General features: G+C 40.1%; 3 protein-coding genes across 10 annotated transcripts; 1 reads left to right on the forward strand and 2 right to left on the reverse strand.

The window, feature by feature from the left end:
- Positions 1 to 18,259: 18,259 nt before the first annotated feature.
- On the reverse strand, positions 18,260 to 31,070 carry CEP57L1 (centrosomal protein 57 like 1). Its single transcript, XM_050973134.1, has 11 exons — positions 30,980 to 31,070; positions 29,188 to 29,332; positions 27,217 to 27,396; positions 26,521 to 26,630; positions 25,975 to 26,091; positions 25,625 to 25,702; positions 23,796 to 23,894; positions 22,985 to 23,062; positions 22,653 to 22,882; positions 20,928 to 21,072; positions 18,260 to 18,754 (listed from the first exon to the last, which is right to left on the reverse strand). The coding sequence occupies exons 1-11, from the start codon at positions 31,037 to 31,039 to the stop codon at positions 18,539 to 18,541; spliced, it is 1,458 nt and encodes a 485-aa protein (XP_050829091.1). The 5' UTR covers positions 31,040 to 31,070; the 3' UTR covers positions 18,260 to 18,538.
- Positions 31,071 to 42,715: 11,645 nt separating this feature from the next.
- On the forward strand, positions 42,716 to 120,718 carry SESN1 (sestrin 1). 5 transcript variants are annotated; one of them, XM_009093096.4, is made up of 10 exons: positions 42,716 to 43,150; positions 111,248 to 111,313; positions 112,201 to 112,401; positions 113,312 to 113,494; positions 114,649 to 114,891; positions 116,131 to 116,278; positions 117,118 to 117,230; positions 117,468 to 117,658; positions 117,889 to 118,033; positions 119,600 to 120,718. In XM_009093096.4, the coding sequence occupies exons 1-10, from the start codon at positions 42,887 to 42,889 to the stop codon at positions 119,684 to 119,686; spliced, it is 1,641 nt and encodes a 546-aa protein (XP_009091344.3). In that variant the 5' UTR covers positions 42,716 to 42,886; the 3' UTR covers positions 119,687 to 120,718. The 5 variants fall into 5 exon arrangements, with proteins under 5 accessions (XP_009091344.3, XP_018773241.1, XP_018773226.2 ...); XM_018917696.3 differs by lacking the exon at positions 42,716 to 43,150 and adding an exon at positions 65,837 to 66,039; XM_018917681.3 differs by lacking the exon at positions 42,716 to 43,150 and adding an exon at positions 103,721 to 103,856.
- On the reverse strand, positions 104,163 to 185,273 carry ARMC2 (armadillo repeat containing 2). Of its 4 annotated transcripts, none has more exons than XM_018917652.3 (20): positions 185,160 to 185,273; positions 184,861 to 184,913; positions 182,127 to 182,374; positions 181,435 to 181,507; positions 179,103 to 179,274; positions 177,736 to 177,946; positions 165,250 to 165,320; positions 161,641 to 161,733; positions 158,636 to 158,811; positions 157,224 to 157,326; positions 154,530 to 154,750; positions 150,053 to 150,198; positions 147,767 to 147,866; positions 135,226 to 135,541; positions 133,697 to 133,819; positions 131,799 to 131,912; positions 130,308 to 130,440; positions 128,167 to 128,324; positions 123,921 to 124,095; positions 104,163 to 104,308 (listed from the first exon to the last, which is right to left on the reverse strand). In XM_018917652.3, the coding sequence occupies exons 3-19, from the start codon at positions 182,342 to 182,344 to the stop codon at positions 123,962 to 123,964; spliced, it is 2,562 nt and encodes an 853-aa protein (XP_018773197.3). In that variant the 5' UTR covers positions 182,345 to 182,374; positions 184,861 to 184,913; positions 185,160 to 185,273; the 3' UTR covers positions 104,163 to 104,308; positions 123,921 to 123,961. The 4 variants fall into 4 exon arrangements, with proteins under 4 accessions (XP_018773197.3, XP_018773194.3, XP_050829089.1 ...); XM_018917649.3 differs by having other exon boundaries at positions 158,636 to 158,814; XM_018917640.3 differs by lacking the exon at positions 104,163 to 104,308 and adding an exon at positions 116,230 to 116,343 and having other exon boundaries at positions 158,636 to 158,814.
- Between the last annotated feature and the right edge of the window lie 79,592 nt (positions 185,274 to 264,865).

Consider the following 264,865-nt stretch of genomic DNA (forward strand, 5'->3'; position numbering starts at 1 on the left):
GTTTTGTTTTGTTCTGGGGGTGGATGGAATGTTTGAAGTCTTACTCAAGCAAAAAATGGGGCCTGGAAGCCTACTTCCTTTTTGGTTATAGCCACAGTTCTTCTGCATTTGTGTTTACTTCTATATGTTTCTATGGAGAAAAACACACAAACAAGTTTCCAGTAAATAAGAAATAAATATGAGTCCAAAATGCTGAAAATACTCCTTTTAGAATACTATCATGCTTCTTCAGGCTTTTTACATGAGAATTTTGGGATGAATGTTAAGTAGCAGAAATTCTACAGCTCAAAAGACAAAATACTATATATCTCACATAAAACTACAAATATCTGTATGAGATACCAATTCTGTTTGGGGTATTCCACCAAAAAAAAAAAAAAGGAAACTTGTTTGATAAGCCTTAGGAATTATGTTTGTATTTATTTTTTCAAATCTGTGAAGTAAATGTACAAATTATCTCGCTTCGGCCATATGCCCTCATGCAAGATTGAAAACCAGGAAGTTCTAAGGTCTACCTAAATCTAATAGTACATTTTAGAAGTCATTAGGAGTTACTTAAACAAACATTTCCATAAATTGCAGAATGCCTTGCATTTTTTGGGAATATCTATGTTGTATGATAGTCCCACACTTAAAAAGGTTGTAGTTTAAGCACAACCAGCAGCACCTATCTAAATGAATGTTTATCTGGCAGTCATTATTGACATTGTACTTCTATATGCCTGAAGTTTCTCAGGTTTGTTACAGACCACTGGTAAATACAAGTTTTGTTGGTAAGGGCCAGACAAAAGTTCTGAGGAATGAGTTACCCTGAATCCCTCAGATCATTCAGCAATTGATCAGAACACAGCTGGCATGGAGAGATCCAGAGCACTGGACAGTGTACTCCTGGTGAAGAACATGCTTTGGAAGACTCGGGTGGTACATCACCTTGGTGTGTACTGAACATGTGGCTGGGAACTCAGGTCACCAAAAACTCCAGTGCCTCCTTTGGCAGCATCTTCTGTGCTAGGATTTAAGCAACCAGCCTTTAAGGAATGGCCAGCAGTGCGGATGGTCAGGCTTCTCTCCATGGACCTGAAATACTCAACAATCCTCAGGCGCGTTTGCTGGAACAAGTGAACAGGTGCATTTTCAGCTGGATGACCCTCTTAAAAAAATTAAGTCTGTTCTGCAGATTTTATGTCATTTTTTTAAAGCATTAGCTCACAGACTCCTCAGGGGACACAAGAAAAGATGGGACGAGTAGGCTCTTCCCCTCACCACGTGCTCCCTCCGGGCAGTAGCTGTGTCACCTTCTAGCCCAAGCAGCTGCAAGCTGCCTGTATAGCTATACCTTTTTCCTGACAGGGAAAATGTAATTACATTTTTTACTTTTCAAGGAGATTTCTGAACCTCTACAAAGCAAATAGTTTGGCTATGTCTGTTGTCTAAAAGAAGACTGGTGCTGCCTACAGGACTAAAAGTCATGGAAATCTGCAGTATGGAATAATGAAAAAGGATGGCACTACTGCTTCCCTTATTATGTTGATATAATTCTTTTCCTTCTTTTGGGCTTTATCAACTATATATACAAAAACAGTTTTATGCATAGATTTTATAATAATAAAACGAAAAGGCAAGGAAGTTCCACACTGGTTGAAATTCATAATCTAGCTGGCAGTGAAATTATCACAGCATATAACTTTACAATATTTGATTCCTTTTCAGTCCTTTGTGGTTTATCCTTGGGCCATATGAAAGCACTGTCCCTGTTTCAAAGACAAGACTGTGGCAAGGGACAGAACAAGGGAATTTTCCAAAGAAATTCAGAACATCTGTTTCGCTGAAACCTCAGTACAGCTATGCCTGGTGACATGTCTGACCTCCTAGTTCATCCTCTTTCATCCAGACATAAAAGCAAAACTAATTTCGGGGCTCCAGAAGGTCACAGGAGCAGCATGGAGTAAAATCATAGTGTGGAACAAAGAAATAACATCAAACAACACTGTAGGAAAGTTTTACTGTGATATATACACAACAACCCCAAAACAAGCTTATATAAAATGCTCTATCAAACATTCTGTAAAATAAAATTAAATACTTGATTTGAGATTTTTTCCTCACTTCTTTTGAGCACAGTCAACACTGTGAACAGCAAGCAAGAAAACAGCTACACCTGTCTTGGTATCAATTCCAAGGCTTTCTCACAAACATCAGGAGATACTCCACCAGTATCAGTGGAATTAAACTGGCATTAGTATCAGTGTATGTGAGATGATCACTGTGAGTCACGCAGTATTTATTAATTGTGGGTCATTATGGACAGTGATTTACTTGGCATTATCCGTTTCATTGTCTCAGACAATCAAGTACATAAGAAAAATTCTCATATCTTCTCTAGCCAAAATTATTTGAATGCAGTAAATTGGAATTCTTTTCAGTGTGCTAAAGGTTTAGCATTAATCTTGGTCTTGGATTTTTCTGATTCCAGAAAATCCTGTTAATGTATCTTTACAAATGGGTGCTTGTCAAATTTATCCTGCTAAACATGAGACATTCTAACGAAGCTTCTAATAGAAGTGGCACAGATAATCTTAGGACTACGTTGGCAGTTCTGTAAATTTGCAAGTAGATATCATGAGCGTGTTGTCTCCAAGAATTCCTTCAAGCCAACCAAATCTTGATGACAAATTGTCAAGCAACGAATTCTTTACATAATCCTTGCAATTACAGATCATTTGTGAACCAATTTCTCTGTCTTAGTATGATCATCCTCACTCATCCTTTTCTCATTGAGTCTAAAGGTCTAATTTCTTAAATCTGAGATACTCCAGGTCCTTCCATCTCTATTACATAAAATAGCATGAGGTCAAATAGTATTAAAATAGGTTTCCCTGAATCAATAGCCTTAATTGTGCATCTCTGTTAAATATCAGGGAAAGTATATGGACTAAGCATGGGATGAGGCACTTCCATTTAAAATTTCCAATCTAAAACAACAGACAATGCTGTCTGAAAAACGTGAGTGACATGAGGAAAAAAGTGATGGCACATTTTTGGCTAACAGCTAAAGTTTTATTTTAAAAGAGAGAAACCTGGACAGCACATTTTTTCTTTGTGGAGGATCTAATTCTAGTTCTTCAGTAACCTGGATGACTAGACTGTTTTAAAATTTGAATCATCACATTTCTTGCACTGCCCTCAATCAGCTACTCTTTCCCAACCCAACCATGGATTTAGTGCACTTGACAAAAGATGCACTGGAGAAACCTGTTTTCTTTTTTTTTTTCTTTTTTTTTCCCCATCATTAATTTTCATTCATTAATTTTCATAGTGTGTGAATGAGTCAACCCAATGTTTGGAGTTCTTTTTCTGAAGTTTTCATTTAGGAATTGAATATTTCCTGGTCTAGGTCATCCTGAGGTAGGAAGACCTTCGGGATTTTTTTTGCAGGTGGTAGATTTTCCTGACAAAAAATGTGGTTGTATTTTTAACACAGAGTTGGTATCAAGCTTGGAACAGATTAATCAGCAGGAAAGAGGGAATGTGTGAGACTAAATGCTCTCTCTCTTTCTCTGTTCCCTTTCCCCTACTCCAGTATTACTGCCGTGCTTGATGATGGCCAAGCGCATGGGCTCAAGACCTTCTCATTAACATTAGGGCTGCTTCAGCTCCAGGCAGAATGGAGATTTTCTCTTCAAAAAACAGTAGCAAATTGAGGAGATTTTTCTGTTTTTTCTTACCTTGCCACAAGGGCCCACTGGTGCAGGCATGGGTAGAGTGAGCCAAATTGAACATTGGGCTACAAATACAAAAAATTCTGGGATGTAACCCTTCTACGCAAAATGCAGCAGCTGTGAAGGGCTTTGAGTCCAAAGAACAATAAAGAAATAGGGAATCAAAGCATCAAAGGGATGGTTTCACATTCAGAGGATTAGTCATAGAGCTTGCCACACAGATACTGTAACTTCCCCAGATACCAGAGAAGTAGGTCCTGCTTTCCATTCACTACCCCCACAGTGAGCCCATTGGGGCTTTTTCTCCCCCTCTACAAAATCTGGAGATTTCTTGCAGCTTCTGAGCCTCTCTGAGGCAATGTCCACAGATGCCACTTCCTCCTTTAGAGGAGGAACTTGCTACCACACCTGCCCCTGCACAAAGCAGGGATTTGCTCTCAGGTCCCCTCAGCTGCTGGATGGCTTCTAGCAAGCAGGTCATGCCGCAGTCCTTCCTTCCCTCCCCCCATACACACATGCTAACCCATTCCCTAAGACCATTACCCTTCAGTAAATACCAGGGCACACTTCCCATGGCCAAATCTACTCCTGAGCCCTGCTGCAGGCACATCCCCATGTTGTTTTTACAGAGGTGCAGTTTCACGCTGCTTGTGCTGGACTGAAGCTGGCGAACACAAGGAGCAGAGGACACCTTGGCACACCACCATACACTGCAGCTGGGCAGCTCCTGCTTACCAGCAGTAGCAGGAGACTGAATTTTGAAAACGGGGAAAGCTGGTGTCCAAACAGAAATCTGTTACAGAAGCCCTCTATCAAAGCTGACAAATGCCTGCTAGGTGTGTTAATTATCCATTACCCATAATTTTTAGCCTTCTAAGTATCTGGTGGAACTTCCTCCAGACATGACTGTAGTTCTGCTGTCCAGTGGCATGAAAAGAAATGGTAGAATTTGACCACAGAGGATGTGTTTCAAACACATGTTTCAAACATGCCGCTGCATGTTGCTCGGAATCCTCCATCACTCTCACACCAAATACAGACAAAAGATTCACAAGGCCAATGAGTCAGCACACCAGACCCCATCCTGCAGTGAGTCAAGATCAGTTTAGAGCATCTGGCTCTGCAGCACTGCTCCTGACTGCTTCTCCTTTAGTTGAGAAAGTTCTCTGCTGCCCCCTCTCCAAGATGAAAATGTAGAATGGATTTGCCTATTATAGCATATGGGGGAAGTACACCAGATTGGAAAGAATGCAAAAGTGGTTTTTTTCTAAAATTTCTGGAGGGGAGGGATTACCTCTCTCATTTCCTGTTACCCCTCATCCTTAAGGAGTGATGATCAAAATCAAATATATTGTATTTGGTGAGCAAATCAATATAGAAAAAACAATGAGAAATATTTCTTTTCATTGTCTCAGTGAGCAGCAAAGCCAGTTTTACTTCTGTTAGTGATGATGGCTTGTACCCAAGCTTTCCAGAAAAACTACCTGCTGCAGCAAGATTTGAAAGAATGGTTTCTTTGTGAAGTATCTGGCATGGGGAAAAGGTCTGGAAAGAGAGATCATAAAAGAAAACTTATTTCTGTCCTAATTTTTTTAAAAGGCTGTAAACATATAATCTTTCTAAGAGTAACATCAAAATCATCCTATTACATTAGTTAAAATATTGTAAAGCCAAATTCAGCTGTAAAGCCTACATATCCAGTTTCTGAATTCTGCAATTTAAGACAAGTTCTCTCTCAAATGTATTGTGAGACCCACAAAAGGAATAACAAATGGTAAATAGGAACCAGTGAGAATATTAATATACAGAGTACTGCCAAACCTTAGGTTAAATAAAATTAATAATAGTACAAAAGTAATTTTAAAAACACATATCTCACCTTGCAGTTTTTTTAATTGCTACTTCTATCAGAAGTATAATATGAAGAACATAGTCATGTTTTAGCAGTTATTAGTATCCATTAAATTTTCTTGATACAACTTCTAGCAAAGCATTATAGGAATTCCAAGGATATTAAGAACAGGAGCTTCATAAGATTCTTTGTCATCTGTTTTGAACAAATGGAACCTTGCTTAACACAGGAGAAAAAATTAAAAAGGAGGGGGCAGGGGACCTAGAAGCCTTTAATAAAAATGCAAATTAAACATCAAACTCTATGGAAATTACATTTCCATTAAATTCCCAACTATTTACTTAATTCACTTTCTTACTGGTTGGGAGTCAACAATTTCTGATCCTTTATTGCTTCTCTACTAAAGAGTTACCAGCCAACAAGGATCTCAAAGGAAAGCTTGCCCACAACTTGAGCACATTCACAGCATCATCTGCTGCTCTTTGACAAGCCCACTACCTCCTTTCTAGACAGCAGGGATCTTCAAACCTGAGCACAGAAGTATTTGGATGGACTGCAGCAGTAGTTCTTTGGGAATAGAAAACTTAGGAGCTCAGCAACATTTCTGGGTTGAAACAGCCTCACATGAGTTGGAGACACCACATGAGTAATAAAAGAAGAAAGAGCACACCTAGGACTTTCCATTTGTCAGGAATGTGATTATTGATAGAAAAGGGCATATAGGGACACAACTTCTCCACAGCTTCAGAGAACATATCTATTTTATGTAGAACTGGGAGAAGAGCTACAAGGTATTTATGCTTTCACAGTGCTTCAGGCTCACCCAGGGGATGGGAGGCAGTAACCTCATGCTCTGACACCATATCAGTGTCACTGGATGAGATATTGATATAGATCCAGGTCTAAAGTAGCAGTTCACCATCTTAACTGCATTAGTTTTCCTCTTGTTTTGGAGGCAGAACACTCCTGTTTTGCCAGTTTTACAGCTGAGGATACCAGACCAGCTCCTATTTCATTGGGATAATGTGGCAAAACCCCAGCACACTTGGCCAACTGTTCTACCCCACATCTCCCTCAAGCACCCACAGCAGGGGTGAATGAGCAGCTCTTGCTGGGCAGGTGCAGGTCAGCCCTGAAGGGTACACACAGTGAATAAGATGCAATTAGGACAAATGAATGAGAGGTGTTAGAGGTGCCTCCTGCTCCCTGCAGATGCAAAAGACACCTGATCTCTGAAGACACGTTGCCATTTTTTCAAGGAGACTGGGTGGCAAGTAGCACATCTTCCAAATGTCCCAAAATGGCATTGTATCACCATAGTGAAGAGAACCTGGGAAGCCAGAACTAAAATAGCAGTTGACTCAGCAGCCACTCCCTGGGACACATTGTGCCCCACCAACTTGTACCTTATTATTAGAGCATCTGTCCTTGTCTTTTGAGCACATGTCTGAACCTTGGTCACATAACAAAAAGAGCTGTTCTGAGCAATCCCTTTGACACAAATTCCAGGGCTGATTTTGACTTGACTTGGGTGAACTTCAGTGTTTTTGAATATTTATGCAAGTACTTGAGCTGCATTTTGAAACTCCTGAACTGGGAAAGAGGGGGAAAAAATATCTCTATAGCACCTTAGTAATGGATCTTTATGAATTCAAGCATAAGCACATGATACATAAACCTGAGGCAACCTTTCTCTAGAGATTTCAATTTCCCTTGAAGTGTCCAATAAATAAATTAAAATAGCTTCAAATGAAATTACTTTAATCACTTATACTATCTCTAAAGATTTAGAAGGAAGGTCCATCTGTTTATCCCCTTTTTTCTATTGTTGCAGTTCCATCAAAAGCTTTTGCTGCCAGGGATCTACTTTAGGATTAATCTGGTTGACATAAAAGTAACCACAAAACTTATGAATATTGCTACACGTTTTTATATAGGAGGCAATATATAGCAAAGCAAGAGCAACACATTCAGTTTGTATTTTCAGCAGATATGAATAGGGCTCCTTCACTGTACAGAAGTATTGTAGTTTGATAAGGCCTCAATTTTTAAAAAAATCATCCTTCCATTTGTCAAAATAAACATTTTAGACTTCAATTGCTGAAATGTATCTTGGTACATCCTAGAAAACTAGCAGACTAGTTAGGACTAACACAACTGAAAAAGGAAAGTTCCTCATTATTACCTTTAAGTAAGGAATCCTGTAGTTTCTCTTTTTCAAAGTCTTGGCAGTATCTAGCGTGCTCCAGCTCTCTGACTGAGAAACCTCTGCATCATAAGCTAGAAATGTTCTCATCATCTGCTGTTTGCAGAAGATGCTTCTGAAGTTTTGCAGAACCTAAAGCACAAAAGGAGATGGCACTGAAATAAATTACCTAAACTGGATATGAAATCCTAGAGTAAAGCAATACTGCATATTATCAGCCAAAAAAAAGAGATGAAAATAATTGGAGTGGTAAAGGGACAAAGGAGACATTCTGGTTCTGTGTTTCTTTTATTTTCTAGCAGACACAGTGAAACTCCTGCTGTTAATTCTGGCACCTCCAAATAAAAAAACCAGGATTTTTAAAACCACTGTCTTTCACCCAAAGTTAATAGCAAATGTCTTATTAATGGCTTTGGTAAGAATAGCATTCCACAGAAGGTATACTTTAAAAGTCCTGTTTGAAAACTAAGACCACAAATTAAGCCAGCTTACAATGAAGGCAGTGTACATCATTGCCTAGTTGGGTAAACATGTCTGCCTGCGCTTATCTCTGATAGTTCAAATGCTAATTTGAGAAAAGTGTTACAGATCTGTTTATGCAATCAAACCTTTGTGCTTTTCAGCTGATTACCTGTGCTCATTCAAGGCGCAGTTTGTAAGGCAAGTCATGCATTTAAAAGCAGTCTGTTTTTTCTGTTTAACAGCTACACAACTCTTTTGGACTCTGGGCACACGGTGGAGATTTTTTTATGGTTTTGCCTTTTGGATGACAATAAAAATGAAACTCATTCCTGCTGGTATTCCAAGAACTGTGGAGGCTGGAGAGGTTTTGGGCGATGGTGTGCTGCAGCCGACCTCTAGTGGAAGGACCACAGTTCAGGAACACACCAAACAAAGGCAGGAAAACTCGAGAAAATGCTCAGCAAACACTAGTGAGACCTGAGAGAACAAAGGCACAGCCTCAGAACCAAGATACTGAAAATATGAATGTAAGCAGTTATTAGAGCTTAGTGGGTGTGAGTTGACCCCTTTTGCTGCTTCCTGTCAAGAGCAAAAATAACACAATCTTATTTTCCATTATGCAAAACACTGACTCATAATAAAATTGGACTTTCTTCCATGCTTTTAAAGACCTTTTTTAACTTTTTTTTCTTTACCATTGGGAGGTACATTTCAATTACCAAGGAAAGAGGGTCCAATCTCATCAGAGAGTTATTGAGATTCTTAAGGTTATAGTCAATATCAGAGTGAGAAAGCAGAAGCTGGAACTGAGGTTTCAGCTCCTTGGTGTCAGTGTCGTGCCAGTGCAGAGTGAAACCATTTTCCTTGTGGTAGGACTGCAATAAAACCATAATAAGACCAGCTGGAGAACATCAACACTTTAGGCAACATGGGTGCAAGATGTCTGAAAGCAATGCTGTCCCTGCTGTCCCTAAAGTGCCCTTTACTTTTCACCCACACCATGACTTAATTCCCTGGGATTTTTATCCTGAGGCAGACGTATGTCAGAGAATGGAATATTATGGCAAGGGAAACCTATGTTGTGTGGATTTCTATTATTTTCATATTTCTTTTAAGAAAGGGCCTTCTGCCAGATCCCAAAAGATAAACAGCTGTTAGAGGTCAAGGCACCTCCACAGTCCTTGGAGGAGTGCCTATCCTCTAGGAAAGGACATCAGCTAACAAATCCTTCTGCCTGAATGTTTCTCCTGCTCAGGCATGTATGACATTTTTCTCACACACACACCTCCCAGATCTTCACAGGCCATGAGAACTTCAAGTAGGTTACTATTTCAGGGTTATCACTCCTCTGGTATCTGATTCTGGCACAATGCTGCTATGGCCAGCTTCTGAAACAAGGGTGTTCAGGAGATGGCTGAGTCTGGCCTAGTATCAGTGTTGAAGAGTCTGTTGGCATCATAAAAACCATTTTTAGAAGAAAACTCTTTTCTCCTTCTTCTTTACATCACCTCAGGCTTGCTCAAGACTTTGAACGATACTAGTATTACTTCATCCTTGAAGTGCCAAAACTATTGTGTTACTGTAAGGTTTGTCATATTTTCTTCCCTTTTCTCGGCTCTTTGATGGATATCAAACTGGGGGTTTGGTTGGTTGGTTGCTTGCTTTTTTTAGGCCAAACCATAACAAACAGCAGCACAGCACTTCTCCTGCTACTATTTTTCCAGAGACCTTTGAAAATCTACATAAGTATCAGCTGATTCTTCTTTATCCAGTATAGGTGAGTATTGCTTATGTGTGCAATGATATCAACAGGTAAGATAGAATTTACTAAAATTCAGCACAACTCTTGGGGTTTACTGGAACTACATGTAATACAATTTTTATCTCATTGTTTAATCAATACAGGGCCATCTGTGTTTTTGTTCCATGCTTTAATTCAGCTTTGTTTTTAATGTCTTGTCTAATAATTCTGTTGTTTCATCTATGATGCTCAGATCTAAATAGCAGATGAATGACACTTATGATGGTAAGATGAAACTGTTCTTCAAATATTAGATAACCAGAAACTGAAGATCAAAATGATCCAGAGCACATCTGAGTTGCTTTTAATACTAATAAGGGTCTATTCCACAGAGTGGCTCAGATGAACTTTGTAATGTTGTAGGTCTTGCTCCCTTCTCTGTACATTATTAGCCCATTGTATCCAAGATCATGGATCATCTCTCCGTCTATCCTGCTCACGTAAGAGAAATATGGCAGGTTCGAGAGGCTGTATTTGGAACAAAGTGTTTAACCCTGCTCTTCCTGCCAGGGTAGTGCCATACTCCTGGGGCAGTGCAGGAGTATGGCATCCCGTGTCTCCCCATCATGGAACCCTTTTGGGTTAAGGAGTGAAAAATGGCTGCACCAGCACCACCAGTTAGACCAGTCAGAGCCACTAACTAAATGTTACAGACCCCTTATCTGCCCCAGGTAAAGTTGTACTTTCCTCAGCACTGTCCCAATCAATTGTCACTGGTTGGACAGTCCCACTTGGGCCAAGGGCTGTGCCTTCCTCCCCCGTGCCAATCCACAGGTACATCCACTAGGGATTTTTGGTGGAGAAAGGAGACAGGGAGAACAAGTTCCAGCACCTTTTCCTTTTTTATCCTCCACCCTGGGCAGCCCACTCCTCACCTGCAAGGATGAAGCATAGGCCTAGTTCCAAGAAGAGAGGGGTTGTACTTTTCCAGAGACAACCCTGTGAACTGCTACAGTTCCACAGTGCTCCCTCTCTGTAACAGCACGGGTTACATCCCAGGTTTTAAACACTCTGCAACAAGAATGCTGCTTTGCTTGCTAAGTACCACTCACATGAGTAATTCTATGTAAACAATTCCCTCCCTTCCTTCAAAAGGAAAGAGAACATGAGAATAGCCAGAAGCTGATACTCCTAGATACCCAGTTCCAATAGTGAATCTTGCTGAGCAGCTAATTCTGATCGTAAGCAGACAGTTTAGACTGAAAATCTAGAGACTCCTAGAGATACTTCAGCATAAGTCTTTAAACAAGAGCCTTCTTCTCTTAGTTTATCCAGAAACAGGCCACCCACATAAATATTTGAAATAATATTGCTGCAGAAAATTGGAAAGATGGGTTTCAGGGTTTGGCATAATTGAGACAACATCTCGGCTTCTCCATCAAGTTGGTCTCACAAATATCCTTCTGAAGTGCCTGTGTCTGCAGTTCAAGACGCAGTAAGTCCAGAGGAGCAACCACTGCAGATTCAGGGCTCCAGACTCTGGAATCTCAGCACCAGATTTCCAGGATTCCTGCTGACTTTAAAATCCACACTCCAGATTTCTCAAGCATACAAACCAAGGATGGCAATGTTTGCAGTATTGACCTTTCTCAGAAAATACATATAAACAAATGCATTATCTGCAGGACTGTGGCTTTTAAGGAAAGCTGATAATTCTTCACAATTTCTTCTTAAAATTCTTGAACAGGGAAGCACATCAGTATTAAAAAGATCTGAATTCCTGTCTAATGCACATCTTAATTTTTTCCAATTGTCTTGAACCACATCAGGGTATTTCTCATCAACCACATTCATTCTATGAGAAATAGGCAAATGCTGGAGAACTGGAGTTAAGAACATACCAATTATTTTTCTTAGTCATTTAGAAAGCATATGAACTGTTCAGTAGCAAATTTAGTAACAAAATGAAACACAAAAGAGAAAAACCAAAACTCTAGCTATCAATTATATATAATTCCAGAAGTTTATTTATTGTAAATTACATGTAGCACTGATATAATAAAATTATGGAAGAAATTGGATAAATAAGGAAGTATTCAAAACTATTTTCAAAAGGTGATGCTTAAACAAATACTCCCCAAATCTGCAGGCCTCATTGAGATGTCTCAGTACCCAATAATGTCCTGTTCTATCTAAACATCATCACAGTGATAACACAGAAAAAAGTCTCTCCAAGCTTTCTCCTTCTCATCCCAGATCTACTCAAATCCAAGCAGCTCAACACTACCTGCACTGCACACAAGGAGCTCATTAATAACCTAAATAATTTTTATCACTGCAACATTTCCTTTCCAGTAAAATCAATCTGCTAAAAGAAATTGAAAGTCACGTATACACAGCCTAGCTCATTATTTATAAACCTATAGATTTATCACATTGAATTTGATCTTCCTCTGTTTACTTTTTAAAATGCTTCATAATTACACTTCACTGTTCAAAGGATGCTTATCTTACCTGGAGAAAACTACTTTCAGAGAGTGTAGGTGACATGCTATAACTGCTAGGTGCAAATCATCCTGCATCACTACATTCACTGGATTTTTCTTTCCTGTCAGGAACTTTTCCTTGCCACTGAAATCCTTGCAGCCCTCTGAACTGCATTGTTGTGTTACTGCTTGATGCAACTGAATTGCTTCTGCTTATGTATATAATAGAGAGATTGTTACTTTTGCATTTCTGAATCTTCTTCGTGTCTTAGCTAGAAGCCATTGCATTCCTACTGCATGAAGAATCCTAGCCTGAGAATAATCTCAAAGGTTTATTTTCTTCCTAAGTGCTTACAAATGTTATTTCCAAGCCAATTAGGAAAAGGGGATTTCAGTCCCAATAGTGAATCTTGCTGATCAGCTAATTCTGGTTATAAGTAGAGAGCTGAGAGTGAAAGTCTAGAGGCAAATTACTTTCAATGTTAATAGCTTTTTATTTGGGTGGGGAAAAAGCCATTGCTGACACACTGTTTTTCATGAACAGCTGCTGTGCTAGATGTATGCATGACAGATCCTAGTTTTGGTTCCCTCCTGATAAAGGGGATAAAACTGTCCAATAACACTGCTGTGCATACAAAATCTCTTCCATCTTAAGATGTGCAAATATTTATTCTGGACTGGCTGAGTAATTCTGTCTGCAAAAAACTGGAATAAAATCAGAAATAACCAGCTAATCACACATTCAAAAACAATAGCATCTTGACATAACAGAAAGCTTAAAGAGCATATATATCATCATTAGCATTGGAGACTAACACCAAAACAACAGCAAATCAGCCATCAATGACATAATGAAATTCTGTTCTGCAAACAGAATTTTATTACTGTGCTATTAGACTTATTCATGAAGTGTACTTCCCTTAAGTTGACCCAGTGGAAGTATTACAGGTATTAAAAAACCAAACCAGTTCACACCAGGAAAATGGCAGAATTCAGACCACTGAACCTAGAAATTTGAAACCCACTTAAAAACTGAAAATAAAACTAACCTGCAACATAGATGTACGAGAACAGCACAAAAACTTCAGGGAATTAAGAGAACCTTGGCCCAGCCTGTTTGGTCTGGCATAGATTCCCATCTTTTTGAGAAACAGAAGAAGAGAAAATTTTCATTTTGTGCAATGGAACTGCAAATACTGGCATTGTGATGCCTCTTTTCAGGAAGGAGTTTCATCTTGGTTTTACTTTCAAATGTGCACAGTGCAACCTGCTGGGCCAGCGAAAGCTCCTGGATCCTTGCAGCCAGTGGAAGCCCGACCTGGAGCAGCAGCAGTACTATCGTGTGCTACCTTCTCCGGGCTATTTCCAGCTCTCTAACTCCCTCTGCATGACAGCAGCCTGAATAACAAGGGCATTTGGTTCTGGCACATGCAAAAGGAGTGTACATTGAATTAAAAAAATAATTTAAAAAAATTCTAAATTGGTAAATACAGAAAGAATTATTAGGCATTAAATTTTACTGGGATTTGTCACATAAATAAATGCTGCAAAACCACAGTTTTGCTGCAAGTCCACAGTACTACTCAGATGAAAGAAGGTTATGCTGTGTTACTACAGTGAAAACAGCATTATGACCCCTCCTATTCTGCCTTTACATGCCCAGATTTCAAAAATCATATTACTTTCTCTGGTTTTAATTTTCAATTACTTCTTGGCAGATCTAAGAGGTTTTTTTAAAAAAACACTGTGCATTTTATCTACCTGCCTGTAAGCCTTTCTTCAGTATTACCTCCCTTTATTTTCTGAAACAAGATGTATCCTTTGGAATTCCAACAGAACAATAGGGGAAAAAAATGTTCAACAGGATGCTACACAGAATTTGGTGTAATCCAAACATTTGTCAGGCTCAACACAGCTCAGATGGTGAATTTATGAGTAAGCAAGTTTAATGATATGAAAAGACTGCATTAAAACAGCAGAATTTATTTAATTAGAAGACTTTTTGGCAAATTCTTGTCTTCCACCTCTTTTTTTTTTTCTTTTTTTGTCCATCTGGATACTTGTCAATCCTATAAATACATATTACAGTGGGCAGCTATGCAGTGGAGTTCCTTGACAAGCATCCTTCACAATTCTGTCACCTTCCTAGTATGCTTGTATGACAGAAGGGGGAGCTGAGAAAACTTTTGGAGGAGAACTGGTTTTTTATTCTCATGTATCAACACTGGTCACTAGGAAAAGACTGTTCAGCCAGAGGGTGGTCTGTCATTGGACCGAGCTCCCAGGGAAATGATCATGGCACCAAATCTACCTGAGTTCAAGGAGCATCTGGATGACACTCTTGGGCATTTAGTTTAGCTTTAGGTAGTCCTGCAGGGAGCAGGAAATTAGAATTTTTGGTTTTTATGGTTCACTTCCATCCTGAGATATTCTAAGGTTCTATGATAAATACACTTACAAGAAGCATACAATACATAATTTTTATTTATTTGAGAAAAATGACTGCATGAAAATTAAAACCACAGGTGAAAAACTGGACCATTAAAAGAGGCCTCCTAGATCTCATCCAAAAGCAAAACATGGCAAACTGCTGGAACACTTCAGAGCCCTAAAGAGGTAGGACCAGAATGGGTTTTACAATCCATCTACTACTTTCACTGCTCTTGGGCAGGAAAAGGTAAATCTGTTCCCTAAAGGTATTTGTTTATCCTGTTTTTAAAAATGGATGGCCATTATAGATGGTCAACAACCTCCTAGCCTAGATGTCAGTGTTTAGCTTACACTACCTTTGGAAAGCTTGATTTTTAGCCCACTATTATATATCCTATGCATAAATGCAAACAGAATTTTATTCCCTTCACCTTTACAGCAATGTCCCATGTTTCTTAAGATTTATAACCTAGAGAAAATAGAGTGGAGCTGTAAATCCAGTTCCTTTTTTTTTTGTCTCAAGTGTCTTAGTCAAGTGTTCTTCACCTCTGTTTTTCCTCCACATATTCTCCAAGTAGTCTACAGCTTCCTTGAAGTGTAATGCCAAACTTGGACACATCATCTTAGCTTTCATCTCATCATTGCCAAGGAAAGTCTCCTATGTAACCACTCAGTTTATACATTGCAGCATTATGTTTGAAGCTGCTTCCTCTTCAGTCTAAGAAGGACACACTTGACCTGGGAGATCTAAAGTTTTGCTTACAATATGCAACATGAAATGAATTCAGTTTATGTTTTGACATTCCCTTCAATTTCAACCATAATTCTGTGGTAAACACACAATGAAAAAGCTGGTAATTCCTGGCTCCCATGCATGTATTCAAAATGGAACAGTTGACACAATCGTGACCCCAGAAGAAAAGAACTGGTGCAGCTTAAGTCAGGGCTGGGAAGCCCAAACTAAAGCAAGAAACATCAGCTAAATTAAAAATTGCTAAGGAAAATAAAGAGCAGGCAGTTCTTCAGCTGTATAAATAAGAAGGAATCAAGAGAAAAGAAATTATGCCACTATGTGAAGTTCAGATAAAAATAACACAGATAATGGCTGTAAAACTAATGACCAGGCATTTGGGATAAGATTAATCTGACCTGTTTCAGCTGTTCCCTCAGAGTAACACTTTCAGAAATGCTTTCTTCTCCCTTCCCCTCTCATCTGAGACAGACTGTGGCACTCACATGGGAGCCCATGGAGACTTTCAGGTAAGCACCAGAGCCACAACCCAAGCAACTTGCAGAAGCTTCAACAGGCCCCAGCACAGGACACAGTAGAGGCACTTCAGTACAGGCAAGGAGAGGGAAACAGAACGTGCTTCATCAAAAATAAGAGTGCTTGTTTTATTATCTTCATTTCTTTGGCTTTTTTTCCTGCTATAAAATCATAATGTGTTTGTACAATATTCTAATTCTGGGAATGTATTTCAGTCCACATAAACATCTGCACTTAGTTACGTTAGCCAGTATCCAAATTCCAGCAAGATCCTGCCCTGAGTATTTAGCTCTGAGTGTTTTTGCCAGCTTCTATTCCCAGAACACACTGGATTTATAGCTATGTCCAGTTTCCAGCTTTGCTAGTTAGAAGATTATAACACACATGCTCAGACTGAACATCTTTTGTACTAGGACAAAGTCTTTCCAGCAGGCTCAAGTAACTAGACATTAAATTGTGCTAGCATACATTAGCAATAGGAAAGTGAACTATTGTTGGATGCAATTTGTTGGTCTGTATTTTTAATCACACTTTTTGACCTAAATCTTTTGTTTGCTTTCCTTGATATCTAACCATGAAACACAACCCTCGATTCAAATGCCAATAAAACCTGTTGTCACAATTTTGCATAACTCAGTGCAAAAGAACCCAGACCTCAAGTAAATAACTCATAAGTCTTTTTTTTGGATCACAATGTGTTTTTGACTGCTGCCTTACAGAGCTAGATCCAAGCCACTAATAAAAAAGAGATATATACAGTTTCATCTGAGAAGACAAACAAAAACATACAGGATATAAATCAAAACAAGGATTTGCAAAAGAATAGAGTAAGCACTTACTAAGCCAAAAACATATTGTTCTAGTGAAGAAGCCTGCTCTGACCACTGTGCTTTCTCCAAATGTATGTTTATGGAGTTCTAGGCCAGAACATTTTTGGAGCATAAAGACATGAAGCATTCGATCCCAGGAAAATTCACTGTGATCTGCCTAATTCTCATGGAGCTGAACTTCACCACAGTTGTGCACAAGCTTACCTTCCCAATGCAGCTTCTAGACAATTATTCTCTGACAGATATTTCTTTGAAGACTTATTTTACATGCCTGACAACTGCCCCGAACTGTGAATATGCTAATAGATAAATATATAACCTGACCTCCTACCCTACCCCTCCCTCCCAAGATACAATCTGAAAACAAATTTTATGCCTTTCTTCAAGCAAGAAAACTGGTTTGGGATACACTTTCTTTGTATCTGGTTTGGAACTCTCAGCTGATGCTGAAATGCATCTACTTTTCTCTGGTGTGTGAAAACACACACATTACAGAAATAAAAGTTTCAGAAAGAAAAAGCAGAAAAGAATTATTAAAATGCATTTAAATCTTTTGAGTTGAAATACAAGTGATGTAACCAGTCAGCCAATATAAGCTCATGTATTATCCATTTCCTTTTTTCCCCTCTCAAATCCCAGCTCCTGGGTCTGAGCAACACAGCTTTTTCAGCTCCTGGTCCCTCTCTGAAGCAGGCAGAGATGAGAAATGCCCAGTTGCCAGCAGGACCAGGTTCAACTGTTTCCCTTTCCCTCCAGCCACTCACCTCACAGAAGGGCAAACACAAATTTTTTTCTGGGACTGGACAGACCCTGCCAGCACACACATTTTGAAGACGACTATTCAATGCTGCCATCATTGAAAGACTGCCCCATCCAGTACTTGGTTGACAGACCCAAAGTTGCAGACCTCCACCACAGCTTCTGCCCAAGAGGGGAACCAGAGCCCTGCTTCTCCAGCTCCAAAATAACACCTTTTCCCCAGGATTCTGTAGTCAACAAAAATACCAGATCAAGGTACAGAGAGAGACAGAGAGATTTATGTACCCTATCCCTACCAGTATCAGTGATTCCAGTATTCAGAAATGCATAAAACTATCTCAGAAAATCTATCTGCACCATGATAAAAATACCATGCTTTGAATTTTGTCTAAGCAGCTTAAGCATACAGAAGCACTAGCTCAAGTCATTCTGGAAAAGCAAGCTCTAAATATCTCCTTGGCAGCTGGGGAAATAGGACACCAAAGATCACATACTATTTTAAGTGTAAAAAAGTATAAAATTTTATTTGACAAGTTTACAAATAATAACATTTCTTTAGCCCATGAAAACACTTTATTACAAGGAAGTGTAGTTGAGTTACAGCTACACTACATGAAAGTTAATTCTAAGGTGAAGAAACTGACCTACTGCAGAGTAGGCAGTTTAGAATGTACAAGTCGACTGTATCCAGCTTATTTTTAAGAGGTATTTTGCACAACGAAAAATTTACTAGGTGTCAGACAACTTCAAAAGCTTCTAACATAACAAACTTCAGAACTATTCTTCTCAGATGACATAATCTTTTTTCAGAGATAGCTGAAGTTTCCTCACAGCTTTTAGCAGCTGAAGAGAACTTCTGCTCTTCTGCCCAGGACAAGGTTTAGATGCACTTTCCTTTACAGTGACTGCAATCTCCTTTGCTTCCTTTTGTTCACCACACTTTAGTTTGACATGAGCTGCCCCTTGCTTCAATTTCTGAGTCTTTCTCTTTAATTTCTGCACCTAGGGAAAAAAAAAAAATACTAATTAGAACTTGCATACTCCAAAGACCCACAGCTGTAGAGGTGACTGGACTTCTACTGAACTCCAAACTAGAGATGACCAAGACACATCAAAAAAAAAAAAAAAAAAAAAAAAGAGAAAAGTTTAAACTTAGTAACCCTGCACAATTGTCTCACTGTAACAGAAAGCTGACCTTGCCCATAAAGAAACCACCACAGAAAACTGACCTCATCCACACCCAATTGGTTGTTGAATCCTATCACTCTCTAACATAAAAATGCTTGCTTGAGACAGCAGTAATATCATCTCTTAATAATCTATATTTACAACAGTTGCTTTTCATTTCAGATTGTACTACCCTAATAAAAAACCAAACAACCAATAAATCTCTAAAATGTATACTGTTAATTATCAGTTACTGGATCTAAGCAGCTTATTTTGAAGCCTCCTTAACAAAAGTGGAAAACAGAATAAATAGGGTTCATTACTAAAGAATGTTTTTTAAAATGTCAAAAAACGAGTCTTGACTTGCACTTGGCATGAAAAGGTCACTTCCCAAAGACAAAATTAGGCTGGAAGCATTCCAAATGCCAATTTAGTCTTTAAGTCCATTTCTAAAAATAATTAACTTTAATTGCATTCTAGAACATATTATTAACTGTGAAACACTGAGATTAGCATGGCACTTTTAGTGTGGCAGGTTCTAGAAAAAGAAATATGCATTAGAAATATTAAGATTGGTCTGTACAAAATACAAATGGAAATGTCTGTGTGCAAAAGCACTAGGAAAAAAAAAATACAGGCCAAGGAATTAGAGGAATGGCCTGTATTGATAACCAGGGCATGATGGACAGTTTGACCATGCAGACATCTACTCATACAGACCCTACTATTTACAGCAGGACCCTAAGGGGTGTGCTCTGACCAAGCTGTACCAGAGCACAGAGGACTTGCCAGAAGATCTGCACACTGGTAAGAGGCAAAGATGACAACAAGGTTGCACCACATTGTATGTGCTACTCTTCATCATTCCAAAACAAAGACATAAAGATATGCAAAAGAAAGAAACCAAGGTGCAGTTGTTGCCCAGTGTCTTAGGTTCCTGAGGACAAAGACAGCAAGATTTTGGGGCAAGGAGTAACACCATAATTGTTGGATCTTCAAGAATATAAGAGTTTTATCAAAAAAAAGCAGCTGACATTGCCAAGAGAGGCAGTGAGTACTCAGCAGGACAGTGCCCATTGTCCATACTGCTAACATGCAAGTCTGACACATCTGCTATGACATAAAGCACCTCTATGCTTGCAATTATATGGACAATAAAAAGTTTAAGTGAGTAAAATCCATCAAAAATGAATATTAATAAAACTGGTCAGATTTAAATTAACTATATCCTGTATCCTCCTCTTTTCATAAGGTCTCATGTTGAGTTTTGTTTTGTTCCTGTATAAGCAAAGATCTCAAAGGCGAGTATTTATATTGAAACATAAGATGAAAAAATCAGAAACAATCAAATCAGACAGAACTATGGATTGAATGTTTAATCATATGCCCAAACCAAATTGCTACAAAAGAGTTAGGCTGTTCAATTACAGAAGAGGGATTTTATATGGGCATGTATGAAAAGTTGCTATCTTTGGCTCTAAACTAAATACTGACAGAATGAGGGCAGTTTAAAGGTTAAAAAAAACCTGGCTTGCCCAGCTTTCATTTTGGAGAAGCTCTGGTCAACAGACTACATAACAAAAAGCTTCAACGTTTCAGTAATATAAAAAACATTAAACCCAGTCTGTACAGGAATTACAGCTTCTATTTTCTCATTCCCCTGAGGGACAGGATATAAAGAAATGAAATTTCAACAGTTTGTCTTAACACAGTGAGCAGAAGTGACAGACAGTGCAACCCAGCTCTGTACTGCAGAACTGCCAGAGGGCAGGAAGACTTCCCACCAGCATACATTCCTAACTGCCAGTTGTAAGCACTTTTTCTTGATCCAGTGAAGAAATTGGAGGTACAAAAATGTGACCCAGCAGTTTAATTATAATCACCCACACTGGAACATCTTGGCTTAAAACATTCCAGTGACATTCTAGCTGATGACAACAGGAGGCAGAATTGTGGCAGCCTTTCAACAAAAATGTTAGTAGCTGGAGAGTTAACATTTCATTCTTACAGTTGCCTGATGCTTTTTCAGCTTGGATATTTGTTTTCCTTTCATCTCCATTTGTTTTACGAGGCAATCCAGCTCCTGCTCCAGGTCTTCACGAGCTTGGGAGTCTTGAGTCTCCTGTATCTGCTTCAGAAGTTCTTGATGCTCACTATTAAAGACAAAAATGGCAATGTAATGATACAGTCTCTAGGATTTCTTCCTTCAGGAGTTCCTAGCCATTTTGTGCAGAGTACAGAAATTTAGCATTATTTCCACTCTCACACAATACACATTAATCTGGAATATATTAACATGAGAAAGGGAAAAGGTTTCCTGTGAGTCTGATTTTCTCATTTCAAATTTTTAGCTGATGTCCATCGTCTTCTTCTTCCTTCCTTCCCACAGGCATAACAACTACATGTGTAATATGGTGCAAAATGAGATTTTCGAAAGTGAACAGTAGCTATGCAGTACAACATTTTCACTTCCTGCCAATTTGGATCAGACTTTTAAGGCTTAGCATAATATATGAAAGTATTTTTTAAACTAGTACACTGAAGTTACAAATTTTCTGACAAATTATTCAAATTAAAATATTATACTCAGAAAGATTTACAGCAAAGTGGGCTGCTTAATTAAAAAAAACAGATTAAGTAAAAGAAATCGTGTAAATCTTGGTACCCAGATACCTGAACAGGTTGAAGCTAGAGACCCCCTCTTAAATCAATAATCCCTTTACAAAGGTCAGAGCTTCTATTCTGACATCTGAGTAACTGCTTCTCCTTGACAGTTTAATTGAAGCAACTGGTTGTTGCTATTAAAGAAAAAAGCCTGTCCTTGAACTGCCATGAGTAAGCTAGACATTGCTTTTTGAACATTAGATTGCTTGCCAGTTTAAATTTTACCACATCAAGGATTTCAAATCAGCGTCAACATCCTAACTGGTTTAATCAGCACATCCTCCCCTGTTCAAACCACAGCTCATTGTGTTGACATGTCTGCTATGACCAGCTACAGAGCTTTGGCCCACAGTCCCAATCTTCCCTGCATTAATGGGAAGATGCCTAAGAACACAACAGCCTGTAATCCACATTTACTTGCATGGCTAGAAAGAGACAAACACTCCAGTCTGAAGTGTTAGCTTCTTCCACACCCTGCCCATTTTCTGGCAGGAGACCGACCCTCTTTCACAACCTTACAGGACCAGCAAGTTCTCCTGCTATCAACAAGCAAAGGGTACGAGCACCAGGCTGACTCAGCACAAGGACCCAGCAGGTACAAAGGGAAGGAAAGAACACAGAGTGAGTACAAAGCAACAGGAGAGATGTTGGGACAGGACTGTTCATGCCAGAGCTGTACTAATCCATTCCACCATCCAGACTGACTGCATCTTGCAGGCCTACTCAATATCAGCAACTCCTCTGCAGCCTTATCCAGGAGAAAAATTTTGGTTTACTCTGTATATGTCAGAATATGTTTAAAATGTCTAAAAAGCACAGGTCTAAAAGGCTTTCATTTGCTGCTGTTTTAAATACAGGATGTGGAAGCAAAAAAACAAGACCAGCGAAACACCAGGATAGAAAGAATTCTTTGAATGAGAAAAATCCTACTAGTCAAGCCTGCTCAGGTCATTCTGTCAACAAGCAGTCCTATAGCTAAAACAGGCTACGCTCAATTACAGTACCCCGTCGCTTCTCAGGGCTACTGCTGAAGTCACGTTTACTCACAACACCACCGATGGGTACTCACAAGCTCATTTGGCCCAGCTCATCTTGAAAGGCCAACAGAAGGTCTGAAAAGCTCCTGGTGGCAGTGGGTGATGTGGAACAAGAGGATATAGATTTTGAAAGTGCACTGTGTCCTGAAATCCCAGCTGTGGCTCCTCCTTGTCCTCGCAATGAGATGCACGGATTGCGATGCTTCATAATGTGCAGCACGCTTTGTACGTTTGCGCTGACAGAATGGCTGGAGCTGGCAGACTTAAAGAAGAATGATCAGCAGCTTACAGAAGTAATTAACAACTACACAGCCTTACTCAAACCAAAGATGTCACCTTAGTGACAGCAGTGGTTTTCACCTACCTTCCCAGCCACAAAGGGTAGTTCACCAGCCTTTACATGTAATTGTGAAAGTTGCATTTTTTTCATTGTAGGATTTCTCTGCCATAAGAAAATATAAGACAAAAAATTCCAATCTGCTGACTCAAGAGTACAATCTTAAACTTTTTTTAAGTAAGTAAAATTCAAGTAAATACACAGTGAAATGCATCACCTCAGTTTTCTTCTGGTTTAAAAAAAAATAAATTTCCCTCCTGTATGTGTAACAAATAAGATTTTACAACAGCTGACACAAATAAATTTTATTCCATATGCATGTAGGAGATTGTTTAGCAATTAGGCTAACATGAAAGTAATTGAACCTTGTTGACTTATGTTTTCTAAATCACAGTTGCAAAATTTTGACTGACCTGTAACATGTGTTGCAAAATAAATTCTCTTGATTTCAGTAATCCCCCAAAAACACACCACCTTAAGACGCTGAGCTAAAACTCCTTTGGAAACTAATTTTGCCAGATAAACTGAAAGGAAGCTAAGACAGGACATGGGGGATGGCAGCAAGACTTTAACAGAGGTAATTGTCAAGCTGATAAGGGAAGATTTTCAACATTTTCAAAGTGATGTCCTATCACCCCAGTACCGTTTTAATTAATGAAGGACCAAAAAAAAAATAGGGGGCAAAAGAGTCATTTAGCACTGTTTGTCACTTTGGAAGTGTAGTAAAGTGCAGCAGATGAATCAAGTGCCTCTTACATCACCATTTTTCACGAATTCCAGTCTTTGTGCAAGCCAGATGCAATCAGCAACAGTATGCTAATAAAAATTTCCATGTTACCTTCCTAGGTTTTTTGTTTTTTCCATTTTCCTTTTCAGGTTTATGTTGAGATGTTACTGAAGACATCAAAATTCTGTTTATATCAAATCCTGTTTGAAGCTGTGGCAATAAGCAAAAAAAAAAAAAAATGCAGCCATTTAATGTAATATTAGAAGTATGAAATAGCAAGGTTTAATTAATTCTCTCATTCATGCATGGATAAGAACCAATTAAGGGCACTATTAACGGTCCTGCTTGGAAGGCATAAGCTACACTAAAAACCTGAACAGATTACTAGGAAGGCAGGGTATCAGGCAGATCTTACAGCTCTGTCTTAGTATTCCTCATTTTCATATTCAGCTGCAGCAGCAGCTGTATTTTTCCACTGTGACAACCAGAAACTGAGATAAGCCAATCCTGCCACATGCTGAGGATGTGATCATAAAATCCAAATTATATGAACATTTGGCTCCTACAGTCTGGGGAGAAAGAGAACTAAGCTCGTCTGTGTTACATTGAGGTCAAACCTGCTGGACAATCCTCATATAGCTCGGTGGTTCAAAGTTGCTATCAAGGCTATAAACAGGATGATAATCATCTCCAATTAAACACAGGACAAGGACTTTGTTTTGGCATGTGTTACAGCTCCAGCTAAACAATGCTGGAGGTCCACCACAAAAGCGAGAATATTCTGGCTTTTCTGTCATCAAGAGGAAGTGAACCACACTGCACCCTGTGCTTCCCAGCCCAGATCCAAAAGACCTAAATCCATCCTGCAGTGTATTAAGATGGTACTAACACTACTTTAGGACTGAGTTTACTGCATATAAGTCATTTCTTGACCAAATGTTTAGACTATCTGCTCTGGGAGAGTCATTCTTACCATGTTTCTCAGAAGATAAAATCTCTGTACTAGGCCTTTTGCTCTGCAGTAGCATGCAGTCTAAGCAAGAAACCAAAAAAACTACAAGTTTTCAACTGTGTCATTCTGCTGGATTCTGGAGGTGATCAGACATCTGGGCTACAATTTGCATGTTATTTAAAGCATCCTGGGTTGATGAAAACCCATCATCCTTGGATGAGGTATAAGAGCTGACAGCAGTGATGAATTAAATTAAAGCATCAGCTTTGCTTACATTATTCCAATATTACTCTTCAGCACTGCAGCCCCCACCTCACCCCAAGGGAATTCCCCCACAATTGGTCCTCTTTTTCAAGCTGGCTGCTACTAATGCACAAAGTGAGGTTTGGAATATGACTACCTTGCCCCTTTAACAAAAGGTTTCATCTTTTTGCTCTCTTTGGCAAATACTCCTCTCTCAGATGGATGCTGGCCCAACAAACTGATTATGGCTTCACAGAATAATGAATTATACAAGATCTCATTTGATGAACAACATATCACTGATTAAGGTTTTTCCAAGTACAGCCCTATGTATTAGATTTCTACAGATCTTAACAAAGGGAGGAAAACAAACATAATAACCAACCTCACTTGGTATATATGGTTTCATATATGATCACTTTTGAGTTACTGAAAATTAAGTTACTGATTCAGTTACAGATTTCCTAGAAATTAATTTTCTACCTGGGTCACTTAGAGCAGTGTTGAGGCTAATGAACTGTATCACTAATACAAACCCAAGTAGAATCTTTCTTCATTGACATATACAACACACCAGGCAAGCTTTCTAATATGTAGCTTATTACTGATCTAGGTAGTATTTCAGGAGTTCTGCCTGGGTAATAAACACAAGAAGTTAAAATGGAATAAAAAGAGAAGGGCATTTTGAACAGAGGGAATAGCTTTCTTCAGTACTAAAAAAGAAGATAAAATCTTTTCAATCTACCTGAGCAGTTTTATCTTGTATTAGCTTATGCTGATGCTCTTCTTTACACAGCTTTTCTTCTAAGTGTTTGATCTTCTCCTGAATTTGAAGGCAAGAATAATTAGTCCCACTTCAATTTATCATGTTGAATCAGAAGTCTGGAGGAGCTCACAACTCTAATGTGGGGATAAAACTGGACTGTAGGAATTTTTAAAGCCCAGACTGAAAAAAGACTCATGCACACGAAGCAGAGGTGGCATTCAGTCAGGTATGCTTTAACAGAGGCAACTTTTGCAAAACTTAGTACTATTAATAGTGTGCCATAAAATGATACCAAATGACTTTCAGACTGTCATTCCATGCATGCTTACTTCAGCAATTCTCTGAGTAGCAGTAAGTTTAAGACACTCTTTTTCTAGCACTTCAAGCTTTTCAAGTTTTGCATGCAGTTCTAACCGGTTCTGATCTTCCTCTTTCTGAAGCTGAGCCTGGAAAAAATAAGCAAGAATGGAGTTGGCAATTGATTGAAATTGTTTCAGACAGCAAAAAAAAAAAACAAAAACCCAAACCACCCCACACTAGCATAAAGGTGTTTAATTACTTCAAATTCCATATTTTTTAAATTGCAAAGTGATGAAAAATACCAGGCAGACAAAGATGACTTAAGCTTCCAGCAGCTTTTTTGTCTACCAAGTGAGCAAGTATTAGCATGGCTTTGCTCATTAGGAGTTCCACCCAGGGAACTTTTCATACACTTCATTGAATGGTTGTCATCAGCCATTCACTAAATTGCTTCTGTTTGCTAGCAGCCTGAGCAGAGCTGAGGGAAAACAATGACCACAAAAACCTTCATGTCTTGCACATTTCTATGCTTTTGAACTATGTCACTACTTTGTTATTATGCTAAATGGCTTCACCTGTTGTTCTAAAATAATTTTCTTTTCCAGTTCTGCACTGGAAACCATCTTTCTCATGTAATCCAGCTGTTTCTCCAGCAGGGAGCAGCGGGATTGTACTGCATTTGAATCTACAGAGAGAAACAAGACATTCAGTACAGCAAAGGAGGCTACACATTTAGCCAGACTGTCATATCATTGAGGAATTCTCTGTCTTCAAAACAGGCAAGAACCATTTTGTTAGTCTGAACAAGTAATGAGGTTAAAATGTATTTTATATATAAGACATGAGAATCAAAGTGTTTTTTCAAAGCTAGTCTCTAATTTGAATTCCAAAGGCATGAGCACTGCAGTTACTTTGATTTGTATCAGCAGATACCTAACCAGAATCTGAGAGAGGAGAATCTTCTCTTCTCCTATCTTTTCTCAAGTTAGCAGTGTTATGTAAGCAGCTGCTTGCTTATTGTAGGAGTTAAACATACCACCTGAAACAGGTATAGTCTTTAAAATTGCTTCATGACTTATGCAATACTCAGTTGATATATGTAAAAAATATCTCAACTTTATCCACAATTATCAAGCTCGTGTCCCTCCTCAGTTCTGAAGCAAAAAATGAAAGGGGGCTACACTAATTAGCAGGTTTTCAAAACAAAACACTCCTTGGATTATACAGTCTTAGTGTTGCCGTGGCTACACCTTATCACTCCAAAGAAATACCTTTCCTCTGTTGCATCAGCTCTCGATATGCTGCATCCTTCTCATAGGATTTGTGCTCCAAGACCTTCCTGTACTGAGCAGCTGCTCTGGAGAGGCTGCACAGTTTATCTTCAGCCTGTGACTTCTCCAGCTCTAGGCGGTGGATCTTTTCTTGCAGAGCTCTCAGGGCTGCTACTACAGCTAGCAAACAACACAACCGCTACACCTTAAGTAACTGTTCCTATTTTGATGATGATTATCATTATTAGAAAACATTTCACATTGCAATATACTACCTAAATTTTCTTCGTAGTATCACTCCAAAAATTAATTATATTCCCCTGCTGTACACTAACATATGCAGAACACATATGGGAGAAAATGGATGTGTTTCCTGCATAACTGAGGTATGAAGCTCTGGCCCGATAACCAAAACTATTTTCACTCCAAATGGCAGCAAGCACAAAGAAATAATGGCAAATAGAATATAATAAACCCTGGGCTGCTTCTTTAAATAGAAGCAGAGAACACAGGTACCCAAGTGGGGTCATAAATTTTGGTGTAAGGCAACTGGTCTGGACAGATTAAAAAGAGAAAACATGCTCAGAAAAGGGGGAAAAATCAGATACAAAGGACAATTTAGCAAAGGATACATTGTTAAATACTTTATTGCTTCAAAAGGTAATGTTTCAACATCTACTATCTTGTATTTGATGATTCTTTAAACCATGGAAACAAGTCTGGAAGATTTTGCTTTCAGCCTCAAATCAGTATGTGTCAAATTATACCAAAAATAAAAGCGGCAATTTCAGCTACAAGAAAAAGTCTGCTAGCTCTCCATCAAGCATATATACCTATGGAAGTTTAAGACATATCCTGCAACAAGTCAAGCTTATTTTCTGACATTTTATAATTAACAGTTTCTCTATTCCAAACTCATCAAAAGAATACCATCAAATATTGCTACCTCTGTAACAACATTTACCATATTATCACAGATCTATTTAAAAAACAAACAAAACTCAAACCAAACCACAAAACAGCAAAAACCAAGCAAACATAAAAAAAACCTCAAACCAAAAAGAAAATACCAGAAAGCAGAAGGATGAAGTGGGACCACCTTTTCCATCTTTCTATTGTCATGCCAAACATTTCCTTAACCACTTACCTCCATAGCACTAAACTGATCACTGTAATCCAAAAAAAGCCCAAACTCTTTATGAAATATTACTGCAGAAATCACAGATTTTTCAGGTGAAGAACAATGACCACATGCACACTCATAGGTTATGTCTGTGCAAGGTAGCAAAGTTGTCCATGATAGTAAGTCCAGGTGTGGGTATCCTTAATATTCCCCAGGCTCTCCAGATATGTTAAGCCACTGAGCATTTGCCTTGTGAGCTCCAGAGAGCAGTCATCCATTAAGGCACATGACAACATATTTCATAGGGACTAACTTTCATGCTGCTATCTTTCCTAGGAGTCTGAATTATTCAAAAGTTCTCCCAAGGAAATATACCATGCAAAAAACCCCAAAAACAAAAACCAAAACCAAACAAAAAAATCCCAACCCAAAAAAAACCCTTAGAAGTGATTTTAAGCTGTAAGGAGTCAAATAGGAGTCATGCAAAGCTAATTTCAGGTCACTGTACCATACTAATGATCTTTTTTTTACTGTATTTGAAGTCATGAACTACTTCTACTGAGTTTGAAGCATTCTCCTTTGCTTTCAGAGGAAGTCTGACGATTTTAAGTTAAACAAATTTCAAAGCCAAAGTTTACAAGGATGTTAGAAGCTTTGCAGAGGTTTCCATTCTAGACGTATGACTTCAGGGAGACTACTCCCTCAGGACACATATACATCCTGTCTTAATGTCAGACTGATAACTGCAGCAAGTCATTGAACTCAGTCAAATAGGATGGGGAGTTTGCTCAAGAGATTTCACATGGAACAATTAAAAAGACTGTTTTAAGGACATATTTTGGCTATACCTTGGTTATTTGGGAGAGAAGGCCTGTCACCAGCAGCAGCTGCCAACTTCTTTGATTCCATATAAACAAAGGCTGCAGGAAGCCTCCAATCTGGTGGCTGAAGAAAGCTTCCTATGAAACTGTTCTTTGATTCAGAATCCATAGCCTGTAGAAAAAGAGACATTTAATGACATTATTTCTTTAAAAGACTCTTTTCCAGAAGTATGTCACTGGGCTGTTCCTGGCTCTGTTTATATCAAACCAGATCATAAACACCAAAATAATAATAATAGTAGTAATAATAACAACAACACATCAATAATAATTATACCCACACCCCACCAGAAGAATCCTGTCTTTCAATGCAACTCCAAAACAATGTCTTTCATAACACTAAAAAACATAGCTTTCTTTGATCGACCAAAATTTTCCATGATTTTTCTGGGTGCTTTCTAATAACTTATTAGAACTGATTTTTGTCCTTTAAAAACCCAAGTATCAGGAGCATTTTCTACTGTTTTACAGACTTCAGTGTTTTGACTCTAAGTGCTCCCTGCAGAGCAAACATTCCAGGTTTTACAGCCTATTTCCATTTGCAGTCTCCTTAGTGCTCCTCTTCCCATCTTTTTGAATGTAAAACCAAATTACATATGGTAAATAATGCACCATTATTCCATAATAAAGACACAGTTCTCCACATTTAGTGCTGAGATAACAGGAGGATATTTAATATGCAATATCCCCAGTATTATCTCCATTATCAGCTGCATGTATTAAGTTCTGTTTCTTCACTCCCTTTCTGTTCCACCCTTTCACATTCTTTGTTTTATGAGAAGCACATTTGAAGACAGTTCACACCCTGTCAAATAGAGATTTTTCTTGATACTCAAGACATGGGACAGTGAAATGTGCAGAAAGTGCTTTAGGCTAATACAACTTCTAGGAAGTTAAAGCAAGTGTTTGAAATCATCCTACAGTGACCTAGCAAAGTAGTATCAAGCATTTCACTCGATACAGTGTAAGAGAAGAGTCTATAGAGCTTCAGCTAATAGAAAAACAGCTTATTTGAAGCTTCAGTGATATAACAGTTATGATTGTTGTATCACTTGTGTTTAAAATACAAGGCACGCAACTGGAACAGTCTTCCTGCTTGGGTAAGGCTATTTTAATCCCCAAGAAAATCACCCAAAGGAGGTATCTAGTAACACAAGGAAGAAAGAGACTAAGACTAGGGCCTGCTGAAGAAGCACACCCCAGGAGAAGCCATTCATACTGGGTGGCAAACAAGGGAAAAGGTTTCCAATAACAAAGTTTCTAGGAGCACTTGCAGTTCTTACAGCCCATTCCAAACTCTGTATAAAAAACCAAACAAACAAAAAAAAAAAATCATCCAGCCACACTGCCTCTTCAAGGTATGCACTAAACTGAAGGGCAAGCAGAATTTTTTCTTTCTTCCTCCAAACTGTCATTACAGAGATGTCAACATGAGCACTTCTTCAACAAGGCTTGCTTGACCTGGGGCCTCCCACCCATCACCACTTTTGTGTGCTAACACCCCCGAGGTCACACCACTCAGAGTAGCCCCCCTGGTCCCAAAGAGGGAGGCTGTCTAGGCTACCCTCATGCCACAGGTCTTTTCCAAAGACTTCTCCATGGGGCCTTGCTGCCATCCTACTCAAGGCCAGGCCAAAAGCTCTTGGCACTGGTTAGGCAGCAGCAGACAGCCAGGTACCCCCCCATCACTTGGAAGAGGTCCCATCTGGCAACCTCCCCCAAATTTATAGCCATAAAAGCTGTTTACAGGCCTTCCTACCTCTGTCCTGAAGGACTGGGAAAGACCATCCTGGGATACCTGGCCAGCTCTATCAACCATGTCCAACAGCCCAAGGAGCAACGGCAGTGAATGGCACAAAGCTGGGAGCAGCAGAAACCTCAAAACGTGGATGAGAAAGTCCTGTGACCAGAGAGGTGGTCAGGGCCAAGACAAGAGAGGAGATGGTCCTGGCATGGCACAGTGAATCAGCATGGAGTTCCAGAAAATAAGAGATCAGCAAGACAAAATTTTTCCTGCTGCTATTCAATCCCTTCACATTGGTGATGAAAAAGACCAGCATAAAAAAGACCATAAAAATGAGCATATGCACAGGCAAGAAGTTTCCTACCACCACTGTGAATAAAAGGCAACTTTGAAAACAGCAGAGGAAGAAGGTGATTTTTGCTTATACCATCCAACCTTCTGGCAGTCAGCATAAGTGGAGACTTGCTTTTCCAATGTCCTCCAGTGGAACATGGCTCCCCTGCATGCCTGCACAGCTACACATCAATTACTTTCCTTATTACTTTCACATAAACAAGTTCTGCTGTTCCCAAGGAGATGGGTCTGTGGACAGTTGTAAGGAGGGCAGTGATCCGAACCAAATAATGAAAAAAGGAGGGAATAAAGAAGCAGAATATTTGAGAATTTTGGGACAAGCTCAGTATTATAAAAGAGGAGGGGGCAGGGGGCAAATCTATTTGGCAGAAAGGGAAATAAAACCCCTTTAGTTCTGCAAGTAAAACCAAAGGGAAGTGAAAGAGAAGAGGCCAGCTCACCTGCTTGATGGTGGTGATTCAGCTAATCCGGTGTGGGCTTCAGCACAAAAACCCCACAACTTTAATGTGAAAAACACCCTCCAGCTGGAGGGGGGAGCTCCCCAAGCTGCTCCTAAGAGCACAGGCTCAGCAAAGGGTGTGAAAGAAAACACCACAGGACCGAGACACCAGAAACTCTGCTGCAGACACAGTAAGGGACGCCTTGCTTGACCACAGCTTCCTCAGATACAGAGGCTGTGTGGAGCAGCTGAGGGCACGGTTGCTATAGTGCTTTGAGGCTGTGTCAGCATAATTACTCTGGTAGAGGCACTCTGGTGCAGACAAGTCCTAATATATCAGCAGGTAAATAGAGTTTATAGCAACCAAACTGCACAGGAGGAATGTGTACAACACTGCAGACCTCAGGTGAGGAGATGCATGCCAGGAAAAGGACCGGGTCACTCTACACCAGCAAGGCATCACTAAACATCCTGGCCACTTCCAGCCCACTGCAACAAGAAACATATCAGGAAATAATGAAGTAGTTTGATGTATGCTTGAATGTCAACTGTCCTACCACAACTTTCCCCCCCCCTAAGTATTTAAGCTTCTGTAAAACCATCACAACCAAGGTTTGCTTTTTAAAAAGCCTTATGCAGCAAGCATAAGCCAGTCTCTTATTCCATGGTGCCACTGCCATGGACACCTGGTACACAGCGCTAGAGAGGTGCTTTAAAGCAGATATTGCTTCCCAAACAGCAATGTTTGTACTAATGTAACTCCACAAGGCTTAGGGGGATTTAGCACTTGAACAACACTCGTTAAAGCAGCCAGAATATCATTGTTTAGACAAGCCCTTGGTTGAGGAAAGCAGTGCACTCCTTTGAGTTTGGGCAAGAGCCAAGAGAGAAGTATGCATATTAAACAGAGGCTGACAAAATACCCCAGTTACACGCAGAGGGGAGGGGAAGAAGGAAGAAATGTCTCACTCCCACCCCAGCAGCCTACACTGCTGTGGTGAGCAGGGCAAACCACTTGTGTTGTGCAGGTCATATCTGGAGTCAACTGGCCCTTTGGGTTTTTTAATGGGAAATGGCACAGCTTGTGTCAGTGCATGCAGTAGTGATGCTCAGACAACCCATGTTATTTTACCCAGAAATACAAAGTAACTGGTTCCAACACAGGCTGCATCAAGAATGGAGTAATTTAACTGCACCCATGGGCTTACTAAGGGTCCCTTCCAACTTGGAATATTCTGTGATTACATATCAGCCTGGGCAAGCCAGCTGTTTTTCTCCAGGTCTGAGCTAGGAGGCTCATGGAGCTTTGTGCCACACAGTTGCAACCTCTGTGCATGCTGCATGATGCCAGGCACAGCACATTAGCTCTGTGACAGCACTGCATTAATGCAAATACTCTGCCCACCTCTTGCCTGGCTGCAGCTGGAGTGCTCAGGTCTGGGATTGTGAGCATGAGAAGGGCTGGTCCCTCCAGAGGGACCACTTCAGCCTCTTGGCTCAGCACCACATGCAGGCTGAGAGTGAGCTTGCACAAAGTATGCTGGGGAGCAATCCCACCATCAGGATCATCCCTGTACATGTAACATTCATGCTTCAGAAAAGAGCAAGCAAACTGGAGTTTGGTACCTTAAGACAGAGAACTTCTCATTTCATCAGAGTCATCTAAGTACTAATACCATTCACCTTTATACCATTTCTATTTACTTTTGCTGAATATGGCCTGCAGTAAATGCCAGAGTACTGGATTGGGTTGCTGTAAAAATCAATTGACATTTTAGTTACTGCTGTCTGGCCCAAGCAAGCATACTGACAGTATAGAAGAATATAATAGGAGAATTACTGAACACAACTGAAATCCCAAGTGTTACAGAAAGACCACTTATGACTTCTTCATCATCCTCCTCCCCTCCTCTGCAAGCCAAGTCTCCCCTCCAATGCAAGCAACTTCATTACAAAGTTTCAAAAAAATGTCTCCTCAAGTGGAAAGTCCAGAAACATTTTGCCACACATACAATTATGCTGTAAAGCAGCATATGGAAAAGCTTTTTCCACATGTAAACAATAGCAGACTCAGGGAATAATGCTGGCTTAACAGTCTCCCAAAAGACACACTAAATGAATAATGTGATAACGTAAGGGATACTTCCACTAAATTCTCTGATGTTTGCTATCTCACAGGGACACTGGTTCATTCAAATTGCTGTGAGGGCAACCTTTTAGAACCAAAGAAAGAGATTCTGTCAGAACACCTTCAAAGAGGAAAAAGAAAAAGCAGATCAAAGCATTTTTCAGAAAGAAATGCAAAGATATCTATCTTCTACCATGACCTAAACGGCATGCACAATTTACAGTGGTTTTTTGATAACTGAAAACAAAGTCTTAGATGAACCAAAGACTGATTCAGTGTTTATCTGACATAACAGAAGTTCTAAAGAACTGCCCCAACACAGGCAATACCGAGAAGCTCCCAAAATTCTGGCTGCTGCCTTGTCTACTTGAGCCAAGTCTTGCTGGCTAATGGTTATGTGAGAAGCCATTTTTGTGACACAATCCAAACTGGTGTATTTTTTTCCCCTTTCACTTTCCTTTGAGAACTGGGAGAAAAGCTTGGTCAGCTGTACTAGCTATGCTGCAACACTCAGCCTTATTCCCAGCAGACAAAGAACAGCCCTTCTACAGAGGGAAAAAAAGAAATAAATAATGTTGTGGGCAAACTGCGTTGTTGTTTTCGGAACACCCAGTCTCTAGTATCCTGACACAACCACTTTAATCAGCCTGAAACACATGACAATGCTCAGGACATATCTAAGCAGCTGATACTCCCATATCTCTTCTAATATAAGTGAGTTAGACACGAAATGGTGGCAGCTGCAAAACCAGTAAGTGAAACCACACCAAATCAATAAAGCATTTTAACTTTTTTTTAAGTTTTTAAAGTTCCATTTTGAGCAAGTTCAGAGCAAATGGCAAAAATTTATTAGAGAAATTAAGGAACCTGGGAGTGTTTTGAAAAACTGACAGGGCCAAATCCATGGGAGGCAATTTGTTGTACAAACTGCAAGATACACACTGGCAGCGTGTATCAAAGAAGAGACTGGAAATTTAACCTTTATGGATACATAAAGGTTAAATTTCCAGCCTCTTCTTTGATACTACTGTAGCAAAGCCCATCCATTCCTGAATACCAAGTGTTATGCAGAACTTTCATACAGTCATTGTTTTCCATTCTTGGAAGAAAAGGAAAAGAAATGGCATTCTCTCTTTTCTCATGACATCCTATGTACTGTCAAGCAGGATAAAACCTGGCATTTTAACAAAAAAAAAAAAAAAAAAAAAAGCCACCAAACCACAAACAACCCAACAAATGCCCAAAACTCCTAAGACTTTCCACTGTGTCAGCATTTCACTTCTAAGCATTCACACTGATATTTCTCTAGTTCCTGTTTGCTACAGAGAAAAGAGAGAACAAAAAAATAAACCAAAAAAAAAAAAAAGAGGAAGAAAGAAAGTGGAATGAGTTACACGAGTACTTTGTGAGCATGGCAAAGAAACAACTTAGTGGAGAAAAAAACTGTGATTTTTTAACAATTTTTTGGGGAATAGATTCTAACTTGGCGGTGTATCAAGCATGCAAACTTGGGTCAAAATATTATTAGAGTTTTGCTGTTTTCTTCAATGAGTACAGCAGACCAAATTCCTCATCCAAATGGGCCTTCATCCAAAAGCACATGATACACTCACAATCAACCCTTGGTGGGGAAATCAAGTTGGGGTAAATTGTGTACAGATGATAAAGGAACTTTAGAGGAGCAAGACTGCAGATTCCTACCTAGAAATAATTGCCATCTTAGCATGAAAACATTTACCCTGTAATACAGTGCTAGCAAAATAATTACATTTATATATCTTTAATCAATCCAAAGTAATTAAACATAATCTTTTTGTAATAAGCATCAAACAAAACCCAAATACTATAAATGATCACTAATACACTTCCTCACTTCACCCACAGTTCTGTTCCTCTTCTTTCACTTACCTTCAGTTACATTTGGAATTTGACCCTCATCTCCTCTCTCTTTATTGTATTTACATGATCCTATAGCTTTGTTCCTTGCCCTTTGCCATTTGGTATTCCTTTTACCTTACTCCTTCTTCTAGCACAAAAAGCTAGGATTTTTTCAAAATAAAAATATCCACTCACCACCCCCCCACCCCAAGATTAACAATCAAGTTTATTTCTTTTATACTTAATATCCAGAGATGCTGCTTGCCCTTAGTATAATGACTGATGTGGAAATTGAAGGTGCTCTCCTCATACTCTACATGAAGAATGCAAAAGACTGCTTTTTCTGTCCTCTGTTATTTCCTGCTGATTCCATCACACAGTCCTCTATACGTGGTTTCTTTAGTTTGGTGTGTCCTGATAGATTGGAAGGAAGAAAGGTATTACTGGCTTTGGCTATATACCCTTGGAAAAAAAAAAAAAGGAAGGTTTGCTGTTGTGTAAAGGGAAGGTTTTCAAGGGTAACTGACTCCAGTACAAAAGACTGTATCTGTGCACAGGCAGAATAATTAGATATTCGAAAGGCAAATGCAAAAAGAAAAAGGCATATTAGGGTAGGGCAGGGCAAATATAAGGCGGGGGGGAGGTGAAATGACAATCATGGTGAAGAAATGTAAGGAGGTAGGGGATGATTATTGCAGGTGTTGACTCATTCATAGTAAACACTTCTACTGCATGGTAATTTTCACCTTTTATGTCTCAAATATTTAATGGTACCACTGAAAGATGGTTTTGAACGTTGCAACTTGCCCTCTAGGCAGATGAAACACAGATTGTGTCCCCACTGTTGCCTTGGAATTTATTTTTAAAGTAAACTTCTGTTTCCACCAATACTTTCTCAGGGAAAGTGTCAGTCTCTTCATCCACTATCCCTCAACCTAGCCTGAAGATGGAGTAGGAGGTAGATTTTAGACAGATAACCACAAAAGCTTGACATGGATGAGCAGACAAACACAAAGAGGGTAATTATTCATAGGATTTGTCTCTTTTTACCAACTACCACGCCTACATTTTTTTCATATATTCCTGTGCTACTGATAGCTAGGTACCTGGCAAGGAACAAAAACTCCATTCTGCATTTGTACATCAGGCAGCCTAAGAAATAGAATGAGGACAAAAAAAAAAGTTAGCAAGAAAAGCAAAAGATAAGTTTCACTCCAGGCAAGAAATTATTCCTAAAATCATATTTTGTCTGAAATAGTTGCCTTTTAATATGCAGAAAAAATGAAAGAAACTCCTCGAGTAACTCTTTGATCTCATTTTGGAGACCTATTTTGTTGAAGAATGGTTTTTAAAAATATCACCTGTTTACATGACCCAGAATAATCTTAGCAATTCTAACATTCACATTGCACAACCTGAACAGGCACAATATTCTAGGTATTAATGCCAAATAGTTTGTATATCATATGGTACAATGAGTATTCAAAAATTTAGGAATGGTTTTATCACTACTTCTGCTCTGAGTTGCCTGGGGAAACTTAAAACTGTCAAAGGCATTACTTGTTTTATATAATCTGTATATTTAAACTTGCATGGCTTTGGAGATACAGAAAAATGAAATCTGAGTAAGATGCTATGAAATCTTGTGCAATGTCGCAGGCAGAAAAGTAACTTCAATTGATTATAAAGTTTTTAATACCCTATTAACTATATGCAGTTTCTGAATGCAAGGAAATTTAGGATCTCTATGTTCTTGACTTCAATTCTGTCATTCTGTGGGACCTTAATAAATCAGAGGGTTGGGACTAATAAGGGACTGATATTTCAGGATACATGAGCCTTTCAGCCTCGGGGCTGAGTGTGGTAATGACAGGCTTACATTCCCTGTATGAAAAAGAAATGCAGGTATAAATCCAAAACAAGCAGCACACTCAGTGAGAAGCTAACAAGAGCTTTGTTTCAGGGTGAGGAAACTCTATGAACATAGACGTGGGTGAAGTCCCACCCTAGTGCTTGGCACCTTTATCTTCTTTGGACTCAGAATTTGGAGTCCTCTTCTGGCAGTGAGTGCCAAAATCTGTTCTTTAAAACAATGAATAAAGAGTCCCTGTAGCTTTTCTGGTCTGTGACTTCAGTTCATGTGGCTGCTGGTCACAGCATTTTTCTTTGTGTTACTGCTGGAAAACACCAAGGTCGGTGTTAACAGCCTGCCAAAGGCGCTTAAAGGGCTTTTTGGGCTGTCAGCAGATATAAAATTCCCAATAAGCAATGTTCCTTTTCTTTTAAAGTGCAGCTGGAGGAAACAGTGTCCACCTTCTCTGTGCTGCTACCCAGTGGTGAGAGCATTGGCCAGGAAGTGGGAGTTCCCGGGGAGCATTCATGCCTCATCCCTGACCACCATGCTAGACTGGGAGGAGGAAGAGCAGGAAGGAAACAGGGAGTCACCACCTTTTCGTTTGAAGTTATGACCCTGCTCCAAAAAGCATGTGAGGCTTGAACAAGCACAAGGCAGCTGAGGCCAAAGAGTAAAACAAGGAGGTGTCTCTCTCATCTAGTTCAATCATCAAAACAGGGTCCTGGGGTTAATTTATGCATTTCTGCAGTAAATAGTTCCTGGATAAAAAACCAGCACTAGCCTGGGAAAAGTTATCAGAAACCAGGAATAAGTGCCTACACATCCCTGTGTCTCCTCCTGTCTAGTTCACACTAGTGCCACTTATTTGCCATCCTTTCCAGTAGGGAACAAATTCACCAAGTGAGGTGATGAATACTTCTCTTCCATTTTGCAATCCTCCTGAGTACCTGGGACACTCTCCTGGTAGTTAGGAGGTGTTGATGTAAAACAAAAATAATTTTAGATCAATTGCCTTTGATCTAAAAGGCAATTCTTCAATCCCTGGGTTTCAGTATTGGAGGTGAGCACTCTACCAAATTCTGCCAGGCACTGAAGCCATTTGTGCCTTCAACAGAAGACTCTGACTTGTTGGGCTTGGAGAGGTTCCACTCAGCAGGACCTCTCTTAGAGCTGCTCCACCTACTTCCCAGACCACAAATGGGAACAAAGAGGAGACTGGTTGCAAGGTGCTCAGTTTGGGGCAATTCCAAACACTTCTATCCAGAAACAGATTAAAAAGAGTTCAGGTGGCTACTCAGAGGAGTTTTTCAGAACTGCACTCTAAGTTTACCCATACTGTTTTCCTGGTCCTCAGTGTTTCAGGTGACATTTATATAATTAAGTGGAATATAGCCAGAGAGTTGGCAACATCCAACAGTGGCCGTGGAATTTAAGTAGTTCTGGCCTAGTTCTAGTTCATAGCCCAGCTCTTCCCAAAGCAACCCATTCCTCAGCATAAACTATTCCACAGATGAGATTTTCTGCATGGAAGATTTGGTCTCCTAAGAAGAAGCTGGTGTCTAATTTACCCATCCCTGCTGTATTTGTGACCTCTAAGGAGGCAGGCTGGCAGAGTTTGGTGCAAATGTATGCCTGCAACACATAATAGGACAGAACAAATTAGATGTACAAACACATGCTCAGAAGCAAAAAAAGGTCACATCTCCCAAACAGAATGGTTTGGACTTGATACCAAACTTGAGCCTGGGTTCAAAGGCAGTAGAGGAGTAGCCTTTGGCTTTTTGGTGTCTCTTTGCAAAACAGGAGTCACAGAACTTTGATTTCTCAGAGGATAGCTGAGAAGAAAAATGCATTTTAATCTGGAGTGCCATTTATTGTGGCAACATGCCAAAACACAGATCTAAAAAGGGAGGGTGAACTTTTTGAAGAGCCATCCCACCCTAGGTATTTAGCAACTGGAATGAAGTAAGCCTTAAGAAAACCAGGTGTAAAGGAAAAGAGTTGAAGGAATTTAATTTAAAAAGCAGCTCCTTCTAGACTGCACAAGTTTTACTGTGTTATTATTCTTAGTTCTCCAGTATGTGACTAAACGCATTCTCAGTAAAGCGCTCTTTTGTGACATACAGAAACTGGAATGAACTTTTAAAAGTAAATATAATATATTTTAGATGGAACATGAATGCAATTACTAGATATTGTATTTTCAAATATAATTCTGCTGTTGGATGTCATCTGCATATGGCTATAGAAGTCCTTATCTAGTTAAAAAAAAAAGGAAGTTGATAAATCATGAAGGAAGGAAATACTGAGGTCTAAAACAGCCACAAATTTGTTTTTCTTCAGCTTATCATTTTGAAAATTCAGCTGCTGTAATTCTGGATGAGTTGCCAGATTGTTTCCTTCATAATTCTGCCTCCCTCTTATCCATTCTGTAGGGATCAAAAACAAGCATATTAACTTTAGTCCGTGAACACGCAAATCAAACAAACACATTCCCCTAACTTTGGGCTCTGATTAATTCCTCTGGTAGCCTTTGACCTTGATTTCCACAATGTCTTATAGTGCATAAAGAAGCCTGACCTGGTATCAGAAAACTGCAGAGATTTGGTTTGGAAAAAAAATAAAGCCATCCTCATTGCTATTCCCTAAGTACTACATTAAAATCTATAAAACAAAGGGCTGAAATCTGAAGTTTAGGCCTTGGAGCCAGTTTCACAATCTGTTTCCTGTAGCCAGAGTTCATTTGGAGCCAGTGGAAAAAACAGCTTCTAAAAGATAAAAGGCAGTGCTGTGACTTTCAATCAATCTTGGCATTCAGTGTGCGAATACAGCTGTACCAAAGTCTAAAACACCAAAGCTCCAGCTCTGATTCTGCTTCACTCTTCTGATCTTGGACGTATGTTGTCATTGTCAGAGACACCCAAAAACTCACGATGGGAAAAATAAGATCTAGCCAACTTCTGGAGATCAAATTCTAAATAGAAATAAAGCAAACAGATGTGACATGCCCATTCACAGGAAAGACCATAACGAGTGACAACAGAATGGGATGGGAAGCAATATAAAAAACAGAAGAAACAAACAAAAAACCCCTGCAACAACATAAAAGGCACTGACAGAACTATTTTCTTTGAAACCATCAGTTATGGTGGGTAGAGGCCTCTAGTGCTTAGAGAAGTCAAGACTCATATTTATTAAAGGTAGTGCTGATTTCAGCAGATACATTGTTCACCAGGGTGCCAAAGGCCTGGAGGAAGCAGCTGTGTGAAGCAACCCAGGCCTGTCCACCCTACTGAACAATGGCAATGCAGCCTCCTTGCAGAAGGGATTTTATGGGCAAAAACAGCCTGGTCTTCCTTCAAAGGTACAGGTAAATGCAAGTTTTAAAGAAACTGTTCCAGAAAACAAAGAGATGGCAGATAAAGAAATCAGATTCTTTACAGAGAAGAGACCCGATGATGGATGGTGTTGGTGAGCCAGCCCAGGCTCTCTTCCTGGACTCAGAAGTGGTTTCTCTATCTTTTTGTGGCATAAGAGTATCTCATTCTGCATTTACCTTCAGTTTTGACACCTGAATTTTAGAGTGGGAAACGTATATGTGAGAAGCTAAAAATAATTATGCAAGACCCTATGTAGGCTCAATGCTCTGTTTCTAATTTACTTGCAAGTATTCTTTTGCCTTTCTGTGTACTCAAAATTTTAGTTTCATGATTGCTTCAATGTGACAGCTGCAAACAGTTCTGCCCTTGTTTTCTTCTCCTCTTCTCTGCCAAGAGGTGAACTGGATCAAGGAACTGACTTGGCTGAAAATTAAAATTTAAAATTTATCATAAACAGCACTTTTTTTTTTTTTTCCTGCTGGAAAAGCAAGAGAAACAGCAATACCAGCCTCTTTAGTGGCAGACTACACTTAATCACAGAACGCCTGAGTTTGGCAGGGACCTCTGGAGACCATCTGGTCCAACCCCCCCTCTCAAGCAGGGCCACCTAGAGACAGCTACCCGGGCTGCCCCGTGTCCAGGCAGCTTTTGAACATCCCCAAGGACAGCAAGCCCACAACTTCCCTGGGCAACCTGTGCTAGCGCTTGGCCACCCTCCCAGTAAAAAAATGTGCTTCCTGATGTTCAGAGGGAAGCTCCTGTGTTTCAGTTTGAGTCCCTTGCCTCTGATACTGTCACTGGGCTCCATCCTCACCGCACCTTCCCTCTAGGCACATATAAATGTCCGGATATATGCGCGGGTAAGATTCCCCCCGAGCCTTCTCTTCTCCGGGTTCATCAGCCCCTGCACAACTGGGATTTAAAAAAAAAATCCCCTGGGATTAATCTGGATAAAAACATCGCGGAACTGTTGCTCAATGTGAGTATTCCGGGGATTTCCCCGCCCTCCCCCTATCCCTGCTTTATCCCAAGTGATGACGGGACTGTGTTTCCTTAGTACCGACAGATCTTCCGCTCCCGCTGACGCGCTTAATTAGGATACATCCCAGGACTGCTTCACCCCCGTGTGCCGCCCGGCGCTCCAAAACCCGCTGTGACAGATGGGAAAATGCCCCCAAACCCCTATCACACAGGCTGACGGGAATACCGTGCGCGCATCCCTGAGAGCGCTCCCCCTTCCCCGGCAGGATCCCGGCCGCGCGCCGCGCTGCCTGCCGGGACGCGTAGTCTTCCCGGACGAGGGCCGCACGACCGCCCTTTGCTTGGACTACATATCCCAGCAGCCCCTACCGGAACTGCCGCGCCCCGCCGCGATTGGGCCCCCGGCTGCGAATGCTGAAACACGATTGGCTGAGCGGCGGTCTGTCATGCGGGCTCCCCGTGCTGGGCGGGGCTATTTCCCCCCAACCCCGAGTGAGGGGACTGTCGGGGCTCGGTGGCGGCCCCGGCGGGGAGGGCTAAGGGGCCGCCCCGGGAGAGGCAGGGCTGGGGCCGCCCCTTCCCTCCATGCCCGGGGCAGGAAGGAGGAGCCGTCGGCGCCGCGGGGTGGTGGCCGCCCCTCTCGCCGCCGGGAAAGGCGAAGCCGCAGTGGCTCCGCTCGCTCGGCAGCCCCGGCGCGGGAGGGCGGCGGCGGCTGTCGGGGGCACCGGCCCGCGCTGCCCCCCATGCGGCGCGGGCAGTGGGCTCTGCGCTCGCCGCGGCCGCGCTCGTCGTCGTCTGTGTGGGCGGGCTGGCGGCTGCCGGGAGCCCGCCATGGGGCGGCCGCGCCGGGGCTGCTGAGGAGGAGGAGGCGGCTGCTGCGGCGGGGGAGCAGCGGCCGGGCGGCCCCATGGAGGAGCGGGAGGGCGAGGTGCGCTGGGACGGGCTGTGCAGCCGGGACGCCGCTGCCCGCGACGCCGCCCTGGACACCATCGGGCAAGCCGTGCTCCGCCGCGCAGAGAGCGTCGCCTCCGGGGCGGCCGCCAACGGGCTGCCGGTGCCCGCCGCCCGGGACGGGCTGGGCGAGGCGCTGGCCCGCCTGCTTATGCTGTCCAAGAGGTGCCCCTTCCCCGACGTGAGGGAGAAGAGCGCGGCGATCCTCAGCGGGGTGCAGGTGAGCGCGGCACACCAGCCCTTCGGCTTTGGGACCGGGCAGGGAGCTCTCCCTGCCCCGTTCCACCCAGGGTGCCTTCGGGTTTCACCTGTGCGACGAGGTGGGCGTCTGGTCCACCCTGTCAGATTTATTCCTGCAATTAATACGTGCTAAGTGCTCCCCACCCCTACGGCTCTTTCCCCGAATAAACACTTGGAAAAGCGGTATTGGAAGGTTGCGGAGGGGGGGGGGGGGGGAGATATCTCACTGAAGACACTCACAAAAAACACCTGCATGTGTTCCTGTGTCACCTGCTCTAGGTGACCCTGCCTTGGCAGTGAGGTTGGACTGGGTGATCTCCAGAGGTCCCTTTCAACCCTAACTATTCTGTGAAAAAGCACAAAGTCTTTCAGTGGAATCCACCAGAGAAGATTTGGCAATGAATGGCTGGAAAGTTGGGGCATGCCCAAGGAAGCACTAAAATGACAACTTTAGCACTCTAATTTCAGTTTGTATTAATAGTGCTGTGGTATTACCCAGTTAACTTTAACATAAAAGCAGGAAGGATTTGGGTATTGATATTGGTGTTGCCAATTGAAAATATAAATGGGCAGTCTTAGAGCTTTTAAAAGCAGGTGAGCTTGTTGTTAAGGCAGAGCCTGTCAGAATGCCTTCTTGTTTATTGGTAAATAGTTTTTCCACTGGCATCGATAGGATCCAAACTTTTTTTTTTTTTTATTGCTCATAGGCAGCCTAGCCAATAGAGGATTACATTTACTGACCTAATGCTAACAAAAATAAATGTTACTTTGTACTCTTCCACTCATGCAGTCTAATTATAGTTACTTGCATTGTGATTGTCTTGCTCACCTCAGGTTTTTGCACAGGTCTTGGAATTCTTGTATCAACGGGTCCAGATGCTAGAGATTCTACATTTAGAATAGGGAGAGGAAATTCAGGTATTTCTTTTAATCACAAGTGAATACAGAGAGCTGTGCTTGGAGATAGCTGTCTGATTCTCACTACTGTGCTTTTTCTCCCTGAACTTTAACAGGTTGAATATAGGGAAATCCAGGGAAACATAATAATAATATGTGAAAGTACTATAGATAGAATAATTTATACATTATATGCATAAATATGTAAAACATAAAAAAGATTATATGTTATCATATATATAGAAATACATTCTGGGTTTGAGTTATTGGAGCTGAAAGAGTCTCTGTTTATTTTGTCTAACTTCTCAGTAGTGTGCAGTGTGATAAATACAGTGTAACTTACGTTACCCAGTTTAGGCTATGTGTGGAGTTTTTCTCCAAAATGATGGTTCCACATGGCCTAAGTGAAAGGCTTGATGGCTTTTCTTTAAAAACTGAAGCCAGTGAAACAAACAACCACCCCAAACTTGAATACTGAGTTGAAAACTTCATCTGGCATCTTCCTTGTTAAAGGTTCATATGAGAAGTGAGTCTGTTACCGGTGAGAATGATGAGTTACTGTAACAGACTGCTAAGGGAAGACTTGTTTTTGTCAGATTCAAAATATTAGTCTATTCAAAGGCCAAACAGATGGTGATCTCTCACCTAAATATTGGGGTGAGGTCAGAATACAGGACCGGATGACTCCCTTTTATGTTTTTATGTATTTGAAGTTAGTGGCCTGTTCAAGTTTTAGTGTGGTTTAGAAACTTTGTTACTCGGTTTTTTTTTTTTTTTTAACTAGGCCAAAAAGTTCTGGCAGAAAATGTCCGTCTTCATACAGCAGATGCAAGATCAAATGCCATGGTCCTTGCTGGTTTGATTAATAAACATAGGTGTGAAAGGTTTAATAGCTGTGAAACCAACTGTACACACAAGGTGCAGTAAAAGTTTACCAACAAGTTAAGCAAAATAAAGTCAAATAAACCAATATTTTAAGAAAATTTTAAAAGCTGCTTTTGTAAATTTTCCTTTTCAGAAGCATAGATCTAAGAGAGAAGTATTCTGTATTTTATCAATTTAGAGTGGCAAATCTTAGGTCTTGTGTCTGTACTCATAAATGAAATTTTTCATTGTAATCTCTGGATTCACATTTGTTGGAAAAAAATCCAGTGCAAATGTTCTGGTTTAGGTGCTGAACACTATTGAGGACTACTGTCAGGCATGAAATGGTTTTCTGTTGATTAATCACCAAAAACAATATTGTTCAGATCTCTGCAGTGAAGACTGCAGATATTCAAACTATTAAATTAAATATTATCACCCCATAGAACTTGTAGCTTTCAGCAGTGCTTCCAAAGGTTAGTAACATAAAAATGTGAAATCCCATTTAGAACAGCATCAGCACTTTTATTACTTTATCTCCCTGTTTTGGGCTCTGAAACAATCCTGAAGTCCACAGCAATATGTACAATTATGCTGTCCAAAGTTATTAAATGACATGGAGCCCAGGCCAGGAGAGGCAACTTTGAACCCAGAAGTTCTACTGTGAACTTGGGCTCCTCTCATTCTCTCTCCTGGAATGGTGCATTCCCAGATTAGAACTCTGAGCCTGGACTTATGTATCTCCTTTTATTCCTGCCTATCCCAGCTGCCTTAATATGCAGAACTGTAAAATGTGCTTTATTCATCTTTCAGATTTGCTTCCAGCATAAATCGGTGAAGAAATCAAAGATTAGAATTTTCCATGTGGTCTGTTTGCTATTTCTTTCTTTGAGTTAGGGCCCTCTTGCCTGTTGGGGCAGTCAGCAAATATTTAGGCATGAGCAACTGGTGCTCCTGGTGATTTTGCAGCTTTGTGTCTGGAGCAGGTTGGTAGAATGCATTATATGGCTGGTGTAAGCTGCAGGCTTGGCAGCAGCCTGTGTCAGCATGGCATTCCTCTAAGCCTGCCTTTTTTATGTTTTGGGTTTTTTCCCCCAGATAAAAATTCCTCTGATGTATGGTGGACTGCTAAGTGTGCAGCTTTCTTCTTTACTGTTAATAAATAGCATTAATAATGATTTTATTAATAAATAATATTGCTTGTATCAGAATCTATAGAATTAATTATTACTTAACATAAATTCCCATTGATTTGACTTATGTTCAGGATAATGAGTTTTCTCATTGTAGGCTCTATGTATATATGTGTGTGTGTATATATATATATATATATATATATGTATATATATATAAAATAACATATACTTTTTTACCTGAGAGAATACATATGTTTTCCCATTTAGAATAAACTAGTTCTTTTTGTAAGGGTTATTATAAAGACAATGTCAGCAAATTAATCCCCTTTTTTCTAATTTTTGCTTTTATTTATAAAAGCAAGTTCCTAAAGCCACTTTGACCTCAATGGATAATTTAAAAAATGTTTTAAACGTATTTCAATTGCAATGCTTTAACCTAGTGAAAACATTTTCAATTTTTGCATTTAAAAATGTTTGATGAATGGTTTTTGAGGTAAAGATGTATCATAGGTTCTTGGTAAATTCTTGCTCATGGGATGTTTTGCATGTATTTATAGCATAGTGCCTATGACCTTGCAGAGTAGTGCGTCATTCCTCCCAGTGTGCTGGGTGTCCACACACCAACACAAATATATTGGGAAAGAACAGCAGTGGAATGTCTAAACGCATGCTCATTAAAAGTCTTCTGCCAGCCTCTGTTGGATCAATCAGTAATGTATGAGTGGAATATAAATGCAAGGTGTCTGTCCATAGCTGGAGGAGAATCACTGAAAGGATGAGATTTGATAATTATAATCTCTTGTAACCATTCAAGGGAGAAAACTCAGCAGGACATACTGCTATCCACAGGTGTGTAAATTCATTCTCTTGATAAACAAAGAGAATATATAGATGGAGGGCAGGTTCTGCAGGTGCAACAAGATGCTAGTCTACATAGGATAAAAGATGACAACAGCAGAATAAAACCCATGGGTGTCAAAACACAGAGAATATGGCACACAAAGCTTGACTGGAGGCAAATATAAGAAAGAAACAATCTCTTCCTCTTTGAGAAGTAGTCTAATGATACCAAACACTTGCATTGAAGGGGAAAATTAGTAATGAAACAATAACTCTGCTCTCTGTTGATCTTTTCATTGATGTAAACAAAGGAAACATATAGAAAATACACAAAGATCTATGAATAAAGTTAGGATGGTCAAAAACTTAAGGAGGCATGGCTAAAATGAATATTGGAAGAAAGCGAGAAATAAAAGATCCACAGATTAGTGGATTAACAGATAAAGCTGAGGTGATTGAAATGTTTTCTGAAATGGTTAATCCGCCCTGTGTAGTCAATAGCCATAAAAGCATAAATAGTACCTGCCTAGGCTGCAGGGTGGGGAGAAAACCTATAGGTTGCTTGGATAAGCAACAGATTTTAAATCTGGTAGGGCCTGGTGAAATTAGTTCTAGGGTGCTTAAAAAAGCAACTAGCTGAAGTGATCTTATGTAGTGGATTGTAATTTCAAGATAGTGGAGGGAAGTAGCAGACTCAGATTAATTGGTTCATGCCTCTTCAGTGTGGGCTAAATGGGATGGGATGAAGAGGAAGCTGATGGATTTTAACTATAGCTCAGAAAAAAATACTGGACCAGTGTTGAAACACATTTTTAGTGCCTAGGAAAAGAAGTTGAACAACAGCCAAAGCAGACTTAGCCAGGATAAATTCTTTTAAATCCAGCATTGCTACTGCTTCTGTGATGGAGTAACAGGCCTTGTGGTACAGAGAGATTCTATTATATTAATAGATTGATATACTGGAGTCCTCAATGTTCACATGATAGCCTTATTAAGAAGCTGGGGAATTGTGATCTATATACTGCACTTTAGTGAGTAAAATTAGATGGGAAACCAACCCCAGAAGGCAAGTGAGGTCAAGTAACAAGTACTTGGTACAGGCTCTACAAGGTCCAGTCCAGCAAAGGCTTGATTAACAAATTTTTATGCTTTGTCGAATAGATTACAAGCTGGGAGGGAGAGTAAGAATACTGGAAAGCAATAATATAATTAAAAAAAAATATTAATATTTAATGTGAGCTTGTATCATGTCTTCTAGTCCTTTGGAGTTTTTTTGTGAAGAAGATTTGAAGTACTTAGTGGTGGGGTGGTCAGCTTAAAGGAGGCTTGAGATAATATATTCCAAAAGAAATGGGATGAAAAGGGATGAAAATCCTGCTTCAAAAACAAAGAAAACATGAGCTAGAATGAATGAAAGAAAACATGAGCTAGAAAGACTTGGATTGGACATTTGGGGACAATTTCAATATTAGGATAGATTTATGAAGTCATGTTCATCTCTAGATCTAAACTGTTCTTAAACATCAGACAGAAGTGAGGTGCTTATTTGATCTCTCCCTGGGAAAGGCAGAGCATTGCTTAGCGGGATGATTTTTTCCTTCCAGCTTCTTTTTCTGTATTTTGTATTGGTAACTGCTTGGAGGGACTTCAAGAACCATTTAAGTCATTTCCCTTTGGTCTTCAAGACTGTATTTACCTGACAAATAGTGCTCAAACCTGTGGTCTGAAGCCTGTCTCTTACATAAAAGCATCAGGTGGGCTTGAAGAGGTGGTTTTGATTATCTCTTTGTTTTCTCAGGTCTGCTGCTTTAGTGGATAGATGTATCAGAATCCACAGTTTGCCAAGGGCTGTTATGGCACAGAAGAGAGGGATCATGTGAGCAGCCAAATAAATCTTCCTGTCTTAAAACCTTGAGGGACTGATTGGGATCTAGGCTTGCTTGGCAGAGGACATGGAAGGGAATATCCTTCCTTTCCAAATCCTGGCAAAATACTTGTATAATTTAAATTTAATTAAATGAGCATCAAGAAAGGATGGGAAGACTTCTGGTCATAGCCAAAGCAGCCAAGCATTGTGTCCTCTGCCACTGTGGTAGGACAAAGCCTCTGCCAGGAGAGGAGATAGTAATTCCCATGGGTGCATCCATAAAGAATAAAATAGGAGTTACTTTTCTGTTTCATTGCTGTATTTGTTCTAGCAATGTGAATTCTCAAGATATTTCACTTTTTGCTTTGTGTTTGAGCTCTGTGGTGCACACTTGTTAAGATTAATAAGGGTAAATCATGCTCACTGCTCCCAAATGGTTTATCCTGATGAGTGGTGTTATGGACTTTCCAAATCTTTAATCTTCTTGGGGGTAATATTTGAAAAATTACTTCATAACTTTGTCTAAAGTATTTTTTAGCCTTCCTGTACAACACTAGTAGTTTTCTTTAGTGAACTTTGAGATCTCTAGCTAGGCAGATCTGTTAGCTTTAGGATTTTTGTCCAAGTAAATGTGACTGTGTCCTGCTGTGTGATAGGGATGTTCCCCTGTGATTCTTACTGTTGGTCAGCCACCCTAGAAAGGTGTCTCAGTTGAAATCTATAGTCTATTCAAGCTTAAGAACTTAAATATGGTGTCCTCACTGGTGGTGGTGAATCTGATCTGTCTGGAAGCTGACTAGTCCCTCTGCACAATGCTAATACCCAAATCGATTCCTGTTTCCCATAGTGCTCTTAGATACAGTGAATTAAAACATCCTTTTTTATGAGTTCACTTCATAGCAAAACCATCTTCTGTCTCTGGATGGAATGGATTTAATTATTCATTGTAGGGTGCTCCCTTCAAAATCCACATGGTGCTTTACCAGATCACTAGTTTAGAAAACATCTGTCTGTTATGGGCTTTTTTGGTGGTGTTTAATACTTTTGGTTTTCTCAAATTGAGAGAGAATACTGAAGTAATGACACAATGCTTTAAAATGATCTGTCTTATTTATGGCGTCTGCTGCCTCTGCAGTATTATTGTAAACATGTTCTGATGATGGGTCTGTATCACATGTGTGGGGTGAGGCTAATGTTAATGGAGAAGAATTAATCTTGACATGTCAGGGAATATTCTGAGCAGGCATGTGAACATATTTCTTAAAGACTTAAATGACTACTTGCCTTCTTTCTTAAGGCTTCAGTCTGTTGAGAGAGATGAAAGAACATTTTCTCTTGCTGAGCTTGTCAACTCCAGAATTGTCTGACCTTGGGAATGTCTTTGGCTGGAATAAGGAGTTGCTTGAAAACAGTGGAGGTCCTCAAAGTGATGCGAAGTAGGGCGTCTGGGGCACTTCTAATGCTGTTGCATAGTCAGCTTTTCCTTATAATTGTTGGAAATTAGTTGATCTGTAAATTTATGAATTTATGTGATTCTGCTGAGTTGATTTTCAGGACATCATAACTAGAATTTTTATTTTCAAAACAAGTGAAGCATGAAGCACACTTCTGGTAATATCTTGGTTGATATTTATTTTTTGACTGCATTGAAATGCTTTAAAACTGAAGAAATCAAACACAAACATTTCCTTATCTCTTGCTGTTTAGTAATGAGGTAAGCAATTATAGGATGTACATTGGTGGCTTAGTTAAAAAAGATTTAAATGTTTCCTTTCTTTTTTGCTTTTTTTTTAAATAGGAGCTAATACCTAGAGGTCTGTAGGAACCAGAAATGCTTCAGCTTGAATGCATTTTGTAAATAGCAGCATCTGTTCTCCTGATCTAGCAGTCACTAAGTCACATGAATGCTTTTTTAGATTTTTTTTAAACTTTCTTTTGATTCTGCTTCTCTTTCTATAGGTAATTTTAGAAGTTGGCTGTTCATTTCAACTCATAACTGGATATATTCCTTTCCAGTCTACACTCAGGTTCTAGTGTCCACTTAGATCTCTATCTGAAATTGTTTTTCTTGCTCTGACTCTTAATAGTATATGGGTAGCAGTGATCCTTCCCATCTCTGCATTGCTTTTCCTAATTCTGCTCTAAGTTTCCAAAAAGCCAATTTTTTTATATTTTTGGGGGGTTTTATCATACAATTTGTTTGTCCTGTTTATTAGTAAATAACTGTCTTCATTTTGGGCTCTTGTCATTTGGGTGCTTTATGCTGACAAATGGGGAAATTCTATGTATCTCGAGGAGATGTTCAAGCAAAGGGAAAAGCTCTAAGATTTTGCAATGTTTTGTAAATTGGCATACAATATTAAGTAAAAAAAAAAGTATAGACTTCTAGGTTATGTAAAATAATGTATCTTCTGTTAGCCTGACCAAAGCATATTGCTTTAAAGAAAATTACATTGTCTTACTGTGACAAGTGCAAAGTGAGCACTGAAGAAATACTTGCTGTTTTGTCATCTTACTCTTGACTTTTTCTTCAGGTCAGGATTTCTCCTTTTAAAATAAACATAGTGGAAAAGTACTGAATATACCATTGTGGGCCTGAAAAAAATGTTTTAAAAGCTTGATTATATTTTCCTGTGGATACTGAGTGTTTAAATTTCCAAAAATATGGTTTGCTGTCAGTATGGTTTTCTATTCCAGTAAATTGTTTACACTTGAATGGGGATTGGAGGCTGGGAAGAGTTTAGGTTTCCCTCCAGAAATCAATGGAAACATGGAAATCTTCACTTGAAGCTACATAAATTAATTAAGTCAAAAAAGTTAAGTGTTGGCAGTTTTTCTTGTTTACTGCCTTTCTGATGTTTTCAGTGACTTTGACTTTTTTTCTTTCCCTTTGTCTTATTTTTTTTTTTTTTCTGGAAAGCTTAGGTTAAATTACTGCCAAAAGTTGGTTTGGGAAGGTGAACCGGTTTAGTTCTAGTTAAACCTAGTAAACAATTTACCATTTTTCTTACTTCAGCTTTATGTAGAAACAAAGTTGGTTCTTTCATGTAATTTTGGGTTAAAAGTATCACCCAGTGCTGTGTTCTAGTGCAAGAATATTACCCAAAAATATACTGGGCTGGTATTTTAAAAATAGAGGTGATGCTCCTTATGTAATCTGATAATGTATCCCTTCTGTGCAACTGCAAGTACTTACTTTCAATTCAGGCACTGTATTGTAGAAAAGCACTGAAAACTGCTTCTGAAAACATGTGGGGTTTATTTTTTCCCCTGTAAATTAGTTAAAAATTGTAACTTTAATACTGACTCCAGAGGGCATAGAATAGTGAAAAAAGTTTTCTTAGTTGCAGGTCTTTGCTGGCAAGTCCTTTGTCTGCCTAAATAGTTCAGGCTTGTGAGCCTGAGCTTTGAGACTCAAGGTGTAATCACCTCTTCACCAAATTTCTCTCCCTGGGATATTGTTGGTTAGTATTGAATTGTTTTTAAACAGTTTTCTTCTGAGACAAATATTTTTGTCAAGGATTTCTTAACTCCTAGAGAGTAAACATGGAATAATATGACATTTATTCAAAGGAGGGATAAACTTGAAAATGCAAACTTATTTAAAGTTCTAAAGCCTTTCCTGTGTGCATTTTTTTTCTTTTGTTTTCTTTTTTTGGTGGGAGAGGGGATGGTGTTTGTGTCTGGGAGGAGGAAAACCTCTTTTCTGAAAGATTTTTTTTCCATTGCAGCTTGTTGCTGAGCCTGTTGCTGGTGTTCTGGTGCTACAAAACTCTAAGCTTTAAATGCAGCCTGTTTGCCAACAGCACATTCCCCGCAGATTAAACTGTTTGTTTGGATTTTCCATTTATTTAAATTTTAGTTCTAAACTAGTTTCACACTGATACCCATGTAGAAGAAAGACTGAAGAAAGGAAAAAGTTTAAGAAAAACTTTGTGTTTCTGTGAATTTCAAGTCAGTGCTGAGTGCAAGCTTAGGTCCCTTTAACAGTACTAAATATTTGGCACTGCTGTGCACAAAACGTTTTCTGGAGCTCACCATGTTACGAGATAAGGCTTTTCCAGGATATGCTTTTGATATTTGCTGTAACTTCCTTTGTGTCCATTCTGTCCTTCCTACTTGTGTTACAGAAAAGGTTTTGGAAACCTTATAACTTCACCTAGGTTACATTTTGTTTTTAAGAGTTATGTTTGTAATGGTTGCTTATATTTACCTAGAAATTGATGTATAAATAGTGTTCTGTAAGAAATTAATTCTGACATTTTTATTGCTACTGTTCTGTTATACAAGGCAGGAAAATAAGTCAAATGGAAATGGTTTTGTCTGGCTTTTTGAAGGCATAGTGGTGTCTTGGCTTGTAGTGTTCTGCTTTTCTAGCTCTCCACAATATGGCAACTCTGCTTGGCTGATATTGTCTATAAACTGTCAGAAGAATATGTGTAAATTGGAAATGTCAAATGTTGCTTCTTTTTCTTTCATTATTCGGTGTCAGGCCTTTCTGTTAAAGGATTCAAGGTTTGAGTAAGGTTTCACTAGGAATAAAAGTTGGTTTTTAATGCAGAAGATACCATTTGTAATGCACAATGTAAAAATCTTAATTTTATATTCTAAAGGTAGTAATTAACTCTTTGTAGCTTATGCATTAAATGAATACCTAAGATTGAAGCATAGACTGTTCTGTGTTCTTTGTAGAGTTTTCTGTATGTTTGTGTCTAGTGATATAAGACTTGGGAAAAGTGCTGGTTTTATACACTCTGAATTCAGTGTGCAGATCATTACTCCAAAGGACAGTGGAAAATATGGTTGCTTCATGATTCAAAAATTAATTTTGGACTGGTAAGCTGTGGTATGCTTCCCATATATGTGGCTTCCACCTATGTTCCTCTTCTCAGAGCCCCAGGTCTGCAGTGCAGTGTGTCACACATCCAACATGTTTTGGGGGGAGGTACAGTTCTTGGCTATCAGATCTCTGGGGTAGGGTAGCCACGTGGCTCAAAAGTCATTTCCAGTGGCAATAAATCTTCATGCATGTGCATAAAAACATGCTGAGGCGATTGCAAAGTTCTGATGGAAATGTCACATGGAAGCTAAATGACTTGCTGTTTGTTCCCTCAAAAAAACAGTTGCTAAAAAATACTTGGGAAGATGTCCTGAGGTCAAAAAACTAATGCATTTTGCAGAGAATAAAATCAGATTTTAATACTATCTTCTAAACCTCTTCTTGGTTGGGAAACTGAAAATTTCTCTAGTTGTACACTCACTCAGACTCACAAATTCCCTGTTTAATGATGACTTCATGAATAAAAATGCCTTTTGAGGAATAAAATGTCTTCAAAGATATAATCTCAGAGTTTGTGTCAGGGATGCTGGTGTGGGAGGGCCAAAGCTTGAAGTTTTGTTTGAAGTCTGTGGCATTAGTGCAAACTTATCCCAGATTATCCTTTGCTAATATAACCTGTCTGGTTCTGTCCTATGTGATGGTCTGGTGTGAAATTTTTCTTTTTGTATGTAGCTGTTTTAGACAGCTGTAAGGAGACACCTTCTTGATTCTGTAAAAGAATCAAACATACAAGTCTATCATCAAGTCTATCATGTCATACAAGTCTATCATCAAAACTTCAGCAGAAAAATGAATACTAATCTTCTAAACATTTGCTCTATGTACTTGTTGAGGGTGGAGTGACAAGTCTGGCTGCTGAACCACGAGGTGCTGAAAGGAAGCCCTTACTTTCTAAACTACTTCTCAGAGAGAGGTCCAGGTGTGGCTGGATCCACTCTTAGCCCTAGATTTCTTTCCTATACAGTAAAAAAGCTAGAACTGCTAGCAGTGTATGTATAGGATCGAACAGAGCACTATTGCAAAGCAATTATATTAAAGCTCGCAGGAAGGAATAATTAGGTACACGTGGATGGAACTCACCCTACCAATGCTCGTGGGCAGGTCTCTCTCTTAGCTTTGAGGAGTGTCAAGAGGGAATATGCTAGGGAAACCTTGCCTTATAAAAGTGGACTGGACTTTCCTAGTATAAAGTGACTGACTGCCAGTCCCATGTCTGCCAGGTCAGCTTAGCAGCTTGTCTGCCAAATCTTTGCCTCACTGTCAGGATACTGAATTGGGGTTTAGTGTAGTTCAACACCAAAACCAGCACATGGCCTGAGCTCAGCCCACCACTGATAGTTGTGCAAAAAGGACATTGTCCAAGTTGCTTGACCACATTCCGGGGTAGAGTATCCTGCTACAGTACTACTTGAATTAATTTTTTAAAAATAAGAGTGGCCAATCCAACTAAACAGGACTTGTAAAAAGCATTGAGCTCCTTTGTTGTCTAAAACTGCTAAGAAATATAAGTGGAAATCAAACTGGAAAAAGGATGTGCTGTAAATTTTTATTATGGATATACAATATAAGAGGCAATCTAACAAAGAACTAACTCTAAATTCTTAAGCCAATCATAAATAATTTTGAAATAGAATGAAGTGGTTTTCCTAGGGATAGTATCATGTGAAATATCTTCTCCTTCTGTATGTAATAGAAGCCAGGGATAATATAATTTCATAGCCCAATTTGAGACTAAATTCCTTTATCTGGTACAATGGTAGATTCTGATGCTCATTGAAATCAAGCTCTTCATCTCCAACAGACTAAGACAGTCTTCATGTGGATAATAAAGTCTGTAAACTACTTTCTTTTCAAAACAGTGTAATACCTCTTTCATAGTTTGTGTTTCTGAATATTGAGCTCTCTGAGAAGTCTTGAACCCTAAGACTTTGAAATGGCAAAGGGAAGCTTCTTCTGAGAAGTTATTTGATTTCTTAACAATTCTGAATATTATAGAATGATAAAGAATTGAAGCAGCATGCCATATAATACTCTGTTGCAACAATATTCTGCTACTATAAAAAATACAGAAGAAAAGCTGCTATTATGTCCTTGTGGCAGTTGCTTTCCTTCATGTAACTAGATCATGACTCTTCACAGAGTCTGATTTGGAAACCTGGCATCATCTGCAGGAGAGCATTCTAAAGGGAATGCTCTTATTATTGATGCAAATTCTAAATTTCTAGAAGGATCTTACAGTGATCTTTTTTATTTCTCTCTTGTAGTGGAGATGAACTCCAGGAAATGTGTGGGGCAGATTATTTAACAAAAAAATGGATTTTTTTTTTTTTACCCCCCTTAGCTCTGTATTTGTATTGAGTTTGCATGGCAAGATTTTGGTTTCATAGCAGCTACAGGGGTGACTCCTGTGAGAAGCTGCTGAAAATCTTCCATATGTCCAATTGGCTCCAAGATGGGCCTGTCACTGGCCAAGGCTGAGCCCATCAGTGACAGTGGTGGTACCTCTGGCATAATGTCTTTTAAGAAAGCCCTGGGTAATAGCAACTGGAGTGAGAGAAGGGAGGGATATATGAGAGAAACAGCTCTGCAGACAAGGGCAGTGAAGAAGGAAGGGGAAGTGGTGTTTTAGGGACTGAGCTGAGATTCCATTGCAGCCCATGGTCCCGACCATGATGAAGCGGGATGTCCCAGTGGAGGTCTGTGGTGGAGCAGATCTCCACCTACAGGGTGTGGAGGATCCTACACCAGAGCAGGTGGATACCTGAGAAAGTCTGGGAGCCTGTACTGTGGCAGGTTCCTGGCAGCACCTGTGGCCCTGCAGAGAATGGAGCTGTAGAGATTTTGCTGGCAGGATTTGTAAGTGAGGAGGATCTATGCTGGAGCAGTCCATTCCTGAATGGCTCCACCCCACTGGAAGGGACCCAAGCTGGAGCAGTTCATGAAGAACTGCAGCCCTGAGGAAGGATGCACTTTGGAGAAGTTACTGGAGAACTGCCTCCTGCGGGGAGGGACCCCTGGAGCAGGGGAGGAAGAAACAGCAGAGACAATGTATCTGACCACAACCCCATTCCCTGTTCCCCTGCATTGCTAGGGAAGAGGAAGTATTAAAAATTGTGAGGGAAGTAAAGCCCAGGAAGAAAGTAGGGTTGGGGGGGGAATAAGATGCTTGAACTTTTGGGTTAATTTCTCGTTATCTTACTCTGATTTATTAATAATTTAAATTAATTTCCCCAAATCAAGTATGTTTTGCCTGTAATGTTAAATTACAGGTGAGTGAGTGATCTGTCACTGTCCTTACCTTGGCCTACAAGCTTCTTTTATTATATTGTCTCCCTGTCTAGCTGAAGAAGAGAGGGATAGACCAGCTTTGGTGGAGACCTGGCATGCAGCCAGGTCAACCCACCACAATAATGGAACTAGTTCTTCAGTGTGTTTTTTTGAGAGTAAAATTTAGAATTTGCTAGAATATCAGTGTTTATCTGGTTGTTACAAAGTTGATTGATGTCTCAAAAAAATCCTCCTTTTTGTGAAAATGCACTGCTTTAGACAAAGTGCTTGCAGGAGAAGGCTTCCTCAGTAATAACTGAAAGTCTGATGAAGAACAGCAAGAAAAATACCCTTTGAATAGCCAAAACCTATGAACATTAAGGTCTCAGATTCCAGTCTTTGGCTTGCCTCTCTCAGGTGAGTGACTTGTGAAGGCAGTTGAACAGACAAAGATCTTCTCAAGCATTAGGAGTTTCATGTTTTCATTTAAAGTTGTAAAAATCTTTGAGCATTTGTCTTGGGTGTATGAGTATCTCATTCAAGCATGAGTGGGATCTGTACTGAACTGGAGTTTGAAACTTGCTTTGCCTCATCTCAAAACTTAGCTTGGCCCTTAAGGTCATTTTTATTGACAAGATTTCACATTGAGAAAGAAATCTCTGAGGTCTTAAAACTTCATCGGGTTAGGAAAAAAATCTCATTTTGTCCAGATGCTGTGAAATTAATTTACCTCAGTCCAAAGTGCTTTATATTAAAGCCAAAGTAGTGAGAATGCTTTGAAGGCCCTGCAAGGTGGGTGAAGGATTTAACCTGAGTAGTGGTAATCCAGTTAGATTAATGAGGTGAATTGAACAAGAATTTTGGTGAAGACTGAAATATGCTAAAATAATTTCTCCAGTCAAAACGTTAGGTATTTACCTTCTCTTTAATCTTTTTAGAACACTTCTAAATATGTTGCCTTCAGAAAACTAGGATGAAATACTTCTTTGCATGGCTTTTTTAAAGTTCAGCTTCTGGGATCTTTTTTGAAGAGGGAGGGAAAGAGTGTGTTGTGCTACATAATCAGGACATAATTTGTTTTTGTACCATAAGAGGAAAGCATTTTTTCTTTATTCAGATTAAACTTACTCTTATATTAAACACATCTATTTAATTAATTAGATTGTTGTAGTAGAATTTGGTTGGGGTTTTTTTTTCCCCTTGATTTTCTTCTGGAAGGATTTATTGTCTTGGCAGTCGTATTTTGGGTACTTACTGTCACATTTGGAGGGAACTGCTTTACTGAGGGTACTTACATTAATACCATGACATGATCTAAAAATTATAGATTAAAACTAAACCAGCAGGTACTTCATTAAAAGTGTAGTGTACCACAGACATTATCCTGAAAAAAATCCCATCTGCCTGTTATTTTTGGGAGCAGCCCTAAATTGCCAGAATGGCTGCTCCTGTGTGGTAGAGTGAAGCATGCATGTGCTTGCAGGGTTGAGGCCCCTGTTCTGGTTGGTCTGTCCAGAAGCATCTTGAAACATTGCTGTAGGATTCTGTTTCAAAACTTGCTTAGTACTTCCATTTGTTACAAACAATCATGTGTCTCCTCTTACAGGTGACAGGTTTCCTGGAGTTCCTGTGGCCATAGTGTGATCACTGTGCCAAGCTGACACACACACTTGTCTCTTAATCTGAGAAGTTACACTGTGAGTAGAGAGATGCAGGAAGCAAGATTTGGATGGGCCATATGGAGCCTGGAAGCACAGTGTCTCTATTTATTTGTGTGGTGTACCTTTCAGCAGGGCCTGAGAGGTTAAATGTAATGTCATATGAATGCAGCTGCAATTATTTTCAGGACTAGATTGGCTCAGTGTGGGCTACCAGGTGTGCCAGTTGCCACAGCAGTAAATAGACATTCCTCACTTGTATGTGCTTCACAGAATTCCACATGGAATGAACTTTAAGCCAGTGCACCTGCTCCAGGAAGATGTAATGAATTTGAAGGAACACTTGGGGGAGACTTCATGTCTCATGTTTTGTTGCCAGTTTTTGATTTGTTTGAAGTGACATCAATATAAATGGAGATGTATTACTCTAAAACTCTTGAAAAATGAAACTTTTGTCCTTTTCTCTTATGCTATTTCTGTTTGCAGAATAGTAGCATGAAAACTTCTTGAGATGGGGCATATTTTTAGTTATTTTTTTGTTGGTGATGAAATCTTGCTAGTTTTCTTTAGAAATAATGTAATTGTAACTGACTTAAAGCAGTGATGATTGACACAGTTACAGTAAAGGGAGAAGAAAAGCATTCATGAATAAGAAGTTTGTGGTAGTAGGTGAATCAGCACCTTATATATTAATTATGAATAACGTCCACTATATTCAAGTTTCATGCCTATTTCTATTTTACTTCATGATTGTCACTATTTCAGTTTTGTAAGGCATTTATCTCCAACTGAAACTTCCCTAATATTACCTCTGTATTGTTAATGAAGCCTTGGCATCAATATGTCTTTCAAAAAAACAAAGCTGAAAGAAGGATAAAGGCACTCACTGCACTAAGTCACCACGTCTGAATACAGGGGGCATGCACTCCCACAGATTAAAAAAAACCTCAAAGCCAAAACAACAACAGAAAAATATCCTCTGCCCAACTACAGTGATGTTTTAATAACTGAAAGAGTTGGGGTAGAAAAGCTGAGGTATGTGAAGGAAATCAGTGCTGAGTATGTATGATGGTGTCTTCTGTTGCTGGCTGTGGCATTGACTTTCCCCGATCTATCCTGAAAATACTAATAGAGGTACTAAGTGAAAATAATAGCCATAATCAGTCTGTTTTCTTTTTCTGAAGGATCTAGCAAGAGATCTATAAGAAGGACTTTTGGGGAAAATAAACTATTAGAAGACTTTGGTGAATAACTCTTAATTTTAATTTTGAGCTTATCCGAGAAGAATTTTAAACTAGAACATGGTAACTAACCAGTTTTTCTAAGAACAGATTCAACAAAAGAGTAGATCTAGTTGGGAAGAGAGGGCTGACATTTTAGGTTTTAGGACTTTTTTTAGTTCCTGTTAAACAAAATTAACCAAAAAACATATTTAAGCTATTTCTGGATTTTTTTTTTCTGCTGAACTGTATTATCTTAAGTAAAATAATGTGTGGTAGTGTTGCTATTTGCTTTTTTTTATCCTTTATTCCAAGAGAGTAAAACTACTGCATTGTTAAGGCTAAAATCTGTTTAAATACTGTTAATTGTCCACTATTATAAAGAGAGATAGGGAAAATAGAATTTTTTGTCAGTCCTCACTAGCTAGAAGAAACTATATTCTTTGCTGTGTGGCTGTGGTGCACAGGAGTTGCTGGTGTGTGCTCAGAGGGACCCTGCATGGTGAAACTTCCTAGCTGTGTTTTAGCTTTTATCCTGCTGTATGGCAAAGCCTCATCCAGTGGGAATGGTGCTCAACTTAATTCAACCCTGGCTGTGGCTGAGCTTACTATGCCATATTTTCATTGGCAAGTTTGTTGGTGCTTTATCATTGATACCTCATTCACAATAACAGTAGGAGAGGTGAGGTTCTGCAACATATGGTACTATAGGAAAAAGTAAGCCTAACAGGAAAATGTTCTCCCTACAGTAAAACAAAATCTTGAAAATTGAAAGTTGAAATAATCTACATAGACTCAACCTCTGGTAGTTACTAGCATCAGAATGCTTTGCTTTTCAAACCTAACATTTTTTATAGTATAGCTGGTGGGTTTTTTTTTTGTTGTTGTTGTTTGTTATTTTTTTCTTGGTTGGTTTTGGGGTTTGTTTGTTTGTTTTAAATGGAATAAGATAACTTCGGATTTCTGCACTTACAGTTACCAACATGGGAGTTCCTCTGTCCTGTTTATTTGTCAAGACAAAGGTTCTGGTTTTCACTAAGTCACTGAAAGACAATGACACAGTCTAAAGAGAGGAGCTGAGTTCATCAGATGTTCAGCCACACTTAGGGCTGTTTCAGATCTGGAAATGAGCAGTAGTTTCACGCCTGTGCTCAAGTAAGCTCACTGTGGATCCAGAAGTTAAATGTTTCCTTCTATCTCCTCTCAGGGCTTGCAGAACATGGTGTTCTTGGAGCATGTTTACTGAAGACCTATCAGATGGGCTTTGCACAAAACAAACCAGAGCTACCCCTCCCACTCCTGAGAAATAGCTTAGTGGTTAGAGCATTTCCAAAGAGTGAGGACTCTGGGTTCAGCACCTTTTCTCCCTGAGGTGGTTCAAAGTCATGCCCTTTACATGCCTGGGCTCCCAAGATGAGAGAATTGAACTAGCTTTTGCTCTCATTTCCAGGCCTGTGAACAAGTTAAGAATTGCATGTAAAGCAGGACTAATGCAGTTGGAAGTGCTGGCTGTGTCGCCATCATTAAACAGCTTAACTTTATTTAGAGAAGAGGTGAAGTCACCTTGGGCCCATTAATGACTGGGACTTGGCCTCTATCTTGTTGAAGTGATCTCACTGCTGAGGTGAGAGCACCAGTCTCTCTGCTTGAGGTTGTGGTTGTGAATAGATGCAGCTGCCTTCTTGTGGTGGGTAGAAAGCTCTAGCACAGTGAGAGACAAGGCACTCCTGTCCTTGGTGCTTCCTGTTGGTTAACTTAGGTGACTTCCAACTTGACCTACAGGTTTTGTGAATGCTAGTTGAGGTGCATTACCCTCCTCAATCTCTGTGTAACTGTAGAAAAGATAACTTTTGTGTTCCTGGGTAATAGAGTGAAGTGTGATCTTTGCTAAAACACTTGAAGAAATGTTGTCTTCAACATCGTTGGACTTGTCTGCACAGTGTTTATTGTATTTGTAAATTTGACCTTCCACTAAGGTGGTACTTCCTTGAAATATTTTTAGTGGTTTCTACACTAGATAACTAAACTGCCTTTTTTATGCTCCTGTAGTGAGAATGCACATCAAACTTTCAGCTCATAAGCATCTGAAAAGGCAGTTGAAAGTGGAGATACTTTGTCATTTGTTTCTTGCACACGTTTATAGTACCCAGTCTGTCCTAATGGATGAGGGCAATTATCCCCACGTGCTGGAAAGCATTGTTTTCTTCACTGAGGGTCCTTCCTGAAGGCTTGAGAATTTTTCTCTCCCTTTCTAGATCACCAGACTTCTTCGAATTCATATCCCCTCACACGTGAGGGCACTGTAGGTTCATTATTCCTTTATAACTGACTGCCACCTCTTGGTGGAGGTTTGAACCAAAACTGGGTGTCTCTTGGTATTTTTTATGAGTTTTCTATTTATTTTTAGTTTCAGAGAAAAATGTTTGCATCTAGAAGTTCCCATTAAGGGAAAAGAAGAACAGTTCTTTAAAATATCAATGGGTGTATAAGACTTCATAGAACAGTTTGGGACCTAGAAAGAAAATAATTGGTCTCTAGTGGATTTGCAACTTGCTTTCAAAACCCAAGTGCAGTGAGATGTGAATAACCTGCACTACTGCAGCTATGTGGCTGAAATGGGGTTACAGAACCAGCAGGACAGTCTGGGGGAAGAGCAAAACAGTGTCAAGAAGTATTGTACACTGGGCTGAGTTTAATAGAGGCTGAAGTTGAAATTCTTCTTAAAGAGAACTGCGTATTCTTGTTGCTATTTAAGTTTTCCCATGTCAAGCTTTTTAATTTGACTGTATTATGCAGGAACTAGATCATTAGCATTAAAAGAACCTGAAGTTCTTCCAAGTTTATATTCAGGCCAAATGAAGTAAGCCTCAAGCAAACATGCAACTAGATGACATAATAGCATATATTAAATGTGCAGAGGCCTTTTTATTTCCCCATCTCCTAACTATATCAAACAATAGGAGATGAAATACATGTCTCTTTAGTGACACTGTGCTTCCACTCTGTTTAACAGATCTTTTTTCAAACACAGATATGTGTGCAGTTGAATCTTGCGCAGAGTGGATGGCCATGGGCATTGTGAAATGCCAGCGGTTTCATGAACAGTACCATGAAAATCTGCAACCTGAAGAGCCCCTGAGTGTTTCTCTGTGAACTTACAAGATATACACTAACATTCCCTTCACACTCAGGCCTTCTGATTTTAGGGTAACTTCCCATGATTGCATGTGAACTAAATTACCATTAATTTTGGAGTAGCTCATCTATAAAAACTTACTTGTCTGACTTGCTGTGTAAAACACACCAAATGGTGAGCATGCTGTCAGTTGCTGTGACTGAAGTGACAAGATTTAACTCACAAAATGGTGGTAAATTGATTGTTTGCAGTTGTGTGAACTTAGTATGACAACAGCTCTTATTAATGTTTACTTTTCCGTCTGTATTACAGCATGCCTGCATGCTAAAACATATATTCCAGCATCTTCAAAACTTCTTAAAGGATTTGGAAAGGAAGGAAATGTAGCAAATGCCAAACATCAAATGGTGCTGTAGACAATTATTGGTTTAATCTATTGGCAGTAGATTAAAGAAGGTGGCTGATGATGGCCAGTTCTTCCCTGGTTTCCCACAAGACTGGGCTAATAGTTTTCTCCCTACCTTTCCCAAGTGACATGAATTAGTTTTATGATACCTGGGGTGACTGTTTAATGACCTCCTAGCTGTAAAAGCTTTTATGAACATCAGAAGCCTAGAGTTATAAATATGGAACTTCAAAATAGTCTGGGTTTTTTTTGTTTGGTTCGTTGTTGTTTCTGGAATAGCTAGCATAAAACCAAAGGCTGTCCCATTGTCAGGTTAGCAGACTTCCTTTTTGGCGATTCCTTCCCTCTTCTGTGAAGTTTTTAATCTTCAAAATATCAAATAGAGAAACAAGCAACAAACCAAAGGAAAACAAAACCCCCATAGTTTTCCTTTTAACATTAAGTTATCAATGTCCTTGAAAAAATGGAATCAGCCCTTTTAATGTAGATCCTTATACTTTGGGTGGAACCAGGGAAAATAGTAGTTTGTGCAAAATGGAAGCTGGTAAGGCTTTGCTTGTATAATGGTCTGCTTGATTTCTCCCTGCTGGAAACCTCCAACCCAAATGGTGGACATTTATTAATTTAATCTATCCCACAGTGAATTGCTTCTTGTGGACCCCTTATGCATTACTAGACCCAGCTGGTTTGGAAAGGGGTGATTTATAGAGGTGTTAGTGAGTGTAGTTATATCTGAACTTGGACCAGAGTTCAGGAATAGCATTGAGCACCTACAATTTACATTGTCCAAGTGCTGATTTGTGGGTTTTACTTTTTACCTTTTGGAGGAACTACTCTATAAGCTGAAGGGGAAAACAAGTGCTGAACTCTGGCATTAGACTTTTATGGAATGCGAACACAGTCCAAGCTCAAATATAACCATTTCTTCTAGTGATTTCTTTTCATCTTTCTTGAAGTAGAAGAATTTGAGATGGGGGTTTCAGCAGATGACAGTCTAGCAGGTTGCACATCTGGCTCAAGATATCAGCCTGTGGGAGGACAGAGGCTTTTGGACTTACTGCTTCAGGTGAGTTTTGAGACAGGCAGAGCTTTGTGCAGCAGTACTGGGAGCAGGGCTCAGAGCTGAGCAGGGGCTGCAATGGGTGCTGCTTGCTTGCTTCTCTGGAGACAGAGTTGAAACAAGAGAGGAAGTCTAGTTACCATTTCTGGAGTGGGGAAGAGAGAAGTACAGGTGGGTGAGGGAGAGCAACACAGTAGCTTGTGAAGTTAGGAAGAATTTTCTGATGCTTGTTCAGTGTTATCTCTCCTTCACTGCTCTGGGAAAGGAAAATTCTGTGATCTATGAAGGTTGTGAGAACATAAAGCTTTAAGAATATTTTTAAAGCAAGCAGTATTTTTCAGTAAGAGCATTGTGTGAGTGTTTACATGGGGCAGTAGAGAGAGGTATTAGGAGAAAGCGTAGCTAATAGTAACACAATAAATATTGCTTTGGAATTTATGCACCTCTGGCTGATTGTTTAGTGTTCTTGTCCTTGAAAAGTGTCCTGTGAAATATGAAGATTTCTGTAGAAAAAAGTTTTAGAAATCTTTTTGCCTGTTTTAACCTTTTAATAGTCTTATTATCAAATGCTAGGGAGATAAAAGTTCATTCAGCATTAGATTGTTGAGACAACCAAGTACTGAATCATAACCCTAATGCCTGTTTAGTGCCAACTGCCAAATAAAATCATGTTATTGGAATGAAGTGCCTATATCCTGTTAAGGCACAAGAATACTTGGCAGTTAGCATCCAGTCACTTCACTAAGCTTTACAGCCAGGGATTGTAAAGAAAGAACGGAACTTGCAAATATTAGATTGTCAGAATTTAAAAATGAAAGCAACACGAATGGTAAAATCCATTCAATAAATGTCTTTAGTCCCAGGCTAATAAAGATTTTTGACTAGTGTTTTTGTGCAAATTCTCTATGTTCATGTTAATTAAATGTGCAGGGTATTATTGTTGAACCTTTTTTTGCACTCTGCACTATCAAACTCATCAAAATTTTCCCTATTAATTTTCTTTGAGGTAGACCATCTCTAGTCTCTGAATTTCAGATTCCATTTTCTGTCTCAGCTGTCTGGGCATAGATCGTATTCATGTCTGATGACTTGATGACACTAACTACACCTTAGTTAGTGTATGGTAAACTGAATTCCTTTCAGCTTTTCCCTTCCCTGTTCTGTCATCATCATCTCATTGCTCTTGCTTCCTACTTTGCCATCATCTTACTATTTTCCTACAGTGTCACATGATGCCAACTTTCATGTTGCGTCATGAAATCAAAAATTTGTTTTTAAAGATCTGTTCATTTCCACTGGTGCTTACTACATAAAGATATTGATTTCTGTATTGACGGACAGGATCTGCCTAACTTTGTGTGCCCATAAGGCACATACCTTGCTGGGACTGTATCAATACCAGCCCTTCCAGATTGCACATTCTTGCATCATGCAGCATGCGGGGCTGCAGGAACGCATCCTGCTGACGCACGGGAGCATAACAGAAGAAGGGACTGCTGAGGCAGGACATGGGGGTTGGGACGTGAGGAAATAAAGCAAACGAAGTTCAGCTGTTTGAAATCCCAAATGAAAGAAAAACTGTCAGCCTGAGGGAGCTCACCATTTAGTGCTCCAGCTCCTTGACAGAGTGTGACAGTTTAGGATTATTTGCATAAATCTAAGATACTGCTGAAAGCAGGTAAGTGAAGTAGAATCGTTTTGCTTTGTTCGGGGTTTTGTCTTGTTACTTTGACCTATTTTTTTCATGCTGGTTGTGCAGAGACTTTTTGCACAATTTTTCAAGTCCTTACTGGTGAACCAAAAGAAAGCACCTTGCTAGCGTGGCTTAACCATATGTTGTGCTACCTTTAGAATAATATTCAAAATGTCTACTTTAGGTCTGTCTTAATACAGAAAATTAGAATTCCTTTCTTGAAATTCTCCTTAAAGGTGCTAAGTGTCTCTAATAGCCTTAAAACTTATTTAAATATTAAAATCTTCTTTAAAATGAAACTTAGGAAATAATAGAAACTGTACAGACAGTTCTCAAAGAATTTTGATTTCTTCCTAAGAGATTAACACTGAGATTGTGGTTATTTTGTTGTTTGGTCCTTGTATTTGCAAAATTATACATTGAATGTATAAACATGTCAGCTTTAAATTCTGCTAATCAAAAGATATTATGGTTAGCCTTTAAGATCAAATCTTAACTTCTGAAGTCTTTGCCAACTTGGTGTCATATTCACATTCATGTGTCCTGCTGTTGAAAGGCACTTTCAACAAGCTGTCTTATTGCAAGGAAGGGACAGAAATACAGTCGAGGCTTTGATCTCTCAAGAACTTGGCACGTGAGTGTTCTCTCTGACTCCTTACTAAGAAATCTGCCTCTTGCATTTCTCCCCAAAATGTACCTTCTCCTTCTTCAGCAATACTGAAATGGGCTTAACAGTTCTAGGAATGGCCTGGGAGATGAGGGCTATTCCTGGCTTTGCCACTCTCTGATTTGCTGTGTGATCTTGTTTGAGTTATAGTCCCATTTCAGTTTGCTTATCTGTGAAATGTAAATAACGCTCATGGAACTTCACAATAGTTTTGAGTTATGTGAAAAGCTGATAGGATGTATTTATAGAAGTATATTTAGTTGAAGTTGAAATATTTTCTGCTAACTTTTATATAGCATTGTACATTAGAAAACTTCTATTCCATGATGTATCAATGTGAAGAAAATTATGCATAGATAGAGTATGGTGGAAACTATCTAAGAGATGTTGTAATTTCTTGTGAGACTTTGAAAAGGCAACCGATAGTACTGCAATCTGCAATTTCATTTTATTGCCATTTCACTTCACTTTTCATTTACTTTAATTCAGAAGTGACTAAACATATTCAAACTTTCAAAGAAATTGAATTTAAGGTGGGGGACAGAAACAGTAATAGAAAAACAAACATGTTATAGTCTAGCACATTAGATACATGTGCTAGCATTCTCCTTACTTAGAATCCTAAAACATTTCAGTTTGGGGGTAGGGTAGATATTCTTATCAAGGTACTAAACTTTGTTTTGCTGGCATTTGAAATGTAGCTAGCTTTGAGAAGTGAGGAAGCTGTTTAGCAGAAGACAGCAGTGCTGCACAGTATGTCAAGAGACAAAGAACAACACAGTCAAAGTATAAGTGAAAGCAGCATTTGGCCACACTGGAATCTGACCAGTCAAAAATTGGTGTTTATAACCAAAGGAAAAAAACACCCAAACCCATGGCTTGTCTCAGTATGTTTACCACTCTTTTTGACTTAAAATCAGGAATGGGCTTTATTAAAAGCATTCCTTTAAAATGGTGGTGACCTTAGGAGCCAGGCTAGATTGACATACCTTACATTAGTACAACCTCAGCACAGTTACAAGATAAGTAAGGCTTACAGGTTAGGCTTTTGTATATTTGAGTTGCATATTTTAATAAACATACTCTGTTTGCATATTACTTCTGCCATCTTAAAAGTTGTATTGCAAAGTGGAGCTAGGCAGGAGGACAGAAGGCAGAGAACATAATCTTGAAATCAGCTATGGCTGCAAAGTAGACCTTGTAAAAGTTGTAAAATTGAGCTATGATTGTGGCATATCTTTTCTGGAAGGCAGATACAAAATTATAGTAAATTTCTGCAGCTGTTTGCAGAAGTTGCAGTGTTCAGTTTGAGAAAGGTTTGTCCTCCCTAGGTCATATTTTCTCTTATGAAATTCACATGTACTTAATGTAGGGTGCCAGGCTGATCACTGCAGCTGTTTAAAATAGAAAAGCAGATGGAACAAATGCGAAGATTTACCGCACAGCTTGATCTCTTCCCCTGAAGCAGCCATTCATCATCAGCACCGCCGAGACAAACTGCAAAACGAGTTTCCCTTCATGGCTGTGATTGGGCTCTGAGAGGTGGCAGAGCTGCACGACAGCCTCCGGATTGGCTGGGCGGGAACACACCTCTGGAATCTGTTTATTTCCCAAAAATAAGATACAATCTTTTACATTTCGCCTAGAGATCTTTTATCTTGCATTTAATATCCAAATAAACCAGAAAAAACACAGTTAACCTTTTTGGAACAGATGTAGTACTTTAGATGGGTGGAATGAATTCAAGTTTTTGGGGTTTTATTTGGTGGTTTTTTGTTTTTTTCTCATTTTCTCCTGAGAAAATTATGCCTGTGCAAGTTGTCTAGATTTGTTGTTTGCATTTTTCTGGGTGACTGTGTATCATATTCAAGAACTTCGTTGCATCTTTGCTAGAGCTGAAAGTTGTTTTCACATTTTATAATGTATTGACCTCAGCTTCTACTAAGGGCAGTTATTCTTCTAAAGCTGTTTTTATGTCTGCTCAGTAAAATGTTTACACTTGCAGTACTGTCTTTCATTATTTTTGTAAAGGTCAAATTGCTATTTCTGATCACTATTTAGTGAGTTTCCTTTTTATTATTAATCAATTGAAATAGACCTGGAATTTTCTTGGATTTTTTTTTTTTTTTAAGTTAAGGACTTAAACTATTTTGATGCCCTGTGTAAAATAACTCCAGACTGCAACTGAATGATTTGATCATCTGCAGTGAATGTTCCAGCTGAGTAAGTATCTGGCATAACTGAATACATCAGAACTCATTAACCTACTTCCTCTCTCTCTCAAAAAAAGGTAGAAAATTATATGGAAAACACATATGACTTTTGTTGTGGTTCACATGGGATGCATACAGAAGCAGAAGGCTGTGAAAGGCTAGTTTGTGAAGCAGGAACTTGTGGCTGTTATCAAGTAACAAGGAATTGGACCAGCACCAAACAGGAATGTTGACTGTAGGAGTAATTGCCTTCAGAAGAAAGCAAAGATACAGAGGAGAATGAGAATGGAAATAGATGAGAGAGAAGATTAAAGGCAAGAGAGGCTGACTACCTGAAAGCTCTTAAAACCCAAGTTCAGTTTTTCCCTTCCTCCCTGAATAATTGGATTTGCTTCTGTTATATTTAAATATGGATAAAGGCAGTAGTCAGTAATATGTAAATTGCCAATCGACTTTTGAAAATGCATTTATTTTCATGATCTATACAGAATAAAGTGTTGAGATTTTTAAAAGATCAGCTGTGATACCTTATTGGTGTTGCTGAATTATAATTAAACATTCCCTTCTTAAATCTTTGCACCCTCAGTGATGGTTTTATAAGCTTTCACATTATCCTATTAAAATTCCTTGCTCTTTGGAGCAAAGTGAGGAGGAAATAACACGTGCACTTATGAAGGAATTACCAGCAAAATATACTTTCAATTCCCTAATACACAAGTCTTTTTAATTATTTGTTTAAAATCTTAAACCAGAAAAGTGACAGAGAAAAGCCTTCCTCAGAAACTTTAAAAAAAAAAAAAAAAGGAAAAAAAAAAAGGAAGAATTCCACAGCTGCAAAAGGAGGAGTGGTATGGTAATGGTATTGTTGATTTCTAGTTTTTTTTGTTAGTTATCAACTAGATAAGAAACAAAAGTAACTTTTTCTCTAAAGAAGAATTTCTTCCTGTTGGATAGGAATGGGAGAGCTAGCAGCCTCATTCCTTTTATGCTTACTTTCTAGCTGTTAATTTGAATATTTTCAAATTAGGGTTATTAAGAGAGCTGTGTGAAGGAGGGAATCTTGCTCAGTGCTGCAGAGATTTCTGAAGACTTGCTTTGAGAAAGGGTTTCTCTGGCTGCTTCCCTTTTGTAAGCTGTAGAAAGTCCTGAAAATAACCTTTTTATATCTTTGCCTTAGGGCTGATACAACAATTTAGGGTTTCTTTGGCTTACCAGCATTGTTTGCATATCCTGAGACTTAGTGAGACTGAAGGATGAACCTGTGCTTTCAGATCTAAATTTGAAAGGGAGATTCATTATTATTATATTGTAGTCTTCTATATTGCATATGAAAATGTTGAACTGTGCTCTTCCCTTTACATAAATGTTGTTGCTGTTTAGTCATGTTTGTGGAAAAAAAGATGCATCTCTTCCCTTTCTCCATAGGCATAAAAGAGTTAGTGAAGCAATTTTTAGAGTTCTTGTTTTGTTATCTTAATTGACGGTCTCTAAACCTCTTTAAAATATATGCTGATACTAAGCTGGTTAGTAAAATGGGAAGCTGGTAGCAGAGAGCTTCAAAAAGTGTGATTGGATAGCAGATGACATTTCAGACTGACAACTGCAAGATATGCATGTAAGGGGAAGCAAATTCTCATTTTACAGGCTGTGCTCTATGTGCTTGCTATTCAGAAAACAATGAAATTACAATAGAGCTGTCCATTCATAATAGAAAATTCTAATTCCTATTAGAGAATGGGAACAGTGTTTTGCTGTTTCTGCCTTATATGAAAAAGGCTTTCAATATCCTTGTTGGGTGGTAGTCTGCAAGCAAAATTACTTCTTTTTTTATTATTTAACTTAAATAAGGCACACTGTAGGCTAGTATGTCTCCTAGTATCCTATACTGGTCCAGACAACTGCACAGAAACTGGAAGAGGTTTTTTGAAGGGTGTTAAAATTTGCTGCCCAACTCTGGCTCTCTCTGAGTGGCAGGTTGCTGGAGGCAGGCAAGGAGTGCCTTAACAAGGCAAGTGGGCTGTGACACCTCTACCTTACCCTGTTTTCTGGGCCTCTGGTACTGGTTGCTGTTGTTGTTAGCACTAACCAAGGGGATAACTGTGCCTTTGTCCCAAAAATAAAGAGTATCCCTCCCTCAAAAACACAGTGAGCCATGCTGTTGGGAGAGGATTGCACTTGCAAGTAGAAAGAAGAAAGCCAAGTGTCAAAGATGTAAATGAGAGGCAGAGATTGAAGCACCTATGAAGCAAGGCTGCCCCTTGCTGAAGGTGTCCCAAGGAGGGTTGTTAGTGGCTGCATGCTTTTTCTTAGTCCTCTGCTTAACATACATGAAATGAGAAGTGGGCAACAGAAAGCAAAGCCAGGAGTGGCTGGGATAGCTGTGGCTGTTCGGGAGAACGGCTTCCCTCAATGTTCTGAGTCCTCCGCATGTGCAGAGGATTATAAATAAAAACAGGAAGGGTGAAGTAAAAAATGTCAAAATTATATTTTAAGGAATTTCTAGGAGTTTCTAAAAAATTATATTTTTTAGGAATTTCTATAATTTCCTTAAAATTACATTTTAAGGAATTTGGCTTCTGTTCCCCTCTCAAACTCAAAAAGTCTGGACCAGTATTTATCCACAGAGGTGATTATGTTACTCAAATAACATTTTACAATTTTTGGACAAATCAGTAAAGTAAGAAGTTACTTTTAGCAATTTAGAAACAGTGGGTGATAGATATCTAGAGATACTGATAGGAAAGAGTTTAGTGTTGGTGCGTTTATTGTTTATTCAGAGAGGCTGTCACCTCAGAGTGACCTAAACTGTGTCACATCTCTGGTTTTGACAACTAAACTTCCTAATTTTTTTCTTTTCAATTTGTAGAGTAGTCCTGGATTTTGTCAGATCATCAGTTCTTTCCAATACTTAAAAGAAACACAAGGGTTAGCATTGTTGAAAGAGTCCTTAGATGGCAAAAGACTCAAACCCCAAGACTGTTTGAAAACATAGTGGGGACTTTGGAAGCATAGTGTTATTTATTTTGGAGGTGAGTGCTCCTAGATTATGAATTAAATGCCCATGGGGAAACAAGTATGTTCAAGGACGTTCCCAACTGTTCTTTTCCCCTGTAAGTGTAAAAAGAACACATTGAGCTTGCTGCTTCTAATTTTAAAAATAAATAAATCAAAAGTCAGATGAAAATATTACATGTAGTATTCCTCTTCCTGAAAAAGGGTTAGAGAAGAATATAGATTCCTATTAACTAAATTTCATGATACTTTGCATACTGCTGTAAGGCACTGATGTGCTGGTAATGGCAAAAGAGGATCCTACAGAAAGCATAACTGAAAATCTGTTTAGAAATGGTTTAACACCATTGTGTGAGTCAAGTCAATATGTAATTAACTGTTGGCATGAGATTTACAGTTCCAGTTGCTCACACACCATTCCAATATTAATGAAAAATTCACAAAAAATACACTTTGGAGTTTGCTTATGTATGCTAGTTGCCAGGATATCAGAAATTATTTAAATTTATTTTACTGTAGTTTAAGAAAATTCTTTTAGATCTTTTATTGTAGATCAGTATGATAAAATGGTGGCGTGGTTTGGTTTTAAAGCTGCTGAGTCTGCAGTTCCTCAGTCTGATCTGCTGATCCATTTCTGGCAACTCCCAAAACAGTGAGACTTACAGAAATAGGCTGTAGGTTTTGTTTACTGCCCTCAGACTCTTCAGCCTGTAGAATTAACTATTTATTTTATTTTTCATTTAAAATTCTTGCATTCACAGGTTTGTATAGCCTGGACAACACATATGTGACTAAAATGTGTCATGAATTGACAACTTTGGCTATTGTAGCATCTCATCACACTTACTGTATTAAATACAATGGAAATGGCCTATTGGGTAACACTACACACAGGCAAAACCAAGTAAATGTTTAACAATAGCTACAGTGATTTGTAGGAATGTGTTTGTGTTGCTTTTAAAAGGCCTTCTTCCTAGTCTGCTTTAAAACAAGTGTTTATATGTATATATAGATATAGATATATGAGGCCTTGCTCTTGGCTTGGCTTTGCATTTGTCTTACTATTTTTGCATATCTTAATCTTGGAAAAACTAGCATGGAGAGTTACTGAGAAGAAAATGAAATAAATTTCTCTTATAAAGCAAAGGAGACGAGCTTTTGCTAGTGGTGTTTCTTCTTATCATCTCAGGTTAGTGAAGGGGAAAGATGGAATGATAGAAAAGACAGAAGGCAACCTCATTCAGGAGAGCACCAATCTATTGTTTAGTGAAACTGAAAAGGAAATTGTGATTGAGGTGGTAAACTAAGTCAACAACAAGAACAGCAGATGGGGGAATGCAAGTGCAGATGTTTGGCTTGAGAAATGGAAAAGCTCAGAGGAGAACTGATTAATTCCTTGTGCTGAGAGGATGCAGGAGTTTACAAATAATAAAGATAAATTAAGAGGAAAAATTGAAAAAATTTTAAATCCCCCAGTGTGTAAGTTTCTTCTTCTAAATATTAAAGGGAAAGTAAAAAAAAAAAAAAAAAAAAAAAAAAAAAAAAGGATTTCTTTCAGATTATAAGCGTCAAAATTTTATTCATGAATTCTGGAAATGTTTAACTTCAATTATGCTCACTTGTCCAGGATCTGTCATTCAGCTCAGGGAATAGGCAGAGCACAAATTTCCTGGAGGAAGCAGGAACATCTCTCTTGTGCTGGCAAAAAAAAAAAAAAAAAAAAAAAAAAAAATCAAGTCTTCAATGACTTCAGACTTACTGTGAACTTTGTACCACTTTCAAAACTCAACCAAAGTAATAGCTCCATCAGCTGGTGCTAATTGTTCCTCACAATGAAGAATGTTAATCTAGAAATGAAGATAAAAGTGTTCATTTGTTCAGACTAGTTTTTGGACCAGCATGTGCACACCTCTGAGAAGGTGAGACCTGACAGAAGAAATGTGGTGTTTTAATAGTATGGTGCTGAGTGTTCGTACGTGTGTGCATAGGAATGGGTGTGTGTGCATATACAGCTGGTGGTAATCTCTGGTGTTACATGCCAATTGTTCATAATACTGTGGATAGTCTTAACGGGGGGTAATGAGCAGGGGGCAGTAATTCCTGAATACATCAGCAGTCTGTGCAATGCTCTGACTCAACAGGGATTAACAGTGCTTGCTTTGGTAGGAGAATCTTCAGCATTAGAAACCTGTCTTGGTGGCTATTAGAATTGCATTCCCTTTACTGTGGGGCATTGCACTTCTGTAATATCCTTTTTATCTTGTGTTTCTTGTTAAAATAAATTATAAGCCTGCTGTAATAAATGGCTGAGCAGGAAACACCTTGGTACCCTCAGTGCTTTAAAATAAGAGGTGAAAGAATTTTTTGTCAAAAGGAAGCTGATAAATAATTGCCTTCCACACAGAGGGATTGGACTCAGTTATACCATTCTGTTTCAAGTTTTTTCTAAGGCAAAAATATATAAACAGTTTTTTCAATCATTGTAAAAGCTCCAGGTATTGTAGCTTAAACCCCCTCCTCGCTGTCTTTGCTTCTGCAGGCAGGTGTATGTAACCTCTCTGTATTGAACAACTGAAGGAAAAGAATGAAATGCCACAAAGTAAATGTACATAAGTGTGACTGATCTAATGTTTGAGGTACTAAATCAAAGCTGGATAAGACACTGAATATGGTTTGGTTTGGGAGGAAGAAGTGCATGGGTCAATAGTTTTGGTTTGGTAGTTTATAGATCAGTAGATTATGGAAATCACCCTATATCAAGATGAGTTTGAGTATTTTTGCTTATTTGCAGAGTTTTCAATTTTCCTTTTTTTCTGTTCATAATGCTACTACTCAGAAATATTTCTGTCAGTCTAAAATTTCCGCACTACGAACTATTCTCCATTTTATCCACAGCTATAAACTGGAGCAATAGAAGTGCTTTTGTCTTGTCATTACTATGACTTAATTTGAGAGGTTTATAGCTATACCCTACCCATATATTTTTCTAAACTAATGTTGATTTGCATTACTGAGACATTACCTTGTGCAAAACCTGCATAGATATGCCCTGACATTTCCTTGGAAAGCGTTATTATGACCTTTTCTTTGAGAGAGTCTAATTTTTTATTTTTTTTTAAGCAGATCTTTTGATATTTGACAGGAGCACTTGAACTACACAAGAGGAATTTTCTTTTTCCCCATGGTTACCACTCAGATTTGTCAAGCCTATAAGTGTTAAAAAGAAGGATTTGCCTTTGTGCAGTTACGAATCTCTAAAAACTTTGCAGCAGTTGCAGGCATTGCTTAGGAGTTGGAGAAAGCTGTCAGATCAATAGTGAGAGTGGAGGTGTAAGGATAAAACTGGGCTCTGCCTTCAAATCTGCAGTCTAGTCATGTAGACATGGTAGATTTTTCCCTTCCCTTGGAGTTGCAGGGCGGGGGGGAAATATTACAGTTGGACCATGGAAATAAGTGTTGAGGTTCACTGGCATTTCTGGATTCTTGACAGTCTGCTAAGTGTAAAGAAACTTCTGCTTGTATGTAAGGTTATCCCTGTACCCTGGGGCACCAGCAGCATTATGCCACAGTGCCAAAATTTGCAGGCTTGAAGCTTAGTGGGAGTTTATGCAGGTGCTGTTTGTGTTCAAAATCATTCATGCAACCTGAATTCTTCCTCTGAGTGTTGACATTCTTTTTTATGTCTTTTTTATAGACAATGCAATCCTCACCAGAGTCGCTGTCTTGTTAAATTCTGAGAGTATAAACTCAAATTTCAGTCAAAGACAAATTTACCCCCTTCCCATGTCCAACTTTATATCATCTAAACTTTGTGATACAGGATATTCTGTGAATTGGGGACTACCAAGAGTTGAAAAAGGGAAGTTCCTGTGTTTGCACACATTGTCTCAGATCTCTGGTGGAGCTCTGTTTCATTGTTGTAGTCTATTTATGCTTTCCTCCACGTTCTGGAAATGCTGAAAGTGCAGAAAGCAAGATTGTGGTTTTGAGCAACTGCACAGCAAGTTCTATTTTAATCACTTTCATCAACTTTATCCTGAAAGCTCTGTACTGTATCTCTTCATCATGGAGGAAGGAGGGGGAATTTAATTTGCAATTAAGCCCTATTCTAATATCTGATTTACATATGGAAATCACAAATATAAAGATGTTAAACATTTACTAGGACTTTCGGAGCCTTATGAATCAATAAATGGTTGACTGAATAGTTTTGTACCAGCAAAGCTATTGCTGGTATTACAATTACTATTAAAACACAAGCCTATTAGTACTGTTTCTTTGCCCATGGATTCAGAGCATGGAAAAAAAGAAAATGTTAGTTTACTTCCCAGAATAACAGCATCACAACATGAATTTGATGTTAAGTAGAAAATTCAAACCTGATTCTGGAGGACTGAGTACTTAATCTCCCAGGAATTTTTCTACTGGCGGGTTAAGGTAGTTTCACTAAGAAACAATTATACGCTGTTGGTATTGGTAAAAAATAAACCTATGCCCTGTGTTTTGCCAAGTTTAGAGTTGTTTTTCCTAGGTGGGTGCACATGTTCTTAGCTTTCATGTGGAAATTAAGTATTGACCAAAACAGACAACTCCTGGTTTGCTTGTTCAGCTGACAATGCTTTCATTTAAAACATGTACAGCCTAGCTCAGTAAGGAGGTACTGCTGCTAATGTGTCCCTTGGGTAAGAAATAAGAAAGAATTTCAGGTTTCATTTCTGGTTTATAACCAAACAAAAATGTTTACAACATTTAATTGGAGCTCAATAAATATGAACTAATGTTAAATATCAACATTAAACGCACTTCTCCAAAATAGAGAATGCTTCTGTTTTAATGTAATGGGCTGTACTGGCACTTAGGGTTTTGCTTTAGTGATACTGTTTTGTTCTTCTGCATGGGAAGTACTGTTTATAAGACATGAAATTTAATTCCAGTGTTATGAACATTTAAAGTCATACTTTTAGATGTTTTGATAATGTTAGAAGTTTTAAAAGATCATAATATTAACTGGCTAGATCATAATATTAACTGGTTATTAACTGTTTAAGCAGCTATAAAATACCCAACATTGCAAAGAGGAGCCAAACCTACCTTACAATGCTGAAAAACAAATCCCCCATCTCCTAAACAAACACTTTGTCTCAGTACATTGTGGAGCATTTTATCTCTCAGAATGTTTCCCGTGTTTGTTAGATGGCTCAGCTCCAGAAGAGCTTTAACATAGCCTGCCCTTTTCTTGTATGCTTTGCTGATGATGTTTTCCTGCTCTTCATTATTCAGGTCTGTAATGAGTGCTATTTTGTAATTGCTTCTTCCTTGCATATCCCTGATATATGTATATTTCTTCCTATATCTCCATTCTCACGTGTTCTGTTGTTTCCATATCATGTAGAACAAGGTTTTATCTTTCTGTCCCAGGAACTCAAAATTTCGTTCAGGCAGAAGTAGGACTTCAGAACTGAGCCACTCTAGGACTGTTTTTTAAAGGGCACCTTTCCATATCGCCCTCTAATCCACAGGCACCTGGACGTACCGTTCAGTCAACCATTCATAATGATTCATAATGATTTGAAAGTCCTAGGAAATGTTTAACATACTTACTTATCTAATATACTGATCTGAGGATAAAGAATAAGGGTGTATTCTGTATTTCTTTTAACTTAACATATTCTGTCTTGTTTTCCAAAACAGCAAAAAATGTCTTAAGATTCTCCTGTTCTGAGTAAATATCTAGTTTGGGCTCCTCTGGAATCCTGTATGTGTTGGTACATATTAAGTCTTTCTCATTAGTAAATTTTTAAGAATCCTTTTTACATTAATGTCTTAATTTAAAAAAAAAACATAAACAACTAATTATATTTAACTTAGGTTCTGTTTTCCAACCACTTTATAATTTAATCTGACATACAAGATTTCATTATTACTATTTATTTGGGACAACATTGTGATTGAAATATTGAGACTTTAAGACTGGGAGTTGAAAGTTATAATCATGTCAAATATGCTATTTTGCTGTCATAGAAAAGATCCTGCCTGAACTGGCAGTTTTAAATTTTCTTTAGCAGACGGGTAGCATGAATTAGTTACATTGCTGAAGTCTTCTGCTGAGCATCCAGTAGCAGCCTTGACAGTATTTTGGAGTGAGACTTGATGCATGGCTGGCCAAAGGGAGAATTTGTTCTAGCAATGGTTGTTAGGATGGACTGGAGGTTAAATTGTTATGACAATTACCACACATGGAAACATAATGTATTACTGGAATTTTTTTTTCCTGGTTGTTACTGTAGGGGAGGGAAAGATTCCTTTGGAACAACTTGTACAGTAATAAAATGTAAACAAAGACTGTATGTAATGTACAGGGTAGGTTTAGACATGGATTAATCAGTACAGCAATAACAATAAAATGCTTGCTTTTTGTAATGTCCCTGACTTTGGAACTGCTTTGTCAGGCAAGTCTGAGCCTATGGAGGGACAGCAGAAAGCCTGAGGTACTATTAACTTGAAACATGTCAGGCAGCCCAGGCTATGGGAGCAGATGAGTTTTATTTCTCTCACACATATTTCAAGCCCAAAGCCTTTTCAAGAGGCAGCTCACCATTTCTTCCATGGTGGATGGCAGTCATCTTCCTTCTGATATGTTGATTTTTCTCCTTGCATCTTTCCTTTACATAGGGTTCTTTGAGTTTTTACTTTGCCAAGTCTTAAAGCTCCTTTCTTTGTGGAATCTAAGAAGTTATTTTTATATGACTGTTGCCTTTGAGGTACCTTTTTTCAGGTACCTCAGTATTCTTTCTGTCTTTCTTTGCATCATGGCACTTTTGTCTTGAGTCCCTTCTGTTACAAAACGCACAGACTAGGAAGCATCTCACAAAAGCTGAGAGAAAGAAGTGCAAAGACTTCTAGGCCAGGTTAGAGAATTGTGATGATCTGAATCAGTCTTGTGTGTGTAGGTCAGAGTTTTATTTCTCTCCCAGAAGCTGAATATAAGTTAAGTTTCTGAAAGGAATCTAAGTTTACTTTAAAATTGAAGCAATTATGTCCATTTCCTGTAGTAAGAGCTTTCAGAGTAATCTTCTTGTTGCTAGAAAGTGGTACCTCTGTAAGACACATTTGTGTAATGTCAATTTCTATTTATTGTGGTTTTCTGTGAGTTAATTTATGAATTTGAAAAAAAATTCTTAATTTTTTTCCCCAATCTTTTTTTTCTTCTTAGACATCTTAATGAGTCTTAAAGGTGTGTGTCTATATAAAAATATATATGTAAATATGCAAAAATATCAAGTCATTTCTCAGCTTCCATTTATTTGCCTATAGTGAGGTTTTTAAGGTGTGTACTGAGAGGTTCCCCTTTCTTTACCAAATCAACAGGAACTTTAAAAATCCTTCTAGTATTTTCAAGTAAATTCTGACACCAGGAAAATCATCATAAACAATCAGATTGCCATAATGTTTGCAGGAAAGGGGGTTGGGTTTTTTACCTGATATTTCTACTTTTATATATTTTTAGCTCAAATTAGCCTTCTAGGCAGCTGAACCACAGTAACAAATACACAGTAGAGCCCAAGCTGCAGTTCCCAATGTTCCTTCTGGAGACAGTGCTTTCCAAATTACTTTTCCAAGTGTGCATGTTGATTATTTTCTTTGTACTTATGTGTGGGATAGCTAAATTAAAAGGTGTTTTCACAGAACCACAGAACAGGGAAGGTAGGGAAGGTGCTGAAGAGAGCTGTTAGGTCTGTTGAGATGCCCCAGGGAAGAAACAATTTCTATATCTAGGCTGTGTATGAGAAGTTTATCTGACTGTTTTAAAGACTACCAGCAGCATGTGCCTTCCCTTGTTCAAACCTAATATCTTTTGGGGAAGGCAAGCTAGAAAGATTTCAGAATCTGTCCTCAACATGTGTATCAAACTGAATTTTGCCTTTTACCCTATCACATATTGCCTAGGCACTTAGAAACTGCTTTGCCAATTCCCCCCCTTTTTTTTTTTTTTTTTTTTTAGAAATTGAAATTCAGCTGGCTGAACTGGTTCCTTTTTTGTTTCCTTCTTTAAATGAAAGCATTGTTTCTTGTTTCTCTAGTTTTTGGTACTTTGCCCATCCTCCATACAATCTTGAAAACAACACTAGCCATTTCAGTCAATTCTGTATATATTTAAGGTGAAATATATTTAATTGGCTAAGCTTCTTTACCTCTGTCTAGACTGACTTTCTGTCTTCTGTGTTGATGTTGAGCCTTGAGGGTTAAAAAAGGAAATTCAGATGGTTTTGTTATGTTGCCTTTTTGTTATTTTCCATTCACTTATTATCTCATCCCAGAATGTCAAAATTTTTGGTTTTAATAGATGCTAAAATTCTGAGGTTTTGACAATTTTTTTCCTTTCAGGGCCGTGAAAGTCTGTGTTCCATGATATAGCCACATGACCTTGTTTGCCTGTGTTACAACACCCTATTAGGTCTTAATTGCATATGCTAGTGGAAATAGAAGCTGTACCAAATAATTCAAGTTTTTTTTTGACCATTAACAATATAGAAAAAACACAATAAGCAAATAAGGATAATATTGTTTCTGAGTATGGACAGAAGATGCAGACAAGGATTTCTAAGATATTATCAGATTACCTTTACCTTCATAGTTAAACTCTTTAATTGGATGTTAGATGGGTTTTCCTAAGGAAGCAGAAATGTCCACCCTTTTTTTTATCTGCCTTGAAGTATTATTTAGGTGCAAGGAGAGAGCAGGAAGTCAGCCATGGCTTTTGTAGCCAGCTCTGGTTTCCTTGTCAGGAAAATCCTTTTATTTAAAAAATGTTGTGTTCATGCATGCTCACAGATTTCATTATGGTTAACACAAAAACTTAAAAACCAGATTTCTGAAATACAGCCTTTTAGACACTTTTATGGAAGAAAGTCTTGTCAATTTATGACTAGCATTTAGATAGTGTAGTAGTCCCTATATTTATCAAGTAGCTTTGAATTGTTTACTAAAGCAATTTTACAATCAGGTGAATTACAGAAATCTTTCAAGATAATTCATGGTTTAGATTTTTTTGTTTATGGAGGCACATTTCAAGATCTTGAATCTTGAAATTTCAAGTTATGAAAATCAGCTTTTCTTGGTAATAGATTTTGACAATTTTTGTTTGATTAAGTTGAAAATGAAAAGAGGAATGTTCAAAGTGAGTATGAAAGTTCCATTATAAAGGAATGAATGCATCATGTTAATTTAAACTATCTGTAAACTATATTTACAGTAAAACTGTAAATATATTTAAGTTTTTGAGATATCACTCTGTATTTTGCCTCTAATCTTTGCAATGTATTTCTATTTATTAATTAAAAAAGAATGTATCTTTTCTTCACAAAAGATGAGTGAAGCCTACCAGTGGTTCCTTCCTCACTCATTTTCTGTAAATCCCCTTCTCATCCAGAATTAAATCCTTTTACAGCCAGTCTTTATTGTAATTTTCTCCTTTTGCTTACCCAGATGAGTATTATTGTCTAGTAGTGAAGTCCTGTGGCCTAACACTGGACCAGAGGACCAAAGAGTCTCGAGGAAAGTGCTTGTCAACAAGGCTGACACATAAACTGGGGACACTTGTACTCACATGCCTTTGACACAGCTGGGCACATCAGGTCTTGGGAGGTGGGACCTGAGCAAAAACAAAAGCCCGGAATTCTACTTGTCATCATTAGGCAAGTTTGCAAAAAATATGATATTCCTGGAAACAGGCTGATGTTTAGGGCCTTTTAGATGTTAAAGCACAGTTGCAAAAGGAATTAGTCATGCCTGCTGGGCTGTATCCACTGTAGTTTATGGCCAGAGCTGAACTTGCTGAAAATTGCAGTGTAGCTGTGCTAGTTCTCTAGAGTCTCAGGAAAACAAACCTAAATTTCTAAGCTTGTCAAATAAAACTTCCTTTACCTCCCATTTTTTTGAAGGGGGAAGAGAAGCACATCACACAGGCTTTCTTGGCTCCTTTAAACACTGCTGCAGAGCTATTTAAACTTTTGTGCTAGACTCATTGAGCAGTGTCTCCATTGGTTGTTTTGAACTGATTGTCTCCAATTGATGCTTTGAAAAAGTATATGCATTATTCTTATTAGATAAGTATTTATCATAGGAAATATGTCCAAAGATTAATTACAGAGTATACCAAAATGTACTGGTTTGAGCTCTTATCACACAGACTATACAACAAGGAGGTTTCTTTGTTTTTGAGCTTTATAATTTGTCAGTTCTAGAACTTCCTCTTTGTACCTGAAGATACCTGAAGCAGAGAGAGACATTTTCCCTTCATGCTTTGATTACACATCTCTCTGAAACCATATTACTACAGTTCAGGTAAAAATTTTGGTTTAGAAGGTGTACTACCATATTTGAGAAATACAGGAGGCTGTTTCTTCAATATATAGACTTTTTAGATGTTCAGGTAATGGCTGAGTGAGTGATTCTTGGGACAGGGCAGAAAAACTCATTTATACTTACTGTTTGAAATTAACATTTCAACAATAAATTGTCATCAGTAATCCAGCAGAATCTTTGGAGTCCAGTTACACAGAACTGTATGCTAATTTTGAATTACAAGTAAACAACATGCAGATATTTGGATTATGCATATTTAAATTTTTTTTTTTTGGAAGCTAAGATTTTCATAAATTTCTTTTCTGGAGCTGAAAAGGGACAGGGTTTGAAGACTTGCTTGGCTCAGCTAGTATTGATAGACAGCATCAAGTGCAACTACTTTAGCGTCATACCTGCAGTTCTCATGTTTAAAGCCCAGAATTACTTGCATCTATGTCATATGGGGCCTTTGTTACCCTAGTGAATTTATGAGGATGAAGAATTGGAACTGAAATTCTGTCTTTATTATAATACACTCCTACAGTGTCTCTTATCAGATCCTAAGATGCTTACACTTTCACAAGGAAACCACAGCAGCAGCTGTTCCCAAGCTGACTTGACAGTACTGCAAGAGCAATGTTTGCATAGTTTTGTCAGTAGTCTGTTTTGCAAATGCTGTTCCATACATAACCATCATTAAAGTTTAAGCTGGTTTGAGTCTTGATGTAAATAAATGTACATGGGGTTATAAAAGCTTCTTTTTCATTTGGTTTTATCTCTTTCTTGTTTAAGCCGTTTGTAAACAGTGTTTAAAAAGGTATGGACATAGCTTGTGGCAGATTAACCAAACCCATTTTAATAATCAGTAGCAGTTTACCTACAAATACTGCATATAGCTAAGGCCATGAAAGACTGCCTTCTCAACAGATCTTGTCTCCTCTCACAGTACAGCTATCTGCTGAGCATATCTGTAGGAATGCTCACTGCTTTTGAATCCTGTTGGGTCATTGAACTCCCCAGTAGAGTAAGAATGAATTGTCCAGGATTGAGCGGCATCAGCAAAGCCATTTTAGCTGCTTGAAATCTGATACCGTTTCTAGTTTTGTCTGGTCGTTAATGACGTGGACAGAGTGAAATTACAGGTATGCATCTGGGATATAACTTGACCTTCATTATGGTTGAATGTCTTCCAGGAAGTATTAGACCTGTTTCTCATTTTAAGAGGCAGAGTTTATTAGCTCTGAAATGGTGAAAACAGTGTCAAAGTTGTATGGTTTCTGAAGCTGGCTTGTGTTCAGACACCTTCTTGCACTGACGGTCTGTAGAGGTGCACTTTAGACTTTTGGACCTGGATGAATTTGCAAGCTCAGCTGTACAACTGTAGAAACTGGTTTTAAAAAAAGCTTTGTTTGTGGACTTAAGTATATTTCCTATGGAATCATTCAGATATAGTGCAAGGGCAAACAAATAATGCAGATGGAGCCAAAGTACATTTTTTTGCGAAGAGAACTCTTTGAGATGTCAACTGTAGGAAAAGAGTTGCCTTTCTTGATGGTAAGGTAAGCTTTCAGTTTCAGAAAGTACAGCACTTGAGTAAATAAGATCAATTATTTAAAGATTACAATAATAAATAATAAGTATCAGATATTTGTAGAGAGGGATTTCACATTGAATTTGATCACATATGTAGCTTCTTTTTCCTTCATGGATTGCCATACTAATTCATATTATAATTCAATAAACAGTGGTGTTTAGTCTTTTTCCCCAGGTATTAATTTATTGTTATTATGTTGTGACAGTTCCCAGACATCATAATCATTGACTGTGTTTCCACTATGGTAACTGCTCTAGCATAATGTTTTCTTTTTGCTGCTCTCCAATGAGATTGTAAGTTTTTTTAAAGTAGGAAAAGTGTCTAAGACTTTTCATAGGAAATTATTCCATACAGACTGAAGTGCCTGATCATTGTCTCAATAGTGAATAGGAAGTCAGTTTAACATAGAAGAAAACCTAGCACTGATTGACAAATAAAGGTGGAAATATGGCTTGTATGCATGACTACAGGCAAAATGTTTTTCTTTAAGGAGTTCTTGAAAGGAGACAGGGAGTCCTAGGTTAAATGTACGATAAAAGAAAAGGGACATTAGGTATTAAGAGTTTTTCCTGTTTTTCAGCCATCTTCTTTCCCTGTCTTTACTGTGCCATTCTAAACACACATGTGCAAATGTTCACAAATTAGGGTAGCCCAAGGCTCCAGTGGAGGGAAAGGTGCTCCTGCCAGCTACACCACTGTCTTCCAGAGCTGCACTCAGCATTGTTTCATCCTTTTTTTCCTGTAGGATTGATTTTTGTAGTCGCATACATTTAAAATGTCCTTGAGCCCTTTTCCCTTCTACCCTGAAATTCCTTTGTAGTAGCATAAGAAATATCCTTTCACATTGACTAAGTAAAACTCATGCAAAAATCTACTCTTATCCAGACATTACCTGCATCTTATACTGGCTGGGGTCTTGGACTTTCATATTTCTGCTTCACCTCTACCTGTGAAAACCTGAAAAGAGTTTCCATGCACTCTTTATCACCTGTAACTAGTTTGTTGAAATATGACCATCAGGCATTTGGGAGAAATCTTGCATGGAGGCTCATTGATCCTGCTTTCGTGTGAATTTTTGTAAGTATACCGAGGGTCCTCAACAAGACTTATTAAACAGCTGTGTGTTTTTATTTGCCTTTGTGTGTGCTTTGAGAGGCTTGCTGATAATCATCACTGTTCTTTGATGTGATGACATCTGTTGTGTGAGGAAAAAAATATATGGGCCTTCCAGGATGTAGGACAGGATTGCTTTCTGTTGGCAGAGTTCGTGTGAGCATGGAATGGGGATGTAATTGTAGTAAATTACCACTGAAAGAAACAATAGAGGAGAGCACAGGCGGAAAGTTCCATCTGAACTTAAGTCACTGCTAAGGAAGCACAGAGAGGAACCTCTCCCTGGGCCAACCAGGCAAGGGAAGGGATTGTCCCACTTTACTCTGTGCTGGTGGGGCCTCACCTCGAGTTCTGTGTGCAGTTTTGGGCACCACAATGCAAGAAGGATATGAAGCAAGAGGGATTAGAGAGCATCCAGAGGAGGGCCATGAGCATGGTGAAGGGTCTGGAGAGGAAGCCTTAGGAGGAGCTGAGATCACTTGGCTTGTTCAGTCTGGAGGAGACAGCAGTACATCAGCCACTACTTGTTTTCTTCAGTAACAAGGGTTGCACAGAACAAGTAGAACATTTTGTCCCCATCTTCTGAGGCAAAGATGAAGTAACAAACTTGCTGTCCAAGGTCATTACTTATCTGTCTCTGAAGAAGTAATCTCTCCCTGACAGAGTAACTAATAGTGGGGCTGCTGGAGAAGGACAAGAAATTCTCAAAAGTCAGCAAGAGCTGGTGCAAAAGTAGGGTTGAATAGAGATGGGATCTAAGCCTTTTGAACCACCCTTTGCTAATGCTGTACTGCAACCAGTTTTCTGATAGAGTAGGAATAGACCTCTCTTAATCCCCCATCCTCTGCAAAGCATTGTTCTAAGGTGCAGTTAGATTGTGTACTGCTGCTCTTCCTAGGAACTTTATTCCCCTGCTCTGAAAAGTTTATCACAAAACAGACAAAACAGTTGTTCCTTAGAAATTTTAAATCACCCTATTCTTTATCTTTACCCCTCTATTTCTCAGTCACTGAAGCCATAAAAGAATTGAGAACAACAAAGAACAATGCTTTGAGCTGCACTTAAGTTGAAATGCCTGTTGTCACTTTCATTCTGTCATGCATTATATTTGATGCTCTTTGCTTCTAGACTTGAGTTTGTTTTGCTTTATATCTGGATGAAAAGACAATTGAGCAGCTGAGTCACACTGCAGGAACATAATAAAAGTCTTTCTTAGCAATATGTTCTTTGAGAACTGGTGGTGTGTTAAATTATTCAGCAGTAATAGAAGGTAATTTTTTTTTTTATAACTGAAGAGTTCACAGATTCATTCAGATAATGGTACCAGATAAAATATAGTTCTTAATAATAAGGCTACTTAAGCACTCCTTTACTTAAGGACTCATGGCACTTCTGTCAGGTTAGGCAAACATCTGTCAGGATGACAAAGCTGCAGTTGATTCTGCTGAAACAGGAGGTTGGTCCCAAGTAGGCTTTCAGGGGTCCCATCTGTCCTTTTTCTACAGCTGGGATACTTTTGTAATTTCGTTTGACTATTTCTGAAATATTCTGCATGGTGTGCTGTACAAATTTTCAAATTTCAAGGTGTTTTTCTCTTCCCGATTATGAAGATTAAAACATTGAACAATATGTAATAATTTTCTGTCATTTGTCCATCAGATTTTGCACTCATCAGGTAAGCCAGGCAGAGTTCAATAACTGTATATTGAAAATAAATACCTTCTCATTTTACAAAGTTGCATCAAAAAAGCTTTGGCTGTTTAGCCAAAGCTGTTGGCTAAACCTCCTTATCATACAATTTTTCCTTGAAATCCCACTTCATGCAGAGCATATATCTCTAAAATAAATTGCAGAGTATATATCTCTAAAATAATTGTCTGACCACTATTTCTTCTCCTGCTCTGGTATTTGTAGCAGTGGAGCCTTTAAGGAAAGAATTATATGCTGTTTTGATAGGGAGGGAAAAAACAACTAAAAACATTTAGCAAACATTCTAAACTTGGTCTTTCTTTTTGAATAAAAATAGTGTTGTAGCTGTTATAACAGCAAATCAGACTTGTGGGAAGAGGGGCTTGCTTTTCTTAGATGAGCTCATACAATTGATAAAAGTAGATAAGCTTCTAAGCCTGAGCTGAAGTAGAGCTTGCCCCCTGTAGTTTTCCAACTGCTTTAGTTGATATAATGAACTACCTTATATAAAAATAAACTTTATTTTCTTACAGAATTCTTTGGTAAATATTTTGCAAACCAGAAATTTCAGATAGTGTGAACTTCGTATTTACTCTGATGGAATTTCTGTTAACACTTCTGCATATGAAATAGAATTCTGTTTTTAGGTATGTATGAATAATGGAAGATGTAGTATAGGGGAGATTAAATGGTGGTAAATAGGATTTACCCTCTTCTAATCTGGACAGAACTGGGGTTTAGCTGTTTCTCCATGAGACAGCTGAATCTACCCATTCTTGGTTTTTAACGGTAGACCTTGTGAATAACCAAAGACTTTTTTTCCCTACCAGTCTGCCAACAAGTAAGTCATATCTATTGATTTAAGGAAGACAGTAACAGATATTTATAGCTTCTTTCAAAGGGTTTGGACTTTTTTTATCTTTCAGAATTTAAATTCAGTTTCACTGTCACGTCCAGGATGCTTTAAAAAATACTTTTCCAAAATGCATTCATGGGGAGAAGTGGTCTTCATTCCAGCAGTGTGCATTTGTTCAAATAGGCCACTGGAAGTGCCATCAGTTCTTGGCTATAACAGTAGAATACTTCCTAATGGAAATAGGTAGTCAGAAAGGAAGATTGCTGGATTTGAAAGTGCTGTTTTAAAAAGTTAATCTTCAGAATATGGTATGCTAAATTACCACAATAGGAAACCCCCCTTCTTTGAAGGAATTCTTGGTCTAAATTTTCTTCATGAAAAATTGGAGGGGAACCCCCCAAATCCCTATTTATGTGTTTCCAAGCAACAGAATAAATAGTCTTCATGGAATAACCTTAAGCATGCTCAGAAGCTTGTCATATTTCTGTGGCTGAGCTGTGTTTACACAAGCTGCCTAGGTGAGATCACTTTCTTTGCAGTGTGATTGGTACTTGCTATGTTATTAGCAGCTCATCTGCATGGAGATGTGGCTATTCATAAATGCCAAAATAACATCATGATGTTACAGCAAAGGAACCAAACTGCACGTTTTTAGACCATAATCCTCTTAGGTACGTGCATCGAGGCAGGGGAACTGTGACTGATACTCTGGATGTTTCAATGAGGCAGCTGCCTGGCTACTTTCAGATGCAAGGTGGTTTTTCAGTTTTTAAGGTTCACCTCATCTTTCATAGCTCTCACAGAATGGCAATCCAATCCTTTTTAGTGTCATAGTAAAATGGTAGAAACCCTAACAAATAGGGAGACCTGGCTACCTTACCTATGCTGACTTTGCAGCCTAAACAGAAGAAAGTACAAGAAACCCTCCTTTTTTTCAGTAGGAACTACATAAAAGGGTGATGAACTTTTAGGAGGGATTGGTTTTGCTAAGTTTATTTCTATATCCTCAATGGGGACTACCTGGGTATGTCATCCAGAGTAAGGACTGGACCATGAGAACATTGCTGCAAAATGAATAGTCACAAATGTGTTTTGAGTGAAAATATACTTACTCTGAAGGATATAAAAGCATACTTATTGAATGAAAAAATGTATTTCCTACAGGATTTTTATACAGGTTTATATAAACATAGCTGATTGAATATAAGTTCATTGAATCTCCCTTGGGCAACTGTATATTGATGTTCTTCATTTCCACCCCAGATTTGCATGGAGGCAATGTACTCATAAGTATCTGTGGTTTGTTTGTTTGTTTCTTAAATATTACTTCCCAGTGGAATAGCTTTCCCCTTCTGCAAGTAATGTTCTGGTTATGTTTATGTAATGGTTTCTGCAATGCCTTGGAAAAAACATAGGCTGATAAATGTCACAGATAAGTAATTGGAATATGTTTACATCATGTTTGTGGTGCAGCATCGGACACACCCAAACTAGCTCTCACAGGCTGGCACAATGAGGTGAAGGACTGTGCCAAGAGATAACCTGGGTCCCAGAAGCTGCCCAGCTGGGCTGCCAAGCACTGCATTCCTGTAAAGAGCCTGCACTGAAAGGGCACTGCTGCTTCCAGAGCTGGTGTGTGGAGCAGCTCTCTTTGGTGCTGTGTCATGGCTAAACAGCCCTTGTTCAAATCAATGGCCCAGATTCTTACAGAGCTTTTTCATAAAGCTCCTATTGTATCCTGGACAAGACCAAAGGAAGCAAATCAAATGTTAGGCTATGTTACAGGCAAGGGAAACCAAGACAAGACGTGGCATTGTACATTTTCACCTTAAATGCTCTTTGGCTTTGGCCGTTTTACAAAAGGCACATCAGAAATAGGCAACTTATGTTACCAGAATAGGCTGGATTTTGGATGGGATGAGAAGATGAGAAAGGATAGGGGAGGGATGGATTAAGGACTGAAAAGAGCTAGTTTTGTGTTCCTTTCTGTTGTCTTATTCTAAGTGATGCATAAATTAAGAGCCATAGTAAGTCTTGGGTAAAGCAGAATATTACAGGATATTCTGAAGGCAAAAGGAAAAAAAAACCCTTAAAAACAAGTCCTCATCTCCCTCCTCCTTCTTCCAGAAATCCCCACTTGCCAATCTCCATTGTCAATATTTACACTGGTTTATATTGAAAGTGTACAGTTATCAAAGTCTAACAGAGAATAGCAAGATCATCAATTACATAAAGGAAGGAAAAACCTAATCATTATAGCATGCCTGGAAAGCCTCTTGCAGTTTACATGTCTCTGGTATCTGCTAAATGTAACTGGTGGGATGGCAAAAGATGATTTTTAGTATACAGTCTGGAAAAACGGAGAGGGAGAGAGTGAAGGGACAGTAGAGCTCAGAGTACTGTACAAGCATTAAATAACCCTAATGCAAAGCCCACCTCACCAGCATAAGGCAGCCTGTTTTACCCCTGCTGAGTGCCAGGAGACAGAGATAAGGTTAATCACTGTGTACAGAATTCAAGGGCACAGTTTCTTTTTGCTTTCTTATCTGTATAGACTTTTCAATTTACTTTTAATCCTTCTTACACAGGCTGTTTAAATCCCATCAACACTGTTTATAAATGGAGATTTCTTTAATAACTCAGCCTTACCAAAGCAGACAGTTTTCAAGTTGCTGCTGAGTGCTGTTGTATTCATTAAATCTCTAGCCAGCTGGCCACTATTTCCTGTCATCTGAAAGGCTTTGAATCCCTCTTTGCTTTGGGACTTGACTGGTTTTGTTAAATTGTGTTAAGAAGTACTCCTGCATCATTTGTCACTGGCCTGTAGTGTTAATTGCAAAGTTGATGATAATTTGACGTCTCTGAAAATCTCTGTGATAATTAGATGCTCTGCAGAACTCTGATTTATTTGTTCTGAAGATGAAAAATAAAAGCATCTCAATTTTCTTTTTCAGATGCTATAGATTTAATAACATACAAGGTTGTTGCTAATGCTGCAGATTTTAGAAGGAAATTGTAATAAAGTCCATAGAGTAATATGAAGGCTAGTTTTTGTCTGTAACTACTGCTGTATAAACTGCTGATGTAACCAGCTGGAACTGTCCCAAGTTTGGGTGAGTATTTGTCCAAAGAGAGAAAACAAATACAGTAGCCACAGTGGAAGGAATAGAACAGGCTACCGTTTTAGTTTCACATCAGATTTGTGTGTTACTGTTTGCTAGCAGCTGTGCTTAATAATAAAACTTGGAAGTTCAATTCTACAAATTGAATCTATCTGAACAGATTATACAGCAAAGCTCTCAGACCATTGGGAAGGATTTAGTTGCATTTTGGTCACAGACTCAGGCAAACCCATGTTTTCTATGAAGTCCCTGCCCTATCTTAAACTTCCAATGTTTGAAACTTCAATGAAGTTGGATCACACCAAATCTCACCCCCTAAAAGCTGCTTTTAGTCTGAGAGAGATGGTTTCCACTAGTTCCTGATAGACTACACAGCAGCTTACAAGGTTCCTGTCCTTGGTGAGTCTCCATAATAAGGGGGGGCTGGCTGTCCCTAAGCCCAACAAGTACAGGCATGCCTTTCCCTAGGAGTCCTTGGTTCTGGATGCTCATTCTTGCTGTCCCCACCCAAGCCTCTGGTTTGCCATCCTTCATGTCCACAAACTGCCTTTTCTGGCTTTGCTCTCTCCCCTGTCCTTAATCATCAGTGGATCCAGCTCTCAGGCACTGGGGAGGAGTACAGCCTGTTTTCTTCTACTTTTACATGTGTACATGGAGAGTTTTCAACCTCTACCTTCCTAGTTCTTCCAAGGCAGAAGTTATGGTGTAATACAACCACAGACAGCTGAGTCAAAGCCTGTATTTATTGAACTTGTGCAAGTTTCAGCTTCATAACAAGCTCAAATTTAGATAAATTCTCCCGGACTTTGTTTTTCCTGGGGCAGACCAGATATTTTCAATCTTCAAATGGCTTTGATAAAGAGACATCAGCAAAGTAATAATGAGCTCTTGCATAGCTAGATTTCTTTTCTTTCTTTTTTTTTTTAATAGCAGCAACTTATAGCAGAGCAGAGATAAGTCTCTTCCATAATGTGAAAGAAAGTCTTTGTAGGTGGAAGTTTAGAGTAGAACTGGGGGGCTGCTTTGGTTTTGTGGCATTGTCCTGAAACCTTAGTACATTGCTCTAGCTCCTTCTAGCTCTCATGTAATTGAAAAGCTGAGCTAGTTTGGGAAGCAGTAGGGTCAGAAGAGACTGAAAACAATAAAGCAGCAGAAAACTGGCTTTTGTGTTCTGAATTTTGAGCCTCATTTTGTTGAAGGGGCCTCCTATCAGGGAAGAACGTGATGTACAAGCCTTACTGGCACATAAGAGAGCCACATAGGTCGATATCATCTCAATGTGAAGAGTTCTTATATCTACATTAGAATCATACTTAAGCATATTTCCATTACATAAAATAGGTCATGAACCCAGGGTTCTTCTGAAATGTCTTTCACTGTGCACTCTTCTGAGTTGCCTAGCTGTGCTTGGCTGTGCTCGTCAGTTTGGAAAAATACTGGGCAAAGGAAACAGTTGGAAAACTACTTCACAGTATGGAACAGGCGTGCCGATTCTTGGAAATGCCACTTGGAAGTTAATTGAAAACCTTTGAAGCTTTTTTTTTCTGGGTTGTTCTCCACCTACTTTTCAAATAATTGCAATGCTGCTTTAATAAGTTTTCAAATTGGTTCAAGGGCATCTCAAATGGGACACTTTGCTTGATGTAAACTGTTGTTTGTAAGCAGCAAACCGTGGAGGTCAAGCATCCTCCTACCACAGGAACCGTAGGCTTTCCAGGGTGATATACAAATACAGTTATGTAATGGCTGAGGTTGTTACCAGAGCAAAAATATGTGCTGTCTCTTCAGGCACTTTGCTTAAAATCTTCAAATTTGTTGATTCCCTTCATGTTCCCTTCATGTTCCTTTCACAATGTTCTGTTAGTTACAGGCTTTCTGAGCAACTTCCCACTCCCTTTGCCCCCTGAGACTACTGGGAACATGGGCTAAAGGTTGTAGACAGTCTAATGAGGAAGTTCATATCAGAGTCAAATGCAGCTGGGGAACTTCTCCAACAGTTGGTGGAAGTTTTATATGGTGAGAGGAAGAAAACATTTAGGGAGACACTGGTATAAAACAAATGGGAAAAATGGGTGCAGCTGTATTCCTTCAAATCTGATAGTGACCAAAATAGCAGGATAAATGTCAATAACATTTAGTTGGTAGTTTGCTAGTTAACAGAGAAAACATGAAATAAATTTGCTTTTAGAGGCTTTATGTACTGATTGAAAACTATAATGTAAGTGCTGTTGCTCTAGTCTATCAACAAACTTAATGAAAAAAACATTTACTATATTCTTGTATTTTATAAAAAGGTTTTAACCTAATTTATTTAAGAATTTAATAGGATACTCAAATGCAAAATTCAAATCCTTAAAAATGGACAACTTCCCTCAAGGAAGTTTGTCTAAAAAGGAGTGGAAAAGGCATTTACTTGCCAAGTCCAGGCTTCTGTTTCTACTGCAGCTTTTTGATATTCCTGACTTTTAAATAGACTGCAGTCTTTCCCATGCTCTAGGTGCTTGGGATTGAATGTTTTTAGCTACTGTTGACTGAGAATTGTTAGCCAGTAACTCTCAATGTGAGGCTGATTGCTTTAAGACTGGCTTGGATACCTCTGTGTCCAATGTTCCTTAACATTGTACTTTTAGAAAAAAGTTCTGCATAGTGACTTGTTTGTGGTTGTTCTCTCATTTTTCAATAGCCACATAAATGTCAACAAGCTGGCATGCAAGGCAGCATAGCAGGGTTGTAGGATAACTGTGTCCAGTACTTTTCTGTCATTCTTGTACCCAGACACCTTCTTAACTTAAACTCTCTCTTGGCCAGTATTCCTGTGATTCCTCTATACTCAGACTTGGATTTGTGCCATCTATCCCATACGTGCTGGTTACTTATTACCAGGCAGGCCTGTCAGTGCCTGAGGATGTCCCTCTCTTGGGAAACTTGTGGCTGGTAAGGCTTTTTCAAAACAAAGGATCATTTGTTGATATGCAGAGCAACAATTCAGAGACAAATATACTGAGCCAAAAATCTAAATGTGTGTTTTGTTTTATGTGAACGTCTGTCTTGTTATGAGGCAAAGCAGGCAGTTGTGGGTTGGTTTTTTTCAGCAGTGAGGACCCATGCAGAGAGCTACTCTGTTTTTAGGACTTCATAAATAGAGCTGCCATTACCCACACACATTCCTGTCCCTTCCACCCCTGCCATCCCCTTCCCTCCTGGAAGATGGCACAGACAAGGGAAAAAAGGAAATTGGTCATTTGGGGTTTCTGGTAGCTGGTTACAGGCTGTAAAAGGATGGCTGCATGCATACACACAGGTGTCTGATGTTTTTGGAGCAGATTCAGACCTGTTATACCAACTATACTCAGGAGGTCACTGGCAGTACCCAGAGAACTAAAATGGTTCTGGATGCACTGCAGTTACATTTCATGTTCCTTCAAAATTTGTTGATTTAACATCATCTATGCTGCCCACCTGGGCTGTGCCCATATTGCCATGCAGAAACATTCTAACCCTATCCTGTCATTTCTTTTATGGAGTTTCTCCCTGCAAACCAGCTCCCCAGCTTGCCTCTAGCGAATTTCTTCTTCCCTCTGCTTTCAGAGCAGCCTGTGTTGTAGGTTCAAAGCCATTAAGAGAATTTGTCCAGTTGCTGTATCATGTGAAACTGGGCAAAGTCCTTCACTCCTAACATACTTGCTGTACAAGCTTATATGGGGGTTATCTTTCTTTCCTGTTCAGGTCAGCTTAGGCGTGGTCAGATGATTAATTTTGGTTGCTTGTACAAGACCATTTCCCTCAGCCAGGGCAATGTGTTGCCAGAAACAACCTGAAGTCTCAAGTGACTCCAGATTAAAACATTCCCTTCCAGCAATGTCTTGATTGTATTTCAACAAAATAATTAGAGCAGGACAGCTATTAAGAAAGTGCCTGTCTGTGTGTGTAATGCTGCATTATTGTTCTATAGCCCTGAGAAAGAATTCATTGTAGAAAATGTGGCCCTTGTATGCAGAAGAAAGAATATAGATGATATGCAGTGTGAATTCAGGTACACAGGGTTTTATTTATTTATTCTTTCAGAGCAAAGAATCAGCCTCTTCTTAAAAGAGGGGACTCAGGGAGCCCTCTCATTTGCCACATTTGAACCTCGCTTTCTGGTTAGTACAAGTTCTACACTTCAGCTGCTGGCTGTGGATGTTCAAACACCTTGGCTTAGCAAAATGACTCCCACTAGGCTTAAATTTAAATCTAGAGAGATGATGTTAAGGAGTTCTCTCTCATTCCTTAGCCCAAGGCCTGAATTTTGCCCGACCAGTCAGTGGTGGTTCAAATCCTAATGCCAATCCTGACTCTGGTTTCTCTGTGAACCCCTGGTCTAGGCTCACCAAAATGATTTCTCTGGAACTCATCTCAGTCTTGCATGTTTTAGCCATTGTGTAGTGATCTTTGACATCTCCTATGCTTTGCCAAGTAATTCCTTATTTTCTGCAGCTCTAAAGAGTTGGCCTCTGGCCCTTGTTTGCTAGAATCCAGATTTGGTTTAGTCTCACCCTACCAGCTTCAGAGGAGTGTGATGAGACATATGACTTTATTTCAAGTCATATTTCACATTAAGTTATAATTTGTTACTTGAATGAAATTTACATTTACAAAAATAATAGAATGAATTATTTTTGTGGTAGTCTCTCTCAAGAGAAGGACATCTCAGGAAGATGACAAACACACCCTGATGAAGGAAAGTCATCATCTCTGCTGTTCTTAGTAATATAGGCAAGTTAGCAAATGAGCCAGAATTTTTTGCTAACATTTCAGTTTACAGGCTTCAGTGATCATTCATCAGTAGTGAAAATGTGGTCTGGTTCTGCTTGAGTTTTCTGCTCTGTTTTGCTGGTTTGGAATCCCTGCTGAGTACAGTTGTCATGCTGGTGAGGAGCAGAGGGTCAGGTAGGATTTGTAGCTTCACTGACTAAATGAGAAGGTGTTTGAAAGCTTATAGCTTCACATCCAGATTTATCAGATACTATTTTAATCCTATCTTAATAAAATTGTGTATGTTTAGTATTGTATGCATACATTTCATTTACTTACTTGTATTTTATTTACTTACTTTACATTTGAAAATTGCTATTAATCAGGCTTCAATGGTAGCTTGATTACAAGATACTTGCTTACAAGATTCTTCTTTTGGTAAGGAAATCTGAGAGCATTGTGTCTCCTACAGCACATCTGCTGTATATATTTTGTGTGTGGTTTCAGCATGTGGGAATCTGAGGGGCTACATAGTCAGTGCTGGCCTTTCCCAAGACTTTGACAGAATCTACCATGGGTTTAAAATGCTGTATAGAAAGTAGGCAGGTAGGCAGTGGTAGGTGGCCTTTCATCTCTCACAACAGCAAGTGGTTGATTTAAAATTATGATTGTAACAAACAGCGGATCTAAGGCTAAGTTCCAGTACTGTGGTTAACTTAAAAAAAAAAAAAAAAAGAAAACAAAACAAACAAAAAAACCCCCAAAACAAAACAAAACCCAAAAAACCAACCAACCAACCAAAAAAAAAAAAAAAAACAAAAACTTAACAGCATTTGAACAGAAAGTGGTAGAATTGTTTTCAAGCCTGTTTTGACTTAGTTGCCCTACAAAATATGCTTTTTAGAAGGTAGATGGGGAAGGCATTAACAGTTGCGTGGTTTAGATGACAGTATTGCAGACAGCAATGTTACAAAGTCCAGAAGAGTATGTGGGTTTATTTAGATCCTGAGCAGCTCAGTTGCAGAAATCTCCTGTGACTTTACACTTGTCCTGCAGGGACCCAAAGCCTTTGTGGCCACTGGAAAAGTGCCAAGATGGCAGTGGCAGTAGGAGGATGATAGTCCCGCAGGAGCTTGGTGCCAGGCCAGTTTGTCCCAGGGGCCTTGAGGGAGCTCTCCAAGCTCTGAAGCTCTCCAGGATTTAGAAGGATGCAGAAGTTGTGCTGTGCTAAACAGAGGCACGTGTACCGTGTCCTTGAAGCACGTGTTGGCAGAGGCACTGCAGTTTGCTGGGGCTCATCGGAGCGGGTGTTGGCCGGCACTGGTCACAGGGCAGGGGTTGCTCCTGATGGGCTGGGAGGCTTCTGCTCCCTGCTGTGTACTCCCAACCAGTGTCAGTGACCTCTTAACTCGCAGTAAGAGGAAGGAATGACACATTGCTGCAAGTGGCAACATAGTAAGACCTATTGTAGGACATGGTATTGACTCCTGAGTAGGAGACAGGCCAGATCTTTTAGGGTTTGTATCAGCAGGAAAGCAGTGCTTTTGTCAGTTCTTCTGATTTAGAAAGCAAAGGCCAAAAAATGATTTGTTTCAAAAATCTTAGCCTTGTCTTCTGAGAATGGAAATAATGAAAATCACAGTCCTGTCTGAATTGAAACAAAACACCAATAAAAATTGCCAAAAATGACAAGAAATATATTATTCATCTGGGTATTTTTATGATTCTCCTCATACAGAGGTCTTAATGGGTTTGTCTCTGAGAACAAAAGCAAAAAGAAACAGATCTGATATGAAAATGACAGTTATCTCCTTAACTTATAACAATCAGTTGTTGAATAGTACCTAGAGGATGATCTGTTTTCTTAATGGCTATCATTAAATCAATGATGTGGGTTTTGCTCTTCTATGATGATGCTGTTTACTTTTGTACTTAACTTTTTGCCAAGATACTGTTCTAAAGGAGTTGATAAATCTTAGATGATGGTACTGTACTTGGCTCCATATATAAGGTAAATAAGGAGAGAGATTCAGTAGAGGAATTTGCAACCCTCCTGACAAGATAGGTCATTACAGACAGTGCAAGAGGAATATAGTTTTATGGTTATTTGGATTTTTTTTCCAAATATAAAACTGTGATGTTTTTCCAGAATTCCCAGACTCAAAAAACTAATTGACATTATGTGGGACACAGCTAGACTGTGAAAACTGAAAATAAAAGAACTGATTTTTCTTTTTTTCTTCTTGGCTGCTGCTCTTAGGCACTCTGAGCATGTGCCTGGAAGTGGCAAGTGCAAGAAGCCACAAAACAGTTGCCCAAAGTGCAGTTACTGACAGGAGGGTTCCTGAATATCTAGCAGTAACTGACATTATTAGTTTTGTACTATTTCACTTCATTTATCTAATTGAAAAATCAAGCTACAGATAAATAGCTGAGTCTTGAGGTACACTAAATGGCATGACATTTTGTCATATTCCATTCTTGTTACTTGTGGTTTTGTGGGGAGAACATTGAATTTATTTAAAAAAAAAAAATCAAAACACACACAAAGAAAACACACAAAAATATCTTAGTTTTTGAAAGCAGTGTGAATATATATGAGATGAAGGGTTGACTTGACTACTTGACAAAGCATTTTATAAACTTCTGGTTTGTTTCTTAGTGAAGGCTCTGCAAAAGTAAGGTTTTTGTATGTTGTACCTGCAGAATCAAATCAGGCATGAGCCTCAGGTCACAGTATGAAGTAATTTTCTAGAAACACACTTGAGTCCCTAGGAGTAAAATGGCAAAAAGCTTCTGGTAAGATGCACTTCTGGGTTGCATGTCCGTATGCTCCAGAGTATGAGAGCAGGTTTTAGATGCAACTTCTTTACAGGACACTTGCACAGCATTTCCTGCACACTTGCTGTAACCTCACAGCAGTGCCATTCTGGGTCACTCGCTGTCATGGTCTCAGCCAATTCCAGTAAGCCAAGTGTAACACTCCAGTACTCCTAAAGGCCTTTTCCTTCTCCCCGTGTACTTGCTGTTGTGTCTTATTTCTGTGTGAAATGAAATGCATTTCACTGTTTTTTTCTTATATTTTCATATAAAGACTATTTCTGAGGTTAAATGCAGTTAAAAATAAAACAAACAGAAGCCTTAAACTCACAGAGATGATTCAGCTGGCCTTCCCTTGCTTTGAAGACAAATGTTTGCATTGTGTAGAAGGTTTGTTAGCAGTTGATTGCTCAGTGAGTGATAGGGACGCTTCCATCCCTGCAGGACAGGCCTTCCAAGAGCATCTTCACATGATAGTGGTGAGGCAGGGTCAGACAGCATTCTAGGCAGCATAGCAAGTAAGGTGCTGAATTGTCTCACTCAATCAGTCTTGAGGATTAGGAGTTGCAGGAAGTTCCTAAGGGTGAATTTTCACTGGACACATCATATTCATCCCTTTTCAGTATTCATCTTGGGGAGAAGGGACATCAGTATAAGATAGTAGAATGTATCCCAGCTCCAAGGAAAATGTGTTTGGCATTGGTGTGACCCAGCAGTCTGTTACTAAAGGAAAGAGAGGTGACCTATTTAGGCCAAACCAGTTCTAGACAGCTGAGAGCTAAGTTTTATTTTTCTTGTCTGAACTCCAAATACACTCTTTTATTAAGGTTAAACTAGTTTTGTTTAACCTTAATGCTTGTTTAGTACTGAGAGACTGCAGAGTGACTGGCAGGCTGCAGATGTTCCATTCCCCGGGGAGTGGTGACAATCTGCAGCTGGACAGCCCATCCTCTCTCTATACACCCTCTAGCCATCAAAAGTTCAGAAGTTACCTCCGAGATACCAAGGTCAGCTTTGAAACGAGCTGACACAGACTTTGATTTTGGGAGAGCTGGATCTGGGGGGGAACTTGTTAACCTGAGTATTCTTATGCGGTGTGTGAGTCTGGGGCCGCCTCAGAACAGCAGCAGCAGAACCCACAGCCAGCCAGACAAACGACTTCGATAGGTCAGCTGCTCCCTATCAGCCTTAGGAAGGGCTGCATACCCTCATAAAAAGGGGGAAGGATAATCTGGTAAGACACTCTTTCTATCTTCTAAGCTTTAGATATGCATCTGTAATCTACCTATTTACAGTAGTCTTAGAAACCATACTTCTGTTTTTGTGTCCTTGCCAAAGCATGAATAATCTCAAGATCTAAACTTCTTATAGCTCCCTAAATGAAACTTTGTACTTCTGCTACCTAATAACTGCAGAACAGAATGTTAAATTTGGATAAGCCGTGCTGACATTAAAAACAAAACAACTTGTGGTTTAGAGGTGGGAGTGAGCTGTAGATATTTTAAATGTAGAAATTACCAGAAGAAGGACTCTTTGGGGGCAGTAAGAGTCCTAAGTGATGAACCAAATAGTTCAGGAAACAAATAAAACTACTGAAGTTCTTACAGCTTGGTGAGTTCAGGTCAGTCAACTGTGATAACAGCTCAGGTGAAACAAAGGAATCTCACAGCCTCTTGCAGCTCTGAGAGAAAAGATGATGGTTTTGGTGGGAAGTACAGTGGGCTAGGAATAAATGACCTGATTTTTACTTGCTCACAAGCCAGCGTGATCACTTGCAAGTTGTTTGCCCATTAATGCTGAAGATGTGGTCATTAAGAATACAGCATTTAAGCAGGGTCTAGAAACAGAGAAACAGAATTTTGAGGACAGATAAGGTTTGAAGAAAAGACAATAAATTTAACGTATGAATAGGGTAAAATGTTTGGACTTAGCCAACCTTACAATCCTAAAGACTACAAAAGGAAAGCTTCTGCATATTGGTCTAAACTTATCTCCTGATGTGGCCAATTGTCAGCCCTCCATTCTAATAAACAACTTGTTTTTGTTATTATTATAAAAGTATTAGGTGTAGTGACATTCCTAAAGGGTTGATCTTTTTTGACACATACAGCAAGAATTTAGATTGTACAAAGAATACAGTGTATTCTCCTCCCTAGAACTGTGTAACAATTCTAATAATAGAATGATTATTTTAAAATCAGACAGATTAAGGTTAAATCAAGAGGAATGCTTTCAAATACTGGCCATATTTTTTTACTTGCATGCTACAATGGAACGTTCTTCTATTTAATTTAAATTCTTTCATCACTGTAATTAATGGTTTGATTCCTGTGCCATATTGTTATCATGATAAAGATTTTTGCTGTTTGAGAAATAACAAATGTATAATCAAGGGATAGAAGAGATTAATAGACACATATGAAATTTGTTATGAAAAGTGGCTGTGGACAGCAAGGAATGAGAGGAATCCACTGGGAAATGTTCACAGTGGCCAGTGTGGGGCTGCTTAGTCATTGCTGAAACACCTGGTGACTTTGTTAAGGCACCATATTAGGTGGAGTTAAAACTAATACAAATCAGCTCAGAGCCCCAAGGAATTACCTGGTTTTTCTTGTAAATGTTCCAGGGAAAGAATCATCTGATCATCCTCCAAGATACTAATTTGATGTCCAGGGCATTGCAATAACTGGCATTTCAAGTGCTCCTGCCTGGATGGATTTTCTGTGGGAAGAATTTAAGATCTAGGTTTGCCAGTTCTTTGAAATCATATGTTTGTGCTGAACTTGACTCAAAAAGTTGCCCTATTGGGCAGAAACAGAACTGTTTTCAACTTAAAGCAGCAAAGTGGAGACGTTTTTGTTTGCAGGTTTAGGCTTTTCACACTGTAGCAGGTTGGTCTCATTTTAGCTTTCCCGGGGCTTTCCTTTAAATGTAGCAATAAGGAAAAATTGCATTTCTGATAACTTAGAGTGCACAGATGTTAAATGCCAACTTCTATGGATATGCTTGATATGAAGGAGTGTGCTTCCTTGCTGTAGGTGTTGTTTGCTTTGAGTATATCTCATGCACTCTTTCTGGGTGAAAGGAACTCGGTATCTATCGATATTTTCATGTTAAACATCTGTTGTGTTTTCCCGTAGGAGCGTTTCACTAGATCTGTTTACTTGCACTGATACATGGTCAAACATACTGCTGTGTTTCCCCAGGGGAACACTCTAGTTATGCAAACCAAAGCATGGATCTGTCCCCCTGTTCCCCAGCTGCACTGCGGTTTGCACTCCTCAGTACCCAACTGAGCTCTGTGCCATATTCTATTATGAAATTGCTCATGTAATTGGTCATAGTAGCTCACAAATACAAATAATTTCAGTCTGCAATTGTGTACTGATTTATAGATGAGCAGGGGGCTCAGGTTTGTGTGGCTCTTTAGTTTTGAGGAGTTGCACTTCAGAAGTACTTGTGTGAGGGCTGGGGTGGAGAAAGGGCTTGCAGTAAGTTGGGTGATGGGATTCCACTAAGGCAGAGGCATACCTGGGGCCTGAGCAGGGCTTGTATACTCTGGCCATATGGGAGAGCTTTTAAGTCCATTATTACTTGTTTGCTGTGGCTGTGCAACTTCCTCTTCCCCTTTGTACACAGTTTTTCTGACATGCTGTCACTGCCTCCATCTCTCCTGACAGAGAAAGCGGAGAACACGATACAATTTCCTACCTTCTGTTGTTGAGTTGGTTGTTTAAAGAGAGAGAATTTCCCTTGCACGATGCCAGAAAAGACTCTGTATCTGCCAAGGTTCTTTGTATAGAAACAACTGTTAATATAAACAGGCTTCCTCACAAATACCCAGGCAGTACAAATGACCACAGTGGGACAAAACCACTTCGGAAGTGAGGGAGTTCTGCCCCTCCTCCCCCACCCCTTATTCCAAGGGTCTTAACAAATTCACTGAAGGGGATGACCATTTGTCATCCAGAGAGGCTTCTTATGGTGAGGCATCTTCTTGCATTTCAGCTTTCAGGTAATTTCTCTCCCTTTCAATAGTTTTTCTGAGTGCAAGCCAGTTCTCTGCCTGTGTTGGAAGAGGAGCCCATGCCACCTTTTTGTCATACCTTGGCCTGAAGTAAGGAAGTAAGCAGTGGGAATTAAACACTGTTCTTCATTTGTTTATTTTATTACCTCACAAAGGGTAATCTTCTCTGCCAGTATTGCATTATGCTTTCTCCATGCTTCTGTTGAGCATTTTATAAAGTGCAAGTAGGTAAGGACACTCAGTTTCTTCTGGAGAAACTTAGCAGCTTCAAGCCAAGGGCCCAAATAAGGATGGAGCTGTGGTGCTTGGGCATCTCTAGGTAATTTAACCTTATAACTGCTGCTAAGCCTTCAGTAGTGGAGTATCCCTTGGTTCTCCAGCATTAATTGCAAGACCCAGAGGAGTGGTGGTATTTGAAAACTGGAGAGGAAAGAAAGCTTTAAGGCTCCAGAATTAGAGATGCGCAGAAGTGCTGCCTTGCGTCATGTTGCCATGTTCCCCTGACAGCACTGTCCTCAGTGTTTTCTGCATTTAGCTGCTAGGTTTGATAACAGGAACAGCTTGTGTGCAATTTTGCAGTGTTCAGTTTTACATTTAACAGAAGTGTAAAGTTCAGTGTCACGGAATTTCCCTGCTTGGTTGTTAAGATAACTTGGTACAGTTCAAAACTGCGCAGCCTGAATTGTAGGCAGAAGCCTTCCTCCCCCAGGTGAGTATGTTTAGGGCTTCAGAGCTGTCCTGGCCCTTCTCCCATGAAATCTGCAACAAAAGGTCTCCTCTTGGGGTCTACCATATTTTATTTTAATTCAAATTATTTGAAGTAAAACTATATAACAGAATGTAGCTTTATAGATCTTACAATGTTGTGAAAGAAAAAAGCAGTAAAAATCACATGGGCCAGCTCAGGGACTTGTTTCTTTTGAAATAACTGATGACATAAAATCCCAGACCAAAAGAGGTGGGAGACGCAAGGCATCTGGCAGACTTTACAGTCCTGGGGGGTCGGCAGGCGCAGCACAGCCTGCTGCAAACAAAGGCCGAGTGTTTTGCTGATACGATTGCAAAACATATGTTTGCCCAGGACTGTTATGATCTTGGGAATAGGCAGGAGGCCAGATTTCTGCAGCAGCAGCGCACTTAGTCACACAAATATCTGCAAAATGTGAACCTCCTGCGATTTCTCGGTTTAAAAGCCGTAATTATTTTGTTGCTTAAAGAGAAGGTAGAAACTCTTGCATAAGGAACAGGACAGAGGGGTGGAAAGCATCGCCCGAAGAGCGTCTCTGTGCCGGGGAGGAAAGCGGAACGGAGCCGATGGGTCCGGGGCTCGAGACTGTTCTGCCGGGCCGGGGTGGACTGGACGGGGGCTGCCGTCTCTTGTGCCCCCGCCCGGGGCATTTCGTGCCACTCCCGGGCACAGGGAACAGCCCCGGGGTCCCGGCGAGGCAGGGCCCCGGCCGCCGCTCCGCCCCTGCGCCGGGCGGGCGGGACGGGGCTGGCACCGCCCCGGCGGCGCTGGGGCAGAACCCAGCGGGGCTGCGAGAGCGGCGAGCCCGGCCCCAGCCCCGCAGCACCGGCCGGATGGTGGCGAGGCCGGGCCGGCAGCACCAGGTACTCGCGGGTGGCCAGGGTGCCCCCAGGGGCGGGGGTCTCTCTGCCCGGGCGCATCCCCCAGAGAAATCCCTGCTGGAAGGGGGGGCGGGAGCCCGGGCAGTCCCCTGCGGATCATCCGCGGGGCTGAGGAGGCAGCAGCGGCGTTTCCCTGCGGGCTCCTCGCTCGGAGGAGGTTCGGGGGTTCGCAGGTCCTGTTCAGCCAGGGATAAGCAGCTGCTGCCCGCGGTGACAGCGCAGATGCTGTCGCCATCCTCCGCGACGCCCCTACTCCCAGGAGAGCTGTGTTCCGCTGAGGTGTGTGGTAACCGGGTACCTCTGCAGAGTTCTCGGGCTCGTCCAGGTGGTTTTTGTCTGGGAATTGCCCGGCGTTCACGTCGTTCTTACATAGATTTGGATTATCCTTTTGAAACAGTAAAGCTGGTCTTGTGTTTCTCATGGAGAAGAGCGGGCTGTACTATAAACAAATGCAAGTCAAGAGCATTATTTTGGGCAGTAATAAACCTGCTGATTTGGATCTCTCTTGTAAAATTTCTTAGTGTAACCACGTTAAGATTCTTCTTTTAAAGGAAAATTTTAAATCCTCAGAACTGGTGTAGGTTGTGGCAGAGCCTGTTTTGTATTTTTCTGCTTTAGAGTAACCCAGTACTTCATGGATACACATGGATACATATATGTGAATATATGCTTTGCTTTGACATAATCCAGCAGTACAGTCTATGTAATGCAAACAGTTAGTGTCACATTTAGACTGTTTCCTTCTGTGTCCAATACCAATTGATTGGTATTTAAATAGTGTTTACAGCAGGGAAATTGCAGGCATTCATTCGAAATCCTTTGCCCTTTAATGCTTTCTGTTTCAATACAGAAGTGCCATATTAAAAAAGCTAGGCACTAATCATTGAAACTCAGCCTCAGTTTCAGTGAGCTCATATCAAAAGTAAATTGGGTTGTGGACTCTAGGCAGTTGTGCCACAAAACCGCTTCAGAAAGCGCTGTTAATGCTGAGTAAGAGTAGGTAACACATTGGCAGGCACCTTGAGACTACTGCAGCTGGACCTGCTTGTACCACTCAGTCCTAGAAAATGACCAGAGATGAGGTGCTAGAGATGGAGGCAGAGGAGTCTGGGCTTTGCTTCCATTCCTGCCATTGTGAACAAGGTGTGTGATCCTGGACACACTCTCCCTTGCCTTGATTTCTGTCTTGAATCAAATCACATAAACTAGATGGGGATGTTTTTAAAATCGGGTATTTCAAAGGACTTTGAGACGTTCAGAGAAATTATAATGAAATTAAATTCATGTAAGAATAACATACTCTATATGAAAGAGGAACAGTTCAGCATTTGCCATGCTCTAATTCCAGTGAAGAGTGGTAGGTCTGTGTAACAAAGAGCTTTGTAACAGAGGGGGAGTACTTGTTCCCAGTTCTTTAAATCCGTACAAGTGGAGACATGTCTGTTGCTTCAGCTGAATGACAGTCTGAAATACCCAGCAAACGGAACCAGTGCAAAAATTTAAAAGTACATGAGCATTTATAGGATAATTTTTTTCTGTCATTTTAATGTGAATCATGGTTTGTTTGGGAAAGCCACAACAATTGCAGCTACTTCAGGATTTAGTAAAAAAGTGAAATAGGAAAAATGTGGGGCCAGCTCTGCATAGCCCCACATTTAGAATATATGTAGCATTTCTCTGTGTGTAGGAAAAGAAATATATTTAATTACCACCCTTTGTTCTTAATTCCCTTCTTCCTGAAAGTTTTCTGACCAGTGTGGAAACTTCTGTAGCTACTGCATTTAGCAGAACTGAAAATACAGTTTTTAAGCTGAGTATGTATCAGCTTGGGGACAGCTTGTCCTGTGGGGCCAGTCCTTGTTGTTAAAGTCCTAAACAAGGAAACTTTACTTGTAGCCTCAGTGTCACCACCAGTGAGCTTTTGCTGTTGGTGGCCTTTAAAGGGGAAGCAGGAACCAGACAGTTCACAGTGAGTGAAGCAGCAGGAGCAGCATGAAGCCTCTTAGACTGGTAAGTGCCAAGTTTCCCTTGGAAATGCTGCACAACCTTCTTGGACACTTATATCCTTAGGGGCATTTCATCCTATAAGCTTATAAAGCCCTGAATGGGTATTTTTAATGCCCATGCTTCAAATGCTCATCATATTATACTGAGTTGAATTTTCAGCACAGGCATGCTGGAGGAGTTAATTCTGCTGGGAGTTTGTGTTGAAGAGTTTTTAACTCACAGCTCATTGTGCCTTTCTTAACCCTAAGCTTGGGTAGGAAAGCACTTAGATTATGTAAAATGATGACTGGTTATCTAGAAAAAAAAATGTTACCTCCAAAAAATTCAATCTCTTTTTCCTTCCCTAGTTCACTACAATAGATTGTTTTATATTGTATTACGGGGTGTGATTTTCATATAATTTTGTTTGAATCTAGCAGGACTTAGTGCTTAATCAGGACATAGATGATTCAGATAAAGATGTTAATTCAAATGTAGTTTAGTGAAGTAAATTGGTAATTACAATTTTACTTCACCTGTGGCTTTTCTACAATAAAATGTTCCCTGTGCCATTTAGAGAAGGCCTAAGTAGGTACATAAATAAGTCTTTCTGGTAGATACAAATCTAGTAGACTTGATAGTGGTACTGACTGTACTTGAGGGGAGCAAAATGACTCACTGTGCTAACACCAGGGAAGCAGTCTGAGTGAGCATTGTGGCTCCAGCTCATCAGTCCTGAATGACTGCAAATTAGCAGTTTGGTGAAGTCCCCAGATTCATTGGAGAAAACTACCATGGAGTTTTGGGAGAGGTTTTGTGATAAGGGGCAGAGCTCTAGCTTCAAAGAGTGGGGGACCAACAAGGATCTGAAAAAGCATTTTAGGCATACAGTGGAGGAAGAATTGTAGCTTAGGTTAGATAGCTGTTCCTGTTCCAGAGGCTCTGTGACCTGGCTTGTAGCTTTGTTCCGTTTTCAGTGTTTCTAGGTGAAATTGAAATTTCTGATACTCTGTGTCTGCTTAGACTGTGACTTTTTTTTTTTAAAGAAATTCAGAACCAAAGCAGATAATGTTCTCTTGCTAGCAGAGGTAATGTGTGTACTGTTAGTGTTTACAAACCTCTTCTACACTACTGCAGTTCAATTTTTGATCTCAGGCTTTTACATAAATTTGACAGGAATGATGTTCCTGTCAAGAGGCTTTAAAAAGCTACGTAAAAATTGGGATGGATCAACAGCTGTAAGATACAGAAAAGCTCTACATTGTGTGAATTTACACATTTGAGGCTTCAGAGTAGTCTTCCCTGAGCATATATGTGCAGGCAGTACAGACTTTTTGGTCTAGTCGTCCTTGTGGAGTTGGATGTGCTAATTGAGCCAGACTGGTGAGAGTAAGTGGTGACTGGGAAGTATATAATTAAGCTTGCAGAGTTGTCTCATTAACTTTTCTGTCTCAGTTCTGCAGTGCTGTTTCTTGGTGTAAATTTGCATAAAGCATTTCCTGGCTGAGAAGTCTCTGAACAGGCACACAGTCTGATAGTTAGGGCATTAGCCTGTGACTTCAGAGATCTCAGCTCAAGCCACCAGTCTTCTGTAGCAGCTTCTCTAAGATGTGTAGGTTTTCCATTTCTGAGGGATTTTTTTTCTAGATTGGAGATAATATACTTATCCTACCTCACAGGAATCTTGCATTATCTAAATGCATGACATGTGATGCTGGGCTGATATAGCAATGGTGAGGGATGTGTAGATTGGGAAATGATGGGTACCTGGTGAGCTAAGTCCCCATGGAAATAATAATAGTGGCTGTACAGAAATACAAGTTACATACATGAGGGGAAAGAGGAGGTTTTGCTGTGTTTTTCAAGGTTGTCCCTGTCAATACAGCAATACAGCACTGACATGGCTAAAGTCTTGCTTTTCTGTCAAGGTATGTCTGGAAGGTGAGCAGCGGAGTGGATTGCCATCCAGCAAGGCCCACCTCCTTCCATTAGCTTGAGCTTCTGGGTGTTCCACCTTTGGTGCTCAGCTTTGCAGCCACCTGAGTTTTATGTTCTGGCTTTGAAGATGGAGTGCGTCTGATGCATCACCTTCATCATTACTGTTATTGTTATTTATTTGCACCTAAAGCCTCAGTTGTGGTTGGCTTTCTGCTGAGCTTTGAGCTGTATTCAGCTGCAGAGTTTCTAGACTGAATGAAAGTGGTGTGGTGAGGTTGGCAAACAGGAGGAAAGGAGCCAGGAGAAGTTTGATGCAGAGAATGTGTCACTAAGTAGGTCACTTTAGTGTGCAGTTCTGTGGTCTGGAATTGCATGAAAGTTGCCTATACTTTTGGAGTAACCAAACGGAATACAGGCTTTTTTCCAGATGCTGCTTGTCCTAGACACAACTGCTTCACCAAGTGCTTGTTGGTGCTTCAGGTGAGATAGTGCTTTAAGAGAATGGTGCAGGAGAGAGATGTAGTGATGTGTCTGGTCAGGATGCAGGTCTTGCCTTTGAGAGGGAGAGTGTTGCTCCCTGACTTCAGTGTATTTGGCAGATGGAAGTTTAGTGAAGGGTGTCATGAAACATAGAAATATGTTCAGCACAAAGGAGAGATTCACTAGGACTGTTTGGAGAATTATTGCTGTGTTATCAAGTAGTTGAAATTCTGGGATGCTGGAAGTACACAGCTATTTCTGATGTACTAGGAGAATTTGATTAAATGCTGCTTCCAAAAATGAGAGAAAAATAGTTTTTGGAAGGTCTGCCATAGCTGGTAACTCAAGAACAAGTTTTCAAAAGGCTTCTAATGGGTCAGATTTTACACAGCTCTTGTGACTGTGTTAAGCATGCACCTCATGGCAAGTTGCTTCTGTTCTCAGCAGCCTCTGGAAGAAACTCCTGTTTTGCAGACGGGAAACAGGCTCATCTTCAGAGAGCTTTTGTTACGTCTCTGTCACAACAGAGCCTTGACCCCAAGCTTCTCAAGTACTAGGCTGGTGCCATGATATCAGGGGGATGATGCCTCTCCTGATGGAAAACAAAGCAACTCATTTAATTGTTAAAAAACCTCTTAAGTCACTCTGCAGCCAGGGTTTGGATGGTTGAGTAATATAACCTGTTACGTGCTGTGTAATTGTAAGTTTGACCTCTGTATGCTTTAATAAAAAGAAGTGTATTGATTGTGATGTATTTTAGATTGTGAAGCAAAATACACTAGCAGTCTGCTGATTTCAGGTTCTTAAATCTGAGTTTGGGGTTTTTTTTCTTCCTCTAACTGTTCTGGGAAAAGGAAAAACTAAAAAACAGTTGTTCAAGAATTAAACTTCAAGGTATTTGTCTTGGAGGGCTTGATCTGGCAAACTGCAGACATCTGCTAAATTAAATCCTGTTTACAATTTAAGTGATCTCTCTTTTTGCTTGCTGTTGTTTGGCTCTGTTTATTGAGTGTAGTTATAGCCAAAATAAGTAGTTTTCTGAAGTTTTAAAGAGAGGTGTTGATAAATTCCATCCTACAAGTGGCATTGCTTAGCTGACAGGCAAAATTTGCTTGTATGTCTTGGGACCCATTGCAGGAAAAAGCGACACCGAAGGGAAAAAGTGAAAAGACTATTTGTAAGAGATGCCCTTTGATCTTATTTTATCCAAGTAAGACTTGAGAAATGAAGGCATCTGACTTTGGGATTTAAGGAGACTGTCAGAGTCTTAAGAGTTTGGCAGTTGCCACTTAGGCCTGCACTCATTGTTTCCAGCTCTCTGAAGTTGCTTTTTAAACTTTGGGGAAAGTTCAGGAAACAGTAACTGATTAATAAAATTGCTTTTCGTTCAGTGAAACTTGTGCAAACAGAAACCTCAGCTAAAGAGAAAAAAAGTGCAGTAGTGAGTGCAACCAGTATTGCACATTTTAACAGCTTTTACCTATGTGGAGAAAATGTGGCAAAGTTAACAACTGCATTTGGCAGGCAGCTCTTGGGGCATCATCTACTCTGAGGCCTGGACCAGCTGAAAGTGCCCCTCGGCTCTGTACGGCCTGAACTGGCTCAGTCCTTGGTATTTATTCATCTGAACCTGCTTGAGAAGTTGGTATCGTCACAAAATGGTTGGGTTTGGTATAGAACAGAGGCAATGCATGTGTTCTAAAAGATGACTGGGAAAGAGGGCACAGATAAGGAGCCCAAACCATCAGTTTATATAATGCCTAGTGTTTAGCACTCAGCTCCATCCTCAGCTTTAATCCCACGTTGTCTCCCTCCATCTGTAAGAGTGCTATGCCATCAGCTGGCAGGGCTCCCATCTTTCCTGGGGGAGCCAAGCTGCTCAGTGGGGAGTAATCCCCTCAGGAGAGCTGGTTTGCAGCGAGTGCCACGCACACGGCAGAGGAGCCTCTGCAGCGATGGCATGGGGGGCATGTGTGAAAGTGTGAGGTGAGGCCCTGTCCTGCCCTGGTACCTGCCCCCTGGAACCTGCTGTGCCTTCTCAGCGGGCTGCTCTGTGCTACAGAGACTGCCCTGGAACACACGGCTCCCTCCCTTCCAAAGGGAACAGTGTCAACTGACAGGACACAAATGCACCCAAGTCTTCCATGTGTTTGCTCCTTGGCTGCAGGAAAGGCCCAGGGTGCCATAGGCCTGTTAGAAAGCTCCATCTGGCTGAAGGAGAGGACAAGTAATGAACTGCCAGGGTTATCCACCCTCACCTTCCCTGCAAGGCAACATATCACACAAGTGGGTGCAAGGATGTGGCTGCGGATGTTCTGATGGAGCAAATTCCCCTCCCTCCCTCCTTCCCTGCAAATGTGAATAGCTTTTTATCCTATCTTGAAAAGAAAGCAGATGCAAATGTAGATCAGGTACTTTCAGCAGTTTAAGTGCTCTTTGAGGTTGGGAAGAAGAAATCTGATTAGGGTTACAGCTGTTTCATTTCCTGACAGATGCACAGGGTGTTGTGTGCTGGCGAGCTGCGGATGTACACACACAGCAGCCTCGTTTTGTATCAGTGGCATAACCACACAGCAGCCGGCATGTTCGGAACTCCTTGTCCTGGACACCCTGCCAAAATATGCTTTATGCAGAATTTTCTGTGAACCAGCCTGTAGTGTGTTTGTGTGTGTGTGTGTGCATGCATATAAATTTGTGTGTGTTTTCTTTGGTTGACAGGGCCTTTGTTGCTGAACTTTTTGTTGCTGGAGCAGGGCAGTGTGCTGTAAACAAGCACAGCTAATTATAAAGCACTTGTAGAAAAAATGATTTGCATTTGTACAAACAGTACTAGTAAAAGTGCCCGTGCAAGAGTACCACAAGTACCCAAATAAGCCCAGCTCTGAATGGAGAACTCTTTTCTTTCTTGCAACCACAGCTGAAAAGCTGTTTATAACTAAATGCTGAGGTGGTGTAATTTTCTTTTCTAGGAACTTGGAATAAGAATTCCTAGACCACTGGGACACGGACCAAGCAGATTCATCCCTGAGAAGGAGGTGTGGTAGTGTTTTCAAGTACATAGTGAACTTTATGCTTTTAAGGAACATCATTTTATAGTAGTAGCCCACAGTGGTTTCAGGACAGCTGCTGATCTGCAAAACATTTTCAGGAGTGATCACATTCAGTCCTGAGACTTTGGCCACAGTTCTAGTGTACAGAACAGCGAGAGCCTTGGGGAGCTTTGGAATAGTTATGACCCCTCCCATGCTGCTATCTAGTATGAGAGAAACCCAATACTGTTTCCTTGTGAACATCCGGATGTAATTTCCTACTGGTCCACAAGGTACCTGCCCCTCTGCTCTGGGATTGCTTTTTCCTGAGCTGCCTCTACCACTCTGAAGAGTCTGAGAAGGTTCAGAGTGCTTTGGATGAGCATTTCTGCTGCTTATCTCCTGATTGTCTGGTAAGAGAATTTGGAGTAGAGGAAAAGTTAGTAATATGCCTGTGGTTTTCTAGGAATTTTAGTCTTTTTCAATTTCCTTCTTTTTCTCTCTTGTAATCTTAGCCAGCTTTTTGCTTCTTTCCCTCTTTTTCCCATAGTAAAAGTGATGATTCAATTAGCTTTTAGTTATAATAAACTAAGATCAGCCTGGGGTATCCAAGAAAGTGAAGGTGAGACTGTTAAAAATGAGAAGTCAGTGTTGTATTAGAGAGAGTCTAAAGCCAAAAATCTCCTTTTGCTGGTATAACCACTTGTGATCTCCTAAATGAGAGGTTTTACAGGGATTTAATGTGCCTTATGTGCACTGATTTAATGCCATTAATAGATTTATAGTATAATTCCTTTCACTTGGGGCCTCTGGGTGCTGTGGCAATGTATTTATTTGCTATTTTATTGGTGGAACTTGGACAATATTGCTCATTGCTCCTTCTCTGCAATCAGACAATTCAGGTGGGAAAGGAGGACGCCACGATGCACACGCTGTTTGCAGAGTCTTTTGCCACGCTGGGCCGACTGGACAACGTCACCTTGGTGATGGTTTTCCACCCGCAGTATCTCGAAAGCTTTCTCAAAACTCAGCACTATCTGCTGCAGATGGATGGCCCGCTCCCGCTCCATTACCGGCACTACATCGGCATCATGGTACGCACCCGGCACAGCCCCGGCCCTGCCCCAGAGCAGCTGCTGCTGCTTTGCAGTTTCTAGCTGGAGAGGCGTTTCACCAGCAGCTAAGGGAAAAGCAGAGTAGGTTTTTTGGTGTCTGCTTTACAGATGGTTTCAGGAGATCAGCACTTTATATTCACAGTTTGCTAGGACTGTGAGAAAAAAGGGGAAAAGCATGCTATAGAAATGAGATAATTGTTTGTTATTGGCTTCCTTACTATCTCAGAAACTGTTTCTCAAGAAAGCTTGTTTTTGTATCTGTGTCCTGTCACATACACTTCTCCTAACTCAATAGTTGGTCCCATTGTGCGTTTCTGAATAATGTAAATTCTGAGCAAGTTTTCTGCCAAAAGTGGTTGATTTCTAATTTTTAATCTGCCAGTTGATCTTTGCTTGGTGAAATTGAATTAAGGTTTTGGGCTGTGTCTTAGTTTGATGTAGAAAGTGTTGGAGTAAATGATACTGGGCCTTTCTTTGCTGAGAAGCTGCCTGTAGTCTCTCTTGCCATATGCAATCTAAAATCTGCTTTTGATTGTTGCTGGTAAAGTTCAGCTAGAGGCAGCTTCTTCCCCCTGGGGAGTAGGATGCAGTATGGATTACTTGCTTCAGGACATGCAATAAATCCATGCCTGTATTTCTCCCTGGGTATAGGCATGTTGCACCTGTAGCCAGCATAACGACGGTGTCTATGAACAAGGGATATTTATGTTGCGAGAACAATAATCAAAACAAGCTCATGTGTTCATCTCAGAAATCTTCTTTTACTTGAGTCTTTGATCAGTGCAACTCTTATTCTTTGATGTTTTGAGGAAATGATGCCTTACAGTATTCGTCATAAAGTACTACCTTTCTGTAATTGTTTTCTGTATCACACTGTTTTCCTTTCTAGGCTGCAGCACGACATCAGTGCTCTTACCTTGTTAACCTCCACGTGAATGACTTCCTTCATGTTGGTGGAGACCCTAAATGGTTGAATGGTCTGGAAAATGCACCTCAAAAATTGCAAAATTTAGGAGAACTGAACAAAATGTTGGCTCACCGACCCTGGCTTATCACCAAGGAACATATCGAGGTAGGTCTCTCACGGAGTTATGTCAATGTCGCCTTTTTTCAGGCAAACAATCACAGATTCTTGGATTCAGAGCCAGACAGGGTGAAAGATGTTCTGTGGTGATGACTTTGATTTCTGTGCTATATCACTGCATGATCTAGTATCACTTGTGCCCTGTTGTAAAACTAACAGGATCATAACTGCTCTTAAATGAGTAACAAATTTCATGTACAACACCCTGAAATTTCTCTGTCACATTGGAATTCTGTTGGTGCAATGACGATGTGCTCAGGTGTGCACCTCCCTCCTCAAGCTTTCAGTAGCCAGAACCCCTGGGTGTTTCTGAGTTGCTGCCAGAGGTCAGGCAGAACACCAGCCACATTTTTGTCTGGCTTGCTGCCAGTTCAAGTGCTGAGTTTTCAGGTGGGTTGGAGAGAGGAGGCTGGCAGAGCTGCCTAGGGGAGTGGTGGTGGTACAGGACAGCCAGGACTGCAGCACCAACAAACCACCAAAGGGCTGCTTCTTCCACCCCTTCTGCTCTCCTCTGTGCCCTTAGCAAGGAGCACGTGGGTGCTGGGACTTCCTCTGTGCTGCCTGGCCTGGTGAGAGGTGGTGGCAGGTCCAGCTGAGGCAGGACGGGGAGGGTGCACGCTCTGCCAGAAGGCCCTAAACCTCCCACACTTTCCTGCCTGAAGGGGAAGTTGGGGTTTGAAGCTTCTTGTTGAATCTAGAGCATTCCACCCACAGGGACAAGGTGGAGGGGAGCCTGTGCCAGGTTTTTACACAGCAGATCAGCAAGGAGTTGCCTGGGTTTTCTGATACTGTAAAGACCATTTGAACAAACATGCAGCAGTTGTGGTTGCATCTTCATCAGAGGTGTGAAATTTCAAAGCAAGTCAGTATGGCCTCAATAGAAACCATACAGTGCAAAAGAGAAGCCCCAGCTTACTCAATTGCCCAGGGACAGAGAGGGGAGAGAAGTTGTGTCCTTTGTGGCATAACTATGCAGGTCTGTGTCTGGCAGGTCACTGAGCACACTAATGGCAGCACAGTCAGGAAGCATGTTTGGATGTCAGAAAAGTAATTTTACCTGTCAAAGAAATGTGTTGATAAACTGCATTAAGGTAGGGTCAAATGAATGACTTTAATACTTTTGTCTTGCATTATTTTTAAAGCAACTTCTGAAGACAGAAGAGAACAGCTGGTCCCTGGCAGAGCTGATCCATGCAGTCGTTCTCCTTACACACTACCACTCCCTTGCTTCCTTCACGTTTGGCTGTGGGATCAGCCCAGAGATCGACTGTGAAGGGGGTCACACCTTCAGGCCCCCCTCTGTCAGTAACTATTGCATATGTGATATAACAAATGGCTACCACGGGGTGGATGAAATCCATGCCAGCCCAGCTGGAAGTATTCCAGTAAGTGTCTTTCTGAATGAACAATCTCTTCCAATAGTAGTTATTTCTTTGTAAACTTAATATCTCTTTTCATTCTTTTGAGAGCGGGATTGGTGAGCCTAATCCAGATGTGGGTATTGAAAAAATGCATTTAGGAGGAGCTGAAATGATACTGGGAAGCTGGGGAAAGCTACCCAAGGGAGAAGCAGACAAATCTCTGTTGTCTTTTTTTTCTGCCTGTCATTCATAAAGGTGAACTGAGACGAGTCCCAGCCTCAGCTAGTTCATGACATGTGTCCTGAGCGACAGTGGCCAGGAATGCTTTTTTTAATCCATGCAGTGGAAACTTGGCTCTTCCTTTGATTCTAGGCTCTGACTTTTTTGCCTTGAGGTGTTTGTCATGCATCACACAAAGGATCATTTTTAACAGATCATTCACAACTTTGTGACTCTCTTTAAAACACTCTCTCCCACTTGCAGCAGTTATGTTGATCTGGACTTGTTTTCCTTTGGTGAGAAGAATGATGTGAACTAAGTGTTGGTTTAAGAACAGCCATGAGGGTGTTCTCACTGCAAGATCCTTGCCTGTGATATTTTACTGCAGTGGTGTGGGTGGCATTTAAATTTGTTTGATGGAGCTTGCTGACTCTCTGAAGGACCAAACTGCAAAAGGCAGGGAGGAAAGGGGCAGAACTGTATAAATGAAAGATAATTTTACTCTACTTTGGTGCTGATGAATGTTTACAAGATCAATTACTGAATTTTTGTGGTGGTAAAACAACTGTTGTGAAAGACGATTATCTTGCACCGGCTTTCTTTTGAGGCTTCATTAAATCTGCATTTATACTCACCCTTCCTTTTTTCCTTCAATGTTTCTTCTCTGTGAGCAGAGGAGAAGAAAAATACAGTTGGGTGGTAAATTGTAGTTACTTCCTCTATCAAAATTTCTGTTACAGCTCCTTGTTTTTCAGTTGCTGAACATTTAGACTAAGAGAAACTAATTTTAGCATGAGAACAACTAGTTCCAAAATGATTTTTAAATCATGCTAAAAATACCAGGGGTCTAATTGAGAAAAGATGATGACTAAATGTAAACCATTGTGTCAGTACAGGTTTCTTTCAAAAACTGTGTTCCTTGAAAAATCTTTATTTAAAGATGTAAAGGACTTCAGTTGTGTTTAAACTTTCTGGCTTGGCAATTTCTGCCATCATTGTCAGTTCCTGTTGCATGAAAATGAAATGTCTTTCACTTCTTTTTAGTCCACAGAGTCTGTCTGTGAAGTTGAAGCTCTTATGGAGAAGATGAAGCAGCTGCAGGAATGCAGAGATGAAGAGGAAGCCAGCCAAGAAGAGATGGCCACGCGTTTTGAAAGAGAGAAGAGAGAAAGCATGTTTGTGTGCTCTTCAGGTAGTGCAGATGCAGTCTGTATATGTATTTATTAAGACTTTTCCAAATTATTTGAAGAAAAACTCCTGCAAAAGGGGAAAGAAGTGCTATTAGATGTCACACAAACATTACCATTTCTTTGAAGGAATCAGGATTAGGGATGCCTTGTTTTCTTCCAGGAACACTTAAAAGAAAGTAGTGCCAAGATTTGTGTCTGCTTGCAGACACACCATAACACTCTGACCAAAACTGTGTTTAACAGAAATCTCCAGAAGAGATGGAATCTCTCTCTTGAGAGTTTTAGAAGTTTCACAGGAGATTTAAGCATCTTGCAAGATGCTCTAAAAAAAGACACTTGACATGCTTTGCTATTTAAGTATATGAAATTACTTACATTACTTTTCAGATGACTCAGAGACAATACTTAATCTATTACAAGTTTAGGGTTGTAATGGGCTCTTCAATACAATTTCCTTTAAGACACTCTCTGCATGGGAGTCTCAGAAGTCTCTCTTTTAATAAGCTCTCTGTTCCAAGCCAGGTTTTTCCCCTGACATTTTTATAGCTCTCTTGAGTTAGGGGGAAAACATCCCCTAGATTCAGGGAATAGGGTGGAGACTGCAGTATAACAGAAGGGAGAAAAAAATGTTTGTAAGAAAAAACCTGAGTGTTTTTCATGGAGTTGCCTCTGAGCATCATAGCTGCAGTCACAGAACTGTACCAGAGAATCTCAGTACGGGTAATTCAGTGAAAATGTGTTTGATTAAAAGCACAGAGACCCATTCCTCTGCAGGAGTTCTGCTCATACACTTCCAATTTGTTCTTTCCAAATTGTGTGAAATTCTGTTTGACAATAACAGAAGATGAAGAATCTGCAGCAACAAGAGATGTGTCTCGGCACTTTGAGGATACGAGCTATGGTTACAAAGACTTCTCCAGACACGGAATGCACGTGCCCACCTTTCGTGTTCAGGTAAAAGGCTGCCTGCTGCCATAGGGAGGCTCAGGGAGCAACCTGTGCCAGATACCAAACCTGGAAATGGCTGTGTTCTCACTGCCCCATGGGTGAGGCTTAAATTAAGCCAGCAAATGAACAACCCCTACCCCCAGTGGATCTGCCCTGGGATCTTTAACTGTACTAAAACTCTGGGTCTTCACAAATTTATTTTATTTCTGAAATGCTTCATTTTGCATTTTTACTTATTCTAAGGATTATTCCTGGGAAGACCATGGCTATTCCTTGGTAAATCGTCTTTATCCAGATGTGGGACAACTACTTGATGAGAAGTTCCATATTGCTTATAATCTGACTTACAACACAATGGCCATGCACAAAGATGTGGATACCTCAATGCTAAGACGAGCTATTTGGAACTATATTCACTGTATGTTTGGAATAAGGTCAGTTTTACTGGTTTTGTTCTCAACACATTGGCTTTTCTTTCTTGGGTTGAACCAGGACTATTTATTAAGCAAACGTGCAGGTATTTCTAAACATATTTTGTTTATGAGGGAGGGTCACTAGTGCTACACTTACCTAATAATTTGTTTTGCCATAGGAACTTAGAAACAATGCGAGTGAAATAACTGCTGCTTGAAAATGAAAGTGTTTTTCTTTCAATTCCAAACAGATACGATGATTATGACTATGGTGAAATTAATCAGTTGTTGGACCGCAGCTTTAAAGTTTATATCAAGACTGTGGTTTGCACTCCTGAAAAGACCACAAAAAGAATGTATGATAGCTTCTGGAGACAGTTTGAACACTCTGAGAAGGTACAGTTGGTGTGTGTGCTGAGGAACAGCCACGGGGCCCTGTCTCCCTGACAGCCACACAGCTTAAGCTTTAGCTGGTGCTCCTGGGGTTCTGCTCACACTCAAGTCATTGGGAAGTGTCGTGTTCCCAGGCTGAAATAATCTCCCCTGTCCTGCCTGTCTGCTGGCTAACAGCTGACAAGGACTAGGCAAGCTCTGAGCAGTACAGGGGGTTAGACATGAGAATGGTACAGCTTCACCTCAACTGCAGTCAGTACTGCCTGTATCCCAGAGAGGCAGGAAAGTGGTGCACAATCCATCCATCCCTTGGCAGCAGACCTGAAACAGCTCTCTGGCTGGCCCAGGGTCTTTCCAGTCCCCTGGTCCTTCTGGCCTGGATAGCCCCAAAACAGCTTTTTTATCAAAGCCTAAAAGCTCTGCTGCAGGGTTACAGCCTGAATTACGCCTCCCAGTCACATTTCCTGCTGTTAACTCCCAGATACTGAATCCATTAAGTTTATGTCCTTCAGTTTTTCTTTGGAAAGATATTTCTTGGCCTCACTTTAAGTCAATGCTGAAACATAAAGATGCAGAAATCATTAATGCTCATATCATTAAAGGCTCTAGTTCTTGATAAAGCCCTTAAAGAAGGGTCCTGTAACTACAATGATTTAAGATTGTTCAAGTAAAACACTGCCTATGTTTTGATTAGACTGACTGTGATAGATGAGCTTTCCAAGCACACAAATCCTTCTTTAAAGCCCAATCTTTGCATCTCCATAGCCATCAAAAGCCAAGGCTCATTCACATATGTGTCACTGAACGCAATAACCTTACATTCTCACAGAGATCATGCAAATGAAACCACACACAACCCTTACATGCCAGAGCAAACTCACAGCAGCCTGCTGTCAGTGAAAAAATACTTTCACACCCTTCCCCCCACAGATTTCTGATTTCATTCTCAAAGAAATGCAGTAAAGGCATAGAGGAGATGATGTGGGGAACAAAAATTCTTAGCTCCAGTAGCTACTGAACACCTGTGTCTCAGTAGAGATAGAGGGTTGATGGCACTTGAGAGGTTTTCTGGTGCTTCACCTTGGCCAACCACTCTGTGTTGTTTCTCTCTCAGTCCCCAGGGACAAATGTCCTTATCGCCTCTGCCTTTGCTAGCACCTCTCTCTGCTCCACAGGTAGTCCCTGCCCTTCTGCCTTTAATCATTAGCCTCACTGACATTGAACAAGGTGTGCATATTGTGCTGCCAGAGAAGGTCTTGTGTGCTTGAAAGCTTGTCTGTTTTTTCCAGCTGAACCAGCTGGTCTGCTAAAGGATAATTTCCTCTTCCTATGGCCCTGGCCCTATGTAAGTGTGCCCGTGGGCCAGTGCCACACTGTGCCACAGGGTGTGACATTGGTTCCTCTGCCCCCCTCAGTGAGCTCCACAGCGAGGTCTGGCTGGTGACACAGGCAGTGCTCCCCTGCTGCTGCTGCTGCCCCAGCACAGTGCCCACAGCCCCCGGGCTTCCTGTGGCTGCAGCGCGTGGCGGTGAGCTCGGTGCTAAAGCAGAACTTCTTCTCTCTCTGAAGGTCCATGTCAATTTGCTTCTGGTAGAAGCTCGGATGCAAGCCGAACTACTTTATGCTCTGAGAGCTATTACTCGCTATATGACCTGATGTCTCTGGCTGCCTGTCGACGTTGGAATGTTCTGCAGCTGCAGTATGGCAGAGGAAGATACGAAGCCTCAGGACCAACAGTAGCTATAAGTTAAGATGCCCATTGTGCCATAACTCCTTTAGTTTCAGCTATTTCCATGTTTGGAATATCATTGCTGCCGCTGGGCAGTGAACGCTTGGCAGTTGACAGACAGGGTTGTGCAGAAGTGCTGCCTGCTCCTGGTATTTTGGCTTTAGACAGCCCGGGACATTCTCTGAACTTGTGGCAATATAGCAAACCATAGATACATAGATCTTGTGTTAAGGCAAATACTGCGGGAGTCGGAGTGCAAAAAGAACTGGGACTTGATGACATTTGCTTTCCCTACGAGAATAATTCTAGAAAATCTTGATGCTGCTATTTGTGCAGGTGGAGTGAACAGACCCAGGCTGTTCCAGTTGAGCTAGAAGTGAAAGTGAGCACTGCTATTGTCTGAGCCTTTATTGTGTGTGGTTTCAAAAAAGCCTTGTTATTTAGATTCCCTGTTCAATCAGAACTAAACCTCTTCTATCCCCACTGATAATTTGAAAGATAGCAGTCAATTTTCTCAACTAGTTTAGCCTTAAAAACAGGGTGTTTGTTCAGCATTATTTCATGAGCTCCAAAGTGCAATGGTCTTCCTATGGAAAGAAGGGGACTGAAGTCCTCAGAGCTTCTTAGAGATCTACCTACACAAAGTGTCGAGTAGCCTTCTTGTCCTCCTTTTCATGGATGAACCAAAAAGGAGCTAGGAAAAGGTGTGGGAATGTTGTTCTAGACTGCCAAACAGTCCTACTGTATTACATGCCCAACGCTGGTCTTAATGATTTTTGCAGTTGCTTAAATAACTAGGCTAAAAAACATCTATTTTTAGTAAATCAAAACGTGATTAAAATGCTGACATTTAATATACAGTGGTTTTGGAGAACACATGAATACTTTTGTATGAGTGTGAATTGCTTTTTAAATTTGTCAGTATTACTGGTATTTTTGAAATAAAGGTAACAACTTTTTCTCTTGGTGTTTCTGTGTGGGTTAACTTTAAGCTTCTGTTCTTACTGGTTGTAAGACCATTTAAAATGTTTGAAACAGTAACTGAGCAAACAGTTAAAATCGAGGGCCATGAATTTTTTAACTGAGTCTAAAATGGTGGAAGGAAAAGTTTAGAAACAGAGCTAGAGTTTCACCAACTGTAGTGGGAACGCCTCTTCTGTACTGCTGATATTTTCACCCATTTGGACAAAGCTCTCAGGCACAAGGTGTGATTCTTGGGGTGTCTGGTGCAGGGCCAGGAGTGGAACTCGATTATGCTGATGGGTCCTTTCCAACTCAGCTGTTTCTATGATTTTCTGTGATTCTGTGAAATGGAATTTCCCAAGCCCATAAGCAGTTTAATTTCTGTGCTCTGGCCTGGGTCTCAGCTCAGATTGGTTTCTTTTTCTATAGAACCTTCTGAGAACAGTTTTAAGTTTGCAATCCAAGGAGCTAAAATATCTAAAAAGATCTAGGGGAGAAAGATTAATAAACTGTCAAAAATTGTGACTAACAGGAAGCATCTGGTGCTTCCTCTTAACTGAAAATACAGGATTTTTAATGTTCCAAAAACAGAGCAAAACTTTCCTGTCTTAAGGGCATTGTAGAGCTGAGCTGTGCCTTTCCAGTCTGTGAACAGTTCCTGCAGCACTTCAGTCTCCAGGTGCTTTCTGAGGTCAAAGCTAGACATGAATTTCTCCAAGAAACCTAAACTGGCCATTTCCATCCTATGCTCTCCAGCCACATCCAAGTGCCCTCTCACTTTTCAAGTGGTAAACACTGCAGTGGATCTGTGTGTGAGTGGCTTCATCTGGTCACAGCTGCCATCAGAGCAGAAACCGCAACCTGCAGGCAATCCCAACTCCCTGCCCAGTACTCCTGGGCAGCTCTGGCAGAGCCCCAGCCCGTGGCTGTGAAGTGCAGGAGCCTCTTGTGTACATCAGCTGTGGTGCTGGCACCTCTTCCCAAGGGAGAACAGGAATGGGCTCCTGGACACCAGAGAGCTGCTGCACTGAGATCTGTGGCAGAGATACCCAACTGGTAAACAATGTCATAAGAACACACCTGAAGTCCAGCATTCTGGGGCTGCTTCTTACTACTCACAGATTTTTCTTCAGAGAAAGACAGAGGCTGGTATAGCTCGACTGGAGGGGTGCCCAAGAGTCCTGTGCCACCCTCTCTTCCCAATCCAGCTCCTCTGAACATGCCTCTTCCTGTACAAAGGCCAGAGCTCACACATGGTGGCTGCCCCAGGATCCCCAGCTCTGCCCAGCTGCAGACACAGTGCTTCAGGCTCTTGGTTACAGTTTTATTAGTAGTAACTGACATAATTAGTGTTGTACTTGAACAAATCTTAATTGCCCAAGCACCACCTTGCCTTGAGCCAGCCATCAGTATCAGCTGCCTTCTGACAGAGATTCAGCCCTTGTCAATTCTGATTAGTCCTCCTAACAGGGCTTAGCCACAGGGGCCTTTTCCAGGGCCCCCACCCTGCCCTGTACAGCCGGATGTTTGCCTGCCTTGCTGTGACACAAATGCCAGGAACAAATGCCTCCAGCTTCTTCCCCACAGGGACTGCTTTCCCATCATCCTTTCTTTAAAACTCTCTCAGACCAAATCCATTCTTTTCTCCCAGAAACAAATGGGACATTGAAACCATTTATCTTCCCTTCAACTTCAGCTAAAATTAAAATGGCAAAAGAAGGGATAATAATTGAGATATTTTTGAGCTGAGCAGATCTGTTGTTGGAGCCAAACCACACTGAATGCCGAGCGCTTCTCTCCTGTGGATCAGCCTGTGTGACAGAGGCCACCACCACACAAGCTCCCAAAGCAGGGCTGAGCCTTGCTGGGCACAAGTAACACCTGAACTGCTGAGACACAAAGAATGGAGCAAATTTTATCACTTTCACTGAAGTTTCCTCCTCACCACTCCCAAAACCTGGACCATGAAATCTCCCTTTCCCTGCCCTGTAAAAGCAAGGATCTAAACTAGGAAAGAAGTCTCGCTACTCTTTTACCATGGTGCTACTTCCCAGCCTCTCTCTCCTCACCTGGAAGCAGAGGTCTGGGCACTATCAAAGGTAGAGAGAAAGTGCCACTGAGGGAGCTGTGAATCGCTGCCTCCCAACAAATTCCTCCCGCCTCTCCCAGGACTGCCAGGCTGGAGCCGCTACTGGTGATGCTGCTGACCGGTGGGAGCAGGAGCCCAGCAGCCCCTGCACAGCTGTTTCATCTCTGTAATCTGAGGTCAGGAAAGAGAGAAATGGGTCAGGGCTGTAAAGCTCCCTGTGGCCAACTGGGCTGTGAACGCTCGAGGCCAGCGATGCGCCTGCTGCTCTAATCCATGGGCTACAAGCCTGGACTTTTACACGCTGGATGGATGAAACTGAGCAATAAACAAGCCAGCAGCAGTCAGGGGGAACAGGGAGAATGAGGTCTGTTATGGCCCCACAGACAGAGACACAGGTTCAGGGGAGGCAGCTGGCCAAGAAATCTGAGAGGTCGAGGCACACAGGCGGCTCCTGGGAGTGTGGGACCAACTGAAAGAAGGTAAAATCTTCTCTGATGTCAGGGATATGGGTGTTTTGCCTAAAGATGGGAAGTCCCAATTCACAAAAGACCAGCAGAGCTGGGCCTACATCCCACCAGCATCAAGGCAGCAGCTGGGTTAGCTGGGATACCCTAGGCCCTAGCCCCAGTGTCAGAAGGAAAAGAGGGTGACTTTCCCTGACCACAAGAGTGAAGCTCATGAAGGAACACAGGACAATGCCTCAACAGCACCAGGTTACTCTGTCACAGAAGTTCCTTAAAGTAAAAGCGTATCAAAGTCTGTTGGTGAGATGTGGCTCCAGGCACATAACATTCATTTGCACAGCATTTTTGGTACAACAGAGGTCCAAGTACACACTCATAACTTACCTTTTAAAAATTAGAAGTTCAGCAAATATTTTTCCAGTGAAGAAACAATGCAATTACTAGACAATTCACACTGAACAGCTGCTTCATCAGCTCAGGTATATTGTAAAAAGTAATTACACATGTAAAAATTTCATACAAGCTCTTCAGAAGATAGTATCCAGTACATAAATGCCAGACTTTCTGACTTTTGTTAGAATAGTCATGCTCTCCAACAAGCTTACCACTGGCAATGTACAGGTATATTAGAAATAGACAGTTTACCTGATAAAAACACCCCGACTGATTAAAATGGAGTGATAGACTCAGCTGGAAGAGTGATGGCTTTGAATTCTGTCAAGAAGTTTTTCTGCCACGGGTTTGAACTCTCTTTCCCAATATACTCTTTGGCAGTCCTTTATACCTTTGTCAAGGCTGCACTCCAACTCTACCTCTTCATCTGTAATCAAGGAAATACTGTCATCAGTTCCAAATAAAAATATACTCAACTATGTATTTTGTGACACATGCAGCTTACCAGCTGTGTATGCTGATGGCTTAAAAACAACCTCTCTTGAGATAAGTTAAGCGTCATTGTCTGAGGGTCTTAGATTTAATTGAAAATAAAGGATGGTAAGGTCAGTAGAACAGTGAAAATGGTACTGCAAGTTCTTTTATTCTCACACCTCACAGGTGTCTCTGAGACAAAAACTGTCTCTGAGATTGATCATTTACTGTGACTGTCAGTCCAGAAAGTACCCAGGGTTTAATATTGCCCACAGCAATTTTGCTGAGATAAGCAATCCATTCATCTAACTACAACTATGTTTTTCCTGTCCCAAATTGCTCAGCTAATCTGGAGACTCAAACTCTATCTACTCTCACACTGAAGGAACTTGAACCACACTGGTTACTGTATTTACTGATGCCCTCCCTTCCTCACAAATTTCAAAAGTAGAACAACAGGACAGTCTTTATTAAAGACAATGTTAGGAATGAAAGGAAGTCCTCAGTCATTTTCTCCCCTCCATTTTGCTTGGCACTGGATGTGGCAAAGAGACAAACTCTTAGAGAAAATACAAATCAGTCTACAACCAGAAGCATTCTCCTGAATCAGGAATCCACAAACACAACTGATAATGCTGAATGTTTTCACACAGTTTAACAGAAGGATATTTGACAGGATTTAGGCCATAAACAAACCTAAAATGAAGGTAGAATCCTGCTCCAAATGGGCAATACTTAACCCGTTGCCTAAACTATGAAAAAGCACCAGATTCACAATGTGTTAAATAAGTAACTCTGTAAGGGAGCTAATTGCAGAGTCACAGCAAATAAAGGCAACTTGGGGCTGAAGAGGAACTTCAGGTATCCACATTTTGAATCAAACTTTATGGAGAAAAGAGATGCTCCAACAGAACTTATTCCACCCAAAAGCATGCCAAGGTGCCTGTGAAGATCAGAACTGAGACAGGTATGAAGGAGGAAATGACATTCCTCTGTGTCATTTCCAGCTCACACAAAGTTACCAGCAACTGCAAACAAGTGGCTCCTGTGTCACTACACTGCAACTACCAAAGTTAAACAGAGGCTGATGGTGAGAAAGATTCCAAAAGGGGTTCTACAAAAGGAGATGACATTTAGAGTCTTTCAGTAATAAAAGTAAGGGGAAAAGAACACCCATTCTTTCAAGAAGGATGTCATATCTCTGCAGGAAAAAAGCTTGTAATCAGAGATAAAATCCAGCCTCTGACATCAAATTTATATTTGATGATGTCATAGGGTAATTTAGGTTGGAAAAAACCTCTGGAGCAGAGTCACCATGTATCAGTTTGCTCTAGTCTACTGTTGAGTACTGAATACTTTCTAGGGCAGCAGCCTGTTCCAGTGCTTAACTCCCACCACAATGGAAATCTCTTTTCCTAATGCTTAATTGGAATTTTGTCTTACTGCAACCTGTGCCCATTAGCTCTTGTCCTGTCAATGGCACAGTGACCCAACATACCTAAAACCAATCTCAGCAACAGAGAAGCCAGAGACCCTGAAGTGGAAAATAAGGGATTATGGGATTTGTTTTCAAGGAGAATTGTTTTGCCTACTCCTGCTTTTTTCTACCCAAATTAACTCTGTTCAAACACAGAGTGAGAGGCATTTCTCCCTTTTATTAGACAGCTGTGCTCCCCAGAAGTCAACTGAATATTTATGGAATCACTGAGGTTGAGAATTCCAGCCTACAAGAACAAGGGTCAGAAGCAGTTCAAAGCTGAAGTGTTGAACTGAAACAGTAAATTTCCCAAAGCAGAACGTGAGTAACACTGTGGATCAGCGAGGATCAGTGTTCCGCATGCAAGCTGTGCATCCTCAGATAATTTAATTTTCCCACGACTCTCCTCAAAAACCAGCAATATTGGGTCCTGGCCAAAGAGCATATGTGCTGGCTGCAAGCCCAGGAACAAGACAAACACAGTGGGCCTGCATACTGTGGGGGAAACGGGAGACTGGAGTGCAGACTCCTGCTGTCTGCAAGGGCTGCCCATCCTTGAAACACTGGCAAGACAGGGGCTGGCAGCCCTGGAAGCTCAGTCGTGTCATGTAAGAGTTCACATGGACTGAGATTCCAAAATAACCTCCTGGAATTGATAGTGGAGGTAAAAGTCAGCACAAGAAAAAGTCTGGAGAGAGAGGGAGAAACTTTCTTTTTGGTGAATGACCAAACAGAAAAAGTTCCCAAGACAGAAGCTCATCTCCACCGCTGCCCGTGACGGCCTGGGCCAAGGTAAAGCTGCTGCCAGGGGCCTGGGAACAGCAGCCTCCAGAAGCTCTGAGCCAGCAGAGTGACATCAAAGTCAAGAGCAGCTGAAAGAAGGTGAATGACAAGTGCCATTGGAAAGCAGGGCTACTGCATCCCAGGCTGCTGGGATCAGGCAAGGAAAAAGAAAAACAAAGAGTGCCCTTTGTTCAGCCTTTCTCTTGGGCACAACATCTTTCCAGGCCGCTTCCATTCCCTTTTGCTTCCTTGTATCTTTTGTCATCCTGTGCCAGGTGGGGGAGGGAAAAATAAAGGGGAGGAGGCCAAGCACAGCAGGTGAAGTGAGGTGTCTGCTGTGCCATGCTCCACTTTTTCCGCTTCCTGAGGGTGTGCTGACGCTCAAGTACAGTTCACTGGCTGTCAGCAGTTGCCTCCTGCTTCCTGAATGATAGAATCAGAGCAATGACGGTTCAAGGCTGTTACTGGACACAATGGGAGGAGGAAGATGTAGGACAATATCAACCAGCTGCTATTACTAAGATTTGCTGGCTCTCTGTACACAGAGGAACCAGATCCAATGAATACAATGTGATTTTTTGACAGCTCCTCTTCTTACTACAGTGTGAAGAATGACTGGCCTTCTGATTTAATTCTAACCTGTTCCTAATTAATTACCATTACAGCTGCATTGCAATCACAACTGTAACTGCAATTGCAATTGTACACAGACTTCCAGTTGATGAAAGTTCTACAATTCAATGAGAGTTACAATTGCTATCCAGCCTGGACTCTGCAGTCAAATCAATTGCTTCAATTAGCAGTGTTAAACGCAGAGGAAAACGTATGCATGCACTTTCTAAAACAAAGATGTATACCTCGTTATGTGCCAGAAAATTCAAGCATGATTGTGGCTGTAGAGTTTGCAGATCTCTTGCAGAATGTTAAAAAGTGCAGCAATAACCTTGAAATACTGCTATTTTCTGATAAATAGATGGAATTACTGCACACTTTAAGATAAAGTCCATCATAGCAAGGAATGCAATGCAAGGAACTATTACAGCAGCGAATATCAGTAATTCTGCCGTAACTGGAACAAAATCCTCACAAACCCACCCACTTTTCTGATTGTCTACAACAAAAGACTCTGAGATCTCACCTTCTGTCTGGGTCTGACAGTAAGTATACATCTTTAATCAATTTCCAATTAAAACCATATCAAACATAGTTAGTTTCCTTCAATTTGATTTATATTTTAAAGATTTTTTGAAAGATAATTGCAAGTGACCTACCCAAAATAAAATCATAAGCAAAGCAGTGCTCAAAAACTAAAGGAGGAAAATTACATATACTGACTACAGGACTATTACATAGCCATGAACTATGTAAAATTTGAAGCAAAAGTAAATGCCCGGATGAAAAGATTCCACTGGGTAAGCAAATCAAGGTCCTTACATTAATCCTTCAGCCTTGTGAAGCAATAAGCACACCCTTCCTGGCTTTAGGGAGCAGATGAGATATTGTCAGGCTGTTGTCCTTGCCCACAAGGAGACCATGGAGGGACAAGAAAGGTGGCCAGGCAGCAAAGTCAGCCCGCTGCACCCAGAAATGCCACAATCCCCAGGGGGCACAGTGTGTGCTGCACAGGGACCCCTGTGCTGCTGCACAGCCCACACTGGCCAGCCACTGAAAGCTGCAGGACAGACTTCCCACCCTAATCCTGCCTTGATTTTGCTCCTTCCGTGTCTTTTATTGAGGAAAAGAGCCCAAGACTCGGAGTCTCACCCAGAAGTGCCGTGAGCAGCATCAGCAGCGCGTTGGTGTTCCCTCCGAAGCAGGAGGCCGCACTCGCCATGTTCTCGCTGTAGTTCCACAGGGTTTTGCAGATCAAACACGAGAGCTGCCAGTCTGCTGGCCCAAAGTCTTGTAAGCAGTCAATCAACCTGTTGGTGCCAAACAAAACCAGTGGTTTGTTCCATGGAATTTAATCCTGAGCTCTTCAAAATCTGGCAGTCTAGAAATGTAAGCAAACTCCGTGGAAGCTTGCAAGAAAATTCTACATTAATAAACTTCAGATGCTACTTTCTTCCCCCTTTTCACTAAGTGTAGTTCCCCAAGGACGTGGACATGCCTTTTGTGTGTGCCTGCCTGCAGCTGCCCATCCGCAGTAACTTTCTAACCCAACTGACCAATTTCACTCATATACTTTGCAAATGTAACCATTTCAAAAACACTAAAATTCCATCAAATTTCATTACAGTATGTGACTGTCCCAAATCTGTGACTACCACTAAAGCAGAGATTGCAAACCAAGCCAAACTTTATCAGGCACCAATGATTCATCTGGAAAAGGTGGTGGGAATGCAGAAAAAGCTTCAGTCAGAATATCCATCTCACTACACATCAGATCATCTCACCAAAAAAACAAATCCAAAGGAATCTGCTACATCCATGATCAAAGAATTACCTTTCACATTCAGTGAAGTCTCACAGTTTTGCCGATCCCACACGTTCTTTCATTTCCTCAGCCTGAACTCCCAAGGGACCCCTCTCAGAAATGCCTGCTTTACTAAGGTGTCCCTGGTGACCTCTCCAACAGTAATCCTTCACTGCTGTTCTCTCCTTCAACCTTAGGAACCCCTCCTTCCCTCACTTCTCCACTTCACAGAGAGATTTATAATCTCTTGAATGGTAAAGGATAACTACTGTGTTCAGGTATGGCTGGAAATATCAGTCACTGAAGACCACACAAACAGAGGTTTGCTTTTTTTCCTCCTCTCTGAAGGCAGTCATTGTGGAACAATAGGAGGCAACTAATGAAAAGCCAAAAGAACTTGCCCTAATTTTTTTAAATGTAACTCTCTGAAAAGACTAATTCCCTATTTTCTTTGGGCCACTATATATTGGTACAATAACCTCAGTTCCAAAAATCCATAGAGCTAGTTTGGCACTGTCAGGATGATCTCCTTAACAATCACTTCCAAATTCTCTAGATTCATTCCATGCTGTTACTGGTTTTTGTTCCTTCCCTCACAAGTTTTCAGACACAGTATAGAAAATTCTGAATTTATATGGTTCTATTGGCTACAGAATATTCTATACAATAGAATTTTCTTACATTTATTATTAAATGTCCCAGCAACTTATTTTTATTCTTCTTTTCCAGCTTTATATTGTAAGTTAACTAGAACATGGGAAGGAAGGACGAGAAGACTATGCATTGTTTACAGTGTATAAAAAAGTAATTATATGATGTATGAACAGGAAAGCATTTCAAAGTGAGGCATATTGTTTCACAACTGTGGGCTGCACCAGCTGCTTTACAAGCACAGGAACATGATCTTTCATGTCGCTCCAATTAAGCTGGATCCGCTATTATCTGAACATCAAAGCCACAAGCGTTGCATCCACGGTGCTTTTTCAAGGTCTAATATCCCTTACAATGTTACAGTGCCCTTAACTTGAAGTCCCAGAGAGAGGAGACTCAGGAGGTGCCCCTGCCAAGCAGGGAACTACATCAGGTAACTTTCCCTACAGAACCAAGTGGTTACAAAAATTGCAAGGGACCATGTGGTTTATAATTCCCTGAAGTACCTTCACCGTGCCCCAGACACACACTGACTGTGCTGTTCACTGCAGCCCACCTAGGATCCAGTTGAGCCAAGCACAAGCAGCTGCTGCAAAGCCAGGCCTGAGTTGCTTTCTTCTCTGTCTCTGCTGTGTACATCACAGAGGGTCTTTGGGAGATTTTTCTGCAGGCTTTGGCTCTTATGAAAGGCTTGTTCTCAAAGAACTTTAGATACCAAGTATCTGCTATGCTGGCATCTTTATTACAAGCTATTGATTGCAACAAAAAACAATCCAATTGAAACTTTTTGGCCAAACTACTCAAAATTACCTTTTCTCAAGCACAATCAGGAACTTACTTTCCAATTCCTCCTTCTTCCATGAGAAAAGCTCGTTTGTTCTCATCTACTGTGAGATTGAGCAGAACTCCACAGGCAGGAAAACAGACCTCTCGGTTCTTGGAATCCAGCAGAGCAATCACGAACTTGTATACTGGATTGTAAAAAAGGAAACAATATTTATTACAAGGAAGATGGATTTACCATACAAATGGCATTACAACACACTTATTAGAAAGCAGTCAAATGCAGGAGACCCTATCCAACAATTCACCCTTGTAGTGCATTACTGTGACATTTGTGGAGAAGGCACATGACAGAGCATCATCATGCTGAACACCAGTTCCTTCAAAACAACAAACCAGAAATTCTAGTAATAAAAATACACCAAAGAAATGTGTATCAATTTAGTTTGATCAATTTAGCCCATCGGAAGAGGCTAAATTGATCAAACTGAATTGAAGCTTATTTCTTGAAAGTATCACCTCTTCTTCCATCCCAGAGTCAGCAGAAACTGCAAGGATTTGGCATCTGGCACTCAGAAGGGGAAGCTCTTCCCCCTGGGAGTGCAGAGTTGTCCCAGACTGCACCAAGTCCAGCCCAGGGCTCCCGTGGGAGCAGCATCCCACAGCACCTGCTGGCACTGACTGCAGAGCTGTGCAGCCAGCCCCAGCCAGGGAGCTGGGCTGGCCTCTCTGAGAGGAAGTCTCTCAGCAATTCCTGAGCTTGGCACACCAACACCACAGTCTCTCTCAGCTGGAAAATTTAGTCCTTTAACTGAGATTGTTCACCAGAAACCAGCTAATAAGGGTCACTTCTCCCTTTATATATGGTGATGTGCCACCCCTGGAATAAAAAGCTGCATACTGGGACATGATCACCTCACTTTCAGCACCAAGAGGCAGAAAAAAAAAATTACAATGAACTGGTGTCTAAGCTGATGACACACCTTCTGTGGATAGCAAGGTGTTGCCATTTTCCCCAAAGCTCTTTAGATACCCAAAGCAAAAGGACTTGAGAAGACTTGTATCCTACTTCACCCTGAGGCAAATAGGAGGTCTTTGCTGAGGCAGTCAAATCCTAGCCACATGTTATGAAATGCTAACAAGCTGTCAAATATGGGAAAAAAAATCTGAGATTATGAACCTAAATGAGATTTTAATTGGATTTTAATTTTGTATCATATCACTACTAACCTGCAGGATCTGAAAAGCTATTTGAGTAAAGGGAAATTTCAAATTTGAAACTTCAGGAAAAACAGAGTTTTTGTAATATTTACCTATGTGAAAGTACCATGGCATATTTTTCCTACTCCAATATTTCCATTTTAATGAAACTGAAATAAAATGGTATTTATAAAGACTATTATTGGATTCTAATGCTTGCCTAATTTGCAAAACATCAGGGAAGATTGATTCTACCCTTTAAGAGAGACATCTTATTAACAACCTTTTCTTTTTAGAACCGTGGACATTTAAAAATAGAACTCCTACAAACATAAAAGTAACTCACTTTTTTTCTGCATGATGAAGTCACGGATCTCATGATACTGGGAAAGATTGCCAAAGACTCTGACAGCCTCCACAACTACATCCATATTGTCACTCATTAACAGCTTTAAGAGCACTGTTGGTTTGCAGAGAAATTAAATAAAAATTGTAAATCACAAATACACGGCTCTTTTTTATCAATGAATATCAGAATGCAAACAGCAACAGCAATAAATGTAATAAATGGGAGCAGTTGTCTGTCTGTCTGGTGGCAGCAAAGGGGGTGAGCTGATGGTAAAACAAGAACAAAATTGTTCTGTTTGGCTTCGAAGATAAAACAAACCACTCCAATATGGGACTAAACACGAACAAACGAGGAGTTATGGAGACAGTCTAAGCACAGTTGTAATAAGGGGAGCCAGTTTTGCTATGCAATTTTGAGTGGGCTCATTTGAAAATCTAGGAAGAAATAATTTTAAAAATGTTGTAATATATAAGAGAATTGATGAACAGATGGTCTTATGGTGGGATGTCTCCTAAAGCTCAAATTATTTTCTGACATTAGCTCTGTTTTCTCTCAGTGCTGCTATAAAGCAAACACATTTTCTCTCAACAGCTACTTAATATTGTCCCAATCTGATGCATTCACTTCCTTGCTGCTTTTCTGCTTGGCAGTTTTACATATGATCAGTGTGTGCTTCAGCAGTAGGAATGAGACCTTCAGCACTTCCTAGGAAGAGCTACAGTCATGGAAGATTTCGGTGCATGGCAGAGGAGTGATGTTACAGAAGTTACATTTATCAGCCTTCTGTGAGTACAAAGCAAAACACTAAAATTAGTCCATCACACAGAGGACTCACATAAGTCAACCCTTAGCCCTTCATATGACAGAAGAGATTAAAAAATATACAAGGGAGGTTGGCTTTGTCCTCATTACTTCTGCCTCTGGATGTTGCAATACTAATACTGAACACACCTTGAACTTGTCTTAAAAAGACATCTGAAGGGATTTTGTCCACCACTCATATCTAACAGCAAGTATTCTCAACATGCCTGCAGGAGCAGAAAGCCTGCTGGTCTTGCATCAAAAGGTTTCCTCTTTCCTCAGTTGAGGAAGGTGAAGGGACTGGCTCCACATGCCAACAAACAGGATAGAAGTAATTTGTTTTCAACCAGCAACAAGAGGCAGCTGGCTTATAGGTGATAAAATGAGTCATGACAGAACAGCAGAGATGTTACCTACAGAGAATATGATGTCTACCAGCCCAGGCACTGGGCTGACAGCCAGGATATTTTTTCCTTTTCCTCATTCTACCTGTCGTGTGAACTTCAGGTTCTGCCTCTCCCCAGTGTTTGGTCTATTGAGACAGAGAGATGTGCAAGACACAACCTCTCTATCTTTTGCACAACATTAACACAATAGTCCCAGAAATCAGTGCAATTCCTACACATAACTGATTGCTGTCCACCATGTCAGAGGGGAGACAATCACTCAATACAATATTGCCAATGGATTTACAAGCCAGAAACAGACAGAAATCTGATTTTACAGGTATAGAAAGTAATAAGTAGAAAAAAACCCTCTTGCCAAACTGTGATTAGAAGGAAAAAGCAACATGATTATTTTGGCTCAGGTATATGGATTTTGAACAAATCTGGTAAAAAAAATGCTGAACAGAAAACAATATTGCAAATTCCTCTGTGGAGGAAAAGAAGGGATTTTGTGAACAATCCAACTATTTTTATATATGTCATACTGTTTAAAAAAAAAAGGGGGAAATCATTATTGAAAGAATTTAGCACTATGAACTTTATACTCCTGCAATATAATACCACAAAATGTTATGTGTCTTTCTGTTGTGTCAAAATATTTCTGCTTTCTAAAAGTTGTACAAAAAGTACTAGTTTAAAAGTCCTTACTTTCAGCAATGTGTAGCTGCTTCTCTTGAACTGCAGAATTCTCCACTTGGTAGTAGGACAAATTGTTGATTGTTGTTGCAGCATTGATGACCAACTCTTCACAGGCATCAACTGATTTGTATTCTGAGAGTAAAAAAACCCCAAAACATATGTATGTTATCTACATATGTTATAGCATGTGTAGATAAACACACACACATGTCTAATTTTGCAGTGCATTAGATCCCAGAAGCAAAGTGAGCAACAGTTTATATGGCTGCTACTACAGTCAAACCTTCTGTTGTTCACTAACATGGCAGAAGCTACAGAAACACCTGATCAAAAATTGCAATAAGAACCATTCTTTCCCATTATTCATTTAGAGAAATCATTGTGACTCGGGCAACATAGTTTAAAATTTAGTTAGTTAAGACATTTTACAAATCCTCTTTGCTGTTTTAAGATGGCACTGAGGAGATTCCACGTGCAGAAATAGGGCTGTGTGATTGACATGGAGAAAAAATGGTTAAAAACCACTTCAACAATATCTGAAAGATTTTTCTCTCAGACTTCCTGACAGAATGTTAACACGTATAAAAGTCTGAAAGACTTATTTGTCCAAGGTCTCTGGCCTCAGAAGCCAAAAGTGAAAGAAATAAACGAGGGGTAAGTTCATAGAGAGACAGAATATTTTGTAGTAAACTGACTGATAGAGTGCTCAAGAGGAGGAGACTGTAGCAGACAGAAGCTCTGAAGGTCAAAAGCACTTACAAAATCATTAAGACAGTTTCAACCTATGAGACAGAACCAAGTTGTGAGTCTGACTTGTCTCATCCCTCATGACTGGTAAGACAGTGTACAGTCAGGTTGATCACCTTAACATAATATTAATGTTCTCATTACACAGTAAAATATACTGAGCTGTTTAACATGTATCTTGTCACAGTTAAACTCTGTTATGGGCCAAACAGACCAGCCCTAGTCTGTAATTAGATTTACAAGGGGATCAGTAAGTGGTAAAGGAACTGCATTTAATTCATCTTCCATTTCGAGGGAGACACTCTTCCATGTGAAAGTGATAAAAGATTGGAAGACTGAAAAAGAAGGAAAAAAATAAGAGAAAATTCTTTGAAGAGGCTGAAAGTTATGGGTGCAGAGAACAGAAACTTACTTAATCCAAAACAGTCACAAAAAATGCAAGCCTTAAAAAAAAACAAACCACCACCAAACACATCTATATAGCACCTGATAAGAACAAACTTTCCTTATATATTAACTCTCAGTGATACATGTTAAAAATAAAATTTGTTTGCTTGTCTTTAATGATCCCATCTGCAAATCTGATCACTGAATTAAAGACTTCTACAACATATTTCCCCAGATACTGAAAAGTCAGTACCAAAGCAGCAGTCCTTCTCAAGCAGGCCTCCTACGTAAAACAGTGTGTGAACGTAAGCCAATTGACTTTGAGGTTTTTTTTTGCAATGGAAAAACTTAAACTCTCCTTACAGGCTGAACAAAGATAACAAACACAACATAAATGTTATTACCTAGTACTGTAACAAGTAATCCTACAACAGGATGGGCAGCTGCCAGAGCTGCACCTACTTTAGGGTGAACGGAGAGATTGGCCAGCACTCTCATCAGTTTTATCAGAACATCTTCTGCTTCTGAAGGATACTTTGGTTGGTTTTTTCCTTTTCTGTCATGGTGCCATGTCAGTGCATTCAAATCAAGTTCATAGTAGGTTTGGAATAATGATGTCAAGGTGTTAATACTTTCTTTTTCTTTAAAAAACTGCTCCCGGGATTGGTCATTCCTTGCTGTTAAATTACCAAGAATGAAGATGATACGGACAACCAAATCCTGTAACAAAATAAATAAACAAATCATGTTACATGGAAAACATCAGAAGGTGGCAGCTGCTTAAAAAGATGATAACACTTAATTTGCTTCCTAATTCAGATAACAGCACAACACAGATCCAGAACAACTGAAGGAATGCCAAGCACAGCAGCTAGAAATAATTTTTTATGCTACCAATTTTCATAACCTGAATTACAGAAGAAATCAAAAACATCTGACAGAACTGACATACCACTGGGGTAATGAGTAATGTAATATACTTGGTAGAGGTCATCTATTTTTACGAAGCCCACAGTAATCTTAAAACATCTTAAAACCACACTTTATATAACTAGAATAATCATATGGGCCAGAATTTACTAATCTTTCAAGTAAGAAAGTTTCAGCTGTGACAGGAAGAGACCACAACCTTTCCTTTTCTAGGCCTGGTAACCATTTTAGAGGTTAAACTCCTTCCCCTTGATTTGTTACTGTTAAATCCAAATCAGGTTTTATTCATTTTGTTGTTCATTCTAATTGCTAACAGATAGCTTAATTATTTGTTCCTGATTTCTACCAGAAATATAATTTAAATTCAGTGGTCTGTCATTCTTCAGTTCCTTCTCTTTCTCCTTTTAAAAACAGGCACCCTACAACCTTGCAATTCTTCATAACTTTTCAAGAATCCCAGAGACTGGGATCCCCTTTCTGTCCTTTTGTAAACACCAAAAGGTAAATTGCATCAGCTGGTTTGATGACATTTAATATGCTTCAGCTTGTTTATTAGTGACAAAAGAATCCAGACTAAAGTAGAGATTATTAATTTGGTCATACATAACCCTTTCAGAAAAAGAAGCAGGAAAAAAAAGGCATTTCACACTTCACTATTCACAGCACCTGACAGTAATGCTCAGCTTCTTCTGAACACCAGAGAAATTATTTCCTTGTTGTCTTCTCACTTTACTATAAAAAGTTTTGTTATTTTTTATGTCCCTTTGTAGTTGCACCCCATATTGTGCTCTGCTGGGGTTTTTTTTCTGATTTTAAATGCTCTTCCTACCCTTACACTTTTATCATTGCTGAATGAGACCTACTTTCTATTTTTGTGAAGTATTTTGAGATCTCACGATTTAACCAAGTTGCTCTCCTAAAGCACTTTCTAGCCTAGCCTCTGTACATAGTGAGATAAAACCTTTTAGTGGCAAGACTAGAGGATCCTAACTGAATGACATTCAATAACATCCCCATCTTTTTCTTAGTCAACAGTATGTGACAAGAAAAAAAAGTGCTGAAAGTCTAAAATGACTCAAGTTTAAACTCCTTGAAACACTTCCCTCTGTCACTTGCATCAAAATCTACTAATTTAAAATAAAAAAAAGTCTGTAGCTTTAGCTTAATGGTGCAGGTAAAGTAACAGCATTTCTTCAAGTACATGAGAACCATCTGCCTTTAGCTGCTAACCTGCTGTACTTGCACTAACCTAGAATTTTACTAAACAATTTTTATGCTGTTTTCTTCAAATATCATATTTACACATATTCTAACCCTCCCTGGAATCAGTAACATAAGTTAACCAGGCACAGTCTAACTTGTTAAAGTATACAAGCTAATACTGAATAAAAAGCAGCACCTCCTCCTTTGATACCTGCCTTCATCTGTAAGTTTCAGGTCCTAAGCCTCTGCCACAATAACATCCTCTCAGGAAGATGAGTGCTATGCCTGAACATAAGAAGCAGCAGTCTCTTACATGAGGAAATGGTTTTCACATTCATGTATTTAATAATATCACTCTGTAGGACACACTTCCAGTTTTTTTTTTTAACTAGGCATCACATTTTTGTTACAATCTAAATGTCATCACGACAATTTTTTTTATGAATATTCTTAATGACTAACCACTAAGAGCTTTCACCTTTGCTGCACAACACCCAACTCACAAAGGCTGTAAAAATTTGAAACAAACAACTGATGAATCAGAAGAGAGAACTGAAAAAAGCAGGCAATCTAGTTTGACTCGTTTATATTGACTTTCTAATTTTGGTCAAAATGGTATCAGCCCAGCAACAGCTCTACCCAATCAGGAAAGAGACAAACAGGTACCACACAGCAATCAACTGATATTTTGAGAAGTGTGATCTCAGCTGTGCTTTCCACCTACAGCCCAGCAAAACAAACTTATAAAATACTTCTTTTTCAGCTAAGCACATCCGGCTTTAATAGAATAGTACCAAAGCTGCATTATCTTTCAGTGAAAATTTAACTAGCAAGGACAAAGAGGAAAGCTGTACAACTTCTCCTGAGTAGTACACTGCTCAAGGATTTGTATTATTTTTGGCTATATTTCTTTAAATGCTCATGGGTAAGGACTGCAAGAGTAAGAAACACTATCTTAGAATGGCTGTGTAAAAAGATACCTGCAAAGCTACATGATATCTTGAAAATGCTTGCAAGACCAAACCTGTGCAAGGCCCATGGGCCTTTCTGTAGCAAACAATCAATATAATAAATGAGATTACTGTTCATTTCCACATGTCTGGAGTATTAACTGCATATGGAATTCCAGACATTCTTTCACACTTACAGAAAAATTACATTTATCAGATCAATTTATATCATATGGAAGTTTAAACATGTATTGCACCAAAGACAAACTAGATTAAAGATAGGAATTACACTCAGTTATTTCATCTTTTTACAGTGAGGCATTCATGTGAGACATGCTGAACACAGAGTGTTCTAAAACCTGAGTGGAAGGCTATATATGAGAGCACACAGCTTCACCTACATAAATAAATTTCAACAAACAAATGAAGAAAAGCTTGAGAAGATCTTTTTATTTGCTTCCTATTTGTGAAGAAGCTGATATTTTGGGTTTTGAGGTGGTAATGGCACTACATACTCCATCAACATTTAACTCTTATTCTTCTGGCAACTGACACATAAACACTTGACCATCACGGATATGAAAGGTTTTTTTGCTGATCTACTTCTAAAATTCTCATCCTTGCTCTACCCTAGTAGCAAAGGTACCCCATGGACCTGCTGAGTCACAGAACCTGACAACAGGTGATCTTGGCAATAAAGTACACCTGCCTTTCAGTGTAAGCATGATGAGCACAGGTACTGACTGCACAGGCATCTTATCAGTAAGGAAGGAAAGCAAATTAGGTCAGTAGTTTCTAACTAAAACAAGATCAACAAGGAAGGACAGTCTAATCTAGAACCTGTGAATGCTGGCCAAGTACCAGCTGTTACTTTAGTTGGTGTCTGGGCCCTCAAAATGAGGAGGATAGTACCAAACAAAAGGTCAGATGCCAGCAGCTGAGTTCCTATTGAATCATCAGCTGTAAATGAAATCTGCTTTCCATGTTACCCAAATTTCAATGGAGTTAGTCAAAATTCTACCACCTGCCCTGCTTCTCATTCAAATCTAATTTACACTTCACTTCCAAATTTGTATTTCTGCTTTATTATGCACCTTAGAAAGAAAACTTTGGAGTTTCCTTTGGGTTTAATAGTCTACTTATAGGCAAAATTACTGTACCTATACTAGCCCAGAGCTAATCTCTTCCAAACACAGTAAATATTCATCTTGAAGTGACATTCTAGCCAGAAAAACTTCTGTTCCACAGAAACAACATCTGTCACAATAGGAAACTCAATTTAAAGAATAAAAAAAAGGGGGAGAGGGCAGTGGTGTAGAAGTACACCTGGAAGTATCAAAAACAAATAGAGAACCTCCTGACTAAGTAATGTGAAATAAGGAGCAGTGAGAAGTTTTGCCACAGGGACAGCAGGGAGTACCTTGTCAGTGAAGAGACCCTCCTTCCCCCCAAATAGTAATGCATTTGAGGAGAAGGAGGGACTATTAGTAAAATGCAATTATACTTCAGTGTATCCACACCACAGGACCCTACCCAATAATTTCTACATCCCAAAATCTGATCTGTTCAGCTAAACTTTTCAGAAAAGGGTTCATTTGCACTTAGTGAATTTCAGCTATCAAGAACTTGTGCTTAGGTTTGTTTGTGGAGACCTGGAGACCTGGGAAAGGAAAAGAAAAAAAGCAAGCACAGTCACCAGAAAAATATTTGATGAAAAGCTGTGTAGGCTCTCTAAAAGAACAGTACTTCAGAAATTAAATTATTTGGAAAAAAAAGGTTGAAAACCATATCCTCCATGGTATTGCTCCAATGACTGCTATCTCTCTTGTCAAAATTTTTATTCTTATTACTACTTTAAATTTGAACAACTTTAGCCCCTATTTCTTATCAGCTCTTTTTTTTTTCCTAGATTAAAGACTGGTCTTCTAACAGAAATGTTTTCCTTGTGCAGATTCTATTAATAGGCAGCTTGCTAATGGTCTGACCTTTGTGACGGATAAATTAATTTCCTTGGGGCATTTTAATTCTAGCAATTCTTTTAGCTTTTTTAGAGGTGTTACCAAGCTTTCAGCATAATTTAGAGAAAACTACAATAGCATATTTTCATAAATGTGTCTCACGATGCAGTAATATCTTATTATTATTACTGATATTTTATTGTTTACCTATCCTGTAATTACAAACACTCACTTGCATCTTTTGATACACCAGAACAGCAGGTCTCTATATGATGCATGCCAACTGGTTCATTACAAACTTTGAACACTGCATTTCTGATAACTTTACACTCAGTGTACAGATCAAATATTCTGTGCTTTTCTTAACATTTTTGCTTTTTTTTTCAGCCAAAAAAAAAAAAAAAAAAAAAAAAACTAAAACTTTAGGAAGATACACATACACTTTTCAGCTCAGCATACTGCCAGAAATCATACTGTAGGAAAAGAGTGACCTTCTGTAGTTATTCACCTTTATCTGCAGTGAATTTCCTTTAGAGTTGTCAGAATATCAATCCTAGAATTGCTACTTCCTTCTTGGAAACAGAAGCAAATTCAGAGAGAATGATTGATCAGTTATGAATATGCAAGTACAAATACAAAACACCGGAGAAAAATCTTGTATTTTTTGCTCTTTAATGATGATTTACATTACTGATCAGTTTCCTTTTTAAAATTTTCCTAGGCACTATTATAATGTTGGGCTACACTGAGGAGGAATACAACTGAAAATATGTACTAGTATATGTAGGAGAAAAGAACCACATTATCAATGCAAGGTTTTTGCAGGGTTACCTTGACAAGCATTTCAGCACAAGTAGTGGCATAAACAGCACTCAATCCTCTTTCCATACAGAGTTTCTTTCCTCTCCCACATTGCTGCCTCAGTATTTGGGATCAAGGAAGCATTTGTATGGCTGTTCAACAAACTAGACAGGAAAGCAATGCAGATGATAACCAGGAAAGGACTGGGGTTCTTTTTTTCAGTTTTGTGGTTATTGGAAGCTGGGTCAGTTCTCTGACATGATGTATAGTGCTGTCACACAAACAGCTGTCCTCAGCCCAAATGAGGGATGGCACAGAGGAAAAAGTCAGTTCACCAAAACACAAAGAACACTTGGGTCAGCACTGGATAACCATTTATTTAGAAGCAAGCAGTAGACACAGGAACAGACCACTGCCCCCAGTATGACATTAATAAAAGAGTGTGATGGCACTGAGCAGAGTACCAATAACTCTCAAAGTATTTAAAAGGCAAATATGTACCTGAACTAAACACAGGTGCAGCACTGCACTGTATAAGGAAGAGCCTGTGGTTGCTTTTGGGCACTACATGACTCATGTTCTATGACTGACTGAAACAGACAGATGGTGGGCTCCTGGGAGCTCATCACAGAGTTATCCATAAGCCAGCCAAAACACCAGCCAGGAAGACCAGCCATCACCACATGCAGATAAGCCTTTAACTAATCAATAAAGCCAGAAACACAGTGGGAAAATTCCCTGCAGTTAGAGGCCTCACCTGTGACAACATTCCCCACCACAGCATTCCCAAGAGCAAAAAGGACATTCAACAGCCCTGAAACAAGGTTTTTTCTTTGGGGAAGACAAGAGCAAATCTCACAAGCAAAAGCCTGCTTGCTCACACAAGACAATAAGCTGACTTGGGAACTGCTACCTGGTAGAAGCATTTGGGAAGGAAGCTGGGCACCCAGGCACAGTGAACCTGATAAATGTGCACAAGTCCTTACAGAGGATGACAAGGCAACATCTCTTCATTTAATAAATTGTTTCTGACAAACTGATTGCCAAATCAACCAGGTAAAGCAGTGTGCAAATTATAATTGAAAATAAGTGCAGTTCTTCTAGCTGATGCAAGAGAGGCAAAAATAATAACAAATCTTTTCAAATCAGAAAATGAGGACTGGGAAGTTTGCCAGAATCTGAAGAACTAAATGATGATCAGGATAAAATAGGAGCACTGAGAGAAGAAAAAGTAATTGCAGAGAAGCTAAATGAGTTCTTTGCATTGATTCATGCCCACTCTAGAAGCAACTGGGAGATCTCAATGCGACAGCATTCTCTGGGGAAGGCTCTGACAGATCAGAGCCATCTGTCCAAAACTGAAGCAATCACAAACAACTTTAAGGAACAAACTGACAAAACAAAGAGTAACCAATCACCAGGACTGGATAATTATCCAACAGTTCTAAAAGAACTAATTAATTAAATAGCTTAATTATGAACAGCACTATGCAACCTCCTAAAACTGTAACAAACATGAAAAGATTCCAAGTGAGAATCAAGTCTGATGTCTGGACCAGAGACATTAGAAGAGCCCACAAATGAAAAAAAAAAAAAAAAACCACCAAAAAAAACCCCAACAACAAAAAAATTTAGTGGACACAATCAGCTTTAAGACTTCTAATTTCTGACTTATGCATTTACTGAGTCCTTTGAAGGGATTAACAAACATGCATAAAAAAGACCCATCTGGTATCACCCATGTGACTTTCCAAGAGACTTTGGAAACAAAGTCACTCACCAAAATCCTAGTGAGACTAAGGAGTCATGCTGTAAGGGACAATGTCCTGGTATAGACAGATGATTAGAGGATGCAAAACAGAGTAAATTAGCATTTTCTGCAATGGTGGAAGATGACCAGTGGAATTCCCAAGGCTTTGTTCTAGGATCTGTTGTATTCAATTTGTCCATAAACACAGAAACTGGGCAGCAGCAGTGATATGGAAGAATGTACTGATTTCACCATGATATTCAAAGTACCTAAGATGAAGGCTGACTGAAAAGCTGAAAAAGAATTGTAGTCAGTTGGTAATAAAATAGCAGATGAAATTTAAATGCATTAATTTACACATTAAAGGTTCCATGGAAAAGAACAAAGCAGACATATCTTCATGTAAAAAATTACAGCCTTTAAACCAACCATATCCACCTATAGAGGAATCTTGGAGTTAATGACAGAGTTTAATGACCACAGATCAAGAAAGCAAATAAAGTATTGGGAATGACTGGGAAATAAATTTATGCAGGCACGTATATCTATGATATGGCCACATCTTAAGTGCTGTGTTCTGGTTTCCTCCTCTCAAAAATTTAAGACTGGAATCAGGACTGGAAAATATTATGAGAAAAGCAACATGGATACACCATGGCATGGAAGTCTATCAGAAAGGGCAACATAAGCCAGGACTCCTCAGCACGGAGAAGAGGTAACTTGAAGAGAGTAGGATAAACACCTAGAACATCAAGGGAGGTGTGAAATGACATTTGCAATACAAGAACCAGAAGGCATCAAATAAAGACAGTAAAGGCAAAATTCAAAATAGGCAAAAGGAATAGTTTGCTATGTAACTCCTTGTCAATGGATCTTGAACATGTTAAAAGTTTATATGGGGTTGAAGGGAGACTGTAGAATTTCATAGAAAAGAAGTTAGCTGAGGTTTATTTCATACACAGCTGGCTGAGGGTGTTTCCAAACTGGAAAGAGTTGGAGGTTTGGTAAGTACACACAGGAAGTATCATACAAGCCTGCTCCATTTTCATTGTTCTCCAGACATCTGAATCTCACTATTGCTGAGTATCAAGAGGAGACTGGATGAACTGCTCATGTGACCCAATGTAATTATCATTTTGCTGAATAGGCAATTACTGCATCCAGTGATGTCAGATTCTTAAACAAATGCTTCCCAATTTCAAAATTAGGAACACTAAAGTGTAAGGGGACCTTTCTATACAACAGGCATAAGATTGCTCCTATACAAATTTTAGTATCACACCCTGCGTTTGTGCTCTTAGGATTGAAAACAGATTCTCAACTGATAAAATATTACACAAAAGCTGGCAGGGCCCCAAAATGCCACCTAAGCTCAGGTAGTGCCTGACTTACTGACAGAAGCTACTGTCCTATTTAGGCAATGTCTCTGTTCCAAAAGCATGGCCTGCTTGTGACTTGTGATATTAACCACAGCCTGAGAAAGTCACTCTTTCTGCAGTTTATCTGGAAAGCTTAGAGATGATAATGATGTGGGGAAGTGGAACAGAACCCTGCTAGAAGATTTCTTGAGATGGGCAAAACTCTACAATGCTGACTAGAAACAGAATCATGCAAAGCTTATCCTGCAAGACAGAGGCTCTACACAAACACTTCTGACAGTTTTGACAGCATGTGGCAACCACCAAGGATTTTTTTGTTACTCCACACAAGTAAGGTCCAAAGCCAATCATGAATACATACTTCAGCTGTGTGTAAAAGCCCAGTTGACTTCCCCAGTCCTGCCCTCAAGATTCAGCTTTTCCAGTCTTCTGTATTCCCTACCCAAGACTGTGACACATGGTATGATCAAGTCTTGCCAGCTCAATTTCCCCAAAAGTCTGCCCCATAGAGTTGAATCATTACCCTTCCATTCCTTCTGACTCCTTCACCCAAAGGAGAAAATGAGCTGAGAAAAAAAGGGAAAAGAGTTATAACTGCAGTGTGGAGCAAAGAACAGAGACTATTTGGGTTGCAACTGTGGAATTCAGTGTGTGATGTGGGTGCAAGTCATTAAGCCTATTTCCAGTGCTCCCATTTTTATTTTCACTGTACTTAATAATTACCTTTAAAGTCACAATTATGACAGCCCTTAAGAAAGTCTGAATGCTGATTTTCCTCTATTTCTTCCCCTGTGTTTCTAGCTACTATGAATGCCAGTAAAAAGCCTGATCCCACAAAATCTCCAGCCTGAAAACTCAGAAAAACACATGCACACACAGACACACACACACACTCTTCCTTTCTTCACATATCAGTTTTTAGTCACAAAGATTTTTAATGCTTTTAATATGATAATAATAATGATGATTTTTCCTTCTCTTTGATTCTTCCCACAGCAGACAATTTTACTCACACTGCTGTTACTTCATTTATTTTCAACACATACCAACTCATACTGTAACTCATTAGCTGTCAGCATTTAAAAAAAAAAGATTAGCAGTGCCAACTACACTTCAGGAAAAACATTTGCACTCCACACAGCTTAAGTGTTTATTACATACTGCAGAAAAAGTGGTGCACTACATTATCTATGTTCTTCTTCTTGTTTCTGCAGGGCTTCACTAAGCTGACAATTGACAATTGCATGCTTGTTTCAAAACTGCAGTAAGAAATAATTATTCTGAATAATATACATTGCATATATAATCAACACAATGTAATAGCTAAGGTTTTTTCTGATACACAAGCTACTTCTTCACTCATTTGTATTTTGATAAAACAACCGACAATTTAACACAAAATGCAATGCTAACCTTGTGAAGAAAGATGTATTTTAGGACCACTTAATAGCCAAATAAGAAGCTAAATTCTGAATACTAAATAACAACAAAAATTGAGGTAGATATGAACCTACAGATCATTATGACACACAGCTATTATCTCAGGAACCTAGAAAAGCTACCCTTTAAATGACAGATTAAGTTTAGGAGAAAGGCATGACTTAATTATCCTTAATCTCAGTTCCATAATTTGTTGAGTTTTTCATTCAATGGTCACAAGGAAGAATAACTATAAATCTAGGAAAATATAATGCCTTTGACATTTTTCATGTTATTTACACAGCATTTACATAGTATTTTACTAAAGTGACTTTGAAGACTAAACTATACAAGAGCAGTCTGAACCTAGAAATACTCAGATATGCTACAGCAGATACTTAGAAGAAGAGAAACAACTTAATCTTTGTTCCTCTTCCTTGTGCATTATCATAGAAAACAGGAATGCTGGTAAACAGGAAAGGAAAAAATTATTTTTGTATTTGGCAGGAGAAAGAATATTGTTCAGTATAGCCAATCCAGCTACCTTCATTAACTCCCTTCAATGATAACAACAACCCAAACCACCTCCTTCCAACAAACCCCCAAGAATTACTAACCCTGGGATAAACTGAATAGGATAACTAAATTATCTCAAACTAGTCTAGATGCTGACCAGCCAAGAAAGGTCCTTACTTTTAATACTGATCTTAATGTAATTTAATGTTCTCTGGTTTGGATCCTTGTTCCACATTTGAACATCTATGCTTTAGATAAAAAATATTTTCATCTTAAAACTTACCTGGCAATAGAGCTGAGTAATTTGCCCTGCATAGGGCACTCCACTCTTACCAATGCATCAATCTGTAAGATTGATGCATTGGTAAGAGTGGAGTAGCCCTATGTAGGGCAAATTACAGTAGTAGCACCAAGCTCTGAGTTTTATCTTCAGTAAATGTAAGAAAGATCACTGTGATACAGCATGACAGTAGAGCAATACCCTTGGAGTTCTAATAAAGATGGCAGCAACTATACTCAGAATTTTACTTCATGATACAAGGCATTTTGACAATGTCTAAGCATTTATTTCTACATGAACATCCCAGATGCAGTACTCCAGGCATGTGGTTTTCTCTGGTAAAGGAGAGAAACATTTTGCTGTCTTATGCAGTTAGAGAGTATGGGAAGATGACTAAGGGTACAAAGATAATGGTATGGAAGTCACAGGGAAAACCAAACCACAGTTGAACTCCGTGGATGAAATATGGTCAGCATATCTGACCTCCCACACACTATGCAGTCTAAGGGTGGAGCAGAATGGAGACACCATGGCCAGGCACTGTGTTGAAACCCTTGCAGAGGAGGGAACTCAGTGGTACTTTCTAGTTGATAAGCCCCATAGTAGCTGAAAACCAAGGGAGATAAAGGAAAATGTCCTGCTCTTGAATCAGCAGCTGTTATGAAATCATTCTACTTGGACTAATGCATGTCCCCATCCCAAGGTTATCTCGGGTACTATCCTGAGATATCCACCCCGTAGTACAACCACCTCTCACTGACTAAGAGGTATGACCAAAGCCACTCAAGTCCCACCTAAACATAAAGAAATAGTACAAAAATGAGTTAAGAATGGGAAGAAATGGGGGAAGACTCCATTGTAACTTCCGGGATCAGTTGACAAGCTGAATCTGTCTTCTCCCTCGTAGGGACGCCTACTGTGTAAGCAATGTGATCTCAACGTGCTGAGTGATTGTCTCAGACCAGCTTTTATTGGGGATTAGAGCTTGTTAGGACATTGTTTAAACTAATACATTGCTTTGAATATACTTTTTGCAGTCTGATACTATCACTGGCAAGTCTCAAACCTTAACCTTTCACAATTCTATGAATAAGAGTGTTGGTCTGCAAACTGTTAATGCGAGTCCTCCAAGGGCACTGCCCTCTGCCCACAGTGGGTAAAGGAGGAGGAGGAGGTTCCTCTGTTAGGTGTGTGATAAGTCAGTTGGACAGATCCACTGGGACTGCTTAGTGAAGGGTCCCATAATGGGACACTGACAGATTGGTTGGGCACAAGGGTCATGGCTTTCCTGGAGCTCTGACAGACTATTTAAACACAAAGGGGTTGAGTAAATCTCCCCTTTTTACATGACAGCAAGGAACATATTTTCCTCTGCTTTCACAGTGCTCAGTTCTAGAAAAGTCACACTTCTTTTGTAAGTGAGGAGGACAGGAGGAAGCCCAACAATTACTAACAATTAAATATTCAAAAAGCTTTTTGATTTAAAAAATATTTCTTAAAACTAGGGGAAAAAAAAGGTACTCAAAGGACTGTTTCTACACATAGATAGACAAGTTAATCAATTGTCCACTGTATTGCTTTGAATCGCTAATCTAAATTATTTCATTACAATTATTTACTACTTAGAAATGCTGTCAACCATTTCAAATTTTTATTTGGTAAATGCATAAAAGTAGGACACTGAAAACAAGCTTATACACAATAATACACAGACACATCAGAGGATTAATATATAAAAATCAAGAGATGAAAAACTGACCTGCTGCTTCTGGTATTTGTTTAGCAGGGCTAAAAATACAATGTAACATCTGGAGCAGTCTGCTAAAGCTGCACAGAAGTCATTGTAGGTAGAAAGTTTGCTATAAAGAAAAAAAAATATAAATGAATGAAGGGACTTTTTAACACAAAACATTTTTTAGAAAATCACTTTTGATTCTCAGAGCTGTATTTTCCAACACATGAAGTGAATGCCAATACTTCTAGCAGAGGCATGTGCAGTTATATAAGAGCACAACAGAAGCCTAGCTATCCTTGGCACAGTGCATTACGGGAAGAAGCAAACATAAGGAGCTTCCCAACCTGCTTACCATACAGGCACAGCATGCTAACACCAGCACCTCTTAGTGCTAAAGGGGAGAACTGGAATTTCAAGATGATGTGGGAAGTCAGACGAGAGGAAATGAAGGGTCCCTTCCTAGTGCACACCTAGTAGAGTCCAGCAACAGCACTAAGAGACACATCTCTCACCAGCAAATACAGAGACTATGCCTCCTTGCAGGCAGGATTTATCTCTGCACATTTCCTAACAGCTGCTCGAGTCCTGCACTGCTTACCTTGCCCACTGCCAGAACAGGGAACTGGACATGCTTTGGTCACACCATAAAAATGCAATAACAGAACAAGCTAGGATAACATCTTACTTCTTATGTAGTCAAAACCTGAAAAGATCTGTGTTGATGTTCAATTACAACTTATTACAGGAAGATTTACAGTCTCATTGAATGAATAATCTGAATAGATTGAACACATTCTCTATGAAGAAGCTGCCTAAAGTTGATTGAGAGATTAATCATTCTGTATTACTAGAAGACAAAACAAAATTCAAATCTGAGCTCTTTACTGCATAGTATATATATATTTGTGTGTGTGACTGCAATTTCCAGGCAGCTAATTAAATTGATTTCTATGGCTAATTTGTATTCTTGAATCATGTGGTTCTAATCTTGAGGAAAAAAAAATGAAGCAGCAGGAAACTTTAAGTAAGGTGAGTTATTTTTTCTCCATATTGAATTCTATACCAAGTAAATGGCCTTATCAGAATTACAGTATAAATTTCAATTACACTTAATTACAAACTCATTATCCCACTTTTCATGGCCTTTTCCAAGTAAAAGAAATGCTCCCTCCTCAGAAGAAGTAAATATGCTCAAAGTGCTGTAATCATTGCAAGAGCTCATTTTTAGGAAGAAAACTAGAAACAGATGTGAACAAGGTAGCATGGAACTGGGGAAGCCATTCACATGCTTTACAGGTGGCACAAACAACAAAGGAGCAGATTTGCTTGGTTTCAGCTGTGGGGAGGAAGGAGTGCCAGCCCCTTACAGAGCCACTGCTCAAAGCACAACTCAACCTCATCCAGAGAGGAGAACATGATGGACAATTTGGAGTACCTGAACAGGAGGAGAAGCCCACAACAGAATCTCACTGAACATAGAGCCACAGGTAACATGACTCAATGCACTAACAAAGCAGCAATGGCAAATACTTCACCCAGCACATCACTCATAAATTGCATTTATAATCCCACTATTCCTGAAATTACCAGCAGCCGATTTCACAACTTCTTCCAAATCCTTTCATTGTCTGCAAGTCCATCTAGCACTGAATATTGCAAGCTGATGCTTGGTAACTGGAAGACTTTTGATTGAGAAACTATTCAGACTACAAAATGATCTTTGTGCTGACTAACTCACACTGATCTCCCTCTAAAAAGCACAACTTGGGAAGCAGCCGTGTGCTGCTCATAAAACTGAGATTCTTTCAGCACTTCCATCTGCACACTCAAGCCCTGATCCCAGGGATTAATCTCCTCAAACACTCCGTAACAGCTCAAAACAATGAACACTAGTCATATTTTCCCTCTTGTGTATTTTATTTCACAATACACAGTTCCTTGTGTAATTTCTCTCATTAATTTTTTTTTCAAATGTGGCCTAAACCAGGATTAATAAATACCTAATAATTTATGCAGCTTTAAAATACAAGAAATGGTACTTTAAAAACCTCAATCAAAAAAATCGGTGGGATCAAAGAATGACACAATACAACAAAATATTTTTCAGAGGATGATGAATCCAAGTCTGTATGGCTAGAATTACACAATTCTGTAACCATTAACAGAGACACAATTAACAGACAATACCATTAAAAGCTACACAGAGCTTTTAAAAAAGAGTTCAATGTAAACCTTTCAATCTCAGTGCTTGCTCCTGCCTCGTCCGAGGGAGGGGGACGTGCCTGCAGCGAGAACCGTGTCCGCACGTACCTGAGGACGCTGACAATCCAGATGCACACGTCCTTGTCGCTGCTGCGCTGCTCCAGCGCCACGCAGAGCTCGGGGATGGCAGCGCTGGGGCTGAGCTGGCGGCGCGACAGCGCGCAGTTAGCCAGGATCCGCAGAGTGGCCGTCAGCTGCACACGGAGGTTGGAACAGTCAGTAACCAGCGCTGCCCACAGCACAGCCCAGGACAGCTCGGGTCTCACTCACAGCACCTAAAGCACTCTGCTTTGCAGAGTGCAGCAAAGCACAGCACGCTTGTTGCAGCAAACAACAGCACGTTTGCTGTTGTTATTTATTGGTTTACCCCTAGCTAACATTCTGCAGCTAGGGGTAAACCAATAAATAACAACAGCAAACGTGGGGGCAGCAGGATGGTGTGTTTGGGGTAACTGTTTGAAAATGTAAGATTGACACTGGGCTTTGCCTGCATGTAACCTCCTTCTATGAGGGACACGGGATCTTTCATGCTTTAAAATCCCGCATGTATACAGCCATGTACCAAGTGGAATTAGGTGAAAACCTGTGGATGGTTAAAGCAATTTTTTGCATAATTCTTCAATAAATCTTAGTATTGCAAATTTATATTTAAATCTTGAAAATACTAATATATATTTTGATAACTGCAAACTAAAATGAATTTATTTAAAAACACAATCAGATTTATTCCAACTAAAAAATTAAAAGTTAATCATGATAAAAGAAATTCACTGTTTGAACAATATAAAAAGAAAAGCTTAAGTGCTCAGGTCTATTTGAAGAAACCAAAACATCTTCAGATGACACTCTTCTATTTCAAGGAGCTTAAAGCATAATCTAACTCTGGTAGATGTACAAATGCATCACCTATTGCATATTTTGAAATACTGTGGTTCTCTTCCAAGGCAAGAGTATTCAAATGACAAGGTCAGACAGGCAATGACATTTAAGTTAATTTTGATCCAATCCAGAACTTACTACAAAATGAAGTCATTCAGTCATTCAACCTTATGCGGATATGGGAATTCTCCAAAGTTTCCTTATTCAGAGTGAAGTTAGTAACTTCAATTTGGTTTTGAATGGAGTTTGATAAGGCACAAAAACTATCTATTCAAATTGTTTCTTATCACAAAAAACTCTGGAAATTAAGCATTTTATCACTAAAATGGAGTGCTTATCCAATGATATGTAATTGCTAATTTTAAAGAAAAACTCTTGACAAAGAGCAGGTTAAGATGCTGTGTTTCAGCTTTTGCACACAGGATTCTATGCATATTGTGTCCATACTCCAGCAGCTTCCAAATTTGCTGCCCTACTTCAACAAATTTGACAGCAGAGTACAAATCTTCAGCAGCCTCATGATGCTCTGTAATGGAGCAACAGGAGATGCAACATGTCAAAATGGAGAAGCAAGGCATAGAGGGAAAAAATATGTGACAATACAGGATGTGAATGGATTTAACTTCAGCAATAAAAATGCAATTTATACATATTCATAATACAGAGAATCTGAACCTACAGAAGCCACTTGCTTCATATCACTCATATTTTAAGAAGACACATGGGATTTTTAATTATTTTTACTGAACAACTGCAAAAAAAATTTCCAGATGTATATTCCTTCTCAAGTCCTGATGCTTCAAAAATCAACACAATACTGGAGATACATTTTAATAAATATATTCTGATCAAATACTTTGTTTTTCAAAAGTTTTGGTAGAAAAATTCTAGTCACATGGAATAGAGACAGCTGACTCCATTTAGTGCTTACATACAAGACGTTCACAGTCAGCCTAGGATGATATTTTTTGAATTCTAGCTAAGCTTCAATTGACACAATAAAAGAAATTAAGGATAAGCCACATATTAAAAGTGTTTTTCAAACCCAGACAAGAGCTTTCACTGCAGCAAAGAGACTTACATATTAGAGAATGGGAAAAAAATCAATAGATGATGGCACAGAGGTCTCCAAAAAGAGAGTAAAATTTTTCAATGCTTGATACAGTTAGATGGTTCAAAATCCTCAAGCAGTAAATTCTACCAAGAGCATCCCTCAGACAAAGACAGGTTGGAAAGGAAAAGCAATGTAAAACAACATATACACTTAAATGTGCAAGAAAACAGCATTCAGCAGTTCACAGAAGTATATATCCATAAAACACACTTAATGTGCAACTGAAACTTGAAGAGTACAGTTTGAAAAATAACAGAAGTTAGCCAGACAGCAGCTGAATTCTAGAGATATTGATTGCTTCAAGCAGACCCCATGTTTCAGGGAGAAATGCATAACCATTATCTTTAGCGACCCCCACCAGCCCTAATCCTTACATTGCCATATGAAAGATCAAATTCACCCAAACAGAAAATTTAACTGCTGACAAATGCTATTTTTAAAGGAGAAGACATTTAAGTGCTTTTCAGTTAAGGAACAGGGAATACTTACTAAGTCTTGACAGTGAGTCTTCAAAAATCTTGGTTTTTGAGTAAGCACTAGTTTATTTTGTATAAATATTAACAGACTGTAAGGTTAAGCAACATAAAATTAATCAAAGTTGACCCTGGTTTCATGCCCTCTATTAAGGGGAAAAAATATTAGAAACATTTTTATTCTTGTATTGTGTGACTTCTGCAAAAAAACCATTGTGGAAGAATGAAGAAATCAGATAGGGACTTTATTCCCACAAAAATGATCTAGCAAGATTATGTATAACACTGCCATCTGGTGATTGTGCAATTATACAGTTAAAGAATGAAGAGCTGGTCCCAACTAAATGGGATACCTCAGTTACCAAGGTTAAGAGATAGCAGAGCTCCCTTCAGAGACCACTGTGACTATTTAAAGTGTTTTCCTCCTCCAATTTAGTTTGCTTTCTATAACTGAAGACATTATTTCTGTACACCACTGGCTATTTGATCTGTTGCTACAAGATGCAGTATGTTATGAGAACTTTATTCTGAACACATGGATCACAGAAGAAACTTTCTTCAGCCATCCCTAAAACAGAACTACTCGTCTATCTGTCTATGATGACTGATCAATTAACTCACATGAAGGAAGTAGTGCACATGGATTTGCTGAAGGAACCAATATGAGAAAGTCACACAGGAATTCCATAGAAGTAGGAATCACTACTTTTCTCACAAGAGGAAGAAAACTGAAGTATCTGTACTATTATAGAAGAGAACACAAACAAGTGAAAGAGCAATCTCAGTAAGAGACAGCTGTCAGTACTGACTTCTCTACAAAACACTCAAGGACTTCTTAGAAACAGCCAGTCCATTCAAACAGTACAAAGCAGATTTGCTACACTTCCATTTGTACTGAAAAAAGCAGAGATATGAGGGATTTTTCAAAGAAAGCATAAAATACAATATTTTCTCTTTACACATTCGCAAATTAAACCCTTGATTAGAAAACCTAAATTTATCCACAGGCAAATAATGGAAGAAAAACATTCCTGCAAAGTTGTGAGAAATTTCAGACAGATAGTAAAAATCCTGGAAATAAATAGATTCATTAGTTTCATTACTAAGACTAAAAAAATCAGACAAAAATCAACAATAGTTATATGATGATGTAGGCTATCTGTTTTCTCATATAATTTCAAGAAGTAAAAAACCCTGTGCTTATAAATTAGAAGAGAATTAAAGAAATCTGGCATAATTAGCTGACAAACCTAGTGCAAACACTACCTCAGAAAATGTATTTTCCTATGAAGTACCTGAAAGTTTACAATTCAACTATTCACTAAACATTACATCAGTAACTTCCAAACAAATACCAGGAATCTACCTGGCAAATCCTTGGTAAACACAATATCCACCCCACAGTGTTTCTAATGTACATGGGTTTAAAAACTTTTAGGTACAAGGATTGGTTTTCAGAGTCACCACTTATCAAGGTGCTTTGAATGTGAAAACAGTTTTGAGCCTGCTGCCTTCAAAAGATTCAAAAAGTGTTTGCTTTTGCAACTACTTTTTCCTTGTATTACAGTTCTTCAAAAACATTTTGTCAAAGAAACATAGCTGTATTTCCCTACACATATTTAAAATACATTATTCTTGCAATAAAAAGGCATTATTCTTGTAATAAAAAAGATTTTTGTAATCTCCTAGAGTATTGCAGAACCAACTTGCATTTATTATTTGTTTCAAGAATTTAGATAGAGAACATATTTTTATCTGTTTACTACAGTATCCAGAATATTGCCAGCACAATAAAGTAGTAATGAGAAACTGGTTTATTAGGTATAAAAATATTTCTATTAACTTCAGAATTTCTAAAGCTTTTAAAAATGACTACACACAAACATCTGTGGTAATTACATTAGGTCCTGAACAACTTCATTTAACTTCTTAAAAATAAGTCTATTGAAATATAGGTAAAACTCTGTCTGTAGCTCACAGGGTTAGCTTATCTCCTCTAATTAAATTTTTAATTTGCCCTTGAAGTACATACTTTTAGAAAAAAAAAATAAATGCTAACCTGGACTAATAAGTGGCCCAACTTGGAGAAATATGTGTCATGTTCTTTTATGTTATTAATCTGCTTCATTAATTCCAGAAACATTTCAATAGCTCCTTTGCTGACCATTTTAAAACGGAGTGCTTCCTTTTCAGACATGACTTTTATAGCTGCCATGCAATAGACGAGAGCTTCATGGTTTGTTTGTAAATCTTCATTCCACAGAACCTGCAACAAATAATCTAAAAAGAAAAGCACCATTCAGAAAGTCTAATATTAAAATTAATATTGATACAATCCAGTCAATAAAGAGATTAACAACTGGAAAACACCCTCAGATTGAACTCTGACATTTCTAATAAGTGGGCTAGAAAAATTGGATATTTGGACTGAAACCAAGAAACAATTATTGATGAATAGGAGAATGAGCTCGACTTTTGTTCTCCTACACTTCAAGAACCAATGTAAGCTGTAAACACATAGAAGGAATCATTGAAATTCTCAGTCAAGATGCAAAAGTGATTGTGTGTGCCTGGAATTTTGTGTACTTCCCACTGCTTCATTAAAAATCAAATATCTTAAAGCATCTCAAATAGAGCATTAAAAGGCACAGGGGCCTAATTCAACTCTCTCATTTGAAATCTGTTCATAGTCTTTTTAGATTTATTTTCTATGTAGGTAAAGTTGACATAGAAGTTTTGTTTTTCGCAACCACTGCCAGACATCTGAAATGTTAAAATTTGCGTTAACACACGGCCAAGGTATCTTTTGCAGTCAAATTGAGACATTCTGAATTTAGTGGGGTATCTTAAACAAATGAGTAATCCTAACCAACATTATACTTTTAAACTTCTAGTAACTGATTCAAAGAGATATTTATTTCTGCTTCCCACCTTCCATTCAGTTCCAGCTGAAAAAAACATTTTCCTGTATCATTAAACTGAAGAAATTTAAAAATTTTTTCTGCCTCAACTAAAGCTGTGGGAAATGGTGTATATATGCATATATATTTATATATGAATGAAGTACACACTGTAGTTTCTTGTCCAAACTCCTACCCTCACCAATTAAATCACTTGGGTTGTGGCAATGTGAGAACTCAGTTGCAGGTTCCTGCTCTGCACAGTATCAAACAGGGTCTTGAACAGTATTGTCCATTCTGGGATGAAAGATCAACTTATTTCTTCTACTGGAGCTGCTGCACTGCACATAAATAGTTTACAGGGACAGAAGAGGAAAAAAAAAAAAAAGAATCTGTAACCCTGACTGTAACAGGGACCTGGGCAGTTGTGATGATAGGCCAGGGTCATGTCTTCTTCTGGGAAAAGGTGGGTCCAAAACACAAGAATGAATAAACAAATAAAACAACGCCTACCAATGCTCTTTCCTTCACTAGTTTTTAAAATACAGGGAAAGAAGAGCAAGTGAAAGAAAAGTGAATGAGGATGAAAATTAGAGAAAAATGCAACTTGTTCAAAAGTTGTGTATGATGCTGATCTCTACAAAACTACTTTTCAGTATCCAAAGTCAACCTTGTTCTGCTTCCTGAGAGTCCTTTCCTTACCACCTGAAAGGCGTGTCTTCATTTCTGACAACTGTGTACTAAACTCTAAGACCATGAATACTCTCAACTATTTAAGCAAATATACACATATGCCTTAACCAATACAGATGCAGTAACTGCTGGCAAGATCAAGGCCTACATTAATAAAACATATTAAAGTTTTAATGAAAGGAATGACTTTCAATCAATACTGAGTATCATTTGCACACTTTAATTTTCTTCATATTTCTCATATTTGCAAGGGGTGGGGAGGTGTGCATGACACAAACACTGTTACAAACACAAAAGATCTCAGAGCCATTACTGACAGCTCTGCAAAACCATTGGCTCAATGTGAAGCAGCAGCTATAAAAAATATTAAAAACCCAATGACTATTTTCAAGATCCTCCCTAATGATGGCCAAGACCAGAGTCAGCATTATCTCATTTCTATAAATTTGGTGCAGACACAGCTTGAATTCTATAAATAGTTTTGTTTCATAAATCTCAAGAAAGATCTACTGGAGTTTGAGAAGGTACAGAGAAGGACTTATAAAACAAATGAATGACACAATATCTGCTCAAAGAGCCAAGAGGCTGAGATGCCCCAGTCTTGAAATGGAGAAGACAGAGATATGTGATGAGACTGCTTTTTAAAAAATCCTGAAGGTGAAAGGTAAACTGACTGTACAAACTATTATAAATCCTGCAAAACTACAAGCAGGGGTATAAAGGAAAATATACAGATTTAAAACAGCACACAGAGAATTTCTGGAAATTGTTCTATGACATCATAGAGGGAGACAGAATCAGAAAATGCAAAAAGGCAAATGAATGAACAAAAGACGTATAAACAGAAACTAAAATGGGATTAGGCAGGAATGCACGATCTAAGGTCTCTAACAGAACAGAACAGTTCTGGATGGTGGAGGAGTGCTGGGAAACAGATCACAGAAAACACACAGGCTCCTGTGCTCCCCCTAAACAGCATTCCCCATCCCCATTGCTACTTAGACACAGAATACTGGACTAGACCAACCATTAGTTTGACTTAGGCAGGCAATTTTTAGTCTTTCTTCAGAATTTTTAATTCCGAAAATGTTTTTTCAAAGATGAACAACTTTAACTGTTGAATTTCAACATCTCACTTACAGACAAGAAAGAATACATACCCAATAGTGTATCATTTTGAATGATGAAATAATTATTTTCGTTCCTACAAATTTTAAATGCTAGCTTGCAAACACTAAGAAGATTTTTTCCATCTACTTTCATCTGCAAAGAAATTAAAAGACATAAAATCACAACTCAAATCTGCATGCAAATATGCACCTAACATTCTACAAGTTCAGACACCATGGCAAGCTTGTATTCTCACAGAATTATTAAATTACAGCTGAAATCCTAACAATACATTGAAACAAACTGAAGATGTATGCAGAATTAAAGGAAACTGAAATAACCTGAAACTTGGGTATTTTAAACTCTATTTAGCAAACTGTGCTGGCTTTAAAATAACAGGTTTTAACTTTTAATGTATTAATATAAACAGGTAGTATATCAATAACTTACAGGATTTTTTCTCCAATTCCCTTAGAAAGAAATTCTGTATGGAAATCAGTGGCTTGGCATCTATGGCCTTACCACAAAGACCTCCAGTACAACAGTACATGTCATAATGAAATTTACTCTCAGCTATCAGAAAACATGATCTTATGATGAGAAATTGTGAAACGGAAGTAAAGGTGGTAAAAATACAATGACATCTCTCTTCCTTTTCTCTGCATTTCAAGGGCAATTTCTTCAAGGTTCATGCTTTTTGAAAGATTACACAGAAAAATGTCTGTAAAGGAACCTTTCTTTTTGAAAAGCACCACTTAACATCTCTGTGGTATCTGAGTATGTAACTGCATCCTCTCAATAACATAACTTACACTACCTTATAGGAGAACATGACTCCCTCAACACACATACATTACTCAGATGCCTACAACACAATGTTTGTGGGCATCCTTTCACCAGTGACTGTCCATACATGCTTTGTAGAACATGAACAGAAGTTCTGAAGCACAAATTTTAACTGAGAGTTTTAACCAGAAATATTAAAGCAAAAGATTATTTACATTCACTCACCTTCAAAAAAAAAAAAAAAAAAGTCCATTTTGGTATTTTCAGAACAAGATCAAGATATTCTTCAAAAACAAAGCTTCATTCCCATGTGTACATTTTATAATCACTGAGTTTTTTAAATCCCTGCATGTGTATCACAGTTTAGAACACTGTATCTTTTCCATGCCTATACAATATTCCTGCCACCATACACCAACTATTCTATTTGTACCCCTCCTTCCTCCCTGAGATGAAACTTCTCTGCCGAAAATAAGCTACAAGTGCTGATGTAGATGGATGGCAGACTAGTATCCCTGTGGTAGCAAACTGAACTTAGGAAAGGGTTAGTTTAAACACAGTTTACAAGTATGAAATGAAAAATTACATGCAAGTTGTAATTCAGGATTTTGACATTTGACAATTTTCACATTTGACAATTTTCACATTCTACCAAAGAGCATTTCAAAACACTTACAGCCAGAATAATCTTTGCCAGCTTCAGGGAAAGTGGATCTGAATCAATGTCTACAAGTTTATATAATGTCTTCAGAAGGATGTTTCTTCTTTTAAATCTTTTTCCAAGCATATTTCCATCACCCAATGCTTGATGGAGCTTGGTACAAGTTAGACAAAGGTGTTCTATATTGTCTTCTCCTTGAAGGGTGTAGGAAAGGAGACAAAAAAAAAAAAAAAAAACCCTAATTATCAGTGCCACTTTATCCAGAGCATCTCAACACATGAAGACACAAAAGAACAAAATAAAGAACAGGTTGTGCAACAACAAAAATAAGTCACAAAATAAATGTCTTCACATGATAATGTGATCCCCAGAAATAATTTTATTCTGCTTTGTCAAAAAAAGGACACAAAAGCTGAGAAATGATTGAGCCAAAATAATACCTAGAGCTAAAATGAAACTCACCTTTGATGCTTAATAATCAGATTGACCAAATGTCTACCAGGAAACTGTGTCTCTGAAAACATTTTTTAAAGCACTCCACCAAACATTAGATGTGAAAAAGGGATCATTAAGGAGGATTTTTCTCCCCACATACGTAACTTTACACATAAAACCACGCTGGGCTTTACAAGTGAATGTAAAAACTTGCTAGAACTCTTCAATGTAGAGGTGCAAGACATATTTGAGTGGAATGTTGTCCTATTGACAAAAAAGTGAACTACTTCCTCACTCAAGTCCCTGAGACTCTGTTTAAAATATACAAAAATCAAACAGAATTGCAAAAACTGCATCTCAACACAACGCATAATGTACATGTTTACTTTACAGAGAAAAGGAGAAGTCTTGTCTATTTTTAAAATTGAACAGTGAGATTTTTAAAGATTTTCTTACATTTGCTTTTGTCCATAAGGTGACACTTACAAAGCCCCACGTAAATCCACTTGAACTGGCTGTATAATTTACAGCCTGAATTTACTCAGGGTGTACTTCACCGCTGAAATAAAGTCATATTCAAGGAGGCAAAGCACTTGTGATGAAATATGTCTGAGGCCCCTACCCTATAGGCAGGGACTGATCTGATTTAAGGACTGATCTCTCAGGCTGAGAAGTGCCTGGAAGCTCTCCATTTGCAATCACCACACCCAAGGAACAGCAATGGCTATTCCATTTCTACTCCCATCATGACAGAAAATTTTACAAAATTTAGCATGATTCTAAATGCTCTGCTCCAGTAAGCTGTTAAACAGAAGTGGCAAGGAACGAAAACTGAAAGGTCTTACACTCCATTTCATCAAAATTGACAAAAAAATTATTCATCACTCATCCCATGGGTAATTTTAAAGTTTAACCACCTGAGTATTGGAATGTAACAAAATAAATTATTTGTTCCTCTAGAAAAAGAGACTAGGGTTTTTTTTGTCATATTATAAACAACTCAAGCACATCATATTCAGAAGAATTTAGGCAATAAATAAGTTCCAGGTTAACTTCAGATTTGTTTTTGCATGGAAAGGCTTCTGCAAATGTTTTGCATGAGGAAGGTGAAGAAAAAGGCTTCTCTATTAATATATGAAAAATAAAACGCAACCTATGTTAATGTGCAGGGAATTAGTTAAAAGGTATGAAGCAAATGACTGCACACAAAATTAAAAAATACTAAATTACCAACAGACCCACTCAAAGCATTTCAATTATGGAATTCTAATATTCCTAAGAATTATGCAGTAAACAGTCTAAAGAAAGCAATATACCACACAGTTGCAGGAGGCAATGATGCAATTCAGTTACAATTTGTGTTATTATTCAAGAAGTAGCAAAACTCAGGTCATAAGGTATATGTAGTACTACATTCAATCAACTGGTGAGAAATAATCAGTAGATAATGTCATCTATTTTTAAAAAACTAAGCCATAATCAGGTTTTTATAAAAGCTAGAAAAACCCCGATACACTAACCAAATCAAGTGAAGACTGAGAAAAAGGGGCATGTAAACTGATTTTCCTTAGCTACATTCATGACAAGGGAAAGACATGATTAGATTTTACCTCTAAATTTTATTTTGCTTACAAATAAAGAATATCTCCCCATGCAAAACTGTAACTCAGTGGCTGATATTTGACAATCTTGGCATTAAGCAAGGAAAATGTGAAGTTAGCTGTTTTCAAATTTCCTGATCACTGTTTTCTGTACATCAGTGACAGACATGGGAATGAGAATCCTGTCTTTTTTAAACAATTACAAATATCGGGAATCACTTAGCAGTGTACAGGTGCTTCATACTCATAAACATTTGAAAAACTATGCAAAATAAGTTCTAATCTGTACCATGCTATCACAAACACTGGTAAAGATCCTGTAAAACTGAATTACTTGTAAAAACAAATCTACTTTCTATATTCCCACCATTCAAATAAATACAATGTCTAAAGAAGGCAACTGAACAACTTTTTCAATGCAAAATGGATCCCAGCGTTTAACCTTTCAAGCTATACTTAATTTACTCAATTTTGCTTCAGTATTCTGAGTCATTACATACTTTTCTGGCACATCTAACACTTTAATCACAAGTGGAAATTTTCATTCAGATTTCCTTAGTTTTTTAAAATGGATTGAGACCTTCAATACAGTCTATGGTTAAAGCAGTGAATCTGTGCAGTACTTATTCTTAAAATTATTAGCTCAACATTGACTGCTAAGCTGGCAGAGCTATGCTGTCTAAAATAAGGTAATTTAATCAGACAAGATCTTCTCTAAACCAGTTCTGGGTTTTTCACAGGATCACAGAATGGGTAAGGTTGGAAATGACCTGTGAAAAGTCATCTGGTACAATCCCTGTGCTCAAGCAGGGCCACCTAGACTGCCCAGGCCAGTTTTACACTGTGAAGTCACTGAACATATGAAAGCATAAAAGACCACATACCCCAATTACTGTTATTATTTATAGTAAAACAAAAATGAGTCCTATGCTTCCTGCAAGAAACAGTACAGAAAACACACCCTTTCAGAGCAGTGTTACCGACTTTTTTCCAGTTCATGCAGAATTGGTAGAATCCTTGTATGCCAAAAGAAATCTTCCTCTTCCCATTCATTTATTCTTGTTTCATCCTTTAAGCCTTCAAAATACATTCAAAACAAAAGAACACATTCAGTGAAGGTTTCACTTTCTACAGAGATAAAGAACTACAAATATTTTATTCATTAGTCAGAAAAAATCTTAAAATGTCACGTTTTGCTATATGCTGGGTTATTCTATGAATTAAATATTTTCTTTCTATTTACATGTTCTCAAAAATAAACATTTCAAACAAAACTAGATGGATAAGTGGTTTGATACGTAAAGCTGTATTGTAAAGCTTTTGTTTGCTGACATTAATGTTTCATTTGATCACTGAATTGGAAGGTAATGACTACTTAAACATCCAAGTGTCCTAGTATTTCTCAGGTCTGTGTTCACGTGACAGCTTATTATTTGTTAAAAAAATGCATACTACAAACAATCCTCTAGGATTGTAGAATTTTATCTAGTACATATGCATGATACTACACTAAGCTTGATTAACTGACTGGTCAGTTAGGGAAAAGTCCTGTTAGTTATTACATCCTGTTAGCAATTGTAACTACTTCATGCAATTAGTTTTGCGAACCTCACGACCAAACTTTGATAAAATCCATGTTTATTCCTATTCTTCATTGCATTCAGCAGTTTGTCACACGGCAACCTCTGAAATGAGTAATAAACTATAGCTATGTGAAAGATATTTTGCCTCCAAAAACAAGACAGAAATCTTGAAGACAACCAACTCCCACTGTTCTTGGCCACCCTCAGCCAAATACCCCCGTGACTCAGAAAAAGCTACTTTCCACGATCAGAAACCTTGTCCACTTCACAAAGAGAGTTTTTAAAAATACTTAAGCTTTTTATACTTGGCTTCAAAAAGAAAATTTAAAAAAAAAAAAAAAATAACACAGACACCAAGGCAAAAACTGGCAGACCTAAAAACCAGCGGACTAGAATTTTTCTGGGAACAAGACTTGGGCCACTACAAGTGTTGTGAAACTCAACACTTACAAGGGGCGTGTAGGCATGTGTTTGGAGTTCAAGACTGGGTTAAGCTCTTTATCTTGCAAGCAAGCAAAGTTGTTATAAAGACAGGGTCTGGTTTGTTGATTTGTTTTGTTTTGAGGTTTTTTTAAAGGGAAATAAAAGTCACACAACTCTATTAAATAAGAAAGCCACTAAGACTTAATTATACACATTTCTTTAAGTCATGGATTTGTCTGAAAATGTCTCTTGTTGTCCATTACTAGCTCTTGCATTTAAAGGACAATGTGAATTCCTAACTGAAATATGAAGGAACACAAAAACGACTATACTACCCGAGAACACCAATAATAAGAGGTTTGCATCACAAGAACAGTATCTCAGACCTTAAAATAGTGACTGTGTACTGGCATTACTTGGAACAGTAAAACAACTTAAAACTTCATATTTTAAACACCTGCTCTTTAGAAAATAACCAAAATACTAGTTTTTTTTTCTTAGATGTCTACCTACATCTTACACACAATCTACCAAATAGACCTATTTCAAAAGATTATAAAAATGCTGCTATTTCATAAGCAATACACTATATTTGTTATATATATAATATATAAGTACAGATTATTAGCAAATATTTATATTCTTATTATTTTGCATGGCATTTTTATTTTCTAGATCAAATGAGTTGACAGCCTTATTTAAATTGATGAGTAGCCTAATTAATAAAACACTATGCAGTGTCTGCAATGAAGTGAAAATTCTGCTCTGGATAATGTAAAAGTACAGCTGAAATGAGAACACTACAGTAGTGTGCACACTTCCTTCCTGCCACAAAACCCACATATTGACTCAATTATTTCTTTTATTTTCTATCTGTAGCTACCTCTCCTAAACTGAAAGATGGAACTGACTTCTTAACTACACATATACTTAACTTCATTAGTCAAGAAATAGAAAACTTCAGGCATGCATTTGCAGATAGAGACAAACTTCACACTTTAAAAAAATATTAACAAATCCATTTAATTTTCAGTTCAGAATGAAAAGAACAGATGCTTTTTTGTACTGCTCTGTTTCACTTGTCTCATATTCATCAGAAGAATACAGCAAACTGAAAGTCATAATGGCATAATTTTTAAAAAAATAATTATACCTTATATCTAAATAAGGTACACCTTATATCTAAATATAATTATCTCTTAGACCTAAATAAAAAAGAAGATAATCAGCTTTTACTAAACAAGTAAGAATGACGAGACAATACACGACTACAAAGTAAAGCAACATTACTCAATTTTATGTGTCTCAGTCCTGGGAGATTTTTTTTTAGCTGCTGATGAAAAGTTAGGGTACTAGCTATATTTAAAATATTGCAGAAGCTGTTCAGAACTTTCTAATAGAGCAAACCACAATTCAACAGAAAAAAAACTCAAGGCAAAAGAATGCAGCAAGTTCAAGTTGGTTGCCTCCGTTTTTCCTAGGTCTTAACCACTGCTTTGCATTCTGGTCAAAAAAAAAAAAAAATCACTAATCAGTCTACATTTATTGGTTGCTGTTTTTAGCATGTAAATACAAGAGCCTTAGCAACACTGAGCTTTGAAAAGCTGAGTACTGCCTGACTTATGTTTAGCCTTTTCACTGAATTCTGAGTGGCCACAAATAGATCAATACTAAAACAGTCTACCTCCTCTCTAAAATGTCAAAGCATAAACACAATTCATATCAGAAAATAGAAATAATTTGTAAATGAACACTCCACCCAGAATCCCATTGCAGAGAAGAAATGATTGAGAATTCCTGGTGCTATCTCCCTCTTTACTGTGGGATAAAAGATGAAGCATGCACCAACTAAGGAAGCTACATAATGTTAAAAAAAGAGACTTCAAAAGAAACAATCTTAAAAACACACTTTATATTTTCAGTAACACCAATAAAATAGCACAAACAAATTAAAAGGCTTGTAAGTGTACTAACTTGCATGACATGGTAAATACTCTCTGCTCCTCATAAAGAATCAAGAGCAGAGCACAGTACAGCTTTTGCCAGAATGATCTAGAATAACAGAATTTCTCAGTTCTAGAAAAATAGTAATAAAGCACAATAATAGCACAGTAGAAACTTCAGATTTCCATACTAGACTCTGAAATACGTGCTTGTGATGTATGAAATGTGCCAGCTATGAGGAAATATTAAAAACTGTTATGTAAAATTAGCAAAATGCATCCCTACACAGCAATCCAAAATCTGTTTCTTCAGATAATACAAGCTGGCATAATTTTATTAGTTTCTGTGCAACTGTGACAGATTACAAAAAGTGATGGGCAAATAAGGTGTTAATGGATTGGCAAATTCTTAAGCCTAGATATGGGAAAAGCAAGATAAAAAATACCAACAGATATTTAGAGTGAAGATCTCTTGAATATTGTTTCTCTTCACTAAGAACAGTAAGAAAACCCAATATATCTAGAAAACCAAAAAATATTGTTCAGTGAATAATAAAGAACAATACTGGCAAATCACGAGAATTACATTATTTCTATTTGACTGTATTTCACATTTTTTGAATGGATATTGAAATCCCTTGTACCTGTTACTCTTCTCTTCTGTCCTGAAGTCCTCAGCTGTGATGACTTTTTGCCAGGCTCTTCCATCTGGTCACTAAAAGATGCAGTATGAACACACAAAAGCGTTATCAGAAGACTGTGCTCAAAATGCTTGTTCTTTCACATGCATTGAGTTGTGCATATTAATAACTAATTGGAAAAGATGATGTTATTTTACTAAGTTAGTAAATTAGCTGTTCATTAAAAATTACATATAAATACAACCTCCTCCCATATGTATTACAGAAAGCTCCTTCAGAAATACTGACATATTCACACCACAAGAGGTCACCATTATGGAACACAAAAACTAAACATTTCTGCTTGCTCAATAAAATGAAAGATGAACCAAACTAAATTCAGAAAGATAAAATTTCTATTTTACCATCAGCTTCATTAAATGAATATAAAACTCAACTAGCTTAAAAATGTAAGTTCGTGCATTCACATGGACAGTATTTTTTTTCCGACAGGATTAACACTTTTATAATATTTAATGAGAAGACCTTTCAGAGAAACAAACACCTGAGTAACCTTTAAAGCATATATTAGAATTTCTCTGAGTGCCAGTGAATTATTGCTAACTGTGTAGTAGTCACTAGTTCTGTCAGTACAACAGGTATGTTGCCATTTCTATTGTTTTACAAAGTAATGCCATAATTCCTGCTGATTTTATGGTCAGTCTTTCTTTGGACAGAGGAAACTACTACATACATCTAGAATAAATTTATTTATTTATTCTGTTTGCCTAGCTACACACTCAAGCAGCACTGATCTAAAAGAAATATACAAGATGTAGACTCTCTGCTATCAAACTGGAATCTTTTCTCCTGTACTAAAGAGGAAAGTCTTAATCTATGCTTTGCATTCTCAATGTATGTCTAATTTAACACTTCTTATTCCATTTAAAGTTCGTGTACCAATACAACCTAATCTCCTGAACTCCATTCTGAAGATGACAGTAGTCTGTTAGCAACTTTATTTCAATTTATTTTAAACTAGGTAATTTAGTTACTCTAAGGCTTAAAACTAAACTGTTGTTTAAGGAGTTTGCTGGATTGGTGCCTAAATCCTATCTGTCAGTCCAGACAGAAGATGTAAGTCATCCTGTCAACAGATGGAGACAGAATAAAAGAGAAAGCTCTTGCAAGATCAGTTCCCTGCAAAAGGGACTGGATAGCTCAGTGTGATCAGTGAGAAATTTCCCAAGCAATCACATTACAGAGGACCAGTTGCTTCATTATGGCTAACAGTGAATAGTGCTTTATTTTTACAGCATGAGGATTCAAGTGTTCCAAAATCCAAATGCTTACACAAACAACCTTGAAATTATTTCAGCTCACATACAGCAATTTCTACTCCTCTAGGGAAACAATATTTTATAAAGTAATAAAGACAAGTGCTTGCCTCTCTAAAGCTCTCTGACAAGACTAAGAAAGAAGGGGCTTAGAGCACACGACAGACAGTTCAATGTATTGGAAGAAACAAGAATTTGATTCCATTTCTGTGAATGCCTTGTCCTACAAACTTTAAAAGTTTCAAAAATGTTTCTACAAGTTTCAGTCATGTTTGAAATCAAGACTACAACTTGAAAGGACACGGGATAAGCAAGAAAACAACTTCAGTCATGGTATACTAAACATAGCTATGTTCAGAAATCGGTACCTTCAGAATTTGTGTAGGCATGATGATCCTACATGCCTTTATGAATAAGGATGTTTGAATTCGCTTTCCTCAGAGGAAGAGTTTTGTAACTATATCCTGTCTGTGTCTCTTCCCTGAAAATGTAAATCCAGGATGAATCCAAGAAACTCAACAAAGAAAATACTATGAGTTTTGTTGGAAGCAAAAACAGATTAATATAAAAAGCCACTGAAGCAAAGGATGAGTTAACTCACCAGAGAGAAACACCACATGTGTGAGATGCAGAGTAAGACCACGTCAAATGTGCACGAAAAGAAGTTGGGCTGGAATCTGTTGTTTTTTAAACACCAGTATCAACACCAGTATCACCAGTTTAGAGACTTAAATTAATAGGAAAACAGAAAAATTGTTCTGTGAATACCAGCAGTACAACCATCTATGCTTTTGGGAAACATCCTCTTAAGTCACCCAAACTTCCATTATTTTCAGAAAATGAATACCCTGAATACCTATATAATTGGGAATGGTTCATGGGCAGGCTTATCTTTAGGGAATATGTACAATTTAGGAATTCTGTGAGAGATTTAAAAATCCCTTTATGTGTCTTTACCACTCTGCCAACTTCATTTAAGTTACACAGACTTGGTTTGTCATCTTCACATTTTCATTTAGGATTAAAATTTAAATACAAGTATCTTATTAAGAACAATGCAGTTAAAATATAATCAACCTATTATAAAAAATAAAGTCACCTACTACTGAAGGGAACTGGCTTGTCAAGAGAGTGGTTGCCTTGGAAACAAAGTCAATTGGCAGAAATCTGATCGTCTGATAAGGGCCTCATCAAGAAATCAACTGACAGAGGCTCTGATGATTTACAGAAGAAAAGGAACTTGGCAACTAGATCATTTTTGTCCTTCTCATATAAAAGAAATCATAGTAGCCTCAATGAAGAGCACTGCTTTCTTGAATGTACACACAGTGTGAGGACTTCCAAAAGGAAAGTGAGCCAGTTCTGGAGTAGTGTGGTGAGGTGGGTTGACCTTAGACAGATGTCGGGTGCCCAGTGACACCACTCTTTTCAGTCCCCCCCCCTCAGCAGGACCGAGAGTAGAAACAAGATAGAGAAAAACCCACGGGCCCAGACAAAACCAGTTTATTAAAGCAAAAGCAAAGGCCACTTGCAGAAGCAAAGAAAACCAAAAGATTTATGCTCAACTTCCTACCAAAAGCAATGTCTAGCCATTTCCAAGGAAGTAGGGCTTGAGTATGCTCTGGAGTGATTGCTCTGGAGGACAAACCTCATAATAATAAATGCCCTCTCACTTCCTTTGTCTTAACTTTCATTGCTGAGCAGACATCATACATTGTGGAATCCCTTTAGTCAGTCTTGTCTAGCTGTCTTGGTTATGTCCCCTCAAAACAACTTGCCCACCCCAAGCCTTCTGGTGCCAGGCTGAAGTTGAAGAGCCAGTGCTGATGTTGTGGAGCACTGCTCAGCAGTAGCCAACTGCTGGTGTGTTATCAACAACACCCTTCAATGCCAAGTACAGCACTGTGAGGGCTGCTCCAGGGAAAATCAACTCCATCTCAGCCAGACCCAATACATGTTCAGTATTTTCCCCTGGTGAAAAAATGGATAATTAAGTGAAAGCTGCATTTATTAAGCAATTTCGCATGTTTAGAAATTTACTTGCTTGTTCTTGCCATGAGCCTCTTGTTTAAAGTAAACCTGCAAACTCTCACCCTTCCATGGTATTCTTGGGAAAACTAAATTTCTATGAACTATATCCCAGAGGCAAAGAAATGAACGAGTAATCTCCAAAGAAGCTGCACACAACAGCAAGGTTTGAATCAAAAGTGTGAAAGTAAGATCCCAATGAAGGAACAGTGCTTGGGCTCCTTCCTCATACAGCACCTTAAACATCTGAGAATCTGACCACCTCCCTGCCTGCTAAGCAGTCTGGCATTGGGCCTGAATTTTGACTCACACTGTCCCACAGATTTAGACCCTTATCATCACCACTGCTACAGTTTTGGCCCAGGAAAGGTGATACTTCCCTTGACAAATGCCTGAGCACAGGGCACAGATAAGTAGAGGCAGGGACATTCCCAGACACTACCTTGTGTGTATTAAAAATAGTTTCATTGTATTGATATAACCTATGACACTGCAGATAGCCCCCAAGCCAGAGACTTATTCCTTTGTTTAATTAATTATTGGTAGAGATGTATGTATGGTACCCCTGATTGTTTAGTTGCCAGTTAAGAGGGACACATGGTCTAATACTAACAAGTTAATTCTTCTCTGCAGAATTGTGCCTATCAAGCACCTGTGGTCAGTGAGATAGCAAAGCTCAACTAGAACAAAAAGAGAATATGACCATCTTTTCTGAATTCTAGACAATTTCTGAATTGTCCAGCTTCCAGGCATTCCCTCTTGACATTACCCTCTCCTCACAGTATGGATCCTGGAACATCTCACATATCGTTACAGCTTTGAGAGGCAAAACTAGATAACAAAGTGAGAGAAGAACAGAGAACCACAGTGACTGACAGAGTGTAATAAAGAATGAAAAATATACAGATTACTTTTCAAAGGGAAGAGCAGGAATAAAGGGGAGTGAGAAAAAAAGTAGGGCAGTGGGATGGACAACCTCATAAGCTCCATAGTATCTCCTTCTGCAACTGCCAAGGCCTCACACAACTTTGCTCATCCAGACGTTACGAGCCTCTCCTTTTGTACCCATGTAAACTGGATCTGTGGACTCTCTCCTAAAGTAGAGACAGGAACTGCGACTATCCCATGTAAACCAGAACCTGAACAGATTCTTAAAAAGGCACAGAGCTACTAACACACAGACTGTGCATAGCATGCCCTGAGTAAATGCTATAAGGAAATTGTGTAGACACGATCTGATGTCTGAAAACAGATTCTTTTCCATTTTTAAACATGCCCTTTTTATTAAGGCTAAGAATTCTAATTATGAGCACATGATTTCTACACATCTATAACTGCAGAGCCCTTTCTATATCTATAGAACCACCATTCTTATCTTTAAGTTACTTCCTCAGAAGCAAATCCAAGCTCCAGATAGTTTGTTTAACCTTACAGCCCTTTTATATTTGGTCTTTATTTTGATAAGGTAAACAAATCTTTTTTCTTCCATTTTCCTCTCATAGTCATTCAGTTTCTCCCCACTGTATTTTCCTTCATTACATCCCCTTCAGCTCCCACAAAATTCCTATTTCTAGTTTATTTTAAACACAAAAATGTAACTGAAATTTTTACAAATTTTGGATCCGTGATATATCAATGTTTTCAGGTCTGCAAAAGTTTAGGAGAGCAATTTCTAACTTTTCACAAAACTCTAAAAATAGTGTAGGCACTGCAGTAGATGCAGACTGTTTATACATAAATACAAGCACTGAACATCTGATTTTACCAACATACGTTGTGTGCACTGGAAAGCCAGACATGGTGTATCTACACCCAAAAATCAAGACATTTCACCAAGTTTTAGGAAGAACAGATTTCAAGCAGTGCTAAGCAGATCATGGGGGCCTGTTCAGGAAAGCCAGATGTATCAAAATGACTACTAGGCACAAAGGTGTTCTTCCAGACTGGATCAGAGCTTGGTTCCCTTGACTGTGGATAATCCTTAAACAGAGAGGCCATTTAGAAAGAATGTCATTTGAGATTTTACTCACCTGTATATTCAGAGGGTGACTACACATTTACACTGTAATCTGGGTTTATTTTCATTGCTGGCACTGTCCAGGATGGAATGCCCTATATTGATAAGGATCATTTGGCTATTTAAGCAGCCGAGTGCTTTTCTTTCAACCCAAGATTCACAATTCTATAAGGACTACAAAGGGAAAAGCTGCAAGGAGGTGTTGTGGAAATATACACAACCATGAAATCCTTAAAAAGAATCATCACAGGTAAGTAGTTTTTCCTGTTTTGAGAGCTTGCCATGGGGGAGAAGAGCTCTTGTCCCACAATCAGTGATGGTGTTACAATGCACCCTCCCTCCAGGTATTGAATGATTTTGATAAAACCCCTGCCAAGCCTTCTCTTCTCCACGCTAAAAAGTTCCAGATCTATCAGCCTTTCCTCATACAAAGGATTCCTTCACATTTTAGTAGCTGGTTTCCTTCCAGTCATTTCAACATCTCTGTTGCACTGGGGAGCCTGGAGCTGGTCCCAGCAGCCCAGGTGAAGTGGAGGTTTTCAAGACACAAATGAACAGTGTGCTAGATAATCTCATCTACTCTCTTTTTCACAAAAGATTGGGCTAGATGATTTTCTGAGGTCTCTCCCATCCTGAGCTGTTCTATGAACTTGGTGTACACCAGGACCTCCAGGTCTTTTTCTGCAAAGCTGCCTCCCAGCTGGATCACTCCCAGTATATAATAGTGCCTGCGGTTGGTCCTGCGCAGGTGTGAGACTTTGCACTTGTCTTGGTTAAACTGCATCATGTTCCTGTCAAACCATTTCTCCAGCCTGCCGAGGCTCCTCTGGACAACCCTTCTGGTGTATCAGCCAATGGGTTGTTTATCTACTGACTGTCAGCACTTTTTAAAAAATGATTCAGAACTGTGGTCTCATGAACAGCTCATGAGATCTCTTGGCAGGAGCACTGTGGAGCCCTGTGCAAAGATACGTAGGGCTCTAGACCAAGTTTATCAGGGCACAGCCAAACTCAGCAGCTTTGTCTCAAAAAGAATAATAGCAGCTCCAAGGAAAGTTAAAGGAGCTAATGGTGATCCTGGGAATTAGGGTTTGCTCCATTGTACTTAGTGCCCTGAGTCAGCAGCAAGGGACAAAGTGGTGCAAGGGCCCCAAGGCAAAGAGGGGAGGAGTCAGATGTGGAGTTGCAGCAATGGATCTTTTCAGAGCAGGTTCATTTACACAGTGCTTTTAAGAGCCACTGCTTCAGAACACAATCCCCTGCTACCATGATTCCTCTGCTGTAAGTGTTTAGTGATCAAGAAACAAGAGATCTAACTCTAAACCAAAATTACTGATCTTAACAAGAAGACATTGCTTTATAGACTTTGAAAGGAAGTATAAACAACATTCCAGTATTTTTGCCAAAGCAACTAGTAGGAAGTGTTTTTAGCTTTTGGCAAAATGAGAAAAATTAGTATTTAGTTTTGTAATTTACTCTCACAGAAATTAATTTTTCCACATACCAATTAACATTTGCATTTCTCATTAATCCCTTTATTCCAATTTCATTATACTATCCAGATATTTTGTGTTGCCAGAAGGACATCAGAATTAGTTTCTGGTATTGTCTTTCATTATTTTAATAGTAGGGAATATGTTTTTTATTGCAAACCAACTGATTCCTTCTTGACCATAACTTAGCACTTGAAAAGCACCTTATCCTTTTAGACAAAGAATTTGACCTTCACTGAGCCACTTAAGACAATCTGTCCCTATTTTACTCAGTTACCACAGAATCTTCCATTCTGTGATGTCATCTGAGGGACAAACAAGACAGATAAACAAAATCTGGAAAAAAGCCTCAAAGAAAAAAAACCCCAGTATAATAGCTCAATTTTTAAAGACTATTTACCTTTTCAAAAAAACAATGGAGACAAAATTACTGGCAGACAGCTAAAAGAGATATAAAATAAAGTATTAAGCCAATTACACACAATTTGAGTCAGTTTTACTTCTCATCCACAAAACTTCTCAAAAGCATGAAAATAATTTAAAAGCTGGTAATATAGATGTCCTGAAATTATTTCAGAAACTGCAAAGGATTATAAGGAACATAATAAGAAGAGGAAAAAAACAAAGGGAGTGAAAACTATAATCAAGTGCATAACTGATACCAGTGATATGAGAAAATATAACTAGTGGAAAGACAACATAATTTGTAAAAATATATTGACAAACAGACCAACACTCTGAGTCATCCTAAAGATGAGTAAATAACAATCCTGTAAACACAATCATGGGAATAGCTCACTCATTTCTTATGACAACTCCAGCGATAAAAAAATACAGCCTTTCTTATTTATACAGGCTGTTGATGGAGAACCTCATGCACATGTTAAACAGTATGACTTAAAATAATAATCAAGGTTGATGCAAAACCTCTATCCTTATCCTTTTTATTCTTCACAGTCTTTGCATATTCTATCTAATATTGAAAATATTAACAGTATCTATTTGTGGCAGAGTATCTTAAGGCAACCAGACAACAGACAGTCTAATTCTAACCATAAAAAATATCTAAAACATTAGCCTAAATATATTTGAGTCTGAAAACCACACCCTCACCATCTTCCTAACTTGAATCTTGAATAAACACTGCATTTCTAAAGAGAAAATCAATTTAAATCCACTGTTACTAGAGGTCTACCTAGACTGAACTGACATTTCTTCTCTACCCTTTGTGTGGCACGCTTTCCCACTCCAGAATTGCAATTCAATTGGTATTAAGGACTCTCAAGGCCTAGATCTCCCAGATTTGGAGACCAATTATATTGACCTGAAACTAAGTGCTAGAGTGGAAAGAGTCCTTAGAGTACAGGGCAGAAATGAGCCTAAACTCCACTGTCTCTCTTGTGAGCTAAGAGACCAGAGATAAAAGTTACCTCTTACCCTTTTCTTTAGAAGTCTGTAACAAGTTCTGAAAAAAAAAGAATTCTTCTTCCCCAGTGTTCTCTCACTATCCCTTAACCCTAGACCAAACCAGTCACCTTCTTGAAAGGGTAGATGTCACAATCTGGAAAACACTGTAGAAAGCTCCACCTATGAAGGATTTCCCACCACTCAAAATCAGTGATCCAAATAGCCAGTGCAACTGAGGCAGAAATGGATAAAGATTAGTTGAGAGCAGGTTAATTTCCTGTTTCTCTGTCTTTATGAGAATTCCAAAGGTTGTCAATATACATAATTTTTTAAAAAAACCAGAAAGATAAAAATACTGAAAAAAGTCTGGAGAGTTAGCTAGACCATACTTCAAACCAATAGCCATACCATATTACTCATTTCAAAAACATCACCCCGAACAAAACATGGGTGCTCCCCTCAGGAAAAAAAATCTCTCCCCTCTGTGGGAATCCTTTTCTTTGAAGAGAAAAAGAATGTATATTTTGAGCACAAATGTGAGGGTAGTTTAAGCAACCAGAGAGAAGTAATTTTCATCAGTCCCCTCTGACCCACCCTATTCTATGAATGTATTATTCACTTTATCATTTAATTCTTTGCTTTTATCATTTTCTATTGAAATATTCCAAAACTCTAAAAAAGCACAAGAAAGAGAAACTATTCTCATGGAAGAAGAATATATTTCAAGGATACTGTAAAACAGGCTTTTAATAAAGAGAGCAATGGTGAGAGAAAACAGGCCACACTACATCTTCTTTACAGTACCTGCTAATTCTTTTGTAGCTCTTTATAAAACTCACTTACTAAAAAAGAACAAGCCACTTGGGAATGAACTGTTTGCCTCCAAACTCTTCCTCACTCAAGGCACCTCTGCTTTTAAGAAGTCCTGGAATGACAACTAACTTTCAGAATATTGAGAAATTGGAGTAGGAAAAAAAAAATCATCATTCTTTCACACCCAGGAAACTGTTGCTCTTCATCAGCAAATCTGCCATCACTGTTGACACTTCTCTTGAAATATATAAACGCAGAAAACATTTCAGAAGTTTCACTTCTATAGCAATCACAATAGATGGCAAGGCACAATGGTTAGAGGAAGATGTAAACAAAACTGAGCTTCCTTATGATTGCCAAAATTGTTCCTAGCTTTCCTGAGGCAACATGTCAATAAATTCAATCTGCTTCAATTAATATACCTATTCTATTACATCTAGAATGTTATTTGCAAAACAGATTTGCAAACAAAGTGGCAAATGGCTTTCCCCCTCAAAAGGTTGTTTTCTTTTTTCCCCCTAGCACCTTTACAAGGCAGCTGTGATTTCATTAGCACTATTCAGTCTTTTCTTCAGTCTTTGGGACAACAAAAGAATGTGAGATAGAAAGTGATCAAGTCTCTTGCTGAACAGAATACTTCCCTTCTGCTGCCTTTAAAATAAATATAATAGCACTAATGGCAGGAATCTGCCATGCTATTTTGCCATGCTCTACTGTTTCCTCATTAGCAGAAAAATGGTTTCATTAGAGAAATTATTTCAGTAGGTATATAGGAACTGTAGGGAAAGGGGAGTAGGAAGTCCCACGCTTCCCCCTGTATGAAGTGTGCTATATCTACAATCCTCTTGCTTAATTCCTGTAAGGATTTTAAGTCACTGCAATACAGAATTGAGGTTGACACCTGCTTCATATAGAAAATGACAGGACACTAGATAATAAAAGATTTGACATTCCTTTAAGCTTTCATCCATTACTCCTGAATGCAATGTACTTTAAATAGAAAATATCTTGTAACCCTATACAAGATACCTCAAGTATTTATGATACAGAACCAGATGCAATCTAACCTTACAATCATCTAGTAAACATGTTCTACTGAGAAAGAATGCCAAATCTCTCACTGCAATGACCCCTCTATGGTTCTGGACCCTTTTACATACAACTATCATGAAAACCAAATTCAACAAACTATATGGAAGGCGAGGTTTGTGGTACCTTTCAACTGCCATGTCAGATGAAGAATGACATCTCTGAACTCACCCAAGCACACAGAACAAGGTCTGCCTGACTTGTGTAGTATCATAAACAAACACTGGACCAATGTGTTGTTTGGTCTTAGCAAGAAGATACAACTTATGAGAGCAGCTGAGATTATCCACATCCATCCCATCACATGATGGCATGAACTGCTTGGGCTGATACAGATGAGAGACCTTTGTCTGTGGCTAAAGGGAAAGCATTTTGTATTATTTTTGTGCATCTTGCTGCACTGCAGATATACGTGGTGCTTTAAGCCACAGGAGCACCTAAATGGTGTCAGGAAGCTTCGCTTCCTAAGTATGGGCAAAAACCAGCTCTGACTCAAGAACACAGAAGAGGTAAAAATGGGACATTCAAAAATACAGATCTTGCATTCAACACAGAAAGATAGAGGAATGTTATATTTTTCTTCCATTTTGGAGAAAACTAGTCAGAACAACATTGGAAAGCAATTTTTTGTATTATGTTAAGGCCATTAATTTGAGATTTAATTTAACTGATGTATGAGACTCATAATTGCAAACAGCACCAGTAACGAAAACTCAAAACCAAAAAATTTCAGAGCTCTTGTTCTTATAAGGAGAAGTGTACAGTTTTGAACAGACAGGAAGCATGCCTAATGGGTTAGCTGTTCAATTATACATGTAAGTTTTAAAATTATGACTGAGAAGGAAGGTCATTCTTTTGAATTAGCAAAAGTATCAACAGACCCTTTCCTGTTAGAGGCACTTGGACATCATCAACCAAACCAGCATATTCCACAAAAGGAACTATCCATTTCCACTGCAACCCTGAAGTACTTCACACCACACCTTTATTAAATAAAATTCAAACTACAGTAATTCATGTAGTATGATAATCCAACTAGTCTTTATCTAAGAAGTTATTAGATCACTGATTTTAAAGAGAGAAAATGATATTGCGATAAAGTATTCTCTTTAGTGCTTAACTTTTCTTTTTTTCACCTACATTTTTCATCTCTGCTCTTATTTTCTCATTCTTCCTCCACACTCATGGAGTTTTTTCTTTGCTACAACAAGTCTTCATTCTTTTAGAATCTATCTTTTTTTAAAATCCTGCTTACAGTTTAATATAGAAGAGTCCTATGATAGCTCTGGTATGTATCATTTACTAAAACAGCCTCAATGGACAACATTCTCTTAAAATATTAAGTGCTATCATCAAGTTAGTAATAGAAAGGCCTTTCATTTTATAAAATTAATAACATAATCTTTAATATCAAAGGTCCTTAAGAATACCCAGGGAAATAGCTTTTCCCTAAGCATACAAACATGCTAGAAAGCAGATACCTACTGGCAAATATGTATTTTTAATAGTGAACAAGTTTTACAAGGATGTGTTTTAAAAATAAAGTGTTTTTCATTCTTTGTTGCTGAGATTGCCAGATCTCTCAGTGTTATTAGCACAAAACAGTTGCTCATCTGACTGCTAATGCAGCAACTGATACACCAACTATACATAGTGCCACAGGACTATTCTTCCCTGAGCAAGAATTCACATCTGAATCAAAAGAAAAACAAATTACTTGATTATGAATTAAAGAATGGATATGATATTCCAGGTCCAGTAAAAACAGACTGCAGGCATGTGAGTCTCATTAATCTCTTACACCTATTTATCATGCAAAAAAAAAAAAAAAAAGAAAGAACTAAAAATTAAAAGTCACAAAAAATTCTGCTTCTATTGCTAAAGAGTTTAAGCCTGCTTTTGGTGTATGATCACATACCAGAACTGAAAGCATGGCTCTACTCATCTGTCAAGCTAAGTGAAGATGGTATAGCACCTTAAAACAAAAGGACTAAACTACAAATACAAGCACATCAAATTTAAACTTGAGGATTTTACACACGGTGATTAGAAGACTTGGTTTTGAAATCTTAATGATCAAAAAATCACAATCACAAAAACTGAACAAATTTCTACCAACAATATTTCACAAATTCATCTTTTGAATGTAGAAACTTCCTAAAAGAAGAAATGTAAATTTTTCTAATAATCTATGCTTCATTTTAAAGCATATGTAATGTTATTGTCAAATACCATTAATTCTAAGCCTTTCGATATCTGCACGATTGAGTATCTAGGAGGAAGGTTGTATGGAAGATGCACATTACCAGACTTGACCAATGCTGACCTTTCTCCTTGCTGCTGAAGTGAAAAGTTTGCTGGTGTCCCTTCCATGGAGTCTTCACTTCCTGATCTGCTGGTATGTTCATTACAAATTACCTGTCTACTCTCATCATTAAATGATGTGTACAACTTTTGTTCTGCTAAGCAGTTATTATTACTTTTGTCAAGACTATTCATCATCATAGGTGGCTCTTCAAAATCAAGTTTCACTTCATCTGAAATAGTCAAAGAGAACACATTTTGTTCAAGTGTTATTAATTACTGCTTGTCGTGTTACATTATCAAAATTTGCTTGTATCAATTTAGAAGGTGAGAAAGCTTAAGACTATTAAGAGTAAAGTAGTCAATGTCTTCTTATGAACAGTATTTCTTAAAGTCTTTTGGGGTTGTGTTTAAAGTTTTAATATTTCATCTTCTTTATTTCCCTTTTACAAATAGGTGGATTGTACCTGGAGAAAAAAAAAGTGATTGTATTTCAGGACCTGAATATTATGAAGGAACTCAGGAAAAAAGTAGCTGTTAATCCTGTAGCTTCTATGTACATACAAGAAGAACCTCCACAATAAAACCCCTCACATTACATTTGCATGATCCCAAAAGGGAAGAGACCAAGGCAGGTTACAAATACACTAGCTTCTCAACTTCTTCAATTAGCAACATCAGCTTATTAAGGCTATATGAAGTGATACATTATATAAAGATATATTTATAGAATAAATACATAAAAATGAAGTAAAGTTTAGTAGGTAAAAAGTGAAATATTCGGTTTATAATGTAAAGTAACAATCCCAGAGAATGTAAGAACTGTCATTATAAATGAATCTTCTGAAAGAAAGACAGAGTCCCAGCACACATGCAGGAAGCAAAGATGCCATTTCCCATCTTCAAGAAAATTACTTTTAAATCCCACATTTGGTGACCTTTATTAAACCTCCACTAATGAAACTCTTAACAACAAATGCGACATAGTTGGAGGCCTGTCAAGACATATCATTCCTTTTTATTCCTCCTTTTAGGCTCAATAAACCATCAGGGAATCTCCTTAGATGAAGGCATCTCATTATCTCTTCGAGCATGTCAGCATTTAATGTTAATTTTACTCACTGATGACAACTTTCAGTAAAATTCCATTACTTGGAATCCTATAGGAAGAAGAGAGTAGTTTTCAACTCATTTTCAGTAGTGCAAGCCAGCATCATTTTGGGAAACCACAGTTTCAAAACGGCCTTAAACCCATTTAAATACTTCCAGAATTCACACTGAAAGGACACACAAGTCCTTTAATGTATCAATAATTCATGTAATTACCAATATTAAAACCCATCATGCTGTAATGTTTCTAGCAAATAATATGTATCAAAACATTCTTACTCTGATCCAGAGGAACCACCTTAGCAGAAAATAAATCTTTCAGAGAAGGTGTTCTAAATAAGCCTTTGCAGGCACTGCTGACTTTTCTAACCTCTGCAGCATCAGCGGGAGGTGTTGGATGGAAAACAGAAGCAGCATCATCTTTTTTTTCAGAAATTATTACTACTGGTTTCTGTGACAAAAATAAAGAAGATTTTTAAACAAAAGCACAGATAATTTACATTTCATTTACGTAAAAAATAAAAAAAAAACAAACCCATATAATTTCTAACAAAGGGCTAAGTTCAAAATAGAACAGAAGGTACACTGGCTTGCTCATTAAGAAATTTTCATATCCTGAATCTAATGATGCCATTCCACCAAACAAACCCGATGTTTATACCATTATCACCACAGAAAGCCAACATTCAGGGGTGCAGAAAACAAAACCTAGCTTGAGTAATTATTTATTCCTCATAAGTACTCAATTTAACTATGTCTGCAGCAAGCTTATTTATCAAAGAAAATATTGTGCCAATGACTGTTGCTAACATTTCTAGAGATACATCTATTCTTTAATTTGCTTTTGAGCATTAAAACAGTATTTCCAAGTATGTTCACATCATATGCACTACTTTCTATCACACTGAGACAAATCATGCAGATCCAGAAACATGAAAGCCCTAGTTTTATGTCAGTGTCTTGCATCTTGGAGGAGGTGAACAAGTCCCTAATCTCTAGTATCAAGCACTTGTTGTGCTCTTGACCTACATAAAAGCACTGACCTCTAAAAGCAATACCAATTTCCTTAAAATAAAGAATCCACTAGAAAATGTCCAGCCCATCCTTCACAGCTCTCCATAGTATTAAGGAGCCAACAGGTGAGACTGACTACTTACAACCACCATAATTAATGCAAACTCTTAATTTACAGTGTATTAACTTATATAAATTGACAAAGCAAAAAAAAAAAAAAAAAAAAAAAGGCAGGTTTTGCATTGGTCAGTAGTTTTCTCTAATTTTTTTCCACTCTTACAAAATCCATGAAAATTTAACACCAGTTCTGAAATCCAAATGTAGATATACTTAATCTAAATAGAAGTATGCTCAGAATTTTTAAACTTGATTCATGTAAATTCATTCCCTTATCCAAATTACTAAAGTATAAAATTTCTTGGATATTTCCCCCAATTTCCTAAAGAATTTTCTAAAGTTTCCTGTCTGGAAAAAGCAATGTATGCAGCAAGCACATTTAATTGCTATAGCATGCTCTGTTATCTCTGGTTCTTAACAAACAGCCGTGACTTAATCTTATATTTAAAGACTACATATAAAAAAAACTGGGAAAGAGCAGATACACTTATAAATTGAAAACAACTCACAGCTTTCACAGAGGGAGAAAAGTGGTTCTTGAAGGATTTTTATCTGTTTTGAAATAAACTACAATCATGACATTTTATAGAAATGTAAGCCAAACAGAAAGCAACCTGGTTACCTTCAAGTTATTGTTCACAGAACCACAGAATAGATGAGGCTGGAAAGGACCTCTGGAGGTCCAAGCCCGATATTCAGCTACAGCCACCTAAACTCAGTTGCCCAGGACCATGCCCAAGAAGCTTTTGAAGATCTCTGGGCAACCTGTGCCAAGGCCTTGTCACCTCACAGTGGGAAAACTGTTTCCTGAGGTTCAGAGGAAACCTCCTGTGTCCCAGTTTATGCCCTCTGCCTCTGATCCAGTTGCTGCATAGAGGCTGGTCCCATCCTCTTTGCACACGCCTTTCAGATATTTACATCCATGGAAAAGGTCCTCCCTTGGTCTTCTCCAGGCTGAACATTCTCATGTCTCCCTGTCCCTTCATCACCTTTGGGGCTGTTCATCAGACTCTCTCCAGTAGCTCCATGTCTTTCTCGTACTGTGGAGCCCAGAACTGCATACAGCACTCTAGGTGAGGCCTTACCAGTGTTGATCCTTACCAGAGGGGGAAGGATCATTTCCCTCAACCTGCTGCCAACACTCCTCCTAATGCAGCCCCAGATACCATCAGCCACTTTCCTAACAGCCAGGGCACACTGTTGGCACATGTTCATGCTCATGAACTTCACCTATTTTATAAACTTCCACTGAAAGAAAGCTGACTCAAGTATCAGCATTCCAATTCTTGTTAATGTCACTTTGAATCACAAAGCAATACAGCAATATTTAAGTAGTTTAAATTATTTCCAGGTTTCTTTTGGGGAGAACTGACTTAAAAAGTCTCAGACTAATGTTACAACAAGCCTCCATTTTTCCCTAACACTACCAAGACACATATTTCTATATCAGTACTGCATGAGTTATTTCCAGAGTACTTACATGAGTCAGTGGACTTAGACGAACACCAGAATTTGGTCTTGATTCAGACGAATCAGAACTGGATGTACCAAGACTAACAAAGAAATGAAACATAGTTAGAATAAAGCAGATTCAGAGTTGTGTGATCAGCTGGGTTTTTTAATTGCATGCTTCTTCCCTTTGCCAGTGAATATGGGGAAATGGAAGAAAGAAAAAGTTACAAGAGCACATCATGGTAACAAAACTCCACCTAGAAATAATTCTGAGGTAGTAAAAACTTTGTTTGAAAATGAGCATTTCAAACTGCAGGACCTAAATTTCACATTTAAAAGATCTCAGAAGGCTCTGAAAAAAGATCTAGCACATAGGTTATAGGAAAAAAAAAGCAAGCTTTCACATGTTCTAGGAAAAAAGCTGAAGACTATCTCAATTAAAAGCATTCAATTGTCTCAAGAAAAGGTAAGTAACAGACTATTTTCTTATACTATTCTACACATAAAAAAACTAACATAGTGACTGCCTCTGGTAACTCTAATCCAGAGAAACTTCCTGGACATGTAGATTAACACCAACAGTAAAGATCATTAGGAGAAGGCAAAGGATGTGATTAGGAATACAGATTAACACAGGGAAAATAACCACCGGAAGAATAATTAGAGAATCAAATCTCTTGTTGCTAAAGGATATTTGAAAACATCTTAAAGCCACAGTACCTAAAACATACAGGGCGTCTATTTTGAGAACATCGTGAGGATTGAGACCCAAAAAGTTTCCTTTGTTCATCTGTAGGTGTGAATGGCCTTTGAGTTTTTACTGTTTGTAGAGCATCTCTAGCTTCATTTACAATCTCAGAACTGGTCCTAGGCTTTGCCACTGACAGCCAGTAGAATGGTTCTGCTTTTCTTCTATTTTCAGTCTTTGAAGCTTGCATTCCTCTGCAAAGTACTGCACAGGAAGAACACTGGAAAATATATGTGAATGGCACAAAGTATTATGCTAGTTTTAAATGACAAACTATTAATTCATCACTCATTATGCTACCACAGTAAATCCTAGATTGTGCTGAAATAGTGGGAAATAAGGTACACCGATAATGCATTTCCTCTAATCCTCAATTCTGTAAGAAAATACTCAAAACCAGAAAGCATCTGAGATGGAGGATCTACATTCAGTTTTTTTACAGGATACTAAAATACATCATGGTGCTTCATGGACCAAATGTGGTCCTCTACAATTCCATAGAAAAACTGTTTCTTGATACTTGGTTACTTGTGAAACACCACAGCCAAAACAGGAATTCAATAATATGCTGCAAAGAGACAGGTTTTTCCAATTTAGGAAAAACGCGATACATATTATCGACCTTACCAAGGGCAGCTTCCTAATATGTCAGAGGCATCATTATCAGTAACTGAAGCACAGTTATCAGAAATTTGTAAGCAGAGACAAGGAAGAACAGGCAATCCTTTTTCCTCTGAAAGAGACAACTCCCCAACCCCAAGCACAGGCAAAGAAAGACAACGTTAACGTAAGTTATAAACCCAAACTTTCAGTCAGCATTCTGTCCTGCTGTAGTTTCTGGGAAATGCAGTGGGCAGTGACAGACTTGCTCCATCACCCCCTGGACCTACAAGCCATCACTATCATGGTGTAGTTCTCTGTAGATATCATCCTTGTCATTTTACAGCAAACTCATCATGAGTCTTACACCATGCAAAATTCCTCTTCTGCTTTCAAACTTACCTAGAAACAAAATTATGTTTCTGCACTGTGACTCAGACCATCTGTTAACTTCTATTCTCTCACACAGTTTATGACAATGAACTGACAGTAGATCAGACACCATCATCTGGGTTATTTCTAAACTATGGAGTAAAAAAAAAAAAATCTTATATCCTTAGTTTCTTAGTTCAGTTCTTCCTGTTCTGCAGTCTAACTTCTCCAGCTGCTTCTTCTTTCTTTGAGAGCCTGCACATTCTGGCAGCGTCTGTCATTGTTGCACATCCAATATAAAACTGGCTAAGGAGAACTGCACCAACTCTTTCACTAAATGATGCTCAATTAAAAAACCCTCAGAAACAGATCAGGAGCCTGAGACTATCAGAGCTTTTAATATTTCCAACTACCATTAATATATTACTTGTCTTCACTGTGACTGAATTTTGTTCTCTATGCTCCTTACTCTTCCCTCTATTACAATGTGATTAAAAAAACAGTAAGGAGTTCTACTGAAGCTGTCTATTTAGAAAAATTTATACAGTCAGTTCTCACTGGAAAAAGCAAGATAGACTATCATTCCCTGTTCCCCCAGCTACTGGGAGCCAGAATTTTGATCTTAAGTGGAAGGTCTTCTCTCTAAGCCTTATGTCTGATACAGTTGGCAGTGGTCCTGTGCAGGGCCAGGAGCTGGACTTCATGATCCTTGAGAGTCCCTTCTAACTCAGCATATTCTGTGATTCTGTAATTTTGCACTCCAGTCCCAGCAGGAAACAAACAGAGGGAAGACTGTACTGTCATTGGGGACAGCATAACTGGTACACACAGATCTTGTCCCTCACTACTGTCACCATTTCCCAAGTAGCCTTTAACTTGGATAAGTGAAGAGCTCCTCTCTGACTCTTTGCTGTGAGGTATAAGAGTATCACAGCAGTGTCTGAAAAGCCATACTTGGGCTCTTGTCTTTATTGCCCAGTTGTTTACTCCAGAAGTCTGGTTTTTGCTGTACAGGAAGATTTTAAAGCAGTAGATAGCAGTACAGGATCCATACATTAGTCTCAGCAATGTCCAGAAGTGAGACAGCTGTACTCTCACAGCTCTTATGGCAGTTCAATCAAGATGAGAGAAGCATGGCTGGCTACATCAGATATGGCACTGCACTGACTCTGCCACTCTCTTTCCCATCTCAGGAGTGATGTCATTTTATTGTTAGGGTGTAGAGTGGGTGTATTTTCTTCACTAAGTACAGTGAAGAAAAGCCCTTTATTCAGGCTATGAACATTCTGCTCCCTGACATCTGAATCCATGTTCTGTCTGCCCTAGCAAATCTCTAGAGCAGTTAGCACACAGGTACAGGTTTAGTAAAAATCCCAGAACCGCTGAGGTTGGAAGAGACCTGTAAGATCATCAAGTCCAACAGCCAACCCCGCACTGCCCCTGTAACCCCGAACCACATCAACCAGTGCCCGATCCAGACGCCTCCTAAACACGTCCAAGGCCAGCGACTCCATCACCTTCCTGGCCAACCTATTCCAGTGCATGGCCAACCTGACAGTGAATTTTCTTTTTCTAATATCTAATCTGCATCTCCCCGTCTCAGCTTAAGGCCATTTCCTCTTGTCCTTTCACTGCAGGCACGGTAGAAGAGCTGAGCCCCCACCTCACTACATCCTCGTTTCAGATGTAAACAATCGCTATTATTAGACATAGTTCTGATTAACTGAAACTTACCAATCACAACTGATGCACTTTCACCCCGGTGAAATTTTGACGCAGAGAAATCGCTATCAAAGAGAAACAAGAACGAAGTTACGAGAGCTGAGTTCTCAGCGAAGTGAGGTTTCCAGCGCAGCCGTGGGAAAAAACGTTCCAAAGGAACCCCCCCCCCAAATAAGCAGCACCTGTGGAGTAAACGCTGTCCCAGCCCACCCGGCAATCACGCCTCTCTCTCGAGCACGGGAAAGCTGCCGGGAAGCGGCACAGGGATTATCAGTCTCCGGCCGCTTTCCAAAGCCTCCCGCCCGACTTACCGCACAGTCCGGCCCTTCGCCCCCGCCCGGGCAGGCGGCACCCCCAGGGACGAGCACTACGGCCGGCGGGGGCACCGGGCGCTGCCCGGGGGACTCAGTCGGGACCCGCCAGCGTCTCCGCAGGGCCCCAGCCTCGCTCGGCCGCCCGCCGTTCCCATAGCAACCGTACGCACGGCGGCGCCGCCGGGCCCGGGCCGGAGCGGGGCCGCCCGGGCACCCCCAGGCGCACGCGCGAGCACCTGCGGGCGCGTGCGCGGCGCGGCCGCTGCCTGGCCGGGATGCTGTGCTCACATCCCAGGGATTCTGTGCCCAGATCCCGGGGATGGCGTGCCCACATCCCGGGGATGGCGTGCCCACATCCCGGGAATGGCGTGCCCACATCCCAGGGACAGTGCCCGCGCGGGCTCCTGCCGCGGCGCTGGCCCGCAGGACGGTGCGTTCCTGGTTGCGAGCTGTCCCCCGTGGCAAGGCTGGCCCACGTTCATGGACAGCGTGGTGGCGGCTGGCACAAGCCCAGGGCACAGCTGGCAGAAGTTACTCGGGGTGACCTGCTGTTTTTGCCAATAAAGGGACGCTAAACACACACACGGGGCCCGGTTTAGACAGGAAATGTTTTTTGTTGTCTACAGGGTGCAAGGTGGAAGTGTTACACAAATCAACTCAGATTCTCAAAAATTTACAGAATCACAGAATCGATTAACTTGGAAAAGACTTCTGAGATCATCGAGTCCAACCTATGACTGAACACCACCATGCTAGCTAGACCATGGCACTAAATGTCACATCCAGTCTTTCCTTAAACACCTCCGAGGGTCGGTGACTCCACCACCGCCATGGGCAGTCCATTTCAATTACACTAAATATACATTTTAGCAAACAAACTGGACAAATCACAGTTCACTGGCAAATTGTCCTGTTAGTATTTAACCTTCTATTGGTTTAATGATTTTCTTGCTTCTCATTCTAATTAGTCCTCATGCTCGATCTTTTTTTGAGTTGGTGGGATTCTTGAGTTGGTGGCCAGTGGTGGTTGAATCTCCGCGGTGCCTGGAATCAGGAGGCTGTGAACTGGCGCTGATTCTTTGCATTATAAAGGGCACCACGGGACCTGTGGCCAGGCAGGTCACAAGAGACACAGCAAGTGACAATAGATGGACAGGTGACTCAGCAGGAGCTGAACACTCACAGGATGATCCCAGACTACTGGATAAAAGCCCAGGTGATCGTCTGTTCAGGGTCAGTCCTTTAAAGCTATGATGCCTGTTTCACTGATAAGGCAAGACTCTGTTTCCCAACCCCCTTCTCATTCTCTGTAACTCTCTGGGTGAATTGTTGGCTGTTTCTGATTCTTCGGGTGTCAGCATTATTGTAATACCTTCTCTCTGAGCTCAGATTTGCAGGTTCAAAATGGAGACATCGGAAGTTTTCCAAAGTGAAAAACTGGGGTCTCACAGTGTAGCAGCAGCCACAAACTCCTGTCCCGTGCCTGGGTTACTCTGGTCAGGCAGTTAAGGTTGGATTGCTCACGTTACTGGTTCTCTGGCAGGGCAGAAGTGCTGTCACATCTCCCGCTTGCCTCCTGTTCTCTGGAAGGCTGAAAGATGGACCTTTTCACACTGGCTGTAGCAGAGCTTCACACACATAGGTTCCACAGGCCAGATGGCTTTGTTGGAGTGGCACAAATGGGTCACTTGCAGTGACATCCTCAGGCTGCCTCCTGGCAAGGTCTCACCAAAAATGCATCCACCTCCAGGTTTGGGTCCTGTTGGCCAGGTGAACCAGACGGTCCCTGAACAGCTCCCTCGTGTGCCTCCTGCTATTGCAATGAGTAATGTGATCACAGCCTGTATCAGAAAATCTCCAGACATGTAGTAACAACAAAGACAGGCCTTTTGTGGCAAGTGGGTTGTTTGTGACTGACTTGGTTCGGTATCTCTGAATGCGTTTTGACATTTATCTAAAAACTGCTGTAGGAGGGTAGTTGTTACCTCTGTGAATAATAGAAAAATGCAACAAATACAGCTCCATCTGACCAAACTTCTTCCTTTGTTCCTTTATTATATACTTCAGATATATCTGAAAGCACTCCCCAAATACATTCATCCTCTATATATATTTATATGTAAATATATATAAATCTCTTACTAGCTTGAAGTTCCTATTACCAATCGCTTGCTAATGTAACTTTTACTTTTTCCTGTTTGCTACATAAGAACCTTGAGGATATTTTAAATTTAATTTGTCTTTCTGATTTTTATGATAAGCTTTGTTATGCCACTCTCTTCTAGAAAAACACCCTCTTCCAGTTCCTTTTTTTGATTCTGACAGGCATTATGATAGCAGTAAAAAGATCTTCGTGTGTAACGCTACCTGGTTTACATAACACATGCCATTATCTCTGCTAGCTTCTACTTTATCTCTAATTATTAGGCATCTAGTCCTCTTTCTTTGGCAGCCAAGTTCAATACCTCAGAAGTAATGAAAACCTTGTTATTATTGTACCCGCTTTCCTCTGTATATTCTTCTTTAAAAGCCAAAAGAATGTGTGTGTGTGCATGTATGTATGCTATTTTCAGATCATTCACAGTTAGCTCATTTTCTGTTACTTTCTTCTGAACCTTTCTTTTATTGAAATAATACAAGGGAAGTTTCACAGAAAAAAGTGTAGATCTCTTTCCTGGCAAAGCCAGTTTGAATTTCTTTTTACTGTTATCATTCTTTAAACAATTTTTAAATCCACCCAGTTAAACCCACTAAGCCTCCTTTCTTGGCTTCTTCTTTAATCCTTTTCATATGCACATTATTTCTCCTCTCTATTTTCTAGGTCATCAAATTGAAGAGTTAAATTTTATTCATTTTCTGAGTTTTGGCAATTATAGCAAATATTTCTTTTGTGATCTCTCTGCTATGTCTCAATTGTTATAACTTTCTCACTTAAATCCTTTCCATCCTCTGCTTTTTATTGAAGGAACTCTCTCAGGACCTCTTTTAAATGCAGGTACATAATTAAATCTTGTTTGCAGTAACCATACTTTAGGATGGAAATATCATAAAAGCCTATAAGTTCACTTGGTCTAGGTAAGCTAGTATTTGCTGAAGTAATTGCTGAGATAAAATCAGTGTGTTCTGAACATTTCTGCCTCCCTAATGAAAAAATATTCAAAGAAAAAGTATTCAATTATGTCATATTCATTCAAAATTTTTTTTTTAAATTTTGTTTGATTTGAAAATCATGAAAGGGATTTTGTGCTGGTATCCAGTCTCAGGTTTTGGTCTGGCTAACTTAAATCTGTCTAGAGATGAAACTTACCTGAATATCCAAACATGGCAAGCCTATATTTCAGTGCAATTCAGAATTAGTTAACAGTGTTAAGCACTTTACTCGATGAGTGTTCATTGACCACATTTTCTGCTTCTAGCTGCTGACCTGTAAAAGCAGCCTCCAGTGCAATTTGAGCAGCACAAGAGGCAATGCAGCCCCCATTTGTCCATGTTTCTTCCCTCTTTTTCAAAATAAAATGACAGCCCCATCCCCAATCTGGAAAAAAATCTTCCTGTCATATTCAACCTTGCATAAACCATCTGGTATGTGCTGTTAAATAAGCTCAATGTTTTGTATCACTTGTAGATCATTACAAAGGCAGGTGGAGCTGTTCATTTTATAGCAGTTAGAAGCAACTCCTATATCAAGTGGCCTAGTAAGTTTTAATAAAGCAAGTTTATGAAGATCTCCATTACATGCAGCAGGGAAATCTGTCACAGGAAAGAGAGCTGGGTGTATGATGAGATGATTAGTTGGTGGATAAAGGGAGAGCAGTGTACGCTGTTTATCTTAATATCTTAAGTAAGGCTTTTGATTGTCTCCCATTACACCCTGACAAACTGATGAAGCATGGGCTATTAAGATGGATATGGAGCTGAACTTAAATTTGGCAGAACTGCAGAGCTCAAAGGATTGAGATTGGCTGCACAAAATGCAGCTGAAGACCACTCATCCCCAGGGTGCGCCCTCAGCAAGTTTACAGATGATGTAAAACTGGATGGAGTGACTGGTACATCAGATGGTTGTGCTGCCGTTCAGAGGGACCCAAGCAGGCTGGAGAACTGGGCCAAGGGGGATCTCAAGAAGCACAACAAAGGGAAATGTGAAGTCCTGCACCTCGAGAGGAGTAACACCATGCACCAATACTTGCTGGGGACCAGCTGGCTGGAAAGGAGCTTGGCAGAAAAGGACCTGGGGATGCCATCTGACATAAGTTGAACCAGCAATGTGCTGCTTGCTGCAGAGGTGGCCAACAGCCTCTTGGGCTGCATTAGGAAAAGCACTGCCAGGTGGTGGACAAAAGTGATCCTTTCCTTCTGTGCAGCACCAGTGAGGCCACAGCTGCAGTGCTGGGTCCAGTCATGGTGTCCCCAATACAATAGGGACAAACTGCCTTCTAGAGAAGGGCCTCTAAGATGACTAAGGGAATGAAGCATCTTTAGCATGAGGAAAGGCTGAGAGAGCTGGGACTGTTCAGCCTGGAGAAGAGGAGGCTCTCGTGAGAACTTATCCGTGTGTATCTGAAGGAAGGGTGCAAAGAACATGGAGACAGACTTCTTGGTGGTGCACAGTGAAAGAACAAGAGAAAGAAGGCACAAATTGAAGTACATGGAACCCCATTTAATCATAAAACTAAATTTCTGTGATGAGAATGGTTGTCTCTAAACATCTCAAGCACAAAAAGAGGTTATTTGTAAAGCTTGTATGGTCTCCATCTTTAGTGATACTAAAAATTTAACTGAAAAAGTCCCTGAAGAACCTTCTTTAGTTAACTGCTTTGAGCAAGAGGGTTGGACTAGATGATCTCCAGGGATTTTTTTCAAACCTTAAATATTCTGTGATAGATGTAAATTTAAAAAAAATTCTTAAAATCTTATTCAGATTTGGCTGAAATTTTAGATTTTGGAAAATGCCATTATCAATCTCTACCTTGCGTTGCTTAGTTTGGTTTGACCACTGCATCCTGAAAACTCTGCCCCTTACCGTCTCTCTGACCAGCAATTGATTCCCTCCCTGCTCAATGCTCAACCTTCCAGCCAAAAGCTGAGATTTCCCAGTGAAGTTACACCAGCTTGCCAAGTGAAATACGCTTCAGTTGTACCCACGTTTGTGCTGACACACAGCATACAAAGACTTCTTGTACCAGCTAACTAAGCATTGTGAGCAATCTACCAGCTGCACACCCACTATGCAATTGTCCCTACATCAGTGATTGCTTTCATTGATTTCCTGAGATTTCTGCTGCTCTGCCAGTGACTGGAAATCCTTGGCATGTTAGTGAAATGCTTGATTTTCCTCCACTCTGCCTTTTGAAACAGCTAGATGAACAGAACTCCCCATGACTTTGGTGCTCCTTGTCAATTTAAGACCCAAATCCCAAATTTCTTTGGGCTACACAGGAAGAAATATTGGAGAAACAGCCTTTCTTGAAGAATAAATAAATTTGGAAGAAAAATGTGAAGGTCATTGAAGGTTGCAATCCAATGTAGAGCCTAAAGAGCAAGTTAAGAACTGGTGAAAGGTGAGAAAAAAAGGGCTTTTTTTTTTTTTTTCTCAGAAGACACAACCTTCAGTTTAGTGTTTCTTTTATGACCATTTTGTTGTGCACAACTTATGATGGCTGTACATTCATTATGGGGCGTATTGAGCTCAGACACTGCACTTAAAATTCACAGAAATCTGTGGTGAAGAATACCAAGAACTGACTAAATTGTAAGGCATTTAGGGGCAAAGAGATGTGGATAAAGTCAAAACTGTTGAGACACAGAGCCCAGTAAGGAGCTAAATGAGTAAGAGGATTCACTGAATAGAGCTGGTGCATTACTTGCTTTCTCAAGGTATCTACAGCAGCATTCCTTGCCTTTCCTCCAAACAGATTCTCCTGTCAAATTGTATTTGGTGGGAGGGCATTTTAATATTGCTGAAATATTAGTTTTCAGCCAAAGTTCAGAAAGTCAAGGGATCATAGAATGGGTTGGAAGGGACTTTAAACATCATCTAGTTCCAACACCCTGCAATGGGCAGGGTCACCTTCTTCCACTAGACTGGGTTGCTCCAAGACCCATCCAACCTGGCCCTGAACACTCCCAGGGATGGGACATCCACAAATTCTCTGAGCAACCTGTTCCAGTGTCTCACCACCCTAACAGTAAAGAATTTCTTCCTGACATCAAATCTAAACCTGTCCTCTTCCAGTTTAAAGGCATTCCCCCTTATCTTGTCACTATATATCCTTGTAAAAAGACCCTCTCCAGATTTCTTGTACCTCTTTAGGTACTGGAAAGTGCTATAACGTCTCCCCAGAGCCTTCTCTTCTACCGGCTGAACAACCCCAACTCTCACAGCCTGTTTTCATGTACACAGAGCCTGTCTGCAGACCACAGGTGCTGCAAGTCCATAACATGTCAGACTCATTGTTTGGAACTTTCCTTACACATGTGGTTATGCACATACCCACCAGGTTCCATGCCTACATATGGTCTCCAAGCTCTATGTGTTTTTCATCCATCTGTATATTCTAGGTGTATGATAGCTATTCTAAGGAATCTACTTGTCTCTAATATCTGGAAATGTTATGGGAAAATACAAAGCACTGCCACTGCCTCTGTGCTGAATTCAGGAAACAGGATGAAACTCCATTGAAATTGGAGGGACCCTATGAGACCCTTCATGTGTTTTGCAGGACACTGCTAAGTTAAAGGTTTGTGGGTTGGTGTTAGTTTTCTCCAGTTACAGCATTTTTGTTTTCACAAACACCTTGCCAACCAGATCTGCCTTGTCTTTGCTGCCAGGGTTGGCTTTGTAGCTCTATTACTGACAACAGTATAGATGGGAAGGAAAGCATGGGCTTTCTCACAAACAACATTGATATAAAATACTCTCCAGAAAGATCACCACTGAGAAGCACTGCTTTCATTTTATGTATTCAGAACAAGATGGGACCGAATTGGACATAAACCTTATTTGCTGTTCCACCACAACCAGCAAAGCTCATTGGATCAAGTTCATCTCTGATTTCCAGTCCATTACCCAGCATGAAAAGACTGTGAAGCAGGAAATAGTTATTTTTGTGTATCTTACTGGAGTCTGAGCACTTCAAATAATACCAAAATGCCCAGATTGGCAGAGCTTTCCAGAATGCTGGCACCACCTATTTCCCCACTGTCTTTGCTTTAAACAACTCTTTAACTCAGAGTGAATGTGCTGTGAGGATAACACAAACTTTAAATTCAACCCTGAAGTTTTCCCTCATCCAGTGTTTACAGTATGTCTCGAAAATACAATTTGTTCTTGTAGTTTATCAAATACTTACTGCAAATAATTAGCTATCATTCATTGTCTCTATGTCCCACTTGCCCACAGTACCCAATATTTTAAGCTCCTCTCTGGATATAAAAGAATTCTTTCATCTGTCCTAAATGAGAAAGACAACTCTGCTGCTGGATACAGTCTGGGATTCTGGCACTGAGAAATCTGTGATATGAAGAAACAACATATATAAAAATAGGTTATTGTACAAGATAGAAAAGCATTTTTAAATCTGACCCTATATTTACTCAAATTTAGGATGGGACATTGTACCTCACAGTATACAGTGCAGCTCCACAACAGGCTGCAAAGAATTACCAGAAAGCAATCTACAAAATGTGGCACAAGGTACTCTGAGTTAACCTCCCATGGCAGCAGATTTCTCTTGCTGATAAAAGCCTGATGATCTGAGGACTTACTGCATCTTTAAAAAACAGCCAAATGTGAATAAATCATGCCAAAACAGCTATGTCAGTAGCACATGCCAGCAGAACTTCTGCCACTAGAACTTTCTAGTTCAAACAAGGCCAGCAGCAGCAGCAGCAGCAGCAGCAGCAGCAGTGGTGTGCACAGCCCTGGGAGGCCTCCTGAGCACAAGTGGAGGGTTAGACACAGCTGAGATAGGTAAGAGCTTCAGTTTGGCTGCTGTAAGTGGGAATTTCCTCTAAAGTTTTTGTCAAAAAGGTCGTGTACTTCAGTGACAATCCCTTTGCAAATAAATACCAGCAGGAACAAAAGAAATATCACCCATAACTATTGAAAGATTTTCATTGATTTTGCTGACACTGAACTCCCCAGCTGGAAAAAAAAAAAAGAGATAAAAAGAAGATCATCAAGAAGATAATGGATCTAGGTCCAGCATTTCCTGAAATAAGAATGGTATGGCTGCTGAAAATGGAAACATGAGGAAATTTGAAATTTCAGAGCCACAGAGAAAAGGAATTCAGGAAGAATGTCATCTCAAGTCTGGAGATCATCTTCTGCAGGAAGTTATGACTTGCAGGAATATATGAAGGTGATAAAAAATTAAATATAAAGCTGAATAAATGGTAAAATTGGCTGCTAAGGCAATAATAACTTTAAAACAATTGTTTTAACTACCAGAGTCAAAAGCTTAGAAACAACCAAAGGGACCATTACATCAGGAGTAGAATTCTTGTACTCCATATTTTAATATCTGTAAGGAGGTATGTACATGTATTCATGCAAATCCTTATTCTATGATTTTAAGTAGATGTTATTAAATTTTAGGTAATTGCAGATATGAAATAGTTTCAGATTTTTGAAGATAACAGTTTGGAAAGTTTAGATCCACTAGGACCCAAAAATTAACTTTCATTGAGTTGAACTGTATTTCCTGTAAATGTGAAATTTGAGAATTCAGTTCTCACTGTTGTGATACCTGACTTTGAGTGGTATTTTACCAAGAGTTTCTCAAGGATACCTCTTCAGTCGTATTTTTATTCATTACCTTGGAATAGGAAGACGGAGTTTGTTAATAAAATTTGCTGATGACACGGAAGTGGGAGACATAATTAATAAGGAAAGGGATGGCAATATGATACAGGAAGACCTGAATAACCTTGAGAACTAGAGTAATAAAAATGGACTGAAACTTAATAGTGCAAATTGCAAGCTTGTGCCCTTCTGTCCTAATACAAATTTCTGTCATAAGCTGCAAGGTCATCAGTTCAGAAACAGAAATATGTGAGTTGTGCCTGGAAGTGCAAGTTAACCACTGGCTTCAAATGTAAAGGGGATGTGGAAAAGGCAAATTTGATCCTTGGGTCTACTGAGTGAGATATTTCCAGTAGACCTGGTGAGTGCATGTCAGGAGGAGGCAGTGTTGGGAGCCCCCCGTAGCTCAGTGCCATCCAGAGCATCCACATTCAGGAGAGAGAGACTGAGACTGGGATGAGTGTAAAGGAGGATGGTGAGATTGATCCAGGGGCAAGCCTATCATGCCATAAAGCTGCAGTGGAACAGCTTGTTTATTCTGTCCAGGGGAAGGGTGAGAGACTCTGTTCATATCATCTCTTTAAAGAAGAAAAAAAGCAATGTATACTTTATTTATGTTCAGGAACAAATGAGCATTATCTGACCTGGAAAAATCAGAATGAAAAGTTTTAAAAGGTTTAAGGCTAGTAGAGGGATAAGATTCTGAAACAGCCTCCCAGGAAGACTCGGGAAGTCAAAACCAAAATATATTAAAAGCTATACTAAAGTTGCATTAAAAGAATGAGGTGGGGTAGTTGCTGAAAATAGCTGGAGCTGAAAGCCAGTTGTTTTATTCAGTGTTACTCTGAAAAAAATCAGAAGTGATTTAGTAGCCATTCATAAAAATACCACACAAAAGTAAATAGCCTTCGTTTCTAAATGAGCCCTGCATTTGCATGAAGTAGATGATTTTTTGACTGGTAAGCTAGTTTTTTGTTTTTCTCAGTGATATAAATAAAAGTACTGCTACCAAGGACAAGATGAATGCCTGTGGAATTTTGTATTTCTATCTACAGAACTAAAAGAATAAATATTACTTCTCCTTTAGATAACACTGAAGTTCTTGAAGCATTACCTTTGCCAGTAGATTGCTTGCTGTAAGGCCAGTTGCCTGCCTTTGTTAGAGAGAAAAACTCAGGGAAAAGGCAGCATAGCCCTCCAAGCCTTGAAAAGAAAATAACTTTCTGTTTGTTTGTGTGTGTCTGTGTGTGTGTGTTTGTGTGTTTTCTGTTATGGTTTGTTGTGCAACAGCAATAATCTCTATTGCTTTGTAGTATACTCACAATAAATGGCTTTTTAGATTGATTACATGCCTCAACTTTGCTTTGGCTATTAATCAATCTCAGCAGCTGCTTATTGCTTTGTACATTACAAAGCAATAAAGATTATCCTTTAAAGAGCTGTTAATGCCTCGTGGAAAAGTTTGGAAACCATTATTTTTAGAAATTGTACTGCTGATATATAATTTTTTGGCTACCATCTTTGGGTTCTTTGGGTTCCTTTCTGATGGCATCACATTTCTCTCCTAAATTGCTAATCAGAGTGTTTCATTGCTAACATTGCTTTGTGTGATGGTCCAGATTTGCTCAAAGAGGACAAAGGGTACCATCTCCAGAACACAGCAATATCAATATTGTTACAGTTCTTCCTCAAAGGTTGGGGGGTTTCCATCAAGTAATAGTTTTAAGACTTGACTCACTGAAAAAATGAACCACTAAAAATCTTACAATGTAATTATGAATGTAAAGCTGCCTGTGTGGACACTTCTATTCCATGATAAATAAACTAAGGAAAAGGGCATTCTTTGTAATTTTGGAAAACACACTTTCCTGTGGGGATTGATCCTACGTACAAAAATGTATTTTTACTTGTAGAATTACATTGAAAGAAAAACCAGCTTAATTCCTGGCAGCAGTTGCAGCTCTGATATTCATGGATACTTGAGTGGTATTTGCATGAGCTTGTGACTGTTGCAGATGTACTCTTTTCATACTTGTTCTAAACCTACCTCTGTCTGCAACCTTGCTGACCTGCTCAGCACCTTCTCCAAAGAAAGACTGGCCTGATCAGTATTTTTGTTGCTGTTTTCCATAATTTCTTGTATTCTACAACCTGCCTCTGAGCACAGAAAGGAAAGACTGGGTGAAAGACATAATTTTTCCTTCTGTCTATTTTTCTATGCCCAGAAAATCACAATTTGTCCCGTTCTTTCTGTCTTAGTGCACAGGACATTTATTGTCAATGTTAAACCAAGTTTAAATGTTAGGCCAATGTTAAACCTAAAGCTTAGGTTTTGCAATATTTTCTGTGGTCTCCTGTCAGTGCAGTTTTCAGTCATGATGTAAAGAAAACCATTCTAGTGGTGAGAAGCTGTTAAATTCAGCCATCTACTTTCTCTACTCATTACCCTCTCCTTCAAAATTTCACTGTTATCTGCTCATTTTAATCAGAAATACTAAGACCACTAATCAGCCGTTGGCTGATGCTGAACTTAGTTCCAATCTCATTGTCATTAATAATAAAAATACAGGGAATGCCTGTAAATAAGTAGAAATATTTTCTCACACAGTAGTAACATAGAACATTGCCCTGGTTTCAGCTGGGATAGAGTTGATTTTCTTCCTAGTAGCTGACACAGTGCAGTGGCTTGGATTTAGGATGAGAATGATGCTGATAACACAGGGATGTTTTGGTTGTGGCTACATGAAGTCAAGGAAGGCCTTTTCTGCTTCTCACACCACCCTACCAGCAAGCAGGCTACAGGGCACAAGAGGTTGGGAGGAGACACAACTGCACAAGGTGACCTGAACTGGCAAAGGGAATATTTTACACCACATGGTGTCATGCTCAGTGTATAAACTAGGGGGAGAGGTGACCAGGGGCTGCTACTCAGAACTGGCTGGGCATCAGTCAGCAGGTAGAGAGCAATTGCATTGTGCAATATTTGTTTTGCATGGTCTTTTTAATATTTTTTTCTTTTTCTGTCCTATGAAACTGTCTTTATCTCAGACCATAAACTTTATTTTTCTTATGCAACTCCCTCCGCCATCTCACTGAGGTGGGAAAGAAGAGTGAGTGAGTGAGTGAGTGAGTGAGTGAGTGAGTGAGTGAGTGAGTGAGTGAGTGAGTGTGTGATGTTGTCTGCCTGCCAGATTAAACCACAACAAAGATGCAAAAGTAAAGAAGATAAAAGGAAAGATATACAAAATGGCAAAATTGATTTGCAAATAAAAGGGAAACAACAGTGAAGAAGAGGAAATAAGCATGAAAGGGTGTATGGAATCCTTTCTCTTCTGTTTTCCTTTTAATTGACATTTGTTCTAAGAAATTTTTAAATCAACATTTCCCAGGAGGACACAGTTTCCCATTTAGTAGGTGAATGCAGCCCATTCATCTTATGAATCTTCAGTTTTGTAAAATTAGCTACAGAATTAGATCCTGCAGACTGACACATGTGAGAGGGCAAGACTCACTCATCTAAGAACAGCTATTTTTAGTAGGTATATCAAGTGGAATGGATAAATAAAGTAGGTAACACGCCATGCTGAATTTTCCTGGTGAACCTCATGTACAACATCTAGAGAACTCACTGTAGACAGTATGTAGTGAAAGATTACTTATCTTTTGAGACATCACCTGTCATCATCCCTATTTCTGAGGAGGTGATATAGAATATAGGCAGCACCATGAATTGCTCTTAAATGATACAAAAATTCCCATTCAGCAAGGCTCCATAGAATCAGAATGGCCAGTTGTGACACACTGTGAAATGTTAATAGCCAATGGAGCATAAAAGAAACCCCTGAAAATAGCCCCACAGAAGATTTAGTGAGATTTTTCAGGTATGTTTAAGTCTAAATATGCTGGAAGCAAAGTAAAAGTTGCTAAAACAAACACTACAACATGATCTAATTTACTTTAATTTCCACAATATGAATACTTAAAGAAGTATATCCCTTATTTTGAAAGCTGAGGTTATGCTTCTGATGATAAGCCATGGACACAGATAATGTGTTTTCATCACGTGAGGTAGCATGGCTGTAGTTCTGCTGGCTGCTGCAGCATCACTCAACCTTGTCCAGGCAGGATGTACTGAGGAATCAGATTAGGCTATCAACAAAGATCTGCACAGATACGTTTTCTTTTGCTCTTCCCACAGTGGTTATGAATTTCTGTTCTTTTACTGCAAAAATCAAGCAGACATCTTGGCATCAAACTGAATCTCGTTTGTACTACATCACCAGTTTAAAATTGATCAAGTCCTTCACATATTAAAAGGATTTGGCACAGATTCAAGCAATGAAAATTCACCTAAGATGTTTACTCTCTGTCACGTAGAGGAGGTCAAATGGTAACAAGGCTATCATTAAGTGTACTCCAGAGTCACGCTAGAAAAATGACCTTTACAGTTTAGCATATGTTTAAACATAATCAACAGGAGACAGATAATCACACCCTGTGGGGTCTTGCAGCTGCTGCTACCTCCAGTCCAAAGCTGGGGTAATTTTGAAAGGCAGGCATATTTGGTAGCATAGATAGTCTGTGAGAAGCTGATGAAACTGTAGGTGCAAGAAACAGCATTGCTGAGTGGGAGGGGTTTAAAAGCTCCAGTATTTCTCTTAGCTATTTTCTTTAATCACACAACTTTTTCAGAGAGTTCTTTTCTACCTTTCAGCTCTCCACTTACTGCTCCTGAATCAAGCCCACACAAGGGAGAAGCAGAAGGAGTTTCGTTCAGTAGGCTTCCAAATACTTTCTAACATTCTCCAGCTGTGATGCAAGTAGAACAACATAATTTTAATAAATGTAAGAATCAAATAAGGATCTTTTATTGTAAAGCAGCAACCCTAAAGCTGCAAATATGTGACAAAAGATAACTTTCTGCCAAGCTAAAGACAGTCTGTTGTGTTTTATGGTAGTGTATTGACCAATAATCCTCTTCCTTTCTCAGGTTTACAGTCGTCTTTAGGATTGTTTTCAACAACAATCGTCTCTGGGATAGAACATCATTTTGCTAAGTGTGTTTATAGATCATCTCACATTATTAAGACCCAGCTGGCCATGACTGGACACGAGGATGTTATCAGTCTGCAAGTGATAGACGAACCAAAAAAATTAAGTTGAACCACAGAGAAGTGGTTCAAAGTGAAAAGTATGGTCACTATAAGAAAATTTTCCAATTCTGTAATTTTTAGTAAACAACTTTTGGAAACTTCTGAGATATTGAGGTTTCACCTGACATCAAAGGAAATGAAATGGAAGGCATTTATGAAGATCCATTAAACTTCACTTTTAAAACAGCTGTGCTCTTCCCTTCAAAATCTAACCACTGGCTGATCAAAAGGGAATTTTGGAGTCATCAAGTTTGATAGAGAATTTCTCTCGTCATACTCGGCCAGATATGTCAAGTTCTAATACAAAAACACTTCACTGTGTAAGATACCATGATTTGTAGCCCACGTTTCCATAATCAAGCCTGGGGGAAGCTCCTGACAGGATACTCAGAGATGGAAAAGAAATGCTTACAGCAACACACTAGTTAGAGATGTGCCAAGAGATTCAGCACTTGCAAAAAGCTGGAGTTGGCGCAGGTGTGAAAATTTTACCCAAAGAGTTCTCACACTCAGCTGAGTTCTTCAGCCTCTTTTCTTTCTACTAGATCGTCTTTGTAGTAGTTGAAAGCTCACTAAACTACCTCACCTTTTGTTCCAGCATTTCACTACAGAACAAACTCTAAAAAAAACATTACTTCAGGCCTGACCATTGATAGTTATTGCACAGCAAACTGTATCACACAGATCTCCCCTATTTCATGAAAATCTGGGTTCATTTTTAAAATAAAAATAAGTGTATTTAATTGATTGGTAAGAGGCCCCAGGCCTGAAGCAGGTCTTGAGGGCCTTGTGAAAGGGCAATTCTGTGCTGCGTGGACAGATGTGTTTTTTGTGAATCTACTTTGCAACAACAAATGTCAAGTTATTGGTCAGTAAAATTCCAACTGACTGAAGTGAGATAACAGCCAGAAGGATCATAGTCTACAGCAGCAGACAGTAAAATATTATCTTAAGTTTTAAACATGTGGGAATAGCTCTTTAAATTATTAGAATTTTGGAAGACTGCTCTTCTCCTTTTTCTATTGTCCATCCTAATCTTTTCCATCCCTGACTCAAAAGTCATTAATTTATCCTCCAGATCATAGCATCAGCTCAAAACCTCTTCATGTTTAGTGTGGCTTTTAATGATTTTTGAAGTATCGTTCTACTTTTTAAGCTTTGCACATTTACATTTTTATCTTTTCTCCATAACCACAAGGCTAGAGACACATTTTTCTTCAAATGAAAAGTGAGATTCTCATGTGAGTCACTTGACCTTTTGATCTGGTACATTAATAGCTGTGATAAATGAAGGAGTCAAATCCCTGATAATGGACTCTGCCACATTCTCCTAGGCCAGGCACAGTCCCTAACACAGAATTTCAGTGACACTCCCCACTTGACCTTTCACATTGCTCCACCATGAAGCAATGCAAGAAACTCCTGCTGAAAAGCCACAAGCAAGTGACAGAACTGGAACCTGGACTCACAATGCTGTTACCATGCTCACAGTAACTTCCCTAATGCATCTTAATGTGAAACATTGAATAATGATCCAAAGTCCAATTTTCAATGTAGCTTCTGTTTATTTTTCATATAGAACTTCTGACTTCCATTTTTATTCTGTGGAAATTAGAAGTCCACACTTACAGACAGGGATTTAATTTATATCAAAATGCAAACTGTTCCACAGTGGTAATTAAGGGTATTTGAAAAGTTGTCTTACCTGGAATAATCTCAAATCAAAACTGCAGAGCTGACATGCCTGTCCTTCAGGGTCCTTAGACTATGTCACTTTGTAAGGTAAAGATAAAACAAACATCGCCAGACAGGTTTTCTCTTTAAATAGAAGGAGTGAAGATCATTACTTTGTCTCATGTAACAGCATAAAGTTACAAACTTTACAGTGGTACTTGTATTGCTGTTCATCAGAAGGAGGGGATGAAGGTATACAACCAAGACATAGTGTTTGCCTAAATTTTGCTGCACATTTAGGAAGGTGAGCAATATTGTAATTTATGGGTTGCTGTTATCTCTGAGATAGTATTGATGTGAGCAGTAATATGGAAAGCCTTGTATAAAGGAGACTTCTCATGTAATTAAAGAAATTGTCTGTTTTTTCAAAAGTTCTGGGTTTTTAGAATTACCAGTGGACAATATACTGAAAATTGGGGGTTTTGTTGTGTCCCATACTTTCTTTTTCTCTTTTTTTTTCTTTCCTGTGTTTGAAGTATAGAAGTCTTCTGTGAATACTTTTTTGTTAAAATTTCTTATGATTTCACCTGGTATTGAACAGTCTAATGGTTGTTATTAAAGGGGCATGCTTAAAACTGGCTGGTGACCAGTCACCAGCAGTGTTCATCCAGGTTCAATTCTATGGCCAGTCCTGTTTAATGTATTATAATATGATAAATATTTTCTTACCCCAAGTTGTTGCTGCTCTAAAGTGGACAAGCAATTTTAGCCTTTTCAGATACTGTACAGTTTCATGGGCACAACGTCCTCTATAACCCAGATTTGTTATTTCTGCCACTTTTCTGCAATTGGCCAGGTTCTCTTTCACCAGCTGGTCAGTTCTGTGAAATTTTACAGTATCTGAAAATGCTAAATCTGCCTGTTCACTTTAGGACAGCAACATTTGTTGTCTCTGTGAGACAGTTTCTATACAGGTAAGTTAGTTATAGATGGTATTTAGTTTGGGTTCTGGCTTTCCATTATTCATTTTGTTAAACTCTTAGACTGATACCTGCCATGACTTTGGCTCAGACCCCAGCACTAATCCGGAAGGATTCCCACTGGCACCTTGGCAAGTTCTTACTGTAAAAAGCACAAAATGCAGCCATGCAACACAGTTACAGGGACATCCATGGGCAGAGATTATGAAGCTAATCACCCAGTGCAATTTTTTTGGAGAGTTTTACTTCCTTTTACCCCAAAATCCTTGGGTTGAAATTGTGACTTCACTCAGCTGAAAGACCTGGAGACATTTCAACCATGGTTGCAATATACTCTGTGCTTCCCTTGTCTGCATCTCAGACACAACAAAAAATGTTCCTTCCATTCCTTTAACCCTTCTGAATTTCAAAGGAAGTTCTGATATTTTTCATTTCCTACCCCCAGAGGAATATGGCCTGCTGAGCAATAATTCCACTTTGGTAGCTCATCCTAGCAATTTCCAGTAGCAGCGTTTCTTGTGTAGTCATATTTATAGCAAAGTAAAGAATTATCTAAATGCAACATATTTTAAATAATTTCAATTATGATGCTGTCACTTTTTAAAATGGATGGTAGCACAGGAAAACAATAGTCCATCAGTGTACCAATGTAAAACATTAGCTGTGATAGGGTGAAAAATTGAGCATTTTTCCCTATGATTTAAGACATTGGAGACAAGGTTTTTTCATATAAAAAGTAAAATTTCGCCCATAAATCAGTAAAAGTAGCTTTTAGACATGTGCTTTATACTTTCATCAATACGCTTTTTTAGATTGGTTGAGTCTCTTTCTGTTTTGTAATTAACTTATCAAGGAGTAATGGTCTAATTTAAAAAATCCAACTGGATGACAGAAATACTATTTGTTTTAAATTGAAAATATTTCACCATCTGCCAAGATAGATTTCTTTAAATTACCCTTTAAAAACATTGATTTCTAATACTGTATTTCCTTTTCTCAATAAAATAGAAATATATGTTCAGGAGAAGCTGTTTTTAAGGAGGTATTGCTGAGAAACAAAGTTATTCCAGTAATATTAATCCCTCTATGATGAGCTGCCAAAAACATAGCCTCAATTTAATGCTCCAAGTTTGGTGGGTAGTCATTTTTTATTATCCACCAGACTGAAAATCTGAAATAAAATGTTTAGCAACATTTGTACAAATGAAGAAGCCCCCAGCTCTATACTTTGACATAACTAGGACACTCTAATGTAATAACTTTATAAAGATTAATTCTCCCCCAAATTAGTGCCTGATAAAAACATATGGCACGGTGCTTACCAGGAGAAAGTGCTCTGGTCTCATACAGAGGTTTGTTGCGTCCATGGCATAAGACCAGTTCCACTTGAATGATGCTGAATAATGCCCTTTGGATATTTCATAGCTGTTAATCAAGGCAATATGGAGTTAGATGTAATATCTAAAATATTGCCTACCTGTGCTGACCTCACATTATGTGGCTGATATTAGAAGCCTCATTAAAGTAATTTGCTGTGTTTGGAAAGTAGAAGTTAAAATGTCTGTACTCAGGCAGACCAAAAGTCTTTGTAGCTCAGTTTCCTCTTCCCCAAAGTGGCCAGTTGTGGGTGCCTATGAAAAGCTCATTAGACATACAAATCAATTCTTTCCAGGGTATATCCTGTAGCTCCCAACAATTTCAAGCTGGAGATTTCTTTCTAGACCACTGCATAATAGTCTTCAATAGGCTTGTCTCCAAGATGGCTCTGATTCCTTTTTTAACCCATTCTCATTTTTATTACCATAACAACAAATTTATTCTACATTCAATTCTATTTTATGGGAAAAAAAATTACTTCCTTGTAATTTTGAAAATTACTTCCTTGTAGTGTTTTGAACCTGCCAAATGACAATTTTATAGACTCCCATTCAATTCTCTTATTGTGAGAAGTTGTATGTGATTGTTCTATATCTGCCCTAATACCAGTCACCATTTCATAGATTCCCTTCATAGATTCCCCTCAATTACCCTTTCTTCAAATAGAAACATCTTGGTCTGTTTACTTTTCATTTACTATCTCCTCAGATGGAAATGTTCCACACCTTTGATCATTCCTCTTGATCTTCCTTGTAACCTAGAAAAATACGAGATAGAGAAATTAGAGTGCTTAAACAATGTTTTCCTGCTTAATCTCAGTTTCTTTCCTTGTGGTTTACCTTTCAACTGTGACTATTTTAATCAAACTGGTCAAAATGATTCTATAGCCTCTTTCTTGAATGTTAGTGATATTTAGAAACCATTAGTCTGTATTGAAAAGTTAAGATTTGCTTACGTTTACCTAATTTTGTTAGCTCTTTTCTCATTCGTGGTGTCCTCCTGCAACATCTTATATCTGGCTTTTGATTTTAGTATCCTAAAGAACTTAGTATAGTCAGTAAAGCTTATCACTATATAGTATTCTTTACCTTTTCACTGGGTAATGAAAAGCTCATAACAGTGAAATTGTAACAAATCTTTATTGTGAAAACACTTGTATTTTTATCCATTGCTGCACAGCTTTTAAACAGTTACTAACCAACAGATTTTTTTTCTTGCTTCATGAAACTTATTTTTTTATGAGCTTTTACTGAGGGACCTGGTCAACAGTATTTTGAAAGCCTAACTGAATCCTTTCTCAGCTTCTTGTTTACTTTCATACACTCAGCATAAAGGACTGTAATAGGTTTTTGAAGTACAACTTCCCTGTGATAAAGCCATATTGACTCTTCATATTCTATCCACCTGCTGTATACACTAGTTCTTAGTTTTCTAAAACGAAGTTTTAGTTTATTTTCTTGGTGCAGAAATCAGACATGTTGGCGTATGCTTACCAAAAATATCTCAAACCCTTCACCTTCAATTCCTGCACCCAATTCAAGTGGTACACCACAAAAAGCAATAGAACAGTTTCATATTTTAACCATGCTGAAATTGAAGAATAGTTTTTGAAGTTAATTTAGAAATTGAAGTCCTGGCAATTTCTAAATTCATTTTTATCAGTCTGTTCTAATGCCTTTTCTAGTGGGAGATTTTACCACCTTAAATCATCTGCATTGCTGCTAAAGGTATGGACAACCTTATGTCCTACCCTTATGCCCTTATGCCCTGCCCCTGCCCCCTTGTTGTGTGTTGGTGCTGACTCTCACAGGGCTGTGTAGGGGGTACAAGGGACCTGCCTAAACAGAAAACAGACTCTCCCCTCTCTAAAATCAGCTGGCTTTGCCAAATAGGGTGGCTGATCAGTCTGTGTGTAATTGTAGGACTGTTTTGCTGCTGGCAGGTGTGGGGCACAGGGGAAGGATATGGCAAAATGGACTGAGAGCAGTGTGGGTGATTTGTGAAACTGCATCCTGATATTTCAGCTTGAGGCACTCTGCTGTCATTATCGTTCTGCTCATTTATGTGCATGAGGGATTTCCACAGAAAGCCAGAAGCCAGCACACACTTTAATGGTACTGTTGAGAAAGGAGATGAAGTGATGGTGTCTGAGAGTTCAGGAAGCCTCTCTGACCAGGAGCACAACATTCAGAGAATGGCTCCTTTGCTGTCATGGGTACAAACAAACAGAGTAGGACTCGGTCAGTTGTAAATATTTAACTCTTGTTTCCTGCCCTGTTATTCCCACAGTACATCGAGAGATCTGTATTATGATTTTTGTCCATAGTACAAGAAGAACGGTGTACTTCAGCTGGGCGAACAAAGGAAGACAAACATTGTTCAAATTCCACATTCACATCAGGTCTAGGGAGGAAAGTCCCACAATCTGCTTTCTCAGTTTTGTTGCTACTCTTTCATCTTCAAAAACATTGTTAAATTTCTTGAATTGTGACAATACATTCAACAGTTATGATTAAAAAACATCTTGCATTTTTGGGAGGGGGAGGGCATACTTGGACTTTTGTGATGGTACAGACAGATGGTGTCCTTTAAGAATCTGGTGAGATTATACAGCTTAGAAAATCTATTACTTTAAGTATCTAAAAGAATACACAGTTGCTGAGCTTTTGAAACTGCTCTGTCCTAATATCACTGCATTCCCATAGTGAAGGTTGATCCAGTTAATGGTCCTGTGGTGAGAGTCCAGATAAACGCTAAAAGTGTTTAATATTGGCTTTACAAACATGGTAAAATTTGCCACTCCATGGCAATTGGAGTGATAGAGAAACCATGTTATGGATAGAATCCTGAATCACTGACATTTTGTATTTTCAGGAATATTCCACTCAAATATCCTAAAATATTCCCTTAAAACACATGGTGTTTTTGAAGGAATACATAGTTAAATTTGTTAAAAAAAAAATTTATTTCACTACCACCTAAGAATTTCAGTCATGACTGATAAGCCAATTGTAATAGACTCTCTAAATGGAGAGCAACTCCAACCAATCTCTCTAAATGGAGAGCAACATGACAACGTTCTCAGTCACAAATATTTTGCAATTTAATTATTAGGAAAATGAGAGGTAGATACAGAGATAAAAGGAGATGGTATCTATTAGCTAGTAATAACAGTAGCTACTATTATGTTTTGGTTTGAAAAGACAGGTGTCTGCTAAGGAAGGCAGGAGCCTCTCTTAAAACAGAAAATGTAAATCCCCTTCCTATGAATTATTATAATTTTGAAATTAAGGGGCTCTCAGAAAAGATATGGGAGTAGGACAAACAGTTCTGTATTAGGAAAAATAAAAATGCAGAAATACAAAACAACACTGACAGAATATGACTTGACATCTTGTTGGTCAGGGTGTTGGTAGCAGTCTGATTAAATGGTGGCTGCAATCGTCCTGGAGTGCTGGATGTGGTTCTGTTGAAGCAATGATTCTGTAGAAGGGTGTCGTTTTCCTCTGAAGGTCCAGTGCTGATGTAGATGGGCCTGGTTTTCCTCTGGAAATCCAGTGGAAAAAAGGCTGCTCCTCGGGGAATCCAGTGGAAAAGGATTCCCAGAGGAAATCCTTTGGATTTCCAAAGGAAATTCCAAAAGGTATTCCAAAGTGCTGATGTTATCCAGGTAGGAATGCTTGGCTCCTCCCCCTGGGCAGAGCATCTCCCAATGGGATGATGTAATTTTATCAGCCATGCAGTGACACTCCATGGCCCACTAACAGAAGACGTCTCCCCGGAGGGAGGATGGGTTGAGGAAGAGATAAAGAAAACTGCCCCTCCTGCTTCTGACAGATGGCAATGGAATATACACCCCTGGCCACATCTTGCATTTGCAACCTAAGACAGTCGATGAGTGTAAAACCTGGAACATCTGCAACTAAATTCCAGCCACTATAGGCCTATCATGACAGATAGTTTTGGAGAGTGACTGGAAGGATAATATTTAAAATGTCCTACATAACCTGTTTGTAAAGAGCTATCCAGACTTCAAGAGTAGTGAGGAAGAAAGCATTTTGACGCATGAGTTGAAACTCAAATAGACAAGCCACTATTAAAGTATTCTGAGCAAAGCTAGGAACCAGCTTCCTTGAAAACCAGGAAAGAGAACAAAGACCTTCTCCAAGCACTGAAACTCATCTTTCATTAATAAAGTCCAGGTAACTTTCTATTGTTCAAGAAGACTGAACTATTTTAGGGATAATCATCCAGTTTTACACTCTGCATGGTTATGAGGACCCTGAGAAGACCAAAGGCAATACATGAATGAAGAGATGATTAGTCATTTAAGTCAGTTTAACTAGCAGGAAACATACAGCTGTGGTTTATTTATGCTGGGAGACAGTGGACATTATCCATGAGGTAGATACGTCAACTGGACAAGATTTTAGTTTGGCTAGAAAACAGATCTGGAATGAAGAGGAAAATGCTTTATTCCATCAATGCACATTCAGTTAAGCAAGTGGATGTTGGAAATTTAAACTAGATATGAAGCTATATAAATATGACCTCTACTTATACACAAAGGTGTAGAGACAAAAGAGGCTAGTATGTCCATAACGGCTCTTTCCACTGAGCTATGGTCCTGATGTATCCAATAGCCACCCACTGCTTGACCACCACTGCACTAAAGACAGACCTCAGAGGCAAAGGGCAGGAACTGGGGCAGGAGTTTGCATAAAATATCTACCATTAATTGATCCTGGTTTAGAAACCTACAAGACAGTCTTAAGCTGACTCAAGAGACTTCAGCATCTTGTGGTTTAGGTCAGGATGGGCTGAATTGCACATTAATTATTGTGCAATAATTGGGTATGTGGGAAGGAGTGTGACTCTTTATTACCTCCATGAAAGAGTGATTAATAATGCAAAGCACACCATAGAGTTACAGAAGAATGGCTATCTCTACTTCCCTTCTCCTTCCTGACAGGACCAGCGATTGTCAATAGATGGGAGGAGCAGCATTAATTGTGCTGGTTCCAGCTACACAGGCTTGGTCCCAGATGTCCCTGGAGCTAGGGCTCTGTTACTGCCCTTCGGGTTGAGGTAGATGAGTTTCATGAGGTGGAGAGCACCATTCAGGTTGATGATTTTTACTGGTTGTAGGTTCATTCTTCATTCTAGTGTTGATTGATGATGGGTGCATTGAGTCACTGGGCAAGTGTTTTTGTATTAGGTCAGTTCTGCTACTGCTACCAGTCATGTTTTCTTAATAAGATGTGCCTGATCATGCTTTACCCAACAAAAGTTAATCCCTGACAACTGCACAGCAATATAATGAAGATTGAACTGTGAGCCTCTGACATCAGTTGTACTACTTGAGTGTGGTCAGCCCAGCAGGGGCAGATGAAGATTGTATGGCACTGTGCCTTGGGATACAGAACCTGCTGTTCTAGCCTAAATAATCCCCACTCAGCCTTTGCCTCCTCTTTGCTCTGTAACAGGAGCCACACCAGCATCCTCTTCTTTTCAGCAGAGAATAATTAGAGGCTACAGCAAAGCCACAAAGAGGGCTTTTTCAAGGTACAATTGACTTGATAGAGGAAGACAGCTATAAGGTGAGAAGTAGACAGTTGTGGGCTTCAGAAAAAAGCTCGAATCTCCCAAGAACATGAGGAGCCACCCTGAGGAGGAAATAATGAGAACATATTGAGAGAATGGAAAGAAACTGAGTAAAGCCTCCCCTTCATTGCAGGTCTACCACAGGCCCATGACATCCTGCTGGCTTCTCACACATTTCCCCCTATCCTTGCAGGTATCTCCCAGGTGTCTCACAAATACCTTCTGAGATTTCCCTGAGCATTCCCAGGAACCTGCTCCACTGCCACAAAAGCTGAAAAATGGCAACTGCTGCCAAAGAGATTTAAGCTGCAAATTCATAACAGCATTGTAGCCTGGAGGCTTGCCCCAGGCAAGTAGGCCTGAAGAGTTTTAACCCAAGCTAACTCCAAAACAAGAAGCACTATTGTTTGACAGCTGTAACTGTGTGAACCATGGAACCAAGTGCACTATGACTCTTCTTTACTACACTTCCTCCTCTCCTGCTGGGCACATACCAGATTATGAGGGACCTCAGGCATCATCATCTGCAGATCCATCCGATGAATTGCCTTTATTGTTTATCTCCACACTGCAGTACAGCTTGCACATTACTTGTATTCTAGAAATACCACCGATAAAATAATTAGACAAGCAGGTCTGCCGTGCTAAGCAAAGAGCACTCTTCAGCTTCCCACAGGTCCAAGCAGCCCTAGGTAACATCTTAAACTACACCATAATGGTAAATAATGGTAACTATCTGTTCATTCTTTGCACTCCATGCTTGTTCACTTTGGCTTCTCTCCCACTGCCCTCTGCACTTCTCCTCCCCTGTGAATCCTCTTGCATCTTCCAGAAGTTTCTGGGTCCATTCCAATCCCATATGCCATTCACTCCCTTCTCCAGAGTCCTTCAAATAACCTCAAAATTGCCATAAAACAGCACCGTGTAATCATTACAAGCAGAAACTAGAGGTTAAGATGCTACCAAGTGATCCATGCTGGGTTTTTTTGGCAATCACACAGAGACTGCCACAGCTCAGACTTTTTGGTGTTTGAATTCTGCCTGATCATCAGCATGTGACACAAGTTATATACGACACTTCAGCTAGATTAAGCATCTCACAGGATGGTCCAGCAACACACTTCTCCACATACCCAACCAGCTTGTTTTGCTGGGCTTATTATTCCCACCCACACCTATAACCTGATTATCCCTCTCCAGCATCTTATCATAGCTGATTTACTGATAAATTAAATTTACCTAAATTAATTTGAAGAGTAACACACACCCTCAGCTGTCTGCAGCAGATCACAACTTCTTGGCTCTCATTTTTTAATAATGCCATATAGAGTTGCACCCCTTTCTTTGAGCAGCAGCTCACTTGCCACTTGTTTAACAGTCGTTGTTTTTCTTGGCCTGGAAAAAGTAATGTAAGATTCAGACAAATGATTAAGTGGAAACAGGTTTTTTGCTTTCTGTCTCCTGCAGCCTAGACTGTCATATTCTTTAATGACATCTTTATAAATGCTGTGTGCTTTAGTGCTGTATGCTGTATGATCAGATATTGAATGCAATGCAAGAGCAAGATACCAAAGCACTTGTGATACCGATGTGCCCATAGTGACCTGCTTTCTCTTTGTTTTCCTTTTTTGATGTGGGGATTTGGATAACTTAGAAATTAAAATTATATCCTGCTCTGAGTGATCATTCTTATCAGGCAGAATGAAAAGGGTACTTCTTTTCCTTTCTACTACTGCATGCTTTGCTGTTTCCTGAGCACATCTCATTTAATTTATCTGTTATAAACCTGATATGTGTATTCATTATGGATGAGGGATTGTTTGTGCAAATGAGTTATGATTCCAGTGGAAAAACAAAACCAAAACAACACACCAATCAAACACAAACACATGGACACAGCTCATAGTTAAGTAATGCTGGATTCACTCCAGGGGCTTCTGCTCTGTGTTGGGTGGGACAAGTTAACCCAGTAGCTTCTCAGTGTTCTGTATTGCCCAGGACAAGAAGCTGTAAATGCTTTCTTGCCTTGTGAGTGGCTGATGATTCCATTTGGGTCCTTAAATTTGATGCACGCTTCTCCCTCATGCTGAACTGAATGAATTGAAAAGCACAATGTGCTTTAAAATTCCTAACAGAGCAGTTATTTAAAGGATGCAAGAGAAGTTGGTACCAGAGAATAGACATATATTTTTTATCTTAGAAATTAAAGACCTATGGAAATAGCACTAGAGATATTCGTCTCTATCTACTCAAGAGTCAGACACAATTTCAGTTCTTGTGTTAAAATTATCCCTTTCCTTACTACAAACCTCAAATTCCACAGAAATTAGAGGAGAATGGCATTTTAAGTGGCTATAGAAAGGAAAACAGTCCCATGCAAGCATGGAAGAGACTATAAATCAACTCTGAAAACCATGGAAGAGGATGTGTCATGATTCCACTCATGCCACTAAGGTGAAATCTGTCCTGTAATAAGTGGGAATTGTTGTCTGACGGTGCTGAAAGTCTGATTTCCTCACCAAGTCCTCTATCCTCTAAATATGTGTCCATTAGGAAAGAAGTGGACAATAACCATCTCTGCTTTTTGCATTCTTGACTGGAAATAGCCCTGTGCTGAGTTCAGTAATCTTCCATGTATTCTAAAAATGCAGCTGCCTTCATGAAGACATTCCACATAGGATTAAAACAGTGTCACAAAAAGGGTAGGTGTCTGCATATGCTCAGATGATGAAGAGGTGATGAGTAGCTTACATGGCTTTGCTTTTTTGGAACATGGTGCTCAACCCCCAACAACATCATCCTCTAGTACCAATACATACATATGCATACCTATAGGATCTAAGATTTACTGCAGATATTTTTAGGCAAGAATTTTTATTAAATGTCACACTGGTATTTACTGTAAGAGTCATCTCTGGACTTAAAATTTTATGCTAGTGATTGAATAATCTGTTTTTCGGGATTGTGAGGAGAAGAAAGACCACAGTGAGATGTGACAGCTAACTCTTAAAAACAAAAATAATCCACATATTGGGCAAATCAGCTGACAAGCTTCCCCCTTCATTATAGGGGATGGTAAAAGAACATTTCTCCAAAGTTCCATACCCGTTATGGAAAATTATGCAGAGATTAATACTGCCCACTGACATGATATCACATCAAATTATACTTCATCCCAAATCTGAAAACAGTTGCTCAATCAAGCCAATACTTAAAAACAGATTTTGTTGTACACATAGAGGTAAGTTTTGTGAAAGAATAAAGTAAAATTTTTCACTTCTTTAGGAACATTGTACCTAGGAAATACTACACAGAATTCCCCCTTATGCTATTTTGAACACATTCTTACAGCCTTCTTTGGTGTCCCATGCCTTTTGACACGTGGAGCCAACCTACTAACAAAGCATCAAGATTGTAGTTCTGCTTTATCACAACAGGAAAGCTACAGTTCAACACCATTTTGGAAATGCTGATCAATAACATTAAAACAATCCTCTAAATCTCAGAGCTGGTAAATAACTTCTGCAGTCTTCATAAACAGATTGGTCCATTCTATTCCGCTCCCTGCTTTTCAGCACACAGCAGTTCACAATACTTGCATTGCAAATGAGCAGCATAAATGTTAAAAATGTTTCTGCCTGTTATTTTCATTGGCATCAGTCGCGGCAGTGTTTTGGAGATAGAAGAGGATGTGCAAGCTGCAGCAGGGCTGCAAGGAAACACTCATTTCCCCAGTCTGATTGCCAGAATTGAGAATTAAGTTTTATCCAAGCCCTTGATTCTTCCCTGCAATCCTCACTGGCCTGACTCAGGACCTGGTCCTTAGCAGACCACTGAGTACCATTGCAAACACCCCCTTTATACTCCATGATGGTAAACAGCATCCTGTGTGTTCCAGCAAGCTGGAAGAGACTTTTCTAAAGGCTTCACAGGATGCTTGCTGCAAGTGCTAACCAGGCAACACCGTGGAAGAAACTGATGTGGGCAACATACAGGACTGAGCCCCAGTGCATGCAGAGACAGCACGCACAGGTAACCACTGTCTGTGTAACACCACTTACCAACCAAACTGGAGCAGCCTCCTAAGCAGTGCCTGTCAAATTAAGCAGAGGTCTGCTTCGAGACTTGAGCTCTTGGTGCTACTCTAGGGGAGGAGACTAGGAAGTTAGCTTATACTCTTAGAGAACTTTTGTGTGTTGTAGGCACGTTGCGTTAATCAACATTCATCTGTGTTCTGTAACCCACAGCAATTCCTTCAGGCTGAGGACCCCACCCACACCTGCATCTTCTGGCAGACTAAAGGCTCCCACAGACTGCCAGGAGGGCTGTTAGGTCCAACACACATGAAAATTGAAACATTTTTTCCTTCAGGAATGGTGATGCCCATTGCAGTGCTAGGGATATAAAACTAGCTCAGAATTCAAAGTTTGTCTTGAAGATGAGACAAAACAACTTTCTAGGAAAACAGATGGTACAGTTACCACTGTCACAACAAGGCCTGCTGGTGTAGCCTAACAGCAGTGAGATGTACAGAAATGCCCACAGCAGAGCCAGGGCCACACTTCTGACACAACCTGCCATTCAAACAGCCTCAGGAACACAGATATGATTATCAAAATTACTTGAAAGGTGATCTTATCCTTCATTCAATTAAAAGAATCATTTGTAGCACCACTTCTGAGAGGAAAAGGTTAAACCTGAACAGCTTTTTATGCTGAATTCTTCCTTTTAAACACAATTAGTGTCCACTGGTACCTAAGATTTAATTCATGCAAAAGCAATGATTTTTTTTTCTGCCTAAGGAAAGTTTACACTAAAATGTGGAATAAGGTTATGTAAAAGGTAAAATAAACAAGCCATCCTAGCCAATGCCTGCCAAGAAAATAAGATCCAGCACTGAAATTCTTCGTACTGCTGAACCACTCAGTCTCTGTTTTTCACATTACAAAAAAAAATCTGCACAGGCTGTTAAACTCAAATGTCCACTGGGACTGGGAATAGAAGAAAAGGTATAGCTAAACCCTTCTTCTGTCCAGCTCCATTCCTTGAGTAATTGGATGCAAAAGAAATAGGAAGAAATAAGAAGTCTCTCTCTTCCAGCAGCCAGAGTATTACAAAATAAATTGCAGTTAATCTATAGCAACAGAACTGTCCATTTCTTCCAGGCAGATGAAATATAAAATATGCAGTGATGCTCAGAGCACTTGCTAATTATTTAACAGAGGGATTTTCCACACAAAACACATTTAAAAATTGAAAAGCTTCACTAGTCCTGACCAGAACATTTAAAATAAGATTTTTATCGGTGATGTTTTAAAGCAGAGGTCTGCAGTGACCCCATCTTGTAGCCTGAATCCTACACCATGTTAAAGACCCTTCTGCAAAATGTGTTCTTAATAGGAAAAATGACAGCATTATGTATCACTAGTCTGGAGTAGGAATGATTTCTAGAGTGGCCAGGAAGAAGCAGTGTCGAGACTGGGAAAGGATTTCCAAATGAGTTCTGCCTCATCTCACTTGCCTCCTAGTTTCTCCATGTCTCTGTTTACCTAGCTCTAGCAGTGATCTTTGTACACCCTTCAAAACTCTGAAGCTGAGGCACTGCTACACACTGCAATGTCCAGTGAGTATCATTTACAATAGCATTTTATTGCTTGTCATTCAGCATCCCTCTCCTTAAGCATGATAAAATTTGCAGGTTGGAGCTTTGGGGTTTTTTTTCCCCCTTTTTTCAGTGGAGCTGCACCCAGCTGTCCCTACCTTTCACTTTAGAGCTGATGTCATCACATCATCACCATCCATCCATCTTCCCCTGCAGTGTGTGCTACTTTCCCAGGGCTGCAAATTTCACCTGCCATTAACTTTGTTAATTCACCACGCTTGTTTAGGAAGAAAAAAAAAATAAAACCATGAGGAAATGTTGACATAACTACTGGCCTTTTTCTCCAGACCTTTCTTAAGCAGATGTGTGGAACTAAGTGAGGAAGAGTCAGGGACTACAGTCTTTCAGGGTCATAAAAAAGAGAACTAGACTGTCCCAAGGTAATAAAAGCAGAACACTCAGAGATGTGTGGGGAGGTTATCAAGTTTCATCCCTAAAGATATTTGCATAATTTGGGTATTTACCAGGAAAGATATGGGGAGATTGGATCCTGCTTCATGGTAGTAAAATCATGGGATAGATGAGATGAACTCTTTACATTCCTTTCTGCCCCTGTAATTTTATGCCATAGCTGTGAAGCCCAGAAATATCCATTTGTCTTCCACTTACATATATTAAGCACTTCTGCTCCCCTCCTCTGCCAGCAGATTTAAGGTTTATACTGCTTTAGGGTGAAGGCTCTGTCCAAAAGTTCTTGTCCCCAAAATACCCAAGTTTCACTTACAAAATTAACCACATCCTATCTTGCTGAGTGGGGTGAATGCTTCTCCCTTACCCTTTTATTTATTTTTACCTCAAATGCAACAGGCTATGTTAGAGAAAAAATTCTTCTCAAGTCAGATCACTAGTTCTAAGCATTTGAGCAAGATGTATGTATCAGGAGCAGGGCCACCATGAACACCTCTGCCCAGCTTTTATCTCTTGCTGATGCTAATTTGATATTTTAGAGGAAGGTAACACTTCCCTAAGTCATCCTGGAAGTAACAGAGCTGGGAACCAGGTGGGGGAAAGTGCAATCAAAACAACAAAAAATATTCCTGAACCTTGTTGGTAACTCACAGAAAATATGGAGTATGGTGGCATTGATGGACAAATACAATACATAAACAACCCACTGAGTGGAGTGAGTTAACCTCTATTCCAAGCAGCCTCCCAAATAGGGAAAACAAGGAAATGGCGATGGGGATGAAAAGGTACATGGAATCAGTGCCTGAAAGAGGCTCTTATATTCTTCCATCTGACTCTCAGTGGAATAATGTCCTTCAAAGAATATCAGATTCATCTTGAGGACCCCAAGTTATGATATGCTATCCCTAACCTCACAGAAGCCACTTCCATGATCAGCCTTCTACTGTCCCCAGCCTCTGTAGCCATACCCTGCCATGGCAAAGAAATAAACATGCTGTCAGTGACAGCCTCCTTCCTCATGGCTTTTGGTCCTAATTTCCTCATAATAAATCCTCTTTGGCATCAACAGTATTCAGCTCGGTGACCTCCTCTGCAGTTATTTCAACCATACCACAGAATTGCTTTTAGGGAACCACTTCCACATGTCACCTCACCGTAAGTCCTTCTGCAGCCACGTAGCTTAAAACACATTTTTGGGCAACCAAAATGGCTGTAGTTATATGGGCCAAAAACTATGGTCACAGCACACATCCATCTGCAAACTGAGAAAATCCTGCAGCTCTGTATTCCCATCAAGGGTGACACACCTTTGTGAAAAGTAAGATGCCTGCATTTTGGTCACATCATGGGCAAGTTTCCATCACAATCCCAGGGGCAGTGATTCCACCATGAACCTTGACGGTCCATTACAATGTCTAATCACCATTTCTATGAATAAATTCATCATTCTGTCTGAAACTCCCCAGGCACAGCTTGAGGCTGTGTCCTCACTGGTTGCCTGGGAGAAGAGACCAACCCTATCTGACTACACCCTCCTTTCAGGTGGCTGTAGAGAGCAATAAGGCCTCCCCGAGCCTCGTTCCTCCCGGCTGAACACCCCCAGCTCCCTCAGCTGCTGCTCACAGGACTTGTGCTCCAGACCCTTCACCAGCTTCATTGCCCGGATCTGGACTCATTCCAGTCCCTCAATGTCCCTCCTGAGTTGAGGGGCTCAGTGTCACCGAGGCCACAGAGAGCAAATGAAGTACAGTGAGGATACCTCCCCGCGAACAGCTGGAAGAAGTGCTTTCAGCGCCAAGAGTTGCCCTTCTGCTTTCTCCACGAGCGAGGGCTTAGCCCGACACTCGCGCAACCAGAGAGCGCACCCAGCACCCCGGGATCAACCCGCACCCTCCAGGAGCGACACCGCGGCAACTCAGCGGGGAGGGGAGCGGGGCGCTGCGGATCCCGTGAGGCGGAGCCGGCCGTGCAGGTGCGCCGGGCCCTCCCGCCCCGCTCCCCGCGGAGGGGGCGGCGGCCGCGCGGCTCACTAACGCGGCCTGACAGGCGCGGGCGCCGCCGCTCCCGCGCGCCCTCCCCGGCACTCCCGCCCGCGCCGCCCGCGCCGCCCGCGCTGACATCACCGGGCAAGATTTAAATAGCTCCGCAGCCGCTGCCTCCCGGATACAGCGCGTCCCATTGGCCGCCGCCGCAGCCAATGGCCGCGCCGCGCCGCTGCGCTCCGCCAATGGCGGGGCCGCGGCCGGCGCGCGCCTCCCCTGTCGCTAAGGGAGGGAAATACAGCGCGCGCGGCGGGCTGTCAGGTGCGCCGGGATGCGCCGGGAACGGGGAGCAGCCGGGGGGCTTCGGGCTCGGTGGGTGGGTTCTCCTGCCTTCGCCCCCCCCCTTGGTTTTCATCCCTGCTAGGCGAGCTCCCCTAGCCAGCCACGTTACTCGGCGCGGGGAGGGAAGGGAACAGTGTGGAAAGTGACTGTTCTCCGCTTTGTTTTAAGCGCTCCGGCGGCGGCGTCTCCCGGGCGGTGAAATGCAGGACGAGCGGCCCCGCTGTGCTGTTTCCTCCTCGGGGAGAGCTTGAAACGAGAGGGGAAAGAGAGAGAGAGAGAGAGAGAGAGAGCGAGCGAGCGAGCGGGGAGAGCGATCGGTGATGACTCTGGGGCTGGCCGGGCTGCTGCTGGGGCTCGGCGGCCGCAGACGGTGGATTTGTGGGAAGAGGACGGGATAAGAAATAAACGCACCTGGCCAGCGGTGTTTAGGGGAGCTGGGGCCGGGTGCCCCCGCTGGCTGCCGGAGCCCCTGGACTCCGGACGCGGACTCGCCGAGCTGCAATGGACGCTGCCCGCCGCTGGCCGCAGAGCGGAGCACACCCGCCGCCGCCGCCGAGGAGGGAGAGCTGCCCGCCCGGAGCCGGCCCGCAGCGCGCCCCTCGCCCGAAGAGGGACCGGGAGTTTCCTCTTCGGCATCGCTCCGGTGACCGCGGGCTGTGCCAGCCAGCCGCCCAGATAGGTTGCGTGGCAGCCACGGCGCGAGCGAGTAGGTAAACGCCACTGTGTAGATGTGCTGTTTGGAGAGGAGAAAAAAAAATAATTAAAAAAATGAAAACATGCGAGGATGCGGTCATTGGGCCTGGCACAGGGGACGGGTCTGCACGGGGAGATGGAATAGCCTCCTCTCCCGTGCCTCGCGCGGCAGCGAGATGTAGCCGAACGAAAATGAAGTCCTTACGTAAGGCGGGCTGGCTGGATGGCTGGGTACCTGCTGCGTCCTGCATCGCCAGCCGCTGCCCCGCCAGAATTACCTGGGCTTCTCCCTGCCATGCCGCAGCCTGTCACTGCGGGACCTGTCCTAAAAGCAGACTTTCATCCGCAGGAGCTCGTACATTTAAGAGCTGCGTAGCACTGTGGAACAAACATAAATCAATTGCATTCCAAACTCAGAAAATTTAACCCATTTCACTTGTTACCAAGCTTACTAGCTTGAAAGAGCATGGTATAAATCTACTTTGCTGTCAAGCCATGATAGCATTACGTAAAACATTTCTTCTCGGTTACTGTTTACTGCTTCACACTCTACAAATATTTCTGACTTACTTCTTTCCCGTATCCACAGTGTATTAATGTGTTGCCTGAATATCCTAAAGATGTCGACTGGCATACTCAAAAGGCAAATGCATGTCTAAGAATTGTAGGAAAAACACGGAATGAGGCTGAGACCTCTTTGGTTATTTTTAAATTTGATTTCGGTTTCTGGTTCTCCCTACATTTTAGTGAAGGGTGATAAACTTTCTGCCTTGCTGCTTTTCTTCCCCATCCATCATCAAATTAAGAACACAGCTTAACTTACAGTTTTGTTGGAAAGGGTTTTTTTTATGTAATCAGAAATTCCTATGCAACATGAAACATTAATTATTGCAGGAGAAGCTGCAAATTCTTGCTGTAGAGGCCCCGGTAAATGTAAAACTAAAAATCAAATGAATGCTTAATCTTTCCCTGAAACAAACCCACCAAGTTATCCGAAATCTGAGGTGCCTACCTGTCTACATCTCTGTGATGGGATGAAGTTTGTGTCAAGGTTTCTTTCCCTTTGGGAAAGGAGAGCCTCTAAAATGAAATCGTTACCCCCATCCTCCCCCATGTTTCTGCTTCTTCCTTCTCCTTACCTGTTATTCCTGTCAGTGAAAGATGAGGACTGTGAAGCCTTGTTTCCCCTTCTGTTGTTGCAGAACTCCTTGGATGTGTCGGAAGTAAGCGCCGGGAGCATTTTGTGATCTTTGTGGGAGGAAGGCACAAGCCACCCAGGCCCCGTTCCCTCCATCTTGAGCCTTCCATGATGATTTGCAGCAGCACAGGGAAGTATGAAGCACTGAGGGGCAGAAGTCAGTGTTTAATCCTGACTTCACTTCAGCATTAACAACCATGCAAGTTTCAGATAACAGAGGACCAGGGGTAGAATAGCAGAAGTACTTAAGGTGCCTCATTTAAAAGTTCTCTTTTGCATATCTAAAGATGAGGGAGGTGTTCAGAAAAGATGATTATACAAGTGTTTTTATTTACTGTCCTAACAGAAGATGATGATCCTTACATTACCTTACATGCATCTTGGATGTATGCATGTATCACCATACAGATCTCAGGGGACCTGTATTGATTTAAGTTAGTAAAGAAGCCCAGTGAAGTTTTAAATAATCGGAATAATATTCTCCCTCTCTTTCAGTCAGATTTGCCCTTCATGTTCCTTGTGTTTCATAATCCTCCTGGCTCTCCATTTCGTCATTACAAGACCAGCATCTCTACTGTAAAAAAAACCAAAAAAACAGAGAGAAAGAGCGAGGACACCCCCCCCCCAGAAAAAAAGTCTTTTTACAATCTGCTATTTATATCAATATTTAAATAAATTTAGGGCACAAAGTGATCCTGGTTTTTAATAGGCCTATTTAGTTTCATTTACTTACACAAGTATTTTTTTGGAACCAGAAGCTCTCAGGAAGAGACTGTGTTCGATGCACCAATACCCTTTAGGATTTTGATAAAAGACATGATATAATGAGTATCATCACCACTTCTGTTATTCTTCTTATATAGTAGCGACAAGACTGAATCACCATTTTTAGCTATTCTTCAGGAGAACTCGTAATCTATCAATGTGTCAGCTCAACAGCAGTTTTCACACTAATGTGAACCAGAAGGTCCAGCTATCACTGATTTTGACATTTTTATCTGAGATTGCATGTATTGCAGAAGTTTGAAGCAGATGAATTATAGGGCCTATTACATTTTCATAAAGACGTACAAAACATAGAATACGTCACCCAAAACATTTCAAATTAATTTATACTGGATAACATTCCTATGCTTGGTGTTTCATAAGCCTTCTGCTAGAAGCACTATTAAATATTTGTCTGATAAATAACAAGGATGAAATCAAGTGGGGGTCCTGTAGTTTTTGAATGTCTCACATTGCCCTCTCTGTTACATAATGCATCATAAAGAAATACGTGCCTTCATTCTCTTTAAATCACTCCGGCATGGATAGTACTAAGCCTTCCTTCAAGTCCTCGTTATGCAAGTCCTTGCTACTGCTAATAGCTGTCAGCTCTGCATGGTTACTTAAAAAACAAGGTAACTGCAGACTTTTTGTGAAGTTCCTTGCATTTCTGGAATTTTCAGTGAGGTGATTCTAGGTGTGTTGCACTCTTTCTAAGCTACAAACTAAGTTATTACAAACAAACAGGTTTTCCCCCATTAGAATAAAGTCCCATTTGTTCCAGAACATCAGAAGGTAACCTGTTTTTTTGTTTAGTTGCCTCTATAAGCACATTACGAGTATCTTAATGCACTTCAGTGTCAAAACAGTGGAATAGATCAGAACGCAGTAATATTTTGAACAGCTGTTGGAGAATGCAGGCATATAACTAAGTACTGAAAAAAATACATAGCACAGTAAGAAATCCATGACCACTCTAGCAAAGCTATTAGGTAACAAAAAATCCATATGGGCATTAAGTACTATTATTTAAAGTAAAATCTGTGTTATACAGTATAAGCAGCATTCAAGTGAAATTGATGAGACACCTATATGGAACAGTATAATTTTTTAAAGCTATGCTAGGATGTTCTGTATTTCTTTACTTGGAAAGTGGAATTTTACTCGTCATTCTGTAAAGGTATAAAATTGACAGCAAGCACTTCAGGGAATTAAGAATGCTGCCTGATTTGTGGAAATTTTTTTTCTCTCTGTAAAACACAGAGATCATTGGTGGCAAAAAATCAGGAAAAACCTGTCTGGGTTTTCCAATATCATGTAGATCTTGTCGAGTACCCTGTATTTTAAGATGGCCTTGGTTTTAAAGAGACTGAAATAGGAATATCTCAAAATTCATCATACTGACTATACTTAAAAATATTTTCTCTTACTTTTTACTTGTATGATATCCAGGCAGTAACTCAGCGATGTGTCACCAGGAAAGGAGGGTTTGTTTCATATTCCATTAGCAGATCTATTAGTTTAACAATCCTTTATTGCATTTCTACATTTCTTTACCTTTTTGCTGCTTTTTTAAATTTGAGGTACCAGCTTATTTATTTCCATTTTCTTACTTATAATTATTTTAAAGGGTTCAACTATAATTTGTTCAGATTTTGGTATGACACATGGAAAATATTTTTTTAAATTCCTTTTGCAAGCAGTAGGTTGGTGGGAGGAGGTCTGCACTGTAAAATAGTGTACCTATGAAATTGTACTCCAGTGGGAGATTAAATAAGAAAGAGCAGGATGACTGAGACAAGTCATTTGTCACAGATGTTCATGCAGTTCTGGTGTTTTATTTTAAGCTGGATTCATCAAATGTGCTAAGGAGTAATTTCTGTCTGATATGAAGTTCTCATCGAAGGAGACTAAGTGGTTTAGGTTTAAACTGTGGTTTGAAAGTACAGGGAAATGTTACTGGACCGATGACAGTTTGATTTGGTAGCCAAAGTGGACACAAGGAAGTAAATTGAAGAATGCTATTTTTGGCTTAAAATACGTCAGGAAAATACATCACTAATATGTTACTGTGGAGCAGTGACTTTACCTAGAAGATGGTTTTGTCTATGAAGCACAAAAATTTTACCGCAGGCATCTGAATTATGTAGATTATAAAGGGTACCGACGCTGTTGGAAAGCAAGCATGAAATGGTGATCTGTGAACCTCAGATATTTGAGCAACATTTACTGACCACTTTTACAGTATTTTGCAAGTTTATAAGATAGGTTTAGTATTAGTTTTGTTTAATGAAAATGGAGGAGGTAAGCACTAGTGTAATACTGATTTTGGGTTTTTTAGATCGGCCAATTATCATATTTAGTAAAGTACAATACGAATGAGAAGGCCCAGGATTAAAATAACTTTAAAAGGCAGATTTTTAAAAAAATCAGTATTGGACTTATTCTTAGTTTGTGTTAGTTGCTCTCTCTCAATATAATTTTCTCTTTTGTTAAGTTCGTCTCTCTTCCTTCAGAAATACGGTGTCCCAGCCACGAAAGGGAGAAATATAATGGCTACAATTAGCTTCTGTTTACCAGAGCAAAATTTTTTTTTTCCCAAACTGAAATACATGCATTAATTTGCTAGATTTCCAGCAATTTTTACGTATGGTATTTCTGAGAAAGAGATTATAATGTCCATTGTAATGCAGCATACCACAGTATAGCAGCCGTAATCAAGCGCTTTTCTCTTTGGTAGTCAGATATACAGAATTGTCAAGCTGTTTGCTTTTAAGTACCTGAAAACTGAATGGGAAAAAAGTATTTTTGATATGATAAATTTGGCTTTCCAGTCTGTACTTTCTTTTGAATTTTCTAGGTAAATGCTGTGCAGATTGATTATCAGAAAAATTGAGGCTTACGTAATCGGGACATACATTTTTCTACTGCCTCCCTTCCCCCACTTAGCTTTCATTTTACTATGAAAAATGAAAATTTTTGAAAAGAAAATTACTATGACATACTGATTATACACACATTTTCATGTAACTGCACAGCTAAGCTAGTTGTATGTATTTAGTAAAAGAAACAGCAAGCAAAATATTAAAACCTTGAGACGGCTAAACTTTAAAATTATAGTCGTCATTCAATACAGCTTTATCTAATATGCTGTACCTAGCTGCATAGCAATAAGTCTTTTTTCTTTGCACAGGGAATTAGAGCACTTCTATGTAATCTTTATTCAGAATAAGAAAAATAAGAATGTCGTACCTCATTTTTTTACTCATCGTAAAGCTGGTGCTCCTTTGTAAGGGAGTGGTTTAATACCTAACTTTGAGAGGATGATTTTCAGTTATTGTTGTTGACAAAATATGAGCAAATTAATCAGAACTCTGTTCTGGTAGATAATTACAAACTGAATTAACTAAAAAGAATAATATTAAAATTTTATCTAAATATGTTAACATGAGCTCTTACCCATAGGTGGCAGTCATCTTTCACTGTAGCAGGAATGCCAAACTTTTGGTTCGTGATATTCACGCTTATGCTGAAATAATTTTGATGAGGTATGCGTATGTACATCAGAATATACATGTCTGCATTTTGGGAGAGGGAGAAGGAGGTGAAATTAACCATAACATTAGGTAGTAATTAGGAGGAATCTAAATTGCTGTGTATAAGCAGTAAGATAAGAAATTATTGTATTCTGGAGAAAAGGTAGAGGTATTTATAAAACCACAGAAACACATTATTTTATCGATCCATTGCTGACACTCCTCAAAACAAAGTAATGATAATTCAGAAACCAGTTAGCCCTACAAATTGAACAGAAAAGGCAGATATCTTGCCAGCCTTAGTGAACACAACCCTATATTGTGCCCAGTCCTCCAAACCACATTTATGTCACCCTTTATCTGTAAATTACAGAAGCACCACAGTGATGATGTTGCCCTGGAAATCCCAGCAAAAAGGTATCTTACAATTGAGAAAATGCAGAAAAAGTGCTCTGGGTGAGGGTATCATTTCAGTCATGGAGAGCAAGCAGAACCGGCGGGCTGCCGTGCTGTCCTCTGTCTCTTTGCAGGGCTGCAATCGACACCCGTGGCAGCGCTGCGCAAGGGGAGGACGCTGCCTGCCCAAACCGAGATCTGCTCCATTCTGCCATCAGCTTTTCTTAGGGATTTATGTGGTTTTTGGGGATTTCCTTTTGCAATACCACTAAGGAGGCACTTGGGATCCCACCAAAACTGGAGGGGATAGAAGGAACTAATAAGGCCAGGTCATCTCAGGCTAAAACAAACAGAACTCATGAAACTACAAATGTGTCATAGTGAAACGATAACATTCTTCTGAGAATAGAAGACCGAAACCCGAAATTCCTGGGTAGGTGAAGTCATATTCTTTTTTCTATTACAGCTGCACTGAAACTCTTTTTAGTTAAGATTAATCTAATATTGTGTCAAGGTAGGCCACTGTACACATTCAGCAGAGGTCAGGAACTAGCATTTTACAAAATAGAAAATTGGAAAAATAGACAATTATGTGTTGCTGTTCCAGTGTTTCACTGTGATGCAAGATTAAGGGCTCAGAATTGAGCAGAATGGTGCAGTATTATTAAAACAGAAGGACTAATTCTCCTTATGCAAGAGTCGCAGCAACACACATCATTGTATAAGCCAAAGCAGGCAGTATGATTTCATAGTCACACAGGGTATTTCCACAGACAGACAACCACAATGTGACTAATTAGATATTTGCATATGCATGGCCCCATTTGCTCCCCAACTGTAATAATTAGGAGTATTGCACTCCACATTAATTTACACTCTTGTGTAACACTATTGAATATACGATAGAGGGTGGTGATAAACCGGCCGGTGACAAATGGGTAAATTTGATATGCATTTTGAAAATCAGAGCTTTCATAGCCAGCTTTGTCCTTGACAAGGTGGGCAGGGCTGGAGAAGACCTCCTCTACTGTGGGGCCTGATCCTCTCTATCAGCCGTGTTGCACTCTTCAGCTTAACATGCAGAGACGCTGGACTCCATCTTGAAGCTACCTCTGCCATCAGCTTGCCTCTGTTTTTCCGTTCCTCTGTATAGTTAAAGATTTCAGAGCATGTGTATCCTGACCAGCTGAACCTCTCACATTCTGCAAGGTCTTCAATTTCAGTTTAAAGAGCATTTCTCTCACCCAGTATAAAGTCTATTCCCGTCTGTCCTCCCTTGAATTTTTCAGTTTACTGCCGAAACCTGCTCGGCCTGAGTTCAGCCAAACCAGCTGTGCTGTACCTGTCACAGAGAAGGGTGCTTTTCACTGGCCATTCTTCTAACCCTCCTCTTCTACCTCCACTTTCAGGAAATCTCTTTTAATCTGCAGGGTTAGAAGTGAGCACAGTGACCCAGATGAGATGTTGCCAGTGCCTCTTATGGTGGCATTTATATCTTCCTATGCCTCCTAGATAGAAAGCAACTAATATTTTGATTTTTATTGTATTTATTTTAATATTGAAAGTACCTGCTCTCAACATCTCAAAAGCTGTAAGGATTGACTAAAACACCCAACTTACCCCTTCTTTATGGATACTGACAGCAAGCATTCTTCATTCCTAGCTTGTGACCTTGACCTTTGCACTATCATACTGGTATTGCATGACAAGGGTGTCAAAAGGCTTTTTTATGAAAGGGTGTCATCACATTCATACGAGCCACGGGCTTCCCCTGAATTCTCGGCGTGTCCAGATTTGTTTGGGAATCTCTGCACTTTGCACGACTATGGACATGAGCAGGCACAGGCACACCATGCAGTGCAGGGCACTGCAGGGGATCTAGCTTGGCTCATGGAGCAGAGCTGTCTCTAGGATTAGGTTACCTCCAGCATATCATAGTGTGTTAGCTCAGGTAAGCCTTCCAGAGTTTGTACAGCACTTCTCACTTGCTGCCTGCACTGGCTTCATTTGACAGCTCTGGGAGCAAGAGACCAAATTCTGAAATATTTTTACAGGAACCACAGAGGAATGGATTTAGTGTCTCATTATATTGTTTCTATTGATCTTGTAGGTTAATCTCCAGTTTACAGGTGATGCCTGTGAAATTGGAGGAATGCATTGTGTGGCACTCTTGAATAACATGTAAAAATAAGAATTTTCTCTTTTGCTTTCTTTAATAGAAAAATCTGGAGGATTTTTGTTGTTGTGTTTGTGGAAGTTAGCTAACATTATGACTGTCTCTAATTAAACAAGCAAAAATCTGATTTCTTTTCTTTTTCTTTTTCTTTTTCTTTTTTTTTCCCTTCCCTTGGAACTGGCTACATGGTCTTTGTATTGTGGCATTTTTATATAGGAATTTTATTTGATATATTTTACTTCTGGGCCTGCAGAACAACTAAGAAACTCTACCACTTGATTTGTCTTTATAGTAAAAATACCATACTGAGGAACTTTTCTTAAGTTTGGCATAGGCAGAGTTCCAGGGTACTGAGTCAAGCTTATCAAGTGAAATGACTCTCATGCCCATTGTTATACGATATTCCAGCCCCACTTTGTGCATGCAGCAACCCAGCTTTGAATCCTCAGCTGATCATTCCTAATGGAAAGTAGTTAGTGAAAATAACTAATAAGATCTGTCTGAGATAATTCTTTAAGGAAGTTCACTATAAACTTTCTGCTAGCTTGAGACTTTCCCTACCAAACTACTTTTCAAGCTTTTATTCATATTAAGAGCAATTTAATTTAGCAACTGCTATCTTCCTCAGTTTATATTTTTTTTCAAGTAACATACTAACAAATGTTTTCCTGAAACCCAGTCAGATTAGGTCAGCTCACTTCCTTGATGTAGAAAACAGGGTTTGGTGCATTTTTGTAAATGTCTGGCTAACGTGCCATAATCTATTATTAGGAAAGCTTTGTAGTGTTTATCTTTTTTTATGTTTACCCAATTTTATCCCACACATCCTTGCATCCAAGTTTTTTATGGGCAGTCCCAATTTTTCATCCTGTTAAACTTTCATTACTTCTAAAATCTTAGTTGAGGTGACTGCTCTTGGGCTTGGATTCATGGACCAAGTTTGCCCACCCAGAAATAAAAAAACCCAGAACAAAACCTTTTTTTGCCATTTCACCTCTATCTAAAGGATTCCTGGAGAAGTTCACTCACAGAGACAGTAGTAAAATATGGATTTTCTTGGAGTCTTCAGCATATAGCTGAGAAGACCATAGATATAAGAGCATCTAAATCCTGCAATTTACTCCTCCAAGACTTTCACACTTCATTTCTAGTCCAGCCCAGGGCTGATCATATCTTGGAGCTTTTATGAAGTCTTAAAAATAATGTGAACATAGCTAACCAATTTGGTCAGGGTTGCTACAAGTTTAAAAGCATCCTTTAAAAACCTGAATGTGCCCAAACAGAGAAATCAGAAAAGATTAGCTGGCCGGTTATATATGTATATATAAAACCATTATTAACTGTATCAAAAAAGTATTTTGAAGAAAAACAGCATGACACAGGGGAAGAAGCTTGTGCAGAGGGAGGAGATGCCTCACAAATCCCTCCATGGGGTGGAGAGATCTGGTCAACACACTTAAAAGGAATTAAAGACATTTGACATCATTTACCAGAGGCTCTAAAAAACCTTAAGCTGTACAGACAAAGAGTCAGCCTCTCATGTGGACAAACATCACATGAAAGAGAGGAAGCAAAGGTCAGAAACAAATGGTCACTTCTTGTGGTGATGGGAGTCCAGTAGCAGAGCCCCTTCACCAGCATGCTCAGAAATGTTCTGTAAAGGGGCAAGAATAAAAGTGCAGAGATTACTGTGAGGATGAGGAGAGGATGAGGAACAAGGCCACAAAGCAGAGTGACTGAGCAAGAAAATAGCAGATGAGCCTTGCTGTGGATAAATACCCTGTGATACACAGAGGGGTCTTGGCTGGGTCCTACCCCTCCAGAGCAGCCTCGTGGGGCTCCAATAAATGGTGCCACAAAAACATCAATGCACAGCTTGGCAGTGGTTCAAAAAGCATGCAAAACATTAGGAATTACAAAGAAAGGGACAGGAAACAAAATCTAAAAAAAAAAAAAAAAAAAAAAAACCTCATTATTATGGTGCTGCGTGAAACTCTTCTACCACTTTCTAAGTGCTGCACATGTTTCTTTGGTCTGTCTGCCTTTAGCAAAAAGGCATGGCAACGCCTGTGTTTAAAAAACATTGCAAAATCAAAGCTAGAAAGCCAGTATCAGACAAACAAACAAAACCCACTGCACTAAAGGAAAACAACTGTTTCTTTCACAGGCTTCTCTCCCCCCTTCAGAAAAGCCAAAAGGAAAAAAAATCAGCATAAGAGGAGAGCTATGGCACTACTGGTAACATGATATGGGTTGATGAAGGAGAGTATTTAGAATAGTCTTACCATAGTTTTTACCCTCATTTGCACCTCTCTTCCCCTCTTTTATCATTGTAGATCAAATCTACTAATAAGGGTAAAGCAGTTGTTCAATGTCATGCTGAAAATCATTGATAATCCAGAGAGACTATTGGATCCATTAACCTGTAGATGGACAGAAAGGGCATTGTTTTTTGGGGGGCTTTTGTTCTCAGACTTCAGCAGCCTTCCCTGTCACAGCTGCTCAGGGACACATGGAAAACTGCAGGTGAGGACAAGAAGGGTGGGATGCGCTTGGCAGCTCCTTCCCAAGGTACGGAGGGTGATTGAAAGAACTGGTGTTAAGCCAAGGGTTCTGCCATATTCATGATGAACAGCAACATTTTTCACTGCTGTAAGGCAGCAGCAAATATTTTTAAGTGTGGTGATCAATTTTGTTCTCTAGCATCTAATTGAGCACCAGTAAATACGTTATTAAGATGCTTGACAGTGCTCTTTTGCAATCAAGGCCAAGATCTAGCCAGATACTCATCTTAATCTTTCAAGACACATTTCTAATGAATTTTTACAGTGCCTAAAGGAAAGGTCCCTGGTCTGAAGTGGGACACCTGGATGCTAAAAGCAAATTTTAATTAATAATATATTGTGTTTGTGATGTCAGAGTGTCATCTAAAGACAGTGGTAAAACTTTGTATAGGTTACTGCTGGAATCCTATTAATAAAATTGCTTACTTTAAATCACTCCCAGGGCATAAGATATGATGTTCCTTTGTTGACAGTACTTCCTCCTGAATATTTATATTCATGGTTATCAAGGAACCACCCAATACTGAGAGAAGCGGTCTTTTGAAATAACTCCATTGTATTGCAATATCTTTGCTATCGTTCTGTCCTATGAAGATATGGATAAACTTCCATTCTGCTTATCAGAAATATGGAAGAAGGTTGAGGCTCTGTACCCACTGCAAAATGCAATTAGGGAGGTAAGCTATACCTACTTAAGATGGGTATATACTGTCTCCTTGATTACTCAGTCCACTATGAGTAATCAGTCCTCACTTCTACAATGGCAATTTTTTGATCTTTTTTCTGCTGTGCTGAAGGAACTTTTTAACTCCAATTTTTTGGAATAAAATTTACAAATTTTACTCAAAAAGTCTGCTAAATTCTACCATATACAAAAGCGAATCACTGCAGTGATTGCTACAGAAATAGATTCTAGTTCTGATTTAAATCCCCATTTCTAGTCAACATAAATTAACTGCAAAAGGATTTTGTTTTACTTTCACCCCTAGGTTTTCTTATTATTTTAGAACCATTGAGAGAAGAAGGATGGAATCCTAGACCCATTGCAGTGCTGGAAAATGTGCAGAGAGCTACACTGGAATGGGAGCTCAAGGTGTCCAGAGCTCAAACAAAAGCAGTTTGGCTAGTGTAGTTGGTTTTGAGCAGTGTTCTCGGCATTTTAGTTCAACCAATCTAAAAAAAAAAAAAAAAAATCCATTTATCAGCTTGTGCGGTAGTCCCAAATGGTTTAACTAATAGTAATAATAAAGAATGAACTGTGAATTTTAGTGGCCTGCCTTTATTTTTTTTAATTATGTCGTTTTTACTATTGTTAGTTGACTCCTACATGTATGAAAGCACATGCATATTTTAGTTTGGGGTGTGCTGTGATACTACTTCTGGAAAAACAAATAGGTTCAACAGTTTTGCAGGCAATTATCTAGTATTTCATAGTTCCCAAGATGCTCCTGGACTGCAGACGTGAATTAGAAAACATAAAAATTTCTTTCATTAAGGTATTTATCAGAAAACCTGAAGTGACAAGTGTTGGAGTAATTTGTAGCAAATCTTTATTACAAGATATGAAGTAAATTCTCCATTAATTAATTATTAGTAGAATCTTTGGATATTCATCCTTGATCTATAGATTATTTCACCTTTTTTTTAGGAGACAGAACAATGTGAAAACTTTATTATTGTGAAAACATGTCAAAAAACAAAAGGAAATAACGTGGCAAAAACCTGCCAGAGATGTAATCAAGGGGGTAACAGGACAAGTCTATATGGGCTGGGAACATCCAGAAGAGCACATCTTCTGTGCCATAAATGCAGACAGAGTTCAAATGCATAAAATGCATAAAAGCAGTTGTTGAACTAAAGCACACAGACCTCCTAAAAAATGGCATTCCTGGGGTGATCATGTATCATAGAATCATGGAGTGGGTCAGGTTGAAGAGGACCTTGAAGAGTACCTAGTTCCAGCCCTCTTAGCTTCCAGGCTACACCACCATCCTTCCCAGAGGGCTCTCTCAGAAGTTGTCCACTATCTCCAAGCAAGCCAGCAGCAGAGCAGGACTCGTGTTCCCTCAGCCCTGTCCTACCAGCTGGGAGCAGATTGAGTGCCTGGCCCTTTTGCCCAGGTGAAGGTAGGTGAGCACAATACAACTTTACTAGGCTGCAAGAAAAACACATGTGATGTCCCTGTTGTGTCAGTCTAATGAAACTCCCACTTCTGCCTGCAAAATCTGGAGGCCTGGACTATTTGAATCTGGAGGATTTGAACCTTTTTAACCCTGGGCATGGCCATAGAGATAAGAGCACAGAGTGGTAGACTACAGTAATCTTCAGGATATGTGGCATCATTATATTCAGACACTGTGTAAGCCTGATACAATAGCTCCTACCACATCTTATTTGAAATTGAACTATACCTTATTTAGGGCAGAGAAACATTTTCAAAATTGCCTGGACATCATAGAATTTTTAGAGGTATAATTTTCAGCTTTTCCATTGATCAATTTTTTTTTTCCAAGTCACTAGTTTACTTTCCCCTCCTCTATTTGACTTTATCACAGGGATAGCTGTATTTGCTTGCTAGCATGAAATGCTGGAGGGTCCTACATACTTTGTTGTTTCAGATTTTGGTTTATCTTGCCAAAAAATCTGGGTATGGGGATGAATACAGATGTATCTTGTTCATCATATTTGCCTTCTGCGTAGGGATACAAGGAAGCTTTCACTGGATGCAGAACATACTGTATTAATTTCGTAGATTTGGTTTTGCATGTGGTACAAGTATTTGTTTTGCTGGATTCTCAAATCTTCTGGAGAAAAGAAAAGGATTGTTGCCACGTAAATGTCTTTCCAGAAAACAGCAAACAAACTGAAGAGCCAAGATCTCCGTCGTGGCGCCGCTCAGCTGACCTCAGCCACTTTGCACAAGGAGGGAGTGTTGCCTGTATCTGCTGTAGTTGTTTCACTGCAGATGAAAAACAAAGGCAAGGTTTCCTCCTACCAGGGTTTTGTCAGAAAGGGAAATCTGCTTTCTGTACACATATTAGCAGTGGCTGAGGGATGGGGCAAGTTTTACTTCCTGATGGCATGTATGAAACACCCTTTAGTTGTGAGAAAATCGTGTAAGTTTTGAAGAAAGAAGACTAAGAATAAAGCAGGGAGTATTAACTACAAATGAAGGGGACAGTCCTTAAGAGGATAATTTTCTGCTTTTAAATCTGGTGCCCGTATTAAAATTTCTCCCAGCAGCATGTGCATGACTGATACTTATTCAGCTGATAGCGCAAAGCAACAGTGACCCTGGCACCAATGCCGAGGCAATATTTACAAAAGGATGAACTATTTTCGAACAATGTCTTCAATGTACTAAGCACAAACAAGCTTTTCTTCAGCATCAGGCATGCATGTTGACTTGTTCCAACGATTTTGTTCATGTACAAATGTATTCATTGTGGACAATGCAAGGAAAATGTCATTCTCTATTTATATCCCAGTTTCCCTTTGTCCTCTTTACAGTATCTTGGGGCAGTGATGCAGAGCGGAATCTTGTTCTAAACTCCTGCTATTTTCCTCCACATCTTCTGAAGCGCTCACAGTAGCAGAGCCGCAGCGAGTTAAAAGGCTCCCTAGAGCAGATTATTTTTTTCTTTTGAGATACAAAGATCGGTCTCTCTCCCTCCGCTTCCCAGCAGAGAAGATCTAAGTCCTGCCTCTTGCTTCATCACTCGGAGCACATAATGGTCTTGGCAGCAGAGGATGTGGTGGTAGCAGCATTTTGAGCCATGTAAGTGGATGCACCTGGCACAGCAGTGTGAATAAGCAATGTTAAGGCAATTCTCTCCCATCAATATATGAAACCATCCACTTCATGAACAGCCTCTCTGTGATAAAGGCTGCCTTTCTGTTGACTTGGATAAGTTCCCCAGTATGGTCAAAACAGAATAATGGAGCACTTTGAAAGAAGGGCCCTTGTACAGAAAATAATTAATCTTGCAGCAGAGGGGCAAGGAGAAAGATTTAGTGACACTTGAAAACTAAAAACAAATTCCCAAGTCCTAGAACTAAACTAAAAAGCACAAGTGCAGGCACACACTGTGTTTTCATTGTAAAACAAATAATCTGTCCTGAAAGCATCATTCTTGGGCAGGTTGGCCACCATTTCAGGTAGGAATTAGCAACATTATTTTAAAGGATATTTCAGGGAAATTCTGTTTTGCCTTTTAAGCATCGTCTGATTTTCTTCAAGGTGGAAATGTCCCCTTCTCTCAACTGTGGCATTCACTTTATTGGTAAAATTATATGCATTGGCATAGTGCTATAATCATATCTTTACAAAAAAATCAAGTGATAAAACTCCTTACTTCTACAATGATAACAATGGAAATTGAAAGCTCAACATTAAATAGAGTTTGCTTTTAATAGATTTCTGCACTCTTTCCAGCTATGTGTATACAAAGAAAATAGTCACGCATGCCTCAGATGCAACAGTGAAAGGAATATAACACATTCCACATGTTCTAAGAAATGGAAAAACTCACATTTCTGAAGGAAGAATATGTGGCTGTTTTTCAGTGGGAGACTCCTGAGGCCTGTGTACTCCCTTGAATGGATCTCCCAGTAAAGAACATCCCTTATACACAGGATTCCCATCCAATGCAAGCATCAAAACATTTACTGATGATAATGGATTTTGTAAGAAAGTAACCCTTTTCTTTCCCCAGATAAAATATCTCAATCAGGTTGAAGCAATTTTGTTCTCTGAAAGAAGAGTTTGAGACTTAATGAATATTACCAAATGAAAAAAATTTAACCACATAATGCATTTTAGATTAAGGGTATATAGAACACCAAATAAATGAACTCTTCTTGTAATTCATACTTCTAATAATGCATGATTTCATATGCTTTAGCATATAAAAGATTAGATAGCTTGAAAATTAGAGCAGTCAAACTTTTAGCTCAGTGTGAGATGAAGATAAGGAGTATTCAGTCACCGAAAACGTCTTTCCTTCATCACCGTCTAACTCATCCTTAAGGAATTTTTAAAATTACAGTTGAGCAATTCTTAACTCCTGTACAAAAATAACTTCTATTAGCTGGAAAACATTTTAAGATCTTTCAACTTTAGGGTATAGAGATAAACTGCCATGTGAAGGCTTGCCTTATCACTCCCATAAATTGAAGTTTGACAAAGGTTGGTAATTCTGACATTTGGAGAGATGATTAAACCCCCTAAATGATTGAAAACTAAGCATAACCTTCAAGATTAAATGAAGATTTAATTATCATCTATTGTGGATGTATGCAATATATATGATTTCAACAGTTAGCTGGCAGCAATCATTCATTCTCATTTTTCATTAAATTTTTAGAAAGTGGAATCCCCCAGAGTTAAATCTGGCATCTGCAACTAAGGATAGTATTGAAATACAAATAATTTGGTTGTACTCTAGTTTATTGTTCTGTTTTTTTCAAAAAATTTGTATCACTGCTGCATCACCATATTGAAATTGCTCAGACAAATAACTGATCAGTCCCTGTTCAAATAATGAAAAACCTTTGGAAGTGTTTTAACATGATGTGAGTCTTTAGTGAGCAGCAAGGAAAATATGCTCTCTTCAGTAAAGTTTTTAAAAATGTTTTCTCAGTATGCAATATGTGTCAATACAGAAGACCTTTCCTGCCAAAACATAATTTTATCTAAGGGCAAGCCTTGGAAAATGTTACTTATCAGGTTCTTTTAATCAGATAATGTATAATGAATAACTGCAGCTGACAATATTTTATGCTTTTGTTGGTACTGAAGCAACTGGTATTACTGCTTTTTGTAATTTCACATTTCTTAGCAACAAAAAAAGTTTAACTTCTGTTGTTGGAAGCTATGGTAGGATTATTTTCACAGTCTGCTCAATTTGCCTGTTCTTACATCTGACAATCCACCATAAGAAATTGAGAAATATTTTCTGCACAAGCTACGTTAAGCCTCATAACAATTATTGCTATCTTGGCTGATCCACTCAAAACCGTTTCTCCACTTAATCCAAAAACCTAAAGCTCTTTCTTTTCAGGCAGCATATCCTGCCTCATGGAAGGCATGTTGCCACTATAGTCATGGTCAGAATCTGGGTACAGATGCAATGAGAGTTATTAAAGTTAAGTTGGCTCAATGTTAGATAATAAATCCTCTGATTATTACCCTTCAGTGCTGGGTCCCACCCCTGGACACTGTGCTTGACCTACGGACAGTACTGAGCCTACAAGAAAAGCTTGTGGTCACCATTTTTAGAGACAAATCATTTGCATATGAGATGGCTGTAGCAGCAGTTCTTCTGGTGTCACCACATCTAGTATGGGCACATACTGAAAATGGATCTTTTTACATTCAGTGATAGTTCAGTTTAGCAAAGAAATTTAGGATTCATTGGGTTTAAAGGTACAATATGAACATAAAGCCTGAAATGAGACGAGGGTTTGGGAAATTAGAGTGACTTCAGCAGAGATATGTGAGGTTCAGCACCTGAGAAATCCTTTTGAGAGGGTGAGTACTCAGCACTTCTCATAGTAGTTTGTGAGATCTTTGTTTTGCTCTGAATGGATTTAGTAATTTTCAGGTTGTGGTGTCACTTCAGTGTCTGAGCCAGTGCCTTGAACCTGGAGCCATCCCTGTTATTTCTGTTTGGAGCAGGGTGCATCTCCAGGTAACACCAATACCCAGCACCTGGGAGAGTGCGGGAGACACATCCACCCTTGCACTGCCTTGGGCTGCAGGGACCCTTCCAGTGCTGTGAGGGCAGAGGAGCCCTCCTGACCCAGGTGGAAGCACAGCAAACCCAGCCCTGCATTCAGCCACCATGTGCCCATGCTGTCCCTGCCCAGTGCAGTTAAATAAATGGATGTTCTTTATTTCCTGGCCTTCACTAAACTAGACACACATCCTACAGCTGGCTGTGATTTGTATTTCCTTCAGCACCTGTAGTCTGTGGTATGCACTTGGCCACTGTGATGTGTAAATGTTTTATAACAACTGGACTGTGTGGGAAACTCGAGCTCTGGACAGGTGACATTTTTGATGCTGTGGAACAGATGCAATCTTCTGTAATACAAACTAAGTGGTTGTTTTTACTGAGGCCATGAAGTGCAAACATTTTTTATTTATTTTATAATCCAACTTGTATTTTATACTTCAAAGTCAGATAACCACAATAATTTTGCCAGAAAGAAACCTTTCTGAGCTGGCTGGCTGGCTCTAAAGATGAATGCCACACCTAAAGATGAATGCCACATTCATAAACCAGAGGTTTTCTTTTGCAACTGTAAGTACCAGAAGTGTTTGGGATCTATGGGAGAGGCTACATGACCCCAAGCAGGGTCCATAGCTCAGAAGCCAAGGAGCTGTGAAGCTCCTGAGCAGGCTGGCTCTGCATGGAGATGCCTGCACACTTCAGTGCTACCACTCCACAAGCACTACTACACTGCTTGGGTGTTTGTCACCCTGACACACATTCACAGTCCTGGCCAAACATTTCTTAGACATGGAGCGATTGAGAGATGGGACCAAGCAGACCCCAGTCTTTCAACCATTTGGGAGCATGTTCATGGGGCTGAACAGAAACATCACACCCTACTTCTAGTCTGGCAGAAGCTGAACAGCATCACTGACTTTCTGCTCAAGTCCTCAGGTGAGCACTCCCACTCTCTCCAGGCAAAATGTTTTAAGTGATGGATAAATTTAAAGTATTATTTACACCAGTGAAGTTAATAAAAAGGAGTGGAGTTTAGTTTTCATTTCAATTATAAGTGAAATTTCAAAGACTGTATAACACTTAAGCTGTAATAAACAAATGGCTAGAAGGGAGAATAAAATGTTGGTACAAACTTTGGAAGCTGGTAGTTTTCAGAAATTTGGCAACCATCTCCAATATTACCATACAGTATGGGTCAAATGTCTTCATGCTGATCTTTTTTTTTCCCCTGTAGCAAGATGATTTGTTCATTAAATTGCTATTTATTTCAATATATTCCTGGGAAATAAAGCCTCTAGTCTGTAACAGTGACAGGTCACTGAAAGGTGGCTTTCATGTACTCAAGCACTTCACACGTTCTAGGTCAGGCACCCTTGATGTGTGTCCTTGTGCAAAAGCTCCTGTAGGATGTTTTACTTCACTCCTTAGACAGAGGCATTAAATTTGACAGCAAAATTGCTTCCACCCTCTTTATATCAGTAACTGCATAAAGGTAAGTTAGAGCACATGGTTTTAATTTAGCCTTTAGTGGTTTTATTTGGCAGGGGAAAAAAACTGTTGAGCACTAACCTTGAATTAGAAGCTGACCTCCGAATTAGTCAGCCTTTTTCTTGTAAATGCATTTTGTAGAGTATAAACATGAACCATCTATTTACATAACGTAAGTGACAGCCAAATGATTTCTTAGGAGCATTAATGCTGGAAATCCCAAACACTCCTTCCTTGCTGGAGAATGGTTTATAACTCCTGAGCATAATCTCTCCAGCCAGTAACTGCAAACAGAAAAGGCTGATCTTTTTCCACCCAAATTTAGGATTTCTCTGGTATTTCACTAAGAAACCCCAGATAATGATTATAAGCTGCTGTTAAATGAAATGCAGGTCACCTCCCAGGGTGCACGTGGAAAGCTCTGACAGTGCTGGTGGTGGTGCAGCCTGCTCCTGTCCTACAGTGGCTTTACAGGAGATGCTGTGAAAAAGTAAAGAACAGCCTGAATGCAGCTTGGCACTGGGGAGCCCAGGTGCAGAGTACCAGTGATGGCCCTGAGGGATGTCCAAGGACAGGAGCCCCATGGTATGCCTGAGTTTCTCCACCTGTCCTGTTGCTGGTTTGCTGGGAGCCAAGGGCAGTGAGGAGCAAGGAATTTCAGGCTGCCTGAAGCTGACATCCTACCTCAACCCAACAGCAGATCTTCAGCACCCCTCTGCTTTCCCAGCTGGAGCAGCACAAGAAGCCAGCCTAGAAAACTGATGGGTCCTGCACATGTGCTGCTGCCTCTGACATGTATGCAAGCCCTGCATCCTACCTGAGCTCACAGCAATGTCTTAGAGTTTTTAGGTTTTTTTCTCAAATCCAGGTAAAATGAAAGCCATGAAATGCCACCAGACTTTGAAGTTCCTGTGATTCTTTGAGTGTGAGCTTTACTGGTTTTAAGAATAAAATTTTACAAAATGAGTATCTTAACAATGATGAAAAATAAATCTGAAAAAGATCAGAATAATTTGTGTGAAATATTCTTCAGGCCAAGGGGGCATTTAAGAGGCTTTCAGAAGCAGAAAAGTTAGTTGGCTAATTTTTGTTTATTTTTACCCTCTTTAAAGAGAAAGTATTTTGTGGATGTCATAGTTTTCCTCTTTATTGTTGAATAAACAGCAGAATGTCCTTTCTTTTTTTTTTAACTGTATTTTCAGCAGGTATTTTTATTACTATGATTATTATCATTATTATTTTTACTGCAATAAGAGCACATACCATAGCATAGCACTTCTAGCTTGCTCCACGTTTGTTGGCATGCCCTGCCATAATATGCCATAAGAAGTCTGTAAATTAAGATGGTATTTTTCATGCTTTCAGCAACAGCAGCAAGGTACTCTGCTCTTTGCTGTGTGTTGTTATTATTAGCTCTCCCATGATCGAATTCCAGCCTCGGGCACTGGTTGTGTGATGGGGCCGAGCTCTGATGGCAGGTTTCAGCCCGTGTTTTGTCTGGCTGTGTTTGCCCTAGCTAATTCATGATAGGGAACACAAAGACTGGGCTGGACAGAAGGGAAGTGCGCAGCCATTTTAGGTATCCTCAAATTACTGCTTCCCACTTGTCTCCAAACTAGAGTAAAGTGGGTTCTGTTTAACATAAAAGGTGGGAAGGGTTTCACTCCAGGCAGAGGTTTATCAGTCCCAGCAGCCTCTCTAGGAAGTGAGAATAAGAAAGGAAGCATCTGAAGGCTTCTCAGATAACCAGCAGCAGGCCACTTTCCCCTGCCCAGCACTGTTTTGCTCCCTGGCATCCTCCATAGGGATGCCACCGGGCCACTTGTGCTTGGCATTTGGGGACCAGGTTGCAAGAGGCACAGACAGTGTTTCTTTGTTTGCCAGTGTTGTGAAACACTCAGTTCAGCAACCCTTCTGCCCTCTTGTGCAGCATAGAGCCTTTCCCAAAGATTTGGCACAAATACTGTCGCTCGCTGCCAATGAAATAAGGCAAACACCTTCCTCTCCCACTGAGAGCAGGAACATTGACTCCTGCAGGTGTAGCTTGTCCTTTCTCAGGCCTCCTTCCTCTGCTGGCCTGCAGTGTGCAGCAGAAAGAGTGTCCTTGAATAGGCCAGCTCTCTCCAGGACTGAGGGGCGACAGGCATTCATTATGCTCATTCAATAGAATCACAGATCCACAGAAAGGTTTGGGTTAGAAGGGACTTTAAAGATCATTTAGCTCCACCCCCCCTGCTGCAGGCAGGGGCACCTTCCACTTGACCAAATTGCTTCCAGCTCCCTCCAGCCTGTCCTTGAACACTTTGAGGAATGGGGCATCCACAGCCTCTCTGGGAGATCTATTCCAGTGTCTCACCACCCTCACAGTAAAGAGTTTCTTCCTAATACCTAGCCTAAATTTGTTCTCTTCAGTTAAAAGCCAATCCCCCTCATCCTGTCACTACATTCTCCGGTAAATAGTCTCTCTCCATCTTTCTTGTAGGCTCCTTTCAGGTGATGGAAGGTCACAACTGGGTTATCCCAAAGCCTTCTCTTTTCCAGACTGAAAAATCCCCATTCTTCTAGCCTTTCCTCATAGGAGAGGTTCTCCATCCCTCTAATCCTCTTGGTGGTACTCCTCTGGACGCTCTCCAACAGGTTGATATCCTCCCAGCTGATACTAATTTTGCTCATTTATTTTACTTTCTGTGTTCAGACATTAAAGCAGTGTCCCTTCAAAAGTGGAAAAAGCAATTTTTCCATCACATTTCAGGATGACATTAAGGAATATAGCACTGTGTGGCTGAGGTATGTGTCCTGCTGAGACAGGGGGATATTTCTTATCTTCAATAAAGCCTGGAGAAGTTTCCTGTCTCCCTTCTGAACTGCCTGGTTCTGAGCTTGGACACACCTGGGAAATGAAATTTTGCTGCCTTTTTCTCATTAGCAGGTCAGTCTTGAGCTATGCAGGGAGTCTTGCTGGCTGCATGCTCCTCTGCTGCTGAAAGAGCTCCTTGTCCAAACAAAAAAGGTTTGAATGAAAATTTTAGTTTGACTAAAACACACTTCTCATGGGAAAAGCCTTTGCCTGGCCAATCAAGGACATTTCTGCTCCAGAATAAGTTAGAGATCACAGCAAAAAAAAAACCAACCCAAACTTTTCCAGGTAGTTACTGATATAAATAAGGAGCAAGAAGTTTTCTTTTCCTTTGCCTGGCTTGCTTTGTGTCCGAGATTGAAGTGTTCTGCTTGCTCTGCTTTTCAGTAAAATCTCTAGTGCTGGCAATTTTCCTATGTAGGAGGGAAAAAAGAAGTGTTGGCAAGAATCTCTCAATCTGTCTCATCAGCACCATCATTAATTGAGCATTTTTGGTAGTGGATCAGTTCTTTTAAGTTAAGGCAGTGAGGTATCTTTATTGTGGCCCACAAGACGAGCAGGAGCAGGGCACAGTGGGGCTCAGGTGAGCTGGAATATCTGCTGCTGTGTTTCTCTCTGTGGCTTTGGAGGGCAGCAGTTCCTCCCAAGGATCCCAGAGCCAGGCCACAGCTGCTACCAGGCTGTCCTTTGCTTTTCTTTTGCTCCTTCAGGTTGCAAAGCTTTGAATTTTCTTCCAGCTCTGTGGTGGGCGACATGGATGGCAACTTATTTATGCTCCTGTTGTCTCTGGAAACCTCCAATTGGGTTCCTCCTGGCATAGTTTAACACGCCTACTGCCTGCCAAATATTTTTTTAAATCCTAAGAGCCTTTCTGTTGCTAGGTTGAAATTTTTTCTGCCTTTCAGATATAAAGTGACTAATGGGATACATTTCATAATACATCAGCAAGCATAATACTTGTTATTATCATATTTTAGTGCCCTTTAAAAATTACTGTGCTGGGAGGATGGGGTAGTATGTAAATTGTGCATCATAAAGACGTAGGGCAAATTCTTTGTTCTTTGATAATCACATTTTATAATTAGGGATTAGGGAGATGAAGTTAAAAAGTATTGGTGTGGGGCTTTTTAACCAATGTTTTTCAGGAGATGAACAAATGTCCAACAGCAGGCATTAGGTGTTAGGACTTGTGTGGAATTTTGATGCTGTAAACCTCATCCTGGTCTGGTACAAATCTCTCTCAGGTTTCCATGTTCACAGGCTGGGAACACAACTTCTCCTATCCTGTCTGGATAGCTGCTGGTTTTTCTCCTCCTGCTGATTCCTCCTCTGGTTCTGTATTTGTAGACAAGACAGAATCTCAACCCATAGGAGGGCAAATGAATGGAGAAGTCATGTGGACCAAAAGGAGTAGTGGACACTGACACTGGATGACATCTTGGGATAGCGTTGAATCTACATTCAAAAGCAAAGTGATGAGGCCACTTAATTAATAAATGTTCTTGCAGTTTTTCTCTTTTCATCTTCTGATGACAACTCTTTGTGCCTGAGACATGGAAAGAGTCACTCTAAGTCCCTCTCAGTCACAGGTGGGATAGTTCTAGCTCCTGAAAACCCACAGGAGCCATGCTAAAAGAAATAGGCTTGGAAGATTGATCTGTGGCTTAACAAAACAAACAATTTCCACTTATGCAGGTTCATGGATTCTAGAATAAATAACACTTGCCTCCTGCTTGACTCCTCTGGGGACTGTGTACATGGAATGGTGCATTCCCTAAGTGTTGGCAAAAGGAGAGCCCAGCTCTGTACTGGGGAGCCCACCTCAACCTGCTGTGCCATACTTCTCCTCTTTTTGTACTCTTAAATGTTCCATGGATTGATAATATCCAGTGAGAAACTCCTATTACAGAGATTTCTCCAAGCAAGTGTGTTTAAAACACCAGGCAATTTCAGTTAGCTGCAGTGCAATGGTTTTGGGCAATAAAGATGTAAGGTTTTTGTTAGCACCTTGAAGATGTTACAGGATAAAGCTTGGTTATAACATGATCCAGGACATCTTGCTGGTTCTGTTATGCCTTCTTACACAGTAAGTGAATTGGCAAAATATTTTGGGAAGATTCCTCTTGAGCATTTGTTCACTCTTCTTAAAGTGATACCAAGAGGTCTCATTGTAATTTTTAACTATGTTCTAGCCCTCCAGTTGAAGGTAACAGATTTATTTATTGTAACTGATGATAATGAACTCTGAGCCTAGTTTTGATTTTTAAAAAAAAAAGTGTTCAAATCTGGAAGAAGTCCAAATTCTCGTAAGTCTAGAAAAAATAGAAATTGTGATGTTAAAATATTTTATTTTAGAATAATTATAATAAATATTAGAATATAATTTATAATTATATATATATAATTAAATATAATAAATATTAGAATATAATTTAGAATATTTATAATAAATATTATAGAATAATTTGGGTTGCAAGGGATCTCTGGAGCCCTCCTATGGTACAACCCCCTGCTCATAATTGGACCAGCTTTTACACAGTTCAGGCTCCACAGTGCCTTGTTCAAGTGAGTTTGAGTATCATTGAGTTGGGGGTTTTTGTGCTTTCTCTTACTTGAATAATTTGCAAAATAAAAATTCAGTCTTAATGTCTAAAGCAAGGATTGCCTGACAGTGTAGGAATTTTGCTTTCAATGGCAAAATTTTGTTTGCCTTTGAAATTCCTTGATACATCTCAATAGCAAAGAGAAATAAAAAATCGCTGTTTATAATCCTGAAGAAATAAAAGCATAGAAAAAGTCTAATCTCATCATTATTTTTAAGGCAAAATTGAAGTGATTATGACATTCTCAGCTTTGAAAAATACATTTCTAAGTATGATTTTAGTTACATTGAAAGACTTCTATGCAAAGTCATTGAGAAAAAAACCTCAAATAAAAATCTTTAAAATATATTAATTGTACTGGGTACTTTCTCAGGTTTTTAATTTTCAATCTCACATGTGCATGGCAAAACTGAGTGCCATTCAGCGGACTCATCATGATGACTCAAATCTGCATCAGGAAGAGGACTACACAAAAGAAATGTTTCTTTTCTTTGTGTTTTTAACAATTTTGCCAAACTTATATTAGAAAAAAAAGTCATTGAAATTTTAAGGGTTTTTATAAGACACCAACCACATCAGACCTCTCTTCAATGCTATTTAAAACAAAAGGATCTGAATTAGATTTTCCAGCCCTTTTGTTTGTTTTTATTCAAGTTCTGCAACTCTTAATATAAACATTTTTTTCTCTTTTAACTAAAATATTTTCATTCTAGCTGAATGTCCTACTTCATTTCCAACACTCCAACACCATATGAATGAAAGGATGTTTATCAGCCAGCTTGCAAGTTCTGGTCAAGGACACAGAAGCCTCATCCAATGCTCTGGTCTTACAACTATCACTCATGTTATTCCTTATACTTTCCTTCCTACCCTTGTCTGTTATTTCTCCCATCATTCATGACACAGAAAAAGTAAAGTAAATACTGCAAGGGAGAGTCTGCATTTTTTTCTGTTCCATGTTGTCTTGCCCACACACATTTGGAAGGATGAATAAGTAAAAAATGTTTCAACTGTCCAGGCTTCCCATCACACACACATTTATAGTATTCCCAAAAAGACATCTAACTTGTGTCTAACCTCTGAAAATCAGAATGTTGCAGCTTAAACCAACTTTCACAACATTTCTATGCAGTTCACTTCTTGCAAACACATCCTACCCAGAAAACACAGAGGAATAAGTAGGTCTTGAACTAAAAACCTGTCTGAAACCTTTTGAAGGCTAGAAAGTGAGAAGCAAGGCATGGGATCAGGGCCATCTCATGTGAGAGCTGAGGCTCAGTGTTGGACCAAATCCACGACCGCTACAAGCACAGCAGTTTCCACAGACTGAGAGTGCCAGTCCCCAGCACTCTGGTTTGGGGTCTGCTAACCAAAATGCAGGCTCTGGACCGGATAATTTTAACAAACTCAGATGCACAGCTCGCTGTACAGTTGGAAAGGTCTACATGCCCACCTCCTGTTGTTTCTGCCACCTGTTTTGGCAGAAACAACAAAATAGGTTTTGTGTGTGTGCCTGTGTGCATTGCATAATTCACCATCCAAACTGAATCCAAAATATTTGGATGGCTGCCTGCCCCACATTTGCTTGGTGGAGCTGGAGAGACGTGCCAAGAGCAGCCCCAACAGCTGGCTGCCCAGGATGCTCCGACCCCCGGGCTGGAGACACAATCCAGAGACTGTGCAAGTAAAAGGGTCCTGTTCTTTTAAATCAGCTCTGTAGGCAGCTGAGGCTTGGGCGGTGAAAGCAAAGCAAGGGTCACTTTCAGCCCAGATACAGACCACCTCTCCTACCAAAGCTCTGCAGCTCATTCATTCTTGAAGCATTTTATTTTGGTGGTGACCGGGAATAATTTCATTTCAAATGTTGTACAGGTGGAAGCTCAGCTCAGTCACACCTGAGAGCAGCAAGCTAAGGACTTGAAGTGTTTTATGCACAACTGTAAATGTTCTTTTGCCTTTCAGTGCTGCTTGCAACCCAAGATTTCATTTGAGCTGGTATAATATATACTTGCATCATTAACAATTACCAGTCATTGTTCCATTTGGATTTCTCTTGCTAATTAGATTCACTCTGACAATCTGTATGGCCCATAAACACAACCCCAAAAGGAGTATCTTCCCACAGTGAACAGAATGAAATATGAATAATCAATTTAATAATTGTATTTGACTTAGCTTCTCAACACCAACATGTTAATCAAGAGCCTGCCAGGGCTCCCTGGTGGGAGAGCCTCGCTCTGCTCCCGACTGTTCTCACGAGAGGAGCTGGAGCTTGCCTGACTGCTTTGCCAAGGCTGCAAATGCCGTGTGGCTCTTGCACAATCATTGGGAGCCTCCACTTTTCATTATTGCAGGTTTACATGAGCACCCAGCTCTTCTCTGTCTGACTTACTCTTCTCTCACATTCTTGCCTCTCTGTCTCACCCCTCTCTTTAGAAAGGCAGCAGTGATGGAGACAATATTAGCTCCTAGAGGAGCTGAAGGAATTCTGGAATGTAATTTTGCAGTCCCTCCGTGAAAGGCCCTGCAGCCCCAAGCACTTCTGCTCCCCTTGCTGACCTGAGTATTGGGGCAACAAACTTGGGCTGGAAACCATTTCTTGCCCACTTGCTGGGCCATGTCTGGCAGCTCACCACAAGAGCCCCTCTCCAGTGCATCTGCAGCAAAGGCAGCAATGTAGCTTCCAGACCCAGGCTGCTCGGTATCTGACTGACCTAAGGCATAGCCAGAGGGTCAGGTTCTGCTCCTACCTGTTTGGTTAGACCTCACCTGGGGCCCTACTGCAAATTCCCTTCTCCAGAGCACATGTATGAAAAGCCTGGTAATTGCTAGGCAGAGCAAGACATAGTTGGTTGCTTTGGCTATGAATCATGCAGACAGGCAGTTGTTTTTATTCATTTTTTCATTGCTTTTCCAAGCTTTAAGGAAAAACATTAAAACAAATGCAATTGCACGCCACTGCAACTGCTCCTCACAGAATGCCAGTGTTGGAGTCAGACCCCTGATGCTACAGCTCAGCTGCCAGGGACTGGGGGTGGAAGAGCTGGCAGCTCCAGGACAGAGAGTGGAATGTGGCTCCCAGGTTCATTTGGTACCAAAGCACTGGGAAGCACCACTGAGCTTTTCTCTATCCCCTACCCCTACTTATGCTTCTTGTTCCAGGGGCTGCTTTTGACCCTAATCCAAAGAGATATGGATATGCTACTGGCTGGCAACAACTGAGGGCTGGCCTTAGGCTGGAGCGGGTAGCACTTGGATACTTGTGACAGCAGGAGGGTGCCTTTTCATCAAACTCCATCCCCATCACCACATGCATGTGCTCCAGTAACTCCCATGGCCTCCTGGGAAAGAGAGTCTCCTGGTCTCCCTTGCAGATCTTCTCTGCTGCTCTGCTGTTAATACATCTTTCCCAAAGAGAGGGTAGGAGGGAAGAACTCATCTGGGCACTGATACTTCCTCTTCTTAGCTGGAAATAGGTGCAACCTCAGAATCAAGGGGGCAGCACACAACTCCCCTGTGAGTATCTAATGCTGATTTTTCTTTTTCCTCAGTTCTTTTCCCAACCGATTCAGTCTCTGTTAATAGCAAAAGCCACCTCTGACATCAGTTTTCACCTGAGTGACTCTTTGTCTTTTACTTGAATGTCACCCTCCTTTTATTACAGCCATTCTCCAGGTGCCCTGCTCATCCTGCCTGACCTGCAAGCCACCTCCATGCCAGCAGTGCCTCATGGCTTTGTGCAGCACATTTCATCAGCACAGCACTCACATGGGCCAGGAGCGTGCCATTAAGGCAAACAGTGAAACAAAATTGGTCCCAAAACTCCTGTTTGAAGAACTCTCACAGACAACTTCTCCTAACCTGAGATCTCCAGCCTCAGCTCTCATTGTCTCCTCCTCTTACCAACAACACAATTTTTCTAATAATCTATTTTGTCTCCAGCAACATCAGCGGTTTCTCACTTGACATCATAGCAAATACATTAAAGTAGTCTAGATAAAGGAAATCTGGCAGATATCACCTGTCTGGAAAAATAATTGTTTTATCAAAGAGAACCATCGGGTTAGTCTGGCAGGATGTGCCTTTAGTTGCATTTCATCCCATTTTTGATGTGCCTTTGCATTTTTAATTAACCTTCAAGGCACGTTCCGAGGCCCCGCATACCAGTGAGGTCAGAGCTGCAAGGGCGCCGATGGTGGTGGGATTATTTTTTAACCCTGCACAACTGAACCCGTTGTAATGGATATCCTGAAGTCACGGGGTCCCTCTCTGACTTGGCAGATCTATAAAAACAATTGCTAGTAGACGTGCCACCTCTCATGCTGGTCTTTCCAGAACTGCTGGACAGGCATGACCTGCCTTCCCGAGAGGAACACCGCCTGCTCTTTGAGCACAGTAACAATTCTATTTCCATATCCCTGTTCCCATTAACCAGCCTTCTTTTACCCCTAGGATTTGTCTTCCTTAAACCAGAGCAGAGGTAAAATACTCCTTTGATTGCAGGCCATGCCTAAATTATCTTAATCTCATTTACTGCACAACAGTCTGACTTTGTTTTTCTTCCTTTCTTACACTGAAGAAGTTTTTCCCATTTTTTCTGGAATTCTTTGCAAGTTTCAGTGCAGTTTTGATTCTGATGCTAACACATTATTTTTCAATAGAAAAATATTTTCTATTTTTTTCTATGACCTCTAAATGATAAATTCCTCTTTCTGCAAGGCTCTCCAGAGTTAACCAGAGAACTGAGCATCCCAGTCTTGTGGAGCAAGCAGGCAGGGTGCAGGATGCCTCACCTCCACACCCCTGTCTGTGCCTTCCCTGCACAGAAGCCTCCACTTTCTCTACTCGAGTCAGCTGTGCTGAGGAACATTGCCCCCCTTGTCAGCCTGCCCGCTGGCAAACTGAGCCTCAGACTCACACATATTTGTGTTTATTCTCCCCATTTTCTTCAAACAGCAAGAGCTGCTTAGTTCAAAGCTCTGCTATGTGACTAGATCTCTAGTAACTTAATTGCACATCAAAACAGCATCGCCTCGTATGACTTCACTGATGAAGATGTTTGTTGGCTGTCAAATCCAAGGGTATCTGGGCCCTACCATTGCTAGTTTGAAGCATCACTGAGTAATGGAGGCTCCTCAGATTGCCAAAGCACTGAACGAAGATATGAATAATTTCCAAAAGAGTTTTTATTTCAGCCAAAAACATGATCAGCAGCTAAAGGTGTCAAGAGAAAGTGTACTTGTGACCCCGCAGCTTTGCTCCTGCTGAGTTTCACAGGCCATGGGACCATCACAAGTGCAAAAGCTACTCAGCAAAACATTGGCACAAACTTCTTTGCTAGTAAATTTTTGCTTATCACACTGAGGTGTTCTATCATGTCAGAAAATGCTCTTCACTACCTGAAGAACAGCAGCAGGCCAAATCCAAAGGGCATGGGAGAAGGCTTTGCTTGGCTGTTCTCTCCAGTGCAGATCTCTGTGTGTTTACCCCTTCTCCACAAAGGACTGTCTGGCCTTGCCTGCATGAGGTTAGGATAAGTGTCAACAGTGATTCTTTCAAAATCTGCTCCTAATTTCATCTATCCTCATCAAATACTGCTGTTGTCCAAATCCTGCTGGATTGTTAGCCTAGCAGTAAAAGAAAACATCTCCTCACAAGAGCAGACACACCACAAATGCTGTCATGTAGAATTTCATAGAATCATAGAATGGTTTGGGCTGGAAGGAACCTTAGACATCATCTGGTTCCAACTCTCTGCCATGGCCAGAGACACCTTCCACTAGATTGCTCACAGCCCCATCCAGCCTGGTCTTGAACCCTCCCAGGGATGGGGTTTCCACAACTTCTCTGGGCAACCTGTTCCAGTGTCTTGCCACCCTCCTAGTGAAGAATTTCTTCCTGATATCTAATCTAAACCTGTCCTCTTCCAGTTTAAAGCCATTCCCCCTTGTCCTTTCACTTCGTGTCCTTGAAAAAGATCTCTTGTAATCCCTTTTAGGCGCTGGAAGGTCCTGTAAGGTCTCCCTAGAGCCTTCGCTTCTCCAGGCTGAGCAACCCCAACTCTCTCAGCCTGTCTGCCTAGGAGAGGTGCTCCAGCCCTCTGGTCATCAAACTGTACAAGGTCTGAAGAAGTGAAGTCAGTCCGTGCATCCTACAGCCCACCCTATAGGGTGCTGTAGGACACCAGTCACATAAAACATCTGAGCTGTTCTCATCTGAATCCAAGCCTTTGCAGAGACACCCTGGCATGGCCAGCCCCACATCTCTCATTCGGATGCGAAACAACAATTACATTGTGAAATGTCACGGGTCTGCTGGGAAGCAAAAACACATCAATATTGTCTCCTGGTTGCATCGAGCCATGATGATTTTGCTTGACTGCATGCCTGGATGAAACAACAGAGAACACAAACAGAGATGGGGCCAGAGCTTGCATGTGTACTAGTTTATCTTCCTGCCTTTCCAGTGCACCCATCGCAGCAGCGTCTGGGTGATAAGTCTGTCTCTTTGCAAAACAGGAAGACCGTGGGCTGGCTTCTCTGATGAGCTATAAATTACAGGGGTTTTACCTGGCTGCCAGCCTCGCTGTGCGCTGGCTAAGGCAGGCGCTAATGCAGGGTGCTGCGGCGGCCGGCCATGGGATAATTACTGTTATTGCATTAGGAGAGAATAGCTGGCACTTAAGAGCCGGAGGGAAAAAGAGTCCCAGAAATTGGAGCACTGAAGGCATTGCTAGCTCCGTGCACACAAAGGCGACCGACCTATAAATAATCTGACCTCTTTGTTCCAGTAAAATGGCACAAGAATTAAGACCCCGGTTCAGGAAGAAACTTAAAATGCATGACTAAACTCGGCATAGCTGAGCAGACCTATTGACATGCCGGGGGCCCGAAGGCATTTCTGCTCTGTGAGCCTTTGTGCTCACCTGTGAGAGTGGCTGCCGGAGGTGTCCTGCTGGCAGAGCTGCTTTCCAGAGGCTGTGGGGGGCCAGCTTAATTACTGCAGGTAAAGGAGCAAAAGCACCCTGCCAAATTTCCAGTGGGACTTCTCAATAGTCTCTACTCTTCCTCTGCTTTCTAAGTTACAGCTAAAGAAAGAGACCTCTGTTAACCTCAGTTACCTGATAGCAGCTGGCAATTTGAAAATTAAAAGCTGACATGTAGAGCAAAAATATGAAGTGTTAGAACATGAGCCTAACAAATGTAGCCCTGAAATTTTCCAGTAAAACAACCCCAAAACAAATCAGAAACAAAAAAAAAAAAAAAAAAAAAAAAAGAAAAAGAAAAAAAAAAGAGAGAGATTAGCCAGCAGCAGAGCATGTCATCTCTAGGTTAGCTTCACCCTGCATGTATATAATCTCTCAACTTTTGGGAGGAAACCCACCCGAAGCTGTCCTTGTTCAAATTAAGAAAGCTTGTTGTTAGTCTCAGAAAGCCCTTGGAATCCTTGATAAAGTAAAACTAGGAGTACTTCTGAAAAGAAAGCTTTGATGGTTGCCTGAGGTTCAGTGTAGCACCATTTACAAATATTTTTCTCCTAGCTCTTGATCACACAGACTTAGAAAAAGTATACCTGAAAATTATTAGTGAATATTAATATATTATAAACCCTTCCCCTCTCTTGCTTTTCATTTTTGCAGTAGAGAGTAAATAACTATTTTCCTCATGCTGGAGGTGGGGAGTAAGCACAGAGCACATGCAAGACTGACTCAGCATCACCACCACCAGCCCCTGGCCTGGCCCCCCAAGTCTGGGATGCACAACAAATACGTGTGTCCCAGGGTGGGTGTAAGAGCCATTCTGTTCCTTGGAGGTGAGTAACAGGGTTTGGTAAGCAAACTTGGGTCAAGTGGGTGTCAGACGTGACTGTGTGCTGCTGGTTCAGCAACTTAGCAGCTGGCTGGCAAAGCAGTGATCCAGCAGCCCAGGTGAGGGGGAAACAATAGTGATCTGTCAGATCACAAAAAGTGATCTGCCAGAAAGTTTGCAGAGGACATTTGGACAAATGCAGGAAGTCCAGCCACGCTCATTCATGCTGTGATCACCTGGACAACAGGGAACTCTCAGGTGCACACCTGTCCCTTTTTCCTGCACTGTGTTTTGTTGCATCCAGGGACAGTAAGGGTGAGGAAAGAGCCACATTCTTCTCTTATGACTGCTTATCCCAATCCACAGCACCTCTCCACCAGCCTTCCCCGTGCCCCACGTGTATCCACAGCCCCAAAAGCAAGCACTTTAAACTGGGAGTGTAATCCAAGTTTGCACTGTAATTCTTCCTAGGTAGCTCAGTTGTTAGTTACTGTGCAGCAATTGGGAACTAACAGCTCTAGCAGAGGGACATGGTGTTTTCTGGTGGCTTTTCCCAAGCTCCCAGGACAGTTTGGGCTGTTGTCCTGGATGGCACACAGGCCCACCACGGTGTTATACACCAGAAACGGAGTGGCCCAAAGCTGTGCAGCACGGGCTGTGTGTGCCCTGTGCTTGCACATTTTCCTGCTGGGAGCTGTGATGTTATAGCCCTGTTGTCCTCCTGTTTCTCACGCTCCTCCCGTGTGCCCAGCCCCGGTGTCCCAAAGAGCCTCAGGCTGCCGGCAAAGCCGAGAGGCAAAGTTCATCTTTTTGTTCTGAGGCAGCACAGAGCCTGGCACAACTATTCCTGGTCCCTGACTCAGAGCAGAACCATCCTTGAAATAAATAAAACAAAGAAGGAGAACATCGCTGGGCCTATATTTGACACTTGTATTCCCACACCACTTGGCTTTATATAAACATATGAATTGGTATGGTGGTTATTTTGACTCATCTGCTTAGCAATCATTTTATTTTAATCAATATTTATTTAACTCACCAGCTAGACAAAAGCTCCCTAATTTCTTCATCTGATTTAATTGATGTTCCCTGACAGAATGAAGCTAGACTGGATAAGACAGTACAAGCTGTGCCAGTCTTCTTTGGTTTGCATCTCTTTTAACAAGTCCTGTGACTGTGGCAGAGCCAAGGCACATCTTTCATCTCGCAGAGGAATTGGGACCATACGTGGCTGTATACCCCGGGACAAAGAGCCAAGAAACACGCCAAAACAATAAGTGTTGACACAATAATTAGCATATTGATTCTCCATGCAAATTGCCTCTTCATACATTGTGAAACACTTTGCATTGTCAGAGGACTTCAGAGGAGCCTGGAGTTTCTTACAGGCACCACAATAATTAAATATGTGTCTTCAGCTGTAACATTAAAATACAATTCTGGGTGAAGGATCATAGAAAGAAACATGCACCTTGTGCAGATTATAATGTATGGGATATGTCAGACACCCCTACCCCAAAACAGGCACCATAAATTATATTCCTGAAGGAGCTCTCAGACTATGGATATTTCAGGCCTTCTTAGAAGAACATTTTGCTTTTTATTTGAAGGAAATGATCTGTACCTTGTGTCACCTCAACCTCATGCCAAGGGTGAGGAGTGGCTGCAAGTTGAAAGATTGAATCACAAAGCTCAATCTTAGCCCAGTACTCCACTTGCCTGGAAGGAAAGGTTCACTTTAGCAAATGCTAAAACACTCTGGCTTTCAGAGGAAGTAATTTTTCAAGCTCAGTCACAAGTACAGGGGGAAAAATGAACTCTCACATTTACATCAGTGGAGTCACACAGTAACTATGATCCTTGAAGTCAACACATGGAAAATCTTAAGTGTAGCAACCTGTTAGTTCATGCCCAGCTCTCTCTGCCAGCATTTAAAGTCTTTGTGAAATGCTAAAGTGTAAAGGGTAGCACTGTCTCTCAAGGCCAAAGTCAACTGATATTAGGAATGGGTACAGTAATTTTACAACCATTAACAGCATTAATGACCCTGTGAGCCAAGACAGAAAGCTGCCAGAAAGACCCAGAACTGCCTCTGCAAGGAGGAAAAAGTGCCTTGCCTCTACAGGCATACGGTACTGTTGTAAAAATCATGTGAATATCTCGACTGCAGGCTGAGAGGGCAGAGATGTCTGCAGTGACAGAGACAGATCCCATCCAGAGACAAATGTGGCACCACGAGGCACCCACCAGGACACCTAGATTTGAATGTAGGTCGAGACACATCAGAGCAGGGTTGTTGTCGGAACTCAGGACATCCCTCTGGGAGTCCGGAGTTTCCGGGACCCTTGCCAGGGGGCTCAGAGACCCTGGCACAGAGCCCAGAACACCAGCGGGTTCGATTACGAACCATGGAGCAAATTACCACCTTGACATGAAGAGATAAAAGCCACAGCAGTTTAAATAGTGTAAAAATAAAGTACTCACAGGGTGTAAATATAGGTTTTAGGATTTTTGGTATAGGGGTTTTTGGGGACAAGATGGAGGGTTTTGGGCGTGTCAAACCTTTCTTCTTCTTCTTCTCTACCTCCATCTTCACTGGTGATGTTGGCACTTTTAGATTGGTTTAGAGTAGAAGCTCACTGCCTAACATAGGTGATAGGTATTGGAAAATAATTGTAAATATTGTACACGTAGTTTGTAGTATATAAAGATAACACCGCCCTGGGGGCAGGCAGAGTGCCTCTGACTGTCCTGCTGAATGGAGCTCGGCTGGGCAGGGAGAAAATTTTATAGATAAGATACAATGAACAACCTTGAGACCAAAAAACTGAAGAGCTTTGACTGATCCTTTGAACGCGCGGGCTGAAACAGAAACTTTTACCAACAAATCGGGGTCCCAAACCACAGGGGACCCCACAGGTAGTGAGTCCTACAAAGGGAGCTGCTTCACCACTGCAGAGTTTTAGGAGCAGGTCACCACCCTCTAATGGAGGGTCCTGAGGGTCACTGAGAAAACCAGAGCTCATGGATAGTGCCCTTCCCTTTCCCTCTGGCAATGCCCTTTTTGTGCTCCTCACCTGTGCTGCCATGTGCCCCCACTACCACCACAGCCTCTTGATGGAAAAACTCCAGCTGCCAGCACATTCAAGTGCTTCAGGCAAGGCTTTGCAGGGGGGCTTGGAAAAGGTTGTGGAAAGACCCAGACCCCAATCCTGAGGGCTCCAGGCAACAGGAGACAAATAAATCTCATCTTCTCCAAAGGCACTCAGGCCAGCTCAAGATTTGTTCAAGCTTGGTTTTCTACACAAGCAAGTGGTACAAGGTCAGACACTCCTACAGCAGCTCCTGACACCATTGCCTGTTTTTGGTCAAGCATGGCAGGACTGAGGATCTCTGTAATCACCCACCTCCTGAGAGTTTCCATGCAAACATTTCCCTTTCTGGTTTGCACAGGAAGGCATGACCAGAGCAGTTAGGGGTGCTGGTGGAGGACATGGAATTGCATATGGATTCACTGGGTGTCTGTTCCCCACAGCAGAGGAGCAACTGATTGCAGCTGGAATCCAGGGACATGCCTGCTCCAAGGCCAAATCCTGGCTTCCAAGCCTGCACACCCAGAAATGAGGGGAGGTCCCAGCCCTGGGTTTTGAGTGGCACCATTTGAAATAGCTTTCATTCTGATCCAAGTGCAATCCAGCTCCTCCACTCTGCACCCCAACAAGTCCTGGCTGTCAGCAAAAGCTGCCATCCTTGAAAACTGCCCGTAATTGCAGGCTTTCTGGGCTCAGAGGGAAAGGGGAGGGACTGGATAAAAAACCACCTTGGGTCTCTGAAACACAGAAGTCATGTCTGAGTCAGTTCAATAGCCTGTCACAGACTCAATAAAAGATTAATCAAATCATCCACAATGAAAGCAAGTTTGGCATCCTTGTCCCTGGGCTAGTGGCAATGCAGAATCCTCACATGCAGTTTTTCTTGCAATTGATGCTATTATTTGGGAAAGGCCTCAAGTACTGTCCTGTGGGGGGTGATAAAAAATCCACCCCAAACCCTAAAGGATGCATGGGCAGAATAGTGATAGAAATTTGCACTTTTCCTGCCTGTGAACAATAATTCATGCAGTTAGTGCTTTATCAGAGCTAATTTAACCCAGTTTTTCATTTAAACTACAGGAAAGCAAGTTCAAATAGATTACTCTAACATGAAGGACATCTTTTAACCCAACTTTTGCTCCTGTTCACCCCACCCCCACCCAATGCTATTAAATGGCTTGCAACATGACACAAAAATACATGCCTTATCATATCAGTTGGCTTCTCTCACTAGAGCAGCCCTTATCAACATTCAGCAGCCCTATTAATGCAGCCCCCTTCAATCAGCATGAAAAAGTAGCGCTCCACAGATCTCTGATCCGTCCCCCCCAGTATCACAGGCCATTTCTGGATGCCAAATCAAGAGCAGGAGCTCTTTTAACACCAGCAGTTTGCTCCTTTACATCTGGCCTGCATGCCCATGGTCCACAGCCCTCACAGCTGGCTCCACAGCAGCTCCCTGAGCTGCCAGTCTCACATGAAGCTGCCCTTCCCTGGATGCAGCTGCTGGAGCCCTGTCCTGTCCCGCTGGGCTCCTTCCAGTGGCAAGGCTGGGAGAGCCCTGTGCTTCTGCCCTTTGTGCAGCACACACCTTTAGGGGAAGGCTTACCTGTGTAAGTATTACATGTATGGCACTCTAAATGCAAACTGCTCTGAAAATATATCATAGATTTGCCTCAATCCTGCACTACACTCTTGGGAGATGTGATGGAATAAAGTGCTGGAAAACCATTCCTCCGTGAACTGACAGGATTTTTGTAGAAAAGAACTGTGGAGACCCAAAGCTACAGAGACTACTGCAAGAAGCAGAATTTCAGAAGTCAGACTGTTCAGGAACTGGGAAGTGGACACCCTCAATGGACACTAAATCTGAGTTTGAGTAAATTTGAGTTGAATTAAATCCTACTTCCAAACCAGAGAAACCCAGACTTTGGCATCCATACCTCTGTTCTTTTTAGTAGCAGCATGTTTACCACGTTGTAGTCCTCATTGGATATATTGGCAAGCCCTTTACTAACATTTTCCCTTGGGTTATTTTCATTTCATGGGTGGTTGAATTTAATTTAAGATGCCCAAAAAAACTACAAAATAATGTAAACAAGTGTTTTCAAAATTGTTTGCATCTCTCCAGTTCCCCCCCATGGAACTGGGGTGTCCTTGAGATATTATACTGGGTCTTAGCCAACAGACTGAGAAATGGGATTGGCAAAAACAGAGGAAGGATGTTGCAACACACAAGCTGAATCTTTTCCCTTGGGGTTTTGAGTTTGGTCTGGCCAGAGAGGTTGGCAGGAGGTGAAGGGGACAACCTCTCCACTTTTGCGCCATGTGAAGGCAGGTTTGCAAGGAAGAAGCCTGTGTTCTGCAAACCTCTTGGGCAGAGTTTACACCAGGCTTGAGAGGTTATTTGGGGTCCACAGGGCACCTCAGGGCTGTGTTTTTCCCCCGAGGCTTCATGGCCCTCTTTCAGGGCATGCAGGTCAGGTAGGGAGACACAATCTCTGCAGACAGCTTGTGTTGCAAGACAGAAACTGCAATGCATGGTTGCTAGCTATGGAAAACTATCCAGGGAGAAGGTTTCTCTCTTACGAAATGCCCCTCCTGATCGTCCTCAGAAATCATCCTTGCCCTTGCTGCTGCTGCCATCCCTCAGCTTTTCAGCTCTACCTTTGACTTCCTTACAAGCTTTTAAGGATGTCTCCACACGAGGCTGACGAGCAGTGCCAGCTTTGCTGCCTTTTTCTAAAATGTGCACTTTCAGTTAGAGGAAAAGAAACCCCAACACCCATCTCAGCTCCACAGTACTGGTGCAAATGGTTTAAGTTTACTGGGGCTTATCAGATAGAATTCCAGCTAATCAAAGGTCAATTTCTATAGCTAGAGTGTTAGGTTATTATTTTAGTGCACCGTTTGGTGGTGTTATTGACATTTAGAATGGTGGAAAGATTTCCCCTCCAAGTATTTAGTCATGTGCACAAAAGCAGAGAAGTTTGTACTTTCCTGACCATTTTGTTTCTTGATTTCCAACATCATTCTCCAGTGTCTGGAGAATTATTACACACAAGAAAAAATCATTCCACAGTTAAATAAAAGTGCATGTACTTTTTGAAGGAAAGGAGGAAAAAGCAGGTATTTTTATGTTGCCTTTAAGAACTGTTACCTTGTAGGAATGGACTAAATTTGGACCAGTCACCTAAAGCCCAAACACAAGTATTGCCAAGTCTAGAAAAGATGCCCTTTTTCTAGACTTCTAGTTTGCATTAAGTTGAACAAGAAAACAATTTCTTAACGTTCTTAACATTATCCCCCCACACACACACCTTGGTACAACTGCAATTCAAAAGGTGTAAATTGCTAACATTTATGGAAAGACACTTATTTAGCTGTTAATCTAGGTAATCACAGGTTCTCAGTGCCCTCTCCATGAAACTCTCCTGTTTCTTACCATCTGCACACATCGTCATCATCAGGGCAGTTAGTGGTGATAAAGAAAACTGTAAGAGAAAACTTCTTTCAGAACTTTTGGCTTTGATGCTTACAAGGCACTGTATCTGCCACACAAGCATTCAGTCCACAGAACTTTGTATTTCTGTGAGGTGAACAGCATTTTCTTGAGGAAAAGGAATGAACTCCTCTTGCCAGACAATTTATTAGGGTTTTGTCATTGTTTTGCTGGAGTGATTTAGGCATGACTGGGGAGCAGGCTCTTCAGGAGCCGTGGATTACACAACACACAAAAAGCTTGATAGTGTCATTACCACACCTCTGTTTTTTTTAAGTACACTTCCTCCTGCTTTTAGGTTGGGTCCAGTTATTCACAGGGAACACCTGGCTCTGCACAAGGAAGCACTAAATCCTTTGCCTTCAAAGCACACAGGCAGCAAGGAAGATCAAATGTTACTCAGGGATTTCTCACCAGATCTGATCCGATCTCTTATTTTCTCACTAAAATGCAGCACATCATTTTTGCACGTTCAGCTCTGGAGCTCTTGATTAAGCCAGTGAAGCTGAACCACCTCCCTGACTGTCGCTAAAACAGGGAAACACAAAAATCAGCATTTAAATGTACCACTGAGCAACTAATCCCACTTAATCCTAGCAGCCCCTGGAAGTCCCTTACGGCACGGGACGGGCAGGGCCCAGCCGTGTCCCGCAGCCATGGATCATGCCAAGAGCTTCACAGCCAGGAATGGCACCTCCTGCCCAGGGGCACAGGGTCTGCAGTCCCACAGCATGCCAGGAGTCCTCAGCACCCCACCAGTGGGACCAGGAGAGCAATCAGCAGAGGGAAGTTCAGGGTAGCCCTTGGCTCTGTGCTTGTTCGCTCATTCTCTCCAGAGACCCTGAGTTGCCCACGCCCCAAACACCAACTCCAGCACAAGGGAGCAAGAGAATAATTTATCATTATTTGGAAGGAGCTGCTCTAGTTTTACTCAAAGGTAAGGGCAGCTGTAGATGAAAGAGCAACAAGGACAAGGACAGACCCCTGGCAGGTTTCTCTCCAGGTCTGTGCCCTGGGCAGGGCAGGCAGATAGGATCTGCAGCACCATAAATCACCTCACAGCGAAATGAACTGTAAAATAAACTCCTAATGTAAACATCACACAGGCAGGGGGTTGTTTTTTCTGTCTGGGAGCCCAAGTCTGGTAGAGTTTACTGGCTGACTGTGCTGGGCCCTTGTTTGGTGAGGTTACTTTTGGGTGTGGAGGCACCCATCACTCTTGTTTGCCAGCAGGAGAGGAGGCTGGTGCTGCCATCAGCATCTTCTTGTCCTCTGGCATGATTTGCCTGCTCAGGCACCGGAGCTTTGCCATGATGGACTGTCTGGATCCTCCTGTCCCAGAAAGACACCCTCCCAGACACCCACCTTGGTGGCCTGGCAACGGTGACGGGGGACACCCCAAAAGGTTTCAGCCTGCATCTTTCCCCAGGGCCTGGGTTTTCTGATAAGCAGGTGCTCACCAAAGCTGTCATGTCCTTGCCCACTCCAGTCCTGCTGCTCACAGTCAGTGGGGCTTTGCTGCCTGCACCTTTCCTGGTCTGGCCCATTGTCCCTGCCAGGAGGGCCAACAAGTGCCCTCAGCAGGGAAAGCAGGCAACCTCTGAGACAAACCTGACCCACTGCAGAAATATCTATATTTTCACCTGTATTTATACTTCCAGAAGGAGACAGACTCCATGATGCTGAAGGGTCCCTTCCAACTCAGCAGATTCTGTGATTCCATGACTGTGCCACACCAATCCCTCCCCGGGGTCGGGGGCACACCCTGCCTCGTGTCAGCACAGTGGGACAGCACTGCTCAACACCTGTTACAGTCAAACCAGCAGAAAAGAGAACACTTTGCTACTGTACATAGAGACCTGTGCCTTAGGTAGGAAAGGACAGAAGCCTCTGTGCATTTTTAGATTTTTTTGGTCTTGTTTTAAAGCTGCTTTAAGTCCTTAAGGCAAGTCATAGGAGTGTGAGGTTGGGAGCAACCTCAGGAGATCATCCTCCTGCTCTGAGGCAGGGCAGTGGAAAATCCAGGCAAACATTTTGTTCCCAAAAAACACCCTTAATGAAGAAAAGTCCACACCTCTAGGAAATGTGTTAATTATCTTCATAGCTAAGGGAACATAACCTAAATTTCCTGTAGATGAAACATGGCTGTGCCCTCTCCTTAGTGGGTATGAAGGGTGGGGGGTTTTAAGTAATTTTCTTCATGAAGTAATGCAAAGGTATTTTGTGTCCCTTCTCAACCTGCTCTAAGAAATGACGTCAGCCTTCTCCAAATAACATCAGCCTTCCCCATCCTCACTGCCCCTGCTCATTCTTGCTCCTCTTCAGACTGGCTTAAACATCCCAGGGGCCCCAGTGCCACAAGTCCACAGCAGGAGCTCAGAGAGCTTCTACCTCATCACTGCCCACAACACCTTTTTCCAGGGCTGCTGCCTGCATCCCACTTGGCATTTGGCAGCCAGTCTCTTTCCTCAGCACAGCATCTTTGTCTGCTGAACCTCACCTGGCTGATTTTCCCTCCCAGTTCCTCATGCTGGCCCGTGGTGGCAGTCCCCATTCTGCACGTGGGCCTTGCTGGGTGCTGGGCACGTCTCCTCCAGCTGCTGGGCTGCCTGACCTGCACCAGCACTCGGGGCTGCTGCCAAATTTTGGGTTTCCAGGGCCCCGTGGCCATGCATCCAACCAAGGCTGGGCAGGGCAGGGGCAGGAGGAGCAGGGGGACAAGTGTGGCACAAGATTAGGCTCACAGGAGGAGGATGGAAGGGACAGTTGGGAGGGGAGGTAGCAGGCAAGTCCTGCTTTTAGAAATGCACACAAGCAAGCCCAATAGTTCCTGTGCTGAGGAAAAAGCAGTTGCTGTCTCCAAATTCCTCTTCTCTGGTCAAGCACCTGTGGTTTTTCTGCCAGGTGGAAGGTAGAGGGGCTGAAAACTGACAATTGGCCAAAAGGTTTGTGGGACACAGTGGAGAAATCCCCCGGATGTAGGGACTGGTCATTGTTTCCCAGCATGAGAGTCTGCATCCCATAATGGCCTACCCAAAATTGGGAGTAAACTGCTTAAACACAAAATACTTCAGCAGTTTGTCATAATTCAGGTTTCAGATAAGAGAGGTCAGAACAATGTAATTTGGCTTTATCTCTTTCTTCAAACATTTATTTTGTCAGACTCTTATTATTATCTTGAGCTTCAGGTGCCAGATTCAACCCACATCTAACATCTCTAGTACAGATTTATCCTGATACTCTGGCACATGGGTCATGTCTGAGACGAGATTAGACCAAAAAGAAATGTACGTGACCTCTGAGTGTGTGTGTGTTTGTGTGTGTGTGTGTGTGTGCAGATGTTAGACAAGCCACCTTCAGATGTTCTTTCCACAACCATGAGCTCACCTGATCTGCCCATATGGTAAATTTGACCTTTAAGTTAGTCTTGAAATGCTGAATATGTGCCCAGAAAGGGCTGTCAGTTATTGTGGAAAAGAAACAGATAAGCCTTTTGTTAGCTTATGGATGAGGTGATCAGCAGGAAATTCTGATAACCTTCAGTTGGAAAAGTTTGCAGATTCTCGACTCACTGAAATAGAGAGAATCAAAGTTTTTCAATCTTATTTTGCAGTTTATGGGCTGGGGAATTTGCAGATCACACGTGCCAGCACTGCCAGAGAGCAGACACCACTGTTAACTCTGCAGCTGGTTGTTCTGGGCTGCACCTGAACTGTACAAAGTTACTTCACAATATTCATTTCTCACAGGAAAACTTGGCAGAGCATGAACAAGGAGAGACACTTTCTAAAAGAACAAGGCATTCATTTCTTTGCCATTTATTTGTCTGTAGGAGTTTGCTCTGAAGTGGTGGGCTGGTGTCCCTTTCAGCTGCCATAGCTGGTAAGAGGCCCACAAACCATTTGTACTCTCAGCTCTACCTCTCCTTACCTCAGCAGACCTGTGAATACAGCCACCAGACCACACTGGCTGCAAACTTTACTATTCCAAGTGAAGCAATGTTCAGGGTTTAGCCTGTGTTAGGAAAGGGTGGCTGATGCAGCTGGAGCAGCAGACTTTGTCTTCAGACTCAGGTGTAGCTTGAAGCAGCAAAACAAGGAGCATTTCTTCCTAGAGTAGCTGGAATGGTGTGACTTGTGTGGCAATGAGTTCTTACCAGGTAACTGTGTTACCTGGACTTCTTGCTTAAATCAAAGCCTCAAAAAAAATAATGATGTTCACAATTTACATAATTGACCCAACAAACATTTTAACAACTGGCTGTAGAAAAACAGAGAATGTATAAAAAGTCATAGAATGAAGAAAAGGAAAAAAAAAAGAAAAAAATATTTCTTTCCAGAAAAGATTCATGAGGATTCAAAGATAGGAAGATCATTGCTGACAGCAATGAAAACCACTGGTGACTTTTGATATGGATTGAAGAATGACTAAAGGGAATGAAAAAGGGGTTCAGATGACCCCACGGCACTGTATAATTTAAAGAGTAGCATTTATGAAACCCTTTCCACTTGCCACTTTGTTTTTCACTCCCATGTGCTCACACCTTTGGACATTTTCTCTGCCCCCAAGGAGAAGCCCCCTGGGATGCATGGTCCATGAGATCCGTAAGGTGGGAGCTGTCCACCCCTCTGCTCCTTAAAAATCCCTTTGTGGGGGAAAACCAAACCTTGAGAGTCTCCTGCTAACAGCAACATCATCTTGTCATCCCAGAGGCCCTTTCTTAATAAGGGAACAAAGCTTTGGCAAGGGAAGGTGAAGACATTGTGGAAAAGCAGAGATGTTCTGGTAGGAGATTTAAGAGGCTGGAAGTGCAGCCACATCTCCCAGGACCCAGCAATTCAGGGCACTTTCTGCAGGCAACTGCTCACCTTGACGTCCTCTGGTGAAAAACGAAGTGAAATGGGCTCACCCTGAAGTGCTTGTTATGGCTGAGGAGAAGGGAAGAGAAGCTTTGCATCTGTGTTACTCCAGGGGAACTTCCCACCTGACCTCTCCTGTCTGTGTAACTTGGTTGGTGCTGGCCCTGTGGTGGCAGCCACTGTACCCAGGCTGCAGAGCAAACACAGCTCCACTGCACATCTCCTCCACATCCATGCCTGATCCCCCCTCTGCTACCTTCTCCAGAGGCAGAAGCTTCAGAGAGGCTACCTTTAGGTAGCTGCCTTCCTCAGGAAGAGTCTTTGATCCAGCTCTGAAAGCCACTATAATTTTTAACTGCTATGGCAGAACAGAATTTTAACTTCAGTTGTGGCTTTTCCATGGGAGTCTGCTAGGCTGAGTGACAGTGCATGGCAAAAACTTCTGAATAAATGAGGCAGCCTTGCCATAAATTTTGACTAACAGATGCACACTGAGATTGATAACACAATTTGATACTGCAAATATGACTCTCCAGAGAAGTGTGAATGACAATGGGTTTAATTTAATGAGTAAAAGGACTTTGTTTTTTTATTGTATGTCTTTTATGAATTGCCTTATTGCTTGCTAAGCAGTAACTTTTCTCCAGGACACTCATCTATGAATTAGTTAATGGTGTACAAGCCTGGTTAACCTTAAGTAAGAAAAGCCTAAGAGAGATTTAAGATAAAATGCTGGTGGAAGTATGAATTTTCTTCTGAAACAACAAATCCAAGACAAACACTAGGCCAGTCATTCACAGCAGAGGCTTGGAACGGCTGGACCTCTCCCTCCTGGAGGAGAAGGTGTCAGGAGCTGCTGTCCTCTGCTGCTCTCCAGGGTCACCTCTGAGGTGACTCTGCCAGTGCACACCTTTTCTCCATCTTTTGCTTTGGAGGTCAGAGGTAGAGTACACCTGTATTTCCTAACTAGCACTTTCTAACCAACGCCATCCTTTTCCAAGGTGGTTAGGAACAGCAGAAGGAGCCATTGTCCATGCAGCAGGTGAATCTTCAGAGAGGTTATCACACACCAGAGCAAGGTGCTGGTATCTGCTGTGTTTGCTCTCACTGGGGTCCTTCCCATCCTCCTGCACTGGACCTTGCTGCACCAGCCATGGGATAACTGAGGGTTTATAGTGGCCCTCAGAGCATGAAGCAGAGCCAAAGTCTGTCATTCTGTGGTGGCAGGGTCCACAGGTGCCAGCAGCAGCCTCAATGCCCATTGCAGAGAGCACTGCTGGAAGGCTGATCCCCAGGGAAAGGCAACATGTGGGAATTGCTCTGCGTTTTAAATTTCAGCAGAAACAAAGTTTTAAGGCATTGCCTCAAAAAGTGAAAATTGAGGGGAAAGACTCCTGATCAGCACTATATTTGTCTTGGAAGCTGGAAATATTTTTATGAGATATCATGTATTTTTACAGTTTTCCCCCCATTTCACCACATCACTCATAGGACATAGGCATCTTTAAACCTGCATGTCATAATGTAGCTTTAAAAGAATGTTACAACAGTTAACCTCATTTATGCCAGTTGTTCCTACTGAATTGGGACATTTTATCTCATTTTCTAGATTAAATCAGGTCCTTGGTATGTCACCAAACCATCAAAAAATAAAAGCAGGAGACGCTTTGTTCTAGCAAGTAAATATTTTGACATATGCAAAACTGCTCATGTCATGAGCATGCAAAGAAAATCCAGGTGCAAAAATAAAAATTCCAGTCTGGAGATTCTGAATTTTGTCAGAGAATTCCAAAGTTTCTCAAAGATTTAAACCAGAGTAAAACAAAACAACAAAAAAAATTAAAAGCTTACTTGGTTTTTTTTGTTGCTCTAGTGGAATTTTCTATGCTTTGTACTTATATGATAAATACATTTTCAATTTTAAGAATTCCACAGGCAGACCCAGTGGGAAAAAAAGCTCTGTGGGCTGGGTTGGGCAAAGAGAGATGCCATGAGACAGCGCAGAACTGCTGGCAGTGGGATGAACGTGTGTACCAGCAAGAGCAGTATCTCCTCCATCTGGCTTGGGCTCCACTTCATCCAGGAAGACTTCCTTTTGAAGGAGGAGATTCCAGCCATGATGGCTCCAACCAGTAAAAGAGGTAGCCTCCCAGATTTACTTATCTCAACCTTCTTGAAAGCACCCCTAACTTCCTTGGCAGCAGTAACCAAACAAGAGCTGTAAAATACTGTTTTCCCTGGTCTGGCTGAACTCTCGACTCAGCAAATGTGGTGGGGAGCTCCTAAAATAGCTCTCTGTTGCCTCACCAGCCTCAGCAGCAACTTGAAAAGTCTTTTGCCTTCTGGGACAACTTGGAGAAGTTTTAAAATGTTTGGACTCATTTTGAAAGTACTGTGAAAGATAAGAATGATATATTCCAAGGCCGTGTGAACTGAAGGTCACAGCTGAGGCGTTGCACAATAGACCCAAGGAGGTTCAGCACAAAACTTGCTCAGGAGCTGATCAGCTCATCTTCATTGCTGTGGCCACCCCTGCCTAAATTCAGGTTAAAGCTGAGTCCCTTTGACTTGGCACCTCACTAGGCCAAGCAATCACAATATTAGTGTCCCAAATATCAGTGGGGCGATGCCAAGGCAGAGGGCCCGGGTCCTCCCCTGGCAGAGCCTTGTTGGAGAAACCTTGTGAAAAAAAGCAAACCAGCCCTGTTTCTGAGGGGAAGCTGTAGTTGGTGCAGGACAAGTGCACTCTCACTCTGGCAAGTTTAATGCTCGCTTTCTCCTGGTCAAAGGCTATTTACTCTCTGTCTGGATCTTGTGATGTTCCAGGCTGTCTCTGGTTAGAGCAAAACCTGAACAACTCTTGCTGTGTTAAACAAGGGACATCCCCAAGCTGCTCTTTATTGCTGCAGTACTTCAGCGTAACGTTCCTGTGAGCTCTGCATGGACAACATCGTGGTTTGTCCCCCTGGAGTAATGAAAACCCCCTCCCTCTTGTGAGGAAAATCTCCTCTTTCTTGAAAGTAAAATTTCCTTCTGAAAAATGACTCAAAAAGACCATATACATCTCTGGTTTCCCATCAGGGTGGGAGAAGAGTTGTTTTGTTGACATGTCTCTCATTTCTGAGCACGCTCTCCACAGCCTCAGCCAGAGCCCTCAGTATAACTTTCTGCTGAGTCAGGCCGCTGGTTTTATTATCCCAAATCCCAAACGGGTGATTTTAAGTACTCCAGGCATTTTTCAAAGACAGTCTGAAACCCAGCCAAGCCCATGGTGGGGGTGTAACCCTTCTCTGGACAAGTTTGTGGTCAGACTGGTTCTCTCCCAGGTCAGGCGAGCTGGTCTGCAGCTGCAGAGTGCAGCTGCCACCCTGGGGACAACCCCCCTCTGTCCCCAGATTCAAGAGAACTTTGTGATTTTTTAGCAGCAGTAAATGATCCCCC

The sequence above is a fragment of the Serinus canaria genome, chromosome 3 (assembly GCF_022539315.1).
Source record: "Serinus canaria isolate serCan28SL12 chromosome 3, serCan2020, whole genome shotgun sequence".
NCBI classification, from domain to species: Eukaryota; Metazoa; Chordata; class Aves; order Passeriformes; family Fringillidae; genus Serinus; species Serinus canaria.

Coding starts and splice junctions, on each gene's coding strand:
- ARMC2 (XM_018917649.3), bottom strand. CDS start 182,344: ATGCAAGCTTCAAAGACTGAAAATAGAAGAAAAGCAGAACCATTCTAC. Junction 131,913..133,696: donor GCAGCTACACATTGCTGAAA/GTAAGGACTTTT, acceptor GCAAACCAACAG/TGCTCTTAAAGCTGTTAATG. Junction 128,325..130,307: donor GAAGAAGGAGGAATTGGAAA/GTAAGTTCCTGA, acceptor TGGCACCAACAG/GTTGATTGACTGCTTACAAG.
- SESN1 (XM_009093096.4), top strand. CDS start 42,887: ATGGAGGAGCGGGAGGGCGAGGTGCGCTGGGACGGGCTGTGCAGCCGG. Junction 112,402..113,311: donor GGCACTACATCGGCATCATG/GTACGCACCCGG, acceptor TTTCCTTTCTAG/GCTGCAGCACGACATCAGTG. Junction 117,231..117,467: donor TGCCCACCTTTCGTGTTCAG/GTAAAAGGCTGC, acceptor ACTTATTCTAAG/GATTATTCCTGGGAAGACCA.
- CEP57L1 (XM_050973134.1), bottom strand. CDS start 31,039: ATGGTTGATAGAGCTGGCCAGGTATCCCAGGATGGTCTTTCCCAGTCC. Junction 23,063..23,795: donor AAAACAAAAAACCTAGGAAG/GTAACATGGAAA, acceptor TTCTTATGGCAG/AGAAATCCTACAATGAAAAA. Junction 18,755..20,927: donor TGAAAAAGCATCAGGCAACT/GTAAGAATGAAA, acceptor TTTTTTCCCTAG/GTGCAGAAATTAAAGAGAAA.